The following is a 288358-nucleotide window of genomic DNA, read 5'->3' as shown; positions in this document are numbered from 1 at the left end:
ACACACTTGACACACAACATATAATAAAGTGCTAATTGCACTTGTGAAGAAAAGAAGAGAAAATGTGTATAAAGATTAAAATAGGTAAGGTAGCAGGAGATACTGATCTTTGATGAGTATGAAAATGTGTTTGAATAAAGATTTTATTATTGATGATTTTGTGTCTTTATTAAATTTATTCAAACTATATTGTAGTAGGTACAAGCAGCTCAGTTTATTATGATGTTGAGGTATTTCCTCATGTTAATTGACACTGTGTTGTAGGTATAAATACCTTTAAATATTGAGGTATTGCCTCTTATTTTACACAGTGATAACCCAGTGGTGTTATCTCTTATATATTTGGCTACATCTGTCACTCAAAGTGTGTCTGGAGCTGTAACGCTGGGTAGAGCCTCTGACTCACATGACTGACTCACATGACAGAGAACCAGCCCAGTGAGCCCACAGACAGTGCCAGACACCCTCTGCCTCTCCATGTTACACAGCAAAGACACAGCTATTCACCAGACACACCAGGTGAGCGCCCCACACCGCCATACCTCCCAACATGACCCTCTCCAGGAGGGACAGAATGCTCTGTTTGTGGACTTCCATCTTAATTTATGATTGTCATCACCTGTTTTAAACAGGGTAATTGATAAGAAAGGTGTTTAAGCACAGGTGATGGTAATCCATAAATTAAGAAGAAAGTCCAGAAACAGAGCAATGTGTCATGTTGGGAGGTATGCACCTCCCTCCCTCCCCCCCCCCCCCCCCATTCATGGCATCCCCACGATTAAATGGCACATGCAAAACACTGACATGGCTATGGTCGACAATGAAAAAGGTTGACAAGATTTATTTTTCACTTTTTCAATGTTTTCATATTCATTCTCATGTGTCGACATGGACACCAATGAAGTGCCACACTTAATGTCAACATTTACATGTGTTGACCTTTCTGTGTTGATTTTTTCTTGTGGCGATTCGCGGCACCCCCCGCGACCCCCCTCCCCGCGATTTGCAGCACACCCCCCGCAATTCGCGGCACCCCCGGTGACTCCCGCGATTCGCGGCCCCACCCCGTGACACTCCCCCCCCTCCTGCAATTCGCGGCACCCCGCGACCCCCCCCTCCCACGATTCGCGCCAACCCCCCGGGCCCCCCCTCCCGCGGTCACGGTGCCCCCCACGACCCCCCCTACCGCGATTCCCCACCCCTGACCCCCCCCTCCTGTCATTGCGGCAACCCCCCGCCCCCGCGACCCACCCTCCCGCGATTCACTGCAACCCCCCGCGCCCCCCCTCCCAAGATTCGTGGCACCCACACCCCCCCCTCCCGCAATTCACGGCATCCACCCACGACCCCTCCTCCCGTGATTCGCGGACACCCCTCACCTCCTCACCCCCCCCACCCCCGCGCGCGATTCACGGCAACCCCAGGATTAAATGGCACATGCAAAACAACTGGCACGGCTATGGTCGACAATGAAAAAGGTTGACATAAGTTTTTGAAGATTTATTTTTCTTTTTTTTAATGTTTTCATATTCATTCTCATGTGTCGACATGGACACCAATGAGGTGTCACACTTATGTCAACATTTACATGTGTTGACCTTTCTATGTTGATTTTTTCTTGCGGCAATTTTTTTCCAGTGACAACTATGTGCACGTCAACCTACACATCATCAACCAATTATTTGAATATATAACACCTGTTCTGTTTTACTGTAGGTGTTTTAAGTCAGACCTTTTTCTGCTACTATTACTGTTTATGTAAATGCATTCTGAATGACAGCAACATCCTACCATCCTTCTACAAGAATATATAACGAACTAGGTGATTCATCGCACCCCCCGGGCCCCCCCCCCCCCCTCCCGCAATTCACGGACCCCCCGCGCACCCCCCCTCCTGCGATTCGCAACCCCCCCTCGCGCAATTCACGCCCCCTCCCACGCTTTGCGGACCCCCGCCCTCTCCCGCAATTCGCTGACACCTGCGCCCCCCCTCCCTTGATTCACGTTACCCCCTGCAATTCACGGCACCCCTAAGCCCCTCTTTAGTCCCCTGTATACTCACACACCCCTATCACTACCCAGCTTCCTGCTCTCCTGAACCGTAACTTCCACCATTGGGGAGTCGCTGACGCTGTTTTGCCCACATGCCCCTATCATGCTCATAGCCCAGCCTCCTGCTCTCATGCACCCGAACTCCCACCCAGTAGGAGGAGACACTGACTAAGGGCCACCATCCTGTACTGCCACGCTGGACCCTCACCCACTGGCAGAAGCTGCACAGTATCTCCCACCCTCCTCTTTAGTCCCCCTTATGCCCACACACCCCTATCACTACCCAGCCTTCTGTTTTCCTGTGTCGTGACCTCCGCCAGTGGGGAGCCGCTGACTCAGAAACACCCTACTATACTATTGCACACACACACACACACCTAAACAACATGCACACACAGTCCCCCCCCCCCCCCACCCACAATGTCACTGTACCATCCACACTATCAATGTACATCTTACTCTGTAAGCGCTTTTTAATTAAACAAAACAATACACACCCCCTTCCACATCATATGATCTCTATGTAACACATTTCACCTATAACTCAAGTTGCAATACAGGCCATCTTTCATACAATTCTGACCATCTTTCTCATATACAAATGTTCACAAATTAAGGGGGCGCAGCCCCTTACGACGGTGTGAAGAGCGCCCGTAGGGCGCGATGAATCACCTAGTGAGCAATTATAAATTCCCTACAACACACGTGGGATCTTATTAGGGATTAGCTCAATTCAGGTAAGCTCTCTTTCCCTGTTATACACTGGTCTGTATCCCCATCTAGTGGCCGATCTTGGGAATTGTCAGCACTCGTCACTTTGTTTTAATAATTATTATCTCTTATATATTTGGCTACATCTGTCACTCAAAGTGTGTCTGAGCTGTAACGCTGGGTGGAGCTTCTGACTCACATGACAGAGAACCAGCCCAGTGAGCCCACAGACAGTGCCAGACACCCTCTGCCTCTCCATGTTACACAGCAAAGACACAGCTACTCACCAGACACACCAGGTGAGCGCCCCACACCTCCATACCTCCCAGCATGACCCTCTCCAGGAGGGACAGAATGCTCTGTTTGTGGACTTCCATCTTAATTTATGATTGTCATCACAGGGTAATTGATAAGAAAGGTGTTTAAGCACATAAATTAAGAAGAAAGTCCAGAAACAGAGCAATGTGTCCCTCCTGGAGAGGGTCATGTTGGGAGGTATGCACCTCCCCCCCCCCCCCCCCCCCCCCATTTACGGCATCCCCACGATTAAATGGCACATGCAAAACACTGACATGGCTATGGTCGACAATGAAAATGGTTGACAAGATTTATTTTTCATATTCATTCTCATGTGTCGACATGGACACCAATGAAGTGCCACACTTATGTCAACATTTAATGTGTTGACCTTTCTGTGATTTTTCTTGTGGCGATTTGCGGCACCCCAGCAACCCCCTGCCGCAATTCGCGTCACCCACCCCCCACGACCCCCCCTCCCGCAATTCGTGGCACCCCTCACGCAATTCGCAGACAACCCCCACCTCCCTCCCCCCCCCCCCATTCACAGCAACCGCAGGATTAAATGGCACATGCAAAACACTGACACGGCTATGGTCGACAATGAAAAAGGTTGACATGAGTTTTTGAAGATTTGTTTGGTACTTGTTTCCTAGCACGGCCACATATCTTATGGATCGTGTACCTTTAGTTAAGGTACACGATCCATAAGATGGACCCGATTTCCTTTGAAATCAGGTCCATTTGGCCGGCTAGGATAAAATATCGGGGGCATCGCGTCGGTCGGGACCGTTAACAATGGTCCCGACGCGACCGACGCGATGCCCGCGATTTCCCCATAGGCTTCAATGTTAAAAAATATTTTAACATTGAAATCGTGTCGGGAAAGGTAAAATATCGGGGGCATCGCGTTGGTCGGGACCATTAACATAGGTCCCGACGCGATGCCCCCGATTTTTACATAGGCTTCAATGTTAAAAGATTTTTTAACATTGAAATCCTGAAAAATGTGAAAAATGTGAAATGGGCCAATATGACCCATTTCACATTTTAGATGTCCCCGTCGTCACCCCACGATAGACGCCAACCCGAAGCGTGGCGGCGGTGCGCGTCCTCCGACCTTTTCATTCCCCTACTATCCACGTCGGCGTGGAGTTGAGAATAGAATAGTGTGGCGAGCGCAGCGAGCCACCGAGCCCGAAGCGTGGCGAGCGCAGCGAGCCCCGCGAGGGGACGCGGATACCTTCACAGGTATCCGCGTCCCCTCGCAGGCTTCACAGGTGTCCGTGGCGACGCGGACACCTGTGAAGTCCACGAAGGGACGCGTTTTGCCTGTGAAGGTATCCGCGTCCCCTCGCGGGGCTCGCTGCGCTCGCCACGCTTCGGGCACGGTGGCTCGCTGCGCTCGCCACACTATTCTATTCTCAACTCCACGCCGACGTGGATAGTAGGGGAATGAAAAGGTCGGAGGACGCGCACCGCCGCCCCTTGCGGGCTCGCTGCGCTCGCCACGCTTCGGGTTGGCGTCTATCGTGGGGTGGGGTGTACGCCGTGACATTTGGGGGGGTTGGGAATATTTTACATTGAATCCAATGTAAAATCGGGTCCCAGGGACCCGATTTACATTTAATTAAAAAAAAAAAAATCGGGTCCAAAATCGGTCGGTCGCGACGATCGCATCGCATGCGACCAAATCGCATGCGATGCGATCGACCCGATTTTTCCGACACGACCACCCCGATGTAAATCGGTGTGGCCGTGCTAGGAAACAAGTACCATTTGTTTTTCTTTTTTTAATGTTTTCATATTTATTCTCATGTGTCGACATGGACAACAATGAAGTGCCACACTTATGTCAACATTTACATGTGTTGACCTTTCTGTGTTGATTTTTTTCTTGTAGCGATTTGCGGCACCCCCTCGTGACCCCCCTCCCGCGATTCGCAGCATACCCCCGCAATTCGTGGCACCCCACGCGACTCCCGCGATTTGCAGCCCCACCCGGTGACACCCCCCTCCTGCGATTCGCGGCACCCCGCGACCCCTCCTCCCACGATTCGCGCCAACCCCCCGGGCCCCCCTCCCGCAGTTTGCGGTACCCCCCACCCCCGTGACCCCCCCTACCGTGATTCCCCCCCCTGACCCCCCCTCCTGTCATTGCGGCAACCCCCCGCCCCCGCAACCCACCCTCCCACGATTCACTGCATCCCCCCCTCCCACGATTTGCGGCACCCACACCCCCCCCGCGACCCCCCCTCCCACAATTCACGGCATCCACCCACGACCCCTCCTCCCGTGATTCGCGGACACCCCTCACCTCCCCCCCCCTCCCCCCTGTGCGTGATTCACGGCAACCCCAGGATTAAATGGCACATGCAAAACACTGACACGGCTATGGTCGACAATGAAAAAGGTTGACATGAGTTTTTGAAGATTTATTTTTCTTTTTTTTATGTTTTCATATTTTTGTTTTCATATATTCATATTTCAATTTTTTTCCAGTGACAACTATGTGCACGTCATCCTAGACATCATCAACCAATTCTTTGTATAATATATAACACCTGTTCTGTTTTACTGTAGGTGTTTTAAGTCAGATCTTTTACTGCTACTATTACTGTTTATGTAAATGCATTCTGAATGACAGCAACATCCTACATCCTTCTACAAAAATATATAACCAACTAGGTGATTCATCGCGCCCCCGTGCCCCCCCCCCCCTCCCGCAATTCACGGACCCCCCGCGCACCCCCCCTCACTCGATTCACGCCCCCTCCCACGATTCATGTCACCCCCGCGCACCCCCCTCCCGCAATTCGCAACCCCCCCTCACGCAATTCACGCCCCTTCCCACGCTTTTCGGACCCCCGCCCTCTCCCGCAATTCGCGGACATCTGCGCCCCCTCCCTCCCTTGATTCATGGCACCCCCCGTGCCCCTCCCACAATTCACGGCACCCCTAAGCCCCTCTTTAGTCCCCCTTATACTCACACACCCCTATCACTACCCAGCTTCCTGCTCTCCTGAACCGTAAGCCCCCCCCCACACCCACAAATGTCACTGTACTATCCACACTATCAATGTACATCTTACTCTGTAACCGCTTTTTAATTAAACAAAACAATACACACCCCCTTCCAAATCATATGCTCTCTATTAACACATTTCACCTATAACTCAAGTTGCAATACAGGCATCTGTCATACAATTCTAACCATCTTTCTTATATACAAATGTTCACAAATTAAGGGGGCGCAGCCCCTTACGACGGTGTGAAGAGCGCCCGTAGGGCGCGATGAATCACCTAGTATACATATATAAGATGGGGATATATGTCAAAGGTATTCCTCTTATTTTTCTCTCTCCAAGTTTAATTCTTGGCTTCGAGTATTAGAGCAGAGGCTATACCATTAGACAATATATGGCTGCTTTACTACATGAATATAGATAATTTATACATAAACATTCTCCCTGCTCCTAGCCTAACAACATCTCTACAGCTGTTTCACTTGAGCTTCATCAGGAGAACCTGTCCATGTCTAATGGTATAGCCTCTGCTCTAATACTTCAAGCCAAGAATTAAACTTGGAGAGAGAAAAATAAGAGGAATACCTTTAACATATATCCCCATCTTATATATGTATATAATTATCAAAACAAAGTGACGAGTGCTGACAATTCCCAAGATCGGCCACTAGATGGGGATACAGACCAGTGTATAACAGGGAAAGAGAGCTTACCTGAATTGAGCTAATCCCTAATAAGATTCCACGTGTGTTGTAGGGAATTTATAATTGCTCATAACACCACTGGGTTATCACTGTGTAAAATAATGCCCCTTTCCCACTGCAGCTTAAAACGGTATATTGCCGATTTTTGAGGCAAAATACCGTTTAAGGCAGCAGTGGGAAAGCGCCAGAGTTGAAATACCGTTTAAAGTTAAACGGTATTTCAACCCGTTTTTCAAAGCAGAGTCCTACACGGCTAAATAACGTTTAAGAGGCAGTGGGAACGCCTCTTAAACGTTATTTAGCCTCCAGGCAGTCCCAGTGCCTGATGAAACCTAGTAGTTCGCACTTTGTGCATGTGTAATGTGTGCACGTGCATACTAATGAGACGCTAATTACATATGCGCATATGTAATGAGCGGCTCATTAGTATGCACGTGCACTCATTACATATGTGCAAAGTGAGAACTACTAGGTCTCATCAGGCACTGGGACTGCCTGTATCCTGCATGGACCCTGCAATGACCCCCGCTGCCTCCCCACTGCCCACAGGTAAGTACAAGGGGAGGGGAGGTGGGGGCACAGGGCAGGTACGGGGGGGGGGGGTTAGGCACTATTTACACTGGGGGGGGGGATTAGGCACTCTTTACACTGGGGGAAGGGGGGGGGTTAGGCACTCTACATTATACACGGTTCATTGCAATGGGAATGGTACTTAAATGGTATTTAAAACGGTAATCTGCTGCAGTGGGAATGCTAATACCGTTTTAAATACCATTTAAGCTTACCAGTACTTTAAACTGGTCTGCAGTGGGAAAGCAGCATTAGTGTCAATACCTTAATATTTAAAGGTATTTATACCTACAACACAGTGTGAAATAAATATGAGGAAATACCTCAACACCATAATAAACTGAGCTGCTTGTACCTACTACAATAAGTTTGAATAAATTTAAATAAAGACACAAAATCATCAATAATAAAATCTTTATTCAAACCATTTCATACTCATCAAAGATCAGTATCTCCCTGCTACCTTACCTATTTTAATCTTTATACACATTTTCTCCTCTTTTCTCCACAAGTGCAATTAGCACTTAATTATATGTTGTGTGTCAAGTGTGTTTAAAACAATAAAAAACTCCTTCAAAAAAATGTCACTGCCAGTAGGAGCCTTTTCCTGTAAATCCACTAATTAAAAATGGACACAGGATTTTGAAAAAACTATTTTTAAAAATTGTTTGAAATAAAGATTAAAAGATTTTAACGTGTCTATTAATTTCTGTCCTTTTGGAGTGCATCCGCAGAGCAAATCTTTCTCTTACCCCCCCACCCCCCCCCCCCCCACCCCCCTCTACTCTGGACGATATTTGCCTGGATGGCACCCCCGCCAGAATAAATAAGGCGGCACCTTGAGAACCCCCTACAAAGAATCAATATATAGGGGTAATCTAGTTGTGTGCGGAAAACCAGTGTACCCAGTTGGTATAGTCGTACCCTTAGTCTAGTAGTGGAAAAGGAGTCAGATGACCATTGGGTAGTAGCACCGCGAATACTGAATAGTCTTTGTGCACTGGTGCACCCAACTAAAGCTGGTTTGGAAGTTGGTTATTCGGTTATTGCAGTTATTATCGTTGGAAGATCTTGATATTGTGTATGGTGATTTTGTATTTGTATTCTTGTATTGTCATAATTTGTGTTGAGGTAGTCACTTTGTTCTAAGGCTAAAAAGGCTGGAGCCCCTAGTTACAGGCCCAGAATAAAAGGTCAAAGTTATATCCGTGTCGCCCGGTCTTTGCTGCCCATCCTGCAGAAACGAGAAGACTCCTGGCCGAATATGGAGAAGAGTGGTAGAACCGGTTGTCATGTGCAAAGTAAGGTAACCGAGTACCCGATCCCGGGGTCTACACATGCATAATGTGACCCGTACGCATTCTCAGTCTAGCCATAATCAGCCGCCGTGCGAATTGGCATATGATCAGGTCTGAATTACCCCCTCTGGGACATGCCTATTTGCATGGTGTCATTGAGATACATTTCTTCCATTCTTTGCATGGGGACCATATCAGATGGTAGAGGTGTCATTCATTGTAGGCAGTTTTTTACTCTTAACCAGATATCGAAATATTGTCTGGACTCTTCTGCATCACCACTCTTTTTTTTGTGAAAGCTGAGTTTTTTTCTGATAGCTGCTGGAGAAACTGAAGGAGGAGATGTCGCTGTGTAGCACTTGAGCTGCCAACTTGCTCACCAGGAGCTATTTGCATCTTTTAAGATCTTGGTCGATTGGAAAGAAAGACACAATTGCGGCAAAAAAGTGCGATATGGTGCGATTTTTAGTCATTAAAATGTGCAAATTTGAGGACATGTGCGATTTTGTGTAGAAAAATGAAAAAAAAAAAAATATATATATGGGGGTCCCCCCTCCTGAGCATAACCAGCCCTGGGCTTATTGAGCCGGACCTGGTTCAAAAAATACGGGGGACAAAAAGCGTAGGGGTCCCCCATATTTATGAAATCAGCCCTGCACTCTTGGAACGGTCCTGGTTCCAAAAACCAGGGGAAGGGGGGGTAAACTGGGGGTCCCCCATATTTTGGAACCAGCACCGGGCTCCAAAAGCCTGCATTGTCATGCCACACTTTATACATAAGGCCCTATCATGCTCACCGTGGCTGGTCAGCCCTGGACGGGGTACGTGGGGAGTGGGGACCCCTCAATAAAGGGATCTCCCCAGGCTGATACGCTTTAAAGTGTAAACAAAAATGTGCTTTTACAGGTGAACTACAAGTCCCAGCAGGCCTCCCCGCATGCTGGGACTTGGCTCTCTGACTCTTGCCGCAGCTCACCCCGCACAGGTGAGTCGGCTGCCTGGAGAATCACACTGTCAGAGAGGTACAGAAGCTCTCAGCCCTGATTGGCTGTCGGCGCCTCTATGGAGGACATACTTAGCGCAATTGCTTTGTTTAATCTCTTCCTTCAATTTCTCAAGCTAATTTTCCAAAAGCTAAATTAGAAGAATTACCTGACTCAGTCTAGCAGTGTCTGAACTCACTTTGCAAGTGGCTACTTCAAAGGGTTTGAGCACCTCGCAAAAGATGGAAAGTATTCTCCTCTATGCTCGACTAAGGCCTGTTCAGACCTGTCAGCAAGGCTGCAATGTTTACAGATGGACAAAACCATGCTGCACTGCAGGTGGGGCAGATGTAACATGTGCAGAGAGAGTTACATTCGGGTGGGGTGTGTTCTAACTAAAATCTATATTGCAGTGTAAGAATAAAGCAGCCAGTATTTACCCTGCACAGAAACAAAATAACTCCCAAATCTAACTCTCTGTGCACATGTTACATCTGCCCCACCTGCAGTGCAGTGCAGCAGGGTTTTGTCTATCAGCAAACACTGCAGTCTCTGAATCGGGCCCTACCCTCTCCCTATTTAATGGATTGTTGTATAATGCAGGCCATACACCCAACCAACTTTTATCCAACCATCTAACTAGTTGGTATTGATGGAATAAAAATCCTGGTACTGCATCGGAACAAATATCACTTGTAATTCAGTAAACTACAATCTGGAAACTAACAAAAACTGTCAGTCAGTCAGACAATGTGCTGTAGTTGAATCTGTTTGATTGAAACAATCTGACTGAATGTTTTTGTCCGTTTCCCTGGGATTGTAAGCACATTGATTGTCATTTGTTCCCATACAGAAACAGATTTTCAGTCCTACAACTAGTTGGGTGGTTGGATGAAAGTTGGTCCATTGCATGGCCAGCATAACTGTGGGTGGCTTTTTACTGTTCCTCCATGCACTGAAGCATATAAAGGGTGGAGTTCCACTTGCTTCAATTGATGATAGGCGATGCACATTGAACTGTTCTGCAATCTCCTGCCTGCTGTGGCTGAATGACAAAAGTGCCATTTAAAAAGAAACAAAAAACCCTGTCACCAAGTTGAATGTGTGAACAAAACGTAGAATTCGCCCAGCTGTAAAACTCTCAATATTTGTGACATTATCAGAAATCCCATATCCTGAGGAGAGTCCAAGTGAAGATATTAATGACGGCAGTAGAGATTGCAGGTGCTGGGAGCTAGCTGAGAGAAGGGAGCTGGCGGATGCTGGACTTCTTGTTCTGTTTTGCTTTCCCAGCAACTATATAGTGTGACAGGGTTAATAGATTTCCCTGTTTTATGCTCACTTGGGGCCGCATTTATCAAACAAATTTGCAGCTAAATCCCCAAAAACACCCGTTTTGGGGGGTTAGCCACAAATATTAAGTATCACCTCGATGTACCAAAGGGGGGACTGCAGCAGGAATCTCTGATGTCTGATCTCTGCTGCGATCTCCCCTGTACCGCTACCGGCCGCATCACTCATAGGTTTCTATGGGGATGCGAAGCTGCCCGATGTATCAACGAGATGGCGATAGCCCATTGTAGCCTATGGGCTCCTGATCGCACTGCCGCTGGGGCAGTGCTGTCAGTGGGGTCGGTCAGAGCTAAATGTGTATGCGCAGACACACACCCCCCCCCCCCCCCCCCCCAGCTTGCGGCTCAGAAGATTGCAGTGACAGGGATGATACATTTATCCCATTTATCATGGATCCCTAAAGCAATTAAACAGGCATTCAGTTCAGTTTTTACGTGAAGCTCAGGAGTCAGCTGATGGGATGAACCTGTGAGCTTCCTTTAAACAAGGTCTCTGTACACAGGTCAAATGCTCCTGATGGTGGTCTTGCTGCCCAGGCGACAGTGTGTGGTGTGGGCTACAGTAGGGGCTACTCTATAGGGTATTAAACCAATATGTAGCATGGAGGATTATGGTAATATGCATACAGAAAGGTGATGGTATAAATGCTCATCAAAAGGGTCTTTATATAACCAAGGGGATCGTCTGTTCAAGCTACATCAGAATCAGCGGACTGGCTGGATCCGTTTCCATTCTCAATAGTCACCCAGTTGTAGACAATTTGTCATGTGGGTATAAAAAAAGTCTACTCGCATAGCGTATTAACATGGAGTTTTAATGTAAACGTACATGACAGAAAAAAGTGAAATAAATTGTTCTTACATTAAGCAGAGTTAAAAATGACACAAAATGCTGAAGATATTGGTGCAGAGAAGAGAATAAACTCAACGCATTTTGTCTCCTATGCCGATCCTGTAGGGCCAGACTTCATCAGGAGTGTCATATACACCCATCCCATTAATGATCCAGTATTTACCCTACAAAGAAACAATATAATGCTCCCAAACCTAATGGTTGCCATACACCTGTGAGATCGGATGCGATGTGACATTGCAATGCGATTTCCAATCGCATCTAAAGTGCTTTTTTCCAGCACCCGATCTCGCATGCCACCTGATGCTGGAAGAGGGCTGGTGGGTGGCGGTGTAGCTGAGCTTGCGGTTGGCAGCATGCGGGCGGCGGTGTAGCGGAGCTGGCGGGGGGCGGCAGGAGGTTTGCTGGGGAGCGGTAGTCAGCAGAGCTAAAAAATTATAATTATTATTGTGGACTCTCAATGAATCAGGCTTGCCTACCCTCCCGGGAATGGCCGGGAGCCTCCCGAAAATCGGGTCCTTCTCCCCCCCCAGCGGGAAGGTGGGTATGACTCCCGATTTCTGGTGATTGCCCCCGCTCCCCCCTTGCCCGTTGGTTTAATTACTGTAAAATCGCGGGGAGGGGGTGGGGCTTAAATGACGCGATCGCTGCATTTCGCATCCACGGCCAGCAACAATGCAGAGGATCTGCGCATATACAAACTGATTGTTTTTGTGCATACAAATTAATATATTTTTCATCAAAAATTTTAAATGCAATGGCTAGTTGTGATTGATTGAAAATTATGGAAGCCCAGCCATCGATGATGGTGCTTCCGATGTCCATCCCTATTTTGGACTGTAGTTGATAATACATCACAGCCAATACTAGCAAGTGTAGCACTGCTACAATAACAAGGTGCACACTGGCTGACAGACAGATTTTGCAGCCTATCACAGTGGTCAGTGACTCAGAAGCAGAGAAATCAAACAGAAATGTTTAAATATCATTATAATGACAGCATCTAACACAACAACAAGGGAACAAGCTTACAGACTCAGACTCATCTATAACTCCACCTTCATTTTATCAGGTGAATGTTAAATCAGGTTCCTCTCTCTGTGATGTCACCACCCTCTGGGCAGATTCCTTATAGCAATTTCTCCCAGTTTCCGACCCCCCTAGATATAGCTATAAAACCATCCCGTACACGTAAAACAGCATGGAGGGGCTCAGTGAGGGCGGCAGTGTAGGTGTGTAAGTGTCTGATGGGGTCACACAGAGAATAAAAGGACATCTGTCCTGCCTCATAATCCAGGTATATCCTCACTCTGTCACAGGGGGTATTGTCAGGTAACCGGGTCTCTGTACTGTCATGTATCACTGAGTACTGATTCTTCTCCCTACACAAACCCCAGGACTTGTTATTATATCCAATGACTGAAACCTTTCCTCTCCTGTCTATACTGGGATAACACATCCCCACCTTCCATATTTCTGAATATCTGACATTCAAATCCCAGTAATGTCGCCCTGAGAAGAATCCCCTGGTGCTTATTACCTGAGGAACCTGAAATCTCTCTGGTGTTACTGGGTGATTCTGGTCTATATCTGACCTGGATGCAGATTTCCTGTCACCTGATATCCCTATATCATTACCAGCTGTGGCTACATCCAGTAATAGGTCTGTAGCTTCCTGCACATATATCCCTGTATTTATGCATGTTATTATATCAGATAATGTGTGTAATGTCCCTGAGATGAGACCCACGTCCATATCTCCTGCACCACGGACCTGGTTATCATGTCTCTCTGTGTCCTCAGTGTCGCACAAGTCCCCTGTGTCCGGTTCCTGTAAGACAGTCACTGGGTCAGACATGTTACACAGCTCCTCAATGTGACGCATCTTCCTAGACAGCTCATCCTTCTTTATTTCCAGCTGCTGGATCAGATCAGAGACTGAGAGTGAAACGCGCTGTTCCTGCCTGGAGATCTCACTCAGGACTCTCTTCTCCAGGTCTTCCAGCTGTCTCCTGATGTCTCTAAACAGGGCAGTGACTGTCTCTGTTACAGCCGCTGCTTTTCCCTGATCTCTCCTCTGCTCCTGCAGACTCTGGACTCTATTCTCAGTCTCCGCTCTCTTTGTGGTCAGTTTCTGCAGAACATTCCTCAGCTTCTCCTTCTTCTTCTCAGAGGCCTCACCCAGTATCTCCACCAGGTGTCCCCGATGTTCTCCAGCCAAACTGCAGGACACACAGATACAGGCAGCATCCTCAGTGCAGTAATACTCCAGGACCTTCTTATGGACGGAGCATTTCCTGTTCCCTGGGGAGGTGGTGGGGTCACATAAGACGTGTTCTGCTGACTTGCTGTGTACTCTCAGGTGTTTATCACACAGAGAAGCCTCACAATGCAGACAGGACTTAGCAGCGGGTACAGGAGAGTCCACACAGTAAGTGCAGTAGATCCCGGTCTCCTCTTGATTTGGCCGAGTAGACTGGAAACCTTCCACTATGTTACACAGCGTTATGTTCCTCTGAAGTGAAGGACGCTCCTGACACTCTGCTCTGCAGTCAGGACAGCTATAATCTCCAGCCCCCTCCTGTGTATCCAGCACACGATCAATACAGACCCGGCAGAAGTTGTGGCCACATCTCAGGGTTACAGGATCTGTATAAATGCTCAGGCAGATGGAACAGTCCAGCTCCTGTCTCAGATGTGCAGACGCCATCACTGCAGCAGGAGGGAGAAATAAAAGTGAACTCTGACACTCAGATACCAGAGAGGTCACATTCTGCACACAGGGGGAGGAGCTGAGCTGGCAGCAGGAGGGAGAAATAAAAGTGAACTCTGACACTCTGATATCAGTGAGGTCACACAGGGAGCGGCTGAGCTGTCACTCAGATTACATTTATGCCCAGTTACATTAAGGGACTCACCTGATACATAAAGGTGCATTATGCAGGGTATGTACTTATACCTAAAATAGGAAGGGACAACGGTCATTATTAAAATGAAAATTATTACTTCTGTATATTTTTCCGGGATTTAGGAGCCATTTATTAACATTACTTTTGGTGGTGTGCAGGCAGGGGTTGTTGTGCAGGCAGTATGGGTGATAAGCAGACAGGATGTGGGGTGCAGGCAGGAGGTGGAATGCAGGCAGGGGTTAGTTTGCAGGCAAGGGTTGTTATACAGGCAGGAGATGATATGGAGGCAGGGGGTGGTATGCAGGCAAGGGCAGGGCCGGCGCCACCACTAGGCAGCTCTAGGCATTTGCCTAGGGCGCCGGCACCTGGAGGGCGGCAGTTCGCCCCTCACCCCCAGCATGATGATGGAGGGTTAGCGAACTGTGTAAAAAACCTTCGGCGCCGGCGTCCCTGCAGTGCTGGAGGGGGCAGGGGTGTCCGTTTCGCGGGGGTACCTGCGGCGCTGTCATTGTGTATAAAGCTGGCGGCGGCCGGCGGGGTCCCTGCAGTGAATAGAAAATAACTAGTGCTATGCGCGCGACGGCGCGGGAAGCGCTGGTTATTTTCTATTCACTGCAGGGACCCCGCCGGCCGCCGCCAGCTTTATACACAATTACAGCGCCGCAGGTACCCCCGAGACACGAACACCCCTGCCCGCTCCAGCACTGCAGGGACGCCGGTGCCGAAGGTTTTTTACACAGGTACAACCACCACCGCCCCCCCCCCCCGGCACCGGGGCGCCCCCACCCCGACTCGCCTGGGGTGCTCTGTTGCCTTGCACCGGCCCTGGGCAAGGGATGTTGTGCAGGCAGGAGGGGTGGTATGCAGGCAGGGGTGATGTTTAGGAAGGAGGGGTGTATTGCAGGCGGGGGGTGGGATGGAGGCAGGAAGTGGTATGCAAGCAGGAGGTGAAATGCAGGCAGGGGGTGGTATGCAGGCAGGGGGTGATATGCAGGCAAGGGGTGGTATGCAGGCAGGAGGTGGTATGCAGGCGGAGGGGTGTTGTGCAGGCAGGAGGGGTGGTATACAGACAGGGGGTGGTATGCAGGCAAGGGGTGTTGTGCAGGCAGGAGGGGTGGTATACAGACAGGGGGTGGTATGCAGGCAGGGGTGATGTGCAGGCAGGAGGGGTGTTGTGCAGGCGGGGGGGTGGGATGGAGGCAGGAAGTGGTATGCAGGCAGGAGGTGATATGCAGGCAGGAGGTGGTATGCGTACAGGGGTGATATGCAGGCAAGGGGTGGTATGCAGGCAGGAGGTGTTGTGCAGGCAGGAGGGGTGTTGTGCAGGCAGGGGTAGTATGCAGGTGGAGGGGTGTTGTGCAGGCAGGAGGGGTAGTATACAGACAGGGGGTGGTATGCAGGCAAGGGGTGTTGTGCAGGCAGGAGGGGTGGTATACAGACAGGGGGTGGTATGCAGGCAGGGGTGATGTGCAGGCAGGAGGGGTGTTGTGCAGGCGGGGGGGGGGGGATGGAGGCAGGAAGTGGTATGCAGGCAGGAGGTGATATGCAGGCAGGGGGTGGTATGCGTGCAGGGGGTGGTATGCAGGCAGGGGGTGATATACAGGCAAGGGGTGGTGTGCAGACAGGAGGGGTGTTGTGCAGGCAGGAGGTGGTATGCAGGCGGAGGGGTGTTGTGCAGGTAGGGGGTGGTATGCAGGCACGAGGAGGTATGCAGGCAGGAAGTGATATGCTGGAAGGGGGTGGTACACAGGCAGGGGATGTTGTGCAGGCAAGAGGGGTGATATGCAGGCAGGAGGTGGTATACAGGCAGGGGGTGGTATGCAGGAGGTGTTGTTCAGGCAGGACGTGTAATATGCAGGCAGGGGGTGGTATGCAGCAGGAGGTGGTGTACAGGCAGGAGGTGGTGTGCAGGCAGGGGGTGGTGTGCAGGCAGGGGGTGGTATACAGACAGAGGGTGGTATGCAGGCATGGGGTGGTATGCAGTAACGGGGTGGTATGCAGGCAGGAGGGGTTTTGTGCAGGCAGTGGGGGTGGTATGCAGGCAGGAAGTGGTATGCAGGCAGGGGGTGATATGCAGGCAAGGGGTGGTATGCGAGCAGGGGGTGGTATACAGCCAGGAGGGGTGTTGTGCAGGCAGGGGGTGGTATGCAAGCTGGAGGGGTGTTGTGCAGGCAGGGGGTGGTATGCAGGCAGGAGGAGGTAGGCAGGCAGCTGGTGATATGCAGGCAGGGGGTGGTATTCAGGCAGAAGTTGGTATACAGGCAGGGGGTGTTGTGCAGGCAGGAAGGGTGATATGCAGGCAGGGGGTGGTATGCAGGCAGGAGGTGTTGTGCAGGCAGGACGTGTGATATGCAGGCAGGGGGTGGTATGCTGGCAGGGGGTGGTATGCAGGCATGGGGTGGTAAGCAGGCAGAGGGGGGAAAGTGCAGGCAGGAGGGGTGTTGTGCAGGCAGGGGGGAGGGTGGTATGCAGGCAGGAGGTGATATGCAAGCAGGGGGTGGTATGCAAGCAGGGGGTGATATGCAGGCAAGGGGTGGTATGCAGGCAGGGGGTGGTGTGCAGGCAGGAGGGGTGTTGTGCAGGCAGGGTGGAAGGTGGTGTGCAGGCAGGAAGTGGTATGCAGGCAGGAGGTAGTATGCAGGCAGGGGGTGGTATGCAGGCAGGAGGTGGTATGCAGGCAGGAGGGGTGTTGTGCAGGCAGGAGGTGGTATGCAGGCACAAGGTGGTATGCAGGCAGGGGGTAGTTTGCGGGCAGGTGGTGGTATGCAGCCAGGTGGTAGTGTGTAGGCAGGGGGTTGTTATGTGGGCAGGGAGTAGTTTGCGGGCAGGTGGTGGTAAAATTAGATCAGGTGGTGTGGGATGAAAACTGTTTTTTTTGGCCAGCGTAGATGTAAGTTCCCTCTACACTATTATTGACTGGGAAAAAGGCAGAGAAGCCACCAGTTTTTTTCTTAACGAAAGTGATTACTCAGTGGATTTACAGGACTTCATAATAGAAGCAATCGCATTTATTTTAATGAACAATTACTTTTATTTCAATGGGAGCTTATTTTTACAAATTACTGGAACCGCCATGGGTAACTGGTTTACCCCCAGTTACACCAACCTGTTTATGGCGTATTGGGAAATCCACGAGGTGGATGACAGGTTGGCGGGGGGGGGGGGGGGGGGCGGACCTGGTATCATGGTGGCGTTTCATCGATGACATCATTTTTATATGGAGTGGTGATGAAAACCTTTTAAAAGAAATCTGTGATGTTTTAAATAGGAATGATTTTAATATCACATTAACTTTTAACATTAGCAGAACAGAATTGGTCTTTCTAGATCTGAATATATACATTGAAACCAGTAAACTGCATACAAAAACACATAGAAAAGCCACCGACTCAAATTCTTACATACAAGCCAATAGCGAACACCACCAGAGGTGACTGAGCAGTATTCCGTGTCGGACAAAGGGTTTTTCTGGGGTGGCCGCGCTGTAGACTTAGTGCAAGTGGGTGGGCTGCGGGGTGGTGGAGGTATACTACAAGATACCTTTTGAAGGAAATTGGTCTAGATTTTACACCCTAGGGTGTCACCCTGCGCTCGGTTACACTTGCCACTTTGTGGGTGCAGGATCTAATTTAAATTATTAATTTATTGATCACATACACTTAATTGAAGTTTCTTGAATAAAAAGTTGTTTATTTTTAAAAGGACATCATATAATTTATGTTTAACAATTGTATATAGTTTGTAACACAATACAGATAAATGAAAATAAAGAATTCTGAATAAAATATGTTAAAAAATTTCTTGTAATAGTATAATATATATGAGGTTGAAAATAGGGTTAAAAATAGTCTGAAATACTAAACTAGTACCGGTACAACAAACCACATAGGGAAGGATAGGGGAAGGAGTGACAAACAAAGACTAACACAGTCCTTCTGGTACCAGTACAAGGTGGTGAGCGAGTGCTGATGTGGAAGCTTCAAATCAGAGCTAGGTAGATTCTGCAGTAATTCGCAGTTGTGGTGTGGTTTTTTGGAAAGTTCCTTTACCTTTTGGTCAGGCTGGGGTGAGTGTCTGCCGGCAGACTCTCGCTGGTGCTGCTTCTGTGTGTGCAGCGCTGGGCGAGTCCAGGTAGTTCACCTCTCAACTAGTTTCGCCTTTCACAGGCTTCTTCAGGATGCTGGTGAATTCTGGGCTTCTCTCCCCTTTGCCTTTTTATACCGTTGTTGTGGAGGTCTTCTCCCTCTGGGCAGGTCTCGGCTGTCTGCGGCCGATTTCGTCACTTCCGCCCTTACTTTGGGTATGGCTGTGTGGCTCTACGTCTCTGCACTTCCGCCCTCACTGTTCGTGGTGTGGTTTGGCTGTCCGTCCCCGTGCTTCCGCCCTTCCATTTACATCACTTCCGCTTTGTTCAATAAAGTGTGTGCGGGCGGTGTTTTTTAACTTGGTGCCTGGTATCTTTCTATTATGCGTTCCACGTGCGGGGCAAATGGCTGTTACTTCCGCGTTCCATTAGATGATATGATCGGTGTTTTACTTTTCACTTGGGGCTTATTACGTTCAACATGAAACATATAACATTAGGGTCAGTTGGGAACGAGGGGGGGGTTTACATCTGGGCTACTTCACTATGGATACTTTGTATGGTTCCTAATCCCACTCCTTGTACTTTCTTATATATATATGTATATATATACTATAGACTCCCACATGACCTGTTGACATATGCAGGTGGGGGATGTCGACATATATAAATAGATGGGTAGTTTGATGAGCGGCCATAAGTGCTGAAACTATATTATGTTGCCCTACGATTGCTCTATGGTATATTATAGATGATGAGTTATATATATATATAGTTTATATATACGTATATAATAGAAAGATACCAGGCACCAAGTTAAAAAACACCGCCCGCACACACTTTATTGAACAAAGGAGAAGTGATGTAAATGGAAGGGGCGGAAGCACGGGGACGGACAGCCAAACCACACCACGAACAGTGAAGGCGGAAGTGCAGAGACGTAGAGCCGCACAGCCATACCCAAAGTAAGGGCGGAAGTGACGAAATCGGCCGCAGACAGCCGAGACCTGCCCAGAGGGAGAAGACCTCCACAACAACGGTATAAAAAGGCAAAGGGGAGAGAAGCCCAGAATTCACCAGCATCCTGAAGAAGCCTGTGAAAGGCAAAACTAGTTGAGAGGTGAACTACCTGGACTCGCCCAGCGCTGCACACACAGAAGCAGCACCAGCGAGAGTCTGCCGGCAGACACTCACCCCAGCCTGACCAAAAGGTAAAGGAACTTTCCAAAAAACCACACCACAACTGCGAATTACTGCAGAATCTACCTAGCTCTGATTTGAAGCTTCCACATCAGCACTCGCTCACCACCTTGTACTGGTACCAGAAGGACTGTGTTAGTCTTTGTTTGTCACTCCTTCCCCTATCCTTCCCTATGTGGTTTGTTGTACCGGTACTAGTTTAGTATTTCAGACTATTTTTAACCCTATTTTCAACCTCATATATATTATACTATTACAAGAAATTTTTTAACATATTTTATTCAGAATTCTTTATTTTCATTTATCTGTATTGTGTTACAAACTATATACAATTGTTAAACATAAATAATATGATGTCCTTTTAAAAATAAACAACTTTTTATTCAAGAAACTTCAATTAAGTGTATATGATCAATAAATTAATAATTTAAATTAGATCCTGCACCCACAAAGCGGCAAGTGTAACCGAGCGCAGGGTGACACCCTAGGGTGTAAAATCTTGAGCAGTATTCCGGTTGGGCAATACATGCGGTTAAAACGCAATTGCTCAAAGGAAGAAGTTCTAGAAGAACAATTTTCAGAAACTGATCAACGTTGATATGCTGAAGATATTGGTGCAGAGAAGAGAATAAGATCAACACATTTTGTCTCCTATGCCGATCCTGTAGGGCCAGACTTCATCAGGAGTGTCATATACACCCATCCCATTAATGATCCAGTATTTACCCTACAAAGAAACAATATAATTCTCCCAAATCTAATGGTTGCCATACACCTGTGAGATCGGATGCAATGTGACATCGCAATGCGATTTAAAATCGCATCTAAAAGTGCTTTTTTCCAGCACCCGATGTCGCATGCCACCTGATGTTGGAAGAGAGCTGGTGGGCGGCGGTGTAGTGGAGCTGGCGGTTGGCAGCAGGTGGGCAGCGGTGTAGCGGAGCTGGTGGGGGGTGGCAGGAGGTTTGCTGGGGAGCGGTAGTCAGCAGAACTAAAAAATTATAATTATTATTGTGGACTCTCAATGAATCAGGCTTGCCTACCCTCCCGGGAATGGCCGGGAGCCTCCCAAAAATCGGGTCCTTCTCCCCCCTTCGCCCCCCAGCGGGAAAGTGGGTAAGACTCCCGCGTTCTGGTGATTGCCCCCGCTCCCCCCTTGCCCGTTGGTTTAATTACTGTAAAATCGCGGGCAGGGGGTGGGGCTTAAATGACGCGATCGCTGCATTTCACATCATTTAAGCCCTGCCCCCTCTCCATTGCTTGTGAATCACAGCGTTTTCCGGCATGGGGGCGGGGCCAAGTGATGTCAGCCTTGCCCCCGCCCCCTTGATGTGTTGCCTCTCTGGGCTTCTCACGGAGTAGGCAAGTATGCAATGAATACAGTAAAGCAATAAGCCATGCTGGGAATTGTAGTCCAGCTCATCTTATATTAATACTAAACATAGCTTTGGACTAGGGATGGACATTGGAGAGTGATGGTTTGCAACCAGCGATGTTTTTGATTGGATGTTAATGTTTGTAACGTTTCAATGGCGGCGTTCCAATATTTGCTGCCATCGAATGGCAAACATTCAATGATGTCCTGATGATTATACTAGGCCCCGGGCCCCCGGGCCCATCCACGGCCAGCAACGCTGCAGGGGATCTGCGCATTGCACAAACTGATTGTTTTTGTGCATTCAAATTAATATATTTTTCATCAAAATTGCTACAGTAACAAGGTGCACACTGGCTGACAGACAGATATTGCAGCCAATCACAGCTGTCAGTGACTCAGAAGCAGAGAAATCAAACAGAAATGTTTAAATATCATTATAACGACAGCATCTAACACACCAACAAGGGAACAAGCCTACAGACTCAGACTCATCTATAACTCCACCTTCATTTTATCAGGTGATCATGTTAAATCAGGTTCCTCTCTCTGTGATGTCACCACCCTCTGGGCAGATTCCTTATAGTAATTTCTCCCAGTTTCCCACCCCCCCAGATATAGCTATAAAACCATCCCGTACACGTAAAACAGCATGGAGGGGCTCAGTGAGGGCGGCAGTGTAGGTGTGTAAGTGTCTGATGGGGTCACACAGAGAATAAAAGGACATCTGTCCTGCCTCATAATCCAGGAATATCCTCACTCTGTCACAGGGGATATTGTCAGGTAACAGGATCTCTGTACTGTCATGTATCACTGAGTACTGATTCTTCTCCCTACACAAACCCCAGGACTTGTTATTATATCCAATGACTGAAACCTTTCCTCTCCTGCCTATACTGGGATAACACATCCCCACCTTCCATATTTCTGAATATCTGACATTCACATCCCAGTAATGTCGCCCTGAGAAGAATCCCCTGGTGCTTATTACCTGAGGAACCTGAAATCTCTCTGGTGTTACTGGGTGATTCTGGTTTGGTGACCAGGATGCAGATTTCCTGTCACCTGATATCTGTATATCATTACCAGCTGTGGCTACATCCAGTAATAGGTCTGTAGCTTCCTGCACATATATCCCTGTATTTATGCATGTTATTACATCACATAATGTGTGTAATGTCCCTGAGATGAGACCCACGTCCAGATCTCCTGCACCACGGACCTGGTTATCATGTCTCTCTGTGTCCTCAGTGTCACACAAGTACCCTGTGTCCGGTTCCTGTAAGACAGTCACTGGGTCAGACATGTTACACAGCTCCTCAATGTGACGCATCTTCCCGGACAGCTCGTCCTTCTTTATTTCCAGCTGCTGGATCAGATCAGAGACTGAGAGTGAAACGCGCTGTTCCTGCCTGGAGATCTCACTCAGGACTCTCTTCTCCAGGTCTTCCATCTGTCTCCTGATGTCTCTAAACAGGGCAGTGACTGTCTCTGTTACAGCTGCTGCTTTTCCCTGATCTCTCCTCTGCTCCTGCAGACTCTGGACTCTATTCTCAGTCTCCGCTCTCTTTGTGGTCAGTTTCTGCAGAACATTCCTCAGCATCTCTTTCTTCTTCTCAGAGGCCTGATCCAGCATCTCCACCAGATGTCCCCGATGTCCTCCAGTCAAACTGCAGGACACACAGATACAGGCAGCATCCTCAGTGCAGTAATACTCCAGGACCTTCTTATGGACGGAGCATTTCCTGTTCCCTGGGGAGGTGGTGGGGTCACATAAGACGTGTTCTGCTGACTTGCTGTGTACTCTCAGGTGTTTATCACACAGAGAAGCCTCACAATGCAGACAGGACTTAGCAGCGAGTACAGGAGAGTCCACACAGTAAGTGCAGTAGATCCCGGTCTCCTCTTGATTTGGCCGAGTAGACTGGAAACCTTCCACTATGTTACACAGTGTTATGTTCCTCTGCAGTGAAGGACGCTCCTGACACTCTGCTCTGCAGTCAGGACAGTTATATACTCCAGCCCCCTCCTGTGTATCCAGCACACGATCAATACAGACCCGGCAGAAGTTGTGGCCACATCTCAGGGTTACAGGATCTGTATAAATGCTCAGGCAGATGGAACAGTCCAGCTCCTGTCTCAGATGTGCAGACGCCATCACTGCAGCAGGAGGGAGAAATAAAAGTGAACTCTGACACTCAGATACCAGAGAGGTCACATTCTGCACACAGGGGGAGGAGCTGAGCTGGCAGCAGGAGGGAGAAATAAAAGTGAACTCTGACACTCTGATATCAGTGAGGTCACACAGGGAGCGGCTGAGCTGTCACTCAGATTACATTTATGCCCAGTTACATTAAGGGACTCACCTGATACATAAAGGTGCATTATGCAGGGTATGTACTTATACCTAAAATAGGAAGGGACAACGGTCATTATTAAAATGAAAATTATTACTTCTGTATATTTTTCCGGGATTTAGGAGCCATTTATTAACATTACTTTTGGTGGTGTGCAGGCAGGGGTTGTTGTGCAGGCAGTATGGGTGATAAGCAGACAGGATGTGGGGTGCAGGCAGGAGGTGGAATGCAGGCAGGGGTTAGTTTGCAGGCAAGGGTTGTTATACAGGCAGGAGATGATATGGAGGCAGGGGGTGGTATGCAGGCAAGGGCAGGGCCGGCGCCACCACTAGGCAGCTCTAGGCATTTGCCTAGGGCGCCGGCACCTGGAGGGCGGCAGTTCGCCCCTCACCCCCAGCATGATGATGGAGGGTTAGCGAACTGTGTAAAAAACCTTCGGCGCCGGCGTCCCTGCAGTGCTGGAGGGGGCAGGGGTGTCCGTTTCGCGGGGGTACCTGCGGCGCTGTCATTGTGTATAAAGCTGGCGGCGGCCGGCGGGGTCCCTGCAGTGAATAGAAAATAACTAGTGCTATGCGCGCGACGGCGCGGGAAGCGCTGGTTATTTTCTATTCACTGCAGGGACCCCGCCGGCCGCCGCCAGCTTTATACACAATTACAGCGCCGCAGGTACCCCCGAGACACGAACACCCCTGCCCGCTCCAGCACTGCAGGGACGCCGGCGCCGAAGGTTTTTTACACAGGTACAACCACCACCGCCCCCCCCCCCCGGCACCAGGGCGCCCCCACCCCGACTCGCCTGGGGTGCTCTGTTGCCTTGCACCGGCCCTGGGCAAGGGATGTTGTGCAGGCAGGAGGGGTGGTATGCAGGCAGGGGTGATGTTTAGGAAGGAGGGGTGTTTTGCAGGCGGGGGGTGGGATGGAGGCAGGAAGTGGTATGCAAGCAGGAGGTGAAATGCAGGCAGGGGGTGGTATGCAGGCAGGGGGTGATATGCAGGCAAGGGGTGGTATGCAGGCAGGAGGTGGTATGCAGGCGGAGGGGTGTTGTGCAGGCAGGAGGGGTGGTATACAGACAGGGGGTGGTATGCAGGCAAGGGGTGTTGTGCAGGCAGGAGGGGTGGTATACAGACAGGGGGTGGTATGCAGGCAGGGGTGATGTGCAGGCAGGAGGGGTGTTGTGCAGGCAGGGGGGTGGGATGGAGGCAGGAAGTGGTATGCAGGCAGGAGGTGATATGCAGGCAGGGGGTGGTATGCGTACAGGGGTGATATGTAGGCAAGGGGTGGTATGCAGGCAGGAGGTGTTGTGCAGGCAGGAGGGGTGTTGTGCAGGCAGGGGTAGTATGCAGGTGGAGGGGTGTTGTGCAGGCAGGAGGGGTAGTATACAGACAGGGGGTGGTATGCAGGCAAGGGGTGTTGTGCAGGCAGGAGGGGTGGTATACAGACAGGGGGTGGTATGCAGGCAGGGGTGATGTGCAGGCAGGAGGGGTGTTGTGCAGGCGGGGGGGGGGGTGGGATGGAGGCAGGAAGTGGTATGCAGGCAGGAGGTGATATGCAGGCAGGGGGTGGTATGCGTGCAGGGGGTGGTATGCAGGCAGGGGGTGATATACAGGCAAGGGGTGGTGTGCAGACAGGAGGGGTGTTGTGCAGGCAGGAGGTGGTATGCAGGCGGAGGGGTGTTGTGCAGGTAGGGGGTGGTATGCAGGCACGAGGAGGTATGCAGGCAGGAAGTGATATGCTGGAAGGGGGTGGTACACAGGCAGGGGATGTTGTGCAGGCAAGAGGGGTGATATGCAGGCAGGAGGTGGTATACAGGCAGGGGGTGGTATGCAGGAGGTGTTGTTCAGGCAGGACGTGTAATATGCAGGCAGGGGGTGGTATGCAGCAGGAGGTGGTGTACAGGCAGGAGGTGGTGTGCAGGCAGGGGGTGGTGTGCAGGCAGGGGGTGGTATACAGACAGAGGGTGGTATGCAGGCATGGGGTGGTATGCAGTAACGGGGTGGTATGCAGGCAGGAGGGGTTTTGTGCAGGCAGTGGGGGTGGTATGCAGGCAGGAGGTGGTATGCAGGCAGGGGGTGATATGCAGGCTGGAGGGGTGTTGTGCAGGCAGGGGGTGGTATGCAGGCAGGAGGAGGTAGGCAGGCAGCTGGTGATATGCAGGCAGGGGGTGGTATTCAGGCAGAAGTTGGTATACAGGCAGGGGGTGTTGTGCAGGCAGGAAGGGTGATATGCAGGCAGGGGGTGGTATGCAGGCAGGAGGTGTTGTGCAGGCAGGACGTGTGATATGCAGGCAGGGGGTGGTATGCTGGCAGGGGGTGGTATGCAGGCATGGGGTGGTAAGCAGGCAGAGGGGGGAAAGTGCAGGCAGGAGGGGTGTTGTGCAGGCAGGGGGGAGGGTGGTATGCAGGCAGGAGGTGATATGCAAGCAGGGGGTGGTATGCAAGCAGGGGGTGATATGCAGGCAAGGGGTGGTGTGCAGGCAGGAGGGGTGTTGTGCAGGCAGGGTGGAAGGTGGTATGCAGGCAGGAAGTGGTATGCAGGCAGGAGGTAGTATGCAGGCAGGGGGTGGTATGCAGGCAGGAGGTGGTATGCAGGCAGGAGGGGTGTTGTGCAGGCAGGAGGTGGTATGCAGGCACAAGGTGGTATGCAGGCAGGGGGTAGTTTGCGGGCAGGTGGTGGTATGCAGCCAGGTGGTAGTGTGTAGGCAGGGGGTTGTTATGTGGGCAGGGAGTAGTTTGCGGGCAGGTGGTGGTAAAATTAGATCAGGTGGTGTGGGATGAAAACTGTTTTTTTTGGCCAGCGTAGATGTAAGTTCCCTCTACACTATTATTGACTGGGAAAAAGGCAGAGAAGCCACCAGGTTTTTTCTTAACGAAAGTGATTACTCAGTGGATTTACAGGACTTCATAATAGAAGCAATCGCATTTATTTTAATGAACAATTACTTTTATTTCAATGGGAACTTATTTTTACAAATTACTGGAACCGCCATGGGTAACTGGTTTACCCCCAGTTACGCCAACCTGTTTATGGCGTATTGGGAAATCCACAAGGTGGATGACAGGTTGGCGGGGGGGGGGGGGGGGGGGCGGACCTGGTATCATGGTGGCGTTTCATCGATGACATCATTTTTATATGGAGTGGTGATGAAAACCTTTTAAAAGAATTCTGTGATGTTTTAAATAGGAATGATTTTAATATCACATTAACTTTTAACATTAGCAGAACAGAATTGGTCTTTCTAGATCTGAATATATACATTGAAACCAGTAAACTGCATACAAAAACACATAGAAAAGCCACCGACTCAAATTCTTACATACAAGCCAATAGCGAACACCACCAGAGGTGACTGAGCAGTATTCCGTGTCGGACAAAGGGTTTTTCTGGGGTGGCCGCGCTGTAGACTTAGTGCAAGTGGGTGGGCTGCGGGGTGGTGGAGGTATACTACAAGATACCTTTTGAAGGAAATTGGTCTAGATTTTACACCCTAGGGTGTCACCCTGCGCTCGGTTACACTTGCCACATTGTGGGTGCAGGATCTAATTTAAATGATTAATTTATTGATCACATACACTTAATTGAAGTTTCTTGAATAAAAAGTTGTTTATTTTTAAAAGGACATCATATAATTTATGTTTAACAATTGTATATAGTTTGTAACACAATACAGATAAATGAAAATAAAGAATTCTGAATAAAATATGTTAAAAAATTTCTTGTAATAGTATAATATATATGAGGTTGAAAATAGGGTTAAAAATAGTCTGAAATACTAAACTAGTACCGGTACAACAAACCACATAGGGAAGGATAGGGGAAGGAGTGACAAACAAAGACTAACACAGTCCTTCTGGTACCAGTACAAGGTGGTGAGCGAGTGCTGATGTGGAAGCTTCAAATCAGAGCTAGGTAGATTCTGCAGTAATTCGCAGTTGTGGTGTGTTTTTTTGGAAAGTTCCTTTACCTTTTGGTCAGGCTGGGGTGAGTGTCTGCCGGCAGACTCTCGCTGGTGCTGCTTCTGTGTGTGCAGCGCTGGGCGAGTCCAGGTAGTTCACCTCTCAACTAGTTTCGCCTTTCACAGGCTTCTTCAGGATGCTGGTGAATTCTGGGCTTCTCTCCCCTTTGCCTTTTTATACCGTTGTTGTGGAGGTCTTCTCCCTCTGGGCAGGTCTCGGCTGTCTGCGGCCGATTTCGTCACTTCCGCCCTTACTTTGGGTATGGCTGTGCAGCTCTACGTCTCTGCACTTCCGCCCTCACTGTTCGTGGTGTGGTTTGGCTGTCCGTCCCCGTGCTTCCGCCCTTCCATTTACATCACTTCCGCTTTGTTCAATAAAGTGTGTGCGGGCGGTGTTTTTTAACTTGGTGCCTGGTATCTTTCTATTATGCGTTCCACGTGCGGGGCAAATGGCTGTTACTTCCGCGTTCCATTAGATGATATGATCGGTGTTTTACTTTTCACTTGGGGCTTATTACGTTCAACATGAAACATATAACATTAGGGTCAGTTGGGAACGAGGGGGGGGGTTTACATCTGGGCTACTTCACTATGGATACTTTGTATGGTTCCTAATCCCACTCCTTGTACTTTCTTATATATATATGTATATATATACTATAGACTCCCACGTGACCTGTTGACATATGCAGGTGGGGGATGTCGACATATATAAATAGATGGGTAGTTTGATGAGCGGCCATAAGTGCTGAAACTATATTATGTTGCCCTACGATTGCTCTATGGTATATTACAGATGATGAGTTATATATATATAGTTTATATATACGTATATAATAGAAAGATACCAGGCACCAAGTTAAAAAACACCGCCCGCACACACTTTATTGAACAAAGGAGAAGTGATGTAAATGGAAGGGGCGGAAGCACGGGGACGGACAGCCAAACCACACCACGAACAGTGAGGGCGGAAGTGCAGAGACGTAGAGCCGCACAGCCATACCCAAAGTAAGGGCGGAAGTGACGAAATCGGCCGCAGACAGCCGAGACCTGCCCAGAGGGAGAAGACCTCCACAACAACGGTATAAAAAGGCAAAGGGGAGAGAAGCCCAGAATTCACCAGCATCCTGAAGAAGCCTGTGAAAGGCGAAACTAGTTGAGAGGTGAACTACCTGGACTCGCCCAGCGCTGCACACACAGAAGCAGCACCAGCGAGAGTCTGCCGGCAGACACTCACCCCAGCCTGACCAAAAGGTAAAGGAACTTTCCAAAAAACCACACCACAACTGCGAATTACTGCAGAATCTACCTAGCTCTGATTTGAAGCTTCCACATCAGCACTCGCTCACCACCTTGTACTGGTACCAGAAGGACTGTGTTAGTCTTTGTTTGTCACTCCTTCCCCTATCCTTCCCTATGTGGTTTGTTGTACCGGTACTAGTTTAGTATTTCAGACTATTTTTAACCCTATTTTCAACCTCATATATATTATACTATTACAAGAAATTTTTTAACATATTTTATTCAGAATTCTTTATTTTCATTTATCTGTATTGTGTTACAAACTATATACAATTGTTAAACATAAATAATATGATGTCCTTTTAAAAATAAACAACTTTTTATTCAAGAAACTTCAATTAAGTGTATATGATCAATAAATTAATAATTTAAATTAGATCCTGCACCCACAAAGCGGCAAGTGTAACCGAGCGCAGGGTGGCACCCTAGGGTGTAAAATCTTGAGCAGTATTCCGGTTGGGCAATACATGCGGTTAAAACGCAATTGCTCAAAGGAAGAAGTTCTAGAAGAACAATTTTCAGAAATTGACCAACGTTGATATGCTGAAGATATTGGTGCAGAGAAGAGAATAAGATCAACACATTTTGTCTCCTATGCCGATCCTGTAGGGCCGGACTTCATCAGGAGTGTCATATACACCCATCCCATTAATGATCCAGTATTTACCCTACAAAGAAACAATATAATTCTCCCAAATCTAATGGTTGCCATACACCTGTGAGATCGGATGCAATGTGACATCGCAATGCGATTTAAAATCGCATCTAAAAGTGCTTTTTTCCAGCACCCGATGTCGCATGCCACCTGATGTTGGAAGAGAGCTGGTGGGCGGCGGTGTAGTGGAGCTGGCGGTTGGCAGCAGGTGGGCAGCGGTGTAGCGGAGCTGGTGGGGGGTGGCAGGAGGTTTGCTGGGGAGCGGTAGTCAGCAGAACTAAAAAATTATAATTATTATTGTGGACTCTCAATGAATCAGGCTTGCCTACCCTCCCGGGAATGGCCGGGAGCCTCCCAAAAATCGGGTCCTTCTCCCCCCTTCGCCCCCCAGCGGGAAAGTGGGTAAGACTCCCGCGTTCTGGTGATTGCCCCCGCTCCCCCCTTGCCCGTTGGTTTAATTACTGTAAAATCGCGGGCAGGGGGTGGGGCTTAAATGACGCAATCGCTGCATTTCGCATCATTTAAGCCCTGCCCCCTCTCCATTGCTTGTGAATCACAGCGTTTTCCGGCATGGGGGCGGGGCCAAGTGATGTCAGCCTTGCCCCCGCCCCCTTGATATGTTGCCTCTCTGGGCTTCTCACGGAGTAGGCAAGTATGCAATGAATACAGTAAAGCAATAAGCCATGCTGGGAATTGTAGTCCAGCTCATCTTATATTAATACTAAACATAGCTTTGGACTAGGGATGGACATTGGAGAGTGATGGTTTGCAACCAGCGATGTTTTTGATTGGATGTTAATGTTTGTAACGATTCAATGGCGGTGTTCCAATATTTGCTGCCATCAAATGGCAAACATTCAATGATGTCCTGATGATTATACTGGGTCCCGCCCCCGAGCCCATCCACGGCCAGCAACGCTGCAGGGGATCTGCGCAAGCACAAACTGATTGTTTTTGTGCATTCAAATTAATATATTTTTCATCAAAATTGCTACAATAACAAGGTGCACACTGGCTGACAGACAGATATTGCAGCCAATCACAGCTGTCAGTGACTCAGAAGCAGAGAAATCGAACAGAAATGTGTATATATCATTATAACGACAGCATATAACACACCAACAAGGGAACAAGCCTACAGACTCAGACTCATCTATAACTCCACCTTCATTTTATCAGGTGAATGTTAAATCAGGTTCCACTCTCTGTGATGTCACCACCCTCTGGGCAGATTCCTTATAGCAATATCTCCCAGTTTCCGACCCCCCCAGATATAGCTATAAAACCATCCCGTACACGTAAAACAGCATGGAGGGGCTCAGTGAGGGCGGCAGTGTATGTGTGTAAGTGTCTGATGGGGTCACACAGAGAATAAAAGGAAATCTGTCCTGCCTCATAATCCAGGTATATCCTCACTCTGTCACAGGGGATATTGTCAGGTAACCGGATCTCTCTCCTGTCATGTATCACTGAGTACTGATTATTATACCTACACAAACCCCAGGACTTGTTATTATATCCAATGACTGAATCCTTTCCTCTTCTGTCTATACTAGGATAACACATCCCCACCTTCCATATTTCTGAATATCTGACATTCACATCCCAGTAATGTCGCCCTGAGGAGAATCCCCTGGTGCTTATTACCTGAGGAACCTGAAATCTCTCTGGTGTTACTGGGTGATTCTGGTTTGGTGACCATGATGCAGATTTCCTGTCACCTGATATCTGTATATCATTACCAGCTGTGGCTACATCCAGTAATAGGTCTGTAGCTTCCTGCACATATATCCCTGTATTTATCCCTGTTATTATATCACATAATGTGTGTAATGTCCCTGAGATGAGACCCACATCCAGATCTCCTGCACCGCAGACCTGGTTATCATGTCTCTCTGTGTCCTCAGTATCACACAAGTCCCCTGTGTCCGGTTCCTGTAAGACAATCACTGGGTCAGACATGTTACACAGCTCCTCAATGTGACGCATCTTCCCGGACAGCTCGTCCTTCTTTATTTCCAGCTGCTGGATCAGATCAGAGACTGAGAGTGAAACGCGCTGTTCCTGCCTGGAGATCTCACTCAGGACTCTCTTCTCCAGGTCTTCCAGCTGTCTCCTGATGTCATTAAACATGGCAGTTACTGTCTCTGTTACACCTGCTGCTTTTCCCTGATCCTCTCCCCTGCGCTGCTGCAGTCTCTGGACTCTTTTCTCAGTCTCCGCTCTCTTTGTGGTCAGTTTCTGCAGAACATTCCTCAACTTCTCCTTCTTCTTCTCAGAGGCCTCACCCAGCATCTCCACCCGGTGTCCCCGATGTTCTCCAGCTGAGCAGGACACACAGATACAGGCAGCATCCTCAGTGCAGTAATATCTGAAGATCTCCTTATGGACGGAGCATTTCCTGTTCCCCAGGGCAGTGGTGGGGTCACATAAGATGTGTTCTGCTGACTTGCTGTGTACTCTCAGGTGTTTGTCACACAGAGAAGCCTCACACAGCAGACAGGACTTAGCAGCAGGTACAGGAGAGTCCACACAGTAAGTGCAGCAGATCCCAGTCTCCTCCTGATCTGGCCGAGCAGACAGGAACCTCCCCACTATGTTACACAGAGGAATGTTCCGTATCAGTGCAGGACGCTCCTGACACTCTGCTCTGCACTCAGGACACCTATAAACTCCAGCCCCCTCCTGTGTATCCAGCACACGATCAATACAGACCCGACAGAAGTTGTGGCCACATCTCAGGGTTACAGGATCTGTATAAATGCTCAGGCAGATGGAACAGTCCAGTTCCTGTCTCAGATCAGCAGACGCCATCGCTGCAGCAGGAGGGGGAAATGAAAGTGAAAGTCTCTGACACTCAGAAACCAGTGAGGTCACATTCTGCACACGGGGCGGGGCTGAGCTGTCACTCAGATATCAGTGGGGTCACATTCTGCACACGGGGCGGGGCTGAGCTGGCAGCAGGAGGGAGAAATAAGTGAACTCTGATACTCTGATATCAGTTAGGTCACACAGGGAGTGGCTGAGCTGTCACTCAGATTACATTTATGCCCAGTTACATTAAGGGACTCACCTGATACATAACGGTGCATTATGCAGGGTATGTACTTAAATAGGAAGAGACAACAGTCATTATTAAAATGAAAATTATTACTTCTGTATATTTTTCCAGGATTTAGGAGCCATTTATTAATTTTACTTTTGGTGGTGTGCAGGCAGGGGGTGTTGTGCAGGCAGGATGGGTGATAAGCAGACAGGATGTGGGGTGCAGGCAGGGGTTGGTATGCAGGCAAGGGTTGTTATACAGGCCAGAGGTGATATGGAGGCAGGGGGTGGTATGCAGGCAGGGGGTGTTGTGCAGGCAGGAGGGGTGGTATACAGACAGGGGGTGGTATGCAGGCAGGGGTGATGTGCAGGCAGGAGGGGTGTCGTGTAGGCGGGGGGTGGGATGGAGGCAGGAAGTGGTATGCAGGCAGGAGGTGATATGCAGGCAGGGGGTGGTATGCAAGCAGGGGGTGATATGAAGGCAAGGGGTGGTATGCAGGCAGGAGGGGTGTTGTGCAGGCAGGAGGTGGTATGCAGGCGGACCGGTGTTGTGCAGGAAGGGGTGATATGCAGGCAGGGGGAGGTACGCTGGCAGGGGATGTTGTGCAGGCAGGAGGGGTATGCCGGCAGGGGGTGGTGTGCAGGAAGGAGGTGGTATGCAGGCAGGAGGTTGTATGCAGGCAGGTAGTGGTATGCAGGTAGGGGGTGGTATGAAGGCAGGAGGTGGTATACAGGCAGGGGTGGTATGTAGGCAGGAGGTGTTGTGCAGGCAGGACGTGTGATATGCAGGCAGGGGGTGGTATGCAGGCAGAAGGTGGTATACAGGCAGGAGGTGTTGTGCAGGTATAGGGTGGTATGCAGTCACGGGGTGGTGTGCAGGCAGGAGGGGTTTTGTGCAGGCAGTGGGTGGTATGCAGGCCGGAGGTGATATGCAGGCAGGGGTTTGTATGCAGGCAGGGGGTTATATGCGAGCAGGGGGTGGTATACAGGCAGGAGGGGTGTTGTGCAGGCAGGTGGTGGTATGCAGGCAGAAGGTGGTATACAGGCAGGGGGTGTTGTGCAGGCAGGAAGGGTGATATGCAGGCAGGGGGTGGTATGCTGGCAGGGGGTGTTGTGCAGGCTGGACGTGTGATATGCAGGCAGGAGGTGGTATGCAGGCAGGAGGTGGTGTGCATGCAGGGGGTGGTATGCAGGCATGGGGTGGTATGCAGGCAGGGGGTGAAGTGCAGGCAGGAGGGGTGTTGTGCAGGCAGGAGGGGAGGGTGGTATGCAGGCGGGGATGGTATGCAAGCAGGGGTGATATGCAGGCAGGGGTGGTATGCAGGCAGGGGGTGGTGTGCAGGCAGGAGGGGTGTTGTGCAGACAGGGGGGAAGGTGGTATTCAGGCAGGAAGTTGTATGCAGGCAGGAGGTAGTATGCAGGCAGGAAGTGGTATGCAGGCAGGAGGTGGTATGCAGGCAGGAGGGGTGTTGTGCAGGCAGGAGGTAGTATGCAGGCAGGGGGTGGTATGCAGGCAGGAGGGGTGTTGTGCATACAGGAGGTGGTATGCAGGCAGGTGGCGGTATGCAGCCAGGTGGTAGTGTGTAGGCAGGGGGTTGTTATGTGGGCAGGGAATAGTTTGCGGGCAGGCGGTGGTAAAATTAGATCAGGTAGTGTGGGATGAAAACTGTTTTTTTGACCAGCGCAGATGTAAGCTCCCTCTACACTATTATTGACTGGGAAAAAGGCAGGGAAGCCACCAGGTTTTTTCTTAATGAAAGTGATTACTCAGTGGATTTACAGGACTTCATAATAGAAGCAATCGCATTTATTTTAATGAACAATTACTTTTATTTCAATGGGAGCTTATTTTTACAAATTAATGGAACCGCCATGGGTACCAGGTTTGCCCCCAGTTACGCAACCTGTTTATGGCGTATTAGGAAATCCACGAGGTGGATGACAGGTTAGCAGGGGGGGGGGGGCGACCTGGTATCATGGTGGCGTTTCATCGATGACATCATTTTTATATGGAGAGGTGATGAAAACCTTTTTAAAAGAATTCTGTGATGTTTTAAATAGGAATGATTTTAATATCACATTAACTTTTAACATTAGCAGAACAGAATTGGTCTTTCTAGATCTGAATATATACTGTACATTGAAACCGGTAAACTGCATACAAAAACACATAGAAAAGCCACCGACTCGAATTCTTACATACAAGCCAATAGCGAACATCACCAGAGGTGGCTGAGCAGTATTCCGGTTGGGCAATACATGCGGTTAAAATGCAATTGCTCAAAGGAGGACGTTTTAGAAGAACAATTTTCAGAAATTGACCGACGTTTTATACAAAAAGGCACTTCAAGAATCTAAATCAAAAGTGAATTTAAGGAATAGAACAGATTTGTTAAAATCCAAAAACAAGTCTGGTACAGATAAAGATTCCAAAATCACAGAATGGGCCTTCTTTTTACAGTATGGAGCTCACCATAAAAGGGTAGAGACCATAGTGAAAAGGAACTGGAGAATCTTGCTGGATGACCCAGTGTTGGGAAAAGCTATGCCAACAACACCGAGATTCATATACAGAAGAGCCCCTTCTTTAAAAAACATATTAGTAAAAAGAGCCCTCACAGAAAAGTCAGGAGGCAGTAGCCGCAACAAAGGTTTCCATAGGTGCGGCTCCTGCCTAATGTGTAAAACAACCAGTAAAAAACATGTTGTACTACATAGGGAAGACCACCCGTAATTAAAAACTCAGAACTGCGGAACACGTGTACAACATTCGCAAAGGCCTGATAACCCACCCTTTTTCCAAACACTTCCTAAGACACCATCGTGTGAGGGATCCAGCAAATTACCTCAAATTGGAAAAATAAGGATGTGGAAACCCAATTAGCTAGATGTGAAATAAAATGGATCTTCATGTTGAATACACTTTTACCTAATCGTCTTAATTCTGACTTTGAATTGAAATGGTTTTTAGATGATTAATGAACTTCTTTTTAAAGTGGTTTTTAAATGTAAAAATTGTCTTTTAAAGAACTTTTTTAACGTCCCATGTATTTTTCTTCTTTTACATATACCAATGATGGCTGACAATTGAGAATGATTAAAGATGGCACTCCCGGTATATAGGGATGGACTTTGCCGGAATGAAGTACGGCATAGAAAGGTATGAGGAGTTGCCATCCACATGAATAAATACTTTGTGGTCAAGAAAGCGCTCCAAAGTCCAGGGGAAAAGAGAAAAAGGAATTGCCCTTGAATTTGCCCTCAAACAAAATGGCGAACTTGGAACTGCAGGATCTCGAAAAAAGACCCGAGTCTAATAGAACAATTGTCTGTCATGTAATGTTGTAAGGATTATGTAGGAAGAAGCTGAGGAACCTTTTAGAGAAAATACTAAGAGATTCACAGTGCCGTGGACTATCATACAGCTGAAAGCAGAAGCGCTGTCTGGTGGAACGCAAACCGGAAGTTTCGGGTGGAACGCACGGCACTTCCGGGGCGCGAAGAGAAAGATTAATAGTGCTGCCGGCTAACATATAGCTGAAAGCGGAAGCGCTCTCTGGTGGAACGCAAACCGGAAGTGCCGGGTGGAACGCACGGCACTTCCGGGGCGTGAAAATAGCATTTGTTGTAATTGGTCTCCCACCTAGGAAAGGGGTATAAGAGGAGACCTAGGGACCATGGAAAATCACACCCAGCTTGAGGAAGGAGACAGGGAGGTCTCCGAAACGCGTTCCTGCTATCCATGCCGACTACACTTTGAACCTACAAGCACTTTTGGCACAGGATCACTTTGTTTGGACGCACCTTACTTTCTGGAAGCACCTGCACTTTATCTATTGGGGAATCATCCACCCAAGCCTACTGTGGTGGTGCCGCAGTCTTGACCAAAAGCAATAGCCCACCGCAGTATCCATATATGGTGAGATACCACATGTTTTTGTACCCAGAACATAGCGTGCATCTCCATAAGTATTGTATCAATTCCATTACTTTTGACCTTCAAATTTTGTTCTTTCCTCTTGTATATTTTATCCTTCATGTTGTTCTGCTATATGCAAAATAAAAAACTTGTCTTTCACGCTATTGAGTGAGTGTGAGTAACATCATTTAAAAGGGTTGCGCCACATCTTACCATTCACTGTTGTATCTATTGTCTTTCGGGGACGGTGTATCCCCTTTTATGGTGAAGTGGGCTGCACCCTTTTAATTCATTGCGCTCAAATTTCCACTATATTCTGTATCCAAAAGGTGGTGGTATGCAGCCAGGGGGTAGTGTGTAGGCAGGGGGTTGTTATGCGGGCAGGTGGTGGTATGCACCCAGGGGGTAGTGTGTAGGCAGGGGTAGCCTGCGGGCAGGTGGTGTGACCTTGGTAACCTTATGGTTAAGTTCAATTACCTTTGTAATTATACAACAAATGCTGGTTCCCATCATGGAGCCTAATTTTATTTCCATAACAATGATCTCTATGGCAAGCCTAGAGTCAATCACTTGCGGAGTTCCTATGGTGTTCTAAGGTGATTGGCTCAGTGGTTTCCCATTGACAAAATTCACCTGGATCTCTGTCATTAATGTGGTGGAGCAACATATGGAAACACATTCTGTTCCTCAGTCCGACCTGGTTCATTGCCATTTTATTTTTAACCCCTTGGGATGCCTTCATGGAACAAAGAGGACTGCACTGGGGAGTTTCATTTTTTTTTTTCATTGTTACAGAGAACTCCATCGATTCTACTGGACAAGAGGACCGGAGGGCCGTGTGAGATGTATGTAAGTATGTGTGTATGTATGTAATTAGTGTGCATGTATAATAAAATTAAAGGTACTTGTTTCCTAGAAGGGCGCCCACGATTTTGATCTTAGGCATCGCAAGGAGAAAAATCGCGTCGGTCGCATCGCATGCGGCCAAAAAATCGCATGCGATGCGACCGACACGATTACCGCGATTTTACATAGGGAACAATGTTAAATGGTCCAATTGACCCGATTTCAGATAGGGAACAATGTTAAATGGCCCACAGACCCCAAATACCCACCCTGAAGTGTGAAATGGCCCCCCCAATTGTTAACGCCACCCCACGATCAACGTCAACCCGAAGCGTGGCGATCACAGCGGTACGCGTCCTCCGACCTTTTCATACCCCCACTATCCACATCGGCGTGGAGTTGAGAATAGAAAGTGTGGCGAGCGCAGCGAGCCACCCACCCAGAAGCGTGGCGAGCGTAGCGTATTCCGCGTCCCCTAGCCACGCTTCGGGCTCTTATTCCGCGTCCGCTCGCCACGCTTCGGGCTCGGTGTCTCTCTGCGCTCGCCACACTTTCTATTCTCAACTCCACGCCGACGTGGATAGTGGGGGTATGAAAAGGTCAGAGGACGCGTACCGCCGGACCTCGCGGGCTCGCTGCGCTCGCCACGCTTCGGGTTGACGTTGATTGTGGGGTGGCGTTAACAATTGGGGGGGCCATTTCACACTTCAGGGTGGCTATTTGGGGTCTGTGGGCCATTTAACATTGTTCCCTATGTAAAATCGGGTCAATTGGGCCATTTCACATTGTTCCCTATGTAAAATCGGTAATCGCGTCGGTCGCATCGCATGCGATTTTTTGGCCACATGCGATGCGACCGACGCGATTTACATTTTACCATGCATTTCTATGTAAAATCACGGCCATCGCATCGGTCGCATCGCATGCCATTATAATGGCATGCGATGTACATGCGATGCCCGCGATGGGCGCCCTTCTAGGAAGCAAGTACCAAATTTAACTTTTAAAATGTGTATGTACTGTGGTTATTGTAATATTTGTTTTATGTGCAGAACTACAGATACCAACGTTAGTGGGGGGGCTTGATGGGACCTTTAGTTCCACAGGTAAAACACAATATTAATTCTATTCTTTACACTTAATAATACTATTAACTCGGCACTAACCATTTGGGGTGCCCGGTATAGCCGCGGGCTTCTGCCCTAGCCCTTGAGTGCCCTGGAGGTTGCGGCCAGGGCTGACTAGTTAGGGTGATAATGTCACGGCTGCAGAGACCTATATAAACGGTTCAACCAGCTATGACATTACCTCAGCCGACTCGAGTGCTGGTTTAAAAATACAGGGGACCCCTATGTCATTCCCCCCCCCCCATATATTTGGACCAGTACAAGTGCTCGGTTCTAGTTCTTTAAATGCAGAGCACCTGACGCCATTCTTCCCCTTTTTAAAACCAGCATGGTTCTCTCACTAACGATATCCGTTGTCGTCCTGCATATACAGACGATGGAAGACATCTCTACTGAGCCGTGGGAGAGCACATTGTTAACGATATGGTGCGCACACGTAGATGATAAAGGGATTTTTGTAAGAACTTACCGTTCGAATCCCTTTCTCTGATATGGTCCTGGTGACACAGCTTCACATTGGGATGTAGGAGGGTCCGCAGGAGCCAGGCACCTATCCTAAAGCTTTTGGAGGGTAGGCTCCTCCCCTACTGCATCCCAGATTCCTCAGTTCAATCTTTCAAAGCCACTGGAATACATTAACTCAGTACAACGCCTGCACATATCATATGCACAATTTTAAATTTAACTTTTCAACCAATTATAACATGAAACATCATGAACACTGGCATACTTACTGAGCGTAAGGGAGGGATCGCTGTGTCACCAGGACCATATCAGAGAAAGGGATTCGAACGGTAAGTTCTTACAAAAATCCCTTTTTCTCTTTCAATGGTCCTGGTGACACAGCTTCACATTGGGACGTTCCAGAGCCGGTCCTTTTGGGTGGGTACGCTCAGGTCTGCAGTTCTCATCACTGCTCGCCCGAATGATGCGTCCACCGACGCGAACTCATGGAACCTATTGAATTTGGCAAAAGTATGAACAGATGACCAAATGGCAGCCCTGCAAACCTGCTCAGCTGTTGCCCCAAGTCGAACCGCCCAAGAGGTGGTAACCGACCTGGTGGTATGCGCATTAATCCTGGCCGGTACAGGCCTACCAACTTTAGCATATGCAAACGCAATAACAGAGCGCAACCACCTAGCAATGGTCTGCTTAGAAGCAGCCCAACCAATTTTGTGTATGTCATACAAAACCAGTAAAGTATCAGTCTTTCTGACACTCTTAACTCTGTCCACCTAAACGCGCAAGACGCGCACAACATCCAAATTCCTCAATTTGTCCCTTTTCCTAGAACCCTCTGGGGGTTGAAACACAGGCAGAACCATCTCCTGATTTAGATGAAAAGCAGAGACTACTTTTGGTAAAAATCTTGGGGTACTGTCCGAAAGACAGCCCTATCATCATGACATATAAGGGAGGGAGACTTGTAGAACAAAGCTCCCAACTCCAATACTCTTTTTTTTTTTTTTTTTTTTTTCTGACGCCACCGCCAACAAAATACCAGCTTCCCTGTAAGGAAACTAAGGTCATCCAACCTTAACGGCTCAAAAGGCGCCCTTTTAAGGTACTCCAGAACCAGAGATAATTCCCCTGGCGCTACTGGTTGCTTGTAGGGAGGGTTCAATAGAGAAAACCCCCTGCAGGAAGATCTGACTTCCAGTATTAATGCAACCCTTCTTCGGAAAGAAATTGACAAGGCCGAGATATGTACTTTGAGTTACTGAAGGCTTAACCCAGAGGAAAGTCCATTCTGTAAAAAACTCCAACAATTTTAGCCACTTTAAATCGGGATGTGTGTGATTTCTATCTTTCACACCATCGAATATAGGTCTTCCAGACCCTATAATAATTTTCAGAAGACTCTCTGGCTTTAATCATCGTGTTAACCACCACCTCTGAGAATCCTATATTCCTCAAAATGGCGGTTTCAACTGCCAGGCCATCAAAATTAATCAAGCTGAATCCAGATAGTTAAACGGTCCTTGTCTTAGACGGTCTGACCTCAGAGGTAGACGCCATGAGTCCACAGAGAATTTCTGAAGCCTCGAGTACTAGGACCTCCTTGGCCAATCTGGGGCCACTAAAATTACTGGAATTGTCAGGGCCTGTATCTTTTTCAACACTCTTGCCAGCATTGGAACTGGTGGAAACACATAAAGAGAATTCCCCTCCCAGGGGATAGACATGGCATCCACCGCTTCTGCCAGTGGATCCCTCATCCTGGCATAAAACCTGGGTACCTGATGGATGAATCTGGATGCCATCAGGTCCCCCTCCAAGGTTCCCCACCTCCATGTAATCTGGTGGAATACTTGTGGGTTCAGGCTCCATTTCCCTTCCATCAGCTGCTTCCTGCTCAGGAAGTCGGCCTCTATATTCTCCATTCCTGGTATAAATATTGCTGATAATGCTGGAACATTCTGTTCCGCCCACAAGAAGATTCGGGACACCTCCCACATAGCCAGCTTGCTGCGTGTGCCTCCCTGGTGGTTCAGATAAGCCACAGCTGTGGCGTTGTCAGTCTGAATCCTTAAAGGGAGCCTCTGCAACCTGTCTCCCGCTAGAGAAAACACTTTCCACACAGCTCTCAGTTTCAAGATACTGATCGGTAAGGCAGATTCCTATGGAGTCCACAAACTCTGCAGACGCAGGTCCAAGACTACTGCCCCCCCCCCTGAGACTGGCGTCGGTAGTGACTACCAGCCAGCTCCAGGACTGCAGTGACCAACCCCACTGAAGGGAGTCCACGTCTGTCCACTATTTCAGGGAGGCTCGAGTTTCCGAAGACAGCCCTATCTGTTCAGATTTCATGGTCTGTGTGATTCCTGACCAAGCCTTCAAAATATTCTCACTGGAACACCCGAGAGTGGAACCTGGCAAACTGCCGCGTCTCGAAAGACGCCACCATCTTCCCCAGCAGCTTGAGGCACCTCCATACTGATGTGCTCCGAGAGCTGAGAATCTCCTGGACTAAGGCAACCAGATCCCTGGCCTTTGCCTCCAGTAAAAATACCCGATGTAGATGGGTAACCCGAATGACCCCCAAGAATTGGAGTCTCTGTGACGGCACCAACTGAGACTTTTGTAAGTTTAAAAACAAGCCGTGAGCCTGCCAAAAACCCAATGGCTTTTGCCAAGTGACTCTTCAACATGTCTGCTGACTCCGCTCTGAACAGCAGGTCGTCCAAATATGGGATCACGGTGTTTCCCCTCAGTCGAAGCACAGCCGCCATTACAGACATTATCTTGGTGAATACCCTTGGTGCTGAGGCCAGGCCGAAGTGCAACGCCTGGAATTGCAAGTGTATGGTCTCCTATCTCAATAGGGCCTGATGTCCTGGGTGAACAGGAACATGAAGGTACGCGTCCTGGACATCCATGAACGCCAAAAATTCTCCCTGGTCCAGGCTTCACAGCACTGACCATAGAGACTCCATTTTGAAATGGTCTACCCACAAATGGATAATCAACGACTTTAAATTGAGAATCGGTCTGAAAGACCCGTCTGGTTTGGACACCCGACACAGTGGAATAAAAGCCTTTTCTCCATTCCGCTCTGGGGACCGGGATCACCACACCCTTCTCTAAAAAAGAATGAGCCGCTCCCAAGGGAGCTGTACGGAGCCGAGCCCCTTTTGGTATTGGCGTGGGAATGAATCTTCTTGGAAGAAGACCCTTGAAGGGAATTCTGTAACCCTGGGATGTAATTTCTAACACCCAAGAATCCCGGTCTAACAATGCCCATGCGTCTTTGAACAGTGTCAGATGTCCCCCCATCTAGACCACCGCCGGGCAAAACCCTTGGCAGTCATGCAGATGGTTTGTCCTCTTCTTTGTGTTTTGGTTTCTTATTTTTGAAAGGAACCAAATTTAGACTTTAGGACCTTTCCCCTGAAGGGCTGCCCTCAGAAAGACGCACCTCCTCTAAGGGAGGGCCGCAAGGCTGGCCTGAAAGCAGAAACCTTGATGTCTGCTTGGCTGCAGGGACTGGCAGGAAACTACTTTTGCCACCTGTGGCCTGCTTAATAACTTCTTCCAGTTCAGAAGCAAATAACAGCTTTCCTTTAAAAGCTATTGTCTCTAAGGCTTTCTTAGACACATTATCTGCCTCCCAAGCCTTAAGCCAGAGGACTCTCCTGTCATTTACAGACACTGTGGAAACTCTGGCAGCCATTTTGAGAGCTTCCTCTCAGACTTCAATACATGCTCTGCAGCCGTTTTTAAGCTTCTCTGCAAGCAATAACACACAAGGGTCAACGTGTAAAATAGTGCACAAATTTCTGGCCCACACGATCATGGCCTTAGAGACCCAGGCTGAAATCATCAGAGGGCGTAGGGTGTATCCCACCCCTTAAAATAATGCTTTGAGGTTACCCTCCAGCTTTTAGTCTGCGGGGTCCTTAAACGCTGCTACCCCTTGTACTGGTAGCACAGTGGCTCCACCTGAGGTCTTGATACACGTGTCACAGAAGCATCTACCACTGGGACCTTTTTTCCAGAGGTCAGCATGCGCCTCAGGCATGGGGTACAGGCTTAGAAATCTTTTAAGTATCTGAAGCCTTTTATCAGGGGTTTTTTAGGCCCCTTTGCAGGGAGATATCAGAATCTTTACGCTGTCTCATAAAAAACAACCTTTGCAGGAGTTTATCCTTCACAGACAAATTTAATGCCTGTTTAACAGCAGTAATAAAATCCTCTACCCCTGAGGCTGAGGACTCTTCAGAAATATCACCCTGGTTTGGTTTTGTGTAGTCTCCTACCTCATCAGCAGCTAATAATGGCTCTGAATAAGACCTTTTAGGTGTCCCCACAGAATAACCATAAAACTTGTGCAACAAGTAATTTAAACCTGCTGATTCCCATAGCAGTATCCTGCATGACCAGTAATAAATCAGGATCTGTCTGGGTCCGAGGCACAGAGCTAGGGGACTGCTGAGAGAATGGCAATGGTCTAGAGAAATTACCAGCCATCACTCTGCCTGTCCAGTAATGCACCAAAGCATTTTCAGACCTGCCTAGGGCTTGGCCCATGCAAGTTCCGATGTACTACCCTCTGGAGTTCACTCCCCATGGGTTTCACAGCAGCGCATATAAATACATAAGCCCCCCTCAGGGACAATTCTCAGTGTACAACCACTGCAAGCGCTCAATGCATTTGAGGCTCCCTCCCCCAAGACCACAGGCTGTTGCTCAGACCTGATGTTCTCAATTAACACAGTCCCAGCATTAAATGTACAAACATTATATACAGAACCAATATACTCAGTTCACTTAGCTTTCTGTAGTCTTCAGAATGGGGAAAGCGATGCCCAGGAAATCCAATCACTCTGTCAGGATCTGTAAGCCAGCTCAGCTCCGCTGCAAGCGTTCTGAATGGCGCCAAAACAGAGTGAGGGAAGGGATCAAGTCCCTGCTGCTGCGGGGTCTGTGACTTTTGGCGCCAACTACCCCCAGACAGCCGCTCCCATTGTAGGATCTCCTTGTTCCAGTATCTCCCCCTCAGCTGGGGACCACTCGGAACATGCCTGTAACAACACTGCTGTCCTCTCGTATCAGGAGCTCAGTGTGTAAGCTCCGCATAAAATGGCCGCCGCCATCACGGAGCGCCTGTCCCCCATGATCCCCACCTAGCGTGAAGCCGGTTTCAGAGCGCTCCGGAGCCCAGGCAGCTTCTTAAAAGAAGCTGTAAGCGCTGCACAGGGAGGCCAGACAGCGTCTCCCATGTGCACAGTGAGCTGACAGGACGCGCTTCTGTCAGCTCCTGCTGCGCTAGCAGTGTGAAGATTCACTAATGAGAATCCTCACACTGTGCCTACCTAGCTAGTGTAAAAGTTAATAAAATAATAAAAACCCTAACTAGCTCTACTCCTTCGGCTGCTCCGGCAGCCCTTTAGAATAGCACCCACTCCAGTGGGCACCTAACACGAACTGAGGAATCTGGGATGCAGTAGGGGAGGAGCCTACCCTCCAAAAGCTTTAGGATAGGTGCCTGGCTCCTGCGGACCCTCCTACATCCCAATGTGAAGCTGTGTCACCAGGACCATTGAAAGAGAAATACACGATAATATCATTCCAATATAAAGTGTAAGCAATCGTCTAGTCTGTAAGTATACAATAACTATTGGTGCAATATGCAATTTAGCCAGTAGATGGTGCTATGATGTCATATTTGTGCTTTATCATTTAAAACAACAGGAACTTCGCATAAAACAATTTACAGCCAGCAGGTTGGTAGTATTCAAACTCGTCCTGCACCCTCAGCAATCAGTGATACGGGGACGATGCCTCCCTGTGCAGAACATGTCCAATACTTTTTGTAAGAATATGGGGGGAAATGTAATACATAGTTGCCGACTTTTGAGCTGCCCTCTCCGGGAGAGGGCAGCCAGCTCTGTCAGGCAGGGGGGCGGGGCCATTTCCAGGAGTGGAAAAAGAGGCGGTCCGGGGGCGTGGCCACACAGATGATGCCCTGTTGGGGGCATTTTAGCCCCGCCCCCCTGCCGTGCAATGCCGGTATTTCAGTCATTGCACTGCGGGGGGCGGGGCTAAAATGCCGCGATCGCGGCATTTTACCTGCGGACCCCCTCGCCGAGGGACACATCGCAGGAGCTGGGGGGGATATGCGGGAGGATTGCCACCCTTTCCGGGGGACCGGGAGGGGGACCCGATTTCCGGGACCCTCCCGGCCATTCCGGGAGGGTAGGCAACCCTGATGTAATAGGATGAGAGATTCAGAAAGTGAGAGATATGGTAAGAAATGTCCAGTTTTTTTAAAGCAGCAATCACTTACACTGCAAAACCAGTTTGATTTTGCAGTGTGAATGATTGCCGCTTTAAAAAAAACCTGGAGATTTCTTATCAAGTCTCTCAATTTCTGAATCTCTCATCCTATTACATTTCACCCTATAGGGGTTATTCTGATTCACTCGGAAATACACAATCTCTCTCTAATGGACAAAACCATGTGCACTGCAGGTGGGGCAGATGTCACATGTGCAGAGAGAGTTAGATTTGGGTGGGCTTTGTACTTCAAACTGATATCTATATTGCAGTGTAAAAAGAAAGCAGCCAGTATTTACCCTGCGCACAAACAATAGAACACCCAAATCTAACTCTCTCTGCACGTTATATCTGCCCCACCTGCAGTGCACATGGTTTTGTCCATTAGAGAGTGATTGTGCCTTTCCGAGTGAAGCAGTATAACCCCTATGTGTATTATTCTATGGGCTAGTTATAATAGGGTGCGATTTAACGTGCAATTTTGTTTATTACTGATAGTTGCATATGTAATACAGTGTGATATGCGGTAGAAATCGCACATTTTGCCTTGACCCCCCCCCCCCCCCCCAAAAAAAAAATTGCACAGTAAAAATCGCATCCAGATGTTTTCTCATTGAAAACATCAACAGGTAAATGTAATGCAAATCACTCACTTAACATTACCAAATAAATATCTCTTATATATATAGACCTGCTCCTGGGAAGTGAGTTTGCCAAAACCATGCACAGATCATGGGAAAGCCAATCTAATGGGCCAATGATGCGGGTGCGGGCAGCTGACATCACCAGATGAAAACGCTGGGAACGCAGGTGGGCGGATGTCTGCCAGAGGTGGGTGGCTGGCATCACATGACATCAGTGCCCGCCCCCTCTTCCGCGGACTCCAATGGAAATAAAAGTCAGTTTAGAGTTAGACTGATTGTTGTTTATGAAAGGGAAAGAAATCATTTGACCTTCGGTGACCATCGATCGATTTCTCTCCCCTTCAGCCGCGTGAGGGGATGTGTCCTCGGACATCCCCATGCCTGTTACTAAGGGGATGCGGCGGGGGGCATTCTGCGTTAAGTGTGCGTATAGACAGAATTACCGTCTATTCGGTTGTGGTTGGCTGATTAGAGCTGGACGTCTTGCACCCAAGGTATGTCTGGTGTAAATGTGGTTACGGCTGATCTCACGTGCAGCTGGATGGGGGGGAGGACACAACATAACTGCACCCAACTCTGAATGCAGGAGGAAAGCCGCAGCCACTCCCAGCATGCAATGCGGCCTCTTTGTGAGCCCCGGTATGTGCACAGTGTGCTTACCATTTACGCCCGATACTCAGAGAAATTGTGGGATTTCTGGGAATGCTGGTGAGAGGTTACAGGCGCAGTACGGGACTGAGACAGAGGACACAGACCACCAGCAGAATGTTAGTCTGTGCTAGGGAAGCCCATCAACCATCGATGATTTGAAATCATTGATGGTTTATGGTCGATGTAGAATAGTTTTGCCATAGATTGAGGAGAACCAGAAGGTTTCCCTCCATCGATGTCAACCATAAACAAATGTTTTTTTCTCCTCTTTTTTTCCCCAAGGGGCCCCGCCACCCGTTAAGCCCCACCCATGTGTTCTGATTGGCCCACAGGCCAATCAGTCAAAGAAAAGGGATGACCATCGCGCTACTTCTCATCGCCTACAGTGATGCTTGTACCCAGGGCCGGATTAAGGTCTGTGGGGGCCTTGGACAACAAATTTGTGGGGGGCCCCCACAGATCATGCCGACGGTGCCGCGCGTCCCCCCTCCCCCAGTTAGCTAGCTACCCTCCCCCAGTCAGCCCATGCCTCCCTCGTGCCGCCTTACCCCTCCGCTCAGCACGGACCTGCAGATCTTCTCTGTGCGGTCCCGGCTCCTCTCCTGCTATGTAAATGGTCCATCACAAAATGTCCACCCGATACAGCAGACAGTTTCATAGAACTGTCTGCTGTATGGGGCGGACATTTTATGATAGTCCATTTCCAAAGCAGCTGTAGGCAAGGGGGGGAGCCTGGACTGGACCGCAGAGAAGATGTGCGGGTCCCTGCTAAGCGTAAGGCAGCCGCGGCACGAGGTGGGCATGGGCGAACAGGGGCGGGGGGGGGGGGCGCTGCTTACGCGGGTTCTGTTTGTGCGGGACAATAGCCCCTCAGACCCCCTGCGCCCGCACTTACACAGCGACTCCCCGTGACCGCGGGATCTGCGGGGCTATTGTTACTCCACTGGCTGCCCGGCATCATTTGGCAGCGGCGCCGTGAGTGTGGGGGCCCCTGATGTGTGGGGGCCCCGGGGCGACCGCCCCTATCGCCCCTGCTTAAATCCACCACTGCTTGTACCTGATTAGCTCCACTTGAAGATCTGATTTCGGTAACTTCTGTGGACTAAATATGTTTAATAATGCTAATTACAGAATATAACTGTCCCCCGGTGACGTATAACGGTCTCACCAGCAGTACGCACTCGCGCTCTCAGATTCTCACCTTCTGATTGGTCAACAGATCTCACATTAATGTCAGTGTGCACTCACCTCAAGCTCTCAGACTCCGATCCGCACATACGAGGAACATCGGCTGCTGGGTACGCAGACATGATACGGCAATAGCAACGCAGGGGACATGTTTTTGTACGTACAAGCTTGCAACCGAAGGCATATAGACACCCCCAAAACAGGCAAGTGTTTGCATTTCCACTTCCTGCCAATCACTTTGCATCACTAATGGGGTCGCAGAGGTACCTTGACACATGGGCTATGCGATCGATAATCGTTCACGCATAAACATCGGTCAAAACCCCATGTCGACCTAATGCTGTGTCGACCTTATGACCCAACGACCTAACCCCATATCGACCTTCATGCATGTCGACCTAGTGGTGTCAACCTAATGCTTGTAGACCTAAAGGCCCCCACACACTAGAACGATTTTTTGTCTGATTTCTTACCGATCGTCCGAGAAAACGGCCCAGAAAACGGCCAATTTTTACCGATAATCTGCAATAATTGGACGATCGGTTGGAAATCTGACAATCGGCCAAAAAATCGTTCTGGTGTGTGGGGGCCTTAATGCTTGTCTATCCAATGATCCCATTCCAGTAGGAGATAACGCACCAACCAATCATCTCCCAACTGTCATACTTCAAACACAGCTGATTGGCTGGTACGGTCTCTCCTTCTTCTTTATCTCTTTGCCAGGCTTAATACATCTGCCCCATTGTGAGCAAACATGTGACTCCTTATCTCGTGGACAGTGACTGCTGTGGCATCCCGCCAGCTTATCTCCCCGGGTCCCTATCTCTTATCTCCACATCTTCCTCTCTCTCTCTGTGCTCATAGTATCTCTTGTTCTGCCCCATATCCTGTGCATCACACTGTCCTGCTATAAAGAGACTGGATTTGGGTTGCTCGGATCTCTGCGCAGAGATGCAAGTGGCGAGATGTCACACGCAGCGCATGAGCAAAAAGCAAAGCGACAATTTTGCGTCTGGCCGTCGAATTCTGGTTGGGGTAGAACTTGTCCGGATCTGTCTTTCCGTGAACTGGGCATAGATGGTATAACTGTGCGCAGGAGCGGCAGAGCTGAAAGCCGGGACTTTCCCATTGGATGAGCCAAGGAAAAGGAATTCAACTGAATCGGAAACATTGATGGTTGTCAGCCATCGGATTCCACTGTCCATCCCTACTGTTCTCTGCCCTATAGGATCCCGGGCATCTCCCTGCCCCTGTGCCCAGTGTATCCTCCTTCGGCCCCAGTGTATCCTCCGTTGGCCCCTGTGCCCAGTGTATCCTGCTTCTGCCCTTGTACTCAACTCTCATATCTCTCTGCCCCCCTCTTCTCCCTGCCCTCACTATCCTCTATATCTGCCCTCAGTGCCCCCTATATCTGCCCCCTGCCCTCACTACCCCCTGTATTATTATTTATTAAAAGTTTCTTATATAGCGCACACATATTCCGCAGCGCTTTATCAGTCCCTGCCCCAGTGGAGCTTACAATCTATGTTCCCTACCACATGTACACGCACACACAGACATTCTAGGGTTAATTTTGATGAGAGCCAATTAACCTACCAGTATATTTTTGGATTGTGGGAGGAAACCGGAGTACCCGGAGGAAACCCACGCAAGCATGGGGAGAATATACAAACTCTGCACAGTGAGTTAGGGCCATGGTGGGAATGGAACCCATGACCTCAGCGCTGTAAGGCTGTAACGCTAACCATTACACCGTCCTATATCTGCCTTCAGTGCCCCCACTACCCCTATATCTGCCCCCCGCCCTCACTTCTCCCCCCTATATGGTAGTGTCTGCCCCCTGCCCTCACTACCCCCTATTTCTTCCCTCAGTGCCTCCTCTAAACCCCCCTGCCCTCAGTGCCCCCACTACCCCCTATATCTGCCCTCAGTGCCCCCACTACCCCTATATCTGCCCACAGTGCCCCCACTACCCCCTATATCTGCCCTCAGTGCCCCCACTAACTACCCCTATATCTGCCCTCAGTGCCCCCACTCCCCCCTATATCTGCCCTCAGTGCCCCCACTCCCCCCTATATCTGCCCTCAGTGCCCCCACTCCCCCCTATATCTGCCCTCAGAGCCCTCACTACCCCCTATATCTGCCCTCAGTGCCCCCACTACCCCCTATATCTGCCCTCAGAGCCCTCACTACCCCCTATATCTGCCCTCAGTGCCCCCACTACCCCCTATATCTGCCCTCAGTGCCCCCACTAACTACCCCCTATATCTGCCCTCAGTGCCCCCACTACCCCTATATCTGCCCACAGTGCCCCCACTACCCCTATATCTGCCCACAGTGCCCCCACTACCCCCTATATCTGCCCTCACTATCCCCTATATCTGCCCTCAGTGCCCCCACTCCCCCCTATATCTGCCCTCAGAGCCCTCACTACCCCCTATATCTGCCCTCAGTGCCCCCACTACCCCCTATATCTGCCCCCTGCCCACAGTGCCCCACTTCCTCCTGACACCACAGGACATCAGCTCATCCCCAACCCCGGAAAATTTGGAATGTTCACTTCGTGACTGACGTGCGCGGCGTCCAATCCGGGTGCCGTGTGCCGGTGCCCCCGCCCCCTCCCCGTGCTGTGAGTGTAGCGGGGCGGGCCCAGTGACGTCACGGGGAGTCCGGGCTGCTGGGGGAGAGAGGGGAGCGGGGAGGGGAAGCGGAGGAGTCGCCGGTGGGAAACAACGAGCTGCTCGGTACCCGGCAGCCAGGAGGACACCAGCGGGCAGGTAAGCCCTGGGGGACATGCCACAAGCCCCGGCCATGTGCTCCCTGCTGTGGAGGTGCCAGGGGCCACCCTTCCCTCCTGGCACCCAGTGTTACATGCGGGGTCCTGGCAGTGACAGGGTTAATGCCAAACTTTTCCCCTCCGCTCTCCAGTGACTGAAAGTTCTAAATCAGGGACTGCCCCACTCTCCCCATCTGCAGAGGCACTACAAGTCCCAGCATGCCCCACCAGCTGGAGCATGATGGGACCTGTAGTTCTCCAGCAGCTGGAGGACACCCAATTCACTCTGAGTGCCCCATACAAACTTCTCCTGGAGTCTGTGCCACGTTATTCTGCCCCTGCCGGGGGCAGTGCTGCAGAGGGGGCAAAGTCTCTGTGCTGCCCCTCCTGGGCCTGTGTCAGGATCCTGTAGGGTGAGGGGTGGGCAGCAGGGAGACAGGGGAACAGAGTATTCCCTGTGCTGCCAGGGCCTCCGCCACTGCTGCTGCTGCGTGGGAACAATTCCTCCCTTGTTTCCTGCTAACTTGAGAAAACACCTGGGCGGATAGAGTGGCAAGCTGGCAGCCGGGGGTACGGAGTTATTGCCACAGCAATTGGCAGGCCACTGCTAGGACAGGCTGGGCATTGGGGGGTGACAGTACTTGGGCAAGCTGGCACGCCTGGGGTGTCATGGTACACTGGCAATCAGGTGTTACACTGCTAAGGTCAACCCTCTGCGGAGTCTGAGGGCTCAGGCAGGCTGGTACTTATGGGCACACTGGCACTTGCCAAATATCTCAGGCAGGCTGGATGATGTGGGCACAGTGACTGGCAAAACTGGCTCTCAGGGTACAGAGTGCTGCTCGTGGTGCTAAGGATGCTCAGGCTGGCACTAAAAAGTTGGTATGGTAGACTGGCACTGGGCACAGCTTTAGGCCCCCTACTGTCGCCTTGCTTGGGCGAGCTGGCTCTCGGGGGGGTGGGAGTCACTGCACCCTGGCACTGGCAATCAGGTGTCATGGTGCTCAGACAGGCTGGCATTAGTGGATACTTTAGTGAAGAAGACTGCGCTACAGCCCACATAGTACTGGGGCACTGTCACTTCTCAGCAGGAATACCCCTGACAATAGTGACCCCCTGGGCAGGTACTCCTGTACTAGATGATGTGCTCTGCGGTAGAAAGATGACGCGCACAACCCTATGCCATGCTGGCTGAGCCAGACGAGGGGTTGCCCTATCGCCCAGACATTACAGAGTCGGAGCCCAGCTCATTGGGGAACCTGATATCTCCCTTTCACACAGACTGTGATTTATTGCTGGGTCTCAGATCACACCTTGCTGTCTGTAAACTGGAATCATTTGTCGTGTTGGTGAGAGCGGGGGTATATATAGAGCCCTTCCGACTACAGATTCGCCTCATCTGCCTTATTATAGCTCTCTAAGGGCTGGAAGCCTCGGTATAATTATCAGGGTATTGGCGGAATTCTTATGCCTGCCTGCTGGTATATTGCTTCCTTCTGCCCTGTGTTTGCAGATAATTCAGTGATTTCCCCCCTGGGTTGTGAATGAGGACGGTTTTAGCACTTATGTGTTTAGTGGCTGTATCTGCCCCCAATGGGAGGAAGCTGCATTTGCCCCAATGTGGGCAGCAGATTTATTGCTGATGTATTGATTGTACTCCGGATTGCGGCAGTAAAGTCAGGCTTGTCACATCCATTGCTGTATTCCTACATGCACTCTTCTAGGCCTTAGGAAAAGATTCTATACGGGTTCCTGGCTGCAAAATCTGTTATTGTTGTAGGTTAGTAGCCAACCATTTCTGTGCCCGTGGAGCTTACAGTCTATATTTTCTATCATCTATAATAACCCTACTGGTATGTTTATAGAGTCCACCCAGAACAAACCCATGCAAACATAGAGAGAACATACAAACTCTACACACGGACTGGGTCAGGAATTTAACTCATGGCTTAAAAGCAGCAATGCTAACCACTTCGCCAACCGTGCACGTTTTTATATGGTTTTAAATTAGACCATTTTCTTTTTGCGTCAGTTGTACATTCATCTTTAGCTATTTATTATTATTATGCATGGTTCCGTCTTCGCACATTAATGTGATATTGTACCTGACTTTCCTGTGTGGTTTGTGCGCGCTCCCTTCTTGTGCCAGCAGGTGGCGCTCTAGCAATTGCTGTATGCACAGATAATACTGTATCTCCTCCTAGAGACATGCAAACTGTATTGTCTGTAGTCAGACTATATTGTGCGGTTTAAGAGTGCGACATATTGTAACACTGTTGCGTTATACATGTATGAAAGATGCTGTGGGTGTACAAACAAATTATTTGATATAATCATTTGCCCAATAGGGGGCACTGTTTTATTGCTAGGCAACAAGAATGGCCGCCAACACTTGTGTATGTATGTAATAACTTGTGCCCCGGGGGCATGTAGCAGTCATAGATCACAGTTCTGCAACATTGTTCCTGGAATACGGAATATACCCCTGTGGTTCAGAGCACATATAAGGGGGGGAAGGTGGGGTGTAAACTGGCCTGAGGACCAGGATTTGCCCGGTCTTGCATTAACACGTTCCCTTCTAGTTCACCCATTGGTTAGCCACGGCTGTCATTTTGTATAACAGGACATCTACTCTCACCCCCATTTAGACAGACTCAGCAGCCTTCTCTGCACTACACACCAGGCTGGCGCTGTGCGCTGGGACTTATAGTTCTACAGAACCTAGCGGTCAGCAAAGTGCTACAGTTGGTGACATTTTCCTGGCTTCGGAATGGTGCGGAGAATACAGGGTTTCCCCAAACTCTGTCCTCATGACCCACGCACAGTCCAGACATTAGGGATAGCCCTGCTTCAGCTTGGGTGGGTAAATCAAACTGACTGAGGTAATAATGAAACCACCTGTGCTCATGCCTAGCTATCCTTAGTACCTGGACAATACAAGTTGTGACGTTTTCTGACTGTGGCATTCCGTGTCGGTGACCGCCGGTAACCTTCTTACAGGGTTGGTGACGCATCTCCCCGCCATGCTGTCATTTGCTTTGTGACACACTAATGCAGAAAAAATGATACTATTTAATGATACATTTAATAACGCATAACATTATTTTCTTTAAATGTATATAATTGTAGTGCAGGTGTTCCTAACTCCAGTCCTGAAGTGCTCCCCAGCAGGTCATGTTTTCAGGATTTCTGTCTGCGGAAACAGCTGGGATAATTACGGACGCAGCGAAGTTAATGAACTCACCCATGCTTGAGTCATGTGGTTACAGATGTGCCCACATCCATCTCTCCTCCTTGTGCGTCAATCAGCCCTTCTGGTTGTGCCATGGTGTGACTCGGTAGTGCCGAGCGTCTTTGCGTATGACTTTCTTTAGTACAGTGCATCTTATGCCGGACGTGGTGTGAATAGGGGACACAAGCAGCTTCTGCTGATTAAAAAGATCTGGTGTATGCCTGTATTCTGTGTACCACGGCAGCTGTATCTGCATACGAACTGCTACGTCGTTACCACGTTTTCTTTGCGAAAAAGACACATTTTTGGTCGGAGCAGGAGGCAGAGGCCCTGTGTGTGTACAGGTTTTAGGGCTGCAGCGTTATATTATACTGGGACTGCTGGAATGTCCAGATTCCTATAGACATTTATTGCCGTCCAGTCCCTGATGGTAAATGACAAGGACAGAGTTTTATTAGTGTCGTCCTCTGCAGAGAGGGAACAATCTGGGGGTGGAATCCTACAATGAGGCTTTTACAGCTCTAGGTAGTGAACAGCTGCTGATATTTGTCTCCAATAATCGTCCCCGAAAAAGTTCTGACTTCTAAATTTAACATAAAATGCATCTGTTTCTGTACTCAGTGAGTCAGCGCAAGGAAAATAATTTTATTTAATGCGAGATTCCTGTTCCGTTCCTCTGGCGGCCGAGCCAGCTGCAGGCGTACCGTGCGTCTGGCGGGAGAGTCGTCATCCTGGGGATACGCACCGGTGCGGCCTGCGGCATGGTACGGCTGCGGGAAGAGTTCAACGTGCCCTCTGCTGCCCAGAATGAAAACTCGCCCGGCAGATGGATTGCTATTCGCCATCCACACGCAATTTAGGAACCAATAAATAATTTTTCCAGTCTGTGCAGATATAAGTCTGACTCTCCCGGTCATCTGCGACAGAGACAGGCTAACGAAGGCCAGTGCTGACGTCACAGACCCTCCCTGAAAATGCTTCGGTACTCTTGCGGTTTTTTTCTGACACTCCCAGAAAACGTCCGTTACCACCCCCCAAACGCCGACTTCCTGTCAGTCAAACTGCGAGGGCATTCCGATCCATGTGTTTTTTTTCCCCATTGCGCAAGTGCGCCACAATTCATATACATGTGCCGTCATTCGATATCCTCTCAATCTGTGAGTTCGCACAACGGCGATCAACTCTGAATCCGGCCCTTAAGTAGAAAATCGCTTTGTGTACTTGCAGAATTCTCATCGGCCCGAGTGGCCATCTAATCCCGCAGGTCGTCGGTTACTTACCCGGTGGGCGGACTATGGCGCAGCATCAGAATAAGCAAAGTTGACAAACTGATAACCCCCCACCCCCTCTATTTACCTTGGTGTCTTTTACCTGCCTCGGGCACTGGGCCGGTTTTAAAGCATTACATGGCAAGGCTTGCTGGAGCATGCAGTTCAACATTGGCAGTCGCCTAAACAAGGCTCACAGCATGGCGTGGAGTAGGCAGCGCAGGTGGTACAAGGGGTAATTAAGTCTTAACGATTTGGATTGTTGCTTTTGTTCAGTGGGTCTTTGTGATTTTATTACACTCGTTACCCTGCGCTAATATTGTCCCTGCTTTCTAAGAACTGTGTCTGGCGAGCTGGAGTCCCGGGGAATTTCCACAAGTTTCGGGATTCCGCAGATTTGCTCTAAAACCTCATTGGGCGCAGACGCCTGGCGCAATGTACATCGCTTTGCGGAGATGGGGCTCATCTGTCCGGTCTGAGGCCCGAAACTCCCAGCAGTACCTGGCTCCCATCCTCTGTTTGCACCTGAAACGGTTAACGGCCCAGTTTTCAGTCTCTGCATTCCAGCCAAATACCCCTCATTCCTGTGCATGAGGCACACAGAAAATAAAAGCTCCAGGAATCCAGTTGAGTATTTTCACCAGAGCGTGCTCGCCGTCCGCGTAATCTACAGTAGTCAGACGGGGATTAATGCTGGACGCACCAGACTGGCCAGGCTTCACCAGCATAAATTACTTCCACATTGCGCTACTTACGGATAAAGTCAGGCCTTACGCCCAATGGCGGCCATGGGGCTTATTCCCTAAATCATTGTCGGCTTATGAGAGATTGTTTCTTAGGGTATGGATCATATGGTCGACGTAAAGACGGTTGACACCACTAGGTCGACATCCTGCAAGGTGGACAATAAAATGGTCGACGTGGGGTTTTTCACAGGTTTTTTAACCTGAATGTTGACACAGTCCACATGGACACAGGATTAAGTGCACCTGCACTCGGCACACTATTTTATTCTCCCACCACGCCCTAGTGGATGGTAGGGCATGAAATACCGCCTGTCGGCACATGTCGGCTCAAAAAACAGTGAAAAACTCCATGTCGACCTTTTGACTGTCAACCTAGACCATGTCGACCTAATGACCTGTTGACCTTGTCCCATGTCGACCTAGTGGTGTTGACCAACCGACCGTATCCCGATTCTTATATGGAGAGCTTGACATTTTAGAGTATAGCTATAACTAGTGTTATATGAGGATTTTTTTAACTTGTTGCACAATTGTTCCTGTTACTAGGAATTAATCAAAGTTTCTTGGAATCCATTGCCGGGCACAGCAATGATGATGTAATTACTGTGGAAAATCTAATAATAAGAGAGCTTTTGTCTTGTTAGTCTGGGCTTAAATAATATGCAGCGACCCAGTATTCAGCCCAGTCTGGGAAACTAGTGACAGACTGTAACTGAGGCGTGAGGCACTGGAAATGCTGCCTCCTCAGAATATTGGTCATCACAAGATGGCTGCCTTTCCCCAGACACCTTTGGGGCTGTCACGTTTTGGATGGATATAAAGGAATGTGTGTATCAAAGCTTGGAGCGAGATAAAGTACCAGCCAGTTGGCTCCTAATTGCTATTTTACAGACTGTGGGGTCTTGAAGAGAGATAAAGTACCAGCTGATCATGTGGTGCCGTTTTACATCTAGGGGATAAAATGGATGACGCCAAGCGGCTCCTGTCATTTTTCCCAAATTGCCTGTAGCATGGCAGTTAGGAGCTAATTGGCGCGTACTTTATCACTCCCCAAGGCTTAGTAAATATATCCCTTACATCAGGGATGGGGAACTCTCCCTCCAGCTGTTGTTGAAGTACACATCCCAGAATGCTTTGCTACAGATTTAGCATGGCTAAATAACAAAACTGTAGCACTGCATGCTGGGATGTGTAGTTCAGCAACAGCTGGAGGGCCAAAGGTTCCCCATCCCTGCCTTACATAATACCAAGATGGACACCTGTGCATCCCCATCTTCCAGGACATAAAAGCGATCTCTGCACAGGTTGGTGAATGGTGGGCAGATGTAATAAGCTTTGGAGAGAGATAAAGTACCAGCCAATCCTTCCCTAACTAGTATGTGCATATAAAATGTCAGCAGTTGATTGTGTGGATACTGTATCTCTCTCTATTCTGTTCTATGTTCTTTTAGCATAAATAAATACAATTACGGCCAGGTCAATTGAGGTTTTGTTAAATATTGCACCCAAAACAAGAACATCTCCCCCTAGGTTTTGCGCAGGATTCGTCCTGGTCTGTGGAAAGCCTGTGAGCTGGGTTTGGGTAATATGACATACGTGCGCCTCTCTGACGGAAGCACCCACCCACCCCCCCCTATTGTCATAACCTGTATTACACTGTAAATAATGAATCGGGTTTTGTCAGCAGGTGCGAGTTATGACATGTTGGCCTAATCCTTTTATTTTATTTTAAATATTCATGTGAGGTGAGTGGAGGCGGCCATATTGTGTGGTCCGCTAATAGTCCTGAGTGTAGCGCCTGCCAGTTCTCTAGGAAAAAATGCCAGGAGCCGATTGGCTGGTACTGTCTCTGTTTTATGAATAGCCCTGATCCGTTCACAGTACCACAATGTTACCTGAGAGACTCAGGCATTTTCTGCACTCGGTATGCCATAAATACAGGTTATGCATTTACATTGCCTCAGGACGTGGTGGCATAAATACTCTGTGCTGCTGTGGTAATGCCGTTGAACTGACTTGCCACTGCCATGTTACAGACTGTGTTTGAAAAATGTCAGGTGCGGATTGGCCTCTGACAATCCCACTAACCCGTGTCGCCCTCCATGTCACCGCCCATAAAGTCTGCTACCCGGCGGTAACCATTAATAAACATACTGGCGGTTTTCTTGCTTCCACCTGAATCTGGCTAAATGGTTAGTGAACATCGATGGTTGATGTTTGCCTTTTGATGGCGAGAGATTGATATTGGAATCTATATTTTCGCTGGTATTTGAGGTAATCCTCCTGTACGCTGACCACGGGATGACGAATCAGCGTTCTCCCGGATCTCTGGTCATTCTCAGACGCGGGTGCGTGGGAATAGAACCTTATCTCGCGCCGTCCGCTCTCTGCTGGCAGATGTCGTACGCAGGGCGAGAAAGCTTTTTGCCTTTGTTCTGCTATGATATTACATGGAGATAAACGTGAGACATGCGAGGATATGAAACAGATGTGTGCGGTATCGTGTGGTGATTATACAGTAGTTGTGTGTCGCACACATTATGGACAGTGCAGTGTGTATCACATTGTGTATTACACTGCATTGTACCCATGTTCTAGACCTGCAACACCCTCCTCGCCATGTCATGGTGCCCAGAACCCACCAATCATCACTTGGCGTCTCTTTCAAGTTCCGGATATGGGCAGCTCTTTGGCCAATGTTGCTCGCCACCTGTGTCGGATGTCAGTACCCCGGGTAATGCTGGGCAGAGCTGTACCAGGCCCTCCCCTCCTCAGTATGGCAGCACCTGGGTAATGCCGGGCAGAGCTGTACCATGCCCTCCTCTCCACAGTATGGCAGTACCCGGGTAATGCCGGGCAGGTCTGTACCAGGCCCTCCCCTCCTCAGTATGGTAGTACCTGGGTAATGCCGGGCAGAGCTGTACCAGGCCCCCCCCTCCTCAGTATGGCAGTACCTGGGTAATGCAAAGGCAGAGCTGTACCAGGCCCTCCCCTCCTCAGTATGGCAGTACCTGGGTAATGCCAGGCAGAGCTGTACCAGGCCCTCCCCTCCTCGGTATGGCAGTACCTGGGTAATACCGGGCAGAGCTGTACCAGGCCCTCCCCTCCTCAGTATGGCAGTACCCGGGTAATGCCGGGCAGGTCTGTACCAGGCCCTCCCCTCCTCAGTATGGTAGTACCTGGGTAATGCCGGGCAGAGCTGTACGAGGCCCCCCCCTCCTCAGTATGGCAGTACCTGGGTAATGCAAAGGCAGAGCTGTACCAGGCCCTCCCCTCCTCAGTATGGCAGTACCTGGGTAATGCCAGGCAGAGCTGTACCAGGCCCTCCCCTCCTCGGTATGGTAGTACCTGGGTAATACCGGGCAGAGCTGTACCAGGCCCTCCCCTCCTCGGTATGGCAGCACCTGGGTAATGCCGGGCAGAGCTGTACCATGCCCTCCTCTCCACAGTATGGCAGTACCCGGGTAATGCCGGGCAGGTCTGTACCAGGCCCTCCCCTCCTCAGTATGGTAGTACCCGGGTAATGCCGGGCAGAGTTGTACCAGGCCCCCCCCTCCTCAGTATGGCAGTACCTGGGTAATGCAAAGGCAGAGCTGTACCAGGCCCTCCCCTCCTCAGTATGGCAGTACCTGGGTAATGCCAGGCAGAGCTGTACCAGGCCCTCCCCTCCTCGGTATGGCAGTACCTGGGTAATGCCAGGCAGAGCTGTACCAGGCCTTCTACCCTCCTCAGTATATAAGTACCTGGGTAATGCCGGGCAGAGCTGTACCAGGCCCTCCCCTCCTCAGTATGGCAGTACCTGGGTAATGCCGGGCAGAGCTGTACCAGGCCCTCCCCTCCTCAGTATGGCAGTACCTGGGTAATGCCAGGCAGAGCTGTACCAGGCCTTCTACCCTCCTCAGTATATAAGTACCTGGGTAATGCCGGGCAGAGCTGTACCAGGCCCTCCCCTCCTCAGTATGGCAGTACCTGGGTAATGCCGGGCAGAGCTGTACCAGACCCTCCCCTTCTCAGTATGGCAGTACCCGGGTAATGCCAGGCAGAGCTGTACCAGGCCCTCCCCTCCTCAGTATGGCAGTACCCGGGTAATGCGGGGCAGAGCTGTACCAGGCCCTCCCCTCCTCAGTATGGCAGCACCTGGGTAATGCCGGGCAGAGCTGTACCAGGCCCTCCCCTCCTCGGTATGGCAGTACCTGGGTAATGCGGGACAGAGCTGTACCAGGCCCTCCCCTCCTCAGTATGGCAGCACCTGGGTAATGCCGGGCAGAGCTGTACCAGGCCCTCCCCTCCTCGGTATGGCAGTACCTGGGTAATGCGGGACAGAGCTGTACCAGGCCCTCCCCTCCTCAGTATGGCAGTACCTGGGCAATGCCAGGCAGTGCTGTAACAGGCCCTCCCCTCCTCGGTATGGCAGTACCTGGGTAATGCCAGGCAGAGCTGTACCAGGCCTGGTATACTTCTATAAATGATGAAGTCTCTCTCTCGACAAATACAACATGGCAGCTTTGTCTATGGGAACACCAAGCGGGTGCCAGGGTTATGACGCTGGCGATGAGAGCGACTCTAATAAAATCCTAAATATAACTTCACATGGGGTTTCCTATTTCAGGGCTTGCGTTAATTATTACCCACATTTTCTCCTTTATGTATTTCTGTAGCCGTCTCTGTTTCCAGTGGTGTCGCACGTGTTGGATGTTGGCGCCTCCCCTGGAAGAGAGGGCAGGGGACAAGGGGTGTGGGATGACTCAATGACCACCTGGGTTCCGGCTTACAGGGCCTATTTTCCCTTGTGGGGACCCCCGTAGAGAGAGAATATAATATTGTGTCCAGCGCAGCGAGCCCTGCGAGGCGACCCGGTTATACGGTGCCCATGTCCACAGACACAAAAAACCCAGTGAAAATCTCCTGTCAGGCTTAAGCTTGTGTCAACCTTCTGTAAATGTCTACCTATGGTATGTCGACCATTTTCAGGCATTGACCATTACTGTCGACCATAACTGTGCCAATGCCGAACCGCACAATGGCCTTGATTGACTTCCTTCCGCGGTGCATTGGAATGCGTGCGCCTACTATGGGGAGCGTATATGGGCTGATACAGCGAGCGAAGCGTTACAGTCTGTTACACCCCGTTACACCCCGTTACAGTCCGTTACAGCTACACAGGCTGTAACGAGAGGGAGAGACTGATGAAGAGACCGGAAGTTGGGAAACAATGGGATTCTCCTGGGATCTCTCAGCGGTTTCCAATTCCTCTCTTGCAGATAATTTATTTTGTACAGTAAGCAGGCGCTGCTTGTCATTGGTCACCTGGGGAAGACATTGTGGGGGCGCATTCCGTAGTTATATCTGGGTATTGCTATGTACAAAGCTGTCTCCTTGTATTTTGTAGTAAGAAAACGGGGATTAGCCTTGTAACATGGTGAAAAGTCCTGTTATCAGTCGTCCAATCTCCCCTTAGGTCGCTCAGACTGCCGACGGACGGCACGTCATTTCCATCGCTCCTCATGAGGCTGCAAGAAGTAATGTCACCCCCACGGCTAATGGGCGTCCAAACAGATCAACCATTTAATTGCCTCCTAGTAATACCTTCTGTGGTGCTTCTAGCACAGTGTGGTCTGTATTTCAGCACTGATATACAGACCAGACCTGTGCTAGAGGCACCACCGCTCAGAGCGACACCTCAGGCAGGGAAGAGGAACTGCACGGGTTTTGAAAGATGTAGGGTCATTACTAGAGACAGGATTATATGCAACATAAAAAGCTTGAAATATGCATGCAAATATGCATGGAAAATACTTTAAATATGCATAAAAAGTGTTAAAATATGCTACATTAAATAATAAAAAAAAGTAATTTTTAACTTATTTATTTAAAAATCAGCATACAATTAGTTGCAAATAAACCTCCAAAAATAGGCCCACAGCATCTGCAGATGTCTAGTGCTGTACACAGGATTTTTTTTTTCTTCATGGCTGCTACAGCAGACTGCAGCGTCCAAAGCTCTTCTTGCATCAACTGCACGGACCCTCATCTCCAGCGCCAATGGATCAAATGTCTGCATAGCGTGTGAGGGCGGCGCAGTGGAAGGCTTCCTCCCTGCGCTGCATACTCACTGTGACACGGCATTTCCTCCGCACCGCGTGATGTCACAACCCTTCTGCAAACCTCCTCTGCTGCAGAAGTCTGTCTCTTGGCCCAAAGTCTCAGGCCAGTGGCAGGCAAAGGTTCAGGAGCTTCGTAATGGCATCCGCCCCGACTGACTTTTATCAACATGGATTTGCAGCCTAGAGCAGTGTCCAAGGTTCCCCACACTGCGCACATATTGCCCCAGCCTGCACACTCTACCACTACCTGGCCAGCAGCAGCAGGGCAAAGCAGTGCTGTGACTCGCGGGTGGGAAGAGGACGGGGCCTAAAATATGCACCATCACTAGATTTTAGGTAAAATATGCAATAACCAGTGAGAATGGGCAAAATATGCAAATGCATATGCAGATATGTAAATGCATATAATCCTGTCTCTAGTCATTACATAAACTCTCTTGACAGGCACAGAGTGAGTGACAGCTGTGCAGGCTTGCTGCAGCGGGATGCACAGTGCAGATTGGTTGATTCATCTGCAGGGGGCGGGGCCACTGGTGTTACAGTGATGAGCTTCCTGGCCTGGGCACTGAAGGCTGCTGTTCTAGTTTAATTCTTTCTCCGTGCTACTGACGTGGAAGCTGCCGCATACTATACAATATGGAGTCCGTTCAATAGGTCGATCACGGTTTTGCAACGGGATATATGTCGGCCAATAAAAAAAAAGTCGACATGCCTTTGGCCAACATGGTCAAAAGGTTGAAGCAAGCAATAGGTCGACATGAAGAAAGGCCGACATGAGTTTTTCAAAAAAAATTGTGTCTATGTTGACAAATATATCGACATGGACAAAGTATAATTGTACCGCGTCGCCTCGCTACGGTCATCACACTTCTATTCTAACTCCTTGCCCACTTTGATAGTAAAGTATGGAAACCCTGAAAAAATCCTGTCAACCTTTTGGCCATCATAAGGCTTTTCCCATGTGTCGACCAATAGTAGTTGACCTATTGACTGTCTATCTTTTTACTATCGGCCATGCCGACCGCATCTCACAATGAGAGGTTGTCACCGCTCCTCACCTGTATGGGGGGTTAAAGTGTTGCACACCATGGCGGCCACTAGATGGAGCCCATCTGAGCCATTCCAGAGTTGCTGTGACATTCCTGCTACGGTGGTCATTGTGCCGGGCTGGGAACTGGTTATATATATATATATATATATATATATATATATATATATATATATATATATATATATATATATATATATATATATATATATATATATATATTCTCTGCTGCGAGTCACATGAGAAGAACGGCCTCTATAGATCCTGTATGTCCGAGAACTGAAAGGACCCTTTGTTCAGTCGCAGCTCGTCCTGTTATCAGCCCGGTCTTGTGAGTTAATGATGGGAACTGTGTGGTGTGATTCAGCGGGGATGAGATAGTGGCGGATTGGGGGGGGCGGCAGTATTTGTGCAGTACCCAGTATAAACGTTCCTTGTATTAAAGAGGAAAAAAAATATTGACATTCCCTCGCTCGCACGTTACTGCCATGTGCAAATATACCGCCTAAAATAGACGCCGGCTACAAACGCAAACACAACGCTTCTGACTGGCCGGCTCCTGCTGCGGACTGGCATAAAGCAGCGCCAGCTTCCTGCATTGGCACATGAAAGCACTGCGGCACTCAGCGCCCACGTGGATAGTTCAGTTATAAGGCGAAGTCCTGAAATAAGTGCAGATTATTCCTCATGGGATAAACAAAGCATGCATGTAATCCTGGCCTGCACTCACTAAGCAAGCAGTTCGCCGCGAGTGCTCTGCTCGCATTACAGAATCCTGTGCAAACAAACGCACCTTCCACTCTCAGCCGCTGTGCCAGGGCGCCCTCAGGTCAGCCTAACTTGTGTTCCCAGGCTGACGCTGCAGTCTGTTATCGGCTTGGTAGGCCAAGAGCCTGGCATTATCCCAGTGCAAGGACTGCAACACTACGGGCTTTTACCAAACTTACCTCTTGTCCAACCAGCTGCAGGTCATGCCCACGTGCTGCTACCATTGCAAACGAGCACCCCTGTGACTCGGACAGTTTGCCAACATTGTTCTCCTTGGCCAGTGCGACTTCTGTTCTCGTGCCGGAAAGCGAAGTGACTTTCAGCTGCCGCGGGCAAACTCATCGGTTCAATCATTCAAAACCCTGGAATAGTCCACACCGATGCTGCCCCACCCACCATCCAGCCAATCTGTGATCTATTGATGATGTCTGATGATTCCATCCGGTGATTCATTTGCCTGTCTGGTCTGCTGGTAATATAAAACAAACCCGGGATATACAGAAAACTCTCGTTGTCATATTTTTCCAAAACCACATATTTTCTATTTTTTGGTGAGAAAATATTATTTTTCCCAAGCATCGGATGCGCTGAGCGATGCAGGGGAACTGCCCAGACCCCGCTTCCTCTCCGCGTTTACTTTTCCTGACCTCTCGGTGACTGCGACCAGCAGCCACTTCCCAGATGATGTCACATTGCCCCTGGGACAATCATCCTTCTGATGCCTTCGTTTCCCCTATTGTTTATATCTGTGATCTTTATGCTGCGAGCTCATGCATAATGACGCGCATTCAGGAGATGTATACTTTAGAGATAACGGTGCCTGGAACCCAAATTTCTGTGGCATTTCCGCAGTCCTGTGTAAGGCGCAGTCACGGATCCCCAGTCCCAGCAGGGTGGAAGTGACGCATGCAGCGAAGCGGCCATATTGTGTACCAGACCTGTATTCCTGTCATGTCCAGAGTATAGGGATAAACTGCAGCCGTCCTGTCACCTTGGGTGTAGTGACAAAGTCTAGGTTACAGACCCTCTCTCTGCCTTTGTATTTCACCAGTCTGGCTGGCGATGGCTTCCTCCTGTAAAATGCGTCAGCGAAGTATTTTTAACAAACGTCGCTAAGATACGGCTTCCCCCGCACGTGACGATAAAAATCATTCCGCCAAATGACGTCCTACATGTTTAGGGTTCGTTTGTATTTTTTTTACATGTATTTACGCAGCGCTTTATCTTATCCCGAAAGCCTTTTTTCACAGTTTAAGCGCGTTTCGCGCATGTCAAAAACTATACACTTTTAGCCCTGTAAGATGCCTGCGCTTCTTATATTAAATATAAGTGGGGGATTGTATGAATTGGTTGCCTGACTTCCAGGGAAAGTGCTGTGTATCCCGGCAGCAGAGCCTCTATGGACTTTGAACCTGTCTCTCGCGGTGAAACCTCTTTTAATTAGCTTTTTATGGTCAGGCCCTAGAGCATTCTGGGTAGCGGCAGACCGTTACAGGGAAACTTACGCGCTGCTTTGATCTTCTTGAAATCTTTTGTGAATATGCCGCAGGAGCGCCGCTCGCTCTTGTTCCGGGTTAAAAGGACGGTATTAGGATTAGTGCCCCTTCGTCTGCATGGGAATTGTGTGAATTATTTTCCCATCGATAACTAAATTAAATGAATGTATAACAGAAATGTATTCTGATAACCCTAAGCTGGGTGGGTTTGCTGTGTTCTGCGTAGCGCCGCTCCCCACGCCGCACCTGTACAGCAGCTGGTAACAATCTACTGATCCAATCCTACGTTCTTTTGTGTTTATAAAAAAGAAAAAAGGAAATCGGATCCCCGCTTGCGTTCCAAATTTAGCCGCTCTCCCTCCGCCGCTGTGTGGGAGCTGAGCACTATCATTTGCTTCTCCCTGTGATCGCTGCCTTGTTGTCACACTGGCTTCCTGCTGGCATTAGAATTCTGCCAGCCTCGTCCAGGATGAGGAGCTGCAGTCGCTGGGATAGAGGGGAGCGCGTTCCATCCACCCGCTGACCTTACACCGCATCCCTCCCGACACGCCGATCCTCTGCCCGGTGCAGCACAAAGATCCGTCTCCTCGTGGATGTTGCCTGCTACGGCTTAGGGGGCCTGTGCGATATGGTCTGGTAAGACGGGTGACTTGTCACATTAGCGTCATCTTCTGTTACTTTTAACCCAAAATATATTTTGGGGGTGTTCTGTTTTGGAGAGTCGCTTTCGCCTCCTTGTTCTACAGATGTCCCTAAAATATTAGGGCATAACTCTCCTCACATGCGTTGCCCTCTGACCTGCGGACGTGTGAAGATTTCAGTCCTCCATCCAGAAGGCCCAGAGGCAGCAGCATGACCGCTCCCACCCTGGCAGCATCGCCCTGCCAAATATGGCAGCGTGCGTCAGTTTCCTTGCTGCCGGGGGTCTTCAGAGAGTGGAGAATGGAAATATCTGTGTGTTCCAATCAAGGAGCGAACCTACTCCCATCACTGATGCTGGAGTTGGGAGCGGAGAGCCAGTAACTTTGCAGCGCGATAAAACTGTGCTGCGCTGCAGAGGGGCAGATGTAACAGGTGCAGAGAGATGCGAGAGGAGCGTGTCCCAGTTCGGATCTAGATTGCATTGTAATAAAGCTGGCCAGCATTTGTGGGGCTACATGCAGAAGCATTCAGTAACTTTGCAGCTTGATAAAACTGTGCTGTGCTGCAGAAGGGCAGATGTAACAGGTGCAGAGAGATGCGAGAGGGGCAGGTCCTAGATTGGATCTAGATTGCAGTGTAATAAAGCAGGCGAGCATTTGTGGGGCTACATGCAGAAGCGATCAGTAACTTTGCAGCTTGATAAAACCAGGCTGCACAGCAGGGAGCAGATGTAACCGGTGCAAAGAGGGGTGCCTACTCTGAATTGCAGTGTTAGAATAAAGCTCCTCATCTCTGGGGGGGGGGGGGGATTCAAGTGTTTCTCTATATGGGTGAGCACAGCTGCTGGCGCTGACAATTATTGTAAAGTGTAGATGCCGGTAACATTGACATGCTGGGATTTGTAGTTCACGTAGAGCCACGTCTGGCAGAAATCTGTTTAAAACAAACAAAAACTTCCAATCTAGCTGTAAGCGCCCCTGTGGTTATGTGATGCCCGGCCAAACATATGCCGACGGGCCCAGCGCTGTCATTTCCTAAATTATAGGTTTACACACGGTGCACTTATGTTTCCTCCCATGTACACGTCCCTGCTGCCCCCTGGCATAAGTTAGCAGATTGGCACCATATGGCAGAGGCGGCTGGCATGCTGCTCTGCTTTTTCTTTAATTTACCTAATGTCACTATGTGGAGTAATTCCAGACGTGATGCCAGGGGCCGTGGCGCTGTGCAATCACTGTGTGCTGTGTATTCTGACTTCTAGTCCAAGGGGCTGTTTCAGGGGTTGTCATCCTCCATATAACACAGTGATGGCAAACCTTGACACTCCAGCTGTTGTTGAACTACACATCCCAGCATGCCCTGCATCAGTTTTAGCATTCCCAAACTGTAGCAGGGCATGCTGGGATGTGTAGTTCAACAACAGCTGGAGTGTCAAGGTTAGCCATCACTGATATAATCGCTCTACCTCTGCAGGATCACCTAAACTGGGGGGGGGGGGCTTTCCCCCAAACTATCTTGCTTTAAGACCACGGTGGCATCTTATTATTAAGCCCTTCAAAATGATATCTCCTAAGTAGACCATAACCCGCTATGAAAATAAATGTTTACGTCTTTCTTTTTTTTTTTACCTTTCTATAAGCACAAAATTCCAATAGGATAAAAAAAACATTCAAATGTTGTTTGGTGGCTGCTGCCATATTGTTGTGTATCCCATCCCAAATTGAGTCACTGACGTGGATCGGTAATTTGACAGCTCAGCGTGCATGTGTGACTACAGGAAGTTGCTTTGCTTGTGTGTCATTTATTTAAGGGAGAGGGTTTGCGGTCCTCTAAGTTCTGTAGAAGACTTCTGCAATACATCCTGAAGTCTGGAAGACCTCGTTTACATGAGTTAGCCGCAGACCCGCGTCTTGTTTGACGAAGGGTAATATTTCTTGGGCTTTGAAGAAAAACTTAATTCTAACGGCGTGGTCCAATATACCCTATTATAATGCCCCACTTTGGTGCAATGGTGGACACTGCTGTGCAAAGTACAGACGTCGTCATTGGTTGGATATTAAAAGAAATTAAGAGAACTCGCCGCCGGTATTGAATTAACGAAATGGTGCATAGACTGTAAAATGACCTAATCAGAATACAAAAAACAAGGGTTTCTTCTGATGGCTGATGCTTTATCACCGATGTTTTCTCCGCCATTGTTGCTTAGCCCTGTCATCCTCTGATTGGTCCATGGTCACATGTCTGCGCCAACAATTGTTTCCCAACCTCATTGAACTATTGAGATAGCACCATCGATGGTTCTGTTGTAGGATGTTTTGCTGTGACCAGTAAAGGTAAAACTGTACTTCTGCAATAAAATACAGTGACGGCTTAAGACACAGCGCCACCTGCTGTTTCCCCCATAGTAGTTTCTCAAGTGTACTCAGCCTGTAACTGTTGTCATACCCCAACATACAGGAGAGTAGAAAATGGGCCAAGGTGATGGAAATGAGCCTGGTTTAGCATTTATTCCTATTGCCCATGGCTTTGATAAACCACGCCTCAGCAAATCTACAGAGTTAATGAAGCCAGCATTCTTAATGCAAGAGGATTACTAGAATCAGAGGACAGTCTGGCTGCTGGAGACAGAGGGGAAAATGATCCAAAAATGGCATTAAGCTGTGATCGAGCTGTTGGAGCGGACAGTTCCTTTCTGCCTTCTGTGTATTTATGTAACGGAGTATTCCAGCAGTGGCCCCTGACTGGCCTGGTGCCACGTTTCCATCCTGCTTTCCGTGCATTCTCCAGTGTCTGCTGGGTTTGGAGGGTGGCATCGCCGCTTCCTGTGCCAGCTGTGAGGTACGTGAGGCGCGCCCAGGAGGCTATGCCCACTTGCCCACAGAGAGGCTTTCTTAGCAGGCAGGCCTGGGGTTAGTGCACTGCGTCCCATGGATCCGACGGGAGAAGGAGATTGTCTCTATGTATCACACCAAAACATCATTACATAAAGCGGGTTATTCTGGTTCACTCGGAAAGGCAAATTCCTTCTCAAATAGACAAAACCATGTGCGCTGCAGGTGGGGCAGATGTAACATGTACAGAGAGCGTTAGTTTTATTGTTTCTGTGCAGGGTAAATACTGGCTGCATTATTTTTTCACTGTAATATAGATATCAGTTTGAAGTACAAACCTCACCCAAATCTAACTCTCTCTGCACATGTTACATCTGCCCCACCTGCAGTGCATATGGTTTTTGTCCATTAGAGAGTGATTGTGCCTTTCGGAGTGAATCAGAATAACCCCCAAAATCAGGGTTTTTGTTTCAGCTTTTATCGGTATAAGGTTATTAGGTAGACCTATTTAGGTCGACACCTGGAATAGATCGACTAAGGTTGGATGGTTGACACAAGCATTAGGTTGACAATGGCCGGTCAACATTCAAAAGGTCAACATACGTTTTCACCTTCTTTTTTTTTTTGCAGCTGACATGTGCCGACAGGCGGTATTGTATGTCCTACCATCCACTAGGGCGTGGGGGGAGAATCGGATACTGCCCATGCGAGGAGACACTTTGACGGTGTCCATGTGGACTATGTCGACATTCGGGACAATTTTTTTATTTAAACCGCATGTCGACCTTTTGACTGTCAACCTTGCCATTGTCCACCTAATTCTTGTGTCGACCTTTAAACCCTGTCGACCTATTTCAGGTGTTGTCTAAGGCCTGTCCACCTTCATAGGTCAACCCAATTATACCTCGCTGTCCTGTGTCGGCAGTAACACGTCGCAGTGCAATATTTAATTTGGTTTCCATTAATGTGCTATAATATAGCGGTGCATAAAACATATCATTCTGCTCCGTTTACTGTCCGTTCTTATCCGACGCAGCTCTCTAGGACTCCTGCGGATTTCTTCGCTGCCGACGCGTGGTTTTGCCGGTCTCTGGTTCATGCCGGGTGACTGAGCGGGTGAAAGAGTTAAAGTAATCTGCTGCTCTTATTTCTCTGCATCATCTGTTAGATGAAAGCGATTCGATCACAGAACTCGGCTGCTAAAAGTTACGAGCGAGGATATCGGTTAATTGTCTTGTTCAAAGCACAATAGCGCCGTAAACACACCCTCGCTCCAGACTTCATACGCTGCCGCCTTAACGAGGTCCTGTTTGATGTCCGCTCCGGATTTAGTCTGATCGGAGAGCGCGGGCAGCGAGCGGCGGCTGGTTCTGAGCCGGCCACACTTGCCATGAAACCCTAAATAGCCTCACGTAAAAAAAAGTAACCCATATGCTGGGAAGTGCAAGTCATGCGTACAGCCGCGCACCTACAGCGCATGCGCCAGGTTTGCGTTAGGCAAACGTACAGTCAGGCATGCCATAAGCACAGAGCGCTCAAAAGTTTTTTTTTAGAGCAAAAAAAAGTCACCACGTGCCATATGTGGTGCCAATGGGCATACTGTCACCATGCCCAGTCCTGGCCAAGCTTTGCGGAGCTTCAGTAAGCCATGATTGGGACGAGGTCGGAGCAGGAGACCTGGGGTATTTGGGGACAGCGTATGCATCCAGCCAATGCATTCTCTGCGGTTCCAGGTGAATAGTTTTGTTCCTGGCAGGGACTATGTGACATCTATCAGAGTACATAATACATATTTTGTTTCATTTTCGCTTCAGGCAAATCCCTAGAACTCGCTGATAATTCAGTCACATGGGTTATGCTAATGTTGTGGCTGTGTGGTTCTGTATGTATAAGGGGCAGCCTGCTGGGAAATACATAGAACTCGCTGATAATTCAGTCACATGGATTATGCTAATGTTGTGGCTGTGTGGTTCTGAATGTATAAGGGGCAGCCTGCTGGCAAATCCATAGAACTCGCTGATAATTCAGTCACATGGATTATGCTAATGTTGTGGCTGTGTGGTTCTGAATGTATAAGGGGCAGCCTGCTGGGAAATCCATAGAACTCGCTGATAATTCAGTCACATGGATTATGCTAATGTTGTGGCTGTGTGGTTCTGAATGTATAAGGGGCAGCCTGCTGGGAAATCCATAGAACTCGCTGATAATTCAGTCACATGGATTATGCTAATGTTGTGGCTGTGTGGTTCTGAATGTATAAGGGGCAGCCTGCTGGGAAATACATAGAACTCGCTGATAATTCAGTCACATGGATTATGCTAATGTTGTGGCTGTGTGGTTCTGAATGTATAAGGGGCAGCCTGCTGGCAAATCCCTAGAACTCGCTGATAATTCAGTCACATGGATTATGCTAATGTTGTGGCTGTGTGGTTCTGAATGTATAAGGGGCAGCCTGCTGGGAAATCCATAGAACTCGCTGATAATTCAGTCACATGGATTATGCTAATGTTGTGGCTGTGTGGTTCTGAATGTATAAGGGGCAGCCTGCTGGGAAATACATAGAACTGGCTGATAATTCAGTCACGTGGATTATGCTAATGTTGTGGCTGTGTGGTTCTGAATGTATAAGGGGCAGCCTGCTGGGAAATCCATAGAACTCGCTGATAATTCAGTCACATGGATTATGCTAATGTTGTGGCTGTGTGGTTCTGAATGTATAAGGGGCAGCCTGCTGGGAAATCCATAGAACTCGCTGATAATTCAGTCACATGGATTATGCTAATGTTGTGGCTGTGTGGTTCTGAATGTATAAGGGGCAGCCTGCTGGGAAATACATAGAACTCGCTGATAATTCAGTCACATGGATTATGCTAATGTTGTGGCTGTGTGGTTCTGAATGTATAAGGGGCAGCCTGCTGGCAAATCCCTAGAACTCGCTGATAATTCAGTCACATGGATTATGCTAATGTTGTGGCTGTGTGGTTCTGAATGTATAAGGGGCAGCCTGCTGGGAAATCCATAGAACTCGCTGATAATTCAGTCACATGGATTATGCTAATGTTGTGGCTGTGTGGTTCTGAATGTATAAGGGGCAGCCTGCTGGGAAATCCATAGAACTCGCTGATAATTCAGTCACATGGATTATGCCAATGTTGTGGCTGTGTGGTTCTGAATGTATAAGGGGCAGCCTGCTGGGAAATACATAGGTCACTTACGCTGCCCTCCGAAGTGGCTCTAAAACCGCACCTCTCCCACTATTACGGAGACGACTTTGACAAAAGGTCGACATGGGTTTTTCACATTTAATGGTGTCCGTGTCGACACCTGAGCACCCGTGCCCTCCCAATTAGTGTCGCGTGTACCCTAGCATAGCTCCCTTCGCTCGCCGTGGTAGATGTTCAAAGTATAAACGTCTCTAGAAATGTGAAAAACTCACATCGACCTTATGTTGACCTTTTTGTGTTGACTGTCGTCCTATTATCTGGATCCCGGGAGAGAGCGCCTCCTTCCTCGGATCTGTGGCTGTTTCCTACATACACAAAATAGATAAGGGGCAGGTGTACTAAACCATGGAGAGTGTTAAAGTAGAGAGGGAGAAAGTGACAGCCCCAAACTGTCATTTTCTAAACCCAGTATGTGATGTGACAGTAAGGGGCAGAGTGGCTTGTGCTTTGTGCAGATGTATTAAGCCTGGTGAAGAGATAAAGTGGAAGGTGGTAACGCAGCAGCCAATCAACTCCTAACTGACATTTTTTCAAACAAAGACAATTGGCTGGTGCATTATCTCCTTCCACTTTATCTCTCTTTATCACCAGGTTTGTTACATCTGCCCCTTTATCTCCCTCTCTAGTTTATCACTCTCTGAGTCATTGTCTAGGGCTCAGGTTTCCAAACTCGGTCCTCAGGATGCATGTTTTCCATGTCTCCTCACAGAATCACAAGTGAAACAATTAGCTCCACCTGTGGGTCTTTTAAAATGTGTCAGTGAGTAATGAGTGCACCTGTGCACCTGCCGGGTGACCTGGAAAATGTGAACTGTGTGGGGTAATGAAGACCGAGTTTGAGAACCCCTGGTCCTGGGGTACACCGTGAATGTCCCCTTCAAAAACCTGGGTGGTTGAGGAATAAGGTTCTGGAGCCCGATATTTAATTAAAAAGTTTCGTAAGACCGCCCCCATCTCTGGGCGCTAACCGGAACGATGCCAACGAATGAAGCGCAGATGGAGTTGCCTTTGTAGCACTCACCTCTGCTAGCGGCAGCGACTGAGAATCCCCAGCTAGCAGTATAAATATCCCAGCCTGGCATTCCTGCCTGCTGGCCTGGTGCGTTCATGCTCAGTCTTGTCACATATTGCATCATTGTTATTTAAAGAGCTCGCAGATGAGTCGGTGGTAGGGATGAAAACATAGACAGCAGCCCTTGTTTTTAGACGTCTGTGTTTATACCCTCTCTGTATGAGAGCCAGGGAGACGTTACACCCCTCAGTAGTCACTGACCGCCCTCCGGCCTCGTCAGCAGATGCTGGGTCTCTCGCTCGCGTTTTAATTTAATCACTCCGCTCTTGTGACTGGTTTTTCTGGTTTCTGTGCGCTGTCATATATATTTTTTAATGTAGAATTGGTCCGGAGGCGGAGTAATGTAATCCGGTCGCCCGCCCGCCCGGGCATGCTCTTAGAGTATGGACGAGCTCCGTGTCCTCGCGGGGGTACTTTACAAATTGTGTAATGAAGCGCTCGGCGTACACATGCTGAGTCCTGGGGATTGTGGTGCGCGAGCCCCCCCCCAGTCCCCCTCAGGCGGGAGTACTGAGCTGGCTCGTCTCCAACATGGCAGAGGACAGTGCGGAGGGAACAATTGGGCAACGCAAATAAATATGTTGCTTTCGTTCACTGATTGCTGCTGGTGGCACACAAGGCGATATGGGGCATTATAACAGGAATCTGGTTGACTCTCAATAGGTAGGCACCAAAAGGTCAACAATGGTAAAATGCTGACATGCAGGAGGCCGACGCGTGAAAAGGTCAACATGTGGTTTTTGCACTTTTTCCTTAAATTTTTTTTTTTTTTACTTTTTCAATCTGTAACATCCACTACGGCTCGACATGGAAATAGTCAACACGTAAAAATGTAAACTTTTCACAGTTTTTTTTTGTTTTCTATGTCGATTTGGACACCCCCTTTAGAGTAAGTGTACCCTCACATAGCGAGCGAAGCTTTACCGTTCTCGATAATAGAAGTATGAACAAGTCGGCTAAAAGAGAAAATAAAAAAAATTGCAAAACTTCATGTCGACCTGGTGCATGTTGACTTTTTTGACCAGAGTGGTAAAGTGTACGATTCTCACCTACAGGTGTCTACATTGACGCAAAAAAAAACTATCTACGTTTTCATGCGTCAGCCTTTTTGCTTGTGTTGACTGGTTGTTTTTGATGTTGACCTTTATCATGTTGCTCTTTTGGTGTTGACAATGACAGCCTTCCTCGACACTGTAACCCTTTCCATCCACACCCATTACAACTTCACGTAAGGATATTGCAGCATATTTCCATGTACTGATATTTGGAGGCCTGCGTATCTGTCCGTGAGCTCTTAGGCCCTTATTCTGGTTCACTCACAAAGGCAAATTCCTTCTCAAATGGACAAAACCATGCTGCACTGCATTTGGGGCAGATGTAACATGTGCAGAGAGAATTAGATTTGGGTGAGTTATTGTGTTTCTGTGCAGGGTAAATACTGACTGCCTGATTTCTACACTGCAATATAGATCTCACTTTGAAGTAAAACCCCACCCAAATGTAATTCTCTCTGCACATGATACATCTGCCCCACCTACAGTGCAGCATGGTTTTGTCCATTTGCGAAGGAATTTGTCTCTGAGAGTGAACCAGAATAAGGGCCCTCATTTCTGTCATTGTGAAGGGAAGACGTTTTTACGAACAGGTGACTATATATATATATATATATATATATATATATATATATATATATATATATATATATATATATATATATATATATATATATATATATATATATATATATATATATATATACACATACATACATACATACATACATACATACATACATACATACATACATACATACATACATACATACATACACACACATTTTTAACCGGTGCCGTAATCTACACAGAATAATATAAAGTTATTTTTGGATCAAACGGGGGTAATGTCGCTGGTGAGTCGGCAGGATTTTGCCCATGGCGTTGGCTGCAAGATTGGAGGTTTTTTTTTGTTGAGCTGAGTCCGCTCCAACTTTGATGCCTAAAAATAAATGTTTTTGCCCGAGCCCTCGCTTCATGTGTTACTAGTGCGTCACACACGGGCGTGTGCTTTTATTTACTGGCTTTCAGAATAATTGTGTTTGTACTGTTACTGTATCGCTGTTCTTGTGCTTTTTCTTTCTCTCCTGAATCCTCAGATTTTTCCAGAGGGATAAATCCGTGAGCGACGTGGCCACAGACCGCAAAATCCACGTATTCCACAAAAGCATATACAGATAGAAACGTTTCTGTGGACTAGGAGAACTTTGTACATTTTAGGGTTTTCCGGTTATATCACCCCGGCTAGGTGACGATGACTTGGAAAATATTGTGCGATGCGCCCGCTGTGTCTGAGACGGGATTTATTCAGCGTTTTCCCACCTAAGCGAAGTCTGTCGGCCGTTCGCTGTGATTGTGCCGACAGCCGGGGTGACGGATAGCCACGAGAGCGAACGCTGGTTATGGTATAAAGGCCCGACCGATCTCCTGGATACTGCTGAGAGTGATAGGGGAATGTGACTGTCTGTACTGAAGTAGAGAGTCAGTATCAATGTAATTAGATGTTCTGTATGTTTGTATAATCATTCCTGACCCCCATTCTCCTAATGTACATGTGCGTGTGTGTGTGTGCTGCCCCCCTATTCCTGTGTCAGGCGCTTGGCGCATTTTTTTTCCAGCTAAATAAAATGTCCATGACCTGTTCTCTCTCTCTGCCCACCTGAGCCTAGCATCAGTGTATAGACAGAGAGGCAGAGAGCTATATACTGTATATAGGTAGGACAGTAAGTGCACCTGGCAGGTGTGCCACATCCGTGTTTGCACAGGTAACGGGAGGGGAGCGCTGCAGTTATACTACTACCTACATACAGTATACTGACAGCTCATAGCTAATGAGTAACTACTGGAAATAGATCCTATTTAATTGACGGTTGAGAAACTGATTCCACCACGGATATTCCAGTGGCTTCATTTAAAAGCTATAGGGTCTGGTGATTATTAAAAAATCATGCGAATGCACGGTACTTTGTGCGCATACATCACAGGCTGCTGTAAGGTGATGACATGCTGCGGGAATTTGGGGGGGTGGCAACGCAGCGTTTTACGGGAGTGTCCCAGAAAACACAGGCGTTCCCTGGGTGTTGGGAGGGTGGGCCGCTGACCAATCGATGGCGAGTGGATTTAAATGGTTTTCCCCTCATGTGCACAGGGGTGGGGGGATTGCGAACGCGGCGTCGTTTATCTGATTGCTGGGCTGCAAAATCTCGCAGCCCAGCGATCCGTTCTGAATTACCCTCTAAGCCCAGGAGAGTGATGAAGCACCAGCCAATCGGCTCCTAACTGCCATGGTTGAAGCTGTGTGGCTCATTTATCAATGAGTGATAAATCTCGCCGTGCCTGATAAAACTTGCTGTCTATGGCAAATGGTGCCCCAGACTGTCATTTTTTTCAAATACATGGCAGTTGGGAGCTGATAGGCTGGGGATCCATTTGTCATACACAAGTTTTATCACTCATTGATAAATGAGCCCCACAGCCTGTAACATGGCAGTTAGGAGCGTATTGGAGAGTACATTATCTCTCCCTCTACTTTATCTCTCTCCAGGGTTTAGAACATAGCGGTCTTATGTGAATTATGAAACACAATCCTGGCTGATATATTCTTTGCGTTTCCTGTGTGTAGAATTGCGTAGTGAAGCGCGGCATTGTGTGCGCTCAGCGAGTGATGTGTATTTGGATCAGCACATGATGTATACATTACAGTCGCGGTGTCCTCCTCCCGGGCGCTGGGTGTATAAATGGTCCCACATCCAGGAGTGTAAGCCTGAACGGGTGTGGTGTTCCCATGGCGGGATTTATCGCAGACCATTATGACAGCCCTACACGGAGAGAATGAGATGGGTATTAGGCTGCCAGGGGGGATTAGTGCGGGTGCTGCGTCCTGACCCACGGCGAATTCCACCTCTATCAGCCGGCTGGTGACACAGAGCCTCTAGCCCGGTCATATGCGTTATCTGTGCAGTTACATGGTAGCTGGCTGTATTATGTCTGGGTACGTACACAGTACAACTCCCCCTGTCACGTGTGCCATCTGTGTAATTACATGGTAGCTGGCTGTATTATGTCTGGTGCTTACACAGTACAACTCCCCCTGTCACATGTGCCATCTGTGTAATTACATGGTAGCTGGCTGTATTATGTATGGGTGCGTACACAGTACAACTCCCCCTGTCACATGTGCCATCTGTGTAGTTACATGGTAGCTGGCTGTATTATGTCTGGTGCTTACACAGTACAACTCCCCCTGTCACATGTGCCATCTGTGTAATTACATGGTAGCTGGCTGTATTATGTCTGGGTGCGTACACAGTACAACTCCCCCTGTCACATGTGCTATCTGTGTAATTACATGATAGCTGGCTGTATTATGTATGGTGCGTACACAGTACAACTCCCCCTGTCACATGTGCCATCTGTGTAATTACCTGGTAGCTGGCTGTATTCTGTCTGGTGCGTACACAGTACAACTCCCCCTGTCACATGTGCCATCTGTGTAATTACCTGGTAGCTGGCTGTATTCTGTATGGTGCGTACACAGTACAACTCCCCCTGTCACATGTGCCATCTGTATAATTACCTGGTAGCTGGCTGTATTCTGTATGGTGCGTACACAGTACAACTCCCCCTGTCACATGTGCCATCTGTGTAATTACCTGGTAGCTGGCTGTATTCTGTATGGTGCTTACACAGTACAACTCCCCCTGTCACATGTGCCATCTGTGTAGTTACATGGTAGCTGGCTGTATTATGTCTGGTGCTTACACAGTACAACTCCCCCTGTCACATGTGCTATCTGTGTAATTACCTGGTAGCTGGCTGTATTCTGTATGGTGCTTACACAGTACAACTCCCCCTGTCACATGTGCCATCTGTGCAGTTACATGGTAGCTGGCTGTATTATGTATGGGTGCTTACACAGTACAACTCCCCCTGTCACATGTGCCAGCTGTGCAATTACATGGTAGCTGGCTGTATTATGTATGGGTGCGTACACAGTACAACTCCCCCTGTCACATGTGCCATCTGTGTAGTTACATGGTAGCTGGCTGTATTATGTCTGGTGCTTACACAGTACAACTCCCCCTGTCACATGTGCCATCTGTGCAGTTACATGGTAGCTGGCTGTATTATGTCTGGGTGCGTACACAGTACAACTCCCCCTGTCACATGTGCTATCTGTGTAATTACATGATAGCTGGCTGTATTATGTATGGTGCGTACACAGTACAACTCCCCCTGTCACATGTGCCATCTGTGTAATTACCTGGTAGCTGGCTGTATTATGTATGGTGCGTACACAGTACAACTCCCCCTGTCACATGTGCTATCTGTGCAGTTACATGGTAGCTGGCTGTATTATGTATGGTGCGTACACAGTACAACTCCCCCTGTCACATGTGCCATCTGTGTAATTACCTGGTAGCTGGCTGTATTCTGTATGGTGCGTACACAGTACAACTCCCCCTGTCACATGTGCCATCTGTATAATTACCTGGTAGCTGGCTGTATTCTGTATGGTGCGTACACAGTACAACTCCCCCTGTCACATGTGCTATCTGTGCAGTTACATGGTAGCTGGCTGTATTATGTCTGGTGCTTACACAGTACAACTCCCCCTGTCACATGTGTTATCTGTGTAATTACATGGTAGCTGGCTATATTATGTATGGTGCGTACACAGTACAACTCCCCCTGTCACATGTGCTATCTGTGTAATTACATGGTAGCTGGCTGTATTATGTATGGTGCGTACACAGTACAACTCCCCCTGTCACATGTGCCATCTGTGCAGTTACATGGTAGCTGGCTGTATTCTGTCTGGGTGCGTACACAGTACAACTCCCCCTGTCACATGTGCCATCTGTGTAATTACATGGTAGCTGGCTGTATTATGTCTGGGTGCTTACACAGTACAACTCCCCCTGTCACATGTGCCATCTGTGCAGTTACATGGTAGCTGGCTGTATTATGTATGGTGCGTACACAGTACAACTCCCCCTGTCACATGTGCCATCTGTGTAATTACCTGGTAGCTGGCTGTATTATGTCTGGGTGCTTACACAGTACAAGTCCCCCTGTCACATGTGCCATCTGTGTAATTACATGGTAGCTGGCTGTATTATGTCTGGGTGCGTACACAGTACAACTCCCCCTGTCACATGTGCTATCTGTGTAATTACATGGTAGCTGGCTGTATTATGTCTGGGTGCTTACACAGTACAACTCCCCCTGTCACATGTGCCATCTGTGTAATTACATGGTAGCTGGCTGTATTATGTCTGGGTGCGTACACAGTACAACTCCCCCTGTCACATGTGCTATCTGTGTAATTACATGGTAGCTGGCTGTATTATGTCTGGGTGCGTACACAGTACAACTCCCCCTGTCACATGTGCTATCTGTGTAATTACATGGTAGCTGGCTGTATTATGTCTGGGTGCGTACACAGTACAACTCCCCCTGTCACATGTGCTATCTGTGTAATTACATGGTAGCTGGCTGTATTATGTCTGGGTGCGTACACAGTACAACTCCCCCTGTCACATGTGCCATCTGTGTAATTACATGGTAGCTGGCTGTATTATGTCTGGGTGCTTACACAGTACAACTCCCCCTGTCACATGTGCCATCTGTGCAGTTACATGGTAGCTGGCTGTATTATGTATGGTGCGTACACAGTACAACTCCCCCTGTCACATGTGCCATCTGTGTAATTACCTGGTAGCTGGCTGTATTATGTCTGGGTGCTTACACAGTACAACTCCCCCTGTCACATGTGCCATCTGTGTAATTACATGGTAGCTGGCTGTATTATGTATGGTGCGTACACAGTACAACTCCCCCTGTCACATGTGCCATCTGTGCAGTTACATGGTAGCTGGCTGTATTCTGTCTGGGTGCGTACACAGTACAACTCCCCCTGTCACATGTGCCATCTGTGCAGTTACATGGTAGCTGGCTGTATTATGTCTGGGTGCGTACACAGTACAACTCCCCCTGTCACATGTGCCATCTGTGTAATTACATGGTAGCTGGCTGTATTATGTCTGGGTGCGTACACAGTACAACTCCCCCTGTCACATGTGCCATCTGTGTAATTACATGGTAGCTGGCTGTATTATGTCTGGGTGCGTACACAGTACAACTCCCCCTGTCACATGTGCTATCTGTGTAATTACATGGTAGCTGGCTGTATTATGTATGGTGCGTACACAGTACAACTCCCCCTGTCACATGTGCCATCTGTGCAGTTACATGGTAGCTGGCTGTATTCTGTCTGGGTGCGTACACAGTACAACTCCCCCTGTCACATGTGCCATCTGTGCAGTTACATGGTAGCTGGCTGTATTATGTCTGGGTGCTTACACAGTACAACTCCCCCTGTCACATGTGCCATCTGTGCAGTTACATGGTAGCTGGCTGTATTATGTATGGTGCGTATACAGTACAACTCCCCCTGTCACATGTGCCATCTGTGTAATTACATGGTAGCTGGCTGTATTATGTATGGTGCGTACACAGTACAACTCCCCCTGTCACATGTGCTATCTGTGTAATTACATGGTAGCTGGCTGTATTCTGTATGGTGCGTACACAGTACAACTCCCCCTGTCACATGTGCCAGCTGTGCAGTTACATGGTAGCTGGCTGTTTTATGTCTGGGTGCGTACACAGTACAACTCCCCTTGTCACATGTGCTATCTGTGTAATTACCTGGTAGCTGGCTGTATTATGTATGGTGCGTACACAGTACAACTCCCCCTGTCACATGTGCTATCTGTGTAATTACCTGGTAGCTGGCTGTATTATGTATGGTGCGTACACAGTACAACTCCCCCTGTCACATGTGCTATCTGTGCAGTTACATGGTAGCTGGCTGTATTCTGTATGGTGCGTACACAGTACAACTCCCCCTGTCACATGTGCCATCTGTGCAATTACATGGTAGCTGGCTGTATTATGTATGGTGCTTACACAGTGCAACTCCCCCTGTCACATGTGCCATCTGTGTAATTACATGGTAGCTGGCTGTATTCTGTCTGGGTGCGTACACAGTACAACTCCCCCTGTCACATGTGCCATCTGTGTAATTACATGGTAGCTGGCTGTATTATGTATGGTGCGTACACAGTGCAACTCCCCCTGTCACATGTGCCATCTGTGTAATTACCTGGTAGCTGGCTGTATTATGTCTGGGTGCTTACACAGTACAACTCCCCCTGTCACATGTGCTATCTGTGCAGTTACATGGTAGCTGGCTGTATTATGTCTGGGTGCGTACTCAGTACAACTCCCCCTGTCACATGTGCTATCTGTGTAGTTACATGGTAGCTGGCTGTATTATGTCTGGGTGCTTACACAGTACAACTCCCCCTGTCACATGTGCTATCTGTGTAGTTACATGGTAGCTGGCTGTATTATGTATGGTGCTTACACAGTACAACTCCCCCTGTCACATGTGCTATCTGTGCAGTTACATGGTAGCTGGCTGTATTATGTATGGTGCGTACACAGTACAACTCCCCCTGTCACATGTGCCATCTGTGTAATTACATGGTAGCTGGCTGTATTATGTCTGGGTGCGTACACAGTACAACTCCCCCTGTCACATGTGCTATCTGTGTAATTACCTGGTAGCTGGCTGTATTCTGTATGGTATTGCACAGATAGCACATGTGACAGTACAACTCCCCCTGTCACATGTGCTATCTGTGCAATTACATGGTAGCTGGCTGTATTATGTCTGGGTGCGTACACAGTACAACTCCCCCTGTCACATGTGCTATCTGTGTAATTACCTGGTAGCTGGCTGTATTCTGTATGGTGCGTACACAGTACAACTCCCCCTGTCACATGTGCCATCTGTGTAATTACATGGTAGCTGGCTGTATTCTGTATGGTGCTTACACAGTACAACTCCCCCTGTCACATGTGCTATCTGTGTAATTACATGGTAGCTGGCTGTATTATGTATGGTGCGTACACAGTGCAACTCCCCCTGTCACATGTGCCATCTGTGTAATTACCTGGTAGCTGGCTGTATTATGTCTGGGTGCTTACACAGTACAACGCCCCCTGTCACATGTGCTATCTGTGCAGTTACATGGTAGCTGGCTGTATTATGTCTGGGTGCGTACTCAGTACAACTCCCCCTGTCACATGTGCTATCTGTGTAGTTACATGGTAGCTGGCTGTATTATGTCTGGGTGCTTACACAGTACAACTCCCCCTGTCACATGTGCTATCTGTGTAGTTACATGGTAGCTGGCTGTATTATGTATGGTGCGTACTCAGTACAACTCCCCCTGTCACATGTGCTATCTGTGCAGTTACATGGTAGCTGGCTGTATTATGTATGGTGCGTACACAGTACAACTCCCCCTGTCACATGTGCCATCTGTGTAATTACATGGTAGCTGGCTGTATTATGTCTGGGTGCGTACACAGTACAACTCCCCCTGTCACATGTGCTATCTGTGTAATTACCTGGTAGCTGGCTGTATTCTGTATGGTGCGTACACAGTACAACTCCCCCTGTCACATGTGCCATCTGTGTAATTACATGGTAGCTGGCTGTATTATGTCTGGGTGCGTACACAGTACAACTCCCCCTGTCACATGTGCTATCTGTGTAATTACCTGGTAGCTGGCTGTATTCTGTATGGTGCGTACACAGTACAACTCCCCCTGTCACATGTGCCATCTGTGTAATTACATGGTAGCTGGCTGTATTCTGTATGGTGCTTACACAGTACAACTCCCCCTGTCACATGTGCCATCTGTGTAATTACATGGTAGCTGGCTGTATTATGTCTGGGTACGTACACAGTACAACTCCCCCTGTCACATGTGCCATCTGTGTAATTACATGGTAGCTGGCTGTATTATGTATGGTGCGTACACAGTACAACTCCCCCTGTCACATGTGCCATCTGTGTAATTACATGGTAGCTGGCTGTATTCTGTATGGTGCTTACACAGTACAACTCCCCCCTGTCACATGTGCCATCTGTGTAATTACATAGTAGCTGGCTGTATTATGTATGGTGCGTACACAGTACAACTCCCCCTGTCACATGTGCCATCTGTGCAATTACATGGTAGCTGGCTGTATTCTGTCTGGGTGCGTACACAGTACAACTCCCCCTGTCACATGTGCCATCTGTGTAATTACATGGTAGCTGGCTGTATTATGTATGGTGCGTACACAGTACAACTCCCCCTGTCACATGTGCCATCTGTGTAATTACCTGGTAGCTGGCTGTATTATGTCTGGGTGCTTACACAGTACAACTCCCCCTGTCACATGTGCTATCTGTGTAGTTACATGGTAGCTGGCTGTATTATGTCTGGGTGCTTACACAGTACAACTCCCCCTGTCACATGTGCTATCTGTGTAGTTACATGGTAGCTGGCTGTATTATGTATGGTGCGTACTCAGTACAACTCCCCCTGTCACATGTGCTATCTGTGCAGTTACATGGTAGCTGGCTGTATTATGTATGGTGCGTACTCAGTACAACTCCCCCTGTCACATGTGCTATCTGTGCAGTTACATGGTAGCTGGCTGTATTATGTATGGTGCGTACACAGTACAACTCCCCCTGTCACATGTGCTATCTGTGCAGTTACATGGTAGCTGGCTGTATTATGTATGGTGCGTACACAGTGCAACTCCCCCTGTCACATGTGCTATCTGTGCAGTTACATGGTAGCTGGCTGTATTATGTATGGTGCGTACACAGTGCAACTCCCCCTGTCACATGTGCCATCTGTGCAGTTACATGGTAGCTGGCTGTATTATTTCTGGGTGCTTACTCAGTACAACTCCCCCTGTCACATGTGCCATCTGTGTAATTACATGGTAGCTGGCTGTATTATGTCTGGGTGCTTACACAGTACAACTCCCCCTGTCACATGTGCCATCTGTGTAATTACATGGTAGCTGGCTGTATTATGTCTGGGTGCGTACACAGTACAACTCCCCCTGTCACATGTGCTATCTGTGTAATTACATGGTAGATGGCTGTATTATGTATGGTGCGTACACAGTACAACTCCCCCTGTCACATGTGCCATCTGTGTAATTACATGGTAGCTGGCTGTATTATGTCTGGGTGCATACACAGTACAACTCCCCCTGTCACATGTGCTATCTGTGCAGTTACATTGTAGCTGGCTGTATTATGTATGGTACGTACACAGTACAACTCCCCCTGTCACATGTGCCATCTGTGTAATTACATGGTAGCTGGCTGTATTCTGTATGGTGCTTACACAGTACAACTCCCCCTGTCACATGTGCTATCTGTGTAATTACATGGTAGCTGGCTGTATTCTGTATGGTGCGTACTCAGTACAACTCCCCCTGTCACATGTGCCATCTGTGTAATTACATGGTAGCTGGCTGTATTATGTATGGTGCGTACTCAGTACAACTCCCCCTGTCACATGTGCTATCTGTGCAGTTACATGGTAGCTGGCTGTATTATGTATGGTGCGTACACAGTACAACTCCCCCTGTCACATGTGCTATCTGTGCATTTACATGGTAGCTGGCTGTATTATGTCTGGGTGCATACACAGTACAACTCCCCCTGTCACATGTGCCATCTGTGCAGTTACATGGTAGCTGGCTGTATTATTTCTGGGTGCTTACTCAGTACAACTCCCCCTGTCACATGTGCTATCTGTGCAGTTACATGGTAGCTGGCTGTATTATGTATGGTGCGTACACAGTACAACTCCCCCTGTCACATGTGCTATCTGTGCAGTTACATGGTAGCTGGCTGTATTATGTATGGGTGCGTACACAGTACAACTCCCCCTGTCACATGTGCCATCTGTGTAATTACATGGTAGCTGGCTGTATTCTGTATGGTGCTTACACAGTACAACTCCCCCTGTCACATGTGCCATCTGTGCAGTTACATGGTAGCTGGCTGTATTATGTATGGTGCGTACACAGTACAACTCCCCCTGTCACATGTGCCATCTGTGCAGTTACATGGTAGCTGGCTGTATTATTTCTGGGTGCGTACACAGTACAACTCCCCCTGTCACATGTGCCATCTGTGTAGTTACATGGTAGCTGGCTGTACTATGTCTGGTGCGTACACAGTACAACTCCCCCAGTCACATGTGCCATCTGTGTAATTACATGGTAGCTGGCTGTATTATGTCTGGTGCGTACACAGTACAACTCCCCCTGTCACATGTGACATCTGTGTAATTACATGGTAGCTGGCTGTATTATGTATGGTGCGTACACAGTACAACTCCCCCTGTCACATGTGCCATCTGTGCAGTTACATGGTAGCTGGCTGTATTATTTCTGGGTGCGTACACAGTACAACTCCCCCTGTCACATGTGCCATCTGTGTAGTTACATGGTAGCTGGCTGTATTATGTATGGTGCGTACACAGTACAACTCCCCCTGTCACATGTGCTATCTGTGTAGTTACATGGTAGCTGGCTGTATTATGTCTGGGTGCGTACTCAGTACAACTCCCCCTGTCACATGTGCCATCTGTGTAATTACATGGTAGCTGGCTGTATTATGTCTGGTGCGTACACAGTACAACTCCCCCAGTCACATGTGCCATCTGTGTAATTACATGGTAGCTGGCTGTATTATGTCTGGTGCGTACACAGTACAACTCCCCCTGTCACATGTGACATCTGTGTAATTACATGGTAGCTGGCTGTATTATGTCTGGGTACGTACACAGTACAACTCCCCCTGTCACATGTGCCATCTGTGTAATTACATGGTAGCTGGCTGTATTATGTCTGGGTGCGTACACAGTACAACTCCCCCTGTCACATGTGCCATCTGTGCAGTTACATGGTAGCTGGCTGTATTATTTCTGGGTGCGTACACAGTACAACTCCCCCTGTCACATGTGCCATCTGTGTAGTTACATGGTAGCTGGCTGTATTATGTATGGTGCGTACACAGTACAACTCCCCCTGTCACATGTGCTATCTGTGTAATTACATGGTAGCTGGCTGTATTATGTCTGGGTGCGTACACAGTACAACTCCCCCTGTCACATGTGCTATCTGTGTAATTACATGGTAGCTGGCTGTATTATGTCTGGGTGCTTACACAGTACAACTCCCCCTGTCACATGTGCTATCTGTGTAATTACCTGGTAGCTGGCTGTATTATGTATGGTGCGTACACAGTACAACTCCCCCTGTCACATGTGCTATCTGTGTAGTTACATGGTAGCTGGCTGTATTATGTATGGTGCGTACACAGTACAACTCCCCCTGTCACATGTGCCATCTGTGCAATTACATGGTAGCTGGCTGTATTATGTCTGGGTGCGTACACAGTACAACTCCCCCTGTCACATGTGCCATCTGTGTAGTTACATGGTAGCTGGCTGTATTATGTATGGTGCGTACACAGTACAACTACCCCTGTCACATGTGCCATCTGTGTAATTACATGGTAGCTGGCTGTATTATGTATGGTGCGTACACAGTACAACTCCCCCTGTCACATGTGCTATCTGTGTAGTTACATGGTAGCTGGCTGTATTATGTCTGGTGCGTACACAGTACAACTCCCCCTGTCACATGTGCCATCTGTGTAATTACATGGTAGCTGGCTGTATTATGTCTGGTGCATACACAGTACAACTCCCCCTGTCACATGTGCCATCTGTGCAGTTACATGGTAGTTGGCTGTATTATGTCTGGTGCATACACAGTACAACTCCCCCTGTCACATGTGCTATCTGTGCAATTACATGGTAGCTGGCTGTATTATGTATGGTGCGTACACAGTACAACTCCCCCTGTCACATGTGCTATCTGTGTAATTACCTGGTAGCTGGCTGTATTATGTATGGTGCGTACACAGTACAACTCCCCCTGTCACATGTGCTATCTGTGCAGTTACATGGTAGCTGGCTGTATTCTGTATGGTGCGTACACAGTACAACTCCCCCTGTCACATGTGCCATCTGTGCAATTACATGGTAGCTGGCTGTATTATGTATGGTGCTTACACAGTGCAACTCCCCCTGTCACATGTGCCATCTGTGTAATTACATGGTAGCTGGCTGTATTCTGTCTGGGTGCGTACACAGTACAACTCCCCCTGTCACATGTGCCATCTGTGTAATTACATGGTAGCTGGCTGTATTATGTATGGTGCGTACACAGTGCAACTCCCCCTGTCACATGTGCCATCTGTGTAATTACCTGGTAGCTGGCTGTATTATGTCTGGGTGCTTACACAGTACAACTCCCCCTGTCACATGTGCTATCTGTGCAGTTACATGGTAGCTGGCTGTATTATGTCTGGGTGCGTACTCAGTACAATTCCCCCTGTCACATGTGCTATCTGTGTAGTTACATGGTAGCTGGCTGTATTATGTCTGGGTGCTTACACAGTACAACTCCCCCTGTCACATGTGCTATCTGTGTAGTTACATGGTAGCTGGCTGTATTATGTCTGGGTGCTTACACAGTACAACTCCCCCTGTCACATGTGCTATCTGTGCAGTTACATGGTAGCTGGCTGTATTATGTATGGTGCGTACACAGTGCAACTCCCCCTGTCACATGTGCCATCTGTGTAATTACATGGTAGCTGGCTGTATTATGTCTGGGTGCGTACACAGTACAACTCCCCCTGTCACATGTGCTATCTGTGTAATTACCTGGTAGCTGGCTGTATTCTGTATGGTATTGCACAGATAGCACATGTGACAGTACAACTCCCCCTGTCACATGTGCTATCTGTGCAATTACATGGTAGCTGGCTGTATTATGTCTGGGTGCGTACACAGTACAACTCCCCCTGTCACATGTGCTATCTGTGTAATTACCTGGTAGCTGGCTGTATTCTGTATGGTGCGTACACAGTACAACTCCCCCTGTCACATGTGCCATCTGTGTAATTACATGGTAGCTGGCTGTATTCTGTATGGTGCTTACACAGTACAACTCCCCCTGTCACATGTGCTATCTGTGTAATTACATGGTAGCTGGCTGTATTATGTATGGTGCGTACACAGTGCAACTCCCCCTGTCACATGTGCCATCTGTGTAATTACCTGGTAGCTGGCTGTATTATGTCTGGGTGCTTACACAGTACAACGCCCCCTGTCACATGTGCTATCTGTGCAGTTACATGGTAGCTGGCTGTATTATGTCTGGGTGCGTACTCAGTACAACTCCCCCTGTCACATGTGCTATCTGTGTAGTTACATGGTAGCTGGCTGTATTATGTCTGGGTGCTTACACAGTACAACTCCCCCTGTCACATGTGCCATCTGTGTAATTACATGGTAGCTGGCTGTATTATGTCTGGGTGCGTACACAGTACAACTCCCCCTGTCACATGTGCTATCTGTGTAATTACCTGGTAGCTGGCTGTATTCTGTATGGTGCGTACACAGTACAACTCCCCCTGTCACATGTGCTATCTGTGCAATTACATGGTAGCTGGCTGTATTATGTCTGGGTGCGTACACAGTACAACTCCCCCTGTCACATGTGCTATCTGTGTAATTACCTGGTAGCTGGCTGTATTCTGTATGGTGCGTACACAGTACAACTCCCCCTGTCACATGTGCCATCTGTGTAATTACATGGTAGCTGGCTGTATTCTGTATGGTGCTTACACAGTACAACTCCCCCCTGTCACATGTGCCATCTGTGTAATTACATAGTAGCTGGCTGTATTATGTATGGTGCGTACACAGTACAACTCCCCCTGTCACATGTGCCATCTGTGCAATTACATGGTAGCTGGCTGTATTCTGTCTGGGTGCGTACACAGTACAACTCCCCCTGTCACATGTGCCATCTGTGTAATTACATGGTAGCTGGCTGTATTATGTATGGTGCGTACACAGTACAACTCCCCCTGTCACATGTGCCATCTGTGTAATTACCTGGTAGCTGGCTGTATTATGTCTGGGTGCTTACACAGTACAACTCCCCCTGTCACATGTGCTATCTGTGTAGTTACATGGTAGCTGGCTGTATTATGTCTGGGTGCTTACACAGTACAACTCCCCCTGTCACATGTGCTATCTGTGTAGTTACATGGTAGCTGGCTGTATTATGTATGGTGCATACTCAGTACAACTCCCCCTGTCACATGTGCTATCTGTGCAGTTACATGGTAGCTGGCTGTATTATGTATGGTGCGTACTCAGTACAACTCCCCCTGTCACATGTGCTATCTGTGCAGTTACATGGTAGCTGGCTGTATTATGTATGGTGCGTACACAGTACAACTCCCCCTGTCACATGTGCTATCTGTGCAGTTACATGGTAGCTGGCTGTATTATGTATGGTGCGTACACAGTGCAACTCCCCCTGTCACATGTGCTATCTGTGCAGTTACATGGTAGCTGGCTGTATTATGTATGGTGCGTACACAGTGCAACTCCCCCTGTCACATGTGCCATCTGTGCAGTTACATGGTAGCTGGCTGTATTATTTCTGGGTGCTTACTCAGTACAACTCCCCCTGTCACATGTGCCATCTGTGTAATTACATGGTAGCTGGCTGTATTATGTCTGGGTGCTTACACAGTACAACTCCCCCTGTCACATGTGCCATCTGTGTAATTACATGGTAGCTGGCTGTATTATGTCTGGGTGCGTACACAGTACAACTCCCCCTGTCACATGTGCTATCTGTGTAATTACATGGTAGATGGCTGTATTATGTATGGTGCGTACACAGTACAACTCCCCCTGTCACATGTGCCATCTGTGTAATTACATGGTAGCTGGCTGTATTATGTCTGGGTGCATACACAGTACAACTCCCCCTGTCACATGTGCTATCTGTGCAGTTACATTGTAGCTGGCTGTATTATGTATGGTACGTACACAGTACAACTCCCCCTGTCACATGTGCCATCTGTGTAATTACATGGTAGCTGGCTGTATTCTGTATGGTGCTTACACAGTACAACTCCCCCTGTCACATGTGCTATCTGTGTAATTACATGGTAGCTGGCTGTATTCTGTATGGTGCGTACTCAGTACAACTCCCCCTGTCACATGTGCCATCTGTGTAATTACATGGTAGCTGGCTGTATTATGTATGGTGCGTACTCAGTACAACTCCCCCTGTCACGTGCTATCTGTGCAGTTACATGGTAGCTGGCTGTATTATGTATGGTGCGTACACAGTACAACTCCCCCTGTCACATGTGCTATCTGTGCATTTACATGGTAGCTGGCTGTATTATGTCTGGGTGCATACACAGTACAACTCCCCCTGTCACATGTGCCATCTGTGCAGTTACATGGTAGCTGGCTGTATTATTTCTGGGTGCTTACTCAGTACAACTCCCCCTGTCACATGTGCTATCTGTGCAGTTACATGGTAGCTGGCTGTATTATGTATGGTGCGTACACAGTACAACTCCCCCTGTCACATGTGCTATCTGTGCAGTTACATGGTAGCTGGCTGTATTATGTATGGGTGCGTACACAGTACAACTCCCCCTGTCACATGTGCCATCTGTGTAATTACATGGTAGCTGGCTGTATTCTGTATGGTGCTTACACAGTACAACTCCCCCTGTCACATGTGCCATCTGTGCAGTTACATGGTAGCTGGCTGTATTATGTATGGTGCGTACACAGTACAACTCCCCCTGTCACATGTGCCATCTGTGCAGTTACATGGTAGCTGGCTGTATTATTTCTGGGTGCGTACACAGTACAACTCCCCCTGTCACATGTGCCATCTGTGTAGTTACATGGTAGCTGGCTGTATTATGTCTGGTGCGTACACAGTACAACTCCCCCAGTCACATGTGCCATCTGTGTAATTACATGGTAGCTGGCTGTATTATGTCTGGTGCGTACACAGTACAACTCCCCCTGTCACATGTGACATCTGTGTAATTACATGGTAGCTGGCTGTATTATGTATGGTGCGTACACAGTACAACTCCCCCTGTCACATGTGCCATCTGTGCAGTTACATGGTAGCTGGCTGTATTATTTCTGGGTGCGTACACAGTACAACTCCCCCTGTCACATGTGCCATCTGTGTAGTTACATGGTAGCTGGCTGTATTATGTATGGTGCGTACACAGTACAACTCCCCCTGTCACATGTGCTATCTGTGTAGTTACATGGTAGCTGGCTGTATTATGTCTGGGTGCGTACTCAGTACAACTCCCCCTGTCACATGTGCCATCTGTGTAATTACATGGTAGCTGGCTGTATTATGTCTGGTGCGTACACAGTACAACTCCCCCAGTCACATGTGCCATCTGTGTAATTACATGGTAGCTGGCTGTATTATGTCTGGTGCGTACACAGTACAACTCCCCCTGTCACATGTGACATCTGTGTAATTACATGGTAGCTGGCTGTATTATGTCTGGGTACGTACACAGTACAACTCCCCCTGTCACATGTGCCATCTGTGTAATTACATGGTAGCTGGCTGTATTATGTCTGGGTGCGTACACAGTACAACTCCCCCTGTCACATGTGCCATCTGTGCAGTTACATGGTAGCTGGCTGTATTATTTCTGGGTGCGTACACAGTACAACTCCCCCTGTCACATGTGCTATCTGTGTAGTTACATGGTAGCTGGCTGTATTATGTATGGTGCGTACACAGTACAACTCCCCCTGTCACATGTGCTATCTGTGTAATTACATGGTAGCTGGCTGTATTATGTCTGGGTGCGCACACAGTACAACTCCCCCTGTCACATGTGCTATCTGTGTAATTACATGGTAGCTGGCTGTATTATGTCTGGGTGCTTACACAGTACAACTCCCCCTGTCACATGTGCTATCTGTGTAATTACCTGGTAGCTGGCTGTATTATGTATGGTGCGTACACAGTACAACTCCCCCTGTCACATGTGCTATCTGTGCAGTTACATGGTAGCTGGCTGTATTATGTATGGTGCGTACACAGTACAACTCCCCCTGTCACATGTGCCATCTGTGCAATTACATGGTAGCTGGCTGTATTATGTCTGGGTGCGTACACAGTACAACTCCCCCTGTCACATGTGCCATCTGTGTAGTTACATGGTAGCTGGCTGTATTATGTATGGTGCGTACACAGTACAACTACCCCTGTCACATGTGCCATCTGTGTAGTTACATGGTAGCTGGCTGTATTATGTATGGGTGCGTACACAGTACAACTCCCCTGTCACATGTGCCATCTGTGTAATTACATGGTAGCTGGCTGTATTATGTATGGTGCGTACACAGTACAACTCCCCCTGTCACATGTGCTATCTGTGTAGTTACATGGTAGCTGGCTGTATTATGTCTGGTGCGTACACAGTACAACTCCCCCTGTCACATGTGCCATCTGTGTAATTACATGGTAGCTGGCTGTATTATGTCTGGTGCATACACAGTACAACTCCCCCTGTCACATGTGCCATCTGTGCAGTTACATGGTAGTTGGCTGTATTATGTCTGGTGCATACACAGTACAACTCCCCCTGTCACATGTGCTATCTGTGCAATTACATGGTAGCTGGCTGTATTATGTATGGTGCGTACACAGTACAACTCCCCCTGTCACATGTGCCATCTGTGCAGTTACATGGTAGCTGGCTGTATTCTGTATGGTGCTTACACAGTACAACTCCCCCTGTCATATGCGTTATCTGTGCAATTACATGGTAGCTGGCTGTATTATGTTTGGGTGCTTACACAGTACAACTCCCCCTGTCATATGCGTTATCTGTGCAATTACATGGTAGCTGGCTGTATTCTGTATGGTGCTTACACAGTCCAACTTCCCATGTGCCATCTGTGCAATATACATGGAGACTTTCTGTGTACCGTATTAGTACTTAAACACTGAAACTGCCCATTACACAGTACCAGCACTCACTCGATGGTAACTGACTTCCTGTGTGGCCACCTACACAGTCTGCTTGGTCCATGGACACCGTACCATACTACTATATAGTAGCTGAATTCTCCTGTATGGACACCTCACAGTGCGATATACTCAGTACACAGATACACGCACAGTGCAACTCCCCATGTCCTGAGAATGCCTGTGTTACAACCAGCCTAGTTCCAATGACGTGTCTGCTTGATGCAACTGCCCTGGTTCCGTGGACACTTGCACAGTAAAACTTCCAGTGCTCTAAGGGGATACGGTCGTATTATCGACCACACTTAGGTCGACACCGTTGGGTTGACATGCAGGAAGGTCGACAGGGTTCTAGGTCGACATGTTTGAAGGTCGACAGGTGTCTAGGTCGACATAGCGTTAGGTCGACAACATGGGTTATGTCTACAGGTCGCGAGGTCGACATGTATTTTTTCACTGTTTTTTTGAGCCGACATGTGCCGACAGGCGGTATTTCATGCTCTACATCCACTAGGGCGTGGTGGGAGAATAAAATAGTGTGCCAAGCGCAGCGAGGCACCGTGCCCGAAGCATGGCGAGCAGCTGCGGTTGACATCAAACAGTGTCCATGTCGACATTCGGGTCAAAAAAACAGTGAAAAAAACCCCATGTCGACCTCGCGACCTGTCGACATAACGCTATGTCAACATAACGCTATGTCGACCTAGACACCTGTCGACCTTCATCCATGTCGACCTAGAACCCTGTCGACCTAAGTGTGGGCGATAAAATGATCCACACCCGTTCTAAGGACACCTGCACACTTCCCTTATTCTCTGGCTACTTGTACTGTGCAACGTCCCTTGTTTTGTGTGTTGCTTTATTTTAAGCATCTATTCCGGCATGTTACACTCGTGTTCGACATTCGCCTGGTCTCATTTGGTGGCTGCGTAGCTGCACAATGTAACATCACAACATTGCGTTTGCTGGTGCAATACTTCCTCTTATATTGCCCTCAGGCAAGTGCACAGCACCACTTCTGAGTATCCTTTGCATCATTCCTGGTAAAAGCAGCAGTTGAACATAGTTTTCTTATCTTTTAAATAGCAATCTTAGATTAGATGTACGCATACAGCATTTTTGTTCCGTCTACCTAGAAATCCTTATCCCCTCTTTAAAATCCTTCAGGAGGGCAAACAAATACGGCTGCCTGCCAAAAATAACAGACTCAGCTTGTCATATGAAGGGGGGGGGGGGATAAAAGTGACATGTATTTTGGTGTCTAGACGTCCTGGCTGCGATTTCCTGGTTTATTTGAGTCCTCTCTTTCTGTGTGATGTCATTATTCAAGCGGTTCGTCTCTGTATGATGTCATTATCCAAGCAAGCCACTTCTCTATTGATAACATCATTCACCGGGTCCTCCCTCAGCCAATCAGGAGTGAACATCGGGGCAGCTACGCACCTCATTGGCTATGCACGGCTCCGTAGATTTTTGCATGCTTAGTAAATAATTGCAATTCGGTGCTTAGTAAATTATCCTCATTCTCAGGTCGTATTTTAGGGCCGTTCCCAGCCGATCCCGTTCGTACACGGATCAGCCATTTTTAACCGATCTGAGTAAATTTTCCCCTTAGAACGGTCCCTGGAATTTTAGGGACCGGTGACATTATGCAGACTCAGTGCCACTATGACCATTACATGGTGGTGATGACCTGATTACTATTCATTGTTCTGCTGGTGTGATATCAGATGGAATATTTAGTGTATGATTATGGGGGGTGGGGGTGCCCTAGTATGGTAACGCAGGGCCTGAGACCAGGGCGTCCTTATCCCAAGCACAGATCAGGGCTCTGCATATCTCTCCGGCGGCGGAGTCCCCTCTCTCCTCCATCCCCATTAGATCCATGGCGCTCCCTACAAGGCTGTATTTATATTTCTCACCAGCATAATCCAAACAGGCTTTTTACGAGGGGCTTAAGGTGCTGGATACAAAGCTGGGAGCGTACAGCGGCGCTCTTATCTGGCCAGTCAGCACAGCCTGGTTCCTGCTGAGCGTCAGGCGCTGGACGCCAGCCACTGGAGACATAATACTCTCCGCCTTCAGATAACTTTGACGTATTCTGTTGCACTTCACTGCGCATATACTGAGTGCATTGATTAATTTCTAGCGTTCTGTGCCTCTTCCCCATGTATTTATATCATGCACAGCAAATCCCCCCCCCCCCACTTCATATCACGTTACAGTTGAAACTCAAAAATGAACAGTTGACTTATTAATTCAATGGAACTGCAACTTTATTAATTCCGTGTTCCTTTTATTGGCAGGACCCACCGTGGGGGCTCAGCAGAATGATGAACGACGCAAGTGACATGTTAGCCGCGGCCTTGGAGCAGATGGACGGGATCATAGCGGGTGCGTATCGCCGGTTCCTTCCCCTACTAATACATCGGGAGTTATTATTTAGTTACACGAAGCAGCTTGTTACACTGGTTATTGTAGCATCGCGCTGGTCCCGCAGTCGGGATGTGGGGGTGTATCTCGGCACTTGGAATACGAAAAGCGGGGTGCGGATCATACATATATTTAGCAGCACTGACGTGGAACCAGAGAGCCGGAAGCTACTGAGATAATGCGAGGCGGAAAGACAGCTGCAGCAAAGGTTCCATATAATCCAGGAATAGAGATGGTATCGCTATCTCACAATGAGGAACTATTTGCCCTACGGGCGGATCAGTTGCTTGCTGCAGAGCCAGCATTCTTTTAAAAAAAAATGTTCAACATATGAACCCTCCATCCTCGTGGCAGAATACTGAGGCTCCCCCGTCATTCGCCAGCCTGGACCCCCAAGTTTTTATTGCTTAGACATCTCTGGAATCCCGGGTGGGGAGACGCACGCTGTCCTGGGTGCGGAGAAATATTTGCACCACAAAAGATGCATTAGCCGGCCGTGGTTTGGGTATAACGTTCTGCGTCTGGTGCTCAAATTCTAGAGGCGGGGGGAGTGGCGGTGTGCCGGCAGGCGGGGTGATTGGCAGTGTGCCAGCAGGCGGGAGTGGCGGTGTGCCGGCAGGCGAGGGGAGTGCTGGTGGGCAGGGGAGTGGCGGTGTGCAGGCAGGGGGGTAGCGGTGTGCTTGCAGTCAGGGGGGGTGGCGGTTGGTGGGCAGGCATTCAGGGGGAGTGGGCTGCAGGCAGGTAGGTGGGTGGCACTGTGCAGGCAGTCAGGGGAGTGGCGGTGTGCTTGCAGGCAGGGGGGTAGCGGTGTGCTTGCAGGCAGGGGGGTAGGGGTGTGCTTGCAGGCAGGGGGGTGGGGCGGTTGGTGTGCAGGCATTCAGGGGGGTGGGCTGCAGGCAGGGGGGTGGCACTGTGCAGGCAGTAAGGGGAGTGGCGGTGTGCAGGCAGGGGGGGTGGTGTTGTGCTTGCAGGCAGGGAAGGTTGGTGTGCAGGCATTCAGGGTGGTGGGGTGACAAGCAGGCAGAGGTGTGGTGTGCCAGGGGGTGGCGTGCAAGTGGGCAGAGGGTTGGTCTGCAGGCAGGGGGTAGTATGCACCTACTCCTGCGTTTGCCCTGTGAATGGTTGTATTCGCTAAGCCAGTGGTTCCCAAACTGTGCGCCTATGCTCCCTGGGGTAACTCGGGACACTTGCAGGGGTGCCTCGGGTTGGTCGTCCAGGACCAATTCAAATTATTTCTGATCAATTATTACTGGACAAAACCAGTGCTGGCGGCTGCCAATCATAAAATGTGTCCAATCAGAACCAAATCCTGCCCTTTACCACATAACAGAACCTAAGAAGCACATATAAACACAATCTACTTAATTTGATACATATTTTTTGGGGCCTAGGGGTGCCGTGGAAAAATTCTGATACTCTAGGGTGCCGTGATTAGAAAAAGATTGGGAACCCCTGCGCTAAGCTGATTATCATATGCGATCCTTGATGATTCAGCCCTAACACTTTTGGATGAGGCCAGACCCATTTCTAGTTCTGAAACCCAAATCAGGTCTCCAGGAATTTAGATGTTTGGTCAGTCTGTAATATCCGCTGTCTATGGGGTGAGGACCCGTCTGCAGTGTGCTGGGTAATTTGTGAGTTTTATATATTACTCGCTGATTCCTTGTGTCCTCTGCCTGTTGTGGTCATACAGCCACCCATGACTCCCGTTCCTCTCTTCGCAGGCTCCAAGGCGCTGGAGTACTCGAATGGTATATTTGATTGTCAGTCGCCGACCTCGCCTTTCATGGGCAGCTTACGCGTCCTCCACCTCATCGAGGACCTGCGGGGTATGCTGGAGATGATGGACACAGATGAGCGAGAAGGCCTGAGGTGCCAAATCCCCGATTCCACCGCCCATGACCTGGTGGAGTGGCTGCAGAGTGAGATGGTGGTAAGATATCTGCTGGTTCCCCTTGCACAGCCTAACCTTAACCCTTCCCCTTTGTACCTAACCCTAACCCTCCCCCTAGTGCCCAACCCTAACCCTCCCCCCTAGTGCCCAATCCTTCCCCTTAGTGCCCAACCCTTCCCCTCCCCCTAGTGCCCAATCCTATCCCTCCCCCTTAGTGCCTAACCCTCCCCCCTAGTGCCTAACCCTCCCCCCTAGTGCCTAACCCTCCCCCCTAGTGCCCAACCCTTCCCCTTAGTGCCCAACCCTTCCCCTAGTGCCTAACCATTCCTGTTAGTGCCCAGCCCTCCCCCTAGTGCCTAACCCTCCCCCTAGTCCCCAACCCTCCCCCCTAGTCCCCAACCCTCCCCCCTAGTGCCTAACCCTCCCCCTAGTCCCCAACCCTCCCCCCTAGTCCCCAACCCTCCCCCTAGTCCCCAACCCTCCCCCTAGTCCCCAACCCTCCCCCCTAGTGCCTAACCCCCCCTAGTGCCTAACCTTCCCCCTAGTGTACAACCCTAACCTTCCCCCTAGTGCCTAGCCCTCCCCCTAGTGCCCAACCCTCCCCCTAGCCCCTAACCCTCCACCTAGCCCCTAACCCTCCACCTAACCCTAACCCTCCCCCTAGTGCCCAACCCTCCCCCTAGTGCCCAACCCTCCCCCTAGTGCCCAACCCTCCCCCTAGTGCACAACCCTCCCCCTAGTCCCTAACCCTCCACCTAGCCCCTAACCCTCCCCCTAGTGCCTAACCCTAACTCTCCCCCTAGTGCCTAACCCTCCCCTAGTGCCTAACCCTCCCCCTAGTGCCTTACCCTAACCCTCCCCCTAGTGCCTTACCCTAACCCTCCCCCTAGTGCCTTACCCTAACCCTCCCCCTAGTGCCTTACCCTAACCCTCCCCCTAGTGCCTTACCCTAACCCTCCCCCTAGTGCCTTACCCTAACCCTCCCCCTAGTGCCTTACCCTAACCCTCCCCCTAGTGCCTAACCCTCCCCCTAGTGCCTAACCCTAACTCTCCCCCTAGTGCCTACTCCTAACTCTCCCCCTAGTGCCTACTCCTAACTCTCCCCCTAGTGCCTACTCCTAACTCTCCCCCTAGTGCCTACTCCTAACTCTCCCCCTAGTGCCTACCCCTAACTCTCCCCCTAGTGCCTACCCCTAACTCTCCCCCTAGTGCCTACCCCTAACTCTCCCCCTAGTGCCTACCCCTAACTCTCCCCCTAGTGCCTACCCCTAACTCTCCCCCTAGTGCCTACCCCTAACTCTCCCCCTAGTGCCTACCCCTAACTCTCCCCCTAGTGCCTACCCCTAACTCTCCCCCTAGTGCCTACCCCTAACTCTCCCCCTAGTGCCTAACCCTAACTCTCCCCCTAGTGCCTAACCCTAACTCTCCCCCTAGTGCCTAACCCTAACTCTCCCCCTAGTGCCTAACCCTAACTCTCCCCCTAGTGCCTAACCCTAACTCTCCCCCTAGTGCCTAACCCTAACTCTCCCCCTAGTGCCTAACTCTAACTCTCCCCCTAGTGCCTAACACTAACCCTCCCCCTAGTGCCTAACACTAACCCTCCCCCTAGTGCCTATCACTAACCCTCCCCCTAGTGCCTAACCTAACCCTCCCCCTAGTGCCTAACCTAACCCTCCCCCCAGTGCCTAACCCTCCCCCCTAGTGCCCAACCCTTCCCCCCAGTGCCTAACCCCCCCCCTAGTGCCTAACCCTCCCCTCTAGTGCCTAACGCTTCCGCCTAGTGCCTAACGCTTCCGCCTAGTGCCTAACGCTTCCGCCTAGTGCCTAACGCTTCCGCCTAGTGCCTAACGCTTCCGCCTAGAGCCTAACCCTTCCCCCCAGTGCCTAACCCTTCCCCCCAGTGCCTAACCCTTCCCCCCCAGTGCCTAACCCTTCCCCCCCAGTGCCTAACCCTTCCCCCCCAGTGCCTAACCCTTCCCCCCCAGTGCCTAACCCTTCCCCCCCAGTGCCTAACCCTTCCCGCCCAGTGCCTAACCCTTCCCGCCCAGTGCCTAACCCTTCCCGCCCAGTGCCTAACCCTTCCCGCCCAGTGCCTAACCCTTCCCGCCCAGTGCCTTACCCTTCCCCCCAGTCCCTAACCCTCCCCCTAGTGCCTAACCCTATGGCTGCTTCTGCTTTGGACTAACCTATTGATATGGTAACATAACCGTTTATGTGCACAAGCGGCCATGTGTAACCATTCCCCCATGGGTTCCTCTTCTGAGTGCAGCAAGTCGCTGCCTGATCCCGCGTACATGATTGTGGCTCAGACTGATTTATAGGGAATATTAATGACGGATCTTGTTTATCGCACACGCTGGAAGCTTCGTACTCCATCCCTCCCTCCCCCCTTTTATTTCAAGTTCTCCTAATTCCACATCTGAGTCTTTGCACCAATTATCGTATAACTGCCAGAACTGCTGATAGCTGCAGTTTAAATATCACATCCAAGTGCTGACACAGACCCTCGCTCGGCAATGGGGAAAGTGTTTTTTTTTCTTTTAAATTCCGCGTACAGAGCCAAGTTCCACTGAGAGCCGGGGCTGTGACTCCTGCGGATCGGGCGGCTCAGGCTCTTGATCTCTGATCCCTGTAAATTGTTCTCTATAAATAACACTTTTATGTTCCAGATTATATATTAGCGTTCCCTAGATGTGATCACGCTACGTACATCAGACACTGACTTCTCTATTCTCATCTGCTGGTATTAAGGACCTGATTCTAGTTCATTCGCAACAGGGCAAATTCGGTGCCGTTCCGATATTTTGGGGCATGCGCAATCGTGTATTTGCGCATATGCAGGCCCTGGCAACGAACGGAGTCTCTCCAAGGCTTAGTTGTTACCAGCCTGTCAAAATTACATGATTGTAATGTCCGCGCTAATGGCGGCTGAATGGAGCACTTGAAGTTCTCAATGCCATCTAGTGGCTGCTGCTGTACAACACACTTGAATTCCCCCCAGACTGTTGGATGTCTTACCTTTATTTTTAATATTATTTGACATCAAATTTTATTTAGAGCATGTTAGCAAATACAGTACCATTATATAAAACCCTTAGAGCCCCGGGAAGGGTCTCCTGCCTATAATAGCCACCTGTAGTTCTCTTAGTGCTAGACTCACACACCGGTACTTAGGTTGCCTCCAGGTCCTATACCTCCAGCATTAGGGGCTCACAGGATTGACCTAAATGATCACAGTTGGATATAAGGTACCTGTGTACGGTATATGGCGGTTTATCATGGTATATAGTGCAGTAAGCTGTAGGCCAACACAAGGATCTACAATCACTTGGGATGTTTATGTTACTTTCAGTGAATGGGCCGTCTGAGTGTTTTATGATCTCTGCTTGTGTTTGATGGATGTGAGTCACAAAGCCAGGCCTGATTGATGGTGTCAGGGGGTTAGCTTTAGCCTCCCGACTGGAGGATATGAGGAGTTTAGGTTCTTTTGTCACTTCACGTGTACACTGCAAATATCTAGCTCGTCTGTGCTCCTCACTTGTACCTTGCACAGGTCTACCTCACCCGTACAATTCTCCGGTCTACCTCATCTGGGCACCTCAACTATACCCTGCATTGGTCTACCTCACCTGTACAATTCTCCAGTCTACCTAAACCTGTGCTCCTCACCGGTCTACCTTACCTGGGAGTTTCAACTGTACCCTGCATCCATCAACCTCACCGGGGACTTCACCTATACCCTACAGAGGTCAAGCTCACCTGTGCTCTTAACCTATGCCTGGCAGTGGATAACCACACCTGTGCTCTTCTATATTTGGCATTGGACTACCTCACCTGTGCTCTTCTTCTATACTTGGCATTGGACTACCTCACCTGTGCTCTTAACCTATGCCTGGCAGCGGATAACCTCACCAGTGCTCTCCTATACTTGGCATTGGACTACCTCACCTGTGCTCTTCTTCTATACTTGGCATTGGACTACCTCACCTGTGCTCTTAACCTATGCCTGGCAGCGGATAACCTCACCAGTGCTCTCCTATACTTGGCATTGGACTACCTCACCTGTGCTTTTCACCTGCACCTTATCTGTGCTCCTCACCTGTTCTACAATGTCTCCTCTCCTCACGTGTATTGTGCATTGACCAATCACACCTGTGCACGTCACCTGTACCCTGCACCTCACCTGCGCTACTTACCAGGATTTATGTTACTATGGCAACGACCTTGTAATGTCTGGACAGGAAGTGGCTCTGCTATCACTAGCCTGCGAGGTGGTCTCTATGTTTCCCACCTGTCTGTGCCCAGAGGAATTCCGGAATACTGGGATATTTTGGCTCCCGCGTGTCGCCCGCTATACAGCACCGTCAGACCGACTCTTTAGCAATCCTCCATAGTGTGGATGTGATTATCTGCATGTCCTGTCTGATCTCCGTAACCGCGGGAATATTGTGGTAACGTCATTTTGCTACGCTGTTATATAGACTGATCTGCGAGATATTAACATAACACCAGCCGTTTATTTTATTCGTGTCCTGTATTTCCGGTGCTCAGCGCATACATCCGTGTCACGCTGCGTGCCCCAGTGTGTAGGGTCTATCTACTAAGCCTTGGAGAGAAATAACATCGGCAGAGATGAAGTACCAACCAGCCCCTAACTGTCATTTTTCAAACAGTCTGTGGCATGGCAGCTAGGCGTTGGTACTTTATCTCTCTCCCAAGACCCTTTACCGTTGTAGCGTCACTTTTATTTGTTGTATGACATTTATATATAGTATTTCCTGTATAGGGGGTTATTCTGGTTCACCTGCAAAGGCAAATGCCTTCTCAAATGGACAAAACCATGCTGCACTGCAGGTGGGGAAGATGTAACATGTGCAGAGATTTACATTTGGGGGAGTTATATTGTTTCTGTGCAGGGTAAATACTGGCTGCTTTATTTTTACACTGCAATATAGATCTCTCTTAAAATCCCACCCAAATCTAACTCTTTCTGCACAAGTTACATCTGCCCCCCTGCAGTGCAGCATGGTTTTGTCCATTTGAGAAGGAATTTGCCTTTGCGAGTAAACCAGAATAAGTCCCTTAGTGTAGTGTTACTGGCCGAAAGCCCGTGGTGGGAGTCAGATGTGCTTGGAGTGGGGTCAAACAGCTTCTGTCCTCAGACAAGATGTTTATATTCGAGCGCAGGCCTGGCTGTGCCTCCTGTCTGCTGCCGTCCCCACCTCACAATGGAAATAGTTCTCTGGGGCTGACAAGTTGTAGGGGGGGCTCTGCCATCCGCAGGGTCCGCCTGCTTTAGTGGGGGGCTCTGGATTTTGTGTTAGTCACAGGCTCAATAAACATTTTGACAGAAAACTGACCCCAGATCTCCTAGTTGATACCATGGGAGCATTTATTGCAACCAGTCACAAACACTAATTAATTCTATATATAGAAAGTCCGTGCAGTGTAAGTATTAGCACCCCTGTATTCCGCCCGCTGCAGGGAAATGGCGTCTGCAGTCACCTGACTGTTGGTCCTCCAGCCCCCCGCATGCACTGCTCTCTTCAGCCCTTACGCACTTTCTCCAGCTCAAACGCAACCTGTAAAGCTGAGGATTAGTGCAGCGTCTTTCATCTCGCCCTAATAAAGGCATCGCCACAGGTTTACTGGCGTTGTGTGCCGGCCACGCCTCGCAGCGCTGGTTTACAGCTATGGTGTGTCTTCAGTTTGCTTCCTGTGAGGTAATTAAGGGTATCTTGCTTTTAGTTGCCCCCACACAGCCATGGGTGACGGCTAGACCCCCCTAGTCAGGGACAGGCTCCATCGATCTGGAATCTGTTGACCATTGATCGCTATTGCGTTTGGGAATTGGACTGCTTGGACCTCATTCTGTGTTGCAGGCAGTTTGGAATACTGGCGGGCTCTTAGCGGACTGCGCATCGCAACCTGCGTGCAGAACCTGGATCACGTCAGAGGCGCCCGCTCTGCAAACGCTGCTCTGTGGGTGATAGCGGGAGGCAGTGCAAACACCTAGATGCACCCGGCTCTGAATGCAGACCTATAACCAATTAGAATTGCAGGAGACTCAGAATTGGGCACTTGTGAATTCAATTGTGCGCGATGCGCCGCAAATCTGTCCCGTGACCTTACCGGCAAGTAGTGCTGGCATCTGTCACATTCCTGTGCAGATTGCATTGGGATCAGCGATGGTTAAACTGGATCTATAGGGTTAATGATGTGTTAAATCCTCCTTCATCCCTCATCCGCCCTACTGGTGATATCAGGGGAGGGGGTCTGAGGTGGAACACTCTAATGTGCCCTTTGTGTCTTGCAGGTTAACGGTCACATCTCCGGCACCGGTGACATTTACCAGGAGCGTCTGTCTCGTCTGGAGAATGACAAGGAGTCGTTAGTACTGCAGGTAGCGGTTGTGTATAGAGGATTATATATACATTATATAGCCACCCCAGGATACATCGCCACGTTCCCCGATACTAGGGTTCAGGGGTCATCATCCAGGTATGGGTTGACATGCAACCACTGAAGGTCAAGACATGAAACCAGTCGACGTGGCTAAGGTTGGAAGGTTGACACAAGCATTAGGTCGGCAATGGGAAGGTTGACAGCCAAAAGTTCTGAGTTTTTCGCGCTTTTTTAGTCCCGTATGTCGACATGGACACCGTCCAAGTGTACTGCGCCCCCTTGCATGGCACGCTACGCTTGCCGTAGTGGCTGGTAGGGCATGAAATACCGCCTGTCGGCGCATGTCGACTAAAAAAATAATTGTGACATAATGCTTCTGTCGACCTTAGCCATGTCGACATTTATTGGTCAACCCAACGCATGTCGACTTAATGATTGTGTCCCCATGTTCCTTCTAGCATATTCTGAGACTGGTACGGAAAGTTCTATCTGTCAGCGCTGCTCTGTATAATAACGGGGTGCTCCACATTCTGGGGTACCACATTAACTTGAGGGGTGGCTCATCCACTGCAGTGTATGCTTAATATTCTGGGTGGATCAAGTCGACTGTAACACTCTTCCAACGCACACCATGTATCCCGCCTCCACTACAATACGCAGCAAGCCTTGTTGCGCGGTCTGAATCCCCATTGGGCAAGGCAGGGGGTGTGTCAAGGCCTTTCCTGGCTCGGATTGGACAATGTGGCTATCACTGTGCAGGGGTTTAAACCGCTTCTAGTTTCTCAGACTGTTCCCTTCCAGATGATTCTTATTTGTATAATCTATGGGTCATGTCTAACGTCATACATTGCGTTACTGTCCAGGTGAGCGTCCTGACTGACCAGGTGGAAGCGCAGGGCGAGAAGATTCGGGACCTGGAGTTCTGCCTGGAGGAACACAGAGAGAAGCTGAATGCCACCGAGGAAATGTTGCAGCAGGTGAGAGAACGCGACGATCATACGATTCGCTGTACTGGTTTTATGTCCAATGCCTTGTTCCTGTAGGTCCTTCACCTGCAATTGAACTACAAGCCCCAGCAGGCCCTGGCCGCTCTGTGCTGCTAGAACTTACTCACGCCTGGTCAAAACCTTGTCTTTGAGTTCCAAACGATTCAGAAGTCCGGCTAGCCGGTAGCACTTTTCTCTGGGCGGCATGGTTGCACGGTGGTTAGCATTGTTATATACGTGGTCCATGGCTCGATTCTCAGCACGATTCTGTCTCTGTGTGGAATTGTAGGGAATTTAGACTGTAAGCTCCACAGGCCAGGGACTGAAATGTACGACTACTAATCTATGATCGGCGCTATATAAATAAATAGTGATTTCAGATGACTCTTCTAGAACATCTACGTACAGAGCGATGTACATTATTTATACGAGCGTGGCTGCTGATCCATATTAGGGCAGGGCTGCCTGTAGCTGGCTGTTATTAGAGGCCCCCAGAGTGTGTACCACGTATACCTACTGAGGCTACAGCTGGGGGGCCGCCGGCGACCTAGAAAACTTTCCCTGAACTTCAGGCTCTGGTGCAAAGTGCTGAGTCCGGGTGGGTTCTAGAGGCCAAAGATAGAACACAATAGATCTTCACTCTGGGAAATTAAACGTGATTTATGTCCCCGCAGGACATAGTAGCTGACTGTATGCTAAATATACCAAGTGTCATGTATGTCAGATACATTGTACAGCATGAACCGGACATAGCACTGCAAAACGTAATGTTGTATTATATTCTTAAGGCGTCATAAGGGTTCTGTGCGAAGGGATACAGACTAATACTGACAGTATATGGATTTACCATAGGTACGTAATTACAGTGAGCAGTTAGCATAATAATGGAGGGGAAACAAAAGACGAGGGCCCTGCTCATATGAGCTTACAATCTATAGAAGAGCGCAGAGGATGGGGTGGAAAACTGGAATAAATCGTTTAAAGGCATGCATGCAGACTGTATAGAAGGAGCGAGGGATGGAATTCCAGAGGTTAGGATCGGCCAGGGAGAAATCCTGACTGCCACTCCGCCGGGCCCATCTGTGGTTTCATTAATTACAGAGCCCTAATTCCATCAGAGAGAGCAGTGGTTCCCAACCACATTCCTCAAGAACCCCCAACAACACATTTTTAAAGAGCCGCAGGTGGAGTTATTTATTTCACTTGTGATTCTGTGAGGAGACCTTGAAAACATGACCTTTTGGGGTGAGGCCCGAGGTTTGTAACCACTGAGATTGAGGAGGAAAACCTGTGATTGCACTCACTTGAGCTGCTGAGATGTAACTGTCCCTGCCCCCTTTTTAAAAATCCACCAGTCAAAACAATGTTTTGTTTTCTTTCTATTTTTTATGTGTGTTTTACGATTGAGTTGTGTCCGTTCCTCACTTCAGAGTATTATATTAAGAAAACTCTATGGCTGTAGTCCATGTGTGTGCAGATACCCTATTGGCGCAGATGCGCCAAACAGGCTTTTTTGGCGTACTGGTTCCCACGCAGCTCGGATTGTGACAATCTGTTTGTTCTGCTCAGATGTGCGTCTTAGTCACCATGCGATATGTCAAAACCGCTTAGTGAGACTGCATTGGAAAACATTGGGCGTCTTTTTTTTCTGTAGAATATCTGTCTTTGTTGCAGAGTGATGTGACTGGGACGCCCCCGGAGACTCTGCTGATTAATTTTATATGTAACATTTGTTTACGGTGTGACTGGGTCTGTATAAGGAGCACAACAGAACTTGTACATTGTACACTGCGTATATAGACTCCATTGCATAAGGCACGACCAATGCTAGCCGAGTCACAGACTGTTTGGCACGACGGCAACAGTAATGTATGTCTGTAACGGTCTTGTGTAATTGAGGACAGAGTTTCATTTGTCTGTCCAAGGCAACTGCCTAAGCCAGGGCTGACCAAACCGGTTCCTGAGATCTTCCAACATGTAACATTTCCCAGACCACCCAGCTGGTGCACAGGTGCAGTCATTACTAACTGTCACATTTCCCAGACCACCTAGCTGGTGCACAGCTGTAGTCATTACTAACTGTAACATTTCCCAGACCACCCAGCTGGTGCACAGCTGTAGTCATTACTAACTGTAACATTTCTCAGACCACCTAGCTGGTGCACAGGTGTAGTCATTACTAACTAACATTTCCCAGACCACCTAGCTGGTGCACAGCTGTAGTCATTACTAACTGTAACATTTCCCAGACCACCTAGCTGGTGCACAGCTGTAGTCATTACTAACTGTAACATTTCCCAGACCACCCAGCTGGTGCACAGCTGTAGTCATTACTAACTGTAACATTTCCCAGACCACCTAGCTGGTGCACAGGTGCAGTCATTACTAACTGTCACATTTCCCAGACCACCTAGCTGGTGCACAGCTGTAGTCATTACTAACTATAACATTTCCCAGACCACCTAGCTGGTGCACAGGTGCAGTCATTACTAACTGTAACATTTCCCAGACCACCTAGCTGGTGCACAGGTGCAGTCATTACTAACTGTCACATTTCCCAGACCACCTAGCTGGCGCACAGGTGTAGTCATTACTAACTGTCCCATTTCCCAGACCACCTAGCTGGTGCACAGCTGTAGTCATTACTAACTGTAACATTTCCCAGACCACCCAGCTGGTGCACAGCTGTAGTCATTACTAACTGTAACATTTCTCAGACCACCTAGCTGGTGCAGAGCTGTAGTCATTACTAACTGTAACATTTCCCAGACCACCTAGCTGGTGCACAGGTGTAGTCATTACTAACTAACATTTCCCAGACCACCTAGCTGGTGCACAGCTGTAGTCATTACTAACTGTAACATTTCCCAGACCACCTAGCTGGTGCACAGCTGTAGTCATTACTAACTGTAACATTTCCCAGACCACCCAGCTGGTGCACAGCTGTAGTCATTACTAACTGTAACATTTCCCAGACCACCTAGCTGGTGCACAGGTGCAGTCATTACTAACTGTCACATTTCCCAGACCACCTAGCTGGTGCACAGCTGTAGTCATTACTAACTATAACATTTCCCAGACCACCTAGCTGGTGCACAGGTGCAGTCATTACTAACTGTAACATTTCCCAGACCACCTAGCTGGTGCACAGCTGTAGTCATTACTAACTATAACATTTCCCAGACCACCTAGCTGGTGCACAGGTGCAGTCATTACTAACTGTCACATTTCCCAGACCACCTAGCTGGCGCACAGGTGTAGTCATTACTAACTGTCCCATTTCCCAGACCATCTAGCTGGTCACAGGTGCAGTCATTACTAACTGTAACATTTCCCAGACCACCTAGCTGGTGCACAGGTGTAGTCATTACTGTCACATTTCCCAGACCACCTAGCTGGTGCACAGGTGTAGTCATTACTAACTGTCACATTTCCCAGACCACCTAGCTGGTGCACAGGTGCAGTCATTACTGTCACATTTCCCAGACCACCTAGCTGGTGCACAGGTGCAGTCATTACTAACTGTCACAATACCAGACCACCTAGCTGGTGCACAGGTTCAGCCATTACTAACTGTCACAATACCAGACCACCTAGCTGGTGCACAGGTGCAGCCATTACTAACTGTCACAATACCAGACCACCTAGCTGGTGCACAGGTTCAGCCATTACTAACTCACAATACCAGACCACCTAGCTGGTGCACAGGTGCAGCCATTACGAACTGTAACATTTCCCAGACCATCTAGCTGGAGCACAGGTGCAGTCATTACTAACTGTCAAATTTCCCAGACCACCCAGCTGGAGTACAGGTGAAGCCATTACAAACGGTCACATTTTCAAACGTGCTGCATTCATTCCCAACAGACACATTCTACAGATCCACAGGTGGCCTGGAAAACATGGACTGTTGGTAGATCTCACGGACCGGTTTGGCCAGCCCTGGCTTAAGTGACATACTGCTAAATGTAACTGAATTTTATCGTTGTTATTATAATTTTTATTGCATCCTAGGAGTTATTAAGTAGAACGTCCCTGGAAACGCAGAAACTAGACCTAATGGCGGAGATCTCTAATCTGAAACTGAAGCTGACAGCGGTAGAGAAGGACCGGGGGGACTATGAGGACCAATACAAGGACACAGAGGTGAGAGGAACATGGGAGATATTCTCGGGCTGATCACTGAATACTATTAATGAGGTCACTACCTATTAATTGAGGAATTGTGACGTTGCTGAGACTCCAGGCACACCGTGATGTCGCGTGTCCCCGATCCAATACAGTGCAATATGCGCAGTTTGCTGATCCAGAGAAATAAATCTCATCCAACGACAAAGCTCAGACAAGTCCAGAAAACCTGATATGATATTTGCGTCACTGGGCACCTCCCCCTGTTGGCACATCGCCAGTCCTCCCCCCTTTGCCCTGTGTGTCATTTGTCTGGTTCAGCATTTAATCTATGTGGCGGTGATGAGACATCAGGCTGTAACAGAGAGAGTGTATTACGGACGCACCGTGTGATCTCTGCCCTGACTTTTGCAATCGTTCCCTCCTCTCTTCCTCCCTCCTCCCTTCCTCCCTCCTCCCTTCCTCCCTCCTCTCTTCCTCCCTCCTCTCTTTCTCTGTTCTCCAGTCTCTCCATAAGGTTATAGCAGAATTAAGGCATCAGATGGAGAAACTGGAAGTGGAACTGGCATTGTTTCAGGACAAGAGGTTACAGTATGGTGACCAGGAGGTGACGCGATGCTCGCCGTTGTGCGGAATGGGCCTGTTGGGCCGTGGCATGGTCCAGGAGAGTGCAGAGAACCTTAAACTCGCCGCATGTTCCCTTTAGATCTGTCCTGCATTTGTCCTTTAACACTTGTCCCTTTTCTGTGTTTCGTTGTGGATTTATATGTGCTGAGCGTAGCGGTCTGACACCTCTCTTTCCGCTGGTACCTTGGTGATCTGGCCTCTTGGTGTCACTGCCATAAACATGTACCCAGTCCGCAGTGCTGTGATGAGACGGATGGCTCCGCCCAGACGCGGTCTCACTCCGAGTGGCCCATGTACCAATTATGTACACTCCTTCCATTCTGTGAGACCAGCCCACAGCTAGTGTTCCCTTCTCTGGGATCCCCCCCCCCCCCCATGGGATCCCCCATGGTGTACCGCCTGCTGCCCAGCCAGGGTTACCCTTCTCTGTGACGTTCTGTGCCCAGGAATAGCGGAGGATGATCCTTACATAGTGTGTCTGCTCTCTCCCCTCTGTCTGCTTACAATAATATTCCTATTGGACCATATGGATTACAGTAAAAATACTGGGTGGAGCTGTATAATAGGTTATATGGGGCCCTGTGCTCTGTAGTCATGGTTTCCAAACACAGTCCGCAAAAATATCCAACAGCCCAGTACAGGTGCAGCACTGGGCACAGCTGACCTAATTATTGTCGCAGCCAGTTTGATTGGTTGATGATCCCCTTTCACGTCAGGTATTTGGTCCGTTCCATCCATTTGCTGTTGCTTACAAACACCGTTGCTGATCTTTTAATGATATAGAACCCTGAATATGAGTATATACCTTGCAGTCTCCTAGGTAACCTATAGTTTTTGTATTGATTGAATTTGCATGCAGAGGCGTGGCCGGTGATGTCACTGAAAGTTTTAAGGCCCCCATACACTAGCCGATTTTGGTCAGATTTCAGCCAGATCAGTCGGATCTGGCCGAAATCGGACCAAAATCGGCTAGTTTTGATGTCCCCTCAGATCCGATGCGCGGTCCCGTGCGCATCGGATCTGCGTCGGGTGGTCGGACCTGCTGCACGTCCGACCACCCGACTTGGGACCTAGTGGGGCGGCGCGGCGGTGGAGGGAGCAGGGGGGGCTGGGGACGCTGCGGGGGACACGTCTGTGTCCCCCGCTGCGGGGGACAGCGTCTGTGCGGCGAGAAGGTAGAGGGAGCGGGGGGGGCTGGAGACGCTGCGGGGGACACAGGCTGCATAGAGCCGGGCAGGGGGAGCCGGCCGGGAGCTGTCAGTAATGAATAAAAAAAAAAGCCCATACAATGAATGGGCGGCCTGTGATTGGCTGAGCGCTCTCTCAGCCAGTCAGCAATTGGCTGAGAGAGCGCTCAGCAGCCAATCACAGGCTGCCCATTCATTGTATGGGCTTTTTTTTTTTATTCATTACTGACAGCTCCCGGCCGGCTCCCCCTGCCCGGCTCTATGCAGCCTGTGTCCCCCGCAGCGTCTCCAGCCCCCCCTGCTCCCTCTACCTTCTCGCCGCACAGACGCTGTCCCCCGCAGCGTCCCCAGCAGCGGGGGACACAGACGTGTCCCCCGCAGCGTCTCCAGCCCCCCCTGCTCCCTCTACCTTCTCACCGCACAGACGCTGTCCCCCGCAGCGTCCCCAGCAGCGGGGGACACAGACGTATCCCCCGCAGCGTCCCCAGCCCCCCTGCTCCCACCAGCTCCCCCCCCCTGCTCCCCGTTTTTTTTTACATGTGATAAATCGAGACGATTTATCACATGTAAAAAATGGCACATCAAGTGCCAATCTAATCAAGCTCCCCCGGGGAGCAGCCGGGGAAGCTCAGGGGGAAGTCGGGGGCGACTTGTCCTAAGGACAAGTCGCCCTAGTGTATGGGGGCCCTTAGAGATAACTGGCATGAGACAGTATTGTCTTTGAGATGTGCTTTAATCTGCTGTGGAAATGCAGTTGGGGGGTTATTGTAATGTAATGAGATGATGTGTTTCCTATATCTGTATGTACAAGGTGACCTGGTCCCATGGGGCCTGTGCTAGTAACCGACGTTTCCTCATTTCCCCTCCTTCGCAGGGTTTGGTGCATGAGATGAATGAATTGCGACTCCGAGTGGTGGAAATGGAGAATGAGCGCACACAGTATGAGAAGAAACTCAAATCCACCAAGGTAAATTTATATGATCGGCATCTGCCAGACTCTGCTTGTGCCATAGAGTGTAGGCAGTAAGTTGTGGTTGCAATTCTCATTCATGATATGATTCGTGACATCATTGACGATGCAGCCTATCCACTCACTAGGAGCCAGTTACATCACTGAGAGTGCAGCCTATCCAGTCACTAGGAGCCAGTGACATCACTGAGAGTGCAGCCTATCCACTCACTAGGAGCCAGTTACATCACTGAGAGTGCAGCCTATCCAGTCACTAGGAGTCAGTGACCTCACTGAGAGTGCAGCCTATCCACTCACTAGGAGTCAGTGACATCACTGAGAGTGCAGCCTATCCAGTCACTAGGAGCCAGTGACATCACTGAGAGTGCAGCCTATCCACTCACTAGGAGTCAGTTACATCACTGAGAGTGCAGCCTATCCAGTCACTAGGAGCCAGTGACATCACTGAGAGTGCAGCCTATCCACTCACTAGGAGCCAGTTACATCACTGAGAGTGCAGCCTATCCAGTCACTAGGAGCCAGTGACATCACTGAGAGTGCAGCCTATCCACTCACTAGGAGCCAGTTACATCACTGAGAGTGCAGCCTATCCAGTCACTAGGAGCCAGTGACATCACTGAGAGTGCAGCCTATCCACTCACTAGGAGCCAGTTACATCACTGAGAGTGCAGCCTATCCAGTCACTAGGAGCCAGTGACATCACTGAGAGTGCAGCCTATCCAGTCACTAGGAGCCAGTGACATCACTGAGAGTGCAGCCTATCCACTCACTAGGAGCCAGTTACATCACTGAGAGTGCAGCCTATCCACTCACTAGGAGTCGGTGACCTCACTGAGAGTGCAGCCTATCCACTCACTAGGAGCCAGTTACATCACTGAGAGTGCTGCCTATCCAGTCACTAGGAACCAGTTACATCACTGAGAGTGCTGCCTATCCAGTCACTAGGAATCAGTAACATCACTGAGAGGGCAGCCTATTCAGTCACTAGGAACCAGTGACATCACTAAGAGGGCAGCCTATCCAGTCATTAGGAGCCAGTGACGTCACTGAGAGTGCAGCCTATCCACTCACTAGGAGCCAGTGATGTCACTGAGTGCAGCCTATCCAGTCTCTAGGAGCCAGTGATATCACTGATAGCGCAGCCTATCCATGCACTAAGAGCCAGTGACGTCACAGAGAGTGCAGCTTATCCAGTCTATAGGAGCCAGTGACATCACTGAGCGTGCAGCCTATCCGGTCACTATGTGGCTCCTCTGTAGTATTATATTATCTGGAGTTGCTGACCAAACTTATCTCTGTAGAAACAGATGTGTGCGAGTGTACTTGGCGCTCTCATCCTGTGCCACTTTCTCTCATTGCTCTCTGTCACCAGTCCTTAATGGCCAAGCTTTCTAGCATGAAAATCAAAGTGGGTCAGATGCAGTATGAGAAGCAGAGGAAGGAATATAAGTGCCAAACACTGAAGGTGCAGTACGGCTGACATTGCACGCAGCCCGATCTCTGTCCGATGATTTTACGGCCTTGCGGTTTGTACCTCTGGGCATGCTTGCTTGTTGTCTCTGCTGGTGGGTGAGGTGCACCCTCCAGCAGCCCCGTCCGCCTGCCTTAATCATCCATTGTGTTGTGACAAACAGAGGTTGTGCTAGGTGACCAATCAGAATCAATGGGACTGTTTTGGGTAAATCCATTTAAAGTGGAAATTAAACCAGGAAGTAGATTTATATTCGGATATAGTTATGTTTATCATTAAGTCCTTCTATACCATAATATTAGCATGTTCGTTATCTAACATCGAAGAAGGATGCAAGACTCTTTTTATTTACATTATTATACAGTCTTCCTTTATTATCAACCAAATATATACACAGCGGTTTATTCAGATTATTTACTTATATTTGTACATTGACTTATTACAGTTCATATTACAGGTTGAGTATCCCTTATCCGAAATGCTCGGGACCATGAGCATTTTGGATAAAGGATTATTCCGGATTCAGAATTTTTTTTTTTTTACTTACTCGTCCCATGGTTTCCACGGCGACCATCAGATAAGCCTTCATTGGCTTCCCAAGGATGCAATTCACTGGTGCACCGGTGATGTCATCGGCACACCCGCACAATGCCGGGGGTGCCGCTGCAGACTAATTTGATGGCCGCTGTGAACACCGGGGAACGAGGTGAGTATGAAAAGGTGCAGGAGGGGTGCAGAAAAACCCAAAATATTCTGAATATGAATATTCAGTTTTGGAATACCCGGATGAGGGATACCCAACCTGTATATGAACGATCATAGTTGTATATATTTGTCAAAACTCAATTAAAATGTTATGGTAGGCGCTATATATATGGAGCGCAAAGGAGAATCCACAACAGAAATACAGACGTAATGGGAAGCAATAAAATCTAAAGCCTAACGGGGGCTGAGAAATTTGGGGTGGACTTGTGCAGAAATGTGACCGCGTGCGGTGTATAACTTTTCAAAAGTAAAAAAAAATTTGACTTAAATTCACAAAATGGTGAAACTGAAACAAATAAACCCAACCAGCTTTCTGGTAATACTTTTATATTGGTATTAAAATGAAATTATACTCAAGGCTGTCACTATGCAAATCGTGAGGGGGTATTGGGATTCCTGTAGGTAAGGGACGGGCTCCTGCTTAGCACCATCGCTGTGTGGCGTCATGCCCCCGGTTGCTGATGGCATGCCTGCTTGTGTTTATAGTTTGTTTGGTTTTTGTGTTTTTATTTGATTAATTTACTTATTGTGTTGGTAACAGTTGGGTGACATGTGCAACGTGTGGGATTTATAGTATTCCGTTACATCCGTTACTCCAGAGGGGCTGTTTTCCAGGTCACCCGGCAGGCACACAGGTGCACTGATTATTCACTGACACATTTTAAAATATCACAGTTGGAGCTAATTATCTAACCTGTGATTCTGTGTGGGGACCTGGAAAATGTGCACTGTTGGTGGTCCAGAGGACCGAGGTTGACAACCACTGGAAGCATGTTTAGCGCAGCAATACACATATACGGTCTCCATGTCCACCATGTCGACATTTGGGTGAAAAACCCCTGTAGACATTTTGACTGTCAACCTCCAGAATGCCCAGGCCGGCACCAGGGGTGATAAATTCATTATGACTGTGGACTGACATGGGGGCGCTGGATCTAGTGTTGGCCTATGAAGACATTGGGTACATGCGACTATAACCTGCGGATATTGGGGTGTATGGAAAGCTTGGCTGATGGGTTACTTTGGGGTTAATGTGGCGATGGGCTGAGAATGTGGGGCAGGGTAACCATGGGCGGGTCCGGGAACTTGGGGGGTGGGGACGGTTTCCGAGGAGATAAATCTGCAGGTTGAACATGTTACAATGTTGCTGTTTCTGTCTATTGTCTCTTATGTAACAATAAGTCCGTGGAGCCTGTTTCCCTGGTTGTGTAATTCTGCATTGATGTGACTCTGATGCATGTGTGCACGTTGTATGACCTGGTCTTGTATAGCCATGTGGACGTGGAAATGTATGTAATTATCGCCACAGATATTATCATCCGGATCAAGTTATAACTGCTATGTGTTATACCCTTACCGCTGGCAGGCCCCCCCCCCCCCACACCTCCTACGCGGCTTCTCCAGCGCTGCCCCCAGATTGCAGAACCCGTTGCTTCGTAGGATACCCTCAGAATGCAGTTTTTCTAACGCTCCCGGAAACCGCTCGTTACCACCCTCAAACGCCAGCTGCCTGTCAGACCAAATTGCGAGGGGATTGTGATTAGAACCGTGCGCTATATTTGGACCTATTTGGGCTCCCGCTACGATCCGTTCACACGAATTGCGCACAACAGCGATTAACTCTACTGTATCCCGGTTATGTCCCAGCCATTGCCAAGAGATAACATTTAGCACAGTGGCGTAACTATAGCACCGCAGCCCCCGCCACCGCGGGGGGGGGGGGGGCGGTGTGCATATGGGGGCGCCGGGGGCTGCGGTGCTATAGTTACACCTCCCCCCAATCCCCCACAGACTTACCGATTTCGCTGGTCCAGGCGGCTCCGTTCTTCTGCTGAGGACCACCACAAAATGGCCGCCCCCATACAGCAGACAGAAACTGTCTGCTGTATGGGGGCGGCCATTTTGTGGTGGTCCTCAGCAGAAGAACGGAGCCGCCGGGACCAGCGCGAAAGGTAAGGCTGCGGTGGATTGGGGGGGTTTGCATGGGCGGCGGGGGGGGGCGCCCAAAACGTAGCTACGCCGCTGATTTAGCATGTACTGTGGTCTGTCCCAGCACCCGTCTCATCCCCCGGGACAGACCCCACCCCGGACTGATGTGTAATTGTCGCTCTCTCACCCCCAGGATGAGCTGGAGATGCTCAGAGAGGAACTGGAGCAGAGAGAGACGGATATCAGGAGGTTACAAGACAACGTGGACTCCCCTGTGGGGATAGAGAGTAAAGGAACGGTTGATAGAGGTAATGACTAGGTGGTTATTGTGCTGATCATATGTCTTATAATGGTGCCATAGGCGGAGCTTGTACTGGTAAAGGCGCTAGATCTATGCACAGATGACGATGCGAAGAAACAAAAACCTTCAAATGCCCTCTGCGACAACCACCATAACAACAGCAAGACCATGTCCAGGTCCTCCATTGGAGAGCGGCCATTTTGTTGTGGACCAAGCTCACATGAGTTAACTAGTTTACTAGAGTCTAGAGAAGGCATGTCCAAACTATGGCCCTCAAGCTGTTGTGAAACCACAAATCCCAACATGCCTTGCCACAGTTTTGCTATAAGGGAACTATGGCAAGGCATGCTGGGATGTGTAGTTTCACAGTTTGGCCATGGCTGGGCTAGCGGCATCACTACAAAACACTGCATGCCATCTATATATTATTGCGCGAGGATGGCGCTATATGAGAAATGTAAGATGGCAGCAGGCGCACCTGGGGAGGCGAGATGTGATGTCACCAGATGAATGACAACACTAATAGTTGGCAGTTTGATACTGGGACAGGGGCCGCCTGTAGTCTGTCCGTGTACATGACCCGCTCAGAAGTACCTGCAGCGTTTTCCCAGTAAATGTTCCCCTGTTATTACTGGACCGGTTCCTTTAGCTATGGCGGCCAAGCAGCACAGGAGAGGATGTATATGGGATGGAGAACAATAGGCTGTTTTGACTTGTGCCCCATGGCGGAGCCTCTCTGTCTCTGAGCATTCAGCCAACGGCGGCCCACGGGGCGTGTGGGGTAATCAGCGTTTTCTTTGGCAACGTTCTCACCTGTCTAAAAGCGCTAATAATAGCAAAATAACTGTCCTAGAATAATAACTACATATATACTCTTCCTCGGTCACCCGGTATCTGAAAGGTAAATAGGAAATCCGTACTTAGAATGCGCAACTGAATGTCCTTCATTTGTTCCAATGGTAAAATCTGCATTCTCCCTGCATAGATGAATCTCTTAAAAAGAGTCTGAAGGAGAAAAGTAAGATATTTACGTGTCCCCCCCTAGCTGCATGCATCGCTGTGCCCGGGCTTGGCTGACATTGCTTGGCGCACAATTATTTACAGGCCGGTGCAGATTCCTTTTTATCCTATTAGATGCGCATTGTCCGTCGCTCCTGGCAGATGTGGTGTTCAGAAGTTATAAACAAAATGTAAAAGGGTGCAGTGTCGCTTCTTAGCCTGAAGGTGTCACTGTTGTCAATGCTGTCTTTGCATGTCAGTAAAAATAGATGTTATTAGATCATCTGGGATTGCACAATGCCAGTAATTGTATTAACTGAGTGTAAGTGAGGAATTCTGTGCAAGGTTTCCCAGCGGGGCTTCTTGCTCAGTTATTGTAAACCATGTTCTTCATCACCTTTTGGCTGGGCGTTAACAACGGGTAATATTTCTATTTTGCATTCTTTTGATGCGCACTAATTCTGAGTGCTAATTATAAGAGCATGATACAATTGTCACCATTACAGCTACATTGGCTCAGTACTGCGCATTGTACTAAATTACATGTGTTATTGTGTGTCATTATCGCATATACACCCCACATAACTTTGTGACATATTTCTACATTCTCTCAGATTTTTCTGTTGTTTTTTTTTTAACTTGTACTGTACATAGGGGTGTGGCCATTTTGTTTCCCATAATAATATTAGATTTATGATTTCCTTAGTGACATCATTGAGAATGTATCCTATACAGTCACTAGGATCCAGTGACATCATGGAGACTGCAACCTATCCATTCACTAGGAGCCAGTGACATCATGGAGAATGCAACCTATCCAGTCACTAGGAGTCAGTGACATCACTGATACCCCTTTCACACCAGAAATGCAGAGACAAACCCGGGAATTAAATTCCAGGGACAAACAGGGACATTCCCGGGTTGGGACCCATTCACACATGCTTTTGAAGCAGGGACAACCCGGGTCGGCACCTTTCACACTGAACCCGGGATGACCCTGCATTTCTATGAGAATAGAATTGAAAATGGCCTTTTTTAGGCTCACATTAGATTATTGATTATTAATAATTAAGACACAAAACATTTGTAGTGTTTCAGCCTTTGTTTACTTGTATAAAACAAATTAAAAGGCATATGAAAGCATCTTCCCCTCTAATCATTAATAGCTCTCACCTCCTCATTTGTCCAAGACATTGCAGGCTTTCAGGGGTTAAAAAGCACTTCTGGGGTCTGTGGTGCCACAGAACATGCACACTGTCTCCCTGCATGCTGTATGCTGCCTCTGGGCGTGTCTGTGAGTGTCCACCACAACAGGAAGTTGCTCTGCTAGCAAATCAGCACTAGCAGAGGCAACACGGGAAGCAGGGACATGTCCCTGCACCTTTCACACCAGCCAGTAACCCTGGAAGGACCCGGGAGCAACCCTGTGCTACCTAGCAGGGTTTAATTGCTGGAAAATTAACCCGGGAATTTGTCCCTGGAACCTTTCACACCAGAGCTAGTCCTGGGTTGTTCTCAGACCCAACCCGGGAATTTAGGCTGGTGTGAAAGGGGTATGAGAGTGTATCCTATCCAGTGACTAGGAACTAGTGACATCACTGAGAGTGCAACCTATCCAGTCACTAGGAGCCAGTGACATCACTGAGAGCGCAGCCTATCCAGTCACTAGTAACCAGTGACATCACTGAGAGCGCAGCCTATCCAGTCACTAGTAACCAGTGACATCACTGAGAGCGCAGCCTATCCAGTCACTAGGAACCAGTGACATCACTGAGAGCGCATCCTATCCAGTCACTAGGAACTAGTGACATCACTGAGAGTGCAGCCTATCCAGTCACTGGGAACTAGTGACATCACTGAGGGCACAGCCTATCCAGTCACTAGGAACTAGTGACATCACTGTTAATGCAGCCTATCTAATTAATAGGGGCCAGTGACATCGCTGAGAGTGCAGCCTATCCAGTCACTAGGAACTAGTGACATCACTGTTAATGCAGCCTATCTAATTAATAGGGGCCAGTGACAGTTCTCTTCTGACAGTTTTGAAAATCAGGAGGAAAAACGTAAATTTTAAGATGTAAAAATAGAGAAATATAGGGTGCGGTGGACTGTAAGATAAAACATGGGGTGTCTGGGGTTCTGATGTAAGATTTATATGTTGTGTCTTTGTCCTCTCAGATACAGAGGTGCAGAAGATGAAGAAAGCTGTTGAATCACTAATGGCTGCCAATGAGGAGAAGGTAGGTGCCCCGGGGTGTCCTGCATTCATACTCACCCTGGTCGTGTATGATGTCATCCATGTATCTAGAAGTAGGGCTTCATTCCTATGTACATCATCCACCTGCGTGCTGCCTCTGCGTATCTGTGCCCAACACAGCGAGGCACCGTGCGCGATGTATGGCGAGCGCATCGGTACACCACTTGTACGGTGTCCATGTCGACAAATGTCAACACAGATACAAAAAAAAGTCAAAATATCGTGTCGACATTTTAAGTGTCGGCCATGTCAATGTCAACATTTTGCTTATGTTGACCTTATGTCAATAAACCGCTGAGCAAATAAATGAAATCCCTTTTGGGTGAAAGATTTATGGTGTGATAATTTGTTGCTGCCTCGTGTCATTGTCCACAATAGGCTCCCAGTGTCTCCCTGCAGCGCCCTCTGCAGACGGGCGTGTGGAAATGCGCTTCCCCGAAGGCGGTTTTGGAAGCGATACAAGTCTCTGGTCATGGCAACGCGACGCATGTGCACATTGGATCTAATGAGATGCTGGGGAATGAATTTACCCGCCGTTACATTCCTACGGCATTCATTCCCAGCGACAATGTCTCTTTGTTCCGTGCCTGCCGAGAGGGTGGTGGGGGGGGGGGGTGCTGATAGATACAGGCTGCATGTTAGTGGGGATGTACTCTTGGTGAATAGGACAACTGATAGCATTCCACATCTTGCCCTTAGTTGACCCAAAGAGCTTGCAATCTATGATGGTTACATGATGCCAATGTTGCAGCGGTGGGGAATGATGGCAACCAATCAGATGCACAAGATAATGACGGTTGTCATCCGATTGGGACCATATTGGTGTATCAAGCCGTGAATAGAGAAGAGCAGTGGACCCATAGAGACGTTGCCTATAGCAACCAAATTTACATCCTCTACTCTTCTCACTGCTTGATACATCTCCAGGCCAAATAAGACATGAACCCTCTTGTACTTACAGGACAGGAAGATTGAGGACCTCAGACAGTCCCTGAACAGGTACAAGAAGGTCCAGGACATGGTTGTAATGGCGCACGGTAAGAAAGGTACACATTTATTTTGTCTTCATACCGGCACTAAATAACCAGAGCTGGGTTTAGACCGTGTCACTTCTATGCAGTCTTAGTGACGTAACCATTAGTAACAACGATCCTGCCCCTTTCTATCCAGAACGCTGACGTTATTCCTGTAATTGTGTTTCGCTTTGTGCAAGGTTGTATGGCATTGGCTGTGATCCGCAGGCTCTCGCCCCTGAGTGTTTGTATAATATAATGTATCTTCGTTTTCTTCCCTCCTTCGCTGTATATATATAGAATCGAGCGTCTTGTGTCTTTCCTTAAGATTTGTGTTTTCTATAGGACTGTTTTGACCAATTGATACGTATGTCTTATTATTGTCTATGTAATCATTAAGATGTGGTTGTTGTCAAGATCAGTGGTTGAAAATAGTGATGACGCGTTTCATTGTGGTACAACCCCCAACTTCATCAGACAAACTCTTGTGAAACGCATCAGTAACCTACTTTTAGGGTTATCACTGAGCCAATCTATACAACATCCTCCGCTTAATAACCAAATCGCTATAAATGAATGCTACTCAAAAAGAGCCCCCACGTATTTGCGCTAAAACCAGGTATCGCCTACTACTCGCAGAATCCGTATTTACGTTCTGATTAAATAAAGCTGATTTTGCTCCAAATGATCTTTCTCTTCAGGCAAAGATGTGGAAAGTGACGACTCCGTCATATCGGGGTCCAATTCGCTGATGTTTGACGCCAATGCATTCAGCGACGCTGATAAATCTCCCTCCCCACCAATGTTTTCGCTCTCCCCCAGCCCAGAAGAGGTGCCTTCTGCTACAGAGGTAGGACCGCTGCTGTGTGATTTGTATATGAATAAAACTTTTATAGAGAAATAATTCCCTGTGACTACTCTGAATGTAAATCAAAGATCACATTGGGATTGTCTATAGAATTTACTACTGAGAAAGTTGTAAAATATACCAGGTTATTATCTGTGACCGTGCGCAGGGTGCGGACGCCAGCGAGGATATCGATTACAAATTAATTCTCAGCAGAAGCATTGTGGATCACTAAATCTGGAGTACAGATTTGTCTCCTAGAAAATGGTCGTTGCTGAGGACATTTATATATGTAACAGTTTCTATACTTTGAAAGAAATTTTAGTTCAACAATCTTGCAAAAGGATTTGGTGTTCCGCCAATGTGTGTATTTATTATTTGTTCTGTAGTCTTCAATGGAAGTGCACACCAGCGTTCTCCAGGTTTCCATCCCCTCATTTTCAACAAGTCCGATGTTCCAGAAGCATACCGAAACGGCACAAACCGCCACAAGAGAGGAGCCCTCCTCGCCAGGTGCCAGGTAAATATTCCAAACTAGTTGAAAGCCCCTCAAAATGACGGCTTCTGCAATGTACCTTCACTTTTGAGCTGTGACAGTTTTTACTTTCATCTTGAGCTGTGACCGTTTTTAGCCCACAAACTCTCCACCTACCCCACCCCCAGTCCCTATCTGCTCCTAGCTCCAACCTCTGTCTTCACAGCTCCCTCTCTCCATACCAAGCAAGTTTGAAACAGTCTGTGCAATAATTGCTTTCACTTTCTGCTATGACATCTTTTAGCACACAAAGAAGTAATTTTGTCTGTCGAACGGCCCCTAGTGGTCACTAACGGTACTTCACCTCATAGAGGTGAAAGGTGGTTGGACTTACATATTTATCCGTTTTAACAATTGCAAGGAAAAAAAATAACATATTAATGCGGTCTATATTCTTATTAGTTCAGACTGGCAAATGACGTAACTCCATAACCGTAATGTCAGCTGTGGCGACTGTGCGCACCCGAACGCGGCAATACTTAAATTGCTTAGTCAGACGCCATCTAATGGTCGCCGGCGCACAAAACACTTGAATCCCCCCATAGAGGTGAGGAGCAGAGTTAGTCTTTTATTTAGGATTTTATTTGACAACAAATGTCCAGTAAAATATACGGACATCAATCTTCCTAGCATCAACTGAGACTCCACAAACTCCTCCCATAACAATCCTATAGGACAGGAGAAAACCACACCTAACATTCTCGCTCTTAAAGGATAAAACACGTTATGAAGCAATTCACAGAGATAACCTGCATATGAAATCCCGATAGCTCTTCTGTTATGGGACGTGTTCCCCAGACATTTTTGGGGCTGCTCTTTTAAAGGGCAGAACTGGAATCGGGGTAACCCGGCCTCAAACCCGTTAGTGAAGAAATCTGTGATCTTGTTTTGCAGTGAGGTGAAGACAAGTAACTTCCCCTCCGAAACCAGGCTGGAGGAACAACCTGTGTGAGTGTCCATGTTTTATGTATATATAATATACACCTGTACTGTGTGTGCGTGTCTGTATGTATGTGTGTAATAATATGTATAGCACAGATTTATATCTCACATTTTATTATAGCTATGAATGTGATTCACGTCTGTGAACGCTTTCTTATGTTCTTGTTAAAAGCTGGAAGAGTGATGCCAGATAGAGACGCACCATCCTCTCTGCATGGCATAATAGACAGACACAGTTAATAATAAGGCCGTAAAAGCAATATACTGGAGGGTACAGTAATATGCCTGGGAGCAGATACCTGTTTTCCCTGGTTTGCTCCTGACTATGTCTTGTGCTGTTTTTAGGTCTCTCGGGAAGAAGTCGAGCAGCTTAGACAACCTGAAGAAGCCTTCGGAGCGGGTGAGTGGTGCCGGGGATGTTGCTGTGCAGTTCTCGGGATCCTCCTCTGGGTGCTGTGCGTGAGGCGGTAATGATGTGTTCCTGGTAATTACAGGTTCTTGAGCATCTCTGGAGGATAAAAATATACTCAGCACATCCCTGGCCCCTATCATTATGTGCCAGATTACCAGGCTCACTTTCACTCTCACGCTTTCTGTCTTTCACATTTGTTCAATCTCGGTTACCCACTCGTTCTCTTCTGTGTGCTCTCTTTCTTGCTCGCACCCTCTTTATTTTGCTGCTCTCTCACGCGTCCCACTTTATGCCGCTCGCTTGCTCCCATTTTATCCCGCTAGCTTGCTTGCTCTTTCCCATTTTATCCCACTAGCTCGCTCCTTCCTACTTTAACCCGCTCGCTCGATCCTTTCCACTTTATCCTGCTCGCTTTTTCCCTTTTTATCCTGCTCGCTTCCTCCCTTGTTATTGCGCTTGCTCCCTCCCACTTTATCCAGCTCGCTCCCTCTTTATCCCGCAAGCTTGCTCGCTCCCTCTTTATCCCGCAAGCTTGCTCGCTCCCTCTTTATCCCGCAAGCTTGCTCGCTCCCTCTTTATCCCGCAAGCTCGCTCGCTCCCTCTTTATCCCACAAGCTCGCTCCCTCTTTATCCCGCAAACTCGCTCGCTCCCTCTTAACCCCGCAAGCTCGCTCCCTCTTAACCCCGCAAGCTCGCTCGCTCCCTCTTTATCCCACAAGCTCGCTCGCTCCCTCATTATCCCGCAAGCTTGCTCACTCCCTCTTTATCCCGCTAGCTCGCTCCCTCTTTATCCCGCAAGCTTGCTCGCTCCCTTTATCCCGCAAGCTTGCTCGCTCCCTCTTTATCCCGCAAGCTTGCTCGCTCCCTCTTTATCCCGCTAGCTCGCTCCCTCTTTATCCAGCTAGCTCGCTCCCTCTTTATCCAGCTAGCTCGCTCCCTTTTTATCCCGCTAGCTCGCTCGATCCTTCCCATTTTTTATGCCGCTCGCTCGATCCTTCCCACTTTACGCTGCTCGCTCAAGCCTTCCCACTGTATGCCGCTCGCTAGAACCTTTCCACTTTATGCCGTTGGCTAGATCCTTCCCACTTTATGCCACTCGCTAGATCCTTCCCACTTTATGCCGCTCGCTAGATCCTTCCCACTTTGTCCCACCCGCTCGCCACTTTATCCCACTCCATTGCTCCCACTTTATGCCGCTCGCTTTCTCTTTATCCCACTCAGCCGTTCACTCCATCTTTATCTTGCATCTGCTTGTCCTGTCTTTTTCTCTTCCTGTATTCCTGGTTCTATACCTGAACTACTGCTAATAGAATTCCATCTAATAACACACAATCTGTTTATTGCCAATTAGAAACCATCTTCCCCAGACTCCGGCAAGTTTGAGACCCTTCCGCCGAGACCCCCAGCGCATGCTGGGGGGGAAGAAGAAGCTTTTGGCACCCGTAAAACCAGGTCATCGTTTGGACGAGGGTTTTTCAAAATCAAGAACACCAATAAGAAGACTGCGAGCACCCCAAATCTAGGTATGCAAACCACTCTTTATCTGATCTCGGGAACCCGTCCAGTCTTTAGGAATAATTCTGTGTGCCGTGACCCCTTACCCTCAGCCGGGGGGACGTGTCCGTAACACAAGGCTCCGCAGCTTCCTCTCCCATCTACCAGACCAGCTGTGTGATTCCCAGATCCCGTATTATCGGGCAGTCATGTGACAGGATGCTCATCCTCTAATTATAGACAATGAGTCTACAGAAACCGCTTTCAACTATTTCAAGGCCAATAAGCTGAAAATTTGGGATAATCCTACATGAAAGGGCGACTTATGTCCTTCTTAAATACATACGTGAAAGTTTGTATGAACGATACTGCAGGATTATGGTCCTCTATGACCTGCTCCTACACCTTCCTTCAGTGACCTGGAACACGGAGCCTGTGATCAGCGTGGAGAAACATGCTCCCCCCATTTCCAGCCTGTAACTCACGTACCTGTACAGTTTGCCCGATCCTCCTGATTGTATTCTCTAGTAACTATACACGTGTCCTAGACAAAGGATTGTGATTGTTGTTATATAATAATGCTATAATGTTACCCTCATTGTAGATTGATTTACTATATCTGTCCCCTTCTATGTGTCTTCCCCAACCTGTGTTATTTTGGGGTCCACCCTGTGCTTCTTTGTCTCTTGCTCCCCCTGCTGAATTCTTCTGGTACGTTTAATTTCTCTTTCACACATTCTCTCCTCCTGGGCTGCGTTTGGTTTTGTGCACTTTGTGGAAATCTGAAGATCGCAGCCGAAGTGCCAGCGCCCCCGCCTTAGGTATTGTAAATCTGCATGACCCCCACTTCCGCCTCCCATGCTGTGCCCCCATCATCACCCATATTAACAGCCCAGTTTTGCGGCATAGCTTAAAAAAAAAAACTTATTACAAAATCGACTCATAAGTAAATGATCATAACTCATCCCGTACTCCCTTCCTCCATTACTAATGTGTGGTTTGTAGTCATCAGCTAATACTGCGCTAGTCATAATTCCCAGCGCTTCTAATATTGTAGCTATAGAGCTTTAGCGCCATCTTGTGTTAACCATGAGAACTGACACATTTGCTCTTAATTTTGAAAAATAAGGATTTGCCACTCAGTCTACTGTATTGATTTATAAGTGTTGTAGCTGTTGCAGTGATTTAAAAACTTTTGTAGTGATATAATAGACTGTGCGTGTATGTTTGTGGGTCTTGTTTTTGCAATATTGACCCTACTGGGCAAACTGGTGTCAGCAAGTACTGCAATTTATTATCCATCGGAAGAGCGCCTTAGTTACAGAGGTGTATATACTACACTGATAACTCTGTGGTCAGCTGAGTAGATCTAGGAAAGGGGCAGATAGGTCACAGCGGGGAGTTTCCAGCTACAGTTTTTACTTTGCTCCTTCAACCAGTGCTAAGTTCATTGTTTGTCGTTATGCCCTTGATGTATTGGCTCCCACCATGCGGCACTTGTATTGTCTTAGCTCTGCGTTAGCTGCAGTTGCATCCATGAAACGGATTTCTTGTTGGACACTGAAAGCAAGAAACTCGGCCTGATGCTATAAACCTGAAAAGCACAGAAATAAACCCGGAATGCATTTAGTTTTTTAAGATTTATATTATTATTTTTTTTGCTCTTCAAGATGCTGCGTTATGGTATAATCCGGCAATCCGCATTCAGTGTACCCCCTCTCTAAATTCCCGGAAGGGTGGCGCGCTGACCCTTGGGGTCCCGGAAGGGTGGCGCGCTGACCCTTGGGGTCCCGGAAGGGTGGCGCGCTGACCCTTGGGGTCCTGGAAGGGCAGCGCGCTGACCCTTGGGGTCCCGGAAGGGTGGTACGCTGACAGTTGGGGTCCCGGAAGGGTGGTGCACTGGCACATAAGTGAATCCTAAACCAGAATGTTTCCCACGGATATATTAGAGCGTACTCCCCAGACCATTGCTTTCAATGTCACCATGTGATTTATAAATCACAGATTTTAGTGAATACATCCATTTATAATACACGTGTGACATTTCCGTCTTCTCATCATTCCATCTGGCTGTTGTGTTATCGATGTTACGTGTCCTAGTTACAGCGCCCCCTGGGGCCAGCAGGTCTGATTGATGAGCCGCATCCAGTGTTATCTCGGCTAATGCCAGTTATTCAGGCGAGATGTGGGCACCACGCTGTAAACACACGGACACGGCTATATTCATGTCCTATTATGGGTGCGCCAATCTGCAAATAACCAGTAACCGGCTACGCTATTAATAATAAGCAGTGCGCTATGAGAACGATTGTCCTTGTATTCCACTTATTGGTGAAATCTTGCAGCAGATACGGAAAAGGGCTCCGCTGACCACCTGGACCTGGCCGTATCCTCGCCGCGCTCGCAGGATGGGGGAAGCGCTCACGGGTCCCCATCCTCTCCCGACTCTAAGAAAAAGCCAAGGGGGATTAAGAAGCTGTTTGGGAGGTGAGCGAGCTCCGCGCGCCCTCTCGGCGGTGTGGCGCTGTTATAGAGGGACTTGGCGCACACATGGTCCCGTTCTGGACACAGCGGATGACACTGTGTCCTATCTCCCTCCTGCAGGCTGAAGAGGAGTCAGTCAACTACTTTAAACCAAGATGAAGAACTGCCCGAGGAGGAATTTAAGAGGGGAGGGACCAGATCCACCGCTGGGCCGAGACTGGGCTGGTCCCGAGATCTTGGTCAGACGCAAAGGTCAGTATGAGCCCCAGAACGATCATAACCGGACATAGGGCCTGATTCAGTGCAAAACGATGCTGCACTGCAGGTGAGGCATATGTAACATGTGCAGGGAGCATTCGATTTGGCACGGGGGGGAGGGGGGCTGGGATTTAAACTGAAATTTAAACTGCAGTGTAAGAATAAAGCAGCCAGTATTTACCCTGCATAGAAATACCTCCCCAAATCTGCACGTTACATCTGCCCCACCTGTCACAACAGCCATAACTGTCATCGCCCGCAGCAAACATTTAACAAAGTTACATTTGAATAGAATTGTAATAGTATTATAGTAATTTAATGATACATTTTATTATGTTTTCGTCCTTTTTTAATCTAAAACACAAGTTGCTATTAAAATAAAGAGCTGCTGTCGTGTGTGTGTGTGTGTGTGTGTGTGTGTATATAATAGCGTGTTAGAAGACCGCGCCTTTATAAAAGCCACATTATGTAGAGACGTTGGTTCTTTACGATTATCTCTAACACCGGTTTACCTGTCCGCTAAGGACATAATCCTCGTATATCCTGTTACCCACATAGACGCCCAGCGAGCAGGTGTAGGAACAGGCGGCAGCATTAAGCGGATTATTAGATTACGGAGTTTCTGCATAATCACTAAAGGCAGAGTTAATAGACCGCTAATACTCCACTGCCTCCTCCTGCATTAATAGGACACGGATGGTGCGTATGACTCCTCCTACTACTATGGGTTCACTCCCCGCCCCCTTCTTTGCAGGAGGCGGGTAAATTTCCCACGTTGCAATGTGATTTTGGTCATCACGAGTCATACGCACACAACTGGGGCTTAGTGGCCACAGATGAGGACAGAAGGTTTCTGGGAGAACTTGGGAAACTTTTCGCCTGAGCTGAAACAAAACTTTGTCCTGTGACTTTCCACAGTGATCTGGACACGCCCTTTGCCAAGTGGACGAAGGAGCAGGTGTGTAACTGGCTGCGGGACCAGGGCCTGGGGAGCTACGTGAACAGCTGCAAGCAGTGGATCGTGTCGGGGCAGACGTTACTGCACGCGTCCCAGCAGGACCTGGAGAAGGTGGGTGCAAGGGGCAAAGTCCAGCAACTGGGAAACCACTTTCTAATATCGCGTAGTGACCTGTGCCGATGGGTGGAGCTGACGTAAAAGTAATGATGGAGAAATGTGTCGGGTATATGCTGATGGCTCTGGTTCCTTCTGCTCTTTATGTGTGTGACAGCCTATCAGCCGCCTGGAGGGTATAATTTAGCTTTGTCTCTGTAGGAGCTGGGCATCAAACATCCCTTACACCGTAAGAAGCTGCAGCTGGCGCTGCAGTCGTTGGGGTCCGAGGACGAAAGTAACTATGGGAAGTTAGACTACAAGTGGGTTACACGTAAGTTACTGTCTGCTACTCATTTACAGGATGCGTTCTAGTAGTGAGGAGGGGAATGGGGGCAGAGGAAGCCACAGACTGAGATTTATACAGTGGGAGGAGCAGGGTCCCCAGCAGCACAGAGTATATCAGGAGATGAGGGATGTGTCAGTGAGGACAGGGCTGCATGTGACAGGGGCAGTGACATGATGTGAGGAGGGGAATGGAGGCAGCAGGAAGCCACAGACTGAGATTTATACAGTGGGAGGAGCAGGGTCCCCAGCAGCACAGAGTATATCAGGAGATGAGGGATGTGTCAGTGAGGACAGGGCTGCATGTGACAGGGGCAGTGACAGGATGTGAGGAGGGGAATGGGGGCAGCAGGAAGCCACAGACTGAGAGTTATATAGTGGGAGGAGCAGGGTCCCCAGCAGCACAGAGTATATCAGGAGATGGGTGATGTGTCAGTGAGGACAGGGCTGCATGTGACAGGGGCAGTGACATGATGTGAGGAGGGGAATGGAGGCAGCAGGAAGCCACAGACTGAGAGTTATATAGTGGGAGGAGCAGGGTCCCCAGCAGCACAGAGTATATCAGGAGATGAGTGATGTGTCAGTGAGGACAGGGCTGCATGTGACAGGGGCAGCGACCTGATGTGAGGAGGGGAATGGAGGCAGCAGGAAGCCACAGACTGACAGTTATACAGTGGGAGGAGCAGGGTCCCCAGCAGCACAGAGTATATCAGGAGATGAGTGATGTGTCAGTGAGGACAGGGCTGCATGTGACGGGGGCAGTGACATGATGTGAGGAGAGGAATGGAGGCAGCAGGACGACACAGACTGAGAGTTATATAGTGGGAGGAGCAGGGTCCCCAGCAGCACAGAGTATATCAGGAGATGAGTGATGTGTCAGTAAGGACAGGGCTGCATGTGACAGGGGCAGTGACATGATGTGAGGAGGGGAATGGGGGCAGCAGGAAGCCACAGACTGAGAGTTATATAGTGGGAGGAGCAGGGTCCCCAGCAGCACAGAGTATATCAGGAGATGAGTAATGTGTCAGTGAGGACAGGGCTGCATGTGACAGGGGCAGTGACATGATGTGAGGAGGGGAATGGAGGCAGCAGGAAGTCACAGACTGACAGTTATATAGTGGGAGTAGCAGGGTCCCCAGCAGCACAGAGTATATCAGGAGATGAGTGATGTGTCAGTGAGGACAGGGCTGCATATGACAGGGGCAGTGACATGATGTGAGGAGGGGAATGGAGGCAGCAGGAAGCCACAGACTGACAGTTATACAGTGGGAGGAGCAGGGTCCCCAGCAGCACAGAGTATATCAGGAGATGAGTGATGTGTCAGTGAGGACAGGGCTGCATGTGACAGGGGCAGTGACATGATGTGAGGAGGGGAATGGGGGCAGCAGGAAGTCACAGGCTGAGTTATATAGTGGGAGGAGCAGGGTCCCCAGCAGCACAGAGTATATCAGGAGATGAGCAATGTGTCAGTGAGGACAGGGCTGCATGTGACAGGGGCAGTGACATGATGTGAGGAGGGGAATGGAGGCAGCAGGAAGCCACAGACTGAGAGTTATATAGTGGGAGGAGCAGGGTCCCCAGCAGCACAGAGTATATCAGGAGATGAGTGATGTGTCAGTGAGGACGGGGCTGTATGTGACAGGGGCAGTGACATGATGTGAGGAGGGGAATGGAGGCAGCAGGAAGCCACAGACTGACAGTTATATAGAATGTCCCCTTGCATAGTGATGTGACTCGTGTTGCCCCTGTAGGGTGGCTGGATGACATTGGCCTTCCTCAGTACAAGACCCAGTTTGACGAAGCAAAGGTGGACGGGCGAATGCTTCACTACATGACGGTGGTAAGTCACCTCACTGCGGAGCACCATTTGCGGTATGCGTGCACCTATCCGTGTCATTGTGGCCTAATTCTTACATGATCTCTAAACTGCCCCATTTATATATGTATCCCGCTATTCTAGCAGTGACATTAGCCGGTACCAATGTATCAACCAATCAGCTCCTAACTGCCATGTTACAGGCTGTGCTTGAAAATGGCAGATAGGAGCTGAGTGGAGTGTACTTTGCGGTCCATGTACTAAGTGAGTGTGTGGGATAATATAACGCAGTCCGTGTGAGTGTGTGGGATAATATAACGCAGTCCGTGTGAGTGTGTGGGATAATATAACGCAGTCCGTGTGAGTGTGTGGGATAATATAACGCAGTCCGTGTGAGTGTGTGGGATAATATAACGCAGTCCGTGTGAGTGTGTGGGATAATATAACGCAGCCCCTGTGAGTGTGTGGGATAATATAACGCAGTCCGTGTGAGTGTGTGGGATAATATAACGCAGTCCGTGTGAGTGTGTGGGATAATATAACACAGCCCCTGTGAGTGTGTGGGATAATATAACGCAGTCCGTGTGAGTGTGTGGGATAATATAACACAGCCCCTGTGAGTGTGTGGGATAGTATAACGCAGTCCGTGTGAGTGTGTGGGATAATATAACGCAGTCCGTGTGAGTGTGTGGGATAATATAACACAGCCCCTGTGAGTGTGTGGGATAATATAACGCAGTCCGTGTGAGTGTGTGGGATAATATAACACAGCCCCTGTGAGTGTGTGGGATAGTATAACGCAGTCCGTGTGAGTGTGTGGGATAATATAACGCAGTCCGTGTGAGTGTGTGGGATAATATAACGCAGTCCGTGTGAGTGTGTGGGATAATATAACGCAGTCCGTGTGAGTGTGTGGGATAATATAACACAGCCCATGTGAGTGTGTGGGATAATATAACGCAGTCCGTGTGAGTGTGTGGGATAATATAATGCAGTCCGTGTGAGTGTGTGGGATAATATAACGCAGTCCGTGTGAGTGTGTGGGATAATATAACGCAGTCCATGTGAATGTGTGGGGTAATATAACACAGCCCCTGTGAGTGTGTGGGATAATATAACACAGCCCGTGTGAGTGTGTGGGATAATATAACACAGCCCGTGTGGGATAATATTACAGCCTTATGGCTGCTCCGCTTCTTCATTTACCAAATAATCCAAAAATAACTAAAAGCCGACTTTGGTGCAAATGAGAATAAGACGACAAAGCCGTTAGGTTCTGCTGGTAACTGCTATACGATTCCCTCCCTGCGTACCAGTAACATCAGGCAGCATGGGGTGAGTGCGGGGTGGTACTGTGACTCCTAACCCAGGTTATTGCCAGGCAGCCTGTGGTCCAGGGTTGGTGGGTAAGAGACTGCCAGGGTTGTGTTACCACAGGCACTGACCCGGACAGCAGCGGGCACCCGATAGCCGTTATATATAATGTATTTGTGTCTCTCCCTTCTCGCAGGACGATTTGCTGTCTCTGAAAGTCGCCAGCGTCCTCCACCACCTCAGTATAAAGCGAGCCATTCAGGTCCTGAGGATCAACAGCTTCGAAGCCAACTGCCTCCGCCGGAGACCCTCGGAAGAGGTGACCCCATGTCCCCGTCATCCTGCTCCTAACATTGCAGTATAGCAGCCGGATGTTCTTACCACCCATACACCGTGCCAGCAATACTCATGATGGGCTTGCGGGGCTATGCCTCATGTCTCATGCCTCAGTGATGTCACTAGACACCAAAAGCTTTAGACCATGAGGAATGCGGCAATGCTAGTGGCCTTGTAACTTCACTTTTTTAACTTTTTTTTTTACGTTTTTTGTTACTTAAGACCACTAGGAACGTATTTATTATTGTGTTTAGTGGTCTGTCGCAGTAGCGTCCGGTTTGTCACTAACGCGCACTGGTCATCTCCGCAGAGTAACATCACCCCGTCAGAGGTCGCTCAGTGGACGAATCACCGCGTTATGGAGTGGTTGCGCTCTGTAGACCTAGCGGAATATGCTCCTAACCTGAGGGGCAGCGGTGTACACGGAGGTCTGATGGTAAGTACCGCCAAGCTGTATAGTGTGTGTAATGTGTCTCCTCCTTTAAAGATATTCTTGTGTTGTACGTCCAGCATGACCACACGCGTAGGTAGCCTCATTATCGGCTCCAAACAAACTGACCACGCGGGACCCAGGACTAGCGCAGTCAGACAGTGCACCAACACGCAGCTCTCCCACCAGCCAATCGTATTTCACAGTCCCATTGAATCCAGTCATTCATAGTGAAGTATTGGCTACATGCGTGGTAACACCATAACCGATGAAAATGCCAGGCATCTTACTTGTTTTATTTGGTGCAGATCAAGTAAGGCGCATGTCCATGTAGTATTGGATTTGCTTTCAGAAAATAATGCAGACAGACCTAGTCCTTGATTTACAGAGCCAGATTTTTATTTTATGGAATTGACCATTTTATCGTACCAGTGCGCAAATGTCACATGACTGCTCTACGCACTTACCAGGGGAGACGGCTCCTGCCACCGTGTTGACACTTGAATCATCACAGACATCGGGAGCCACGACACTGGAAGCAGTCTATAGCTGCGTACACACACTGGTTGATATATCGGCCCCTGGATGGAATGTCTGATGTGTCGCTTGAACATCGGCCAGTTTGTACCAGCGATATGTCTGAACTGCGTTGTTCATAGACCTATCGCATCCGCTTTGCAATATAAAGATATATCGACGCATTGTGTTGTGTATATGGGCAATCTGCCTGTACACCCGCGCAAGCGCTGGTGGTGATTGACAGCTGAATGGGACCACCCACTTTTGACATCAGTCCTGACGGATCATGCAGTGTGTTTGGAGAATATATACCTATATGTATATATACATAGTAGTGTTCTGAGGAAGGGGGTCAAACCCCGAAAGCTCAACATCAATACACGTTTGTGTTTTTGTTTTTCAACCTGCTGTTTCCCGAGTGCCTTTATTTATTGGAGTTGCTGCATGAATTTGTTTATGGCACCGGGGCAAATTGTTCATCTATCAGAGTGCCGGCAGGATTGGACCTGTGTACATATATAGATAGATAGAAATAGATATGTGTGCATATATCTGCAGATATATCCACCAGTGTGTACGTAGCTGTGTCTTTGTTGGAGCAGGAATCACAGTATATTTGCTATAATAAATGAGTCTTTGTGCAGGGAACCTTTAGGCGTTTCCGATACTGTACCTTCTCTGTTCCCCTCCCGGGTGGAACACACAGCAATCTGTAGAGAGAAAAAGATATATTACATGGAACATAACTTTTAATTTTATTTCAGGTCCTTGAGCCCCGGTTTAACGTAGAGACAATGGCGCAGCTTCTGAATATCCCCCCAAACAAGACCCTCCTCCGGCGGCACCTGGCGACTCATTTCAACCTCCTGGTCGGTCAGCAAGCACAGCTCCAGAAACAGGAGGCGCTGTCCTCGCCGGAGTACATCCTCCTGACCGCGACGGCCAAGGTTAAGGTGAGACGTCCCCTTCTCTGCAGAGAGGCACGCGGATGCTTCGTCAGTGGCGTCATGAACATTTTACAGTCCTGATGATCAAGTCTACGAAATAAGTGGTTTTTACTTTTAAACTTGAGCTGTGACTGTTTTCACTTTCACTTTGAGCTGTGACCATTTTCACTTTCACTTTGAGCTGTGACCGTTTTCACTTTCACTTTGAGCTGTGACCGTTTTCACTTTCACTTTGAGCTGTGACAGTTTTCACTTTCACTTTGAGCTGTGACCGTTTTTACTTTCACTTTGAGCTGTGGCAGTTTTTACTTTCACTTTGAGTGGTCACTGGGTGGTACTTACCTGGCAGAGGCAAGGCGTAGTTAGCAAGTTTTATTTAGATATGTATGTGTATAATAAATATGTTTTATTGATTTGTTATTTTGTATTTGAAGCCAAAGAAACTGGCTTTCAGCAACTTTGGGACTCTGCGTAAGAAGAAGCAGGAGGAGAACGAGGAATACTTGTGCCCCATGGAACTGGGACAGGCCGCCAACAGCATAATCAAACCCTTCCGAGCTGGCCTGGACCTCCGGATGTTGGACGATGAAGATCTGGACAGACTGGAACAGGTGAGTGGGTGTAATGATGTGTGGTGGTGCTGCTCGCACGTAGATATTAATGTATTACACTTTATAGAAGTGATCTCACTCCTTATTGCATCCTTATGGATTAAATCAAGTATTTCAAACCACACTTGCGATGAACGCCGGTGATTGGTCGCTAATGGAGTATACGAACTGACCTGCAATGCATTGTGGGAGCCAAAGTTTTAGATTTAATCCTAATTTGAAGGATAAATGATCTCAAGTAAATCTTTCATTTAATTATGATTCGTCTATTACAGACAAGTTGTGAAAGACAGAATTTACAAGTGCTGTATTTCAGCCATAAGGCAATGGCTTATCTATAGCAGATTGTTGCCAGCTGCGGGATTACTGATAATGATGGGTCACCCCTGGCACTGACTATTTTGTTTTATTTCTAAATTTTTTTGTCAGATGGAAGACTCGGAAGGAACCGTGAGGCAGATTGGGGCATTTTCTGAAGGCATCAACAACCTGACGGTAAGTATCTGTCTACTAACAGGAAACATGGACTGAAAAGTGACTTACCTTATGACCGGGGATAGTGCTAAAATCTGTCCCTGGCTGGGCAACCGAAAATGACAGGTGTCCTATCCAGGTGTCAGTTGTCAGAGAGATATTGTGGGGGGTTTTGGCACCCTTAAGACTGAATGGTTCTGCTAGAGCTGAGCCCAGTGGTGTCTGTAGTTCCATCCCGTATGCCTTCATTTACTAGTCTGTTTTATACTCTGGCACCTCCCACATTGGGTGGAGTCAGAATATCGGAGAAAGGGCGGAGCATACGACCTAGGCAGTAACATTGCTGAGATTAATGTATCACTCTTCTGTCTCCACAATCCTCCTCTGTCCGCAGCACATGCTGAAAGAAGACGACATGTTCAAAGATTACTCCGCCAGATCTCCGAGCACCAGTATTACAGATGAAGACTCCAACGTGTGACGAATAAGCCATAGTCTTTAATGTTTTTATTTTTTTTGTGTTATAAAAAATATATATATATATATTATTTTTGTGTCACCGTTTTTATGCTCAGTGTTCTGTGGGTGAGGTGGAAGGCGGGGAATGTGCCTTTAACTGTATAAATATGAGTGAACCTCAGTAAATCGTAGTGAGGAAGTGTGGAGGTGCAACCATTGTCTCCTCACAGTGGTGGCAGCCATTTTTTTGTGGCCTGGAGCAAAACTCCTAGATAGGTTGCCTGTCGATACACAAGGGACCAGTGACTTCACTGAAGTGGGACACGCTGTCCCTCGTAGCTCTGTGAGGTCACTGGTTAGTGAAGGCTTGATGGTATTCTCGGAACCGTTGGTTCAGGTCACAAAATGGCAGCCTCTAGTGTTTAGAAAATGGGGGGTACACTTCTATGACATATAGTATTTAAGTATTTTATTCTGTTTTATGAGACATTCAGATTTGGAAACTGTGAGATAACTGTACATCATACAACAGCCTTTCTAGAACTCCTAATCCAATCAACCATGGCTTACAGTTTCATCGTCGGCAAATGGACCTCGCGTTTCGCAGCATCAGACCTTAAAGGGTTTTATACGAATCTGCTCCGGGAATTGGCCATCGAAGCATCAGATTTAAATATATAGGGCAAAAAACACAGATGGCTGAATGTAGAAATGTAATTATTTGCCAAAAATAAATGGGTATATTTTTGTTATTTTTCACAACCCTAACGTTTTGCATGTGGAGAGCGGAGGTTAAAGTTGAACTCCACCTCCCGATAACTTTTATATACCGGTTAAACATGCTTGAGGTTTACATAGCTACATTGTGCTCTCCAATTGCTGTGCAACTACACATCCCAGCATGCCCTGCCACAGATTTGCTACTAGGGAATGCTAAAACTGGCAGGGCATACTGGGTTGGGTAATGCTGGGGGGTCAACATCGGGGGTGTCATAAATTTCCCCCCTCCCTCATAGGGCTATAATGAATCTTGATAATTGTCACTGCTTAGTAAACACGGCCATACTTGGATTTTGACTGTCACTGTTTAATCTACGCAGCCGTCGGCCATTTTTGTTGTAATGCCCAAGTCTATTTTTTTTCTATAAAGTTTTCTATTTAAAAAGAAAAAAAATCTTTTATTTACAAAAAACAGCTATAGTTTTGTACAGTGTGTTTACCAGTTTACGTGCCAGCTGGGTTCTGGAGAGGACAGGCTGCGCCTATCGGCCGTTCTTTTTACTTTCAGTGTTGCTAAGAAAATGAAAAGAAATATAAGACTTAAAAAATAAGTGAATGAAACAAAATGGAGGGAGAAAAGCAGCCGCTTCCCGACCGTTACATCCGGACTTCTGTTTACCTGGCTGCGCGTTTCGCCCTGCTTATATTTATGCCTATTTTGTACTTTTATTTATGATACTGATGTTTTTATGAGAGGGCTGGCGCTACTTGGGCACAACACTGCGGTTAGTCCAGCGGACGGGTGTTACGGGAATTTTTATATTAAAGCGTGTATTTTTTGACCAATGGGGTGATGGCGGTTTAGCGGATTGTGCCAATTTTTGGGCTCCCCAGGCCCGTCGCTGGGCGGTGCGGGACCCCAGAGATTTGTGCGGTGTCAAAGTTCCGGCTCTTTAAGGATTTTCAGAAGTTCACATAACACTATGAAGTGGCTTTTCTTGTGTACTAGAATATACAACAGATGTTATTGTGTCAATCTATGTATTTGATCTAATAAAAGCTCATGTTTAACTAGCGGGTGTTCCCGGGTTTGCATTTGTGTTATCGGAAAACGGCTTTGGAAGATAATTCAGAAATCAGGGCGGTGTCGGCTAGTAAGTCGGCGGCCACGTGTGGGACCCGCCCTGCTGATCGGGACCACTGTCCTAGGAAGACCCTGTATATGGGATCGGGATAATAGGTCAACATAAGCAAAATGTCGACACGGCAATGGTTTATTTTATTGTTTTTTGGGACTTTTTCATACTTCTACATTGAAGTGGTGGATAGGATTGACAGTCAATCACATTGACAAGAGGTCACACACGAAAAGATTTCCCAATTATTATTTTTTTGCATGTGGACAGTTTGTCGATGTTGACCTCAGTGCTGTCATGCGCAGATACATTATATCCCGACGGCCCAGGAGTACATCGTATACTGCTTACCATACAGGAGTCACAGGGGGAGATGGATCAGATCTTGGAGAGAGAACAAGTAACAATAAGCTTTTTGTCATTATTCCTGCAGATACTGTGTGAGGTCAGTTAGAAGATTTGATAAATCTCTCCCACCCTGGGGTTCCTGAGCCCTGATTTGTCATTTGTATTGTTACAACGCCTTCCTCCAGCAGAGGGCAGCACTAGCACCAGACAATCTGGCCCCTCCCTATTTCACATCCAACATAATTTCAATGTTTCGGGACAATGTATCGTTTTGTAAAGAGTCAAATTGTACGGGTTTTCCATCCAACTTGATGCACGTAGTGTCTGATAGAAGCCCCTACATCGCTCCTACTGCACCAGTGATTTATCGGATGGGAAAGGGAGAGCTTTTTGTGCATGCGATATAAAGCAGGAAGTTTGACTGACGTTTCAAGGCCCCAAATCCAGCCCATCAGATTTATCTTATGGTACAGTTGTATACCATAAAATATATGTCATGCGAGTTATCTTGGCTTGATTAGGGTTAACAAGGAATTGCTGTTTTTGCGTCAGGTATTTATTTTTTAGGGGGTAGCAGCTCTGATAGAGTAAATCGCATATAGGAAGGTAGAGAATCAAAGCGCTGGGACAAGCAGTAGAATAAATAAAGAGTAAAATACTTGTCTATTTTATTACCTCTCACTTATCACTTTAATTTATTCTACTCCTTGTCCCAGCGCTTTGATTCTCTACCTTCCTATCTTGGCTTGATTAATCACATGAGATATATCTTATGCAACAATGTATGTATGTACCAAAGTACAAAATCGGATGGATTCACTCCCGGGAAGGGCCAGGGGGGGAGTTAAAGGGAAATTAAATCCAACTTCAGGGTCAGACATATCGTTGTAGTGTATGGGGCCCTTAACAGAGGGACATTTCCTTCTATCACCATTTGAAAGTGTCAAACAAAGTAGCTCTGTAGGTACTGTACAGATCCAATGGGGACCGGGCACACACTACTGTGTGGAGCAGCCCCTCAGCTGTAGCTAGGGTACACAGTGGACACTGTACAGATCCAATGGGGACCGGGCACACACTGCTGTGTGGAGCAGTCCCTCGGCTGTAGCTATGGGACACAGTGGACACTGTACAGATCCAATGGGGACCGGGCACACACTGCTGTGTGGAGCAGCCCCTCAGCTGTAGCTAGGGTACACAGTGGGCACTGTACAGATCCAGTGAGGACCGGGCACACTACTGTGTGGAGCAGCCCCTCGGCTGTCGCTATGCGTCACAGTGGACACTGTACAGATCCAGTGGGGACCGGGCACACACTACTGTGTGGAGCAGCCCCTCGGCTGTAGCTATGGGACACAGTGGACACTGTACAGATCCAATGGGGACCGGGCACACACTGCTGTGTGGAGCAGCCCCTCAGCTGTAGCTAGGGTACACAGTGGGCACTGTACAGATCCAGTGAGGACCGGGCACACTACTGTGTGGAGCAGCCCCTCGGCTGTAGCTAGGGGACACAGTGGACACTGTACAGATCCAGTGGGGACCGGGCACACTACTGTGTGGAGCAGCCCCTCAGCTGTAGCTAGGGTACACAGTGGGCACTGTACAGATCCAGTGAGGACCGGGCACACTACTGTGTGGAGCAGCCCCTCGGCTGTAGCTAGGGGACACAGTGGACACTGTACAGATCCAGTGGGGACCGGGCACACTACTGTGTGGAGCAGCCCCTCGGCTGTCGCTATGCGACACAGTGGACACTGTACAGATCCAGTGGGGACCGGGCACACACTGCTGTGTGGAGCAGCCCCTCGGCTGTAGCTATGGGACACAGTGGGCACTGTACAGATCCAGTGGGGACCGGGCACACACTGCTGTTTGGAGCAGCCCCTCGGCTGTAGCTATGGGACACAGTGGGCACTGTACAGATCCAGTGGGGACCGGGCACACACTGCTGTTTGGAGCAGCCCCTCGGCTGTAGCTATGGGACACAGTGGGCACTGTACAGATCCAGTGAGGACCGGGCACACTACTGTGTGGAGCAGCCCCTCGGCTGTCGCTATGCGACACAGTGGACACTGTACAGATCCAGTGGGGACCGGGCACACACTGCTGTGTGGAGCAGCCCCTCGGCTGTAGCTATGGGACACAGTGGGCACTGTACAGATCCAGTGGGGATCGGGCACACACTGCTGTTTGGAGCAGCTCCTCGGCTGTAGCTATGGGACACAGTGGGCACTGTACAGATCCAGTGGGGACCGGGGACACACTGCTGTTTGGAGCAGCTCCTCGGCTGTAGCTATGGGACACACTGGGCACTGTACAGATCCAGTGGGGACCGGGCACACACTGCTGTTTGGAGCAGCTCCTCGGCTGTAGCTATGGGGCACTGTACAGATCCAGTGGGGACCGGGCACACACTGCTGTGTGGAGCAGCCCCTCGGCTCTAGCTAGGGGACAATGTGGGTTAGTATATACGAGCAGCACAGTTGGTGTAGTGGGTAGCATTGCAGCCTCACAGCACTGAGGTATTCATTCCCAACAATGCCTTATCCGTGTGGAGTTTGCACCCGTGATGACATTTATTATACACACTAAGCAATATTTTAAACCATATCGCTCAGAAGGTGGAAATAAATATCGCCTAGTGTGTACGGGGCTCTAGATTTGGGTGGGGAGTGTTCAAACGGAAATCTTAATTGCACTGTAAAAATAAAGCAGCCAGTATTTACCCTGCACAGAAACAATAGAAGTCTTCCAAATGTAACTCTCTCTGCACATGTTACATCTGCCCCACCTGCAGTGGGTTGTTAGGTCTACACGAACTAGGTCGACAAGACATTAGGTTGACACAAGCATTAGGTCGACATGGGGATTTTCACTGTTTTTTTTTACCCGAATGTCGACATTGACACAGCTTGAAGTGCACTGCATCCCCGCGCTTCACTCTCCGTGCTTCAGGCACGGTGCCGCGCTAAGCTCGGCACACTATATTATTCTTCCACCACGCCCTAGTGGGATGGTAGGGCATGAAATACCGCCTGTCGGCATAAAAAACATTGAAAAACCCCATGTTGACCTTTTGAATGTCGATCTAATGACTTGTCGACCTAGACACATGTTGACCTTGTTGCCTGTCGATCTAGTGGTGTTGACCCCAATGCTTGTCGACCTAGTTGGTGTAGACCAGGGGTGGCCAAACCGGTCCTCGAGATCTACCAACGGTCCACGTTTTGCAGGTCACCTAGCTGGTGCACAGGTGCAGTCATTACTAACTGTCACATTCCCCAGATCACCTAGCTGCTGCACCGGTGTAGTCATTACTAACTGTCACATTTACCAGAGCACCTAGCTGGTGCACAGCTGTAGTCATTACTAACTGTCACATTTTAAAACCTGCTGCATTCATTCCTACTATAGATCCACAGGTTGCCTGGAAAACATGCACCATTGGTAGATCTTGAGGACAGGTTTGGCCACCCCTGTTGTAGACCTAATGACCGTATCCCCTGCAGTGCAGCATGGTTTTGGCCACGTGTGTGTTTTTGCACCACTGGGGCAGAGGCTGATGGCTGCATGCTCTTTGTACTGTCCTGTGGAATAGGTGGGCACTATAGAATTACCTTAATAAATAAATATTACATACAGGGTGGGAACTGCATTATCAGGGCCCCCCTTCCTTGCACCCCCTGCTGTAGTTTGGGGTCTTGCGCAGCAGGAGGTTACCGAGCCCCCAGGTGTCGCACTTTTCAGCGCTGTTTCCAGACCGTTCTCAGCGACGAGCCTTATTTGCATGTTTCTCTTAATGGATTTGCCTGCGTCTAGGAGATAATGTGTCTGACGGAAACATCCGGATATTTCATCTCCAGAGATCGTTCTGTCTGCACAACAGTCTCACAGGATAAATGACACAATAATTAACTTTCTGTTTGTTTCCCATAAATTATCCCATTCTACCAAATAACAGGAATATTATGCCCCACACAGTAATTCCCCTGACACCATATTATGCCCCACACAGTAATTCCCCTGACACCATATTATGCCCTACACAGTAATTCCCCTGACGCCATATTATGCCCCACACAGTAATGCCCCTGACACCATATTATGCCCCACACAGTAATGCCCCTTACACCATAATATGCCCCACACAGAAATGCCCCTTACACCATAATATGCACCACACAGTAATGCCCCTGACCATATTATGCCCCACACAGTAATGCCCCTGACACCATAATATGCACCACACAGTAATTCCCCTGACCATATTATGCCCCACACAGTAATGCCCATGACACCATATTATGCCCCACACAGTCATTCCCCTGACACCATATTATGCCCCACACAGTAATGCCCCTTACACCATAATATGCACCACACAGTAATGCCCCTTACACCATAATATGCACCACACAGTAATGCCCCTTACACCACAATATGCACCACGCAGTAATGCCCCTTACACCATAATATGCCCCACACAGCAATGCCCCTTACACCATATTATGCCCCACACAGTAATTCCCCTGACCATATTATGCCCCACACAGTAATGCCCATTACACCATATTATGCCCCACGCAGTAATGCCCCTTACACCATATTATGCCCCACACAGTAATGCCCATTACACCATATTATGCCCCACACAGTAATTCCCCTGACCATATTATACCCCACACAGTAATGCCCCTTACACCATAATATTCACCACACAGTAATGCCCCTTACACCATAATATGCACCACACAGTAATTCCCATGACACCATATTATGCCCCACACAGTAATTCCCCTGACACCATATTATGTCCCACACAGTAATGCCCCTTACACCATAATATGCACCACACAGTAATGCCCCTTACACCATATTATGCCCCACACAGTAATGCCCCTTACACCATAATATGCACCACACAGTAATGCCCCTTACACCATAATATGCACCACACAGTAATGCCCCTTACACCATAAAATGCACCACACAGTAATGCCCTTTACACCATAATATGCCCCACACAGCAATGCCCCTCTTACCGTATTATGCACCACACAATTATTCCCCTGACATGGCGTAGCAACAGTCCCCATAGACTCTGCTGTGGCTTGGAGGTGCTGGAATTACTGCAGGGCATTGTCAATAGTGTGAAGGGCAGGCACGAACAGTTGTCCCTGTCGGGACTGCAGACCTGCGGCAGCTGAGGTGGAGGACCTGCTGACAACGAGCAGGTACTATGGGGGTAAAAATTTTTTAATTATGCCACTGCCCTGGCACCATATTATGCCGCTTACTGTTACACCACACTACATGCTCGTCAGGGGTTTCATGATGCCGCTGCTGCCATGGTCCCAGCGCTATTGTGCTGTTCATGCCTGTCCCCTTCTACTTTCATTTAACATTTAGTAAGTGTCTCTCCCAAAATGGCCACCACCTCCACTATCGTCCTTCAGAAGTGTCTTCTCTGAGGTGGTGGCCATTTTCGGTGTGACATTTATGACGGCCAGACCAAATGGAAGAACGCCTACAGTGACCACAGGTGCCCTGTGCGATTGCACGGCCAGCCCGGCCCTAAAAAAACATCCCTGCTCCTTTTTCTAAAGCAATCCATCGTTTCCAATCCTTGCAGACTGCTGCCCCTTTCTGGTTCTCTGCCCACCTGTGGTAAAGGGAAAAATTACCCGTCTCCATCACTTTACATCCCAATATTATCATCCATATACATCCCTCAAGCTCCTCCCCTTAAGCAAGTCCTGCGCTGTAATGTGTGTTGTATTGTGATTTGTTGGTTAGCTCCAATTACACAATTCCTTAGTAACTACCAGATCTTTTCAGGCTAAACCTTGGGTGTGGAGTTTGTATGTTCTCTGTGTCTGCTAGGTTACTTATATCCTGACAACATGAATATTGATCATTGGATAGTATGGATCATTGGATAGGCATGAACTAGGTTGACATGCAGGAAGGTCGACATGGGTTAGTTCAACAGTGTCATTAAGTCAACACAAGCATTAGGTCGACATGTGGTTTTTCACTTTTGTTTTGTCCTGAATGTTGACACCGTTGACATGGACACCGTTGAAATGTAGCTCTGCGTCCCCTCGCATTGCTTGCTTCAGGCGCGGTACCTCGCTGCGCTCGGCACACTGTTTTATTCTCCCACCGCCCCCTAGTGGATGGTAGGGCATTAAATACCGCCTGTCGGCACATGTCGGCTCAAAGAAAAAGTGGAAAAAAACCATGTCGACCTTCATGCATGTTGACCTGATGTTTGTAGACCTAGTGACTGTATCTTGTTAGGGCAGGGGTTCTCAAACACACAGTTCAAGTTTCCCAGGTCACCCTGCAGCTGCGCAGCTGCACTCATTACTCACTGACACATTTTGAAAGATCCACAGGTGGCGCTAATTATATCACTTGTGATTCTGTGAGGAGACCTGGAAAACATGCACTGCGTGTGGGTCCCGAGGACCGACTTTGAGAACCTGTGTGTTAGGATATTGTTTGTGCCATATAAATAATTTATATAGATTTGTGTCTGCACTGGTGATTTTAGTCAGGTCGACAAATGTGACGTTGCTGCTGTTGCATTGTTGTCACTGTGTAAATGTCAAGTTGTGTGTGTGTGTGTGTGTGTGTGTTAGTCCCAGCACAGGAAGCTATTGTGTTTCAGTATGTTTATAGTGAAACACAATAGCTTCCTGCGAATGGAATAAAACACGTTCACACTGTTTATTATATTCTAGCGTATGTCTCGGTTAAAGTGTTTGTGAGCTGTTGGGGGCTCGTGGTCCTGAATCCCCCCCACCTCCGGTTCTGCCACAGACTTTGCCCCGCTATGAGGATAATTTAAGGTTCTCGCTGGGAAAACCCGTCGGGCTAGTTCCAGAGATACAATAACTGGTCACACCCACAGGTATAACATGTCCTGGTGACGCCGCCCAGCTCACTGTTACTTCACAGCTGCTTCGTAGGAGCCAGGAGTTCTGCTCGGTCCCCATGGGCACCTGGTGACGATGACCCTTCATATCTGACCGCTTGGCACCATGGGCCAGACCCCTTCATCGCAGGTGATAATTACCCAGCCGGACAAATCGGATATCGTGTGTGAGATATTCAGCCAGGGGGTGGTGCACGCCTCTCAGAGGCTGAAGGACTACCTGGGCTTTGAAGACCCCCACGGCAACCTCCGCCCGAGCACCGACACCTTGACAGAGATCTTCCTTGTGAACTTCATAAACTTCTGCACTGAGAAGGGTGTGGAAGAACGAATCTCCACCAGCGCCATGACCAAGCAGCAGGCCGCCTTATTCGGCGTGGACTGGATTTGGACGCTGTTCGCTCCCGACAAGTCGGTGAGGCTTCAGATCGCCGTCCAGGCCTTGCAGATGTCAGACTTCGACGGGAACGGGAGAAGCGACGCTGAAGCGTTCGGCAAAGGGCCCTGCAAGGAGATCCAACTCACCGACATCGGTTACAAGAACAAGAGCCTGTACGAGAAGCTCGAGGAGTTTTGTCGCCTCGTGGGCCCCGACTGCCTGGGCCTGTTTATGGTATTCGGCTTGCCGGGGAAACCGAAGGACGTTCGTGGGATTCTACTGGACTGCGTTGGCAAGGAGAACAAGAAGAATGCTCTGCCGGGGGAAAAAGCTCTGCAACAATTCATCCTCAATACGGACAACTTTCTACCCACCAAGGAGCTGCTGGACACCTGCATGTACGGGAAGAATGGCCAGCGTAGCATCGGGAAAGTCTACATCAACTTTTTGTAACCTGGTGAGGCGGCTGCGACAAAGAGAGGGCTTAAAGTGTATCCGCCGTCTACAGGTGCTGGAGGCAGCCGCTTCGTGGGCCGGTGGTACACAAGAACTCAGTGTACAAATTGTACTAGGGACTGATGATATAGCTCTAGTTGCACAGGGTTAACTGTATACTGGTGTATAATCGCAGCTGGATGACTGCAAGTCTATTATACAGACTGTGTGAGCTAGCAGGAGCCATGGACCGGCCCACAGTAAACGCGTAAAACAAAAAACCCCACAGCATCAGTAAGTGATCTCTATAGACCATAAGGCGGACCATTAAATCATTTTATATCAAATTCATTGTCCAATGGGAAATGCTTGTTTATTTAATTTTCAGTGGATTTAGCTTTTAAAGGTAACGGGGTATATTTACTAAGTGCAGGTTTATAGATGATTTTTTTTTTAAATAATCTTTTTTATTGAGACATCAAGTATATATGATCCAGTAAGCATGTGGTTCCACAGTATATATAATCCACAGTAGATACATGTAGTGTGGTTTGTGTAACCGTCACATACAATAGGCGGGGGGTTGTCAGATTTATCCAACACCCTCTAGAAGAGAGCAACTAGTCTGGTTGCCACGGGCAGCATCCCCACATGTGTAAGCTTAGTACATATACCCCTCTGTGAGACACATCTGTGATTTATGGGGTGGGAGAGGTATGTATTAAGCCTTACAAAGAGTGGAGACGTTGTCCCTAGCAACCAGTCATCTCGCTAACATTCATAAAGCACATTCTATTTCAACAATTGGTAGTTGATTGGTTGCTAGGGGCAACAGCTTAACTCTTAAAATGTTTGCTGGATCACCCACTTGATGATCTACGAAGCCTTGGAGTGTGATTAAGGGGAGAGATAAAGTATAATATATATCCTGGAGGTCAGGAGATGATTGGCTGGTACTCAACCGTATCTCTCTAAGCTTAGCACATCTGACCCTATAAGTATCAAACAGAACAGCACCACCTAGTGACTGAATTAGGAAATGCTTTAGATAAAGGAGTCTGTGCAAGAATATAAATATAGATTTAATATAAAGCTGTATAGATTCTGAATAATTAATGCATTATCATGGTGTGAATGTGGGAGGAGTCCTTCATAAGAGGTTCTGCAGCAGTTTTGTTCATGTTACGCAGTCTGAAGACTATTGTGGTTGTATCTATAATCACTGATATACTCAGTCTCACTGCATCCTGCAAGCTTTGGTCACTACGCTGCGGTCAGGGTGGCGCTAATTATATCACTTGTGATTCTGTGAGGAGACCTGGAAAACATGCACTGCGTGTGGGTCCCGAGGACCGACTTTGAGAACCTGTGTGTTAGGATATTGTTTGTGCCATATAAATAATTTATATAGATTTGTGTCTGCACTGGTGATTTTAGTCAGGTCGACAAATGTGACGTTGCTGCTGTTGCATTGTTGTCACTGTGTAAATGTCAAGTTGTGTGTGTGTGTGTGTGTGTGTTAGTCCCAGCACAGGAAGCTATTGTGTTTCAGTATGTTTATAGTGAAACACAATAGCTTCCTGCGAATGGAATAAAACACGTTCACACTGTTTATTATATTCTAGCGTATGTCTCGGTTAAAGTGTTTGTGAGCTGTTGGGGGCTCGTGGTCCTGAATCCCCCCCACCTCCGGTTCTGCCACAGACTTTGCCCCGCTATGAGGATAATTTAAGGTTCTCGCTGGGAAAACCCGTCGGGCTAGTTCCAGAGATACAATAACTGGTCACACCCACAGGTATAACATGTCCTGGTGACGCCGCCCAGCTCACTGTTACTTCACAGCTGCTTCGTAGGAGCCAGGAGTTCTGCTCGGTCCCCATGGGCACCTGGTGACGATGACCCTTCATATCTGACCGCTTGGCACCATGGGCCAGACCCCTTCATCGCAGGTGATAATTACCCAGCCGGACAAATCGGATATCGTGTGTGAGATATTCAGCCAGGGGGTGGTGCACGCCTCTCAGAGGCTGAAGGACTACCTGGGCTTTGAAGACCCCCACGGCAACCTCCGCCCGAGCACCGACACCTTGACAGAGATCTTCCTTGTGAACTTCATAAACTTCTGCACTGAGAAGGGTGTGGAAGAACGAATCTCCACCAGCGCCATGACCAAGCAGCAGGCCGCCTTATTCGGCGTGGACTGGATTTGGACGCTGTTCGCTCCCGACAAGTCGGTGAGGCTTCAGATCGCCGTCCAGGCCTTGCAGATGTCAGACTTCGACGGGAACGGGAGAAGCGACGCTGAAGCGTTCGGCAAAGGGCCCTGCAAGGAGATCCAACTCACCGACATCGGTTACAAGAACAAGAGCCTGTACGAGAAGCTCGAGGAGTTTTGTCGCCTCGTGGGCCCCGACTGCCTGGGCCTGTTTATGGTATTCGGCTTGCCGGGGAAACCGAAGGACGTTCGTGGGATTCTACTGGACTGCGTTGGCAAGGAGAACAAGAAGAATGCTCTGCCGGGGGAAAAAGCTCTGCAACAATTCATCCTCAATACGGACAACTTTCTACCCACCAAGGAGCTGCTGGACACCTGCATGTACGGGAAGAATGGCCAGCGTAGCATCGGGAAAGTCTACATCAACTTTTTGTAACCTGGTGAGGCGGCTGCGACAAAGAGAGGGCTTAAAGTGTATCCGCCGTCTACAGGTGCTGGAGGCAGCCGCTTCGTGGGCCGGTGGTACACAAGAACTCAGTGTACAAATTGTACTAGGGACTGATGATATAGCTCTAGTTGCACAGGGTTAACTGTATACTGGTGTATAATCGCAGCTGGATGACTGCAAGTCTATTATACAGACTGTGTGAGCTAGCAGGAGCCATGGACCGGCCCACAGTAAACGCGTAAAACAAAAAACCCCACAGCATCAGTAAGTGATCTCTATAGACCATAAGGCGGACCATTAAATCATTTTATATCAAATTCATTGTCCAATGGGAAATGCTTGTTTATTTAATTTTCAGTGGATTTAGCTTTTAAAGGTAACGGGGTATATTTACTAAGTGCAGGTTTATAGATGATTTTTTTTTTAAATAATCTTTTTTATTGAGACATCAAGTATATATGATCCAGTAAGCATGTGGTTCCACAGTATATATAATCCACAGTAGATACATGTAGTGTGGTTTGTGTAACCGTCACATACAATAGGCGGGGGGTTGTCAGATTTATCCAACACCCTCTAGAAGAGAGCAACTAGTCTGGTTGCCACGGGCAGCATCCCCACATGTGTAAGCTTAGTACATATACCCCTCTGTGAGACACATCTGTGATTTATGGGGTGGGAGAGGTATGTATTAAGCCTTACAAAGAGTGGAGACGTTGTCCCTAGCAACCAGTCATCTCGCTAACATTCATAAAGCACATTCTATTTCAACAATTGGTAGTTGATTGGTTGCTAGGGGCAACAGCTTAACTCTTAAAATGTTTGCTGGATCACCCACTTGATGATCTACGAAGCCTTGGAGTGTGATTAAGGGGAGAGATAAAGTATAATATATATCCTGGAGGTCAGGAGATGATTGGCTGGTACTCAACCGTATCTCTCTAAGCTTAGCACATCTGACCCTATAAGTATCAAACAGAACAGCACCACCTAGTGACTGAATTAGGAAATGCTTTAGATAAAGGAGTCTGTGCAAGAATATAAATATAGATTTAATATAAAGCTGTATAGATTCTGAATAATTAATGCATTATCATGGTGTGAATGTGGGAGGAGTCCTTCATAAGAGGTTCTGCAGCAGTTTTGTTCATGTTACGCAGTCTGAAGACTATTGTGGTTGTATCTATAATCACTGATATACTCAGTCTCACTGCATCCTGCAAGCTTTGGTCACTACGCTGCGGTCAGGGTGTGCCCATCACATTTCATACACAATAAGCTTTTCTCTGGCGCTGTGGGACCGTACAGCCAGGAGTATCAGGAACTCTGGGGTTGTGCCAGCCTCTGCATATCAGGAAACAGCAAGAGGCAGAGGTTTGGTGCCTTGCCCACAGTCACACTCTCCCTGTTCTGTAAGGAGTGGTGCTTAGGCCCTGGTGCTGCTGCTCATCAGCCTGGCTGCAGCACATGATACTTGTACCATGTTTTTACAAAATGCAGCCCCGATCCACTAAAGGATTGTAGAATACACAGTTCAGGCCTATGTTACCGGCGGGACCAATGACTGAGGTTATAGGACCTGCTGCATGGCTCAGCGTGGGGTAGGGGTGTCTGTCACATGACTATTGTTCTGTCAGTTGTACAATTGTACTCAGACAAATGACGAATTGTGTCCTTGCAGCCACGTAAGACCAGGAAGAACAGGCTATTAATATACACAGGAAGGTGTGTTACTGTTATTCTCTGTAACATGAGTAGAAAATACAATTGCAACCATGAAAGTTCAGTCAGGCAGCAGTCCAATGTCAGGGTGCGCACTTATACAGGACATGGTTACATTGTGCATGAATAGGGTAATCAATGTGTCACCTATGTACAATTGTAATGCTGTACAATTTGATAACATAGTCAAAATCGAATCAGGATCGCATAGACATCAAATGGCAATAAAACATGTTTTTAGCTTTCTATCCCGAGTCGATGCCAATGTGCGCTCCCCTTCGGCTGAAACAGTAAAGCCAAATAGTGCAGCAATGACAATATAGTGCAGATTGAATGTAGATAGCGTGAATTGTATGCAAGTAGCACAGGAGTTAGCAAAGATTGCATAGCAATCAAATCTAATGTAGATTTGGCCTCAAAACACCCGATTTAGATACAGTCTCAACCGATTTGATGTAAATTGGGCATGTTTTGGGCCATTTCCGATGCAATGCACAGCCACGCAGGGCATTTTTCAAATCCTACCTGCAGCAGGTAGGACCTGAAAACAATCTCTTCTACTGGGTACTGATCGGGATCAGATCATGTGCGCCAACAGATTGTGCGCTTTAACAGATCGCGAGACGATCGTATGATCGTCTTATAATCTTCTCCCGATCTCAATCGGTCTGGTATGTACAAGGCGTTTTGTCAAATAGCAAAGGAATCTCACCGTGTGTACACACCCTAAGACTTCAGGCGTAGATTTACTAAAGATCAATTCCAATTGATTAAAATGCATTTTAATGGATGCTAAGCTTCCTTGACTAAAAACACATTTAATTAATTTAAAAAAAACATTTTTTTAACCCTTTGAGTGCCAAGCGAATTCGTTAAAATTGGTGTGAAAATTGCCAAGCAAACATTTTTATTCATTCTAATGACCCGTTTACCTTATATAGGAAATATAAGTGTAATAAAATATTATGTAACAAATGTGAGCAACGCTGTCATTTCTTAGCAGATGTTGGCACCCAAAAGGGTTAAGAAGCGTGTGTTTTAAGTCCAACATCGATTAAGATCCATTTTGAAATCCCCCCCCCCCCCCCAAAATCAATCTTTGATAAAATGACTCCCTGCAGTAAAAGTGAAGCGATTGCAGATTATATCATCTGTAAGGGGTAGAGCGGTCACTGGGACAAGCAGCATTATACGTACAAGGTTTTACTATGCAAAGTAGCGTCTGTCTCTCTAATCTCGTACACAGACATCCAGCAGAGCGCTCTACGACAGGTACAAGGCGGAGGTCGCAGAAGTCATCTCAGAGACCCCAGGACACAGACACAATCTGAAAAGTGTTTATTTATTAAGAAATAACAATATGTAGTACACGGGCCTGAGGAGGGAGGTTACAAGGCAGCCGCAGGCCGGACAGAGCGTAGGAATAGTGCAAATACAGACTTCCGTCATGGTGTAAAGTGTTCTGTTTTGTGGGTTTTCTGTTTTATGGGGGGGGGGGGGGGGGGTGAGAGAAGATAAAGCACTTACAATAAAACCCAACACAACTTTACTGTGACAAGCGATTCTCAGAAAAGTGTCCAAATTCAGAAAAAAAAAAAAAATTACTTTACAAAATCTCTAGTGTTAAAATATAATGTGACATCTAGAATCTGCTGTCACTGTTCAGTACAAGGGGCGACATCCTAACCCAAGCCTCTGCAATCTGTGACTCCTCGGATCCCAGTGGAACTACTAGCACCAGCATGGCGTGCAGTGTTACCATAGCCACAAGCTGGATCCTTTGCTTGACCCACTAAGACAGTGGTAGGTGCATAAACTAAAATATGGAAAATGAGATTAAAACCACCACACCCCCCCCCCCCCCCCCCCCCCTTACCCCCCCAAAAGCCAGAATACAGATATGGCTTAGAGAAGGAGTAACAGACACCCCCTATAGCTGAATACCACTTCCCAAACCTGCCCTTGTAGGCAGACACCACCTCTGTGCACAGTACCACTTCCCACTCCACATAATACCACCCAGATTATAGAACAGGCAACGGCTGAGCGTCAGTCAGTCTCAGCTGCCAGTTACTGGCAGCGATTGTCCAAACATCGGTCATAAGTGAGTTTTAGAGACTGAACAGAAAGAGAACAACAGATAGACGAGCATCTGGCGGAATACACAGGTATGCAAACAGGGCGAGATCTGGAAGAGGCTCCCAGTCCAAAGATGGTTTTGCCCTCCGGACGCTGCCCGACGCAGCAGAACTGGCGGCTAGTAGGCAAATCTCCGGTCCTGGGGGTAGCCCAGCTTGTCCAGACTGGGGTTAATCGCATACTGGATCATGGGAGGAGGGCCGCACATCAGGATGAGCACGTCGTCCCCAGGGGGAGGCATGAAGGACTTAATCATATCTTCATTGACGAAACCCTGGCTGTAATCCCACTCTGGAAGCGGAGACAAGAGGTGTTAGAGGTCAGCCACACCCTATGTAAAGGTCACATGAACGAATGGTTGTGTCATCGTTATCTTATAGGCTCGTATTAGGACTCTGCGCATACCGAGGACCAAGCACCCAATCAGGTGTCCACTTTCATTAGTCTGACATCACTAAACTGACAAGCCGATATATGATTGACAGTTATGAGTTATCACTCTCTGGCCCGTGTTATTATACAGAGGTGAGACCAGTATATACACTAGTGCTCATTCTACAATCCAGCAAAATCTGTGTAGTTCCCTTTTCAGCCTAGGATGCCGCTCTGCCTGTGTTAGAGAACACCCCAGGAAGGAAAAGGAATTGCACAGGTTTTGAAAGGTGCAGAGTTGTAGAATGAACACTATTATACGCTATACACACACACACACACACTATGTACTAACCGGTCTACGCATCAAGAAAACTGTTGCTCAAAATGAAATTAACCCCAATTTGTTCCTAAAAATTTTAATAAATTGCAATGAGGACCATTATGCACAGGGGAGGCTCAGTACACCCTATGGTGCCCTAAGCCTAGAACAGGGGCAAGGAATGTGCGGCACTCCAGCTGCCAGTACCCCCAGCATAAGGAAGGGAACGTGATGCACTGTACATAGGCCCAGGACCCCGGGGGTGACATCTACAGATAACCCACATCTCAGGATTATATGGAACAGAAGCATCTTACGTTCAGGAGCACGGTCCAGAGTGTACCACAGCTTGAACCTGGAATTATTGACTTCCACCTCCTCCAGCTCGTTCCTCAGCAGTATGTCCTCCTCTGTCTATAGAGAGAAAGAACAGAGACGCGTTACTAATCCTGTTATCACTATACCGGTCTGGCCAGCCGAGCGTCTCCTACGCGCACAGTGGTAGAAGGCACCCTAACAGTCCAGGTTTTAAGGATATCCATGTTTAAAGCACAAATTACTGAAAACCTCAGCTGGAATATACCATCTGCACACAAGCATGCAGATCCTTAAAATCTGTGATGTTAGTGTGCCTTGTGGACCCTGTATTTATTGCGTTGTCCCTTGGAATGTCCTCTGCCACTCAGTAAGCCTCCTAGGTTGCCCTCACCACTGCATTCCAGCATCCCCCCCCTAACGCTGCCTGTTTCTCCCCCTGTAGTCTCTTGACATTGTAAACTCATGAGAACAGGGCCCTCTCCCATGTGTGCTTTCACCAGATTAACGCCAATTGCACATTTTACTGTGTATGTATATAAACCTTAAACTTGTTTGTACTACTCTGTAGTCATGTAGGGCAGCACGGATGGTGTAGTGGTTAGCATTGACAGCGCTACGGTCATGGGTTTGAGTCCCACCATCTCCCCATCTGCGTGGAGTTTGTATGTTCTCCCCATGCTTGTGTGGGTTTCTTCTGGGTACTCTGATTGTAAGCTCCACTGGGACAGGGACTGATGTAAAAACTCTGTAAAGCGCTGTGCAATATGTGTGCACTATATAAGAAACTGGTAATACTAATAATAAATTCCCCCTGTCCGGCGCTACAGGACCCTTGTGGAATAATATTTAAGGAACTGCGGCAATGTTCAGTTCAATTGATTGCACAGTGTGGCCCTTTAGCTCCCCCTGCTGTCCATACCTAGCGTAGCACATACTCAGTCTGCTTAGTAGGGAACAGTAGTGTGTATGTACAATGAAGGAGTACAGGGCTCATCCTCCGTAAAGTGACATCAGATAATACTGTCCCAGAGAGAGCAGTAAGGGTCCGAAACAAACTATTAATAACAGGAGAACCCTCATGTTATACAATGGACAGATTCAGAGAAGTGATAGATGTGTAACTAGGCCAGGATTACAGCTCTCCGCATGCACAGAAGCCACACTGTGCACATACAGAACTGGTCACAGTGCCACAAATGACACGCTGCTGCTGGCACTACAGACACAGGGACTGTATTCGGTGTTGGGCACCCACCTGGTTAGCAAACAGCAGGTAGCAGACCGTCTGATCGTCTTTGTCCTTCATGATGGCGCGGATGAGCTGCAGCATTGGGGTAATTCCTGGGAAGGGGAGGCAGCGAGGAATTGGTCAGGGGGTACTAGGAGAATTACGGGAGAATGACGAATCTGAGGCCTAGTCCCTTACCTGTCCCACCAGCGATCATCCCCAACTTCTTCACCTTCTTGTCCACGGGGGGAGACTTCTTGTCTGGGCGGATTTTGAAAAGGCCTTAAAAAAACAAAATACACTTTAATAATCATCATAATGAAGAACGTTAGAGATAATACACCCTATGGTCACAGCCCAGTCTGCCCCTTACACTTTGGGGACAATTGTTCTCTTTGTTGGACTCTTGTCCAGCGCAAGGACCCGGCCCCTGGGAAGTGGGCACTCCGCAATATATACGGCATTTACTGTAAGACATGAACATGGCCGACGCGTTCCGTGCTGGAGGCCATTTTGTTTATATACCTTTTCCTTCGTAGGTCAGCAACCCACTGGGTCCCCTGAAATCAATAGTCTCGTCTATCTTCAGCCCTTCTAAATACTGGGACATTTTACCACCATCGGGGAATTTGGGATGGACGCCTTTAAAGTAGATCTGGAACAAAAAATAATGTCACAAACAGATGAGGAATAAATCCCCCCCAAACAGAGCACCAGGGGCCTGGTCACCACCAGAAAATGGAGGTGCCTCGGTGGCAGTGGACTCATCATGAGCGGGTGCCCCTCCTCTCACATCGACCTCACCTTCACCACCAGGTCCACAAAACCCTTATTTTCATCGCTGGAGACCGGAGTGTAGGGTCTGACCACCAGATTCCCATCTATCCTGGCCGACAGGTAAATGTGTTGTCCTAGGGATCAGAAAATAAGAGTCTGAGGTACCAGAAATCCCCCCCCCCCCCCCCCAAGTTCCCCAACAGGTTTGAAGAAACTCAGGGAGCCCGAGGTGTGCTCCCACCACCACCAGTGCTGTGCCTAAACACGTGCAAAGGGGGCAGCTGTACGAACGTGTGGGCCCTCTCCCAAAGGAGAAAGGCCCCATGGTTCCCCTAACCCCCCTCAACCATAAGGCCGAGGAATGGAAAAAAGGGATCGGTGGGTCCTCTTCGCCGAAGCTCAGAGAGACCCGCGTTTCCTCCACCCCCGGAAGGGTTTTGGACGGTGGGTCCTCCGCACCCGAAGGTTTGGAGAGACCCGCTTAGGCTTCCCTCCGCCTTGCGGCTCGGGGTTGCCCTCGAGGGGACCGGGACTCTCCCCAAAAGGTGAAGAGTCCCAGCCACGTTTGGGGAACGGAAGGCCCGTTAGGGACAGCCGCACTACCCAAATCAAAAAAACGTGACAAACTAACGAAAAACGTGAAGTGCTCAAAAGTGCAAGTCAAAGAAAGAAATAAAAAGAGGCCCTAGCCAGAAGGCCGGGGTGGGGGTGTAAAGAATTGTCCTACCCCATCCAAAAGGACGAGGTAAGGACGTGTAGCCTAACCTAGAGGGAAGTGCGCAGTGTGTGTGCCATTCAGTGCATGGTGCTGGACATCACCAGTGCAAATCAGGCACCCCCGAGTTTCCCCGGGGGCACAGTGCAGCCTCGGGCTCCAGGCAGCCGACCAATCAGCGTCCGACCAAGTTTTTCTCCGTCTCACCAGCAGGCATTTTCCAGCCCCCGGCATGGGAATGGGTACTCCACTGGGCTTTTCGAAAGACTCCCTTAGGGGCTGCACCCCCCTCGGAAGAGCAATCTACTCAGTCCCAGTGTTTCTCCGCTCCCAGGGTTAAGATACTAGGCTGAGCTTTTCGCTGTGCCCAGGATGGGGGCCAGCCCCAACCTGGACCAATCTACTCGGTCTCAGCTTTTCTCCGCTCCCTGGGAATGGATACTAGACTGAGCCTTTCGCTGCTCATCCTTCGGGGGCTACAAACCCCGTCTGGAGAGTCAAACTACTAGGCCCAGTGTTTCTCCCCCCCTCTTACCAGTGGATTTACGGAAACAACACCTCCTACCAAAGGCAGAGGTGAAGGTACTCAGCCAAACTTTTCACCACTCCCAGGCAAAAAAGAGGGGTCCCACACCCTCCGCCCATCAGAGCAGCTACTCAGTCCAACCTTTCTCTCTTCTCTGCCAGAGGCCAGTCCATACCCACTGATAAGAACAGATACTACACTTGATCTTAGCCAAAAGAACAGGTGTCACACCCACAATGCACCTGGGGAGTATTATAAACCTTATTACGCTCTCCTGTTTCATACATTGCGTGATCCTTAAGCTTCCTATGGAGTCGCAGCGCAGACAGATTTATTTCGCAGGGTTTGCGATATGCAAGTCATAGAACGGAGACCGCGAAATTTATACTCCAGGATGGACGTACATAGGACGCCGGCTCGTTATTAAATCAACAGATATTCAGAGAACCAGGATTAGCCCACAAATGCTCATGTTGTGTAATAGGATATGTGTGTTCCGGTGACTGACAGTCACATAACGGGGAATACAATAAGCTCCAATCACCCAATAGTTACAGTATGATAGACAAGCAGCGACTTACCGATGGGAAGGCCCAATATATGTTCTGGGGACGGCAGAGCGAAGCGGAACCTTCTTGTGTCGCGGCTGATGACCTGGGGGAAGATACACCGTATTATATAGTCATGGTCACTGCGGTTTGGGCTCAGTGTTGCGTGCAGGTGGTACGTGCGCTCTATAATCTTCAGTGTTCCGTACACATGTACCTCGTGGTACGTGCAGGGCCGGCTCCAGAATCGGCCTCTCTGTTATTAAGGATAACACAGAGGCAAACTTGTTGAACTTCATGCAATTGGCAGGTGTGGGACCTCTAAGGCACCGTCTCCGCACGTTCACCCGAAGGTCTGGGTGTTGGTGGGGCAGTGAGCTGACTATTTACCTAGGGTGCCGAAAAATTTGGGCTCAGTAATTATTTATTATTACTCCGATTAGGAGTAGGAACACAGGACAAATATTAATGTACTGTATTGGGATTCCCCAGGGGGTGTCACAGACGCAGATGGCGGGCCAGCAGTAACCGAGCTCAAGCACAACGCTACGGGAAAGCGTCCGTGTATCAGTCGCGTGCGGGCAGCTACCGATAGTCTGGTCCCGCGCGGCTCCGGCAGGACAAACGCTCAGACACCCCGAATAGTCGCGCAGTCAGGAACTCACCTCTTTGTCAATGAGCCGGAGGGGGTATTTTATATCTGCGCTCTCCAAGGTAATGGCCGGAGCAGACTTCCCAAAGATCCTCCGGAACACCGCGAAGACGAGGAAGAGGGGGTACCCCACGATCCTTCCCAGCTGAAAGAGAAAGCAGACGTCACTATTAGACCTGGGGGTCACTGGAGCCAGCGCTGCGGGATACGGTCACCAGGTCAACACTACATACATTATGTCCACCATTAAGGTCAACATTTTTAAGGTCAACATTTTTAAGGTCAACATTTTTAAGGTCAACAAGGTTGACAATGGAAAGGTCGAGGGAGAATATAATAGTGTCCAAGTACAAGACAAGTAAATAATGTGCAGCTAGAGTCCCACCCCTGGCACAGTACCAGTGATTTTGAACCGAGTGATGGCATTTGGAGGGCACAGGGCAGAGCGCTAGTGAACACATGTTGTGGAGTAAAGCAATGGCTTGTGGGCACTGATGGCGCATAGGAGTTGCAGAATGACACCGATGGCATGTAGGGGTACACACTGAGCGATGGCATTCTGGTGGTCACATCAGTAATGGCACACAAGCCAGCATCTCAAACCTTGTGCCAGAAGTTTACTGACAGCGTTCTAGTGGTTCTTCCAAAGTGTACAGCGCCGCACTGTATGTTGGTGCCGAGACGGAATAAGACGGAATAAGGCTAGCATATACAATGAAGCGACACATGTGGAAAGCACCTGGAATACTTTACAGCTTAATAACATGAATAGAAATACCCTGACCAATCCTAGATGCCAGCAAGAGCAGCATGTGCCAGTAAGGTGCCGGGAGTGTTTTACATACACTTCACTGATCTCCGCCATGATCCCCTGCAGTACAGTAACACAGGAATATGGTAACGTGTAGCAAGCAACGTCGGGAAATATACTGTTATAGAACCCAAATAGATTAGATACAGTAGAGGTCTTTTCTGGTCTCTAAATAGACGCATGCTGCAATAGCTTAGACAGCGCAGAGAGAGTGGAGAGGACATTTGTGCCACTTATCCAGCCTGAGAAGACAGGGGCAGGCAAAGCTAGCCGCACGCAGAGACAGGCTCCTGATTTAGACGGGGCTTTCCCACTTACGGGTATATATAGACACAGGGCCATGGCGTGGCACACGCTGGATTATTAATAATACTGTTGAAGGCATTAGATACTGCTGCCCAGGTGATACCAACCACTGCAGATACCGTCAATGTGGGCACTGTCGCTACCCCTCCCACATACACACACGGCCACCGACAGGGGGGGGTGCTGTGAGTACAGCAGGCCCGGACAGCTCATTTTTGCCCACCGCAAACACCCACCTGACTGTCTCCACTGTGCCGCCTGCACTGCGTTCGGTGCACAGGCTTCTTCAATGCAGTATGCCAGAGGCCAATCAAAATGCTGTACTGGTTTTGAAACAATCAGAGCTTGTGTACCGTTAGTTAATCAGAGTGGCTGCTGGTACATGAGCTCTGATTGGCTCACCAGCCGGTGCTGCATTTTAATTGGCCGCCAGCATCCTGCATTGAAGAAGCCTGTACTTTGGGACCTGCTGGGTTCAGCAGGAGTCAGGCGGTAAGTGTAGGGATATTGGGGGGGGGGGCAAAGGGGTCCCGGACTGGGAATCAGTCCCGGGCCCCAAAATTCTTTGTGGCAGCCCTGCACACACACACACACACACACACACACACACACCTCTCCCTGCACTTTTTTCTGTCTTGTTCTTCCCGGACCACAGAACTTCTCCCATGAGCCTCCAGGGACAGAGTCTTGCAGGTAGGATGTGCCAGCTCCCGACAGTGCCCATTGGCACAGGCACTCTGAGATTGTTTAGTCAACTTTTCCCAAGTTATGCAATAGGAACGTTTTATATCTGGCTCCATTTCCCAAAATAAATAAATGTCTGACCTAGAAGAGAGGGCTCTAACTGTAATGCTAAGTGACAGCACTGGCACGCTGCCCCCTGACCGGTGGTGCCCTAGGCATGTGCCCAGACAGCCTGCCTGGTAAGGGCTGCGATTCCCAGCATAAAGGTCCACATTCGTTTTTCGTGCCTTCCTTCATTTTTTTCGGTACCTGTGTATTATCAGGGCGCCCGGCTAAGCTACGTTGTCAGTGTAGCCGGCGCTGTGATTATACAGGAGGCAGCAGGGTGGTGTGGTTTATACTTACCCTCCTCCAGCCCGGGCATCGCGTCGATCCCCGCTGACTCCCCGCAATCCATGGTTATTTTCCGGCAGTCGCATTCAGTCCCCCTGCTCTGCCACTCGCCATGGACACTGTACGTAATTCAGCGTAGTGCCGCTGGCGCCGCATCACATGGTTTCCCTGCTCCCCCAGCGGCACTACACTAATTGCGTACAGTGTCCGTGGCGAGTGCCGGAGCAGGGGGACTGAATGCGACTGCTGGGGAGTCACCGTGGATCGTGAGGATCGATGCAGTGCCCAGGCCGGAGGATGGTAAGTATAGACCAGCCATTTTACCCCCACTATCCACATCATACCCCCAGTATCGACGTGGAGTTGATTTTATGAAGTGAGCCACCGAGCCCAAAGCTTAGCGAGAGGACGCATATCTGCGCCCCCTCGTGGGGCTCGGTGGCTCACTGCTATCGCGACACTTTATAAAATCAACTCCATGCTGACGTGGATAGTGGGGATATTAAGCATTGTGTATTTTCAGGGCTCCAGAGCCACTTACGTAGTTTACGTAGCCAGCATAGTGCTGTATTGGTATTCTCAATACACCACTACGTAATGGGCGCCCTGATAACACACCAGTACCATTTTTTCTTTCTTCTTTATACTTTATCATCCACACGGACTCAGATAGAGAACGGTAAAGTGTCCCAAAGTGTGGTGAGCGAAGTGAGGATACGTGGTATACTAACAGGGAGTGGGGGGGGGGGCGGTCTGCATGCACAAATATACTATACAAAGTGACGGCAGCAAAAAAAAAAAAAAAGAAACACATGTCGACCATTTCGGTGTTGACTGAGACCCTGTCGACTGTATGACCCACACCAATAGTTAGCGTGGGCACTAATCCTACAGACAGCCGAGCTGGGCACACACACACACACACAACCCACATCTGTTTCACAACCACAGTCCCACGAGAGGGTGAAGGGGGGGGGGGGGGGGGTGGGGGGGGACATGTAAAGGGCAGCGAATTAGCAGCTCCAAAATCCATCACTCCTCACCCCCAGGGACAAAAAGCCAGAAATAGAATCCTGCCCGCAGCTGGTGCCCTCACACCCACATACTCACTAATTGTTCCTCTGGTATCTGATTAAAGGGCCACAAACCCCAAAATAAACATTTTTAGACAAACGACACTTTGCTCATTGCGCCCGGCTACACCAGACACTTATGGGCGTGATGAATGCAGAAAGAAAACCGTGAGCAAGTTCTCTGCTTTATCCCACTCCAAAAGTTTTTAAATACCCCCAAAATACCACAGAGGTTCTCGCACGCACCCCCTTCCCAGTATATAAATGGCGTTATTTGTCTATTAGTCCTGCGCATCACCAAGAGAACAGCGAGGACCTCACCTAAATGACAGAACTGGGCCCTATAACAGACAAAGCCAAGGACTTTACTGTCCTGGAAACCACACACTGCCGTCACCGAGGGCGTTAATAAATGAGAATGGAGAGTCCAGGAGACGGAGGTGGGATCAGGTGTAATGATGTTACATAACTATGGCGACCAGCTGATTTATAACGCCAGATGTGGGTTTAGTCTCCCAGGGTCAGTGGGCTGTGTGTGTGATGGGAGTCTGCAATGCCTGGGATATTAGTCACCACAGAGCTCGGAGACGTCACATTCCCAGGCCGGAGCGAAGCCAATGTGGGAATAATCAGAGAGACACGAGATTCCCACTGACCATTCCGGGTAACCCTATTCTCCAAGCCCCAATCTCCTGTGGAGTCCCCACCACGATCCGTCACACAGCCCTGCTACTACTTCCCCAAACACCAGACAGGCTGCCTTCTCAGGTGTACCGATGCAGCGCACGAGTGACAGGTGACCGCTGACCAATCAGCTTCTTGAATTATATACTGTGCTAGATTAACGATAAAGATAATACGGTTGCTATTGACAATCTCGGTCTCAAGGATAGGTTACATCTCCACCTTTAAGTGACACGGGTACATGCCCATCCCATGGAGGTTTCTGCACCGTCCCCTCTGCCACGTTACCCAGCTGGGCTCTGCATTACACAGTTTCAGTTCTGCACCCGCCTGCGTCTGGTAATTAAGAGATGCTCTGCAAGGTGGCAGTATCAGAGCAATGGTCTGCAGACTACTTGGGAGTTTAGTGAGCCCATACTGCGGGGAGATCCTCTACTGTTCTGCTGCAGCAGATGGGGGGGGGGGGGGGGCGAGGAAGCAGGTGACCCACTTGGCGTTGGGGGCCAAGGCGGAGATCCTACATACATAAGCGGTGTAGCTGATTGAATCATTCAGGGGCCGCACTGAACACCTAATACAGAATACAGCAGGGATTAAACTAAAAAAAGATGGTTATACCAAACAAGGCAGCGGGGCTGGCAGGAGCGGGTCCCAGGCAAAGGTGCGGCCATCTTGCCAAGCCCTAGGGCCCAATAGTGAACTTCTGTACAGGCCCCATGTAACAGCCAATGTTAATACATGATTGGCACAGCGGGCAGGTAAGGTGAGCAGTGGAGCTGGCAATCCTCCCTGGTACTATCATTACCTCCTATGTTTTAGGCGCCACAAGGATTCCGCAGCGCCGGACAAGGGGAAAGGACGGACAACCGGATACATGAATACAGACAGAGTATATACAGCCATATATAAGAAACAGACATGTATAGAAGACATGGGGGAGGCTGTTCTTAGGAGCTTACAATCTACATAGAGAAGATATAAGGGAAAGACTGCAAACTTACAGAGTGCAAGCTCCTGGGACAAGGCTGATGTTAACATCATCATAATAATTATAATAATAATAATATTATTATTATTATTACACTATTGCTGCTGTGGTGCAGCACAAGCCGGAGCAGTCCCTGACACACCCATCCAGCCAGGCCCAGAGCCCGGGGGAGAAGCCTGTCTGGAGAGTGCTGACTCATGGCCCCATTCCCCAGCTACCCCCAGCAGCATAACCACCCCGCACTCACCGTGCTGATCTGCGCCCCCATGTGGCCGGGTGACGAGCTGCTACTGCTGCGGCGGTGACTGACAGGAAGAGAGGCTACAAAGTAACAACTGAACGTAACGGCAGGGAGCCCTATGTAGTCAGCCACGCCCCCGCCCCCAGATCATAGGCCCAGCGCGCTGCCAGTCACCGCGTCACGACCAATCTGTCATCCCCGAAACGCCCCTCTACTCAACGCTCGTTCATTGGCCCAGAGGGCCGTCCGTAACGTCGGTTACCGGGCAACACTGCTTCTGTGGATACTTCCACCAGCCGGTCGGCGATTGGTCAATGAAACTTTCACACCTTGTGTGTGCGAGCTGTGATTGGCTGGGACAGCTGTCATGAGCAGATACACTGTAGCGGGGATGGGGACTTTTCTTTTAAAGTCGCAGCCGCAGGGCAGATTCCAGAGAGAGTCAGAGAGAACGGATCCGGGGATAGCAGCGCAGTGAGAGGACCGGGCAGAGCACCATGGCAGCCAGGTGAGGGCCGCCTCCTGCTATAGTGGGCATCAGCCTTTAGATTGTCAGCTCTTGGGACAAGCAGGGGGGTCCCAAGAGCTGTCAATCTAAAGGCTGGTGAAAAAGCCAGAACATTTACTGTAGGGTCCATATACCCCTGACATACCACTGAAATAACTTTTCTTCAATTCCCTAAATTATTATTATTATTATTATTATTGTTATTATTAATGTTGTTGTTGTTCAATGGCAGCAGTAAAGTAGCAGCAATGTGTCACTATGACTGCAGCGGGGCCCTGTGGCCTCTGTATAATGTACAGTATCTATCTATCTATCTATCTATCTATCTATCTATGACGGTCTGTATGTGCATAGCTCCAGGTGTGATCCTCGCTGGGGCACCTGATGTCTGGGGGATGCCAGCACCCCCTTCCACACCCTTACTGTTAGGGCATATATGTTGGAAGTGTGGCAGGACATGCTGGGATGTGTAGTTCCACAGCAGCTGGAAAGCCGCAGGTTGCAATTAGTGGGAAGTTGGGGTACCCAAGTCTCAGGTTAGCTGCCGGTTACCCCAGGATATGCCATGCTGATGGGGGATGGAGCCAGGGCTGACTGGGGGCCGGGGTGGTACAGATTCTCCTCTCGCCCTGATTTGCCACCAGCTGGATATCATCAGTTTCAGGTTTCGGTTCTGTGTTTCTATGTCCTGTAACTTGGTGCAGTATGTAGGAATTATCGGTGCAGTTATCAGAGTCTTGTTTAGATCTCTTCTTTATTTAGCTGGGTACACACTGGGCGATATATCGTTACCAATATCACGTGCGTATCTAGCAGTGTGTACGGTCAATGCCGATAGCGATGCGTGCATTTGCGAGTCATTAACTCCTGCTGCTCAATCTGACAATATCATCAGCGACTGCACATACGGGGCGGGTGACATCACTGACCAATATTGTGATTGATATCAGTCAGTGTGTATGCACTATATCGTTCTGGTGACTGCGAGAATCGCCCAGTGTGTACCCAGCATTACATACACAGCCCCTCGCTGAACAACCTACTGCAGTCCTAGGAACAGATCTCTGTCATAAGCCCCTACACACTGGGCGTCTATGAGCTGCTCCTGCATCATCTCTGGCCCGGCCGCTGAAAATCGCTGGGCTGAAATCACTCAGTGCAGTGTGAATGGACCTTTATAGTGAGGAACATCTGTATAAATACAACACAGCTGTTACATAGTAACAGAAGGAGGTAGTTCTGCAGTTTCCTCTAATCTTCTGCAGACTCTCCTGCCTGCTGTTACATCTCCTCTCCTGCAGACTCTCCCTCCTGCTGACTCTTCCACCTGCAGATCTGTCCCCCCCCTCTCCTGCTGACTCTCCCTCCTGCTGCATGTTCCCCCCTCTCCTGCCGACTCTCTCCTGAAGCTTAGTCCCCCTTCTCCTGCTGACTCTCCCTCCTGCTGCATGTTCCCCCTCTCCTGCTGGCTCTCCCTCCTGCCGCTTGTTCCCCCTCTCCTGCTGACTCTCCCTCCTGCAGATCCTCCCCCCCCTCTCCTGCCGACTCTCCCTCCTGCAGCTTGTTCCTCCTCTCCTTCTGACTCTCCCTCCTGCAGATCCTCCCCCCCTCTCCTGCCGACTCTCCATCCTGCAGCTTGTTCCCCCTCTCCTGCTGACTCTCCCTCCTGCCGCTTGTTCCCCCTCTCCTGCTGACTCTCCCTCCTGCCGCTTGTTCCCCCTATCCTGCTGACTCTCCCTCCTGCCGCTTGTTCCCCCTCTCCTGCTGACTCTCCCTCCTGCCGCTTGTTCCCCCTCTCCTGCTGACTCTCCCTCCTGCTGCATGTTCCCCCTCTACTGCTGACTCTCCCTCCTGCAGATTCCCCCCCCTCTCCTGCTGACTCTCCCTCCTGCAGCTTGTTCCCCCTCTCCTGCTGACTCTCCCTCCAGCTTGTTCCCCCTCTCCTGCTGACTCTCCCTCCTGCTGCATGTTCCCCCTCTCCTGCTGACTCTCCCTCCTGCCGCTTGTTCCCCCTCTCCTGCTGACTCTCCCTCCTGCTGCATGTTCCCCCTCTCCTGCTGACTCTCCCTCCTGCTGCATGTTCCCCCTCTCCTGCTGACTCTCCCTCCTGCTGCATGTTCCCCCTCTACTGCTGACTCTCCCTCCTGCAGACCCCCCTCTCCTGCTGACTCTCCCTCCTGCAGCTTGTTCCCCCTCTCCTGCTGACTCTCCTTCCTGCTGCATGTTCCCCCTCTCCTGCTGACTCTCCCTCCTGCCGCTTGTTCCCCCTCTCCTGCTGCATGTTCCCCCTCTACTGCTGACTCTCCCTCCTGCAGATCCCCCCCCTCTCCTGCTGACTCTCCCTCCTGCAGCTTGTTCCCCCTCTCCTGCTGACTCTCCCTCCTGCAGCTTGTTCCCCCTCTCCTGCTGACTCTCCCTCCTGCAGCTTGGTCCCCCTCTCCTGCTGACTCTCCCTCCTGCTGCTTGTTCCCCCTCTCCTGCTGACTCTCCCTCCTGCTGCTTGTTCCCCCTCTCCTGCTGACTCTCCCTCCTGCAGCTTGTTCCCCCTCTCCTGCTGACTCTCCCTCCTGCAGCTTGTTCCCCCTCTCCTGCTGACTCTCCCTCCTGCAGCTTGTTCCCCCTCTCCTGCTGACTCTCCCTCCTGCAGCTTGGTCCCCCTCTCCTGCTGACTCTCCCTCCTGCTGCTTGTTCCCCCTCTCCTGCTGACTCTCCCTCCTGCAGCTTGTTCCCCCTCTCCTGCTGACTCTCCCACCTGCAGATCTGTCCCCCCCTCTCCTGCTGACTCTCCCTCCTGCCGCTTGTTCCTCCTCTCCTTCTGACTCTCCCTCCTGCCGCTTGTTCCCCCTCTCCTGCCGACTCTCCCTTCTGCTGCTTGATCCCCCCTATCCTGCTGACTCTCCCTCCTGCAGCATGTTCCCCCCGCTCCTGCAGACTCTCCCTTCTGCTGCTTAATCCCCCTTTGCTGCAGACTCTCCCTCTTGCAGCTTGTTCCCCCTCTCCTGCAGACTCTCCCTCTTGCAGCTTGTTCCCCCTCTCCTGCAGACTCTCCCTCCTGCAGCTTGACCCCCCTCTCCTGCTGACTCTCCCTCCTGCAGCTTGACCCCCCCTCCTGCAGCTTGATCCCCCCCCTCTCCTGCAGACTCTCCCTCCTGCCACATGATTCCCCCTCTCCTGCAGACTCTCCCTCCTGCAGCTTGTTCCCCCTCTCCTGCAGACTCTCCCTCCTGCAGCTAGTTTCCCCCTCTCCTGCAGACTCTTCTATAACCCCTTTCTCCTGCAGACTCTCCCTCCCCTCAGGCACTCCTCTCCTGTTCTAAACTCTCCTCATGATCGACACCACAACCCATAGACAGATGTAAGATCAAAGGGTCTATTGTTTGGGATTTGTCTGTATGTCAGTGTAGCAAGGGCTGGAGTCTGTACATGTTCCAGGGGTCTGGCCCATAAAGACCCTTCCCAAACTGGATAAGTGAAGAAGTTGCTTTGTGCACGCTGCCATATCTTAGTAACTTGCTTGTGGAGCTGACAAACATCCCTATAAGTAGTTAATGCTACATCAGATTATTATCCTCCTTTATCTGCTTCACCATGTAGAGCGTCAGCTCTTCTCTCAGCCGACCAAGCCCGAGACTGTAGAATAGATTTATATCTTGTATATGGCCACACGTTATATACATTACGTTTAAATGCAGCTGCTCCTGGTTATATATCCTATGTGGTGTCTGCTGGAGGAGAGGGCGCTAAACCTTCCCGGACCAGCCGGATAGAATTACAGGAGTTTAGCTCAGACCAGGATCTGATTATAACAAGCTCCATAATGCGGCTGCAGAACCAGTTTGTGTTTGGTGAAAGCAAACACTGGGCTGACCCCGGATGTGGTTAAGTGGGTTTATCGTTCTGCCATCGGTGCCACCCTCCAGTTCCTGTCACATGACTGGTGCATGAAGCTGTGTGTGTGTCTTCGTGTGTGTCTGTGTGTGTGTTATGTTGGCATTCGCCATAGGAGCTGGTGGAGAGAAGGGCACCCATAAGGGGCATGACCAAGTCAAGAAGGATTATTACTGGTGTTTTAGAAGACTACATCTGCTGCCAAAGCCATACGGAGAACAGGACCATGCGGTGCCGCGTTGTGCACTAGGTAATGCATATTTATTCTGCCTCAGGTCATGCACTCTACACTCTAAGTGAGGTCACGCCCCCTCCTCTCTACACTCTAACTCAGGTTACGCCCCCTCCTCTCTACACTATAACTCAGGTTACACCCCTCCTCTCTACACTCTAACTCAGGATACGCCCCTCCTCTCTACACTATAACTCAGGTCACGCCCCCTCCTCTCTACACTATAACTCAGGTCACGCCCCCTCCTCTCTACACTATAACTCAGGTCACGCCCCCTCCTCTCTACACTATAACTCAGGTTACGCCCCCTCCTCTCTACACTATAACTCAGGTTACGCCCCCTCCTCTCTACACTCTAACTCAGGTCACGCCCCTCCTCTCTACACTCTAACTCAGGTCACATCCCCTCCTCTCTACACTCTAATTCAGGTTACGCCCCTCCTCTCTACACTCTAACTCAGGATACGCCCCTCCTCTCTACACTCTAACTCAGGTTACGCCCCCTCCTCTCTACACTCTAATTGAGGTCACATCCCTCCTCTCTACACTCTAACTCAGGTTACGCCCCCTCCTCTCTACACTATAACTCAGGTCACGCTCTCCTCTCTACACTCTAATTGAGGTCACGCCCCTCCTCTCTACACTCTAACTCAGGTTACGCCCCTCCTCTTTTCACTATAACTCAGGTCACGCCCCTCCTCTCTACACTCTAACTCAGGTCACGCCCCTCCTCTCTACACTCTAATGTAGGGTACACACCAGGACGACCACCGTCGTCCACGACCGATAGACGACCATGGAACGATTTCCCTTGGACTTCCCGGGAGCTCCCAGGCAGTCCCCAGCAAACGATTTGCAAAAATTGTGGTTTTTTGGCGGAACGATCCAGATCCGATCCCGATGCGCCCGCGATGGTCGTTAAGACGGTCGGATCGCTGGTTTTTGTTTTTTTGCAAGAACACATGCGACCATCGTCAGATTGGCCTTTGAAATTTGAATGAAGAGGCTGGACTAGCAGAGGGGGAGGACTAGCAGAGGGGGATAGGAATAGCAGCAGCCATTTTAAACCAGTGTATTTCTGCTTTGTTACTAGTGAGGCTTGGTTTATACCTGCTGAACGCTGGACATAGCTATTTACACATTACTTTGTTTTGCCTGCCATTACAAAGTGTCTTTTAACCCTGCACTATGGAGAATGCAGTGATGGGTAGTCACCAGCAACAGTACCTGCTCTATTATGCAGTGTTGAAGCTCAGACGTCAGAGAGCCCAGCGCAGGAGAGAAAGATCATGCTGGACAAAGCAGTGGCTACTTCAGCGTCAGACTCGTTCGCACATGCCACTGCTCAGGGACATCAGGGAAAATAACCCAGACGATTTTCGTAACTTCTTGAGGATGGATGATGCCACATTCCAGGAATTGCTGCGTCTGGTGACTCCCCACATCGAGAAGCAGGATACCAAGTATCGCATGGCTATCCCTGCTGAGGAACGGCTGGTGGTGACCCTGAGGTTTCTGGCGACAGGACGGTCTCTTGCTGACCTGAAGTTTGGATCCCTCATCTCCCCGCAAGCTTTGGGCCTCATCATCCCGGAGACCTGCAAAGCCATTGTGAAGGTGCTGCAGTACCAGTATTGCAAGGTAAGGATGAAATATACACTGTACACTTTATTGTGCAAACAAAATATTTTTATTTATAATTTAGGCCTAGGACAGAAACAGGTTTTTTAGGCCTTTCATAGGTAAAACATGTAAAATAGTAAATAGATTTATTGTGTCAACACAAATATATTATAATACCATATATAAAAGATATTGTACAAAAACACTATATATAAAGATTTAAGTATGTATGACCCAGTTTAAACTTTCCCAATAAGTATGGGCTACTGTGTGGCAGAGGATGTCTGCCGCAGAAAAGTAAAGGCTGCGGCCCACATGGCGCATGGCGCAGATGCAATGGTCCCGGCCCCATTGATGTGCGCCGTACGACATGTGAGCAGTGGCCATCACATACCTGCAGCTGAGACCATGTCTGCCGCACAGTACCCCATACTATTGGCAAAGACAAAAGGGCAATAAATGGAGTTTGCTATCCATATTGAGGAGAATCCTGTTCTCCCTCTGGTAATGCAGGTACAGGTAGCAGCATATAAAAATACAAAAAAACACACTGTGGCCCTTGTGTGGCAGAGGATGTCTGCTGCAGATATGTAAAGGCTGCGGCCCACATGGCGCAGATGCAATGGCCCCCGCCCCATTGATGTGCGCCGTACGACATGTGAGCAGTGGCCATCACATACCTGCAGCTGAGACCATGTCTTCCGCACAGTACCCCATACCATTGGTAAAGACAAAAGGTCAATAAATGGAGTTTGCTATCCAGATTGAGGAGAATCCTGTTCTCCCTCTGGTAAAGCAGGTACAGGTAGCAGCATATAAAAATACAAAAAAACACACTCTGGTAACTTCTGGAACAGGCACTTACAACAGTAGGGATAAGGTACTGTGTGGCAGAGGATGTCTGCTGCAGATATGTAAAGGCTGCGGCCCACATGGCGCAGATGCAATGGCCCCGGCCCCATTGATGTGCGCCATACACCATGTGAGCAGTGGCCATCACATACCTGCAGCTGAGTCCATGTCTTCCGCACAGTACCCCATACTATTGGCAAAGACAAAAGGGCAATAAATGGAGTTTGCTATCCAGATTGAGGAGAATCCTGTTCTCCCTCTGGTAATGCAGGTACAGGTAGCAGCATATAAAAAAACAAAAAAACACACTGTGGCCCTTGTGTGGCAGAGGATGTCTGCTGCAGATATGTAAAGGCTGCGGCCCACATGGCGCATGGCGCAGATGCAATGGTCCCGGCCCCATTGATGTGCGCCATACGCCATGTGAGCAGAGGCCATCACATACCTGCAGCTGAGACCATGTCGATGGTAAATGATAAAATAGCCTATTTTTTAAGACAGATCCTCAAAAACAGGAGACTCTGGATCTTCTATCAGTAAAGAACTGTAGAATTGACGGTACTGGGGGGGTTGAGAAGGCTGTGTAGGTGTTGACTGGGTATGTGTTGGAATTGTGCTCGACTGGCCTGCTACGGTGGCAGGCGGAGTAGGCACTGGTGATTCTAATGACAGTGGTGTGTCTGGTGCACTACCCATGCCAACTATTTTAGTGCCACTGTTGAGATACCCTAAACTGCCATTATACACCAACTCCATGCATAACTTTTCAAAAGTAAGTTGCTGGTCCGGAGCCATGTTGCGAACACACTCTGCCACATAAGTGAAGTAGTTGTCATGTTTGTCCGGGTTTCTTTGCAGGACTCGCTGTGCCCGCATCATAAATTCTTCATGTGCTGATGCTTCTCCTTTTTTTCCTTTGCCATGCATTTTTTTGGCACGGGGGAGTGGTGGAGTGGGTTCCAGGGTGGGTGGCGAGTGCGTGCCGGAGTAGGAACTTCGCTCGATGTGCATGCATTATCAGATAGAACAGATAGGTCTGGGGTTGCAGGTGGGTAGTCACCAAGCTGTAAAGAAATTGAACATGTTTACTAATCAATTCTATTTACTTCTAATTTCAGTTCCCTACCAGCGTGAATGAATGGAAAGTCATCGCAGAGGAGTTTGAACAGCGATGGAACTTTCCAAATTGCGGTGGAGCCATTGATGGCAAACATGTCCGCATAGCCCAGCCTATCAATAGTGGTTCATACTATTTTAATTACAAGGGCTATTTTAGCATTGTACTAATGGCTGTGGTTAATGCGAACTATGAGTTTATCTTCCTGGATGTAGGAAGGAATGGCCGTGCATCGGATGGTGGCACTTTCAAGGACACAAAGTTCTACGAAAGGCTCATAGCGAACACCCTTCACTTGCCGTCTGTCCAGGAAACTAAACAGAGGCTTAACTTTGTTTTTGTGGCTGACGAGGCTTTTGGCCTGCACGAGCATGTCATGAAGCCATATGCGCAAAGGGGCCTGAACCATGACAAAAGGATCTTTAACTACAGGCTATCCAGGGCACGGCGTGTTGTGGAAAATGCTTTTGGCATCCTGGCTAACCGGTTTCGCATTTTCCACACTGCCATTAACCTGAGGGTGGACAAAATTGACTGGGTTGTCACGGCGTGCTGTGTCCTGCACAATTTGCTCCGCATTAAAGCCACACAGCAAAGGGCTACAGGCACAGCACTCCAAGAAGACCAAGAACTGCCAGAGGAGGTAGTGCAGATATCCTCCTTGCAAACCCCAACAAAACACTACACAGGGAGTGCACGAGCCAAACAGGTGAGGGAAGAGTACATGGCCTACTTTAATGGGGAGGGGGCTGTGGATTGGCAGGAGGAATCAATTAGATAGCCAAAAAAATAGACTCACCGATGCAGACTGCGAATTCTCCTCCTCCTCCTGCTCGGTGACTTCTTGGTTTTCATGTTCGACCATCAGGACTACTCCTGTCCTCATCGACTCCTGGCTGAGGGTGAATGTCAACCGGTCATAGTACCAGAGCGATGTTTGATACATCTCGTCGACTCCAGCACCAGACTTCTTTGCAGCCTCCACCTTCTTGTGTTCCTTTAAGAACACCGTGCGCAGATTCTGGATGCGTTTCCTCACCCATTCAACATTGGCCTCTGGGTGAAATGGGAGACTGTAGCGAGACAAGTCCTCCAAGGCTTGGTTTCTTTTCATTTTGTTCGAATACTCCTTGGATTTTGTTTGCCACAGGCATTCATGTGAACGATATTTTTCAATAAACCCTTCCAAAAACTCTTGTTCCTTTGCGTTGGACATTGGGACTGTAAAAAGATAAAACCATTTTAGTTGTTACATAGTTATATCCATGTTTTGTTTCATATTTAAATTTTTATAGTTATATCCATGTTTTGTTTCATATTTAAATTTTTATAGTTATATCCATGTTATGTTTAATATTTAAATTTTTATAGTTATAGTTACCAGTTTACCTAGTTCTTATTATGTTTTAAGTATTTAAAATGTTAATAAACTTTTATGAAAACCACTATACATTTTATTGTGCAGATTGCCATTCACACACACAGGTGAATGGGGCCTAGCAGAGAGGAGTGCATGGAATACTGCAATGGTGGACAATGGTTATATGTATATATACACACATGGGGCCCACCCGAGCAAACAGTGACATGGTCGGGTGCACGGTTTCCAAAACAGTGCTCTATACACACTATATACATTGGTGGCAACAGTGGACATGCATAGGAGAGCATTGGGAGTGCAAACATACCAGGTTGTTGTTCTGGGAGATGAGACAAGAAGAAGAGTCCAACTGCTGCGCCAGCGCTGTTTGCTATGTGGAAAAACATGGCGCCGGGGGAGTGTTTAGGAAATGCCACTCAAATAGGCAGGATCAAACGACGGACGCACCGACGGACGGACGACGGAGGCGGCAAAAAACACTCACGATCTGCATACGATTGACGGTCGGTCGGCCTGGGATTGCCGGATCCTACCTGCAGCACGTAGGACCAAAGATGCGACCAAACGAGTGGCGTGTACGCGCATTGGATCGGAATCGGATCAAATAAATGGCAAAAACACACGATAGTACATACAATCTGCATACAACCGGTCGGAATTGGATCTAAATTGACAGAATCGGGCCCTTGTCGTCCTGGTGTGTACCCAGCATAACTCAGGTCACGCCCCTCCTCTCTACACACTAACTCATGTCACACCTTCATCTCTACACACTAACTCAGGTCACGCCCTCCTCTCTACACACTAACTCATGTCACACCTTCATCTCTACACACTAACTCATGTCACGCCCCTCCTCTCTACACACTAACTCATGTCACACCTTCATCTCTACACACTAACTCAGGTCACGCCCCTCCTCTCTACACACTAACTCATGTCACACCTTCATCTCTACACACTAACTCATGTCACGCCCCTCCTCTCTACACACTAACTCATGTCACACCTTCATCTCTACACACTAACTCATGTCACGCCCCTCCTCTCTACACACTAACTCATGTCACACCTTCATCTCTACACACTAACTCATGTCACGCCCCTCCTCTCTACACACTAACTCATGTCACACCTTCATCTCTACACACTAACTCAGGTCACGCCCCTCCTCTCTACACACTAACTCAGGTCACACCTTCATCTCTACACACTAACTCATGTCACACCTTCATCTCTACACACTAACTCATGTCACACCTTCATCTCTACACACTAACTCAGGTCACGCCCCTCCTCTCTACACACTAACTCATGTCACACCTTCATCTCTACACACTAACTCATGTCACGCCCCTCCTCTCTACACACTAACTCATGTCACACCTTCATCTCTACACACTAACTCAGGTCACGCCCCTCCTCTCTACACACTAACTCATGTCACACCTTCATCTCTACACACTAACTCATGTCACGCCCCTCCTCTCTACACACTAACTCATGTCACACCTTCATCTCTACACACTAACTCAGGTCACGCCCCTCCTCTCTACACACTAACTCAGGTCACACCTTCATCTCTACACACTAACTCATGTCACACCTTCATCTCTACACACTAACTCATGTCACACCTTCATCTCTACACACTAACTCATGTCACGCCCCTCCTCTCTACACACTAACTCATGTCACACCTTCATCTCTACACACTAACTCATGTCACACCTTCATCTCTACACACTAACTCATGTCACACCTTCATCTCTACACACTAACTCAGGTCACGCCCCTCCTCTCTACACACTAACTCATGTCACACCTTCATCTCTACACACTAACTCAGGTCACGCCCCTCCTCTCTACACACTAACTCATGTCACACCTTCATCTCTACACACTAACTCATGTCACGCCCCTCCTCTCTACACCATACTTGAGAGGAGACCTGACAGCAGCATGTCAGGGAGGCGGGGCGGGCAGACGTCATCGAGCCCCGCCCCCATGGCAGTCAAACAACGTAATTTTGCAAGTCCGCGAATTGGGGGAGGGGCTAAACTGACATGATATGACACGATTTGCGTCATTTTAGCCCCGCCCCTTGCTGCGGACCCGTAAAAAAACGGTAATTTTATGCAGCATTAAAGGGGGTGCGGGGGCTGCCTGGAAAATGCGGGAGGATTGCCCACTTTGCCGGGTGGGGGACCCAATTTTCGGGAGCCTCCCGGCAATTCCGGGAGGGTAGTCAAGCCTGCTCTACACTGTAACTCTAATGAGTAATGCATGCACCTGTGCACCTGCCGGGTGACCTGGAAACGTGAACTGTGTGGGGTCCTGTAGGACCGGAGTTATAGCGACAAAGCTCTGCGAAGTGCATGGTACAGAATGTGTTCATGTCATCAGGCGGAGCGAGCAGTCTTTATATGTCATACCCCCGTCCGCTCTCCTTTCCCCTGGTCCTCGCTGTCCCCTGTCAGGCAGGTCAGTAAGGTCTGGCAGCCCAGCAGTTTTCCACAATGGATTTTCCACCTGCAGGTCGGGTCAGCAGTTTGCTGCCAGCTGACGGCTCCTATTCTGTTACATGATGAAATCCCCAATTATCTCTCGCTCACTGTAATCTGGAGTCGAACACAGGGCCCAGCGTTCTGTCCCTATCTCCTCCGCCCCTCGCCCACCCTTTCCCAAGGTCTCCTGCACTCCTCATCCTTCACCCCCAGTTTATCTCCCTCGTGCGCCCTCTTTGCCGTAAGACCTGGTTCAGTCCTTGGCTGTATACTGTATATGACTGTGAGCGTCTGAACCTTGGGCCTAATTCAGTTTGGTTTGCAAAAACAAACTACTTTTTTAATATACAAAACCATGCTGCACTGCAGGTGGGGCAGATGTAACAGGTGCAGAGAGTGTTAGATTTGTGTGTGTGGGGGGGGGGGGGTGTTCAAACTGATATCTATATTGCAGTGTAAAAATTAAGCAGCCAGTATTTACTCTGCACAGAAACAAAATAACTCCCCCCAAATCTAACTCTCTGCACATGTTACATCTGCCCCATCTGCAGCGCAGCATGGGTTTGTCCATTAAAGTACGTTTGCTTTTGCAAACCATCCTGAATCACCCCCCTGGTGCGATGAGGACAGAGGCATGCTATGGGGGTTTTGTGCCTTACAGTATACAGTACTGTATATCTGTCCTGGTGGCTCTACACAAAGGAAGTGCGTGTTCTGACTAGAAATTATAGCAGCGATCGGCTTATCCTGCTGTACGGACCCTGCAGAGTAAGCAGCTTCCCGCTGTAATATACAGGTCACACAGAGGCCTCTGTCCCATCACCCTCTTCATTTGTCTGTCCGTTGAGCAGCTTTAGGCCTTATTCCAGCCGTTCTCCCTGTTGATATAAGGACATGGATGGAAAGCACGGAAGGCAGATGGAAAGATAAAACAGAGTAGTTAATAGAGGACAGGACAGGCCCATAAGTAATCTGTATGGGGGAGAGGATCTTGCTGTGGGCCCTGGGTATGGTTTAACACATTGGTTCTTAATCTCGGTCCCGAGGACCCCCAAAAATGCACATTTTCCAGGTCACCCGGCAGGTGCACAGGTGCACTCATTATTCACTGACACATTTTAGCAGATCACAGGTGGAGCTAATTAATTCACCTGCGATTCTGTGTGGAGACCTAAAAACATGCCCTGTTGGGGTTCCTTGACGGACACACGAGGAAACTGACCTGCCTGCTGTGATCCACCAAGCCACTCCCATTTCCAGACCAGGCCACACCCCTTTGCTGAAACTCAGAATTGTCTGCAGCTGTCAAATAAAAGTTTAATATTACTGATTAATTAATATAATTAGCGACCCAGACTGATGTCAGACGGGGGTGGGGCGGAGCGTCATGGGGTGGGGCGGGGGAGGAGACAGCAATTGGAGCTGAAGCGGTTTATACATTCTGTAAGCGCATATAAAATGCGTTAGAGCTTTGCGCCACTTTTGCGCTTACTGGTGGACAGTGGATGCCGCCGTATCCAATGTTTCCCTGTATTGCGGTCCATTTATATTTATACCAAGGACGGCGGGGACCTGTAAGCTCTCTGTCACAGCCCTGACCTCCATGTTCTGTTTTCTCCCCATAGGGATAATTTGAATCATGAACTTTCCAAACTCTTCAATCAGCTCTGGGACGCCGATGAGAACCGCATGGTCCCCGGCAAAGATTACCGCATCTCCGTCCAGGTACGATCGCTGCGTACGCCATCACGTGGGCTGACCGGGGACTCCCAAACATTAATCCCAGCGATTCACCCAAACACTGGGGGGTACATTTACTAAGATGGTAGTTGAGAGGTTGCCCATAGCAACCAATCTGATTCTAATATCTTCTAGTGCTAAATAAATAAAAAGTAGTAGGGCATCACGGATGGTGCAATGGTTTGTATATTCTCCCCGTGCTTGCGTGGGTTTCCTCTGTGTACTCCAGTTTCCAAAAATGTACTGGTCGATTAACGGTGGATTTATTGACTCCTGACAAAATGAACCCTAGAATGTCAGTGTGCGCGTGTAGATGTGGGAATATAGAATATAGATTGTAAGCTTCACAAATATTCTCTGTACAGCGCTGCGGAATATGGGCCTTATTTTGGTTGGCTCGCACCCCCGCGTGTTCGCACGGGGGAGCGATGTTTTCCAACTGCTCATGTCTATACGCTGGGTGTGAGTGGCCCCTGTGAGTGGCCCCTCTTCTCATGCAGGGAACACGCAAGTTTTGCATGTACCTTCCGAATCATTCGATGATCTGCGACCATCGTATGATTTGTCCCCTGCACCCAAGGCTGTGAATGGATGTTTATGCAAAACATCCATTCTCAGCTGTGCGGGGAACTGGTCAATCGAGGGGGGGCTGTGCGGCTGTGCGAGCGGCTTTTAATCCACACTCAACGCTGTGAATTTTGCAGCGTTGCATGTGGTCCAGAATAATGTCCTATATCTCCTCCTCATTGGTTTAATTGGGAATGAATGGGAGAAAAACTTAGAAGGGAACAAGTGACTTAGTCAAAGGTGCAAGAGGGCGTTTCCAGTCTGATCCATGTAATCTCCGGCGTAGCCGCAAAACTATCCGCTAGAAACCATGTGAGAATAGGGCACTGAAATTGGTGAATAAGATGGCACAGAAACCACTGTCTCTTGTAATCTGACCCCTGTATGTAACTCACTGATCCAAGTGCTCCCGTTTTAGGGAAAAGCCGGGTACGTTCCAGCCGGGAGCAATAAGGCCAGAGACAGCGCCCATTACCCTCTCTTCCAGTATGTTGATGAGGAGAAGCTGAAGAGTCGAAAAACATTTGCAGGTGAGACCTCCCCATTTACCATGTCCTAGTTATATGGAGATATTGGCCTAATCTGTGCAGTCAGTCACACTAATCCCGGAAGCGTTCAAGGCCACAACCAGATGATGTCTCCAGTATCTACCAGCACCCGATATCACCAGCACCATCCACCGGGATTACTGGCACAACTTGTGGTGGCTTCTTCAGGCCCACCCATGTGATAAAGACTGCCAAGGACAATCGGATTCTTGTATTTGGTGGCCATATCTGTGGCTGAGGATTGGAGTAAGATGGGACCACAGCTCAGGGTTTAGTTGAAGGTCCTCAGTTATTTAATTACACCATGCGATGCAGATGATTCCAAGAGTCTCTGAGACCAGAAGAGACCGGATCTAGATGTGTAGGAACTGGTGCGTTTCTTAGTTTATTGGCGGATCCTTGGAGAAACGTGTGGAAGAACTCCAACTGGTGTGATCAAACTCTGGACCTTTATTGTCTTGTCCAACAATGGTTCATACTCTGAGATCTCGGGAGTGTAGATTCTTCAGAAACTGGTCATCGGGAAACCTACCCTTATGATGGTGTCCCCCGTATATATGTTATAATCTTATCCATGACGGCTCACTGATGTCCCCTTAGATAGACTTGACATTTATTGCGTGAGGAGGTCCTTGTACACGTATTGTCTTTTTCCTATCGGACCATGCAATGTGCCCCCTTATTTGGTTGTAGACTAAGGGCAGTATTCAATGTAAATATTCACAGCGTGCAGCGCATCCTGTTTAGGATTCGCTGCACAGTCGCCACTGCCCGCCGTGTTCCGGAGCCTCGCCGCCCTCCCTATTCAACGTCGCAGGGGCTCGCTGACCCTGACGGCGACTGTGAACCCTTGCGGCGGATGCCGCAGGGAGCCTGAGGACGGCAACAGGCAGGGAGATGGAAGTCTCCCTGCCTGCTCCAGAACGTATGTGGGGGGCAGGTGGGCTCCCCAGGAGCCAGGTAGCACAGGCTGCCCCCCGGTAGAGCCAGCAGGGGACCACCAGGTATTCACTGCACCCGATCGTGCATATGTAATGATCGGGTGCAGTGAATATATGAATATCCAATGAGCGGCTCTCGGCTCCCGGCCCCCTGCTGGCAGCTCTGTGTAAAAAATATATATATATTTTTTTAAATTAAATATATATTCATGTTCTATAAGCACATGAATAAAAATAGCATGCCCCTTCACAGAATAAAATTCCTGATTTTTTTACACCAAATGTAAAACAACAACAACTTTATTTTAAAAGTTCACTTTCCACTTCACCATGAAAAGATGGCGATTTGCTACACGGCGACACACGGCGAAAATCACTTAGAAAGACGGTGAGAAGTGCACGTTGAATAGGGTGATTCACTTTCTGACCCACTTTCTGACCCAAAAAATCACCTTATAAAATAGCACACATTTGCAGTGAAACAGGGCGAACTATCCTCATTGAATACTGCCCTAAAGCGCTTCTCTCTCTATTCTACCTCCACCCACAGCCTTTATCTCCCTCCTGGACAATTACGAGATGTCCACCGGGGTGGCCGAAGTAGTGACGGCAGAGGAAGTGGCGGAGGTAAACCGTTTCCTGGATGCGATTCTAGAGACCAAAGTGATGAAGGTGAGCGGAGCCCTCTGTGTCTGTGGTCCTCCCTGATAACTCCCCGAGGAGACGACTACCCCAGGCTGTCCTTTTGGCATTTCAGATTGCACATGAATATTTGGTTAAGAAAAATATGGCAAAGCCGAACCTGAAAGACTTCAAATCCCAACTGTACAACATCTGGTTCCAGCTGTACAGCAGACAGCCCGGCGGCGGGTGAGCACATGCTGTAATACATTCTAAGACCATCTATATATAAAAGGCTAACTACTCCTCACCTCTAGGGATGCCAATCCCGGGGCATTTTTTCAATCCCGTGATTTGCCTCCCTAATAAAAAAAAAAAAACTGGCCCCTCCCCCAGATGACAATATAAATTTCTCCTAAAGCTGCCCCCCGCACTGTCACGGCGGCGAAGGTTGTGGTGACAGGGCAGCAGCAGGACGGCTATCTCCGGCGGGTGGGCGGAAGGCTGGGGTTGGCACATCGGGCGTCTGTCCGGCTTTGGGACAGTGTGCTGTGCTGACAGGCAGAGCAGCGGCCGGGCTGCGCAGCGTGACGTGATGTCAGGGTTCACGCTGCGCAGCCTGGGCGCCGCCATGCTTGTTAGCACAGCACTCAGTCCCTCCCAACTCCCGACAGCAGCACCGGGGGTAAGAAACAGTCAGCCGGGCAGCGTCTGAGCCATATTCTGGTGCTCAGTGCTGCCCGGCTTTAAACCAAAACTAATGGGGTTACTAATCCCGGAATCCCGGGATTGGAAGCTTCAATCCCGGGATTCAAATCCCGGCAATTTTAGGCCAAAATCCCGGGATCCCGCCGATCCCGGGATTGGCCTCCCTACTCACCTCTATGAGGTGAAGTACCGCCAGGGACCACTAGGGGCAAATTTTGCAGAGACACTGATCTGTTTTAGACTTTCTGGATATAGCGAGAGGGAGCTGTGAAGACAGATTTGAGATAGGAGCAAATTGCGGGTGGGGCTGGGGAGTTTTTGGGCTGAAAACTGTCACAGCTCAAAGTGAAAGTACATTGCAGAAGCCGTCATTTTAATGGGCTCTTAGCTAGTGTATAATACGGAGATGTTGCATCTTGTACGGCCTCTGTCTTCCTGCGGGTTACTATCTGCAGTGATAACGAGAGGAACAGATACCCACTTTTTATCTACCAGAAAACACTGCGGTGTGTCCACATACCCCTAACCTCAAATTGCGCAAATTAGCCCCACTTGGCATACCGCAGACTCCGTCTTTTGCCATGAAAGCACAACATTTTAATTTTATTAGCATGACCGGCAAAACTACAATGCGCGGTAACCGAGGGCACTGAGGCTGGCACTGTGCATCAATACTGTGTGCTTACCTGTGCAAAAAGGCGGAGGTCTGAGCCAGGCTGTGCCTCACGTATCGTTAGGATTCATCTGTGACAAATTCTAATCCTCAATTCCTAATACACTTTAGGTCACTCTGTTTGCAGCTACGATGTGAATAAGATGTTAGATTTAGGCTATCGTGCCATGCGTCGTCTGGTGCATAAATTACAGGTGCATAAGGTCACATGTACGTCGGCAATTACTGCCCCTGCTGATTTAACTTTTGCCTTTAGCTGCCTTATTAGGCAATGTATAATGGACAATACAGATAACCATAGCAGTCGTTAATCTTCACAGGTCATGTTAATCTAGATAAATACAGTTTAAAAGACATGTCCTCATATACTGGTAATGCAGTTGTGCCAAACAGCCATTGGCATGCCAGATCCAAGCATTGCGCCAAGCATCCTTCTCAGCTGAATTTGCATCAGCTTCAATGTGATGCAGTTCTCAAAATCAACCTCAAAATCACTGGACCTCGCGGATTCATTTGGAATGTGACACTTGTTCATATGCCACGGAGTTCCTGAATCTGAGGACGAAGTGCTACATTGTAGTGGCTGTTGTGTTTCGTACACAGACGCAGCCGCACACAAATATACAAGTGTTGCCTGAAAATTAATCAGCGCAATCTTCTGATGCTGTTTTGTCACACAATGTTTATTTGGCAGATTTCAGAATGGAACCCTGGGTGGTTACTATGTTTCATTTTAAATAAAGAAAATCACCCCCCAGAACAGAAGATATTTTATATTTGTATTGTTTGCAGAAATGACTCTTGCGGCTTTGAGCATGTGTTCGTAGGGGAGTCTAGGAGAGGACATGAGATCCTGGGGCTTCACAACTGGGTCCAGTTCTACCTACAAGAGAAGCGGAACAACATAGACTACAAGGGATTCGTAGGCCGTCAGTTGAGGAGCCGGGTAAGGTTTATTGTGATGGATCCATGTGTCCCCTGGATGCTAGCGTTTCATGCAGAGAGAGAGAGAGAGAGAGACAGAGTCCTATTTTCCTCAAGGGTGGTCAAACAAAACCATTCCAAAATGCTGTAAATAGTAGATGTAGGTTAAAGGCCTGAGAAAAGTGCCCATGGCAGGAGGAAATGTTTCATGAACCGATGGTGATGGTCCAGACATTTCAGGTTATTAACTGGTGGGTGGGCTGTTGTAGTGGATATAACAATACTAAAGTCACCAAAGGCTTTGTATCTCTTCCAGCCTGATGAAGATGACCAGGTGCTGAACCTGCAGTTCAGCTGGAAGGACATGGTGAAACCGGTGGGAAGCAGCTTCATTGGAGTCAGTCCGGAATTTGAGTTTGCCGTGTACACTGTTGTGTTCCTGAAGTCTCAAGAAAAAACGACTAAAGAGGTTGTGCGAGTGGAGGAGTACGAGCTTCAAATTCTTGTGAACCGTCATGGGCGCTATATTGGGACAGCCTACCCTATCCTTCTGAGTAGCAACAACCCAGACTTGTACTGAGTGCCTGCAGCTGGCCATATACTGCCCCCTAGTGCCTGCTCACAGGAGTGCCTGGATTTTTTTTATTGTAGCAACTATTGAGAGTGCCTATGCACAGTGAGGATGGAGATGTCCATTGTACAGACCGGGGAAATGTCTCTGGTGTCTGCTGTATGTTGGCTAGCATAACATTTATCTCCTAAACATAATGTGTAATTGTCTATAACAGGAGAAAACAGGCCAGTTTTTTTTTAGAGGGTACCGTAATGGGTCCCATCTAAAGTCCACTTGCAAAGATATTTGGCTTCAGGAAATAGTATTTAATATGCATTTTTTTTTTTACTCGCTTAAACAGATGCGTGTATGTATATACCTCTTATGGCCTTTACTTTGGTGACCACTGTGAAGTTACAGACCAAAAATTTTTACCATGTGCCTTTTAAGTTGAAATTGTTGATTGACTGCTACTAATACAGAAAGTAGCTCGGTTGGTAAGTGGGCGCATTAAAAATATTTTATCATCCTGTTGCATTGGTTGCATCTGGTGTATTGTTTGAGTGTGTGTTTTTTGTTTTGTTTTTTAATCTGTAAATTGTATTTGCCTACTTACAAGTCCCTTTCTCATGAAATGAAGGAGGGGGGGGGGAATAGAGTAGGTGTGAACAGTATACACAGGGGAAGTTTTTGATAACTAGGTGGCTTTTATATAGCGTTTACTCATATGACGTCCGTTCATGGCCTAGTGAAGTTCAGTCTGTATCCCATCCACACAGAGGCAAAGGAAAATATGTTAAAGAACATTGGTGTGTGCTAGCTTAAATCTAACCTTCAGTGTTTGTTCCCTACATGTAAAAGTAGTTGATATTAATCCTGCATGCAAAAAAACCCCTGCTAATGGCTCCTTTTTCTGCGCCCATAGTTGCCATTTTTATATATTATTATAATTTGTTTTACACGTAGCTGCTTGTTATTTTTCACACACACACACACACACACACACACACACACACACACAAGTGTTTTGCACGACAGCGGCCCCTAGTTGGCCTCCAATGGAGAAATTCAAATGTTGCTTTGTTCAGGCACGCACAGACGCTGGCGCTGACATCACTGTTATGATGATCCGTCATTTTTAAGAGCTGGTAACTAGTAGCCCAACGAAATAACGGAACAACATAACCGTGACAGTTGAATTGCTTCAACAGGCCGCCATCTGCTGGCTGGCTGACCCTATTGCATGCAGGCTGTATTTTTGCATTTCAAAAGAAGCATGATCTATGTAAAAATCTAATATGATGGTTGGTATAAACCTTTTATCAGCTGCCAATCAGTGCTCATTAAATGCCAGGGAAGTGTGATAACAATAACAGATGGCGGCAGGGGCGTGACCCCCAGAGGCAATGGAGACTCCTGCCTCCAGGCTCCAAGGCTGCTGGTTCACCATTTGTTCCAAGTATGACTGCAGCTCTTCCGGGATGCGGTCATTTGGTCTACAGCATGATGCTCGACAGTGATTAGGTTGACATGGTAAAAGGTCGACATGGTTCTGGGTGGATAGGTCATTAGTTCGACAGGTCGTTAGTTCGACAGTGTCTAGGTCAACAGTCAAAAGGTCGACATGGGGTTTTTCACAGTTTTTTGGAGCCGACATGTGCCGACATGCAGTATTTCATGCCCTACCATCCACTAGGGCATGGTGGGAGAATAAAATAGTGTGCCTAGCGTAGCGAAGTACCGCGCCCGAAGCATTGCGAATGCAGCAGTGCACTTTAAACTGTGTCAATGTCAACCTTTTGACTGTCGAGCTAGACACTGTCAAACTAATGACCTTTCAACCTAAAACCATGTCGACCTTTTCCCCATGTCAACCTAGACCCATGTCAACCTTTTCCCATGTCGACCTAATGGTGTCAACCTAATGACTGTCGACGGTACTTGTTTCCTAGCAGTGCGCCCAGTTTTCTTATGTACGCTACTGTAGCAAAATCGCATTGCATTGTATCTCATAGGCCATTATAGTGCCATGCAATGCGATTTTTTAATGTAATTTATTCACTGCTCTGTTGGCCCTAGGGGATTGCATTGCATTGCACCTCCTAAAAAATTGCATGAGATTTTATAGGGTGCGATACCATGCCATTAGCTATAAACTTGTATGACATACAATGAGGTTTCACTGACCATCCCACTATCCACGCCACCCTGAAGCGTGGCGAGCGGCGGCGGAACGCGTCCTCCGACCTTATCATACCCCCACTATCCACGTCGGCGTGAAGTTGATTTTATATAGTGTGGCGAGCCCGAAGCGTGGCGAGCCCTGCAAGGGGACGCGGAATACATGTAAAGTAATCCGCGTCCCATCGCCATGCTTTGGGCTCGGTGGCTCGCTGCGCTCGCCACACTATAAGTTCAACTTCACGACGACGTGGATAGTGAGGGTATGAAAAGGTCGGAGGACGCCTTCCGCCGCCGCTCGCCACGCTTCGTGTGGCGTAGATAGTGGGGGGGGTCAGTGAAACCTCATTGTATGGCATAAAATCTCATGCAATTTTTCGGGAGGTGCAATGCAATCCCCTAGGGCAGTGGTTCCCAACCTTTTTTCTCTCCCGTACCCCTTGATTAGGCTTTACATTGATGAGTACCCCTCCTCTCAATATAAAATATAGACAGTACTTATGAGTGGAGTGGAAGTGAGCGGTATGCGTATCCTTATGCGTGTCCTTATATTAAGGAGGAGCGGACAGGAATCCTGCCCTTCCGTGTCTGGCCGCTGGTTGTGTATTGTCTCCAGGGTTCCCACTTACACCTGTAGGATTAATGCCGCTGCCTCTTCCACCAGTGTCAGTGCAGGGCAGATGATCGCTGATGTCTGAGGGCAGTGCGGGTAGCTACCAGCGGATTGCTGGTCAGGCAAAAGCACAATGAGACGCTGATGATGCTGAAGACAGAACCATAAGTGACACAACATGGTTCTTCTCCATAGCAATGGGTCTTTTTCTTATGCCATCAAAATACTTTTTTCATCTTCCGCCATTACCAATATTATTTTCAAGTACCCCCAACTGGTCTGCAGAGTACCCCCAGGGGTACTAGTACCCCAGGTTGGGAACCACTGCCCTAGGGCCAACAGAGCAGTGAATAAATTACATTAAAAAATCGCATTGCATTGCATGACACTATAATGGTCCATTAGATGCAATGCAATGTGATTTTGCTATGGAGAATAGCCCTGTACGCTTACAGCATACTGGGCGCCCTGCTAGGAAACAAGTACCCTGTCGACCATTATGCTGTAGACCAAATGATCCCAACCCAGCTCTTCCAGTGGAGATCTGTGGCACACTCGCTGCAGCCGCAGCGAATCGGCTCTGTCCCAGGATTCCTGCTAACACCTGTGATAGGGGAAAAGGACCGTTCCTGCCTGGCACCGCTCAGCCTGTGCTGCAGCTAGCCACGGTGCACTCACAATTGCTGCTGGACCGTTAGATGGGACCCTCTGGTGAACGTTAATTCATGCTGCAGGCAGCAGAACTTTGTGGTGCTAACCCTGACCCAATCTTCATCACATCTTTTTTTTTTATTTTATTTTTTTAAGGAGAGGGGGGGGGGGCACCAAACGTAGGCTTGCCTCCGGGCGACTGGGATGAACTGGCACCTCTGGATCTTGGGTACATATCAGTGTAGGAAAGAAAATCCATAACTGCTTAGAAGTCTTGCTTAGTATTGGCCACTGGAGGTCACTGTAGCACAGGCAGCGAGGAGTTATTGCTGAGCCTGGTTTGTTATACCGTTATACAACACAAGGTGGCAGCAGACAGCAACTGTTGGGCCTAGTGCAAGATCAGTCAATTCTTCCGTCACAATGGCCTTTGAAACATATACATTGTAAGTAATATCTCTGTCTAGACCTCTTTTGATAGAAATGGCCAATCCTCACTGGGGACCTAACACAGCTGTTCCATGCAGAATGCAGCCAGGCTATATACGGACTGACTGCACTTATATTGGGTACACACTGGCCGATATATTGCCAAATATTACTAGCCTGTGGGCAGGTGTGTACCCCCAATATGTGGTGTGTTCTGACTGACAGGTTGGGTGGAATATCGTTAAGTGCGTGACCGTGGGTTCGCCGATGTGTCTGTCAAGTGTGTACTCAGCTTTTGACCAATCAGGCGCAGGGGGTGGGACTTAGCTCTATGCGTCCTGTTTTGGAAATAAAACCCCAAACCATTGCTATGCGGGTGCCCTCGATGACTGAGAACCATCGGAGCGCTACCATCGATTGCCTGAAACACTGGCAGACCATCAATGGTTGTTAATAATTGCTGGCCAATGGCCATACTAGGTTATACTATATGATTGTGAGTATAGTTTTTATTTACATCATAGTGGGACTGGACATGGACTGCTGGTTAGGCTGTATCTATATAGTGGGACTGGACATGGACTGCTGGTTGGGCTGTATCTAGAAATGTCAGCACCTGGGGCTAGAGGTAAAAACTCCTTGCCTCAGTTATTACCAAATCAATACTAATTCCCTGCTGATCCTCGGTCGAATCTGCTCCCTGGGCTGCAGCTGCTATGGCTCAACCCTAGTTACAGCCCTGCTAAGGGTCTGCCCACCTGAGCATGGGGTGTTTCCTGTACCACATCTGGTGACCTTTGCAGCCTCCTAGGTAACAGCAGCGAGTTTGATACTAATGGAGGACACATGCCAGCCACTCCGCACCAGCAGCTGCTGCTGCCTTATGGACCAAGCATTCCGCACCCTTTACCTTCTACTTCATGAAATTGTGGGACTGATACAGTGGTGGATACAGGGGTGGGTACAGGGGGCGATATCGGATGAAAGCAACTGATGCGTTAAGCCTGTGTCTGAGTCGTACAGGCTTGTGTCCCAGTGGTTAGCGCCAGCAACCGCAGAGTGAATTTATGTGCAGAAAGGCCGTTTCAGGGAAGGGGGGGGGGGGGGCTCCTGAGAGTGGGTTGGGTGTGGCCATTGTTAGCGACTACATCTGTCCAGCAGTTGCTCTGATACGGCAATTTTACATCGTGCAAACAATCTGCAGCCTAATTAAGCTGGGATCGCGCTAATCCTACAATTCGCAGTGGACCATACGCACCACCTGCACATCGCACAACCCAGTGCTGACACCCTGAGGGAATATATGGCTCTGCAAACTGACTGCGGCAGTAGCGACGCTGGCATGGTGTTTCTCTGAGTACATAATCGCAGCTGAAGGAAGATACAGGCCTCAAACACAGCCGTGACACACCTGCTTTTTTACCGACGCTCCTCGCTAACTCCCCCAATCACTCCCTTCTGGCCAATCACTGCGAGCGGCATAGCCGAGGTATCTTGGCTGGTGCAATCGGGGCACATCTGCTGCCTATCGATAATCGCTCAGCTGCATGAACATCATCGCTGCGCACATACATGAATTAGGCCCCGATCTGGTCATTATTGCCTTTATATTGATGGAATATTCCCCGAATACTTGCACAGGTCGGGAATGTTGCTTTTTACACATGGGATCGCAAAGTGTCACGTGGCACAAATCTAAATCTCTCTGCACATGTTACATCTGCCCCACCTGCAGTGCAGCTTGGTTTTGTTCATTTGAGAAGGAATTTGCCTTTGCAAGTGAACTAGAATATGGTCCAAAAACCGCATGACTTTGGTATCTTGATAGTTGACAATGTCTAAGCCAGGGCTATTTTTCAGCAGGCTCCAGCAGGAACTGAGGCCCTTATTCTAGTTCACTCTTTCTGACAAAATATTTCTTAGATGGACAAAACCATGTGCACTGCAGGTGAGGCAGGTGTAAAACCCCACCCAAATCTAATTATCTCTGCACAAGTAACCCCTGCCTCACCTGCAGTGCACATGGTTTTGTCCATCTAAGAAATATTTTGTCAGAAAGAGTGAACTAGAATAAGGGCCTCAGTTCCTGCTGGAGCCTGCTGAAAAATAGCCCTGGTCTAAGCTGATAGTCAACATGCATATGGTCAACATGGTATAAAGGTTGACACAAGCAATAGGTTTATGTCTCCATAATTTATAATCTCGTGGACTCCGATTGGGAATGGGAGGGGTGTGGGGGCAACGGAACGGTTTGGGCACCTGGTGCAGGGATCAGAGGGGTGCGGAGCCTAGGTACAGGAATCAGGCGGCTTCTTATAAACCTTTCACACCAGCCTAAATTACTGTGTAGGGCCCGGGAACAACCCGCGACTAGCGCAGGTTTCTAAGGTTCCCGGGCCAAAATTCCGGGAAAATTTGTCAGGATTTCAACTCTGCTATGGAGCAGGGTTGTTCCCAAGTTCAACCTGGAGTCCTGGCTGGTGTGAAAGGGGTAGGGGTACTCACTCAGGGTTGCCGGTCCTCGATACGTGCTGTCTGGATGGGGATCCACACAGGTGGTGGGTGCATATGACAGGACAGGCGGCGGATGAAGATGACACAGCTCTCACTGCAGCCGGAGAGCTGCGTCATCTGCGCCCGCCGCCTGTCAGGATCACTGGCCTGCATGAGGACCGGCAACCCGTGGTGAGTATTATCCACCGCCTCTGCCGCCATTTCGCCTCCTTCCCACACCAGAAAATGGTGTGAAAGAAGCCAACCCGGGAATGCCCCGTCATGATCCCTGGGCCGTATCCCTGGGTGGGTCCCTGCATTTTCTGGTGTGAAAGGGGTATTAGGGGCGCATTTATCAATATAGTGCGATGCCGGCGCAGTGGCATCGCCGGACATCGCATTGCGGTGTTGAGTTACACCGCCTGGATGTATGATTGGAAGGGCGCAGGGACAGGGCTCCGAAAGGAGCCCGTCCCTGCGAAGCCCTGACCTGGAAGCCGGGGGATCTGTGCATGCGCGGTTATGCGCTGACATCCCCCCCCCCCCCCCCCCGCGCTGACCGCACTGCCGCTTGGGCAGTGCGATATGTAGCCATAGGCTATCGCCATATAAGATTTTCTGATTGTTTGCCTTACCTTAAGGCATACAATCAGATGCGATTCAACGCGATGCGATTGAATCCTATGCAAAATCGCATCGAATGTTAAGAAGGTCCTGTTCATTTCCCCACTATCCAAGTGGGCATAGAGTTGATTTTATAAAGCGTGGCGAGCGCAGCGAGCCCCGCGGAAAACATTTTAAGTAATCCGCGGCCCCTCGCCACGCTTCGGGCTCGGTGATTCGCTGCGCTCGCCACGCTTTGTAGAATTAACTCTATGCCCACTTGCGATTCGATGCGATTTTTCCGACCCGATTTTAAAATCGGGCACCCAGATACTACATAAGTACCGGCACATGTTACATCTGCCCCACCTGCAGTGCACATGGTTTTGTCCATTAGAGAGTGAATGTGCCTTTGCGAGTGAACTAGAATAACCCCCAATATTTGGTGAACAGGTAACGGAATAAATTGTAAAGTAACATACAGTAACTAAACATATCACACACACATGTATCCCCCATGGGATGCAGCCAAAATCCCAATGGTCAAAATCTCGACGGTCAAAATAACGACATATAGAATGTAGACAGGTAATAAGTCAACATGACTTTCGGTCGACAGGTCGCAAGGTCGACATGGGTTTTTTAACAGTTTTTTGACCCGACATGTGCCGACAGGCGGTATTTCATGCCCTACCATCCACTAGGATGTGGTGGGAGAATAAAATAGTGTGCCCAAAGCATTGCGAGCGAAGCGAAGCGGGGACATTCGGGTCAAAAGACAGTGAAAAAACCCATGTCGACCTGTCGACCGAAAGTCATGTTGACTTCTTCACCTCTCTACATTCTATATATAGGTATTTTGACCTTGTCGGTATTTTGACCGTCGGTCAATAGCTGTCGGTATTTTGACCGTCGGGATTTCATACCGAATCCTCCCCCACATATCTCAGACACACACACACACACACACGTATCCCCCACATATCACACATCATACTTGCGGACTTCTCAGCTGGGCTTTGCGGGAGAGAGCAGTTTGTTATAGGAAATAGGGGGCGTGGGGTGCTCACAAGCATAATTTGGATAGCTCCGCCCATGGGTCCGCCCATTTATGGCATGTAAATGGGGCGGGGACATGGGCGGAGCTATCCAAAGTACATTTCAGAGTGTACTTTAGTGCTACATTTATCAAATTTGAAAACCTTCCTTCTTCCCTCCCTCCCTCCCTCCCTCCCTCCACGCTGCTGCAGCTTTATAAAATGAACTGTTCCTCTCCTCCTGTACCTGCACCCTCATAAAAATGTTATAAGGCAGTGGGGAGGGGAACGATATTTATGAAGCTGCAGTGCAGCTGCAGTGGCATCGTGAGCGTGGGGGTCTGCAGTGAGACAGCCTGGGAGGGGAAGACAGCCTTAAGACATTAAAGAGAACAGTGGGGAGCAGCCAGCCGCTAGCTTACCATGTCTGCGGCGCTGCCCTCTGCTGCTCCTGCGGCTGGCCCATGCTGTGCTCTGCTGCCAGGGCTATGACGGTGACCAAGTCCGGTCCAACAGAACCCCGGCCGGCATCTAATAAGATGCCGCAAGGTCACCGTCAGACCCTGCACTTTGTGGCTTGTGTATGCGCAGTCACTGTTTTTTTTTTTGACAGGCAGGCTAAAGCGGGGGGATCCGATATATTCCTGGGAGACCGGGAGAAAGGATCAAAAGGCGGGATACTCGCGCTAAATGCGGGAGTGTCGGCAACTATGTCACACACACATGTATCCCTCACATATCATGTCATCAGTCTTCCATCTGGAGGAACATAGCCAGAATCAGGTACTTAGCGGTAGATTTATTAAGCTTGGTGAAGTGATAAAGTGTCTGGTCTTTATCACCGGCCAATCAGCTCCTACCTGTCATTTTTCAAACCCAACCAGTAACTTTACACAAGTGTGTAACTACCATAGGTGCAGGGTGTGCAGCTGCTATGGGGCCCCGAGCTTTCGGGGGCCCATCTTCCCTCTGTAAGTTAGATGTGCTATATACATTTACAGGGGCTGGCTGGCAACTTTTAGCCTAGGGGGCAAGTTCAGAGCACTGGCCCATACCCCCCATCTCTCTGGAAGACTGAATGCTTGTGCACGCCGGAGGCGCGCTGAAAAATAAGGCGTGTGGCCTATCATAGGGGACGTGGCCTGTACCTTGATTGTATTGTGTACCTGCAGATTGCACATTGTGATGCTAATTACACATTATGCCGCACCCCTTGATGCCCATACTGTGATGGCAATTACCCAATGCTCCCCACACCGTAATGCCCATTACGCCCCATACCATGATGCCCATTACACCGCAAAATGTGATGTCCACAGTGCCAGATTTGCCCCCACAGTTCCAGATATTCCGCCACAGTGCCAGAGACACATATGCCCCCACAGTGCCAGATACACATATGCCGCGGCCATGTCCACCTGGAGGAGGTGGATGATGATCTAGCACAGCCCGCAGCCAGTGACTGGCTAAGCGGCCCGGGGGACACATGGCACCCTGCCCCCCGGCCCAGCCCGCCCCTGTACATTTATCAGTATTGGATGGTACATCGGGGCCCTTACTTTTGGTATGGGGCCTGTGAACATATAGTTACGCCCCTGACTTTACAGTTAAGAGCTGATTGGCTGGTGATAAAAAACAGTCACATTATCACTTTACCGAGTTTAAGAAATCTGCCTCTTAATCCCCCCAGACGATCTGCCTACAGTCATACATGCATTTATATCATCACGCCTAGACTACTGCAATGCCCTCTACCTGGGTCTCCCAGCAGCAGAACTGCACCAGTTACAGCTGGCACATTACGCAGCTGCCAGGCTGTTACCCAAGCAGTCCCGTAACACCCACTCTCTACCTCGCTGCTTGTAAGATGGCCAATTGACTTAACCCTTTGAGTGCCGAGGGAATGTGTCAGAATAGGTGTGAAAATTGCCAAGCAAACATTATTAACTCCTTGGGAGAATATCACGGCGACTGTTCTTGTTGGCACTAAGGGTTAAAGATTGGCTTACTGGCCCTCTCAGCTCTTCCGTGACCGGGGCCCAGCAGCTTCTGATTCCTTACTGCCCCACTCACTCTCTGTGATCTGTAGATGAAGGACTGTGAGCAGTACCTAGACTCTCCTGGAAATTCCCCTGGGGGTCCAGCTTTTAGCTTTGTGGCTGCTGTGACTCTATGGAACTGGCTGCCCCGCACAGGGCGAGAGGCCCCCACTCTAGAATCCCTCAAAACACACTCACCTGTTACATTTGTTTCAGATTTTGTGCTGTATTGGTGAATGTACCGCAGCTTCTCTCAGTAAGGTCACTGGTTCCTAGTGACTGGATAGGCTGCACTCTCAGTGATGTCACTGGTTACAAGTGACTGGACAGGCTGCACTCTCAGTGATGTCACTGGCTCCTAGTGACTGGACAGGCAGCACTCTCAGTGATGTCACTGGTTCTTAGTGGCTGGATAGGCTGCACTCTCAGTGATGTCACTGGCTCCTAGTGACTGAATAGGCTGCAATCTCAGTGATGTCACTGGCTCCTATTGACTGGACAGGCTGCAATCTCAGTGATGTCACTGGCTCCTATTGACTGGATAGGATGCACTCTCAGTGATGTCACTGGTTCCTAGTGGCTGGATAGGCTGCACTCTCAGTGATGTCACTGGTTAGTAGCGCCTGGATAGACTGCACTCTCAGTGATGTCACTGGCTCCTAGTGACTGGATAGGCTGCACTCTCAGTGATGTCACTGGTTACCAGTGACTGGATAGGCTGCACTCTCAGTGATGTCACTGGTTCCTAGTGGCTGGATAGGCTGCATTCTCAGTGATGTCACTGGCTCCTATTGACTGGATAGGCTGCAATCTCAGCGATGTCACTGGCTCCTAATGACTGGATAGGCTGCACTCTCAGTGATGTCACTGGTTCCTAGTGGCTGGATAGGCTGCACTCTCAGTGATGTCACTGGCTCCTAGTGACTGAATAGGCTGCAATCTCAGTGATGTCACTGGCTCCTATTGACTGGATAGGCTGCAATCTCAGTGATGTCACTGGCTCCTATTGACTGGATAGGATGCACTCTCAGTGGGGTGTGGATCGTTTGGTCTACAACAACACCACTAGGTCGACATGCAGCAAGGTCGACATGGGTCAAGGTCGACACAATCATTAGATCAACATGGGCTAGGTCGACAGTCAAAAGGTCAACATGGGGTTTTCCACAGTTTTTTTTACCCGAATTTCGACACAGTCGACACGGACACAGTTTGAACTGCACCGCTTCGGGCGCTTCGCTGCGCTCGGCACACTATTTTATTCTCCAACCACGCCCTAGTGGATAATAGGGCATGAAATACCGCCTGTCGGCACGTCAGCTCAACAAACAGTGAAAAAAACCCATATCGATTTTGACTGTCGACCTAGCCCATGTCAATCTAATGCTGTCGACCTAGACCAATGTCGACTTTGACCCATGTCGACCTAGTGGTGTCGACCCAATGCTTGTCGACCTAGTTGTTGTTGACCTAATGACCGTATCCCCTCTCAGTGATGTCACTGGTTCCTAATGACTGGATAGGCTGCATTCTAATGAACCTTTAGTTAATGATATAACATGTAGCTGCTGTTTGCACACAAAAGATGTTTAAATGACACATAAAAATTCTTAACAGGAATAACAAATAAACAGAGGTATCAGATGGTATCAGATGTAATTTTAATAAGTAATCCCATCCTCTGTTTCCTAATATGTAACACACTGTCCACGGATGGTAACACAGAGAAGAGAGCTGCTGGAACCAGTTCTATGAGATTATTTACAATGCTGGCAGCTGCTATCAGGGTGCAGATACAGGTAACATGCAGCACAGGTAGCACGCAGCACACAGGACAGGTAACACGCAGCACACAGCACGGGTAGCATACAAGACAGGTAACACGCAGCACAGGTAGCACACAGGACAGGTAACTAGCAGCACAGGTAGCACACAGGACAGGTAGGACGCAGCACAGGTAGCACACTGTCCATGGATGATAACACAGAGAAGAGAGCTGCTGGCACCAGTTCTATGCGATTATTTACAAAGCTGGCAGCTGCTATCAGGGTGCAGATACAGGTAACACACAGCACAGGTAACACGCAGCACACAGGACAGGTAACACACAGCACACAGCACAGGTAGCATACAAGACAGGTAACACGCAGCACAGGTAGCACACAGGACAGGTAGCATGCAGCACAGGTAGCACACAGGACAGGTAGCACGCAGCACAGGTAACACATGGCACAGGTAGGACACAGGACAGGTAACACACAGCACAGGTAGCACACAGGACAGGTAACACACGGCACAGGTGAGCTGGTAGACCCTCCTCTCAAGTACGGTCACTGTCCCAGAAGAGATAACACAGCAGCTTACCTGAGTGTGAAAATACTTCCAGACAGAAGAAACCATGAACATTAAGTATCAGACCGCGATTATACTGTTTGCCATAAATACAGTTCTCACCACAGTACAGCACACACTGCTGCGCCAGATCTAGTCATAGTACCACTAGATGGCGCCAGTGCAGGGGTGCACCCTGCTCTCATTGCTGGGAAATACCATCAGTACTGCAGATGATAAACCGCTCCTGCAAAATGCTCACCCCATCCTCCTACTGGTAGCAGTATCTGTCCGTCGCTGCCACGCTGTTCAGTATATGTTATAATAATGTTTTTGTAATGTCACGGATTAATGTATGAATTTCATTACAATGAGATGTATGGTATGTTGCTGGGGTTTTTATAAAGTGATGTCAGGATTCGGGAGGTACGATCGTTCCAAGTTTTATGCAAGACCTTTTAAGTAACTGGTATAAAAACCGGTCAGCCACATTGAGCCTCCACCATGGGTCCTCAAACTGCGGCCCTCCAGATGTTGTGAAACTACAAATCCCAGCATGCATTGCCACAGTTTTGCTATAAGGAAGTGTTAAAACTGTGGCAAGGCATGCTGGGATTTGTAGTTTCACAACATCTGGAGGGCCACAGTTTGAGGACCCATGCTCCACACCTTGAAAAAGGGCTGTTCACAGCCTGAAACGCATTGGTGAGAGGAGGTGACGCCTGGAATCTTGTTGGTTTTTGTGCTGCGAGTCATCTTCAGATCTTTGGGGGACCCTTCCATCCGGATAGGAAGGTCACCTGAACAACTCGCAAGTACCAGGTGTCTTCCCTGTCTATATATTTTATGGAATTTTTAACCTGTTTTATGGAGTATTGGACTTTGTTTGGAAAATAAAGCATTTTCTACGGCTAATCGGAGTGGATGATTACCAGCGCCATAAATTGGGGAGTGACCCGGTGAAAGATACCTTTCAAGGAATATGATCTTTGGTGAGTGTTTAATTCAGCGGTTGCCCGCTGTGGAACTGTGGTCTCGTTGCATTACATCTGTATGCTGTACCAGAGAGGATTTAAAGGAACCTTGACGTGCCTATAGGGCGCTGATTACAGGTCAGTTAACGGCGTCTTATTTAGGACGACCAGATGGAAGAATTGGAAATAGCGTGACGCCCAGCTTAAGGGTTAAATATCCAACTAACGACTGGTTCCACACAGTGGGGATACAGCGCCTATGATCAGTGGCGTAACTATATAATTTGCGCCCCCCCCTCCAAATTTTTTCGGCGCCCCCCCCCCCCCCCCCCATACTCTTACCTGACGGTCACTGTCCCGTCCAGTCTCCCTCAGTCACCGCTGCGCTGCTGCCCGGCCGCATCTGCGTCACTGTCCCGTCACTCGCTCCCGGCGCCGGCTCCTGCTGATAATGAAAAGTGACTCTTAGAAAATGGCTGCCAAAACTGTCTGCAATACGGGGGCAGCCATTTTTTAAGTGTCACTTTTCATTATCAGCAGGAGCCGGCGCCGGGAGCGAGTGACGGGACAGTGACCGCAGATGCGGCCGGGCAGCAGCGCAGCGGGTAACTATAGCACCGCAGCCCCCCAGGCGCCCATAGTTACTCTGCACCTCCCCGCCATGGCGGGGGCTGCGGAGGCTTAGTTACGCCACTGCCTATGATCACCCGTTATTGGTTGCTTGTTACTGCGCTGTTCAGTGGCATACATTTAATTACAAGCCCACAAGTTCCATGTAATGGGAATTATACGCTATTGAGTGGCGCATAGTGGCGCATGGTGGCGCTGGAATGTTTGCATCGCTAGAACTTTGCTGCTCCGCCGTGGCCAGTCGCTCCATGCACAGGGCAGCCGACCGGGACGCTGGCAGAGAAAGGTGCTCCCTGGATGCACTGATTGGGGATTACACAGAACCAGAGCATGCTGTTCCTGTCTCCCAGTCTGCAGCCAGGGAATGGACATCTGCATGCTGATTGGTTAATGGCTGGAGCTATCCACCAATCAGAGTGCAGCATTCTCTACCTGCCTCCCATCCGACAACCAGACAGTGAATGGCCATCAGCAGCATGCTGATTGGTGGATGTCTGGAGCTATCCACCAATCATTGTGCAGCATTCTTTACCTGCATCCCAGCCTGCAGCCAGACAGTGAATGGCTATCGGCACTCTGATTGGTGAATGGCTCTATGTCAGATACAATGCAACATGTGTTATGGCAAGAGGTGGATTGGCCATACGGTCAACAGGGAACTTTCCTGGTGGGCTGATGTACCTCCAAGGCTTGTTTCGTGTGCCAATATGTGGTCCTGCTTTTCAGACAGCCCACTGCCCTCATAACACTGCCCTGTTTCTATTGATTCTGTTATTCAAATACAAAAACTCTGCCGTACGGTGATGCTGCCATCGCTTCACGGTGCTGCTCACGTTGGGCCACTTCCACAAAAATTTCCAGGGCCACTTTTTTAGTTCTCAATAAGCCCTGGGTTATAGCAGTAGTCTATTCATAATAAACAACATACAATGTGGTCATTAATGCCCATCCTGCTATTAAATAGCGAGGGTGATACAGCGGGTTTGATCCTATCATCTGTAGCCATCCTAGTTCTGCTGGCCAACTCAAGGAACCCAAGTATGGATGACAGCACACCCACATGTGTTCACGAAAGTATTGTCAGATTTGATGTCACCGTTCTATGATGGGGGATATTGTTGACATGACTTTGTTTTTATATCTTCTCAGAGATACAGCTTCATTAAAGTGTTGGTTGTAGGGCAGTACTGTGACTGAAGCTGCTCCAGAAATGATCCCACGTTCAACCGCCTGCCTTTACTTTTCTTGTTCCAGAGATGCACGCCGTAACTGTTCCGCAGTAGCGTCTTCAACTCCTCCGGGTCGATAGCCTGAAAATACTTTTTCCAGTCCTGCCATTCCACAGGATAGAAGGACTCTTTGGGCAGCACACTCACCCCTCTGCACCTCGTCTTGTCCCTCAGCCTGTGGATGGAACACCACCTCTTAAACACTCGCGTCAGGAGTTGGGGCCCCTGGTGGCCATAGAACCAGTAACTGTACCTGGCGACAAAGTCCTCCATACAGAGTTCGATGAACTTGTGCTGAGGACGGAAGGTGAGGAAAGCCCCGTTGATTGTATACAAAGATTGGACGGACATCGCGTTCGTAATGTTCTCCAAATTCTTAAGGATGACAAAATCTGTGTCCAAGTAGATGCCACCCAACTTCCAAAGGACGGCCAAGCGGCTGGCATCGGAAAGCGTTGCGTAGTCCACTAATTCCCAATTGTTTTCCACCGCAGAGTACCAAGCACTTAGCGGTGTGTTGGAAAAAAGTTTCTCGAAGTCCAGGGGCAAAAATTCTACATTAGAGAAGCAGCTGAGAAAGGAAATGCCAAAGTTTTTGGGCAGCGGTCGTTTTTGGCCAGTTAGGCCCTTCATCAGTATGGTAATCTGTGCCTGGGGATTGGTCCGCACTGCAGATTCCACCGCGCACATAGTTTGGAAGGTTGGACTAGTGTTGTCTGAAGTTTCTATGAAGAAGATTCTACCACCAGCTTTGGATGTGCGAGAGACATTTCTTACCGCGGGAACGGTATCCGGACATGTCACCACTCTTGGCAAGAGCTGTAACGGAGGCTCTTCCTTGACCAGGTAGGTGAACTTTATATACAGGATGAGAAATAAGAACAGAAAACTAAATGAGGCTACAGAGATTGCCCTGGACTTGGCGATCATTGTTGATGTAGCGGGCAAGCCCTTAAAGGATTGCATCTCTTAGATCAGATGGTTTCCATGTATCTGAAAGAGATAAGAAAGACAACATAAGAAGGGTCCATCTGTACAATCAAATGCATTTTTCAAACTCATGTTAATTATATTGGGAACCGATGGTTGAAAAAAAAAATTGAATTGAGGACCCATCGTATTGCAGCTGCCTGGTTTGTGGAAGATGGGCAGAATTGTTTTACCGTTTCGCATAAATGCGGTAAACCCGAATGCGTGGCGGAATATTATATATAGTACTATTGTATATTTCCGGTTTATCTGTGGAAGAAGGTTCCGCAATTCAGCTAAAGTTCCAGGTTGATACCGTACAAGATTTATAGCAGCTGGATAAGTCTTCTATTCACTGAAATGTTGGCATTGATTTATTCCAGTTTCAGGAACTGTTTGTAAGAATTAAATATCACACCAAAAAAAAAAAAAAATGGCGGCACTGCGCCGCTGGATACCATCAGAATAAAATACTAATGTATTAAGCATAACAAGGGTTACACTAGAGCAATAATTCAGCGTATATAGGGCAAATATTTCCGGTGTTTCAGGCCAATGATCACCAATTAACCCGGCTCACCGGGGGTTCATTATCTCACAGGAAGATCTTAATTAAATGTACCTGTAACGTGCCAGCGCAGCTTCCCACACCCACTATCCTTATCTCATTAAGGATCAACCGTAGGTTGGTGATTAGAGATTGGAGCGATGAGGAAACTCCGAAGCAATGACCTATGTACTATCGTCACAAGACACCAATAATTGTACTACAATTATGTCAAGGCTCGGTATAATAAATGTAAAGGCTCGGTATAATAAATGTAAAGGCTCGGTATAATAAATGTAAAGGCTCGGTATAATAAAGTTTTCAGCAAAAGTCTGACACACGAAAAAAGTCGATCTTTTTTTTTAATCTTGTTTTCATCCATGTGGACTCCGATTGGGAACAATAAGGTGTGTGAACATGAAAAAATGCATGTTGACATTTCACGTGTCAACCATTGTCACGTCAACCTTTTGTCATTGTCAGCCTTGTGCGTGTCAAACTTTTGGTTTAGTCTAGACAGGGCCGCCGACAGGGGAGGTGCCCTGGGTACAGCTGCCCACAGCCCCACACCCAGCCTCCCTCACCCGGCGCCGGCGGCCAGGCATGCACAATACACAGTGCAGCCTGCAGAGCACCGAGCCTAGGACACAGAGGAGCTCGGCGCTCTGCAGGCTGCACTGTGCGCTCCGGACCTGACCGGGGAAACTGAAGGAGCCGGCGGACGTTGCCGCGACATGATGGTAAGTAATGGGGACGGGGTAGGGGGAGGCAGGGTGCTGGCAGGTGGGGGCGGGCGCACGGGGGGGGAGTGCGGCCGGGAGTACGGCGCTGTGCTGTACCTGTAGGTCAGTCCCAGGCCTCAATATTTCTAGTGGCGGCCCTGGGTCTAGATATACTATTGATGGTATATCTATACGCTAACATCCTGTCATCCAGATGCCCTTGGTACATAGGGGTGATTCAGGGCCGTTCGCTAAGCTGCTGTCTTTCAATACTTAGCAAGCAGCTTAACGCTGGCCGAGCCCCCCCCCCCCCCTCTTCAGTCAGTCTAAACAAACTTTTATTTCCGTCGGAGTCTGCCGAAGAGGGGGCGGGAGCTGGTGTCATGTGACCTCCTCCCTCCCCTGCCCGTGGGAACGCCTCGGCAACTGTAATAGCCGCCAAAGGCTTTAGCACAGAGGGCGCGTATTTCGCAAATACACGCCTGCGCAGACCCCCCCCCCCCATCGGAACAGGGCCAAAGTCTGCCCCTTCTGAACAGACCTGAATTAGGACCATAAGGCCCAAACAAGGCACTCATCTTACGGGATACGGTCATTGGGTCACCAGCAAGTTGTTAGACGGTCATTAGGTCGACATGCAGGAAGGTCGACATGAGTCTAGGTCAACAGGGTCATTAGGTCGACAGGGTCATGCGTTTTGCTAAAGATTGAGCTGACAGGATAAGATATCATCATCTTCACTTTTTCCCATGTGTGTACGTATTCAATTGCTGCATATTCCACATTTGCATGTACACCTCCCTACTGAACTTTCCAGGGGCCTATGTGGGTGCGGCTGCATCCGAATCAGCATCACCCCCAGACATTAGCACCATAGTTAGTGAGAACATTTAGGGGAATCCGGCAAATGACTGGTCAGGCCAAAGGGGCGAATCCGGCTGCAATTGCTTCGCCACCTTCACATCAAACTAAATTTCCCCGTAAGGCTGAAACTATACATTAATCATTATAAAATCAGTATAATGGTAGAGAATGACACCCTTTTAATCATTTTATTATTATTAATTTATTCTCAGTAAAGAGTAAATAACTCTGATAAACATCAATAGTTCTTCCAGCCAAACGCCTGGACTCGCTTACCTATCAGCGTTGGTGATGTACGATAAGCTGGTGTCACCACTCAGGAGTCCGCCGTCGCAGTGATAAGCTGGTGTGTCAGCGCTCAGGAGTCCCCCGTCAGAGTGATAAGCCGGTGTGTCAGCGGACACATAAAATTACTTTTTCATTAATGGCCGATACTTTCTGCATTTGACTGGGTCTGCGATGGGGTCCAATGTGGCCCCATCGTACCCCAACGCATATATGTTTCAGGCGAAACGTGTACTATTACCCCAATAATATTTTGAAATAGATCAAGTTTTATGCTAATATACTGATGACCTGTTCATTATTTTGATAAGAGCAAATGAGCAGTTTACTCATTTTATAGATTTGTATAATGTCTCTGGACATCCAAATAAGTTTACAGGCGTTGCAATTCCGGGTTCATGGCATGAGGCTGCTTGCACCGGCGCTCCGCCAGACCCTGCCAGCAAACACCTTCTAAAGGCTTCTCCAGCCTCCAGTTGTGTTGTTGTGTCTTCCTTCCTTCCTGAGTTGTGTTCCTTCCTTCCTCCCTTCCTGAGTTGTGTTGCTGTGTCTTCCTTCCCTCTTTTTCCCTCCCCTCCCCTTTCCTATTGCATACTTCTTATTGTCGCAGATTGTGAAATGTCCTCGATTACTGAAATTGTTCTCCTATACGACTTGAAAATAGGTTCATGGAACATCGGCGGTTTCAATTCACCCGCCAAGAGACGTAAGGTTTTGATACACCTGAACAAAAAAGGTGTAAAGCTAGCCTTCCTGCAGGAATCCCACTTTATCCCCTCTGAAAATAATTAAACTTAACATTCTGGGCTGTAAAGTCATTGGTTCCAGCCAATATAACTCAAAAGCCCGGGGAGTTGTCCTTTCTTCTTAAACTTGGTATTCTATACAAAGGGGGAAATTTACTAAAGGAAATTTGTAAAAAAAATAGGTGTATTTGTATCCAGAAATACACTTATTTTTGACATTTACTATCCCGAAAATACGGCAAATCGTATTCGTATTGATGTGCTATCAATACGAATACGAATTGCCGTATTTTCGGGATAGTAAATGTCAAAAATAAGTATATTTCTGGATACAAATACACCTTTTTTTTACAAATTTCCTTTAGTAAATTTCCCCCTTTAAAGTCTCTGGCCCTGAAGGACGGTTCCTTCTCATCTCCCTCACCATACAATCCAAACCATTTACTCTCTGCAATGTTTATGCCCCAAATGCGTTCTCTAAACCTTTTCTTTTTCTTTTTTTTTTATTGAGTCTTTATTTAAATTTTTCATGATACAAAACAAAAAATTATTAAAACCCGACATTACATACATCACATACATATACTACAAACAATACACATTGCATTCCATGACTTATGATTCTGAATCCTTGAACCTAAGGGGTCCTGGGGGGCGGAGAACTAGGGGGGGGGGGGGGGGGAAGACTAACCGGGTGACCGGGAAATCCGATGGAGTTTTGGAAGGAGAAAGGATGTTGTCCTCTTTTGATTTTTATTGTATATATTTTTTTTGTTTGTTTTGTTTCCTTTGGCATTTAACTGGGATTGTCCGTCTCCCCAACAATCCTTTTTCATGGGAGATGTAAAGTGCTTTTGCTAGATAGATGAAATGTATACCCACTTACCGTGGGAATAGTGCATTAGAGAGGGGGGATATGGATTATGATTCACCCGTCAGGAGGGGGATATAGTTTCTCTGTTGTCTGGGTAGCATCACTTTAACCTGGGATAATTTTCAAAAGGTACAAGAAGTATATTGAATAGATAATACACCACACATGTCATCAACATAAACTCTACTGTGTAAATATCTGGAAAATGTATAGCAAACAAATCTTCCTTTTTAACTGAAGATCGATGTCCGTGACAGTGAAAATATATATACAACCCCCCCTTTTTTTTTCCTCCCCCCCCCCTCCGAATTAGTAATTACTTCTAAGAATAATAACTTATACTCCTGTAAATTTATACCATTTAGATTGGTGCCATTGGTGCCACTGGTGCCAAATAACGTGAAATTTAGTAAGCTCCCCCTTCGAGGCGTAATAGTATTTCTCGTGCTCATATATTGTATTTACTAAATTAATCCATTCTATAAATACCGGGCCCATTTTGGCCATCCAATGCCGTGCAATTATCATTTTGGCCGAGGCCATGAGGTTTATTAGAAGAGAGAGCTGCTCTCTAGACGAGTGTTCTTCTTGCCAAATCCCTAAAACCATTTTTTTAGCCGTGAGGATATCCCGTGGTGTCCCTATATCTACCAAGACCTGTCGAATCTTATCCCAAAATTGACCTACTAAATTACATGACCATATCAAAAGCCAAAAGGCAGCCCCCGACTCCTCGCACTTCGGACACCTATCAGAAGCTGCTCCTGCCATTTTCAGTAAGCCTACCGGAGTTATATATGTCCTACGAAGCACATTAAATTGAACCTGTTGAATGTTTTGGTAGAAAAGGTTTAGAGAGTGTTCTCTAAACCTTTTCTACCAAAACTCCAAGCTCAACCATCCCTAAAACTACCCACTCCCTTGATTATCTGTGTGGACTTTAACCTGGTTTCCTCTCTCATTATGTACTGGTCCATGAACTCCACAACCACCCCTAAACTTCCCAAATATGGCATCCCAGCCTTCTCAGAAAGCTTGCAAAATGTAGATGTCTGGCCAGCACTTTACCTTACGGCAGGCATTCCCAACCACGGTCCTCAAGGCACACTAACAGTGCAGGTTTTAGTGATACTATTTAAGTCACCTGTGCTCAAGCCTGGACATCTACAAAACCTGCACTATTGGTGTGCCTTGAGGACCGTGGTTGGGAATGCCTGCCCTATGGAGAGGGAGTTTACCTGCCTTTCTGCAGCCCATGCCACCTTCTCCAGGATTGACTATATTCTCCATACTCCCGTTGGTTAGCAGCACAGACATAGACCCCATCAGAACAAAGCTCTGGTCTTGTGTCTATTGGCCTTCCTCCCATGTCACCAGCATCCCGTGTGTGGAAATTTTTCATCATATCTTGCCATATCCCACAAATTCTAATCCCGCTTACAATCCATCTGGGACTCGGACAATCTCACACACCTGGAAAACGACCCTACTCTATTTTGGATGGCAGCTAAAGCTGTAATTCGAGGTAAAATTATTTCTTATGTTGCTAACTTAAACAAAAAATGGTACTTATGTACTAACTGGGCTGCCGATTTTGAAATCGGGTCCATCGCATCGCATCCGACCATATCGCATGCGATGGACCCGATTTTTCCATAGGATTCAATGTTAAAATGGACTGAGTCCATTTTAACATGGAATTCAATGGGAAAAGGGGTCCTTTTCATACCCCTACTATCCAAGTGGGTATGGAGTTGGATATAAACCTGTGGCGAGCGTAGCGAGCCACCGAGCCCGAAGCGTGGCGAGCGTAGCGAGCCCCACGAGGGGACACAGAATACCGTCCCCTCGCCACGCTTCGGGCTCGGTGGCTCGCTACGCTCGCCACGGGTTTATATCCAACTCAATGCCCACTTGGATAGTAGGGGTATGAAAAGGACCCCTTTTTCCCATTGAATTCAATGTTAAAATGGACTCAGTCCATTTTAACATTGAGTCCTATGGAAAAATCGGGTCATCGATCGCATCGCATGCGATATGGTCCTATGCGTTGCGATGCGATATGCCTTAAGTTAAGGCATACAATCAAAAAATCGGCAGCCCAGATAATACATAAGTACCCAAAAAATATACTTCCTCTTACTTAGCGATACAGACAACATTGACGTCAGCCTATCAGAAATATAAATCCCGACCTACTACTTCCGCTAAATAGTCTTATGAAGACTATTTGCAAACACTGGGTGACAAACACCTCTTCTCCGCTAACTATCTGTTCCACAGGTTTGGCAATAAGACAGGAAAGATTCTCTCTAATTTATTTAATGGCTCTCGCGCACCCATGATAGTCCAACCCCTAAAAAATTCACATGGTAGCCTCACCACGAGCGATGGAGAAATTGCCGAGCTTCTTTGTAATTTCTATACTAAACTCTACACAGCCCCCCCACACACACCTACCCCCCCCCCCCCCAACCTCTCCCACCCTCATTTTGGAGCTCACAGACTCTTCCTCAACTGTCTGTAACGTCAGTAAGTACTTTCTTAGACCCAGTTATGCAAGATAAATTCGAGAAGACTATTGAACAACTAAAGAACGTCAAAGCCCCTGGGCCAGATGACTTTAGCATAGATTTTTAGAAAATCCTCCTCCCCAAAGTATCCCCCATCCTTACCTCATTCTTTAACTGCATCCAAACCTCTGAGTACCCCCCTCCACATTTTAATTCAGCAACTCTAAAAGTTCTGCCTCTACCGTGCAGAGACCTGGCCATTCCCGCCTCCTATCGACCCATTTACTTGCTCAAACTTGATGATAAAGTTTTCACCAAAATTATAGCCGACAGACTTAAACTTCTTCTTCCATCTATCATCCACCCCGACCAAACCAGTTTTATTTGGGGGCGACACTCTGAACTCAACGTCCGCAAAGCCCTGAGTCCTCCACCCCCCCACCCCCCCATACCAATCCGATGCTTGTACCTTGATGCTGAGAAGGCCTTCGACCTTGTTGATTGTGATCACCTGTACGCGACTCTCCTAGGGCTTTCTCCACATCATTCGTAGAATCTATCACAACCTTACACCAGAATAGCATGCAATGGTCTCCTCCCGCTACTTTTTGCCATCGCTCTAAAACCCCTTGCTGTAGCCCTGTAACCTATTCTCTGGTATACATTGTCCCTATTGAAATTAAATTGTCCCTTTTCGCCGATAACATACTCCTCTTCATTTCTGACCCTTACTCCTCGATCCCTGAAATACTGAGACTTATTGACGCCTTCCGATCCCGATCTGGATATCATTAATCTTGATAAATCCGAACTTCTCCATTGCCATAACTTAGACACACACACCTCTGCCTTTCTATCCACCCTTCCCTTCACCATAGCCAAATCACATATTAAATACCTTTGGAGTCCACATCCGTGATCTTTCCACACTCTATTCTATCAATTACAATCCCGCGCACACTAAGATATCCTCCATGATGGAAGATTGGCAACTATTACCGATCTCCTTATTTTATATTATGCAGAAGCTTCCTCTCAAGTTGTCCAACACTGACATAACTAAAATTCATAAATCTCTTATATATTTGGCTACATCTGTCACTCAAAGTGTGTCTGACCCTCTAACGCTGGGTGGAGCCTCTGACTCACATGACAGAGAACCAGCCCAGTGAGCCCACAGTCATAGGAGGGACACATTGCTCTGCTCCTGCACTTTCCTTTTAATGTATGATTGCCATCACCTGTGTTGAAGCACCTTTCCTATCAATTAACCTGTTCAACACAGACGGAGGTAATCATACATTAGGAAGAAGTCCAGCGGCAGAGCATTGTGTCCCTCCTGGCATGGGTCATGTTGGGAGGTATGCACAGTGCCAGCAGCGGTGTAGCTACGTGTCACGATGCCCGGAGCAAGGGCATGTTTTGCTCCCCCCCCCCCAATTTGTAAGCAGACTGCCACCTTTTTTCCCTCACCCCCCCCCCCCCCCAATTTGTAGCAGGGCAGCAATGTGAGATATACTGTTGTGCGATATACTGTTACAGTATATACAGAATATAATATACAGTAATACATACGGTTATATATAGATAAGGAAGCACAGGGCAGCCGCACAGGGGTCCTTGCTACTCACCGTCGCAGCACTACCGCTCCTGCCTCCCCATGCGCTGCGCTCTGTGTACAGTACCGGGACGGGAGTGTTGGCACACAGAAGAAGGGCGGGTGGGCGGCACACAGAGAAATGGCCAGCGTGGGCGGCACACAGAGGAAGGGTGGGAGAATGGGTGGACGCAGAGGTGGAGCATGCGAGTTGTGGGCCCAGGTGCAACAATATGCTTTGGGCTCCCCCAACACACACCAAAATAACATAGCATATTTTGTTTACTTTAAATTGGCCATTATACATTATGCCACACACTGTAGTGCCTAGTACATTTTTTGCTGCACATGCCCATTGCACATTATGCCATACATGTAAGGCCCATTGCACATTACGCCACACTGAAATACCCATTACACCTAATACCACACACAGTATTGCTCATTAAACATTATGCCACATATGTGCGCTTACCTACATGCTCGTTGCTAGGACTTACATGCTCAATGCCAGGGTTTAAATGCTCCTTGCCAGGCGGTTACATGCTCCATGCCACGCAATTACATGCTCATTGCCAGGGGTAGCAACATGCTCATTGACTGGGGGATTACATGCTCATTTCCCTGGGGGGATAACCTGCTTGTTGCCTGTGGGATTACATGCTTGATTCCCGTGGGATTCCATGATCGATTCCCGTGGGATTCCATGATCGTTGCCTGGAGATGCAGGCACAAGTCATGTCATTGATTCCGGAATCCGCAGGTGTAGAGAGATAGAGGGGATGTCGGGGAGAAAACGGGGAATAGAGGATTTGAAAGAGAGGGGAGGGAAAGGGAAGGAGGTAAGGGAGGGAGATGGAAGGGGGTAAGGGAGGGAGATGGAAGGGGGGAGGGAAAGGGAAGGGGATAAGGGAGAAAGAAGGAAAGAGGGGAAGGAGATGGAAAGGGAGAGGGAAGGAAGGGGGGAGAGGTAAGTGGGGCAGCAGAGCAAAGGGGGTGAGGAGGAAGAAGGGAGAGCAGTGTTGTGAAGATGTTGAACACAGTCACCAGCAATGACAGCCCCGGGTCTTCTGCTCCTGCACATGCTCCCCAGCTCCTTCTCTCTGGCGATGGCTCTGCTGCAGCCTGCACATTAAACAAGAAGCCACCCGGTCTCCTTCTGCCATTCTCATGCTCCATGGTGCCAGCTCCACGGCAGCCTTCACAGTCAACACTGCGCCGGCAGGTCTCCTCCTGCGCCGCGGTGCACAGTCCCCAGCTCCTGCTGAATGGATTGGAGCCAGGCAAATGAGCTGTTGGCGGTAAGCATCTGAGAGTGAGTGGCCGGGATTACTGTCTCTCGCTGATGACGGCCAGCAGCCGCCGCACTTAAACATTAAAAAAACAGCAGCGGGCCCCATTAACTTCTCGGTGCACTGCACCACCAGAAGTTCTGCCCCTTGGCGGACGGGTGGCACACAGAGGGTGGGTGGATGGGCAGCAGACAGAGGGTGGGCGAGTGGCACAGGTGCCTTTGCAGTGCACGGCTCCAGCTGCGCTGCACCGCCAGAAGTTCTGCCGCTGGGCTGACGGGCGGCAAACAGAGGCCGGCGGACGGGTGGCACACAGAGGGTGGTCGAGCGGCACAGGTGCCTTTGCGGTGCACGGCTCCGGCGCCATATTAACTCTCTGCGCCCGGAGCTCGTGCTCCACCGGCGCCACCCTCGCTACGCCTCTGAGTGCCAGACACCCTCTGCCTCCCCATGTTACCCAGCAAAGACACAGCTACTCACCAGACACACCAGGTGAGCGCCCCCCGCCGCCCCCCCTCCCGTGATTCGCGGGGCCCCTCCCACGATTTGCACGCTCCCCCGCGAACCCCCCCCTACCGCAATTCGCGGCACCCCCCCCCACGATTTGCGGCAACCCCAGCCCCCACGACCCCCCCCTCCGGCGATTCGGGGCACCCACCCCCCCCCGCGTCCCCCCCTTCTGCGATTCGCTGCAACCCCCCGCGCCCATCCCCCGCGACCCTCCCGTGATTCGCGGCACCCCCCCTGATCCCCCCCTCCCGTGATCCGCGGCAAACCCCCCGGCCCCGTGTCCCCCCCTCCCGCGATTCGCTGCAACCCCCGCGCCCACCCCTCCCGCAATTCGCAGCACCCACCCCTGCGACCCCCCCTCCCCCAATTCATGGCACACAACCCCCCCGCCACCCCCCTCCCGTGGACACCCCCCACCCCCCCCCCCAGCCGCCGTGATTCACAGCAACCCCAGGATCAAATGGCACATGCAAAACACTGACACGGCTATGGTCGACGATGAAAAAGGTTGACATGAGTTTTTGAAGATTTATTTTTCATTTTAAGAATGTTTTCATATTCATTCTCATGTGTCGACATGGTCACCAATGAAGTGCCACACTTATGTCAACATTTACACGTGTTGACCTTTCTGTGTTGAATTTTTCTTGTGGCAATTTTTTTCCAGTGACAACTATGTGCACGTCAACCTAGACATCATCAACCAATTCTTTGTCAGATCTTTTACTGCTACTATTACTGTTCATGTAAATGCATTCTGAATGACAGCAACATTCTACCATCCTTCTACAAGAATATATAACCAACAAGGTTGATTCATCGCGCCCCGTGCCCCCCCTCCCGCAAATCGCGGACCCCCCGCGCACCCCCCCTCCCGCGATTCACGCCCCCTCCCACGATTCACGTCCCCCCCGAGCACCCCCCTCCCGCAATTCGCAACCCCCCCTCCCGCAATTCACGCCCCCTCCCGCGCTTTGCGGACACCCGCCCACTCCCGCGATTTGCAGGCACCTGCGCCCCATCCCTCCCTTGATTCACGGCACCCCCCGTGCCCCTCCCGCAATTCACGGCACCCCTAAGCCCCTCTTTAGTCCCCCGTATACTCACACACCCCTATCACTACCCAGCTTCCTGCTCTCATGAACCGTAACTTCCATCACTGGGGAGTCGCTGACGCTGTTTTGCCCACATGCCCCTATCATGCCTCATAGCCCAGCCTCCTGCTCTCATGCACCCTAACTCCCACCCAGTAGGAGGAGACACTGACTCAGGGCCACCCTCCTGTACTGCCACGCTGGACCCTCACCCACTGGCAGAAGCTGCACAGTATCTCCCACCCTCCTCTTTAGTCCCCCTTATTCCCACACACCCCTATCACTACCCAGCCTCCTGTTTTCCTGTGTCGTGACCTCCGCCAGTGGGGAGCCGCTGACTCAAAAACACCCTACTATACTATTGCACACACACACACACCTAAACAACATGCACACACAGCCCCCCCACCCACAAATGTCACTGTACCATCCACACTATCAATGTACATCTTTCTCTGTAACCGCTTATTAATTAAACAAAACAATACACACCCCCCTTCCAAATCATATGCTCTCTATGTAATACATTTCACCTATAACTCAAGTTGCAATACAGGCATCTTACATACAATTCTAACCATATTTCTCACAATACAAACGTTCACAAATTAAGGGGGTGCAGCCCCTTACGACGGTGTGAAGAGCGCCCGTAGGGCGCGATGAATCACCTAGTCAATACATAAATTCCTATGAAAAAAATAAAAATAAAAAAAACACTAAACCCAGGCTAGCCTTATCTAAACTCATGAAACCCAGACAATTTGGCGGAATTAGGGTTCCTACTTTTTTAGTTTACATTTTGGCTACACTATTCTGATGTATTTCTGACTGGCTGACCTTTTCCATCCTTACTCTCCTTCACCTCCCCTCCTCAGGCCATCCCAACTGATATCAAGACCAACATCCTTTATCGTGACGTGTACTACAACTGGCACTACGCAAACCGCAAACTACTTTGGAACCCACTACTGACTCTTCGTGTCCCCATTTGGGGCAATCCCCCCCCCCCCCCCCCCCCTCTCTCACTAACACATGGTTTCGTACTTGGAAAGATAAAGGCCTCACTGAAACCTCGCAGGTCTTTGATCCCGGTGGTCAGATGAAATCGTTCTCACAGCTTCGTCAGGAATACCAGTTGCCACCCAGCCATTTCTTTATGTATCTCCAGACCCGAAATTATTTAACGACCCTCCAACCTAACAGACCCCCACTGTCCGAGTGGCTCATGATGGATCCATTGCAGAGAATTATTACTAATTTCAAAACTTCACCATATAGAACTGGACCCCTCTATTATTTGCTCACTGAACGAAACTCCCAACCTCACTGGCACATAATTCACTTCCAATGGTCCTCTGACATCCGCTCTATGACACCCCCCACCACTCTTAGTACCAATTTTGCTTTAACAATGAAAATCCTTAATTTGTCCTACCTGCAGGAAGTGCTTTTTAAAACCATCCAAAAGGTTTACATCTCCCCAACATGTCTGTCTCATTTTGTCCCAACAGTCACAGGGGAATGACCCAAATGTCATATCTCCAAGGCCTCCTTTTATCACTGCTTTTGGGAATGTGGGAAAATCAGACGCTTCTGGAATAAATTGAAACAGAGGGTGAGTGTGGACCGGAGTGGAGCTAGGATGGACCCCTCCGAGACACACCTCCTGGCGCTCAGTAGTTTTGATTAGGTTCCAATGAACTAAATGAATAAATAATGGAGTTTTACAGCTGCAGCATGCACTTCTGTGAGCCCTTCTAGACTCACATTAGAAAAGAAAAAATTGGGGGAGTTGAAGTGAATTGCGCTGCTGATTTAATAATTAATAATAAGAACACACTGGTTTGGCTGTTTAAAAAATGGATGCTGGACACACTGTTACTTTTGCAAATTTTATATTGAAAAAATATATATAAATAATACATAGACACACATTTGTTACATTACATAAAAACAATACTAAAAATTATTCATGAATTGGGATCCCAGTATTATAAGCTATAATGGCTTTTCGCTCTGTGGTGAGCCAAGGTTTCCTCTGTAGCGTGGAGAACGGTTGATGTGGACAGCCGATTGTCGGCAGCGAGGAGGGAAGCTGCACTTCAGCTGGGGGTTAGAAACAGAGTCAGCGGTGATCCGAAGGTGAGCCTGTGCTGCGGTGGTCCCGGTTAGCGTGGAGCGGCTGAATGCCGGCAGCGTGAAACGGGCTGCGCTTCAACTATGAGTCAAGCTGGGGGTTTGGTTAATGGATCTCCGATTCAGATGTGATGATGACGTCAACGCGTTTCGTTCCCGTAGTCAGCTGGGAACTTTTTCAAGACGAGTGTTGAAAAAGTTCCCAGCTGACTACGGGAACGAAACGCGTTGACATCATCACATCTGAAGTACAGATGAAAACGCTTCAAATAATGTGCATCAACGGAAAATCGGCTAGGATTTCGGCCAAATCTGGTGTATACAGATTTTACAAAAAAATGGGGTGCCTACATTGATTCGCTACCCCAAGCCACGCAAGCCCAAATATTTTCGGTCTTTGAAACCACTGAGTGGTTCCTGCATAGGTGACTATTGACTTCATAGATGTGATACCTACTCTTTTCACAATCTGCGTAACATAGTTTACTCCATTGGGGCTCATCCTCCACTGCCAACCTCCCCTATCCAATTGCGGTGAGTGTCAACGTAAAAAATGACAAAAGGCTTATGTCATGTTTTATTTTTTCTCTCTCTGTATTTGTATTCTTGAAAAGTTGTGTAATAATAATATCACAGATTTTCTTCAATAAAAAAAAAAAGAAGGGGGGGTTATTTAGACCTTATCGCACGACTACTAATTCGCAGGCCAGGCAATTATCAATAGACTGTGCTAGCGTACGGGTCGTAGTACGCATGAGTAAGGCCGAGGGGGGGGGGGGGGGGTGCAAATTAGGTAGTTACGCCACTGCCCCCTGCTCATTTGCCCGCAGCATCCACTGTGATGAACTTGGACGGGCGTGCAGACGGCCGGTGACGGCAGGCAAATAATACAGTCAGGGCTTAAAGTGGTCATGCAGAGGTAGGGGAACTACTTTCTCAGGGCCAATGTTAGGGTTTTTGGCATGCCCCTGCAAACTAGAATGCTTTCCTGTGAGAATTACTGTGCAGGGCCAATGTGGAGGTTACAATGTTCCACCTCACCATTAGAGGTGGTGCAACTCAGTTCCACCCCGTTCCCCCTCACTTTAACCCCTGAATACAGTACAGTTCCCCTGTACCTTCCTGTCCCGTCTCCAAGTGTGCGCCTAGCCACACTCACGCCAGGCCACGTGCCCACCCACACTCACATCTGCATGTAATCCCTGTGGAAATGATCATGTATTTCCCTGCATTGAGCGTGTAACCCCCTGGCAACGAACATGTAGGTAAGCAGCAGTTATGTTGCATAATATGTAATATGGCAACGAGCATGTGACACCCCCTTGCAATGAGCATGGAACCCCTCAAGAAGCATGTTACCCCCCCCCCTGGCAACAAGCATGTTATTCCCCCTGGCCACAAGCATGTTACCACCCTGGCAGCAAGCATGTTAACCACCCTCCATTACGCTGTGTGGCAATATCTATGTAATGGGCATTACGCTGTGTGGTAATATCTATGTAATGGGCATTACGCTGTGTGGTAATATCTATGTAATGGGCATTACGCTGTGTGGTAATATCTATGTAATGGGCATTAAGCTGTGTGGTAATATCTATGTAATGGGCATTACGCTGTGTGGTAATATCTATGTAATGGGCATTACGCTGTGTGGTAATATCTATGTAATGGGCATTACGCTGTGTGGTAATATCTATGTAATGGGCATTACGCTGTGTGGTAATATCTATGTAATGGGCATTACGCTGTGTGGTAATATCTATGTAATGGGCATTACGCTGTGTGGTAATATCTATGTAATGGGCATTATGCTGTGTGGTAATATATATGTAATGGGCATTAAGCTGTGTGGTAATATCTATGTAATGGGCATTACGCTGTGTGGTAATCTATATGTAATGGGCATTACGCTGTGGGGTAATTTCTATGTAATGGGCATTACGCTGTGTGGTAATATATATATGTAATGGGCATTACGCTGTGTGGTAATATATATGTAATGGGCATTACGCTGTGTGGTAATATATATGTAATGGGCATTACGCTGTGTGGTAATATATATGTAATGGGCATTATGCTGTGTGGTAATATATATGTAATAGGCATTATGCTGTGTGGTAATATATATATAATGGACATTATGCTGTGTGGTAATATATATGTAATGGGCATTACAGTGTGTGGTAATATATATGTAATGGGCATTACGCTGTGGGGTAATCTATATGTAATGGGCATTATGCTGTGTGGTAATATACAAGGTATATGTAATGTGCATTATGCTGTGTGGTAATATATATGTAATGGGCATTAGGCTTTGTGGCATAATATGTAATGGGCATTACGATGTACGTAATGCTGGCACAGTGTGTCTAAGGGGCTCTAGCTGGCACAGTGTGTGTAAGGGGCTCTAGCTGGCACAGTGTATGTAAGGGGCTCTAGCTGGCACAGTGTGTGTAAGGGGCTCTAGCTGGCACAGTGTATCACTTATATCACTTTTATTGATAAGGGGCCCCACAATTTTGTTCTCCAGCACCGTCACAGGCCTTAACCTGTCCCTGCTGCAGGACGGGGTATACTGTACCTCATCGCAGGTTTCTGCAACTTAGCCGAACAGTGATCAGATCTGAAACCCCCTGTGTTATGGAGATGCACCAAGTGCATTGTTTGGATGTGTTGGTTCCACCTGATGGGGGCGTCAGCGGTACTACCCTATACAGTAACCCGCACACAGGAATACATTGTCGCATGCCCAGAGCTTCCACCCCAAAACACTCAAATATGGTTAAACAGTCATAGTTTTCGTGGGCTAGACCGATCTGTAATGTACATCTAGATGGCAGTGGAGGGGTGGCCCCACTGGAAAAAGAGAGGGGGGAGAGAGAGGGGGGAGAGAGGGGAGTGATGCAGTGGTGTAAGTTCGTCCCAGTTGCACACACCACCTTGTAATAATATATATTACGTATATTATGTTTAAAATAAAGTGTGACGTCTATGGTCCTGCTAGGAGGACCACATAACCATTATCAACGGCTTTCAATTAAGTGATTCAAACTGGCAGGGGAGGAGAGGTGCCCCCTTGGAAGCAGGAGCCCGGCGGCACATACCTCCATTGCCTCTGCTAATCTATATAGCTATCTATGAATAGTTATGCAAGCGGTATTTGTATTTCAGGTTTCCCATCTAAGCTGAAGGCCAGGGTGGAACTACCATAGGTGCAAGGGGTGCAGCTACTATGGGGCCCAGAGCTGAAGGGGGGCAGTCCTCTGCCTGGGCAGTTCTCTAAGTTAGAAATCTACTAAGTGAGAAAATACAAAGTGATATTACTTTTAAAGAACAGTTTAAAAAAACAGTTATCCTGTTATCCCTGAATATGGATTGATTATTTGTTTCTCTCTTCTCACAGGTATGTGACTTTTCATTTGTCCGTACTACAAGTACCAGCGCTCTGCATATACTCCTATTGAGGTCTTGCAGTAATTATTCCATGTATGTGACTTTTCATTTGTCCGCACTACAAGTACCAGCGCTCTGCATATACTCCTATTGGGGTCTTGCAGTAATTATTCCATGTATGTGACTTTTCATTTGTCCGCACTACAAGTACCAGCGCTCTGCATATACTCCTATTGAGGTCTTGCAGTAATTATTCCATGTATGTGACTTTTCATTTGTCTCCACTACAAGTACCAGCGCTCTGCATATACTCCTATTAAGGTCTTGCAGTAATTATTCCATGTATGTGACTTTTCATTTGTCCGCACTACAAGTACCAGCGCTCTGCATATACTCCTATTGAGGTCTTGCAGTAGTTATTCCATGTATGTGACTTTTCATTTGTCCGCACTACAAGTACCAGCGCTCTGCATATACTCCTATTGAGGTCTTGCAGTAATTATTCCATGTATGTGACTTTTCATTTGTCTCCTGACATCACTTTTAACTGCTAATCTGAATTATGGCAATTGCAGAACCAGTGTTGTATTGTTAAGGATGTTTCTAGCCTTTGCATAACCTGTTTGAAGCTGTTGTCAGTGAGGCCTAATTTATTGGGGTATATATTTTTGGCTAGTGTTTATTTAAAACAAGCTAATTGATGTCCTTTGATTAGCTGGTCATGTGACCTCAGCTGTAGCCTCTTCTAATCAGACTTGGTATATATCTTCACTTATTAGGCAGTCCTCTGCCTGGGCAGTTCTCTAAGTTAGAAATCTACTAAGTGATATTACTTTTAAAGAACAGTTAAAAAAACAGTTGAACAACATCAAGCAAGGTAAATACAATATACATTATTACATCATGCTCACCAAACTGCTACTTCTCATTTCATTACATGGAATTTTCACCTAACTTCACTCATCCTGTAATCTCCCTGACACTCACCACTCTGTGCACATTGCCTCTTCTATTAGTCACTCCCCTCTTCTAAACACTCATGAGCTCTTTACTTACTTCTCTACTTGTACTTTCACATCCACATCCCACCAACAATACAAGAAAACACAAACATCCACCTTTATTTATCTCTCCTTTCTAATCTTATTAGCTGGTGACATATCACCAAACCCAGGCCCAAACCACCTGTCCCACTCAGAGTTTACTGGTTGTATGCCTAGAAATTCTGCTAACCTCACAAATATCACATGCCTCCCACCACACTCCAAACAACTTAAAATGTGCCCTATTGAATGCACGCTCTGTTTGCAATAAATTAACATCCATCCATGACCTCTTTATCTCTCACAAATTCAACCTGCTGGCAGTTACAGAAACCTGGCTCACACAATCAGACACGGCCTCGCCTGCAGCACTGTCACATGGTGGTTTCCACTTCACTCACACCTCCAGGCCTGGTAACTGTAAAGGAGGTGGGGTTGGTATATTACTGTCACAAGACTTCACATACTCAGTTCTACCATCTGCTCCTTCACTCACATTTACATCATTTGAAGTTCACTCTATTGGGGTTTTTTCCCCTTTCTCTCTGCGTGTTGCTGCTATCTATCGCCCACCTGGGCTTCCCAAAACTCAATATCTAGAAGATTTCTCTGCCTGGCTCCCCCATTTCTTATCCTTTGACATCTCCACTGTCATCCTGGGTGACTTCAATATTGCTATTGACAGTCCACCATCTTTGCATGCTTCCAAACTCCTCTCTCTAACCTCCTCTCTCGGCCTCTCCCAGTGGTCTGACTCCTCTACTCATGAGGAAGGCCACTGCCTTGACCTTGTTTTCACCAGGCTGTGCTCAGTCTCTGATTTTACTAACACTCCCTTCCCTCTCTCTGATCACAATATCATTACCCTCTCACTCTCTTCCATTACCCCAAGCTCACTGACACTGAAATCATGCAAGCCTACTCTAACCCGCAGAAATACTAATGCAATTAATTTTCCACAACTTTCCACCTCCCTGCAACAACAGCTCTCACTAATTTCTACATTTACCTCTCCTGACTCTGCTGTTTCCCACCTCTACCAGACTCTTGAAACAGCCCTTGATGACGTGGCTCCAGCTACCCATTACACCCCACGTAGGCTTAGATGCCAACCGTGGCACACCAAAACAACAAGACAACTACGAAATCAGTCACGTAAAGTAGAACGCCAATGGCGCAAATCTCGTAATATTACTGATTTCCTTACATATAAGACTAGCTACCACTCCTACTGCAAGGCTTTGGACACTGCCAAACAAACATACTACCAATCTCTCATCTCTTCTCAGGCCACCAACCCTAAGCGACTTTTTAACACCTTTAAGTCTCTTCTGTACCCTCCCCCTCCTCCCCCACCGGCTACCATCAGTGCACAAGAACTTGCCTCCTACTTTAAGGACAAGATTGATAACATCCGAGATGAAATGGTATGCTCTTCCACAACCTCTAACCCTCTTTCTTTCCCACCTGAACCCTCTGGCACTTTCTCTTCATTTGAGCCCACAAATAAAAAGGAAGTATCCGCACTCTTCTTATCCTCTTACTATACTACCTCTCCTCTCGATCCTATACCTGCGCAAGTCATTAAAAATCTATCTGCTTTGATTATTCCAACCTTAACTAAAATCTGCAATCTCTCTCTTACTACTGGTACTTTTCCTTCTCTGCTCAAACATGCAGTGATAACTCCTATTCTAAAAAAAAACAGAATTCTGACCCTAACTCTCTCTCTAACTATCGTCCTATATCTCAGCTCCCATGCCTCTCCAAGCTACTGGAGAGACTTGTCTACTCTTGCCTCACAAACTTTCTTAACTCTAACACCCTATTAGACCCACTTCAGTCAGGTTTTCGCTCTCAACACTCCACTGAGACAGCACTGACTAAAGTGGTGAATGATCTGGTAACGGCTAAGTCTAAAGGCCATTACTCACTACTTATTCTTCTTGATCTTTCTGCTGCATTTGACACAGTCGATCACTCTCTTCTCTTACAAACACTACACTCCCTAGGTCTTAATGATACTGCCCTTTCCTGGTTCACATCTTACCTATCTGATCGCTCTTTCAGTGTTCGCTTCTCTAACTCTACTTCCTCTTCATTACCTCTGTCAGTCGGAGTTCCGCAAGGTTCAGTCTTAGGTCCTCTGCTCTTCTCAATCTATACCTCCTCTCTTGGCAAACTAATCAGCTCTTTCGGATTTCAGTATCACTTGTATGCTGATGATACTCAAATCTATCTATCAACCCCAGAGTTGTCACCAGTGGTTTTGGGTCGAGTTTCTGATTGTCTCTCTGCCATCTCATCTTGGATGTCTTGTCGCCAACTCAAACTCAATATTTCCAAAACGGAATTACTTATATTCCCACCAACTAAGAACAGTTACCATCCTGACATCTCCATCGCTGTTGACAACTCGATAATCTACCCTACCCCACAAGCTCGTTGCTTAGGGGTCATCCTCGACTCTGAACTGTCCTTTCTTCCCCACATTCAATCTGTCTCCAAATCATGTTACATGCATCTAAAAAACTGTACTTATGTAGTATCTGGGCTGCCGATTTTCTGATTGTATGCCTTACCTTAAGGCATACAATCAGATGCGATGCGATTCGATGCGATTTTGCATAGGATTCAATGTTAAGAAGGTCCTGTTCATTTCCCCACTATCCAAGTGGGCATAGAGTTGATTTTATATAGCGTGGCGAGCGCAGCGAGCCACCGAGCCCGAAGCGTGGCGAGCGAAGCGCGCCCCGCGAGGGGACGCATATTTCTTAAAAAGTATTCTGTGTCCCCTCGCCACGCTTCGGGCTCGGTGGCTCGCTACGCTCGCCACAGGTTTATATCCAACTCCATGCCCACTTGGATAGTGGGGAAAGGAAAAGGACCCCTTTTTCCCATTGAATTCTATGTTAAAATGGACTCAGACCATTTTAACATTGAATCCTATGGAAAAATCTTGACCATCGCATCGCATACTATTTGGTCGCATGCGATGCGATGCGATCCGATTTCTAAATCGGACGCCCAGATACTACATAAGTACCTAAAAAAAAAATATCCAAAATACGACCCTATCTCACACAAGACACTACCAAATCTCTTATCCATGTACTCATTATATCCCGCATTGATTATTGCAATAGTCTCCTAACTGGTCTTCCCAAGAACAGACTCTGACCACTGCAATACTTTCTAAATGCTGCTGCTAGGCTGATCTTCCTTGCAAGACGCTCATCGTCTGCTGATCCGCTCTGCCAGTCCCTCCATTGGTTGCCTGTATATTACCGTATTCAATATAAAACACTTCTACTTGCTTATAAAGCTATTAACCATACAGCACCAGCATATATCTCTGCACTTATCACAAAATATCTCCCATCTCGACCACTCCGCTCTGCACAAGATCTGCGTCTTTCTTCTGCACGGATCACTAGCTCCCATTTACTATTACAGGACTTTCATCGGGCTGCTCCCATCGTATGGAATGCCCTTCCACGCACATTAAGACTCTCCACAAGTCTCCAAACTTTCAAGCGTTCCCTGAAAACTCACCTCTTCAGGCAAGCCTATCATATTTAAGTTCTACATGCATAACCCTCCGAGGCACTTATGTATTATATAGCTTCCCTTCTGGATTTGTAACTGCTATGCTATTACTGGTGCCTGTCCTTATGTTTCCCCCCTATATCCCTATAGATTGTAAGCTTGCAGCAGGGCCCTCCTACCTCCAAGTCTGTCTGTTGTTAACCAGTTTGTCTTATCACTGTCTACTATTGTAAAGCGCAACGGAATCTGCTGCGCTATATAAGAAACTATAAATAAATAAATAAGGGGGGCCATCTTTGCTGTCTAAGTAATATGTTATACATACATTTCTTACCATCAGTTGCTCAATAGGGGGCCCTTACAAGGTTTTGCTATGGGGCCTGTGAATATCTGGTTTTGCCCCTGGCTGCACTATATGGGGACTGTGATACTGTACGGAATGAAGACTCCGTGTCCGGTTACATCCTAGTGAAGGATCTTTAGCAGTTTTACTGGAAATTAATATTATTATTTTTACTATTCCAAAAATAACCCAGAATTGCATTGCACGTAATCCTTCCCTACAAGCTACAAGTGCTGTTACCTGTTCCAGTAAGTGGTTCCCCTGTACGGTTACTATATCGTATGATATATAACACACAGAGGTCTGATTCTGACCAGTTAGCAAGGCAGCAATTCTTAGAGAAAACCATGCTGCACTGCTGATGGGGCAGATGTAACAGGTGCAGAGAGAGTTAGATTTGGGTGAGGGGTGTTCAAACTGAAATCTAAATAGCAGTGTAAGAAAAAAAAAAAAAAACAGCCAGTATTTATCCTGCACAGAAACAATAACTCCCCCAATCTCTGCATATGTTACATCTGCCCCACCTGTAGTGCAGCATGGTTTTGTCCATTTTGAGAACAAATTTGCCCTGTGATCAGAATTGAGTCCTATACTGTCACTATATATAAGGCACATACCGTAGGAGCTATGGAAAGCTGGTATATAAGGAAAGGTAAGAAACACAGCACATCGGCAATACACCTGGCCAGGTGCAGGACAGGAGGACAGGACACAGAGCGTATCCTACCTGATGTAGCAGCAGCCACCTGATGGAAGGGAACGGTGCTTTCATTGATCCAGTGAGTGGTGTGGAGCCAGCATCTGCTGTCAGGTAACACATGATATCACACCTGTACAGCTGCTTCCCTGAGCTGGGACACACCTCCATACACTGACACAGGGCCCTGAGGGTGGTGTCAGATTCAATAGCTTTCTGTGTCCTGCCAGATAATCTCCCAGGTCCTGTTATTGGATAAATACAGTCACACAAAGTTCTTTCGTGGTTGAGTTCAGTGGACGAAGCCGAAAATTGGGGATATAGAAAAGCAAAGGCTGTAGTTATGTGCGCGCTCCAGAAAAGGGGTGTGTGGCCACTCAGAAGGGGGCATGTCCTTGAGTGTAGTGTAGTGTACCCCTTATACACATTATGCAACACGGAATGAGACAAAATTCACATTATAACACTGCAGGTTGAGTGTCCCTTTATCCAGATATCCTGAAACCGAAATATTCCAAAAAAACGTAGGATTTCAGAATATTGTGACTGAGTCTGGTGGATATCAGAAGCGATGGTGCGTCGGGAAGCGAATCCTTGGCACCGTGATGTATTTGGACTTTTTATCCATTGCAAATTATTGTCAATGGTTGAAATCTTTAGGTTTGTAATTCCAACAGGTGTTTCTAATCCACCTCATTATGATCCCCTCATTATATACTAGTTTAAATGCAGCAACATATAAATGAACACATGTCTATACGGGTATGGATCATTACATCACCAGCATTATGGTTGACAAGCAAGTCGACACCATTAGGTTGACATGGATTTAGGTCAACATGCAGGAAGGTCGGCATGACTGTAGGTCGACAGGTTCATTAGGTCAACATGGGTAAGGTCGACATTGAAAAAGTTTACGTTTTTTTTGTTGTTTTTTTACATGGACACCGAAACGTACCACCGCGTCCCCTCACATGGCTCGATGGTAGATTCTGTTTGGTTTCCGATAGCAACATCACATCTTCAAAAGGCCTTCCATAAATCTGCGATGACCGGTGCATTAATTGTTTTTACCAAGGTGCCGGGACACGGAGCATAGCCCTGCCCTCATGTTCTGATTGGCCCATGGCCCAGTCAGTCAGAAAAAATGGATGACCGCCAAAAGCTAAAACTATCGATGGTTATCCAGCACATAGTTTGTTACCATCGATGGCCATCCCTAAGAAAGAATGTCTAGTCACCCAGATAGTGACACTTGGGTTACTGCAGTGATATATGATTCTATAGCATGGTAATAATATTATATACGTCACCATAGCTGAAATAAGTTGTTTAAAACCCGTAATAAGGTTATATAGACATTACAATGTATAAGTGCGTTATATGACCTCTTAATGTTTAGCCCAGATTAGCATCCTTTGGTGTGGGAGGATGAATGTGTGTGGGCTGGGGTTTAATCAGGATGCACACACGACTGTAGCCTTATTTATTCAGCTTCGATTAGGCTGCCAGGCCGCTCAGTTACCAAGTGTTAAGAGATTTTTTAAATCAATCCATACCTCCCAACATGCCCCTCTCCAGGAGGTTAAGTGATAAAAAAAAGGGGGGGGGGGGGGGGTTTCAACACAGGTGATGACAATCATTAACGGGAAGCCCAGGAACAGGGCACTCTGTCCCTTCTGAAGAGGGCCATGGTGGGAGGTATGTCAATATTGGTATTATACCGGTATTAATCCAAAGGAACACGTGATAAGCAAACACTGGTACGGAAGGATGGCATCAATGCATTCACTAACTCCCCACACACACAACCACCTGCTGTTGGCATAACCCGGCCGCCCTGCGCTGCCCTTCCTGCTTGCACTCCGTTTAGCTTTTACCATCTCACTTGCAAAACCTCTGACAAAGGAGGGCATCTCTTCACCCTCCCATGTGTCAGGTACTTGACCTGGTCTTCACTAAGTCATCGCCAGAATGGTTCCTGTGTTGTATTCACTGGAATGCTCCCTGTATTGTATGCTGTTAGAGTAAAGAATTATCTATTATGAGTATATAACATGCTAATAAAATGGTGAGTCAGATTCGGAAGAGCAAATTACTGTGCTGGATGAGAGACAGGTGATTCTTACATTCCTTATCAGTGATGCGCACAGCATGGCCATAAAATAATCCCTGCCAGGCATATCCGATTCCACACACCTGTCAATCGTCAATGGGATTGTTCTACCATGGAAATTCCATGGCAGATCATCATAGATTTTTTAAATATAATATATGTACATTTTGATTACAATTGCTGTACTGGACCCTTTAGTGTCACATGACAGGGCTCCACCCTTCATGAACCACCTAACATCGCCCCCATCCATCAGAAATCACTTCACAGTACCCCCATGTCATTAATCACCTCACAGCACCCCCCATCAGTAACCACCTCACAGTACCCCTATGTCATTAATCACCTCACAGCACCCCCCATCAGTAACCACCTCACAGTACCCCTATGTCATTAATCACCTCACAGCACCCCCCATCAGTAATCACCTCACAGTAACCCCAGGGTTGCCGACTTTAATATTCTCCTCTCCGGGCTTCTCCCGGAGAGGAGAGTTTCAGCAGCTGATCGGGGGGCGGGGCTTGAGCGCGACATCACTAAGCCCCGCCCCATTGTGGTAAACAAACAGCTGCATTCACGGATCTCTGTGGAGGGGGCGGGGCTAAAATGAAGTGATTTTGCCATTTTAGCTCCGCCCCCTCCTCTGAGACCCGCGGATTGCGGCATTTAAATGCCGCAATCGTGGGCGCAGCGGGGGTCCCCCCTGAATCCGGGAGGGTTGTCCACCCTTCCACGGGGCCAGGAGGGGGACCCAATTTTCGGGAGACTCCCGGTAATTCCGGGAGGGTCGGCAACCCTGAGTAACCCCCATGTCAATAATCCATAGTTGCCTACCCTCCTGCATTCTGCAGGAGACTCCCTGAAATAACAGCAATCTCCCTCTCTCCCTCATTAGTCTAGCAATCTCCCTCATGTCACCTAGCCCACATTACACTGTTATATAATAGTTACCTCCCATCCTGCAGGAGACTCCCTGAAATAACAGCAATCTCCCTCTCTCCCTCATTAGTCTAGCAATCTCCCTCAAGTCACCTAGCCCACATTACACTGTTACATCATAGTTACCTCCCCTCCTGCATTCTGCAGGAGATTCCCTGACATAGCAGCAATCTCCCTCTCTCCCTCATTAGTCTAGCAATCTCCCTCATGTCACCTAGCCCACATGACACTGTTACATCATAGTTACCTCCCCTCCTGCATTCTGCAGGAGATTCCCTGACATAGCAGCAATCTCCCTCTCTCCCTCATTAGTCTAGCAATCTCCCTCATGTCACCTAACCCACATTACAGTTACATCATAGTTACCTCTCCTCCTGCATTCTGCAGGAGACTCCCTGACATAGCAGCAATCTCCCTCTCTCCCTCATTAGTCTAGCAATCTCCCTCATGTCACCTAGCCCACATTACAGTGTTACATCATAGTTACCTCCCCTCCAGAGGCGTAGCGAGCCCGGAGCCGGCGGAGCACATGCTCCGGGCGCAGGATGCTAGCCTGGCGCCGGAGCTGTGCCAGCACCGCCAGCTCGCTCGCCCGCCTCCGCCGTTGCCCTGCCCGCTCCCCCGCGAGAGACGTGCTGCTGCTGCTATCACGCTGGACCGCTAGCCAATGGGCGCTTGCGGTCCAGAAGCCAATCAACTGGTGGCTGCTGGACCGCGAGCGCCTATTGGCTAGCGGTCCAGTGGAAGATATAAATTTTTCATAGCAGCAGTGTCTCTCTCCCGGACACAGCGGGGAGCCAGGAGGAGGGGAGGGGAGGGAGGGGTTGACGCGACGCAACGCAGCGCAGCACAGCAGGGGGGAGGGAGGGGTGGACGCAGCGCAGCACAGCACAGCAGGGGGAGGGGTGAGGTAAGGTGCACCCTCCCACCCTGCTGCATCCACCCTGCATCACCCGCGCACCTACCCACCCTGCTGCACAAACCCACCCACCCTGCTGCACAAACCCACCCACCCTGCTGCAAGCAGCCACCCACCCACCCTGCTGCACCCACCCACCCTGCTGCACAAAACCAAAGCTGCACAAAACCACCCACCCACACACCCTGCTGCACAAAACCACCCACCAACCCTGCTGCACAAACCCACCCACCCTGCTGCACAAACCCATCCACCCTGCTGCAACCACCCACCCACCCAGCTGCACAACCACACCCTGCTGCACAAACTCACCCACCCTGCTGCAAGCACACATCCACCCACCCTGCTGCACAAACCCACCCACCCTGCTGCACAAACCCACCCACCCTGCTGCAAGCACACATCCACCCACCCTGCTGCACCCACACACCAACCCTCCCACCCTGCTGCACCCACCCACCCTGCTGCACCCACCCACCCTGTTGCACCCACCCACCCTGCTGCAAGGACACACCCACCCACCCTGCTGCACCCACCAACCATCCCCACCCTGCTGCACCCACCCACCCTGCGGCACCAACCCGCCCACCCTGCTGCACCCACCCACCCTGCTGTACTAACCCACCCACCTTGCTGCAAGGACACACCCACCCACCCTGCTGCACCCACCAACCATCCCACCCTGCTGCACCCACTCACCCTGCGGCACCAACCAACCCTCCCAGCCTGCTGCACCCACCCACCGACCCTACCACCCTGCTGCACCCATCCTCCCACCTTGCTGCACAGCGGCCGGGAGCGGGCCGCTGCACAGTTCTGCACCCCTGGGCAACGAGCAAATTCAGTCCCCCTTGGCATCAAGCATGATGCCCCTTGGCATTGAGCATGAAGCCCCTGGCATTGAGCATCTAGGTAAGTTGCACTTATTTGTCAAATGTGTAAAGGGCATTATGGTGTGTTATATAGTATGTCATGGGCATTGCGGAGTGTTATATAGTATGTCATGGGCATTGCGGACTGCTATATAGTATGTAATGGGCATTGCGGAGTGTTATATAGTATGTCATGGGCATTGCGGAGTGTTATACAGTATGTCATGGGCATTGCGGAGTGTTATATAGTATGTCATGGGCAATGCGGAGTGTTATATAGTATGTCATGGGCATTACGGTGTGTTATATAGTATGTAATGGGCATTGCGGAGTGTTATATAGTATGTCATGGGCATTGCGGAGTGTTATATAGTATGTCATGGGCATTGCGGAGTGTTATATAGTATGTCATGGGCATTGCGGAGTGTTATATAGTATGTCATGGGCATTACGGTGTGTTATATAGTATGTCATGGGCATTGCGGAGTGTTATATAGTATGTCATGGGCATTGCGGACTGCTATATAGTATGTAATGGGCATTGCGGAGTGTTATATAGTATGTCATGGGCATTGCGGAGTGTTATACAGTATGTCATGGGCATTGCGGAGTGTTATATAGTATGTCATGGGCAATGCGGAGTGTTATATAGTATGTCATGGGCATTACGGTGTGTTATATAGTATGTAATGGGCATTGCGGAGTGTTATATAGTATGTCATGGGCATTGCGGAGTGTTATATAGTATGTCATGGGCATTGCGGAGTGTTATATAGTATGTCATGGGCATTGCGGAGTGTTATATAGTATGTCATGGGCATTACGGTGTGTTATATAGTATGTAATGGGCATTGCGGAGTGTTATATAGTATGTGATGGGCATTATGGTGTGTTATATAGTATGTAATGGGCATTGCGGAGTGTTATATAGTATGTGATGGGCATTACGGTGTGTTATATAGTATGTAATGGGCATTACGGTGTGTTATATAGTATGTAATGGGCATTACGGTGTGTTATATAGTATGTAATGGGCATTACGGTGTGTTATATAGTATGTAATGGGCATTACGGTGTGTTATATAGTATGTAATGGGCATTACGGTGTGTTATATAGTATGTGATGGACATTACGGTGTGTTATATAGTATGTAATGGGCATTACGGTGTGTTATATAGTATGTCATGGGCATTGCGGAGTGTTATATAGCATGTAATGGGCATTACGGTGTGTTATATAGTATGTAATGGGCAATGCGGAGTGTTATATAGTATGTAATGGGCATCATGTGTGGCCTTATGTGTAATTGGCATTATGGCATTTGGCTAAAATGTGCAATGGGCATTACGGTGTGTGGTATAATGTTGTTCTGTGCCAACTTTTCACTGCGCAGGAGCCTCACCTATGACATATTGGGGGGGCGCAAAACATGCCCTTGCTCCGGGTGCCGTGGCACCTAACTACACCACTGCTCCCCTCCTGCATTCTGCAGGAGATTCCCTGACATAGCAGCAATCTCCCTCTCTCCCTCATTAGTCTAGCAATCTCCCTCATGTCACCTAGCCCACATTACACTGTTACATTTTTTGGGGGAAAAGGAATGAGAGACAGATACATTTACATTGAATCATCAGCACCATTTCCCAGCATTATAATATAAGTATTGTATCTCTTACTTTCTGCTTTGGTACTTTCTGCTTTGTGGCTCATCTACATTTGTATATAACTAATAATAAAATATATTTCTCTTATATGTAGCAGTGCACACCCACACATCTAGGTTGCATGTTCACAATCTTTTTACAATCTCTCCATATATGGAACAAGACACGCCCTTTGGGTGGAGCATGACACGCCCCCTCAATGAGGCGCTGTGCAAAATTCTACTAATCAATAATCAATTTTTTTCCCCAAAAAAATTTCCAATTCAAACATCAGATTCATGTTGTCCAGAGTATTAGGGGATTACCGTGCGGAAACCCCAGAATCAATGGATTTTACCCCACTCATGAACCCCAGATTTTGCCAGTTCCCTGCCGAACTTTCCTCACCATCAGGGATTCATGCACAGTGTAATCCCACCTAATTGAAGGGTTGGGATCATTTGGTCTACAGCATTATGGTCGACAGTCATTAGGTCGACATGGGTCTAGGTCAAAATTGGAAAAGGTCGACATGGTTCTAGATCGATAGGTCATTAGTTCGACAGGTCGTTAGTTCGACAGGTCGTTAGTTCGACATTGTCCAGGTTGACAGTCAAAAGGTCGACATGGGGTTTTCACTGTTTTTTCATCTGAATGTCAACACAGTTGACATGGACACAGTTTCAAGTGCATCGCATCCCCTCGCATCGCTCTGCGTCAGGCACGGTGCCTCGCTGCGCTCGGCGCACTATATTATTCTCCCACCACGCCCTAGTAGATGGTAGGGCATGAAATACTGCCTGTCGGCACATGTCGGTTCAAAAACCAGTGAAAAACCCCATGTCGACCTTTTGACTGTCAACCTAGACAATGTAGAACTAATGACCTCTCGAACTAACGACTTGTCGAACTAATGACCTTTCGTCCTAGAACCATGTCGACCTTTTCCCATGTCGACCTAAACCCACGTTGACATTTTCCCATGTCGACCTAATGGTGTCGACCTAATGACTGTCGACCATAATGCTGTAGACCAAATGACCGCATCCCCTAATTGAATAGGTTCAGCCATGGCAATAAACCTCGTGGCTAATTGAATATGCCTCATAGTTTCAACAATTGCAACTTAAACTCTTATCGCTAGGCAGCACGGATGGTGTAATGGTAAGCATTGCTGCCTCAGCACTGAGGACTTGGGTTCAGTTCCCACCACGTCCATGTGTGGAGTTTGTACATTCTCCATGTGTTTACGTGGGAGGGTCCTCCAGTTTCTTCCCACACAATATACCGGTAGTTCAATTTACGCCAAACAAAATGTAGCCCTGCCGCACGGGCCGATATGAATGGACAAATAATTGCTGTACAGCGCTGCGGATTATGCGTGAGCTATATATACACTAGGTGATATAAAATTACTGTCAGGCAGACATTTTATTGTGGTCATACACTGTGTATCGGGGGAGGACATTTCTCAGTTCCCCATTCCTCCGCTGTGAAGGAACTCCATAATGACTGCATCAGGCGGGCATGCCAAATGATTTGTCAAGTCCAAAAAAGTTAAAATACAACTATGGGGCCAATTCAGACATGTTCGTAACCGTATGCAAACCCTGGGAGCAATCCAGCGTTTTCCTGTTCGCTAGGCTGCGGACATACACAGCCTAGCAGATAGGTCTGAATCAGGCCCGATGTGCTTATATTTAAGCAGTCTGAGTTTGTATAGGCCCCGTCATGGTGATCCCTGTGTGGATACAGGCCTCTGGTCCTCTATGGCCTGTACAGTCTCCAGATGACATCATGGCGACACCTGTGTGGATACAGGCCTCAGGTCCTCTCTGGCCTGTACAGGCCCCAGATGATGTCATAGCAATCCCTGTGTGGATACAGACCTCAGGTCCTCTCTGGCCTGTACAGGCCCCAGATGATGTCATAGCAATCCCTGTGTGGATACAGGCCTCAGGTCCTCTCTGGCCTGTACAGGCCCCAGATGACGTCATGGCGATCCCTGTGTGGATACAGGCCTCAGGTCCTCTCTGGCCTGTACAGGCCCCAGATGACGTCATAGTGATCCCTGTGTGGATACAGACCTCAGGTCCTCTCTGGCCTGTACAGGCCCCAGATAATGTCATGGCGATCTCTGTGTGGATACCAGGCTCAGGTCCTCTCTGGCCTGTACAGACCCCATATGATGTCATGGCGATCCCTGTGTGGATACAGGCCTCAGGTCCTCTCTGGCCTGTACAGGCCCCTGATGACGTCATGGCGACCTCTGTGTGGCTACAGGCCTCAGGTCCTTTCTGGTCTGTACAGGCCCCAGATTACGTCATAGTGATCCCTGTGTGGATACTGGCCTCAGGTCCTCTCTGGCCTGTACAGTCCCCAGATGACGTCATGGCGATCCCTGTGTGGATACAGGCCTCAGGTCCTCTCCTACCTGTACAGGCCCCAGATGACGTCATAGTGATCCCTGTGTGGATACAGACCTTAGGTCCTCTCTGGCCTGTACAGGCCCCAGATGATGTCATAGCGATCCCTGTGGGGATACAGGTCTCAGGTCCTCTCTGGCCTGTACAGGCCCCAGATGCCGTCATGGTGATCCCTGTGTGGATACAGACCTCAGGTCAGCTCTGGCCTGTACAGGCCCCAGATGATGTCATAGTGATTCCTGTGGGGATACAGGCCTCAGGTCCTCTCTGGCCTGTATAGGCCCCAGATGACGTCATGGCGATCCCTGTGTGGATACAGGCCTCTGGTCCTCTCTGGCCTGTACAGGCCCCAGATGATATCATAGCAATCCCTGTGTGGATACAGACCTCAGGTCCTCTCTGACTTGTACAGGCCCAGATGACGTCATGGCAATCCCTGTGTGGAGACAGGCCTCTGGTCCTCTATTTCCTGTACAGGCCCCAGATGATGTCATGGCGATCCCTGTGTGGATACAGGCCTCAGGTCCTCTCTGACTTGTTCAGGCCCCAGATGACACCATGGCGATTCCTGTGTGGATACCAGGCTCAGGTCCTCTCTGACTTGTTCAGGCCCCAGATGACGTCATGGAGATCTCTGTTTGGATACAGGCCTGAGGTCCTCTCTGACTTGTTCAGGCCCCAGATGACGTCATGGCGATCCCTGTGTGGAGACAGGCCTCTGGTCCTCTATGGCCTGTACAGGCCCCAGATGACGTCATGGTGATCTCTGTGTGGATACAGGCCTCAGGTCCTCTCTGGCTTGTTCAGGCCCCAGATGACGTCATGGCGATCTCTGTGTGGATACAGACCTCTGTGTGCATCCTCTCATGTTCTCTGTATACTTCTGTCAGGCTCCCACCCTATGAAGTATCGTTATCCGGTAACTGATCCCACCACTCATGCAGTTACTCTCCACTGCTCTCCTGGGTATTATTTGCACACAATAAGCCGCCAGACTCATTCACAGGTGACTGATAGTGAGACGAGGAAGAAGGCCACTAGCCGTAGCTGAGAACCGGATCCTGTTTCAGTCACAATATGAGCATTTGTCACATTCTGGCAGGGTGTTAATATGTAGCGGAGAGACGAGACGGTAGTACAAAGATCTGCGCCTCAGTGGCAAAGAAATACGATAGGACTCCAATATTATACACGAAAAACACGTAGGAGATGATTCTAATGTCCATGTAAATTAAGATTCTAATACTAGCATTGCAAGGGTCCCTTCGGAGAAGTCACCCTAGTGTATGGGGGTCTTGCTCTGGATTCCGTTCCCCTCCAATATAGAGATAGTCCGATAACCTGTATAAATGCGCTCCTTATGTGGGTTACTTTTAGGTTGCGGCTAGATCCACTTCTGATTCTTGAGTTTTCCCATCATGCACTGGGTCCATGTATACCTGGACCGGGGATATAAATCTGTGGCCAGCTAAGCGAGTCCGCGAGGGTACAATCTAGCTGAAATAATAGAAAATAACCTACACCTACATAAATTACAGATAAAATAAAAAACACTGTGAGGACATCTAACAACTTCCACCCTCACCTAACGGAATGGCCAGGAGGTACCTGAAAATTGTGTCGTCCCCCCACGACATCATTCATTTCCCACGATTCGCAGCTTTTCAGGGCGGGGCTAAAGATGCAAATTGCGTCATTTAGCCCCCACCCCAAAGACCCAGGATTTGCCTTTTGGGAGGCGGGGCTTGATGACATCTACATCAGGCCCTTGATGACGTTTACATCAACGTTATACTTAACATTATAGAGAAAAGTCAGTTTTCTGAGGTTTTACAAATTTTGGAGAGAGATAAAGTACCAACCAGCTTCTGTCGTTGTACAAGCAGCGCTAAAAAAATGGCAAAGTTGATTGGATGCTACGAGCGACCTCCCGCTTTATCACCCTCCAGGATATGACCAACGTTCTCCTGTGTATGTTTGCTATTTATCAAGCCATCTCCTGTAAACGGCTAGTAGGCCCCATTATTCTCACCATGGTCTGACGCTAGGTACCAAGCTCCAAAAAAGTTAGCCGTTAGGGGCCTATTCAGACCTGATCCCTGTTATGCGAATTTGCACAGCAACTGATTATCGAGCAATGGTGCATGCATACAGATCGCAGTACACATGCGCACGGCAAACCGCTACAAAATCATTGTAATTCATTCGCAAGTCGGCCGCAGTTTGAAAATCAGGAAGTCGGTGGTGAGGGGGGGGGGGGGGGGGGGGGTGGTAAACGGCCATTTTCTGGGAAAACACAGGCATGCCCAATTAATTGAGGGGATGGTCTGGGACTATTTACTGGGGGCATGGGCGGTAGCTTCCCGAGTGCGGCCCATGCCCCACACAGTGATGGCAAACGGGAGCGTGGCTCGTGTTCGCAGCAGTGCTACAAAGCCACGCCCCATTTTGCCTTTGGCGTGTGAGAAGTCCCGAATCTGTCTCTGAAGATGTTGGCAGGTACGCACTGTGAGGGCACTTTTATTGGGATATTTGCTAAAGGTCAATTTTGATTTAGTTGATTTCATATGCATTTTAATTGATGTTGGTCTTCCAGAGCAAAACACACATATACGATCATTTAAAAATAAATATAAAAAAATCCATGCACCAAGGGGGTCTATGAACTAAGCATTGGAAAGAGATAAAGTGGACAGAGATAAAGGGCGAGATATAATAGGGTGCGGTTTTTAATCATGTTTTAAAATCGCACTAAATCGCATGCAGAAAAAAAAAAATCGCACACCCTTGGCCATTCAGACATTGTTCCACAGGAGGGTAATATCAAGAGATATGGAGAGGGCGCTACGCAGTATGCTGGTATGCCAAGTAGCTGCTTTTACAGAATACTGGGGGTAGTATCTCCCCCAGTCAAATATACAAAAGAGAAAAGTATAACAGCGCTGACAACGGATATTAAGATTAATACTATTTATTGTTATTAATATTAATGCAATTGCATATGTTCGATAGAGTAAAAATGTTGACACAATACACAAAATAAAAAAACGATTAAAATGTGATAAAATCATGTTTTGAATGAGTATATTCACCCACTGGTTCCACTTAATGCTGCAAATGTCCGATCCTATCGGGCCCAATGGATATCTGATGTAGTCCTTATCCGGGTGCCTCTGTTGCTATTCGTGCCTCTTGGGGATAGCACACCCCTTTATTCCATGTGTAGCCTCGGGGGTACAGTCTCAACCCTTTCCTCTAAGAACATCTGTGTGGAGGATTTTTGGCTATGGAAGCGGACGGTTCAAAGGACGGAAAACCTGGGAGGGCAGATGGTGATCCCTCATTGAATGGTGGACTGCCAAGGTGGATGCAGTATCGGACTTTGGTCAAGTAGTGAAGCAGCAGTGGTGGATCTCTGGGGTGCCTTGACGCGTTTTGCTGCTTTCCCTGCAGCTTTTCCAAAAGGTACCTTTTCAGGCACGATCACTGTTTTGTACATTACATGAACTAGGGCACTATCGCTGTACGTTGTATGAACTAGGGCACTATTGCTGTACTGTGCGTTACATGAACTAGGGCACCATCACTGTACGGTGCGTTACATGAACTAGGGCGCTATCACTGTACGGTGCGTTACATGAACTAGGGCGCTATCGCTGTACGTTGTATGAACTAGGGCACTATTGCTGTACTGTGCGTTACATGAACTAGGGCACTATCACTGTACGGTGCATTACATGAACTAGGGCACTATCACTGTACGGTGCATTACATGAACTAGGGCACTATCACTGTACTGTACGTTACATGAACTAGGGCACCATCACTGTACATTATATGAACTAGGGCACTATCGCTGTACGTTATATGAACTAGGGCACTATCGCTGTACGTTATATGAACTAGGGCACTATCGCTGTACGTTATATGAACTAGGGCACTATCGCTGTACGTTATATGAACTAGGGCACTATCGCTGTACGGTGCGTTACATGAACTAGGGCACTATCGCTGTACGGTGCGTTACATGAACTAGGGCACCATCACTGTACATTATATGAACTAGGGCACTATCGCTGTACGTTATATGAACTAGGGCACTATCGCTGTACGGTGCGTTACATGAACTAGGGCACTATCGCTGTAAGGTGCGTTACATGAACTAGGGCACTATCGCTGTACGGTGCGTTACATGAACTAGGGCACTATCACTGTACGTTACATGAACTAGGGCACTATCGCTGTACGGTGCGTTACATGAACTAGGGCACTATCACTGTACTGTGCGTTACATGAACTAGGGCACTATCGCTGTACGGTGCGTTACATGAACTAGGGCACTATCGCTGTACGGTGCATTACATGAACTAGGGCACTACCACTGTACGTTATATGAACTAGGGCACTATCGCTGTACGGTGCGTTACAGGAACTAGGGCGCTATCGCTGTATGGTGCGTTACATGAACTAGGGCGCTATCGCTGTACGGTGCGTTACATGAACTAGGGCGCTATCGCTGTACGTTATATGAACTAGGGCGCTATCGTTGTACGGTGCGTTACATGAACTAGGGCACTATCGCTGTACGGTGCGTTACATGAACTAGGGCACTATCACTGTACAGTGCGTTACATGAACTAGGGCACTATCACTGTACTGTACGTTACATGAACTAGGGCACCATCACTGTACGTTATATGAACTAGGGCACTATCGCTGTCCGTTATATGAACTAGGGCACTATCGCTGTACGGTGCGTTACATGAACTAGGGCACCATCACTGTACGTTATATGAACTAGGGCACTATCGCTGTACGTTATATGAACTAGGGCACTATCGCTGTACGGTGCGTTACATGAACTAGGGCACTATCGCTGTACGTTATATGAACAAGGGCACTATCGCTGTACGGTGCGTTACATGAACTAGGGCACTATCACTGTACTGTGCGTTACATGAACTAGGGCACTATCGCTGTACGGTGCGTTACATGAACTAGGGCACTATCACTGTACGTTATATGAACTAGGGCACTATCGCTGTACGGTGCGTTACATGAACTAGGGCACTATCGCTGTACGGTGCGTTACATGAACTAGGGCACTATCGCTGTACTGTACGTTACATGAACTAGGGCACCATCACTGTACATTATATGAACTAGGGCACTATCACTGTACGGAGCGTTACATGAACTAGGGCACTATCACTGTACAGTGCGTTACATGAACTAGGGCACTATCGCTGTACGGTGCGTTACATGAACTAGGGCACTATCACTGTACGGTGCGTTACATGAACTAGGGCACTACCACTGTACGTTATATGAACTAGGGCACTATCGCTGTACGGTGCGTTACATGAACTAGGGCACATATCGCTGTACGTTATATGAACTAGAGCACTATCGCTGTACGTTATATGAACTAGGGCACTATCGCTGTACGGTGCGTTACATGAACTAGGGCACTATCGCTGTACGGTGCGTTACATGAACTAGGGCACCATCACTGTACGTTACATGAACTAGGGCACCATCGCTGTACGTTACATGAACTAGGGCACTATCGCTGTACGGTGCGTTACATGAACTAGGGCACTATCGCTGTACGTTACATGAACTAGGGCACTATCGCTGTACGGTGCGTTACATGAACTAGGGCACTATCGCTGTACGGTGCGTTACATGAACGTGGGCACCATCACTGTACGTTACATGAACTAGGGCACTATCGCTGTACGGTGCGTTACATGAACTAGGGCACCATCACTGTACATTATATGAACTAGGGCACCATCACTATACGTTACATGAACTAGGGCACTATCGCTGTACGGTGCGTTACATGAACTTGGGCACCATCACTGTACATTATATGAACTAGGGCACTATCACTGTACGTTACATGAACTAGGGCACTATCGCTGTACGGTGCGTTACATGAACTAGGGCACTATCACTGTACATTATATGAACTAGGGCACCATCACTGTACGTTATATGAACTAGGGCACCATCACTGTACGTTATATGAACTAGGGCACTATCGCTGTACGGAGCGTTACATGAACTAGGGCACTATCACTGTACGGTGCGTTACATGAACTAGGGCACTATTGCTGTACCATGCGTTACATGAACTAGGGCACTATCACTGTACAGTGCGTTACATGAACTAGGGCACTATCACTGTACGTTACATGAACTAGGGCACTATCACTGTACGGAGCGTTACATGAACTAGGGCACTATCACTGTACGTTACATGAACTAGGGCACTATCACTGTACATTATATGAACTAGGGCACCATCACTGTACGTTACATGAACTAGGGCACTATCACTGTACTGTGCGTTACATGAACTAGGGCACTATCACTGTACATTATATGAACTAGGGCACCATCACTGTACGTTACATGAACTAAGGCACCATCACTGTACGTTATATGAACTAGGGCACTATCGCTGTACGGAGCGTTACATGAACTAGGGCACTATCACTGTACGGTGCGTCACATGAACTAGGGCACTATCACTGTACAGTGCGTTACATGTACTAGGGCACTATCACTGTTTTGTGCGTTATATGAACTATGCGCTATCACTGTATGGTGCGTAAACGAAGGCAATATTAGGAGGGAAGCTGAATAACTGATGTGAAGATCTCTCGCTGGAAGCATTGGGAAGGGGGACAAAGTTTTTACAATGCTCTCATTCCACCCAAGTCTCTGCGATTCCCCAACACCAACACCCTTCTTTGGTGGAAGTCAAGGAGAACAAAACGGAGAAGTAACCAAGATTCATTTCCCATGTCAGAAATGAGGCCCGTGGTGCCCAATTCACAATCCGCGCTACTCAGGCGCAGGGGCCGGACGCACAGGGCGGCTGCAGAATTTGGCTATCAGTGACTAATGACCTTGTGCGTGCCCTTGATCCATGGACGTGTGCGCTCCGCGCCACCATAGAGGCTTTTGTTTACATCTCTTATCACATCCTATTATTTTATTTTCTTTATCAGGAAAGTGACTTTCACATTATGATTAGGCAAATGCTAATTCAGTCCACTAGTGGTATACATGAGCAGCAGGGTGGAACAGTGGGTAGCATTGCTACATAATAACATTGGGGGGAGGGGTAGAGTGCCCACCAGCCCTCGGGCAGCCAGCAGTCTTTCAAGGCTTGAAAAAGACCCACTGAATGCAGGGTCGAAACGCGTTGGAAGGAGTGAAGTGGAAGCTTTTTGGGACCAGCTCAGGGAGACACCAGGATCTTACCTTTGGTATAATACACCCAGGACTGCTACCCGGGACCAGACTGGTGACTATCATACCTGCTTATGAACTGATTAACACCCAGTTCTGATACTTCTTTTGGTAATTGCACCTATGTGTTACTTGATTGCTGGACTCTTTATCGTTAGATTCATCATTGTTTGATTATTTGTTTATTTCTTGTTCATGTCTATGTATGTATATGTATATTAAAAAACTGGCTTCACCATTTTAAGCCTTTCTCTTTTGCATATACTGGAGTACACCACCAGACAGGGATACTCCGATTGTGGGATATTGATCACCGTGCAAAAGGAAGTGTACATGTTTTATTGCATTTCCCCATATTGTATTAACCCACCATTGTAATAATATTTTTAACTCACTGGCGCCATCTGGAGTTACAAAACTGTTGTTGTTTAGCTGTTTTGTTCTGTGGAAGGAGTTTCTGGATATTTTTCTTTGTAATTTCTGTGGCAGCCTAGCGCAGAACTGAAGTAGACACCACCTGTCTTGTCATTTCAAGCGGCCCGCAGCTCCAGCCAGAAGCGGGTGGAGCATCAGATGCGGGACACACAGCACTAAAGGTGAGGCCCCGGCGAGCGTGCCTTTACCTTGCTGTCTGCAGCAGTGAGGAGGTGGCGGCCGCCACAGGGAGATGTGTTTGGTGTCTTTCAGATGAGTATGTATCCAACCCCTGCAGCTGCAATTGTATATCACCCTCCTCCACAATCACAGTGACAGCAGTGTGTGGGAAGGGGGTGCAGCAAGGGGGAAGCTTGCTCCCGTAACATGCAGAGTGGAGGAGGGCGGCAGCGGGAGCCCAAGCATCTCCTGTCCTTGCAGTGCCTGCTTTGCCTCTCCGTCCTCTGGCTCACATAAGGGGCTGGGAAACATACAGAGAAGGGAGGGGGCAGGCAGGGGGACATACAGTCAATGGGGGCAGAATGGGGGACATACAGTGAAGGAGGATCAGGCTGGGGGACATACAGTTAATGGAGGCAGCGATAGGCATTCAGAGAAGGGGGGACAGTCTGGGGGACAGAGTGAATGGGTGCAGAGAGGGGAACATACAGCGAATGTGAAGGAGGAGCAGGCTGGGGGACATACAGTGAAGGGACAGGCTGGGAGACATAGGGCCAGATTCTCTAAGCTTCAAAAGTGATAAAATGGAGAGTGATAAACAGCCAGCCAATCAGCTACTGTCTGCAGTGGGAATCCATAGGGCGGGCAGTTGGTTGCTCGGTTACCTGCACCTGTGACCAATACAAAGCAGCGGCCATTTTATTAAGTGAACCATCAGTCACTTGTCTCCTGAATGTAGTGTTGCCACCGCAGATTGGGATCAGAACCGCATCGTTTTTTTGGACAGGCCACTCCCACCGCGCTAGTCCATAGCATAACCCATTATACCCGGAGCTACACACAATGAATATACAGGCAGTATCGATGCAATGTTCTGTTTTATTACGGAATACAAATTATTACAAAGATGGCGCCTGTCTATTAGAAGATTAACAAAATAGACAAATATACAGAGAAAAACTTAGCGTTTTGCTTTCCAGACCAAAACTCTGCTGTAAAAATGCATAGAATTGAGTCTGACAGTATAGGTCGTGCTGTCTAAAACACAGCAAAAGTCTCATCAATATAAAATCCAAATCTTAAAAAATCCTTGTGCTCGATCTTGCTTCAAAGCTCTCAATTAAAATACACTCAATTTTTACCGAAGCTTTAGGAGAATTGACTTGGAAGTGACTCGCATTGAATTACGGGGGTTGTCGCGCCAACGGGTGACGCGGTTATCGGCTTCTGCCAGTCTCTGGGATTAGGGCCCTGCTGCTCTCTTGGCGCTGGATAGAACGGTTTAACACAAAGTAGTTTTGTATTGTACGCCTGATAGAAGAACGTGGCGGAAAGCACAGCTACGCCCTCAGGAGGTGCTGCAGTAGGGCGCATGTACAAGAAAGAGGGTGGAAAAGCGGTTGTGAAACTACAAGGAAGATATGCTGAGACTTTTAGTTCCACAGTAGCCGGAAAAAGAACAGGTACCTGAAAATCCCAAAGTAAAACAAAATGTACTGTAAACCTGTACACGTGGCATGGGTTAAAATAAGACGTATAGTCCCAAAGGTTTGTACTTGTGTAACTGTTCTGAGCCACCGCAACAGAACTATCAGTTGTGGTGCTATAAATACGCACTTCCCTATTGTGACCACATGGTGGCACTCACATTCAGCAGCCTGAGCTGGGCCAAGTTCATTTCAAATCTGTTTCGACACAAAATTCTTTAAATCCAACCACAAAATTAAATGGAAAAATTCAGGTGTAAGTTCAGCGGCAGGGAGGCGGAGGAGAGCGGCAACCTAATAAATTGGAATAAAACATACCGCTGGACTAGGGATATTACATAAATATCCCGCCGCTTCATTCTTCAGTGATCCAGCTCTCACACACTGTATTAAATCATTTTAAATTAAACTATACTAAGGGACCTGCAGGATAGAGCCGCAGAAGGCGGCCATTTTGTTCAGCGGAATGTACTGAGAAACAAAAAGTAATGGTCTTGCGCAGTTCTCAAGATGGCCGCCTGCACAGTGTATGTAAGCGACGGGTCTAATAGAGGGGCAAGGTGGGTAAGACACAGCCTGGGAAACCTTATTAGTTATAGGCCCTAAGACCTGCTGACGGACGGTCTGCAGACGGAGACGATTGTCGCGCAATGCTTGTGGCTGCTCAGACGATAATTATATACATGCCACTTTCAATGTGATAAATACCTGAGTAACATTTAGGCTTTGGTCTGTGCAGTAACGATATCACTAAGGCCTTATTCATAGAGCACCTCCCGATATTGCCTATTAGGCGACTGGACTGAAAGGGACAGACAATTAGGTAGATTCAAACCAAGTGGCATTTGGTGCATTCATATAAGCCGATATTCCGTAGCGGCCGTAGAACTAACTGCGCTTTGCAGCAGCCCTGGAATAAAATTTCTTTATAAATATTGGTAATAAGTCTTTTAGGGGAGAAGGACGATGCTCAGAACCAGATTTTACCATACAACCTGGGTGCAAAACGAAGAAGAGGGGACAAGGGGCAGGAAAAAAACAAAACAAATCCCCAAAATATCACTATACTCCATGGGATCCAAGGACACACAATCTGTGGCTTCTCCCTTTAACCTGTGCAGGAGAAATCATCGTAGTCCCAGTTCTCCCAGCGCCTTCCCTGGGAGCGCAGCATGTGCAATGCTGGTAGGAATGACTGATGGGTCAGTTTCCATAGCGGTCCTGGAGAAAGAAGCAATTGTCGCCGTTATTATATATGGAAGAAAAACGTCATTATTTACTGAACGGTAAATACCGGAAAACGAGCTCCGTAATCTCTACGGTTGCCAATCTGTGGAACTACAAGTACCAGCATGCAATGCTGCTCTAGAAAGCAGTAGCGCCAGAGAAGACGGTGGTAGAATCTGCAGTTATTTAGCAGTACGTCTGCAGCCATACTGTGCACACGAGCTGTAGTGCCTCAGATCAGCGGTTCTCGGTGCCCATACACTAGTGAGATTGATCTGCAGATCTGGCTGGTTGGTACAAAAACATGGTTATGGATGAGTGACAGTTTGTCAGTTTTCCAGCATTTCCAAGCAAATGGTCAACTGTCATTTGCTCTCATCCATAGCCATGTTTTTGTTCCAACCAGACAGATCTGAAGATAAATCTGCGTGTGTATGGCCACAGTTACACTTTGCACTTGAACATCAATGAATGACAACATCTATAAAGTTCTCTGGTATATTCCGGTATTAGATACCAAAAAAAATAAAAAAATAAAAATAATAATAATAATAATAATAATAAAAAAAACCCGCCAAAATCACTTATTCAATATAAATATCCACGTGATTTGTTTTAATGCAATAAGACCAAATGGCCAAACTTATCGTCAGGTACCACTGTCGGCTTCAGGGTAAAAACTTACCTCCTATAGGGCAGGCAGGAGGTTACTAAAAACGCCAAAACCAGCTTTTCTCTAAAATGCGTGGGAGTCATTGTGTTTTCTATTAATACATCAGAAATGAAATATTTTCTTCATTCGCCAAAAACACAAACCTGGATCGTCGTCATAACGCCATTGGCCAGCACGGACAGCCGCCCCGCCACGGATTTCACGCCTTGTTTGAAGTTTGCCATATCTGGAGCTGAGGGCAGGACATTGGACAGATTGTAATTTGCTGAAATAAAAAGAAAATGACTTCTACTACATCTGGGTCAGGATGTGTATAGAGAACCCTACGCATTTTACCATGGCCTAGCGTCCTATTGTACAGAAAAGTGCCCAAATTACTCTCCACAGACATAGGTCAAAACACCATGAATTACATGAATAATGGTCAGCAGTGCCATCCCCCATCTGTGCCACATGATCCGTAACATGGGTCCTCGTTACCTCCCACTCTACAAAGAGGGGTGAACATTTGTAAAGTGATGCCGTTACACCCCCCGTTTGTTCTCAGTGATTGTACTCTGAAGGCTTTTGAGAAACTACAAAGTTTTGTTCTTGGGGAACATTCATCCCTCTGGTCTGATGTTGCACAGGCGTCACGTGTACTCGTAGTGCCCTGGTGGTATGTCCCCCACCCAGAGAGCAGCTGAGAGTCTAGCAAGCTGTGGGTCCCAGTATGCCACCTGAGGGCAGACACTCTATACGTGACTGTAGCAATGAGGGTGGATATTCCTAATATTAATACGGTGTTTATAACAAGTACAGTGACACAGCAGTGGGGGCTCGTTACCTGAAGACTGCTTCTTCTGCTCGTCAAACAAGTCGGCAGAGCTGATGGATGCGCTTCCGGAAAGTCTCTCCAGCCGGGCTCTCGTCTCGTACTGAAGGAGGTATCGGAATACGGCAAAATTACAATTCACCCCCAGAAAATGAACACGTCCAATGTCACGCCAATCATACGAATCCACGTACACACAGGGAAAGTAGTAGGTGACATCTGTCACTTTCTGCTCCCAGTATCTCAGTTGTCTCCCATTAACACCCATTGCATCTCACGCCTATCCTCATATACGCACACTAGGGGAGATAATCTCCGTCTGCTCGGCAAAACATCACTGCTGATGTTCTCTGTGCTGCGGGAGCAATCAGGTCACCTGACCAGTTACAGGTTGATCTCTGACCCCCGGAGGTACAGACGTCTCCTGCTCTGCTCTCGAGCAAATACATCCCGGAACCAGACATGGAACCAGTTTATTGCACAAATGGAAGACGTTGGGCTTTCCTCAATGACTGGCACAGTACCGCAATACAGGACCGTGACACAACGTGTACTTACATCAGCATTGTCCTGCTTCCCAAAGTACATGTCCGAAGAAATGGACTTGGCATTGCCAAACTTTTTCTGGGCATCGTCCGTGACTGGGGTTGGTTCTATGTCATGTTTACGGCGAGTGGCTGGTCTAAAATAAATAGAAGAAAACAATTCCATTATATTCCGTTTTATACAGTTAAAAAAAAAAAAAAAAAAAAATACTAAAATCCCACATTGTAAATGAACTAGAAACACAACACTGCATAAGGGCCTCATTGTCCCATCTTCAAGAACACAAACACGGCCGCAGGTACAACCATCTTCCATCTTACGTTAGCATTGCTTACAAGATGGCTTCTTGAAAGGGAGGAGTATAAGCAAACACGTGTTCCTATAATACAGATGAGTCCACATCCACCAAGCGTCTCTACTCCATACAGCTCCACTTAGGATTATCGCGCCGCCTATTTCTTTAAATTTTATGTCTTATTCATATTGTAAATCTAGCAGTGTAGTTTGGTCCCTTCCAGTTTTAGCTACGTGAATAAGACGCACGTTTTCAGCAAGAAGGAAGCTTGGTGCAGCTGAGTCACTGGCATCTGGTGCACAACTGACACTGGCTGTTTGGCAGACTTGTTCCAGTGTATGAGGACAGATCTGTCTGCCTTTACTTTACACTAGGTACCATAAACCTATGTATGACTTCTGCATGAAATATGCTGGCGGCACTAGACTTATCTAAACCCCTGAACTAGCTGCCAACTAGCAGGAGCCTACCAGCTGCCATCACAGTGAAGAGCTGGCACTTGTAGAGCACACCGCCAGCTCCGGCACTGCTGCGGGCGGCACACCGCCAGCTCCGGCACTGCTGCGGGCGGCACACCGCCAGCTCCAGCACTGCTGCGGGCGGCACACCGCCAGCTCCAGCACTGCTGCGGGCGGCACACCGCCAGCTCCATCACAGCTGCTGCCACTAATCAGCCGGTGAAAACCTACAAAGCACGAATAAGAAGCAATGAGACTCCCGCACCTGTCATCGTAACTGACGGCCTTGGAGCTGAAAGTCGTACTGGAATCGTCGTTGGATGAACCCTTCTTCCAGAAATCGTCGGACTGATCTTCCCAATTGAGAAATAAACTGCTGGCCGGCTCTGGTGGGTCCTCCCGGTATCTGGATTGTGGAACACAAGCAGCAGCAATGAAACCAATGTCCCCTTTCAGGTCCGTTGGCACCAAATCACCGTCACATAATATGGAAGATCAGGCCTGCCCGGTGTAACAGCGATCAGTGTCCATGACGACACAAAGAAATCACACTAAATAACTGGACCCCAACGGATTCTAAAGTGTATGCCCGGTCTACACTTGTGTCAATGCCTTGATAGCTTACAAACGCTGCTGCTGCGTCAGCCTCACAATCAGGCGTAACATAATAAAAATTTAGTACAATCATTTGAATATTAAATAAACATAATTCTACGTGTTTCATGTAGGCGTTCCCCGAACTTGTCTCACCGTGACCGAGAAGAGATAAACAGGAAATCCTCGGGCTCCTCCTCCTGGTAAATCTTTTTGGATTTGGTGCCTTTCGGGGCTTCCTGCTCAATGATTTGCATCTCGGAGAGCACAGAATGGGAGATCCCACTGCAGACACAGGAAACATTAGGGTCACGATAAGCCAATCACCGGGTATTAACGGGTCTGTAACAGGGATGCTGGGACACTTAGGTTAAATAAAAGGGTCAACAAAACAGAACCGAGAGGACACGCAAGAGATAGAAGCAGGATTAACATGTAGTTTCATTAACATTTCCATTCCTTATATCATAGATAATCGTACAGACGTTCCTTACCTGCGATTGCCGAAACCCATTCCCAGCCGCTCGGCTTCCGCCTTCTTCTTGGCGGGCATGTTCTTCATCTTCTCGTCATCTTTCTGCTTTTGTATCTCCAGCTCCTTGTACGCCAGCCGCAGAGACGCCACGCTGGCAGAGATGAGGGACACATAATAAGATGGGTGAACCCTGGATGCAGGACTGTCCTGTCTGCAATCTGCTCTCTTAGATCCGTAATGTGCAATACTCAATTCCCTGCTGTGAAGCCCTAGTTCAATTCTTCCAATAATCGTTCACGTGATTTGCACTAATGAATATAACCTGGAGTCCGGTAAACCCATTGATGGCCACTAGAGGGCGTACTGGCATGCGATAGAAGCTTTGCTTTTGTCCTATTGACAGCTATTTTTTCTGGGACTGTTTAACGTATTGTCATTTATATAAATTGGATTTCGCAGTGCTTCATAGATAATACATACATTACTCAGACACATTAGTCCCTGCTTAGTGGAGCTTACAATCCATATTCCCCCATTTGTACTAGGACACAGATGATCAAACTCCGTCCTCAGGACCCCACACAGTTAATGTGACAGTTGGTGACATACAGCATACCTGACAGGTGACCTGGAAAACATGACCTGTGCGGGGTCCTGAGGACTAAGGGGCAGATGTATTAAGCCTGGTGAAGCGATAAAAGTGTTGCATTACTTTATCAATTCACCAGGCTTAATAATATCTGCCCCATGGTTTGATCGGAGCACCCAGAGGAATTGCACAAACACACAAGTACATACAAACTCCACACAGATGCACCAACTGCTCTTCCCTGTGGGTGCAGCACGGCATCTACACAAATGGCATTGCGGACATTCCCCATATAGCTCCGGAGGGCACAGGCTGGTGGAGATACTCACACAGGCTCCTCGGCCTTCTTGCTGGTGTTCACCTTCTCCTGCTCCTTCATCTTATCGGCAGCCTGGGCGTGTTTCTCGATCTCGTTGAAGCTCTTGCTGCTCACCTTTTGGGCGCCCAGCCCCCCCTTCTTAGCACCCAGCTGGAAAATGCACAATTACTACATTACATGACAGCCAGCACGTGCGCCTTGGCTCCCAATTCCCAGACGATGGAGGCAATGCGTGCGCTGCAGCACAGACAGGAGTATGGCCGCATCACGCCGATGCTACCTGGAAGTGCAACCTGCCACTGGTGCGTATGGCAAAGAGACACCTCAGATCATGCCCTTACCTTCTAATGGGAGAAGCACTTTACGAAGAAGAATGTCAACACTTCCTAACTTGGCCACTGGGGGCGTGGTTCTAAGGAAATGTGACTAGGAGTTAAGGTGGCCATACACATGCAGATTTATCTGCAGATCTGTCTGGTTGGAACAAAAACCTGGTTATGGATGAGAGCAAATGACAGTTGACCATTTGCTTGGAAATGCTGGAAAACTGACAAACTGTCACTCATCTATAACCATGTTTTTGTTCCAACCAGCCAGATCTGAAGATAAATCTTACTAGTGTATGGGCACCATTAGAAATAGGAGTGACAGCAGATAAACAGATTGGCCCATTCAGTCTGCTCTTTAAGGTTAGGATATTGGGGTTTTGTGGTACACAGCTCACATATCTATATAGAGATGCTAGCTAAGCCCACTCAAAGCAAAAGCTTCGAAAGTTAGTCTGCTACCTTGTGATTGCTTCTGTATATGTGAAAGCTGTAGCTGCGCTCGCTGCCAGCAAGTGGCAGTGTTTCAGTTACACACAGACACTAGATAGAGAATATATATGTGTGTGTGTGTCTGTCCTCTATGCGGCGGTGTAGCAGAGCGCTGTGCAGGAGGGCTGGCGGGCAGCAGAATTTGAAAAGACATTTCAAAACACTGGGCAGCCCTCTAATTGGCTGAGTGAGCTCTCAGCGGTGTAGCGGAGTGCTGGCATACAGCGGTGGGAGGCAAACTTTGAAAAAAAACATTAAAAAAGACTGGGTGGCCCTCTCATTGGCTGAGAGAGCGCTCTCTCAGCCAGTCAGCGGCCGCCTGAATCTGAGGGCACCTGATTGGCTGAGAGAGTGCTCTCTCAGCCAATGAGAGGGCCACCAAGTCTTTTTTAATGTTTTTTTTCCAAAGTTTGCCGCCCACTGATGTATGCCAGCACTCCGCTACACCGCCGCCCGCTAATTGCTCATGCAATTCGATAAACTACATGCGATCGCTCATGCAATTCGATAAATATTAAGTGCAGCGCATAATATCTATCGACACGACATTCAACCGCTGGGCCCGCGCCGCATGGTGCATAAAAAGTGCATAGAATCATTTAATTTATCGAACAGCTGTGGTCGAAATCAAAAGATTGTATACAATATCTGATAAGTGTATGGGCCCCATTACATTTGTAGCAGCTGCAGAGGACACTCGGGGGAAGGTTAATCAGAGAATTTGACGTTTACGTGGCATATTATAAAGGCAGGGATACTCCGTGGCGTTCCGGACAGGACAACACAGCGTTATACGTACGCGCAGAACTTACCCCTTTCTTAGCTGCACCGGGCTTCTTCTTCATTATCGAGCCGACATCTGCAAGTCAATACATTTTGGTTATTTGGGTGCAGAAAGACGGACAGCACAACGTGTAACAAGCCATGCGCACCGGCGAGAATGAATTACGCAGCGTTCATTCTCGGCTCTGGCGAGCGAAGCACAGCGATCTCCATGCGCAGAGCGAGAAGACTCCTTTGGCAGCAGTAGGACGCAGACCTGTGCCCTATGGTATGTAATAAGTATGGCAGTGCGCGCTGTGCATAGGACGGACGCGCGAGTATTACACAGGAGGAGTCATACCCATCACAAAACCAGGAGAGATGCTGCTGCGTTTAAAGCAGATCAATAAACTCGGGATGAAAGGGGTGATTCGGGTTGGTTTGCAAAAGTAAACTCCTTTAACGGACAAAACCATGCTGCGCTGCCGGTGGGGCAGATGTAACATGTGCAGAGAGTTACATTTGGGGGTGAGTTATTTGGTTTCTGTGAAGTGTAAGTACTGCCTGCTTTATTCTTACACTGCAATTTAGATAACAGTTTGAACACCCCTCACCCAAATCTAACTCACTGCACATGTTACATCTGCCCCACCTGCAAGGAGTTTTCTTTTGGAAACCAACCTGAAACACCTCCTAAATACCACATTTAATTGAACACAAATACATTTTATATAAAGAGACTACACGCGTCAATCCCATGCACAATGCCCTAAATTTCCCCACACCATCCCCCGTGTGCCTTCACCCTATACGGTAAGAGTACAGAATAAATCCATTACCATTGAGTAAATGATCACATTGCTGATATGTAAATACTTCCATACCTTGAATATATAATACTCAAAGCTTAGGATTACTCCTGCGGAGGACACGAGTGACCGGTGGGTGCCGTATATTGCAGGACAGCTTGGTGGCCTCATCGGATTACACATTTGTCTTTTGTCAAGGGCTGGAAGCATTGCCCAAAAAAAGTCACCGTGAATCTAGATTTCTGCCCACACAAAGGGGCGATAACCCCCAATGCGTACTAAGCGAGGGGGAGATGTCTGACTTATCGCCAGTGACCATACACAGACATCTGCGTCATGTTTGTATCTACAGAGCTAACCAGGAAGGAGTGCGGGGGGGAGAGAGAGGGTAGATCACCGGTGGTGGAGGAGAGCGGCAGAAGCGGATAGCACAGGGGAGAATCACCTTTGGTAGGTGTGCTTCCTGCAGATAATAAATTCCCTGAATCAGCTGCAACATGGAAGATAAAAAAACAGACAAGATACATTTATAGCAGCTCCCTGCCACATCTCGCCACTACAATACCAGAACTGCACCGGGGGACAGAGGAGGGGAATCTCTCTGCAGGAACGGACAAGTGCTATGGAGGAGCAATAATGGCGGTTACCTAGTGCGGCATTGGGGGACATACTCAGGCAGTCCACGCTCGGTCCCACCTCGGGGTCACCTGTAAATACAAACATGAGTGTTACACAATGACTGACAGCCTCCAATTCAAGCCCCCACCCCTATTCGATAGAAACGGTTACCCAGCAGGAGTATGATGCCCCCCCCCCCCTCATTAGCATACATTGATCCGTGGCGGAGAACCCCCATCATACCTTCTCTGCTGTTGGGGACAAATGCTGGAGAAATCTCCACTATAGACTCAAATGGAATCTGGGGCTGTTCCCAGTCTGCGTTGCTGACCTGTAAGAGATGAGAGCAGAGACCGCATTAGTGTTAGGGCTCTGGAAATGGTACAATGTATATATATAGGCCCTGGTTCCGGATACCTCTACATGTGCCGCAAAGAAGTCCTCCTCTTTCTCCTTCTGTTGGGGTGACAGCGGGGGAGCGCCGCACCCATCGATCCAGAGCTGTAGTCAAGAAGACAGACACAAATCAGCAGCAGACACTGACACAGCGTATCCAATCCCCTGCTCTGGGAAACTGGAGCCCTCTAATGATGACATTCTGCATGCAGGTCGTGTAACCAATCCTTACAGCCCAGTAATGTGCAGACTGCAGCGCCACCAGGTGGTTATGACTAGAAATCATCACACCGGTTTTTTGACTTGTGATGCAACTAAAGAGAAAACCATGACCTTCTCCTGTCCTGTCTACTGCACTGCCACCTAGTGGCAGAGATTGGCAGTCGCTGAGCTGTCACACGCCGTGTGCCGTTTCCCAGCATACTTACGTCCGTCCCGTGCTTGCGAGTGGCTTGTGTCGCAAGGGTCTTTATTTTCTCTCTGTACAGACTGGCCGCCCGACTGTTGTATTTGGCATTTGTGTCGTTCGTGCTGCAGCCGTGTTGTCGGAAGAAGGCAGTCTACACAACAAAGAGAACACACAATGAATTTCTGACCGTCCCCCCTGGTACATTCCATGCTCAGGTTTACACAGCAGGCATACAGTGGGTTAATGACCATGCCCCCATGCTGTGGGAACGTTGCCTCTGGAAGACCAGCACCCGGATGAGAGCATTATACACCCAGGAGTCACTAATACAATGCCCCGGCGGTGATTATAAGCTGCGCCTGTCAGCCGCGCACAGCAGAGGCAAAGGGGAGAGACATCAGTCTGGTGCATCAGCAAAGAGGTACTAGAGGTGCTGTATAATGACACCAGTCAGACATAGGGAGATATAATATGACCATACACAGGTTCCCCGGGCTGTGACAATAAGGACGGACAGATCTGCTGCTTATCTCGGGATCAGAGGCATCATTATAATGGGGAACGTCACTTATATGGAGCAGTGTTCCCAGAAAGGAGGCGAAGAAGCAGGACAGGCTGCGAAGAGGGATCACTGATCCCTATAGTGAATGCCTGGGGCGTACACAGTGATCACTTCCCAGAGAGTCCATGAGTCCAACACCCAGGATTCACTAAGGGACTAGAGAGAACCAGGGGAATCCTTACTCATTCTGCAGTGACTACATATGGTCCCGAGTAACCCAGGGGTGTCCCTACCCATCTCATTGGGTGACCAGGCATGTACATTGAGCAGGAGACACCCCGGCAGGTAGGTTATAGGCTTAGCCTAGAGGATTAACGAGCTAAGGTTCCCGTCTGATGTTACAAGTGATTCACTAGAGATGATTACTGTAGCATGCACTACTGAACACTGACGCTAGAGGGCGATGATTGGCCAATCACAGATCCCAGGAGATCATACTGGCTGGTAAGAGACCTGCTGACACAGGTGGTAAGATCTGTCCCCGCAGGGAGAAGTGTCAGCTGGTATAAGGGAATCGGAAAGTAGCGTCGTCATTGGTAACTACTGCAGCCTATACTGTGCATTCAGAGACAGAACACAAGCAGACCAGAGCACACAATGACACATCTGTGGGGGAGTGATCGGTATACTCAGTATGCAGCCACAAGGGGGCCCCCTTGTCTATTTACCTCTATAATACCCTATACTCGTGCCCCTATTAAAGGCAACAAAGTCATTAGACACACAATAACAACGTCTGTATCATCTCTACAGCCACAGTTACACATTGCAGTGACGGCAGACATGCACACACCACCACTGGACCACAAACCTGCCACAGACTATTCCCGAGAAGACATCTGCAACAAACCAAAATGTGGATTCAGCTAAATATTTGGCAACTAGGTGATTCCATCGCGCCCTATGGGCGCTCTTCACACCGTCGTAAGGGGCTGCGCCCCCTTAATTTGTAAACGTTTGTATTGTGAGAAATATGGTTAGAATTGTATGTAAGATGCCTGTATTGCAACTTGAGTTATAGGTGAAATGTGTTAAATAGAGAGCATATGATGTGGAAGGGGGTGTGCATTGTTTTGTTTAATTAAACAGCGGTTACAGAGTAAGATGTACATTGATAGTGTGGAGGGTACAGTGACATTTGTGGGTGTGGGGGGGGGGGGCTGTGTGTGCATGTTGTTTAGGTGTGTGTGTGTGCAATAGTATAGTATGGTGTTTCTGAGTCAGCGGCTCCCCACTGGCGGAGGTCACGACACAGGAAAACAGGAGGCTGGGTAGTGATAGGGGTGTGTGGGCATAAGGGGGACTAAAGAGTTGGGTGGGAGATACTGTGCAGCTTCTGCCAGTGGGTGAGGGTCCAGTGTGGCAGTACAGGAGTACAGGATGGTGGCCCTGAGTCAGTGTCTCCTCCTTCTGGGTGGGAGTTCGGGTGCATGAGAGCAGGAGGCTGGGCTATGAGGCATGATAGGGGCATGTGGGCAAAACAGCATCAGCGACTCCCCAGTGGTGGAAGTTACGGTTTAGGAGAGCAGGAAGCTGGGTAGTGATAGGGGTGTGTGAGTATACGGGGGACTAAAGAGGGGCTTAGGGGTGCCGTGAATTGCGGGAGGGGCACGGGAGGTGCCGTGAATCAAGGAAGGGAGGGGGCGCAGGTGTCCGCAAATCGCGGGAGAGGGCGGGGGTCCGCAAAGAGTGGGAGGGGGCGTGAATTGCGCAAGGGGGGATTGCGAATCGCAGGAGGGGGGGTGCGCGGGGGGTCCGTGAATTGCAGGAGGGGGGGGGGGCACGGGGCGCGATGAATCACCTAGTTGGTTATATATTCTTGTAGAAGGATGGTAGGATGTTGCTGTCATTCAGAATGCATTTACATAAACAGTAATAGTAGCAGTAAAAGATCTGACTTAAAACACCTACAGTAAAACAGAACAGGTGTTATATATTATACAAAGAATTGGTTGATGATGTGTAGGTTGACGTGCACATAGTTGTCACTGGAAAAAAATTGCCACAAGAAAAAAGCAACACAGAAAGTTCAACACATGTAAATGTTGACATAAGTGTGACACCTCATTGGTGTCCATGTCGACACATGAGAATGAATATGAAAACATAAAAAAAAAGAAAAATAAATCTTCAAAAACTCATGTCAACCTTTTTCATTGTCGACCATAGCCGTGCCATTTAATCCTGGGGTTGCCGTGAATCGCGCGCGGGGGTGGTGGGGGGATTGGAGGTGAGGGGTGTCCGCGAATCACGGGAGGAGGGGTCGTGGGTGAATGCCGTGAATTGCGGGAGGGGGGGGGGGTGTGGGTGCTGCGAATCGTGGGAGGGGGCGCGGGGGGTTGCAGTGAATCGCGGGAGGGTGGGTCGCGGGGTTGCCGCAATGACAGGAGGGGGGGTCAGGGGTGGGGAATCGCGGTGGGGGGCACCGTGAACCGCGGTAGGGGGGGCCCGGGGGGTTGGTGCGAATCGTGGGAGGTCACGGGGTGCCGCAAATCGGAGGAGGGGGGGGGTGTGTCAACGGGGTGGGGCCGCGAATCGCGGGAGTCACCGGGGGTGCCGCGAATTGCGGGGGGTGTGCTGCAAATCGCGGGAGGGGGGTGCCGCGAATCGCCACAAGAGAAAATCCACACAGAAAGGTTCAATTACCCTGTTTAAAATGACAGGTGATGACAATCATAAATTAAGATGGAAGCCCACAAACAGAGCATCATGTTGGGAGGTATGGAGGTGTTGGGCGCTCACCTGGTGTGTCTGGTGAGTAACTGTGTCTTTGCTGTGTAACATGGAGAGGCAGAGGGTGTCTGGCACTGTCTGTGGGCTCACTGGGCTGTGAGTCAGTCATGTGAGTCAGAGGCTCCACCCAGCGTTACAGCTCCAGACACACTTTGAGTGACAGATGTAGCCAAATATATAAGAGATATGCGAAGACAACAACCACACTGGCACATGAGGCCTAGGGCTTGGAAACACGGGGTTAGGGGCACAGTGCCCGTGGGGGTCAAGATAGCGGCCAATGCGCTGATTGTGTTAATACCCTGCGCTGTAGCGGCTAGGCACCATGTACTGTAAATATATTCATGCGTTCTATTGCACTGTAATGTATGGCGCTATGCACGGGTGTATGTGTAAATGAAAGGACCCTGCACTTAGGGGTAGATTGATGAAGATGGGAGTCCTATTGACAACATGATGTTGCCTATAGCAACCAATCAGATTCTACTGATTGGTTGCTACTGGCAACATCCCATCTTCAACAGAACGCCCATCTTAGTTAATTTTCCCCTTTGTGTAGGGGACTCAAAAGTGAGATATTTGGGCATTGGACCCCCCCCCTCCCTTCATATCTCCTCTGTCTATAATCATTGTGCGCAGTCAGGCGGATCGTGATCACAAGACGGCAGATACAGGAGAACGCCAGGAGTTCGCTGCAGAATGGGAGTGACAGGAATGTAGATTCTCCTTGCTAATATCATAAATGCAGGTGGCAGCAGTATAGCACAATGGTTCACTGTGCTACCAATATGTACAGTCACCCAGTAGGCACGACCACGGCCAATACAGCAAAACCACAGGCAGCTCCCACCCACAAACATATGTTACACCGGCAACACCAGCTCCCCAAACATCAGCCCAACTCCTGGGACACCCACATACTGGGTACAGAGAACCTGAATAACCCATTGCTCTGCTTCCGACATCAGCGATCACCCTACATGACAAGCCCCTACGTACGGGACGTAACAATGGGACTTCTCCCCTGACATCAGTGCAGATGGTCAGAATCACAGCTGACAGACTGCTGCCATCGCCATACGTGGAAAGGGGGAGGTGCATCATCAAATATGCGAATAGGGGAGAGCTGGAGATCCTGTATTGTACCTGTTCCCAGCTCAGGGTGCAGACATACAAGCCCAAATCAAAGCAGATGTAATATAGGAAGAACGAAGTCCTGATTGGATAATATAATACATAAAGCCGTCTATCACACTTACTGCGTTGGCGTTTCCGCCTACTTGCATGCACCGCAGCTGGAACCACGACCAGTTCGAATCCAGTTCGGTTGATCTGGAAAAAAAAAAAAAATGACTAACTACAAAACACCACTTACATAAATGAAACAACAAACACATAACACTGCCATCTAGTGGTTACACTGGGGTGTTACAATGCTGGGGTACAATAAAGTAATGAGTGCATCGAATGCGACACAGACAGCTCTTACTGGAGCGGTTTCCTGCATGTAACACCCTCAACAGAACCAGGTTTAGTAAACGATGCCATGTACCCACCTAATGAAACTTAAGTGCACTCCAAGAGATCTGTGTGTCCCTGAGCAATCGATACATAAGAACACGCCATAGGTGATGCTGGCCCAGCTGGGGTTCTTGGCGCTGCAGTCGAAGCACGCCTGGGACAGGAGAGAGAAGATGCACAATGACATACAAACGCCCCACAGCATTTATTGCACCAAGACCGAAGGATGCTACGTAGGCCGGGCTGAAAGGTACATTCGCAAACCCGGAATTACCAGACAGTAACCGTTCATAAGAGGTTCTAGGACCACACACACATTATTATTACACAATGGAGATAGGATTGAATACGAAGCTGATGTTCAGCCTTCTGATTGGCTGGGAACCAGTGGGATCAGTGAGACATTCCATTGATTATAGGATCTACCACCCAGGTTTGCATTGCAATATGCGATCCTATAGGGTGAAAATGTGTCTGGGTTGTTAGGAGCCCGTCTCAGCAAACTGCCCAGCCGGTTGCCGGGGGTTACATGCATGCATGGTTAATGTTGACCGTACTGCCCTGCCAACAGTGCGGTGAGTGGCCTATAGTCTACAATGGGCTATCGTAATCTCAAAAGGCAAATAGCTGCGGCACCCGATGCAATGCTGCCTGATATTGGTACATCGGTCAGCATCACATCCCCTGTAGCAACCTATGGGGGGGGGGAGATGCGGCTGCAGGCAGGACAGGAAGGATCGGAGATGGGCATCAGCTGTGCTGCAGGGCTGACACGATGTCAGACATATGAGGTGTACACCTGCCGATGTACTACAGACATGGAATCGGCCATATCTAGCTGTGTGTACCCAGCGTAAGAAGGATAAACAAGTGCAGCGAGCACCTCGGAGAGATAAGCCGGCTACGTTGTCATCATTTCACAACAAGAGTCAAAGTTCTGATGCTGCAGCGCTTACTCACTGACCCGGCGCACTCCTGTACTCCGCACAGACTGTCCTATACTCAGCACTGCACACATGGAATAACCCTCCTATACTCTGCACAGCCTTCGCTGCGGTCTGCTGTACTCTGCATCTAAGGGAGAGGACGTCATTTCCAAGCACCGCAGTGAGAACGGTGCAAATCCTGGAACCGACCTGGCTTGGATCCATGTTCCAAATGCAGGGTCGGATCCGGGATTTGGGTGTAAAAGGAGTATGAATTAGTACAAGGGCGATATAAATATAGGGATATTACACAGCGGCCGAATATTGATACACTGCGCATGTGTACGGCCCAGACTACGCATACGCGAAGCCATCCTGCAATCTCTATACGCGCGCCGTCTGCAAGATTAACAGGAATCCGGCGTCTGGGGTCGGTAACCATCCGTTTATTAGCAGAGCTAAGAGCCTGACGCCAAAATCCCGACAAGGGGGGGCGCATGGATCGCCCCCCCTTGCAGGCTCGCTACGCAGCGGGCCCGGTGCTTCGCTACGCTCAGCACACTTATTTATTCTCCCTCTATGGGTGTCATGGACCCACAGAGGGACAAAGTGCTGGGATATAGGCGGTCGGGATTTCAACTGCATCCCCTTGGGACGTATTCACATGGCTGGGAATGGATATGTAGCTGATGCCGTACACATCCATTAGTGGGGCGGTGGGTTAACTGGAGGCTGGCCGCTGCAAACTCGCTAACAAGTATGAATTAGTCCCTGACCTCACTGTAGTAAGGAGCCAAATGATGCGCTGGTAACATATGGATAGAGAGGAGTCTCATGGTCTGACTATTACAGGCACAGACAGTAACAGATGACAGCGCATCACAGTGTGTACTTACTGCCTATCATGTGCTATCACCTGATTTACTATCATCAGACCTGGCTGCAACCTTGTGTGACAGCAAACATCCGACATCCCAGACAGCCACCGGTCCCCTGGTCAGGCTACTTTCACTAGTGGTCACCGGTCCCCTGGTCAGGCTATTCCCACTAGTGGTCACCGGTCCCCTGGTCAGGCTACTCTCACTAGTTGTCACCGGTCCCCTGGTCAGGCTACTCTCACTAGTGGTCACCGGTCCCCTGGTCAGGCTACTCTCACTAGTGGTCACCGGTCCCCTGGTCAGGCTACTCTCACTAGTGGTCACCGGTCCCCCGGTCAGGCTACTCTCACTAGTGGTCACCGGTCCCCCGGTCAGGCTACTCTCACTAGTGGTCACCGGTCCCCCGGTCAGGCTACTCTCACTAGTGGTCACCGGTCCCCCGGTCAGGCTACTCTCACTAGTGGTCACCGGTCCCCCGGTCAGGCTACTCTCACTAGTGGTCACCGGTCCCCCGGTCAGGCTACTCCCACTAGTGGTCACCGGTCCCCTGGTCAGGCTACTCTCACTAGTGGTCACCGGTCCCCCGGTCGGGCTACTCTCACTAGTGGTCACCGGTCCCCCGGTCAGGCTACTCCCACTAGTGGTCACCGGTCCCCTGGTCAGGCTATTCCCACTAGTGGTCACCGGTCAGGCTACTCTTACTAGTGGTCACCGGTCCCCTGATCAGGCTACTCTCACTAGTGGTTACCGGTCCCCTGGTCAGGCTACTCTCAGGAGTGACCCACCCGTCTACAGCCCTCCCTATATAGCCCAGGTGACCCACCCGTCTACAGCCCTCCCTATATAGCCCAGGTGACCCACCCGTCTACAGTCCTCCATATATAGCCCAGGTGACCCACCCGTCTACAGTCCTCCATATATAGCCCAGGTGACCCACCCGTCTACAGTCCTCCCTATATAACCCAGGTGACCCACCTGCCTACGGCCCTCCCTATATAGCCCAGGTGGGCCGTCTGTCTACGGCCCTCCCTATATAGCCCAGGTGACCCACCTGTCTACGGCCCTCCCTATATAGCCCAGATGACCCGTCTTTCTACAGCCCTCCCTATATAGCCCAGGTGACCCATTTGTTTACAGTCCTCCCTATATAGCCCAGGTGACCCACCCGTCTACAGCCCTCCCTATATAGCCCAGGTGACCCGTCTTTCTACAGCCCTCCCTATATAGCCCAGGTGACCCACCCTGCCTGTGTATCTTTTAAAATGTTCTAATAAATACACCTCTGCTCCAGATATTGAAAGCATCAATTTAGGGTTTGTGGACTGAAGTTGAGAAACTGCCCTGCAGCCAGGAAAAACACCAATCCCATGTGGCACACCTGACTATAACCACTGCCCAGGTGACACAGCGGTCTATAACCACTGCCCAGGTGACACAGTGCTCTAGAACCACTGCCCAGGTGACACAGCGCTCTAGAACCACTGCCCAGGTGACACAGCGCTCTAGAACCACTGCCCAGGTGACACAGCGCTCTAGAACCACTGCCCAGGTGACACAGCGCTCTAGAACCACTGCCCAGGTGACACAGCGCTCTAGAACCACTGCCCAGGTGACACAGCGCTCTAGAACCACTGCCCAGGTGACACAGCGCTCTAGAACCACTGCCCAGGTGACACAGCGCTCTAGAACCACTGCCCAGGTGACACAGCGCTCTAGAACCACTGCCCAGGTGACACAGCGCTCTAGAACCACTGCCCAGGTGACACAGCGCTCTAGAACCACTGCCCAGGTGACACAGCGCTCTAGAACCACTGCCCAGGTGACACAGCGCTCTAGAACCACTGCCCAGGTGACACAGCGCTCTAGAACCACTGCCCAGGTGACACAGCGGTCTATAAACACTGACCTGGTGGCACAGAGGTCTATAAACACTGACCTGGAGACACACCTGACTATAAACACTACCCAGGTAACACAGCTGCCTACACCCCTGCCCAGGTAACAGCTGTCTACACCACCTGCCTCCCACTGCCCATGTAATATGGCTTTCTTCATCCCCGCCCCCAATTGCTCATGTTACACAGTTGCCTAAACCCCCTGCCCCTCACTGCCCAAGTAACAGCTGTCTACACCACCTGCCCCCCACTGCCCAGGCAATATGGCTGTCTACATCCCCACACCTCATTGCCCAGGTTACACCCCCTGCCTATGTGACACAGCTGCCCCCTCCCCCTTATAACCAACTGCCCTGGTGGCACAGCTCCCTATACCCTTGCCACCCACGCTGCCCAGGAAATATGGCTGCCCACCACCATCTTATTACCCCCTGCAACAGTGGCACAGCTATAAACCCCCCGGTCCTGGTGGCACAGCTTATTTACCCCCTGCCCCGGTGGCACAGCTTATTTACCCCCCTGCCCCAGCTTATTTACCCACCTGTACCGGTGGCCCAGCTTATTTACCCCCACCGCCCCAGTGGCACGGCTTATTTACCCACCTGACCCGGTGGCACAGCTTATTTACCCACTTGACCCGGTGGCACGGCTTATTTACCCACCTGTCCCGGTGGCACGGCTTATTTACCCACCTGTCCCGGTGGCACGGCTTATTTACCCACCTGTCCCGGTGGCACGGCTTATTTACCCACCTGTCCCGGTGGCACAGCTTATTACCCTCCCTGCCCCGGTGGCACAGCTTATTTACCCCCTGCCCCGGTGGCACAGCTTATTACCCTCCCTGTCCCGGTGGCACAGTTACCCTCCCTGCCCCGGTGGCACAGCTTATTTACCCCACCTGTCCCGGTGGCACAGCTTATTACCCTCCCTGCCCCGGTGGCACAGCTTATTTACCCCCTGCCCCGGTGGCACAGCTTATTACCCTCCCTGCCCCGGTGGCACAGCTGTTTACTCCTCTCCCAGCCTTCGGTCAGCAGGATCCCCCCCTGTCCCGGGCTCTCACCTTGTTGGTGGGGATGAGGCGGAGCCGCTTGAAGATGGCGGCGATGTCCTGCTTGTGGGGCTCACTCATGTCTCCGGCGTCTGCGTCACCACCGGCAACAACTCCCGGAGCACCGAATCCCAGACTGACCTGCGCCTGCGCACGGAGAGGGCCACGTCAGCAGAAGCCGGGCGACGTCACCGTACGGAACCACGCCCCTCCATCCACCAAAGCCTGTGTACGGAACCACGCCGCCCTTTTGAGTGACGTTCTGTACGGAAACACGTCCGTCTGACGTCAACGTCACTTTAATGAAACACGTTTCTATCGCGCTGCGTCGGCACAGCTGAGCGAACGCGCCAGGTTTGAATCCGGTTGTATCTAGTCTAGTTTCACTTCTGTTCCATCCACCCGGGAGCACAGAGTCCCAGCACCGTATTTATATTCCAGGTGAGTTCTCCTTCCGAACACAATGCTACGCAAGGTCGGCCAGCATAAGGACCATTGCTTCTGTGGGACTATATGTACCAACATGCCCATTTGTATGCCAGCCACGACTCCTCCTCCCTGTCATGCCCCCCATGTGTGCCAGCCTCGGCCCTTCCTCCCTGTCATGCCCCCATGTGTGCCATCCTCAGCCCCCCCCCCCCCACTGTCATGCCCCCATGTGTTCCAGCCTCAGAGCCCCCCCATTGTCATGCCCCCATGTGTGCCAGCCTCAGAGCCCCCCCATTGTCATGCCCCCATGTGTGCCAGCCTCAGAGCCCCCCCATTGTCATGCCCACATGTGTGCCAGCCTCAGAGCCCCCCCATTGTCATGCCCCCATGTGCGCCAGCCTCAGAGCCCCCCCCCCCCATTGCCATGCCCCCATGTGTGCCAGCCTCAGAGCTCCCCCCATTGTCATTCCCCCATGTGTGCCAGTCTCTGGTGTGCCCCTCGGTAGGCAAGGCCAGAACTCTCCTCCTGGCATGCCTGTCAAGCTAACTTCCCCTCTGGCCCATATTTATTTATTTTACCAGTTATTTATATAGTGCACATACAGTATAAATCCATTCTACCTCCACCTAACATGTTCTCTGTATAACCAAGCCTTGTGTGAACATTACTATGCACGAAGGAACGCCTTAAACATAGACTAACTATTACAACCACTGAGGCCTTTCAGTATCCTGCAGATGGTTTGAGGAAGGAATTTTATGGTGACTTAGAAATCCAATTTCCTCTTGCATCATATCTGGGGGGGGCGCTAGTCCTGACTATGGGACCTAACAAAGGGGGACACTGTGAAAGCCGCAAATAATTTTTGTTTCACCCAAAACTCATTCTACCAAAATTAAAACTTCTGGAACCAGTTCATTTTTGTAAAGGTGTGCATAGAGGACCAGGTCCTTGTTCTGCTCAACTAACGTTCCATTCATGGTGAACCATCCAATACGTCTAATTTGCTCTAGTAGAATGAGCACCGGAGAAGCCAGAAAAAGACAGAAAAACAATGACAAGGCCACAAATTCTGAGCCACATCAGACCCCAAAAAAATAAAAACACCTACCACATGATATACCGCAATTCCTAAAGGGGCCTACACACGGGGAGATTTAGTAAGAGATGCTAGATTGCTCAGTGCACAGCGCTGTGTCCTGATCGATCTGTCAGGGCCAGTGTTCTCCGCTGAGAACACTGGCCCTGACTGGCAATCTGACTAGATTTATCCAGCATGCCGGATATTAATTGCCAGGCGATAGCACCACACGGAGAGACGTAGGGACGTTATCTAAGCAATCTAGTGAGATTGGTTAGAAAATGTCCTGAAATCACCCCGTGTGTAGGCCCCAAAGGTTTCAAGAGGCTGGAAATAAGGGTTCTGAAGAGCCTTCAATACCAAATCAGATCCACAAAGAGATAGATCTGAAGGGAGGCTGAATACTAAGGAAAAAAAAGCGCCCTACTCCTGGAATGGTTGCCATGACCCTTGAGGCTAGTTGAAGACCACAGGTCAGACTGTCCTGAAGGAATCTAACATAGTCGCAGTGAAACCCCAACACAGATACGATGATAGATTCTGGAATAGTGACCAGTCTATGCGTTGGAATCCTAGTCTGGATATCTTTCAGGATCTGGGATTAAAGAGCCAAGCCGCTAAAGCCAGACCAGACCAATCTGGTACCAGATATGGACCTTGGTGCAGGAAGTCCTGTCGAATATAAAGGCGGCAAGTGACCTCGTTTAACTCTTCCTGCAGAGGGCCATATGACAGTCGACCAGGCCAATCCCCAGAAAGGTTAGATCATCATCCTAGTGTTCATTCTAGCACCCTGCATCTTTTGAAACCCATACAATTCCTCTTCCCTGCCTGGGGAGTGGCTCTCTCTGCTGTGGTGCGTGTAGCACAGTGTTGGTCTGCATATCAGTGCTGAAATACAGACCACTCTGTGCTAGAAGCATCACAGCAGGGAAGAGGAACTGCGCGGGTTTTGAAAGCTGCACAGTGCTGGAATGAATACAATCATCCTAAAAGAAGTGTAAGGCTGGGTAACACCGTGACCACTTGACACCGGACTTGCCATCACATAGACAGAGTGGCTGATCCAGGTGCGTGTATACACTTTGCGAGGGCATTTTCATAAAATGGGGGAAAAAAGATGTGAGAAATGTTAAGCATTCTGTGCTAGAAACACCACAGCAGACAGCGACACCCCAGGCAGGGAACAGCTGGCGGGTGCTAAAATGAACTAGATAGGATAGATAGATACATAGAATTGGTTCAGAGTGTGCTAAACCTTAAAATATAAGCAAAAATATGTTTAGATATTATTATTATTATTATTATTATGTTTCTTATATAGCACACACATATTCCGCAGCGATTTACAGAGAATATTTCAACATTCAAATCAGTCCCTACCCCAGAGGAGCTTACAATCTATATTCCCTACCACATGCACGCAGACATTCTAGGGTTAATTTTGTTGGAAGCCAATTAACCTACCAATATATTTTTGGATTGTGGGAAGAAAATAGAGTACCCGGAGGAAACCCACGCAAGCACGTGGAGAATATACAAACTCTGCACAGTTAGAGCCATGGTGGGGATAGAACCCATGACCTCAGTGCTGTGAGGCAGTAATGCTAACCATTACACCGTCCAGATAATATTTACTAAAGAATGCCCTCGGGGCAATGTGCATACAGGTTTTTCAGTTCAGTGAATCAAAAACAAAAGATCATCTTATCAAGTTGACAAAGCAATCAGTCAGACTATTTATTTATTAACCGTTTCTTATATAGCGCAGCATATTCCGTTGCGCTTTACAAAGGAGACAGTGATACAACAAACAGGGTATTTACAGACAGTCAAAATGTAGGAGGGCCCTGCTCGCAAGCTTACAATCTATAGACAACGTAGTTAACCCAACGTGTTTCGTCATGGTGTTGACTTCATCAGGGGCAAAATAAGATAACCAAACAATCTTTTTGCTAGCAATGAGGTTCCTCAAAAAGTATAATGATCCAATATTAATGAATCCCGTGGATACTTTATGTATCAATTTGAGAGATGTCCACCAACGTTTCTTTACTTCATGCAGATTGGTGAAAAAGGCGCTTTGTGAATTTAATTGCAGTCCGCGATCATATAGTGATTCAAGGGCAGATTTATTAAGCTCGGTGAAGTGATAATGTGGCTGGTACTTTATCACCGGCCAATCATCTCCTAACTGTGAAGTTACAGGCTGGGTTTGAAAAATGACTGACAGGTAGGAGCTGTTTGGTTGGTGATAAGAACCAGACACTTTATCACTTCACTGAGCAGTGAGGGAAGAGTGCACAGCTCAGCTGATTCAGGAGTGGAGCTGTGCACTTCATTTACTGTAGGGATAACTTTATGTAGGTTTTAATGCCCACCAACAAGACCGATGCTGCAAACATTCTGTGTGGTTGAATGGGGAAGACCATGATTTTCATTTCTTTCAAAAGACCGTAATTGTTTTTCAACGTAATAATTGATCTGCATGTAATTCCTTGATATCATGTGTCCCTAAGGGTTCTGGGCTCTTTTCTGCCGAGCTTGTTTGTATCTTGTGTGTTTTTTTTTTTTTCAAATATAAAGTAGTTTCTGCCTTTTTGGGAGACCGCTTCGATATAATAACTATTAAGGCGCGTACACACTGGGCGATTTTTTTTTTTTTTTTTTTTGAGCTGAAAATAGCTAATTTTTACAGTTTGAGCGGCTTTCAGCTGAAAAGTCGCCCAGTGTGTATAGCCTGGCTGTGAGCGCCGATGCGTGCTCCCACATCATCGCCGGCCGCCGCTGCTCATTTGCTGGTATTGCCAACAGATAAGCTACAGGATGGACGGCTTTCCATAGCATCCTGCTGTGGAAAGCAGCTCACCCTGGGAAAATCTGTCAGAGTGTATGCATCTTTATTATTGGAGCTAAGATCTCAGCCTAGATCTCTATGGAGTCTGTATAACATGCAGTGGAGTGTGACTGTCATTTTAATTTCTCTCTCTCTCCTTCCCACAGCGATGGCATCTGCTGCTGATCTGAGACAGGAGCTGAACTGTTCCATCTGCCTGAGCATTTATACAGATCCTGTAACGCTGAGATGTGGCCACAACTTCTGCCGGGTCTGTATTGATCGTGTGCTGGATACACAGGAGGGGGCTGGAGTTTATAGCTGTCCTCAGTGCAGAGCAGAGTTTCAGGAGCGTCCTGCACTGCAGAGGAACATAACACTGTGTAACATAGTGGAGAGTTTCCGGTCTACTCACCCAGATCAGGAGGAGACCGGGATCTTCTGCACTTACTGTGTGGACTCTCCTGTACCTGCTGCTAAGTCCTGTCTGCTGTGTGAGGCTTCTCTGTGTGAAAAACACCTGAGCGTACACAGCAAGACAGCAGAACACGTCTTATGTGACCCCACCACTGTCCTTAGGAACAGGAAATGCTCCGTCCATAAGAAGGTCCTGGAGTATTACTGCACTGAGGATGCTGCCTGTATCTGTGTGTCCTGCTGCCTGATCGGGGAGCACAAAGGACATCAGATGGGGTCGCTGGATGAGGCCTCTGAGAAGAAGAAGGAGAAGTTGCGGAAGGTTCTGCAGAAATTGACCGCAAAGAGAGCTGAGACTGAGAAAAGAGTCCACAATTTTCAGCAGTGGAGGAGAAGTTTACAGGGAAAAGCAGTGAGGGCAGCAGATCGAGTCACTGCCTTGTTTAGAGACATCAGAGAACAGTTGGAAGAACTGGAGATAAGAGCACTGAATGAGATCTCCAGGCAGGACCAGTGTCTTTCACACTCAGTCTCTGATCTGATCCAGCAGCTGGAAATAAAGAAGGACGAGCTGTCTGGGACGATCCGTCACATTGAGGAGCTGTGTAACATGTCTGACCCAGTGACTGTCTTGCAGGAACCGGACACAGGGGACTTGTGTGGTGATATTATTTTCAGAAAGAGACCGTATGCACAGGTCAACCTTTCAGTAAATCTAGATGTGGGTCTCCTCTCAGAAACAGTACTCATATTGTCTGATACCATAACAGGGATAAATACAGGGATCTATGTGCTGGAAGCTACAGACATATTACTGGATGTAGCCACAGCTGGTAATAATATACAGATATCAGGTGACGGGAAAACTGCATCCTGGTCATATAAAAACCAGAATCACCCAGTAACACCAGAGAGATTTCAGCACTATCCTCAGGTAATCAGCACCAGGGAATTCTCCTCAGGGCGCTTCTACTGGGAGGTGGATGTCAGTAATTCAGTGTACTGGAGGGTGGGGATGTGTTATCCCAGTATAGACAGGAGTGGAGAACAGTCACTATTTGGAGATAATAATAAGTCCTGGTGTCTGTGTAGGAGTATGTATAATAACCAGTACTCAATTATACATGATGATATCTCGATCCAGTTATCGGACAATCTCCCCTGTGACAGAGTGAGGATATACCTGGATTATGAGGCAGGACAGATGTCCTTTTATGCTCTGTGTGACTTCAGGAGACACTTACACACAGTCACCACCACTTTCACTGAGCCCCTCCATGCTGCATTATGTGTAGCGGGAGGTCGTATAATTACAACTGGGAGAATCACACCCTGTGAGAACTTACCAATGGAACGGCCCAGAGAATGAAGCAGTAGGTGGCGCTACAGCTCAGCTCCTCCCCTACTGTCAGCCAGGCTGTGTTCCCTTGTTAGGTAAGAAACTGACAAATACAATAAATATATATATATATATATATATATATATATATATATATATATATATATATATATATAATTTCAAATAATTTGTATGCCTGACCATTACACCAACAGGGATACATACATACTCTTGTACCCATTCATTCTGTAGAGCAGGCTTGTCCAACCTGCGGCCCTCCAGCTGTTGTGAAACTACACATCCCAGCATGCCTTGACACAATTTGGCTATTAGGGAATGCTAAAACAATGAAAAGGCATGCTGGGATGTGTAGTTTCACAACAGCTGGAGGGCCGCAGGTTGGACCTGCCTGCTGTAGAGCATTTATGAGGTCAGGCACTGATGTTGGATGAGAAGGCCAGGGGCTTGCAATCTCCATTCCAGTTCATTTTCAAAGGTCCTCGATGGGGTGGAGTTCAGGGATCTGTGGGTCTGTCAAGTTCTGCAACAATGAACTCCTCAAACCACGTCGTTTCAATAAGTCATGTTGGAATAGTAAAGGGCCTTCCTCAAACTGTCGTCACAAAATTGGAAGCATAGCTTTATTCGAATGTCTTTGTATGTTCAAGCTTTAAGATTGCCCCTTGCTGGAGATAAGGGCCTAGTTCTAGCCCAACAAACAGCCCCATGCCACCTCCACCACCAAGCTTCACAGTAAGTTTAATTTATATAGCGCACTTTCTCCAACAGGCGCTTGACAGACCTTAAAAACAATACACGTGACCTTTATGGCTGCAAGTCCGTAGTTATGTAGAACATCTAATTAATTACATACCTTTTAACGGTGAATGGGCTATATTCTGGAGTATTCCCCAATCTCAGAGTGGCAAAGGGATGTAGAAATCTATTGTTAGCGATTCAAGCGGCAGCATGTAAAACTATACTCCAGGGCTTGATCTCTCCCCGTGCTCCATCTCTCTTTTTAAAACCAAACTCCACCCCATTTTTCGGATGGATTGGATTGAGACGACCTTAGATAAAGAAAGACGTGTCTCAATCTCCACCCTTCCGTTAGAGCAGGGGTGGGGAACCTTTTTCATTAGAAAGGCCATTTACAGTATGTAAAAAAACCTTCGGGGACTATATGCATATTATCCCAGGCACTGGCTGGCAGCTGCACCCGTCCCGTCCCATGCTGTGGCTCCTGCTGAAATCTGGCGGTTGCTGCTGAAGACTTCTCTCTTGAAAACTCCTGACCTTCCTTGAAGAAGCCCGACAAGCCGGGGGGGGGGGGCATTGACGCTGCCTACGGGGGCTGGAGGCTCCCCACCACTTCTTTAGAGTTTCGGAAAAGGATTAAAGTCCCACTCAAAAACACTGAGTGGTACGAAACAAGCAGACTATGGGCCTTATTCTGATCGGTGCGGCCGGATCCGAATATGCGGCCAGGACCGTGCGTCCGAAACCCCGCCTTCCATATGGATCGCCAACTCCGTCCATACGTGGTAAGAAGCTGGCCGAACGGACCGCACGTGTATTTTTCATGGAATACGCCTCCTCTATCTCAGGGAACCTCCCCCATCATTCGATGGTCGCAGACCATCGAATGCAGGACCGAGTGATCCGCCAGCTCCCGCAACCTCAGACCACACGGACATTTTTCCGTGCAAAAGCAGGGATCTGGGCGGGCAGCTGACATCCGGCAATGTCATATGTCCGCCCCCTACACGTGCGTCACGACTGCATTACCGTACGTACGCCCAGCGTTTGCATGGGAACGCCCAAGAAATGCGGGGCGTATGCATATGGTAATGAGCCCAAATAGCCCTTCACGCCCCTCTCCACCACCTGTTCGGAGTGTTCACATTTCATGCGGAATTTGCCCATACGCCCCGCACATGCGCAGACACAAAACATCGGCGTCACGAATGCACGCGGATATTACCGCACCAACCAGAATAAGGGCCTATGTGACAACCCCTATCGTCTTGAATTCTTAATTTACACTTGGCTGATGTCGTCTTCTCAGGGCTCCGGGCTCCCAGCTCTTTATATAATAGATTCATTGGCAAAAACACATCAAATATTTATGCTTGATTTTTCATTATGTACTTTATTTAACTTTATTTTATTTTAATAGTATATTTACAAAGAACAATGATAATAGATAACACAAATTGTCATTATATTCATACCTCATTGTTATCGATGCTTTATCATCCAGCTATTTTATTGTACTATACAAACAATTGTAAATGTTCCTCTGTGTTGCAGTGCTTTAATAAAAAGTGATAGTACAGTAACGGACAATGCACATAATACAGAGGATGTAGCTAGTACAGTATCGGACAATGCACATAATACAGAGGATGTCGGTAGTACAGTAATGGACAATGCACATAATACAGAGGATGGTGGTAGTACAGTAACGGACATTGCACATAATACAGAGGATGTTGCTAGTACAGTAATGGACAATGCACATAATACAGAGGATGTAGCTAGTACAGTAACGGGCAATGCACATAATACAGAGGATGTAGCTAGTACAGTAACAGACAATGCACATAATACAGATGATGTTGGTGGTACAGTAACAGACAATGCACATAATACAGAGGATGGTGCTAGTACAGTAACGGACAATGCACATAATACAGAGGATGTAGGTAGTACAGTAACAGACAATGCACATAATACAGAGGATGGTGGTAGTACAGTAACGGACAATGCACATAATACAGAGGATGTAGGTAGTACAGTAACAGACAATGCACATAATACAGAGGATGGTGGCAGTACAGTAACGGACAATGCACATAATACAGAGGATGGTGGCAGTACAGTAACGGACAATGCACATAATACAGAGGATGGTGGCAGTACAGTAACGGACAATGCACATAATACAGAGGATGGTGGCAGTACAGTAACGGACAATGCACATAATACAGAGGATGGTGGTAGTACAGTAACGGACAATGCACATAATACAGAGGATGGTGGCAGTACAGTAACGGACAATGCACATAATACAGAGGATGCTGGTAGTACAGTAACGGACAATGCACATAATACAGAGGATGTAGCTAGTACAGTATCGGACAATGCACATAATACAGAGGATGCTGGTAGTACAGTATCGGACAATGCACATAATACAGAGGATGTCGGTGGTACAGTAACGGACAATGCACATAATACAGAGGATGGTGGTAGTACAGTAACGGACAATGGACATAATACAGAGGATGGTGGTAGTACAGTAACGGACAATGCACATAATACAGAGGATGGTGGCAGTACAGTAACGGACAATGCACATAATACAGAGGATGGTGGCAGTACAGTAACGGACAATGCACATAATACAGAGGATGGTGGCAGTACAGTAACGGACAATGCACATAATACAGAGGATGTAGCTAGTACAGTAACAGACAATGCACATAATACAGATGATGTTGGTGGTACAGTAACGGACAATGCACATAATACAGATGATGTTGGTGGTACAGTAACGGACAATGCACATAATACAGAGGATGTAGGTAGTACAGTAACAGACAATGCACATAATACAGAGGATGGTGGTAGTACAGTAACGGACAATGCACATAATACAGAGGATGTAGGTAGTACAGTAACAGACAATGCACATAATACAGAGGATGGTGGCAGTACAGTAACGGACAATGCACATAATACAGAGGATGGTGGCAGTACAGTAACGGACAATGCACATAATACAGAGGATGGTGGCAGTACAGTAACGGACAATGCACATAATACAGAGGATGGTGGCAGTACAGTAACGGACAATGCACATAATACAGAGGATGGTGGTAGTACAGTAACGGACAATGCACATAATACAGAGGATGGTGGCAGTACAGTAACGGACAATGCACATAATACAGAGGATGCTGGTAGTACAGTAACGGACAATGCACATAATACAGAGGATGTAGCTAGTACAGTATCGGACAATGCACATAATACAGAGGATGCTGGTAGTACAGTATCGGACAATGCACATAATACAGAGGATGTCGGTGGTACAGTAACGGACAATGCACATAATACAGAGGATGGTGGTGGTACAGTAACGGACAATGGACATAATACAGAGGATGGTGGTAGTACAGTAACGGACAATGCACATAATACAGAGGATGGTGGTAGTACAGTAACGGACAATGCACATAATACAGAGGATGTAGGTAGTACAGTAACAGACAATGCACATAATACAGAGGGTGGTGGCAGTACAGTAACGGACAATGCACATAATACAGAGGATGGTGGCAGTACAGTAACGGACAATGCACATAATACAGAGGATGGTGGCAGTACAGTAACGGACAATGCACATAATACAGAGGATGGTGGCAGTACAGTAACGGACAATGCACATAATACAGAGGATGGTGGTAGTACAGTAACGGACAATGCACATAATACAGAGGATGGTGGCAGTACAGTAACGGACAATGCACATAATACAGAGGATGCTGGTAGTACAGTAACGGACAATGCACATAATACAGAGGATGTAGCTAGTACAGTATCGGACAATGCACATAATACAGAGGATGCTGGTAGTACAGTATCGGACAATGCACATAATACAGAGGATGTCGGTGGTACAGTAACGGACAATGCACATAATACAGAGGATGGTGGTAGTACAGTAACGGACAATGGACATAATACAGAGGATGGTGGTAGTACAGTAACGGACAATGCACATAATACAGAGGATGGTGGCAGTACAGTAACGGACAATGCACATAATACAGAGGATGGTGGCAGTACAGTAACGGACAATGCACATAATACAGAGGATGGTGGCAGTACAGTAACGGACAATGCACATAATACAGAGGATGTAGGTAGTACAGTAACAGACATTGCACATAATACAGAGGATGTAGGTAGTACAGTAACAGACAATGCACATAATACAGAGGATGGTGGCAGTACAGTATCGGACAATGCACATAATACAGAGGATGTAGGTAGTACAGGAACGGACAATGCACATAATACAGAGGATGTAGCTAGTACAGTAACAGACAATGCACATAATACAGATGATGTTGGTGGTACAGTAACGGACAATGCACATAATACAGAGGATGTTGCTAGTACAGTAACGGACAATGCACATAATACAGAGGATGTAGGTAGTACAGTAACAGACAATGCACATAATACAGAGGATGGTGGTAGTACAGTAACGGACAATGCACATAATACAGAGGATGTAGGTAGTACAGTAACAGACAATGCACATAATACAGAGGATGGTGGCAGTACAGTAACGGACAATGCACATAATACAGAGGATGGTGGCAGTACAGTAACGGACAATGCACATAATACAGAGGATGGTGGCAGTACAGTAACGGACAATGCACATAATACAGAGGATGGTGGCAGTACAGTAACGGACAATGCACATAATACAGAGGATGGTGGTAGTACAGTAACGGACAATGCACATAATACAGAGGATGGTGGCAGTACAGTAACGGACAATGCACATAATACAGAGGATGCTGGTAGTACAGTAACGGACAATGCACATAATACAGAGGATGTAGCTAGTACAGTATCGGACAATGCACATAATACAGAGGATGCTGGTAGTACAGTATCGGACAATGCACATAATACAGAGGATGTCGGTGGTACAGTAACGGACAATGCACATAATACAGAGGATGGTGGTAGTACAGTAACGGACAATGGACATAATACAGAGGATGGTGGTAGTACAGTAACGGACAATGCACATAATACAGAGGATGGTGGCAGTACAGTAACGGACAATGCACATAATACAGAGGATGGTGGCAGTACAGTAACGGACAATGCACATAATACAGAGGATGGTGGCAGTACAGTAACGGACAATGCACATAATACAGAGGATGGGGGCAGTACAGTAACGGACAATGCACATAATACAGAGGATGGTGGCAGTACAGTAACGGACAATGCACATAATACAGAGGATGGTGGTAGTACAGTAACGGACAATGCACATAATACAGAGGATGGTGGTAGTACAGTAACGGACAATGCACATAATACAGAGGATGTAGCTAGTACAGTATCGGACAGTGCACATAATACAGAGGATGCTGGTAGTACAGTAACGGACAGTGCACATAATACAAAGGATGTCGGTGGTACAGTAACGGACAATGCACATAATACAGAGGATGGTGGTAGTACAGTAACGGACAATGGACATAATACAGAGGATGGTGGTAGTACAGTAACGGACAATGCACATAATACAGAGGATGTAGCTAGTACAGTATCGGACAATGCACATAATACAGAGGATGCTGGTAGTACAGTATCGGACAATGCACATAATACAGAGGATGTCGGTAGTACAGTAATGGACAATGCACATAATACAGAGGATGGTGGTAGTACAGTAACGGACATTGCACATAATACAGAGGATGTTGCTAGTACAGTAACGGACAATGCACATAATACAGAGGATGTAGCTAGTACAGTAACGGACAATGCACATAATACAGTGGATGTAGCTAGTACAGTAACGGACAATGCACATAATACAGAGGATGTTGGTAGTACAGTAACGGACAATGCACATAATACAGAGGATGTAGGTAGTACAGTAACGGACAATGCACATAATACAGAGGCTGTAGGTAGTACAGTAACGGACAATGCACATAATACAGAGGATGTTGGTAGTACAGTAACAGACAATGCACATAATACAGAGGATGTAGGTAGTACAGTAACAGACATTGCACATAATACAGAGGATGTAGGTAGTACAGTAACAGACAATGCACATAATACAGAGGATGGTGGCAGTACAGTATCGGACAATGCACATAATACAGAGGATGTAGGTAGTACAGTAACGGACAATGCACATAATACAGAGGATGTAGGTAGTACAGTCACAGACAATGCATATAGTACAGAGGATGTTGGTGGTACAGTCACAGACAATGCACATAATACAGAGGATGGTGGTGGTACAGTAACGGACAATGCACATAATACAGAGGATGGTGGTAGTACAGTAACGGACAATGCACATAATACAGAGGATGTCGGTAGTACAGTAACAGACAATGCACATAATACATAGGATGGTGGTAGTACAGTAACAGACATTGCACATAATACAGAGGATGTCGGTAGTACAGTAACAGACAATGCACATAATACAGAGGATGTAGGTAGTACAGTAACAGACAATGCACATAATACAGAGGATGCAGGTAGTACAGTAACAGACAATGCACATAATACAGAGGATGCTGGTAGTACAGTAACAGACAATGCACATAATACAGAGGATGTCGGTAGTACAGTAACAGACAATGCACATATTACAGAGGATGTAGGTAGTACAGTAACGGACAATGCACATAATACAGAGGATGTCGGTACTACAGTAACGGACAATGCACATAATACAGAGGATATTGCTAGTACAGTAACGGACAATGCACATAATACAGAGGATGGTGGTAGTACAGTAACGAACAATGCACATAATACAGAGGATGCTGGTAGTACAGTAACAGACAATGCACATAATACAGAGGATGTCGGTAGTACAGTAACAGACAATGCACATAATACAGAGGATGTCGGAAGTACAGTAACAGACAATGCACATAATACAGATGATGTAGGTAGTACAGTAACAGACAATGCACATAATACAGAGGATGTAGGTAGTACAGTAACAGACAATGCACATAATACACAGGATGTTGGTAGTACAGTAACAGACAATGCACATAATTAGGGATGCCAATCCCGGGGCATTTTTTGAATCCCGGGATTCGGGATTGAAAAATGCTCAATCCCGGGATTCCCGGGATTCCCGGGATTGGCTTCCCTACCTGCACTGCACATTAGACTTCCCCATTCTCCTCCATTAGAACTGATCTCCCACCTACATAAATGATAGGAATGATGGCATGCATCACACTGTTAATCCTTGCATGTACTGCCAGCCGGCCTATCCCTTCCATCGGAGAATGGACACTGGGAAATTAAGTCTTATTGCAACAGGCTGCTATCTGGTGGGATCAGGAGGGTGAAAGAAGTCCCTGTGGAGTGTAAAGCATAGCACATGATTCTGTGCTGTCCTACAGATCATCCCATTCACAATGTAGACAGCAGAGCATACAAAGGGTCACACACAGGGTCACACACACTATCACACTGCATGTAAACTACATTCTGCACATGCAGTCATGCACCTCCTGTTACCTGACCGTGTGCAGTGTCAAGACTGTCATCATCGCGTACAGCAGTCACATTATGTATCACAGTGACCTGATGTACGAGTGGGCGGATGGGAGGGCTGCTCTCTTGCCGGGTTGGTACTGCCGTCTCCTACCGCGGGATGGCCGGGAGCCGGAGAGGCTGGATGGGTGGGCGGGTGAACGGCTGAGGCGGGATGTGCGTGTGTGGCTGTGCCCTGCGCAGCGTGACCTCGTCACGCTGCTCAGTGCTGCACTGCCGGCCGGGTAAGGGAGAAGCCGGGCAGCGTCTGAGTGCTCAGACGCTGCCCGGTATTAGACTGCGCATGCGCAGTCTAATCCCGAAATCCCGGGATTGGACACGGCAATCCCGGGATTGAAATCCCGGCGTTTTGGGGTCCAAATCCCGGGATCCCGCCGATCCCGATCCCGGGATTGGCCACCCTACACATAATACAGAGGATGTAGGTAGTACAGTAACGGGCAATGCACATGATACAGAGGATGTCGGTAGTACAGTAACAGACAATGCACATAATACAGAGGATGTAGGTAGTACAGTAACAGACAATGCACATAATACAGAGGATGTAGGTAGTACAGTAACAGACAATGCACATAATACAGAGGATGCTGGTAGTACAGTAACAGACAATGCACATAATACAGAGGATGTCGGTAGTACAGTAACAGACAATGCACATAATACAGAGGATGTAGGTAGTACAGTAACAGACAATGCACATAATACTGAGGATGTAGGTAGTACAGTAACGGACAATGCACATAATACAGAGGATGTCGGTACTACAGTAACGGACAATGCACATAATACAGAGGATGGTGGTAGTACAGTAACGGACAATGCACATAATACAGAGGATATTGCTAGTACAGTAACGGACAATGCACATAATACAGAGGATGGTGGTAGTACAGTATCGGACAATGCACATAATACAGTGGATTAGGGTGGCCAATCCCGGGATCGGGATCGGCGGGATCCCGGGATTTGGCCCCAAAATGTCCGGGATTTCAATCCCGGGATTGGAGTATCCAATCCCGGGATTTCGGGATTAGACTGCGCACGCGCAGTCTAATGCCGAGCAGCTTCTGAGCACCCGCTCAGAAGCTGCCCGGCTGTTCCCAACCCCGGCGTGCGGCCTGCGCAGCGTGACCTCTGACTGTCACGCTGCGCAGGTGACTGCTTCCGGCCGCACTGACCTCCCCGCAGCGTCCGCAGCGCTATGTGCCCCACTGCAGCCCGCCTATGTAAGGTAATCTGCGGGGCTGCAGCAGGCACCCCCCGCAGCGCTGCTCTGTCCGACCGCCCGCCCGCCCATGTCGATACCCGCCCGCCCTCCCGCCCATGTCGATACCCGCCCGCCCGACCATGTCCACCCCCCCCCCCCCCCCCCGCCATGTTGAGTGGACAGGGCATGTTTTTCTTTTAGGGATGCCAATCCCGGGATCCCGAGAATCCCGGGATTGAGCATTTTTCAATCCCGAAATCCGGGATTGAAAAAATGCCCCGGGATTGGCATCCCTACAGTGGATGTAGGTAGTACAGTAACAGACAATGCACATAATACAGAGGATGTCGGTAGTACAGTAACAGACAATGCACATAATACAGAGGATGGTGGTAGTACAGTAACCGACAATGCACATAATACAGAGGATGGTGGTAGTACAGTATCGGACAATGCACATAATACAGAGGATGTAGGTAGTACGGTAACGGACAATGCACATGATACAGAGGATGTAGGTAGTACGGTAACAGACAATGTTCATAATACAGAGGATGTCGGTAGTACAGTAACGGACAATGCACATAATACAGAGGATGTCGCTAGTACAGTAACAGACAATGCACATAATACAGAGGATGGTGGTAGTACAGTAACAGACAATGCACATAATACAGGGGATGTCGGTAGTACAGTAACAGACAATGCACATAATACAGAGGATGGTGGTAGTACAGTAACAGACAATGCACATAATACAGAGGATGTCAGTAGTACAGTCACAGACAATGCACATAATACAGAGGATGTAGGTAGTACAGTAACAGACAATGTACATAATACAGAGGATGTCGGTAGTACGGTAACAGACAATGCACATAATACAGAGGATGTCGGTAGTACAGTAACAGACATTGCACATAATACAGTGGATGTCGGTAGTACAGTAACAGACATTGCACATAATACAGAGGATGTCAGTAGTACAGTAACAGACATTGCACATAATACAGTGGATGTCGGTAGTACAGTAACAGACATTGCACATAATACAGAGGATGTAGATAGTACAGTAACATACAATGCACATAATACAGAGGATGTCGGTAGTACCCTATTACTATAGCCTGTACTTCTTAGCCCTTTGAGTGTCAAGTGAATTTGTCACAATAGGTGTGAAAAATGCCAAGCAAACATTTTTATTCATTATAATGACCTGTAATTACAATATACAGGAAAGTGTTTTTTTTTTATACATTTTTTTTTTTACTTGAATATATATAACAAATTTTAGCGTGTTTTCCAATGTTACCTTTTTAGGGTTTTGTTACTAATAGCAATATATCTAGGCTTAAATAAGTAATCATGATTTGTTATATGACTTGTAAAACTGACAGCATGTGAACTGCGGTTCTCCTGTATACGTAGGGTACCTGGGAGTTGAAATAGATCTTATGTAATGGTTCCTTTATACAAGGAGATTAATTACCGCTGCTTCCTGATGTGTTTACGCTCTGAGTGTGGTCATGTGCTGTGGTTTGGGCACAGGCTGATCAGTGATTGGTCCATGCAGTAAGGAAGCTGTATGGTATCTGTTGTGTCTCTGCTGTAACCTAAATGGCAATTTTATGATGTAAAGGAAAAATAAACAAGGAGATTAATCCATTGGTAATGTGCAATACCCGTGACATAATCTGCTATACAGAGGGTACAGCTGGCACAGTACCCATCAAGATCTTCAGCATTTTTGTAAGGCAGAGGTTCTCAAATGTCGTCAGAATCAGCTTTATTGGCCAGGTAGACTTACGTATACTAGGAATTTGTTTTGGATTGCTGTGCAACAGCCAGGTGAGTAACAAGCAAACAGTGACAGTACAGAGATATAGATAGATAGACATATATACACACACCGTATATTCTATTCTTTACAGATATGTACTCTGGGGAGGGTGACGTACATGGGAAACATATATTTGCTGAGCTGCGTAGCACCTAGGCAGCCAGATAGGATAGAATACAAGCAACAGTAGAGATAAAGGACGCGACAGGCGAGACACGGGGTACATACACACACAGATCCTAGGCAGCCATTTGCGGTGCCATCTTGATCATTGCTGTTCACAAGGCAGCAGTGATAAGGGCTCAACAGGCCATCTGGTGGGTGGGAGGCAGTAAGGCCTGGGGCTAAGGTTGGGCCCTCTCTGTCGTCCTTAGGGCACCGTGATGGTGCAGGTTTTAAGTATATTCACGCTTGGCCACATTTGACTTAATTTGTGAATCAGTCGATTTTTTTTTAACCAGCCCTGACGCTCTGGTGTGTGTCCGGCTTAAGGTATTAAACTGACAGTCAGGGTCAGGGTATCAAACTGACAGTCCAATACTTGCATACTACTCAAAAATAAAGGGGGGGGGGGGGGGGCAGAAACTGATTTAGGAATACTATCCGTACAGACTATAATATATATACAACAAACATCAATCACTAAAAAGCGATCACCTCTGAGAGATAAGTCGGTTACAATGCCATCATTTCACGTCAAAGGAAGTCATTCAGACCTGCTTGCTAGGCTGCATATGCGATACTCCAGCCAGGTCAGGACACTGATGAGACAAGTTGAACACAGCCTAGTGTCCAGATTAAGTCCAGGCTGGGGGCTGTAGATGACAGGCATGGCAGTACACAGCCCCTAGCCGGATTCAGTATTAAATCCCGGCGGTCGGGATCCCGGTGTTCAGAATCCCGACAAGGGGGGAACGTGGATCGCGCCTCCCCCCCCCTTGCGGGCTCGCCACGCAGCGGGCCCGGTGCCTCGCTACGCTCGGCATGCTAATTTATTCTCCCTCCAGGGGTGTCGTGGACACTCACGGAGGAAGAAAGTGTCGGGATTCCGGCGTCGGGATCCCGACCGCCGGGATTTTAACTGCATCCCCCCTAGCCATGTGGAGGACTGGCTGAATGATCATCCAAAGCCTGGAGGACAGCAGTGAGTGGGATCGGCAGGCAACGTCGCAGTGGAAAGGCAGCAGACACAGCAGCACAGGGGATCCCTACCTTCAGGGGTATGCTGAGAGCAGGGCGGGAGGTGTGAGTCTTGGTAAGCAGGATGGCATGGGTGAGTGGAGAGGACCACGTCTGTCCTGAAAGGCCCCATGTTTGATGAGTCCGGAGGAGATCCCCGTGAATAGACTGTAGAGTAAACACATTGATATTAATCTCAGAGTGCAATGGGTGCATTGCTGATTCCTAGAAACTGCGAAGGAAGGGGGTGGAATACTGTCCCACCATTGATGCTGTTGTCCCCACTGAAGTAAATGAACTGCACCGCTGTCACCTGAACTAACTGATATGAAGATTGTGCTGGAGAGAGCAGAAGATGTACAGGAATTGCTGTATAACCCTGCTTGAACTGAATCTCCTATATATTTAGCCAGATCTGTCAATGACTGTGTGTATAACGCTAGAAAGGAGTTAGTTACACACTTAACTCCGCCCCCCTCCCAGCGTTATACACACAGTGTCCAATACTCACAGACAACACACACACCGCATAATGGCGTGAGCTGGACACTCACAGCCACTCAATGGCATCTCTCTCCCCCATTGTCGGGACCTTATTACAGGGCCCTGCCCCTTTTAGCCACATCCCGCCTCGCTAACAGGCTGCTAACTCAGTCACACTTCATCTGATGAGAGCGGCTCACAGCCGCATCCTGCCCTTCCGCACCGCTGTGCTGCACGTCACATGACCTGCTGGCAGTCTCACACCTGAGATGACCCACCCGTCTACAGCGCTCCCTATATAGCCCAGGTGACCCACCCGTCTACAGCCCTCCCTATATAGCCCAGGTGACCCACCTGTCTACAGCCCTTCCTATATAGCCCAGGTGACCCACCCGTCTACAGCCCTCCCTATATAGCCCAGGTGACCCACCCATCTACAGCCCTCCCTATATAGCCCAGGTGACCCACCCGTCTACAGCCCTCCCTATATAGCCCAGGTGTACCCACCCGTCTACAGCCCTCCCTATATAGCCTAGGTGACCCACCTGTCTACAGCCCTCCCTATATAGCCCTGGTGACCCACCCGTCTACAGCCCTCCCTATATAGCCCAGGTGACCCACCTGTCTACAGTCCTCCCTATATAGCCCAGGTGACCCACCCGTCTACAGCCCTCCCTATATAGCCCAGGTGACCCACCTGTCTACAGCCCTCCATATATAGCCCAGGTGACCCACCTGCCTACAGCCCTCCCTATATACCCCAGGTGACCCACCCGTCTACAGCCCTCCCTATATAGCCCAGGTGACCCACCCGTCTACAGCCCTCCCTATATAGCCCAGGTGTACCCACCTGTCTACAGCCCTCCCTATATAGCCCAGGTGACCCACCCGTCTACAGCCCTCCCTATATAGCCCAGGTGTACCCACCTGTCTACAGCCCTCCCTATATAGCCCAGGTGACCCACCTGTCTACAGCCCTCCCTATATAGCCCAGGTGACCCACCTATCTACGGCCCTCCCTATATATCCCAGGTGACCCACCGGTCTACAGCCCTCCCTATATAGCCCAGGTGACCCACCTGTCTACGGCCCTCCCTATATAGCCCAGGTGACCCACCCGTCTACAGCCCTCCCTATATAGCCCAGGTGACCCACCCGTCTACAGCCCTCCCTATATAGCCCAGGTGACCCACCCGTCTACAGCCCTCCCTATATAGCCCAGGTGACCCACCCATCTACAGCCCTCCCTATATAGCCCAGGTGACCCACCCGTCTACAGTCCTCCCTATATAGCCCAGGTGACCCACCCGTCTACAGCCCTCCCTATATAGCCCAGGTGACCCACCCATCTACAGCCCTCCCTATATAGCCCAGGTGACCCACCCGTCTACAGCCCTCCCTATATAGCCCAGGTGACCCACCTGTCTACAGCCCTCCCTATATAGCCCAGGTGACCCACCCATCTACAGTCCTCCCTATATAGCCCAGGTGACCCACCCGTCTACAGCCCTCCCTATATAGCCCAGGTGACCCACCCGTCTACAGCCCTCCCGTGTATAGCCCAGGTGACCCACCCGCCTACTGTCCTCCCTATATAGCCCAGGTGACCCACCTGTCTACAGCCCTCCCTATATAGCCCAGGTGACCCACCTGCCTACAGCCCTCCCTATATAGCCCAGGTGACCCACCCGTCTACAGCCCTCCCTATATAGCCCAGGTGACCCACCGGTCTACAGCCCTCCCTATATAGCCCAGGTGACCCACCCGCCTACTGTCCTCCCTATATAGCCCAGGTGACCCACCTGTCTACAGCCCTCCCTATATAGCCCAGGTGACCCACCTGTCTACAGCCCTCCCTATATAGCCCAGGTGACCCACCCGCCTACTGTCCTCCCTATATAGCCCAGGTGACACACCTGTCTACAGCCCTCCCTATATAGCCCAGGTGACCCACCTGTCTACGGCCCTCCCTATATAGCCCAGGTGACCCACCCGTCTACGGCCCTCCCTATATAGCCCAGGTGACCCACCCGTCTACAGTCCTCCCTATATAGCCCAGGTGACCCACCCGTCTACAGCCCTCCCTATATAGCCCAGGTGACCCACCCGCCTACTGTCCTCCCTATATAGCCCAGGTGACCCACCCGCCTACTGTCCTCCCTATATAGCCCAGGTGACCCACCCGCCTACAGCCCTCCCTATATAGCCCAGGTGACCCACCTGTCTACGGCCCTCCCTATATAGCCCAGGTGACCCACCCATCTACGGCCCTCCCTATATAGCCCAGGTGACCCACCCGTCTACATCCCTCCCTATATAGCCCAGGTGACCCACCTGTCTACAGCCCTCCCTATATAGCCCAGGTGACCCACCTGTCTACATCCCTCCCTATATAGCCCAGGTGACCCACCCGTCTACAGCCCTCCCTATATACCCCAGGTGACCCACCCGTCTACAGTCCTCCCTATATAGCCCAGGTGACCCACCCGTCTACAGCCCTCCCTATATAGCCCAGGTGACCCACCCGTCTACAGCCCTTCCTATATAGCCCAGGTGACCCACCGGTCTACAGCCCTCCCTATATAGCCCAGGTGACCCACCCGTCTACATCCCTCCCTATATACCCCAGGTGACCCACCCGTCTACAGTCCTCCCTATATAGCCCAGGTGACCCACCCGTCTACAGCCCTCCCTATATAGCCCAGGTGACCCACCCGTCTACAGCCCTTCCTATATAGCCCAGATGACCCACCGGTCTACAGCCCTCCCTATATAGCCCAGGTGACCCACCCGTCTACATCCCTCCCTATATAGCCCAGGTGACCCACCCGTCTACAGCCCTCCCTATATAGCCCAGGTGACCCACCTGTCTACAGCCCTCCCTATATAGCCCAGGTGGCCCACCCGTCTACAGCCCTCCCTATATAGCCCAGGTGACCCACCTGTCTACAGCCCTTCCTATATAGCCCAGGTGACCCACCTGTCTACAGCCCTCCCTATATAGCCCAGGTGACCCACCCGTCTACATCCCTCCCTATATAGCCCAGGTGACCCACCCGCCTACTGTCCTCCCTATATAGCCCAGGTGACCCACCCGCCTACTGTCCTCCATATATAGCCCAGGTGACCCACCTGTCTACAGCCCTCCCTATATAGCCCAGGTGACCCACCCGCCTACTGTCCTCCCTATATAGCCCAGGTGACCCACCCGTCTACAGCCCTCCCTATATAGCCCAGGTGACCCACCTGTCTACAGCCCTCCCTATATAGCCCAGGTGACCCACCCGTCTACGGACCTCCAGGCCCAGGTGACCCACCCGTCTACAGCCCTCCCTATATAGCCCAGGTGACCCACCCGCCTACTGTCCTCCATATATAGCCCAGGTGACCCACCTGTCTACAGCCCTCCCTATATAGCCCAGGTGACCCACCCGTCTACAGCCCTCCCTATATAGCCCAGGTGACTCACCTGTCTACAGCCCTCCCTATATAGCCCAGGTGACCCACCCGTCTACAGCCCTCCCTATATAGCCCAGGTGACCCACCCGCCTACTGTCCTCCCTATATAGCCCAGGTGACCCACCCGTCTACAGCCCTCCCTATATAGCCCAGGTGACCCACCCGCCTACTGTCCTCCATATATAGCCCAGGTGACCCACCCGTCTACAGCCCTCCCTATATAGCCCAGGTGACCAACCTGTCTACAACACCCACAACTTCCTTATCCCCCCACACTAGTCCATATGACCCACCTATCCATAAATCTGGCTCTCTATAGCCCACTGAAAGAGCTACATGTAACCCAACGCTACACAGCTGCTTCGTTTGATCTAGCTATACATATACCGTATTCCACCACTGGTCTGGAGATATGGGGGTAGATGTTACCACTTCTCCCCCAGTCGTTATGTGCCCTGATACTGCTTATCCCACATGCAACACCATGGCAAATGTTACGCACCCCTGTCAGTATCAGCGCTACTATCTTTAAGATAGAACATTAATATGCTGGGCAATGTATAATGGGTCAGTAGCATTAACCGACAGCTCTGTCTCACAATGTTAGCAAGATCTCTCACATGCGCAGTGAGCCAAAGGGTAGGAGAGACACAGCACACCAGCACTACCCTGATACACTGTGGGGGCCTCAGCATTACACTGATACACTGTGGAGGCCTCAGCACTACACTGATACACTGTGGGGGCCTCAGCACTACACTGATACACTGTGGGGGCCTCAGCACTACACTGATACACTGTGGGGGCCTCAGCACTACACTGATACACTGTGGGGGCCTCAGCACTACACTGATACACTGTGGGGGCCTCAGCACTACACTGATACACTGTGGAGGCCTGGCAGGGATCACCGGAGTGAAGAGTAGGAGAGACACAGCACACCAGCACTACACTGATACACTGTGGAGGCCTGGCAGGGATCACCGGAGTGAAGAGTAGGAGAGACACAGCACACCAGCACTACACTGATACACTGTGGGGGCCTGGCAGGGATCACCGGAGTGAAGAGTAGGAGAGACACAGCACACCAGCACTACACTGATACACTGTGGGGGCCTGGCAGGGATCACCGGAGTGAAGGGTAGGAGAGACACAGCACACCAGCACTACACTGATACACTGTGGGGGCCTGGCAGGGATCACCGGAGTGAAGAGTAGGAGAGACAGTACACCAGCACTACACTGATACACTGTGGTGGCCTCAGCACTACACTGATACACTGTGCAGGCATGGCAGTGACAGGGATCACCGGAAAAAAGAGTAGGAGAGACAGCACACCAGCACTACAATGATACACTGTGGGTGCCTGGCAGGGATAGCCGGAGTGAAGGGTAGGAGAGACATAGCGCATCAGCACTACACTGATACACTGTGGGGGCCTGGCAGGAATCACCGGAGTGAAGAGTAGGAGAGAAACAGCACACCAGCACTACACTGATACACTGTGGGTGCCTGGCAGGGATAGCCGGAGTGAAGGGTAGGAGAGACATAGCGCATCAGCACTACACTGATACACTGTGGGGGCCTGGCAGGAATCACCGGAGAGAAACAGCACACCACTACACTGATACACTGTGAAGGCCTGGCAAGCATCGCCGGAGTGAAGGGTAGGAGAGACACATCGCATTGCATCAGCACTACACTGATACACTGTGGGGGCCTGGCAGGGATCACCGGAGTGAATGGTAGGAGAGACGCAGCAAACCAGCACTACACTGATACACTGCGGGGGCCTGGCAGGGATCACCAGAGTGAAGGGTAGGAGAGACGCATCGCATCAGCACTACACTGGTACACTGTGGGGGCCTGGCAGGGATCACTGGAGTGAATGGTAGGAGAGACGCAGCAAACCAGCACTACACTGATAAACTGTGGGGGCCTGGCAAAGATCACCGGAGTGAAAGGTAGGAGAGACGCAGCGGATCAGCACTACACTGATAAAATGTGGGGGCCTGGCAGGGATCACCGGAGTGAAGGGTCGGAGTGACACAGCGCATCAGCACTACACTGATACACTGAGGGGGCCTGGCAGTGATCACCAGAGTGAAGAGTAGGAGTGACGCAACGCACCAGCACTACACTGATACACTGCAGGGGCTTGGTAGGGATCACTGGAGTGAAGTGTAGGAGAGACACAGCGCATCAGCACTACATTGATACACTGTGGGGGCCTGGTAGGGATCATTAAGTGAAGGGTAGGAGAGACACAGCACACCAGCACTACACTGATACACTGTGGGGACCTGGCAGGGATCACGGAGTGAAGGGTAGGAGAGACACAGCACACCAGCACTACACCGATACACTGTGGGGGCCTGGCAGGGTTCGCCGGAGTAAAGGGTAGGAGGGACACAGCGATGGCCCACAGTCCTAACATACCTGGCCCACAGTCTCTAGGGCCTGGTAGGGATCACTGAGTGAAGGGTAGGAGAGACACAGCACACCAGCACTACACTGATACACTGTGGGGGCCTAGCAGGTTTCACGGAGTGAAGGGTAGGAGAGACACAGCACACCAGCACTACACCGATATATGTGGGGGCTTGGCATGGTTCGCCGGAGTAAAGGGTAGGAGGGACACAGCGCATATAACATACCTGGCCCACAGTCTCTAGAGCAGGCATGTCCAAACTATGGCCCTCCAGCTGTGGTGAAACTACAAGTCCCATCATGTCTTGCCACAGTTTTGCTATTAGGGAATACTTAAACTATGGCAAAGCATGCTGGGATGTGTAGTTTCACAACAGCTGGAGGACCACAGTTTGGACATGCCTGTTCTAGAGCTACCTCCATATCACACCTGTAGCCCCGGTGATACACCTGTCTTCTGTCAGCCTCAGGTAACAGCTGTCTGTACCGCAGCTCCCCCCACACTGATATGATATGGCCCTTTTTCACATGATTTTCGACCCGTTGGGCAGATCATGTGAAATGTGCCATAGCGTATGTGTTTTACCTTCCATTCCGATGGCCGCTACAAGGATCTATCGGATCCCACATGACCGGGATTGCATACGATACTCTGCGTGCAAAGTGTCCGCAAACGATGTATTGTATGCGCTCCAGCCAGCGGGCAGTAACCGAGGTATCGCATGCAAGGCTGAACGTATGGGCCATAACTCTTTACTGCCCTTCTATACCTCTGACCTAGTGGGACAGTGGTCTATACCACTGCCCAGGTGACATCGCTGCCCAGTGCCCAACTCCTTTCCATCTAAATCCTATCTGGCTGGCACCCCTACATAAAACAGCCACGGCCCAGACCCTGGCCCACAATGACCTGTATACACCTGCCCCCAGTTCCCAGGTGGCACATCTGTTTATACTTTATAACCCCCTGCCCAGGTGATACGGCTGGCCCACCGGTGAGGTGGCATGGGCTTTCTTCGCCCCCTGCCCACCACTGCTGCGCAGCTAACTACGCCCCCTGCAAGTGACAGCACGTTTGTCTGTCACCGTACGTAAACACGCTTCTCTGACCAAAGACGTCACTACTAAGCGACGCCCCTGTGCGCGGCGCCGTAACTGTACTGTACGGAAGCACGCTCCTTTACGGAGCACGGAGCCCTGTACGTTTACAAGGAAACGGTTGCTGTGTACGAAATAATGCCACCCTCTCTGCCATGCAACGGCCGTTACTGTGCCCCACCCTCACCTGGGGAAAATAAGAGCACAGTGCACACCCCATAGATAACTTACTTTGTGGTTCGTTTACGTCCAAGGTGAGTCCCGCTCCCTCCTCGCCCGCCAGCCCCCCGCCGCCGCCCCGTCCCCTGCTCCCCTCTCACCCGCCGGCCCCCGGCTCCTTCCTCTCCCGCTGTCGCCGCTCCCTCCTCTGCCGCCCTGTCCCCGGCTTCCTCCTCGCCGGCCGCCACCCCGTCCCTTGCTCCCTCCTCTGCCGCCCTGTCCCCGGTTTCCACCCCGTCCCCTGCTGCCGCCCTGTCCCCGGCTTCCTCCCCCCCCGCCGCCGCTCCGTCCCCTGCTTCCTCTTTGCCCAGTGCTAAGTACCCGGATGCCCCTTTTGTGTCCCGGCTACTGAGCGTGCCTTATATATCAGACACGCTTTCTATACGTATGTCTGGCTGCCTTACAGTCTGTTAGAACATTAGTAATATATCAATGTTTGTCTCTCTTTTGTAGCTGATGGGGTTATAGTTACAAGTCAGTACTGGTGCTAGGGTGTAGGGATGGGTAATCATATGATCAGTGGCGGAACTCCCGGAGGCAATGGAGTCATCTGCCGCCGGGCGCCAGCCTTAAAGGGGCACCGGCTCCATTGCCCCCCGAAGTTCCACTCAGAGGTGCTTCCCTGGTGGTACCCTTATGTTATGCAGCGGTGCGTCGCCCATCCCCCGTATGCAGAGAAGGAGTCGTCGGCTGAGACTCCGCAGCGGCGCAGCCAGTGGTCGGAAAAGCACTTCACTACTACTCTGGGTCCAGACCAGCAGGAGGCACCCAGGTAGTAGTAGAGACCTGGAGGTTGAGGCGCAGAAGTTCAGGGAATCCGCAGGCACTCGCCGTGAGCTGTACCTCCCTTCCGCCGCGGCTTACCCACACTGTCTGCCGCTAGTCGGGAGTCGGGCCTCCCCAGGCTGGCTGCTGGAGGGAGCGGAGGAGGAGATTAGCGGTGCCAGCAGAGGGGTGTGTGGCTTGGGCCGCTTAGCGTCTCCTAGACCCTGCAATGCCAGCCACCTGTTTTCTGGGCTATTCTCACCAGCGGTGCACCTATCCTGCAGGACAGCCTACAGCAGAGGAAGCAGTCATTACCTCCCTGAGGACACTGCTACCGCACGGAGCCACGGACCGTAGACCTCCGCCGCTGGCACTGTGAGTACATCTCAGATGCCTAACTCAATAAACCCTCATCCCCCGCAGCCTAACTATACACCCCCCAATCCTGCAGCCTAACTATACACCCCCCACAGTCTACCTATACACGCCCCACAGCCTAAATATATACCCCCCCACAGCCCAACTATACACCCCTACTCCTGCCCCCCCCCCCCAGTATATGATGGAAGCCACTGTATTGCTGTGTGTGTGCTGTATAGTGGTCACTGCAGAGCAGTTGGGCAATAAAGCACAGGGTCATAAATATAGAGATGAGACAGGTGCTCCCTCAATGTGCTGTGAAATACTCCAACAGTGTTGTACACAACCTAAATATATACCCCCCACAGCCCAACTATGCACCCCTACTCCTGCAGCCTAACTATTTACCCCCCACCCCTAGCAGCCTATCTATTCACCCCCTACCCCCGCGGAACAACTATACACCCCTGCAGCTCAACTATACACTCCCACCCCCGCAACCTAACTATACACCCCCTCCTCTCAGCCTAACTCTAACCATACCCCCCAGTAGCCTCACCCTAATTTTACACCCCCCTGTAGCCTAACCCTAACTCTACTCCCCCCCCCCCCCCCCCCCCCACAGCCTATAACTACACACACACACACCGCATCCTATAACCCTAACCACACACACTCCGTAGCCTTTAACCCTAACCACACACACATCCCGTAGCCTATAACCCTAACCATACACACATACACCCTGCAGCCTATAACCCTAACCACACACACACACACACACACTGCAGCCTATAACCCTAACCATGCACACACCTCGCAGCCTATAACCCTAACCATACACACACACACTGCAGTCTATAACCCTAACCATACACACACACCGCAGTCTATAACCCTAACCATACACACACACACACCGCAGTCTATAACCCTAACCATACACACAACACCCCGCAGCCTATAACCCTAACCATACACACACACCCTGCAGCCTATAACCCTAACTATACACACTGCAGCCTATAACACTAACCATACACACACACAATACCCAGCAGCCTATAACCCTAACTACAGACACACACCGCATCCTATAACCCTAACCACACACACACCGCATCCTATAACCCTAACCACACACACACCACATCCTATAACCCTAACCGCACACACCCCATAGCCTATAACCCTAACCATACACACACCCTGCAGCCTATAACCCTAACCATACACACACACTGCAGCCTATAACCCTAACCATGCACACACCCCGCAGCCTATAACCCTAACCATACACACACCACCCCGCAGCCTATAACTCTAACCATACAAACCAGCCTGACTATATACCCCCCACCCCTAGCAGCCTATCTATTCACCCCCCACCCCGCGGAACAACTATACACCCCCGCAGCTCAACTATACACTCCCACCCCCGCAACCTAACTATACATGCCCTCCTCTCAGCCTAACTCTAACCATACCCCCCTGTAGCCTAACTCTACTCCCCCCCCCCCCCCGCCCACAGCCTATAACTACACACACCGCATCCTATAACCCTAACCATAACCACACACACCCTGTAGCCTATAACCCTAACCATACACACACACTGCAGCCTATAACCCTAACCATGCACACACACCCCGCAGCCTATAACCCTAACCATACACACAACACCCCGCAGCCTATAACCCTAACCATACACACAACACCCCGCAGCCTATAACCCTAACCATACACACACACACTGCAGCCTATAACCCTAACCATGCACACACACACTGCAGCCTATAACCCTAACCATACACACACACCCCGCAGCCTATAACCCTAACCATACACACACACCCTGCAGCCTATAACCCTAACCATACACCCCGCAGCCTTTAACCCTAACCATACACACACACCCCGCAGCCTTTAACCCTAACCATACACACACACACCCCGCAGCCTATAACCCTAACCATACACACACACCCCGCAGCCTATAACCCTAACCATACACACACACCCTGCAGCCTATAACCCTAACCATACACACATACACACACACTGCAGCCTATAACACTAACCACACACACACACATACAACACCCAGCAGCCTATAACCCTAACCATACACACACCCCACAGCTTATAACCCTAACCATACACACAACACCCCGCAGCCTATAACCCTAACCATACACACACACCCTGCAGCCTATAACCCTAACCATACACACACACACACACACCCTTCAGCCCTCCTTTGGTGCAAACTGTTCCCATTTTCAGTATGGGGAGGAAGCATAACTCTCTAGTTCCACATCTGTCTCTAGCTATCTCACTTTTGGGGGGGGGGGCACCAACTTTTTTCTTGCCTCCGGGCGACATGGATAAACTTACGCCACTGCATATGATGTTTCATCGGTAACATCGGATTTATGGTTCAAATGTTCGATGTTTAACCCTGCAATGTTGAGGATCCAATGTTTCATCAACATCGCTAGATTTCTCCCCCGATGTTTTTCTCAATCTTTTAATGTTTTTTCTTTTGTGTGTCAATGTGTGCTGCTTTCAATGCTTTGCAGCCAGCTCACTCTCTCCTTGATTTATATTCATTAAAAACTTAAGAGACTGTTAAAAAAAAAACACATTAACAAATATGACA

At 48.7% G+C, this 288358-nt stretch overlaps 12 protein-coding genes across 27 annotated transcripts in view; 6 read left to right on the top strand and 6 right to left on the bottom strand.

Moving 5' to 3' along the window:
* Positions 1-11770: 11770 nt before the first annotated feature.
* Positions 11771-14611, bottom strand: LOC146073682 (E3 ubiquitin-protein ligase TRIM39-like). Its single transcript, XM_083181067.1, has one exon. It carries the CDS (start codon positions 14554-14556, stop codon positions 12976-12978), a length of 1581 nt encoding a protein of 526 aa, XP_083037193.1. The 5' UTR covers positions 14557-14611; the 3' UTR covers positions 11771-12975.
* Positions 14612-20644: 6033 nt separating this feature from the next.
* LOC146073683 (E3 ubiquitin-protein ligase TRIM39-like) lies at positions 20645-23631 on the bottom strand. Its single transcript, XM_083181068.1, has one exon. It carries the CDS (start codon positions 23570-23572, stop codon positions 21995-21997), a length of 1578 nt encoding a protein of 525 aa, XP_083037194.1. The 5' UTR covers positions 23573-23631; the 3' UTR covers positions 20645-21994.
* Positions 23632-29438: 5807 nt separating this feature from the next.
* On the bottom strand, positions 29439-32494 carry LOC146072228 (E3 ubiquitin-protein ligase TRIM11-like). Its single transcript, XM_083179560.1, has one exon. It carries the CDS (start codon positions 32492-32494, stop codon positions 30917-30919), a length of 1578 nt encoding a protein of 525 aa, XP_083035686.1. The 3' UTR covers positions 29439-30916.
* An 18011-nt stretch (positions 32495-50505) lies between these two features.
* PPFIBP1 (PPFIB scaffold protein 1) lies at positions 50506-137444 on the top strand. Of its 12 annotated transcripts, none has more exons than XM_083181057.1 (28): positions 50506-50660; positions 95317-95404; positions 97168-97376; positions 103654-103740; positions 104606-104719; positions 108743-108874; positions 111545-111637; positions 113013-113105; positions 115999-116113; positions 119284-119345; positions 120324-120399; positions 121077-121225; positions 121612-121742; positions 122652-122705; positions 123045-123099; positions 124463-124634; positions 125394-125426; positions 126951-127092; positions 127210-127341; positions 128266-128416; positions 128621-128732; positions 130495-130583; positions 132070-132192; positions 132520-132645; positions 133923-134111; positions 134540-134716; positions 135146-135211; positions 135585-137444. In XM_083181057.1, exons 2-28 carry the CDS (start codon positions 95341-95343, stop codon positions 135669-135671), a joined length of 3033 nt encoding a protein of 1010 aa, XP_083037183.1. In that variant the 5' UTR covers positions 50506-50660; positions 95317-95340; the 3' UTR covers positions 135672-137444. The 12 variants fall into 12 exon arrangements, with proteins under 12 accessions (XP_083037183.1, XP_083037182.1, XP_083037180.1 ...); XM_083181056.1 differs by having other exon boundaries at positions 120324-120408; positions 126954-127092; XM_083181054.1 differs by having other exon boundaries at positions 120324-120408.
* Positions 137445-144905: 7461 nt separating this feature from the next.
* On the top strand, positions 144906-145873 carry LOC146072227 (rab15 effector protein-like). Its single transcript, XM_083179559.1, has one exon. The coding sequence runs from the start codon at positions 144906-144908 to the stop codon at positions 145629-145631; it is 726 nt and encodes a 241-aa protein (XP_083035685.1). The 3' UTR covers positions 145632-145873.
* A 1665-nt stretch (positions 145874-147538) lies between these two features.
* On the top strand, positions 147539-148506 carry LOC146072226 (rab15 effector protein-like). The gene has a single exon (XM_083179558.1). It carries the CDS (start codon positions 147539-147541, stop codon positions 148262-148264), a length of 726 nt encoding a protein of 241 aa, XP_083035684.1. The 3' UTR covers positions 148265-148506.
* Positions 148507-151321: 2815 nt separating this feature from the next.
* Positions 151322-162939, bottom strand: CYB5R3 (cytochrome b5 reductase 3). Its single transcript, XM_083181050.1, has 9 exons — positions 162782-162939; positions 157609-157740; positions 156977-157049; positions 155182-155288; positions 154903-155032; positions 154576-154659; positions 154405-154490; positions 153149-153245; positions 151322-152428 (listed from the first exon to the last, which is right to left on the bottom strand). The coding sequence occupies exons 1-9, from the start codon at positions 162800-162802 to the stop codon at positions 152256-152258; spliced, it is 903 nt and encodes a 300-aa protein (XP_083037176.1). The 5' UTR covers positions 162803-162939; the 3' UTR covers positions 151322-152255.
* Positions 162940-163139: 200 nt separating this feature from the next.
* Positions 163140-182693, top strand: LOC146073680 (poly(U)-specific endoribonuclease-like). Of its 2 annotated transcripts, none has more exons than XM_083181051.1 (7): positions 163140-163283; positions 176509-176608; positions 177609-177720; positions 179230-179351; positions 179437-179549; positions 181474-181627; positions 181922-182693. In XM_083181051.1, exons 1-7 carry the CDS (start codon positions 163273-163275, stop codon positions 182183-182185), a joined length of 876 nt encoding a protein of 291 aa, XP_083037177.1. In that variant the 5' UTR covers positions 163140-163272; the 3' UTR covers positions 182186-182693. The 2 variants fall into 2 exon arrangements, with proteins under 2 accessions (XP_083037177.1, XP_083037178.1); XM_083181052.1 differs by lacking the exon at positions 163140-163283 and adding an exon at positions 167275-167421.
* A 12476-nt stretch (positions 182694-195169) lies between these two features.
* A4GALT (alpha 1,4-galactosyltransferase (P1PK blood group)) lies at positions 195170-220749 on the bottom strand. Its single transcript, XM_083181049.1, has 3 exons — positions 220576-220749; positions 196207-198361; positions 195170-195766 (listed from the first exon to the last, which is right to left on the bottom strand). Exon 2 carries the CDS (start codon positions 198332-198334, stop codon positions 197285-197287), a length of 1050 nt encoding a protein of 349 aa, XP_083037175.1. The 5' UTR covers positions 198335-198361; positions 220576-220749; the 3' UTR covers positions 195170-195766; positions 196207-197284.
* A 17434-nt stretch (positions 220750-238183) lies between these two features.
* On the bottom strand, positions 238184-258408 carry ARFGAP3 (ARF GTPase activating protein 3). 3 transcript variants are annotated; one of them, XM_083181047.1, is made up of 17 exons: positions 258192-258408; positions 253465-253583; positions 253168-253240; positions 248633-248764; positions 248226-248309; positions 248052-248139; positions 247838-247897; positions 247636-247680; positions 246432-246478; positions 244812-244951; positions 243913-244044; positions 243575-243703; positions 243090-243230; positions 242084-242207; positions 241538-241628; positions 240855-240943; positions 238184-240032 (listed from the first exon to the last, which is right to left on the bottom strand). In XM_083181047.1, the coding sequence occupies exons 1-17, from the start codon at positions 258258-258260 to the stop codon at positions 240015-240017; spliced, it is 1581 nt and encodes a 526-aa protein (XP_083037173.1). In that variant the 5' UTR covers positions 258261-258408; the 3' UTR covers positions 238184-240014. The 3 variants fall into 3 exon arrangements, with proteins under 3 accessions (XP_083037173.1, XP_083037172.1, XP_083037174.1); XM_083181046.1 differs by having other exon boundaries at positions 240855-240976; positions 258192-258407; XM_083181048.1 differs by lacking the exon at positions 247636-247680 and having other exon boundaries at positions 240855-240976; positions 258192-258407.
* A 38-nt stretch (positions 258409-258446) lies between these two features.
* LOC146073675 (E3 ubiquitin/ISG15 ligase TRIM25-like) lies at positions 258447-264424 on the top strand. The gene is made up of 2 exons (XM_083181045.1): positions 258447-258620; positions 262694-264424. Exon 2 carries the CDS (start codon positions 262696-262698, stop codon positions 264310-264312), a length of 1617 nt encoding a protein of 538 aa, XP_083037171.1. The 5' UTR covers positions 258447-258620; positions 262694-262695; the 3' UTR covers positions 264313-264424.
* A 19956-nt stretch (positions 264425-284380) lies between these two features.
* LOC146073674 (E3 ubiquitin-protein ligase TRIM39-like) overlaps positions 284381-288358 on the top strand; it is a 19167-nt gene continuing 15189 nt past the window's right edge. The window contains exons 1-2 of one of the 2 annotated variants that reach the window (XM_083181044.1): positions 284381-284606; positions 285621-285711. The gene's annotated coding sequence lies outside the window, so the exon portion shown is untranslated. The remainder of the gene's footprint in view (positions 284607-285620; positions 285712-288358) is intronic. The other variant, XM_083181043.1, reaches the window with a different exon arrangement.

Source organism: Crinia signifera, chromosome 4 (assembly GCF_055691185.1).
Source record: "Crinia signifera chromosome 4, ASM5569118v1, whole genome shotgun sequence".
Classification (NCBI taxonomy): domain Eukaryota; kingdom Metazoa; phylum Chordata; class Amphibia; order Anura; family Myobatrachidae; genus Crinia; species Crinia signifera.
Note: the sequence above shows the minus strand (reverse complement) of the source record. Positions and strands in the feature narration are given on the sequence as shown.

Excerpts from the sequence above, each read along its gene's own strand:
- LOC146072226 (XM_083179558.1), top strand. The coding sequence starts at position 147,539 with ATGGGCCAGACCCCTTCATCGCAGGTGATAATTACCCAGCCGGACAAA.
- LOC146072227 (XM_083179559.1), top strand. The coding sequence starts at position 144,906 with ATGGGCCAGACCCCTTCATCGCAGGTGATAATTACCCAGCCGGACAAA.
- LOC146073680 (XM_083181051.1), top strand. Across the intron at positions 177,721-179,229 it reads GAGTCGAAAAACATTTGCAG|CCTTTATCTCCCTCCTGGAC; the intron begins GTGAGACCTCCC and ends CTCCACCCACAG. Across the intron at positions 179,352-179,436 it reads TAGAGACCAAAGTGATGAAG|ATTGCACATGAATATTTGGT; the intron begins GTGAGCGGAGCC and ends TTGGCATTTCAG.
- ARFGAP3 (XM_083181046.1), bottom strand. The coding sequence starts at position 258,260 with ATGAGTGAGCCCCACAAGCAGGACATCGCCGCCATCTTCAAGCGGCTC. Across the intron at positions 248,140-248,225 it reads TCTTTGCGGCACATGTAGAG|GTCAGCAACGCAGACTGGGA; the intron begins GTATCCGGAACC and ends CATCTCTTACAG. Across the intron at positions 243,231-243,574 it reads TTTATCTCTTCTCGGTCACG|ATACCGGGAGGACCCACCAG; the intron begins GTGAGACAAGTT and ends TCCACAATCCAG.
- PPFIBP1 (XM_083181054.1), top strand. The coding sequence starts at position 95,341 with ATGATGAACGACGCAAGTGACATGTTAGCCGCGGCCTTGGAGCAGATG. Across the intron at positions 124,635-125,393 it reads TGCGAGCACCCCAAATCTAG|ATCGCAGCCGAAGTGCCAGC; the intron begins GTATGCAAACCA and ends GGAAATCTGAAG. Across the intron at positions 132,193-132,519 it reads GCCGGAGACCCTCGGAAGAG|AGTAACATCACCCCGTCAGA; the intron begins GTGACCCCATGT and ends TCATCTCCGCAG.
- LOC146072228 (XM_083179560.1), bottom strand. The coding sequence starts at position 32,494 with ATGGCGTCTGCTGATCTGAGACAGGAACTGGACTGTTCCATCTGCCTG.
- LOC146073675 (XM_083181045.1), top strand. The coding sequence starts at position 262,696 with ATGGCATCTGCTGCTGATCTGAGACAGGAGCTGAACTGTTCCATCTGC.
- LOC146073683 (XM_083181068.1), bottom strand. The coding sequence starts at position 23,572 with ATGGCGTCTGCACATCTGAGACAGGAGCTGGACTGTTCCATCTGCCTG.
- A4GALT (XM_083181049.1), bottom strand. The coding sequence starts at position 198,334 with ATGCAATCCTTTAAGGGCTTGCCCGCTACATCAACAATGATCGCCAAG.
- CYB5R3 (XM_083181050.1), bottom strand. The coding sequence starts at position 162,802 with ATGGGGGCGCAGATCAGCACG. Across the intron at positions 155,289-156,976 it reads TATATTGGGCCTTCCCATCG|GACAACACATTTACCTGTCG; the intron begins GTAAGTCGCTGC and ends TCTGATCCCTAG. Across the intron at positions 154,491-154,575 it reads GATGATCGCTGGTGGGACAG|GAATTACCCCAATGCTGCAG; the intron begins GTAAGGGACTAG and ends TCCCCTTCCCAG.
- LOC146073682 (XM_083181067.1), bottom strand. The coding sequence starts at position 14,556 with ATGGCGTCTGCACATCTGAGACAGGAGCTGGACTGTTCCATCTGCCTG.